Source organism: Plectropomus leopardus, chromosome 14 (genome assembly GCF_026936395.1).
Source record: "Plectropomus leopardus strain MGB_pleo_1.0 chromosome 14, ASM2693639v1, whole genome shotgun sequence".
Classification (NCBI taxonomy): Eukaryota; Metazoa; Chordata; class Actinopteri; order Perciformes; family Serranidae; genus Plectropomus; species Plectropomus leopardus.
In genome coordinates, this window is record NC_142189.1 from 4,845,410 (window position 1) to 5,097,555 (window position 252,146).

A 252,146-nucleotide genomic window follows, 5' to 3' on the forward strand; every position below is an offset into this window, starting at 1 on the left:
CCGCCTCATAAGTTTTATCAAAACTACTTGAGTTTAAAATATATATTTTTGCTTTACTAAAGCTGAATTCAGTATAATATTCGTTTTTGTTATGCATGTTATCCATGTTGTTATTGATTATTCTGTTGACAATAAAAGTTAAAAAAAAGTGTTAAAAAAACAATAAATAAGGAAGCTCGATTTGTTTTGTGTGTGTTTTTCAATAATTCTTATTCCTGAGTTAAGATTATACATAAAATGTACTGAAGTAAAAAGGGTTTTTTCCCAGTGAGATGTAAAAGTAGAAAGATAAATGAATAAATATTAATCTTTTGTTGCATTGCACCTCATATCCCACACTATACTGTGCTTTTCTGTATTATACTATATTATGTCAATATGTTATATTGTTGATGTACGTAATACTTAACGTCATGTTTCTATCATGTTGCTCTAATTATACAGACAAGACCAAGTATAATTACATAATCACAGTGAATATAATTGGTGAATCAAAAATACTTTGTTGATCCCTGGAGGAAAATTGTTGTTTGTTACAGTTACTCTTATGAAAATTATAGCAAGTATAAATAAGTACAAGCAAGTATATACATGTGAAAAAAAAATACAGTAATAGTTAAGAATATGCACAATATGTAAATATATGAAGAAAAATAAATAAATTCAAAGAAATATAGAAATATGCTATTTACCTCATAACTTTAATAGCTCTTGTATAGTTTCTATTTTAAAGTTTATATGTTTTAGGTGTTCATACCTTTTTTTTTTTTTTTTTTTACTTATTTTACATCCCCGTTAATCTGTAATTATTCTCTGAGTATCAGTAAAGATTAATAAAGGATACAGTATTTGGATAAATGCATGCAATTAAACTTAAACTTTAATGAGCAGAATATCAAATATGTTTCGTGTTAATTTTTTTAATTTTTAAATTATAGCAATTCACGATTAAGTGATTAAATTCAAGACTGTTGAATTTTTGTCAAAGACTAAACATACAATTCTCGCGTGAGTACAATAAAACTTTTTTTTTGGTTTATTGGGCGTCGACAAAGCGGAGTTCACATCGTGGTTCAGAGGAAAAAAAGCCGGATCTGCAGAGGAAGCTGGGAGAAAGGAGCCTGTTGGATGCACAAAAATACACAAAGTAAGCACAACTCGTGAAATAGTATTATTTCAGATTTTTGGGAGTTATGAAGAGTTTGATTTTAGTCCATTTGCACTTCGAAATACACCAGGAAGTGATTGTCGCCATATTTGCGTGTCTCGTGTTGAATTTTGGCGCATTAGTTTCATTTTTGCACCCAAGTCATGACGCAGTTTTTAACCATGACGGTATCGTAAATATATCTACATACTTCATTATGATATTAAGCCTGGGTTAATGCATTGTCCGTGTAATTAAGTTTTATTCAGTATGAGAAAAAAAGTGAGAAATGTGTTGTTTGTTGGCGTCAAAAACTCAGTTAGTGCGGGCTGTAGACCTCGTAGTTCTTCCTTTGTTTAGAAATGCATAATATGATAAATAATAATGACAACTGTCTTTTTCCCCACGACGCTGAAGTTAGCATCCGATTGAGCCGTTAAGAGAAACGTTATTTGCAGAGCATTAACGCTTTGAAACCCGAGTAAACTGACATAAGAGGCCAAAATGATTGCCAAGAAATCAGTTAAAATCACACACACTCACACACACAATTTGCACACACACAAAAAAGGAAAAAACAAAAAGGAAATAACTACAAATACTGTTTTCTTGAAAATGTTTCACTTTTTTGGTCTTTTTTGGGCTAATTTTTCTTATCATGTTTTAGTAATTTCTTGCGGTTTGCAGTGAAAATGCAAAAACGGGAGATTTTTTTTTTTTTTACCACGTAGACCACATTGGACCAGGTCCAGTAAAAAAAACAAAACAGACCAAAAACTTCACTTACATGGTCTTACATGGCAAAGTCTGGACTAGTGTTCTTAGAGAGGCTAAAGATGATTTAAATCACAGTTTAAGATTTGTTAAACTTTATTCTATTAGTGAAATTGCAAAAAGGAAGACTTTTTTAACATGTTGACCACATAGGGGTCCACTAGGTCCCAAAACTACCCCAGCTTGCAGAGAACTTTTCCATAACATTGTCTAATGTTACCTACATGTTTTAATAATGTTTAAAAGAAAATATTTTAATGAAATATTCAACAAAGCTTTCAAGGAAGTTTATTATTTCAGATAATTTCCTTGTGAGGTTAAATGCTGAATAACATCATAACTGCATCATTTTGAAGATGTTTTGGTGACAGATCATTAAATGTTCTTTTTTATAAAACATTCCCACAACGTTACATGAGAACAAAGGTAGAATATTTTCAAAGCAACGTCCAAAAAATGTTTTTTGGGGCCTGAAATCACAGACCATTTTGCAATGAAAATCTAATGTGATATGTTAACAATAAAAAAGTTTTAAAAACATTTTTGATGTTTCTGTATGGGAACTAAAACAAAACTTGCCTCTGAAAAGGTTATTAAAATGTTGCATTGTACCATTCTCAGTGTTTTTTAAAAACAAAAATTGCTAGTTGGGACTATACTTTATACTTGTTAATCCCACTTTGACTGAAGAATGAACTGACTAGAATCTGGTGGTCAAAGGTCAAGGTCACAGTGTCCTCATAAAACATGTTTTGGTCCATAATTCAAGCACCACCTTGAAACTGTGCTGTTTTTAGAGATCTTTTGTGTGCAACTTTCTGTGCAACTTGACTGGTGTGCTGAGGCGTACTACCGCGTGGCAGTATATCGAGCTGTTATGTTTATTTTTTATATTTTTAAGATGATAAAATGATAATGGTCATAATACGTGCACATTTTTACCTTTTAGTTGCCACAAACTTGCAGAAGTTGTTATTCTAGCGTTAACTCCAGACCCACGAACTGAAAAATGTAATCAGTAAGTAAGAGGGAAACAGCATTTTTTTATTACTTAGTTTTTTAGAATGAAAATGCTGCACTAAAGTGTATTTTTTTATTTTATTCACAGTAAAGCCTTGCTGAGATTTACCTGAGAAACACCTGAGGAGGACCTGCAGCTCAAAGACAGTGCTCACTGACTGCGCACACCGATTTAGGCTTTAAGCGCCTGTAAGTGGGTGAGCTGAGATGAAGATCTCAAAGTGTTGACGGTTAAATTTCTCCTGAGAAAGAAGTCAGCACTCAGCATCTTAATTCAGACCTCTGTGTGTGTGTGTGTGTGTGTGTGTGTGTGTGTGTGTGTGTGTGTGTATCTGTGTTGTGTTACAATCCAGAGCAGCAGAAACCAGACTATCCAGTTCACAGGGGACCATGGAGGGCAACTGGCCATCAGATCCCTTTGGATTATTTTCACAGTTGTAAGTCATAATTATGCTGCTTTTTAATTTTAGCATCTATGTTGGTTAATGTGCTGCTATTGCTGCGTGATTTATGTAAAATAAAGAAATCACCTTCCTTTCTTAAAACAGCTGCAAATTTTTGTCAGTTTGTACCCTTATTTGTTATATTGTAGTAATCAAATAATAATTAATGTTTAAGTGAGAAACAGGAGAATCTGCTTTAAAAAGAGCAAAGACTGAGACACACCGTGCTGACACCTTACACCCTAGAGCTTCACCGTCAGGTGAGGGAGAGGCCTTGTGCTTCATCGATGAAGCAGGTGAGGGAGAGATGGGATCCTGACCCCTGACCCCTGACAGTTTTGGCACGTCAGGTGAGAGGCCTGTTTCACACAGCATGCGTCAGAAGCGCGTGAGCAGCACCGGGCATGTTTTTTATTTCAGCAGCCATGTTATCAAGTTAAAGCGTGCACACTGCCCGTCTGAGCAGCTTGTGAGGAGCGTCTTAGCTGCTTTTCAACTGCAGCACGTCTAGAGAAACGGTGGCTCGGCGATTTTTTACTCATGACGCGCGTGTCTGTCAGCAGAAATAGACAGTGACGGTGGTGTTTTGATGATTATATTGACTCTGTTCCACTTTTTACTGCAGTTGAAAAGTCTCACTGTCACAGAGATGAGAAAATACAAAGACGTCTGTTCTACTCCAACTTCCCTGCTTCCCTTTCAAAACAAAAGTCCTCTGACAGCGTCTCTGTGGCCAGAATCCCATCAGTTGCTGATAAAAGGCATTTTATTTTGAAACATTACCAGGACCGTGTTGTCGGCTGTGCAGGAGCTTGCACGACTTCATAAATAAGTGGAATTTGTGCTTACAAGTATGGAAAAACAGAACTCATATCTGCGGGCATCGACGCAGCAGCGACGCATGTGTGAACACCACAAGCATGAAACATGCTGCAGTTCAGCGCGCTCCTGACACGCGCTGTGTGAAACGGGCCTTAGGTGGGAGAGATCCTGGTGAACCTATTTGTCAGCGGTTGTGACACTACATAGTTCATAAATTTAAAAAAATCTCTGACAGTTATCAGTAAATTAGTCTGTTAAATGTTGTTGTGTGTCTGAAATGATGACAGAAGATATTGAAATTTATCTGCAGCATGCACCCCTCTATTCAGACCTCTGTGTGTGTGTGTGTGTGTGTGTGTTACAGCCCAGAGCAGCGGAGACCAAACTATCCAGTGCACAGCAGGACCATGCACGCCTTTGACTTCTCTTCAATGTTGTAAGTCATAATTATTTAGCTTTTTAGTTTTAGCATCTATGTTCGCTAATGTGCTGCTGTTTCTGCGTGATTTATTTAATTTAATTCAACTGGCCCCATCACTGGGAGCAACTTTCCAGCACAAATTATATATAGATCGGTGTAAGTCATTAATAATAAATAAATAAATATGTAAATATGAACGTAATTTATAAAGTGCCTTACATACAAGGAATGTAGCACAGAGTGCTTTACAATAAGGGCATTTGCTTGCCAGGATTTATTTTAAGATTCTTTAATACAGCGTTCCCATGATCATGAAATTCCTGCAAAATTTATGAATTTAAAAATGCTGTTTTCCAGGCCTGGAAATGCTTTAGAAATAACTGAATGTTTTGGTAAATTTTTGAATATACATTATTTGGCTGTTGCTTCCATTTAGTTAATGAAATTCCCAAAACTGTCTGACATTATGTGAAATACATTGTATTAAAAATCTAATGCATCATTGCTTGACTGTTGATTTGAGTTTTGGTTTTTTCTATCCTTCAAAAAGAGGTGCAGCATTGACGTTTTGCAAAGTACTCGTATGTGGCGGTCTGGTCGGTTGTCATGTGCAGCTAGTTGCCTGCAGGAATGTCTAACTTGCAACACCTTGGAAGTGCACGTTTAAAGCCATTTAAAACTACTTAAAATCATGGTAAAGAGGTAAAAAAAATGTGAATAACGTCTGGAAACGTTTTGAAAATTCATTGGTAAAATGTGTGGGAACCTTGTTAATAACTTATATAGCTGAGCTTCTGAGTCACTGTGCAAACTGTGACCTGAGATCCTCAAACCTCACTGGTCGTCTTTGGGTCGAGGCTGGCAGTCAAAGTTGACAGGGCTTTGTCCTTTAATCTGGAATTTTCTGCATGAGGAGTTAAGACCTATCAGCACATTACCTATTTTTAAATCATTGCTCAAAACACATTTTTATAGGAAATCTTTTCCGTTAGATGCCTGATTTGTGTTTTCTTTCCTTTTGGTCTGTTTTTGCCTCTTTGAACACTATTTCTTCTAAGCTCTTAACGTGTTTTGCCTCGGTGTTGTCAGTAGCTGTGGCCTGTGGGTGGATTTCTCCTGTTCACTCCTGGGTCAGAAGCCAGCGCTCAGCTCCGCCTTCTTTATGCAAACCTCTGTGTGTGTTGTGTTGCAGGTCAGAGCAGCTACAGAGACCAGACTTTCAGGTACCCACTGGGATCATGGAGAGCAATGGGCCAGGACAGCTTATCTTCGCGATGCAAGCAGCTGCAGCTCCCCATTCTTCCATCGGAGGAAGTCGGCCTGATGAGGGGACATCCGGCGGACCCCTGCCAGCAGATGAGTGGGGAACCCCGAGCAGCATAGAGGGAAGCCAGACCCCGCTCAACAGCCCAAACAACCCAGGCGGCGGCGACGGCGCAGTGCCATTTGAAAACAAGTAAAGTTTTCCTTTCAAGAACGTAAATCAATATGTTGACTGGTCAGGCTTTCACAAAGTGACTGCATCATTTTATTTTCTGTGTTTACTGTGTTAATAACCACAGGAAATAAAATGATGCAGTCAGTTTGTGAAAGTCTGAGCTTCATTCATGTTATTAATATGATGAACACCTGTAGAGTACTCCCTCACGGCCATGTATAAAATACCCCAAAATGCAATATGTGAGGTGGTGGAAGTAGCAATTGGAGCCTAATTATTGTCGCAATTTAAGCGATAGAAATGACAATTTTTCTAAAAAGGAAACCAGCTACATTTTTATGTATTTATTTAACCTTTATTTAACCAGAAAAAACTCTTGGGATTAAAAATCTCTTTTCAAGAGTGTCCTGGCCATGACAGGCAGCAACAAAAGTGACAGTCAGACAACACGGAACAAAATTAGAAAATCAAAAATACAAATACAAATATATGCAAATATACATGTTCTTTTAAGAGACCTGTCTCTATTTTTTTCTTTTATATATTAAAGATTGCTCATTTATGAACCAAGTATTTCTTATCCGGTTACTTGATTAATTGATGGATTCGTCAGTAAAAAACTTGATTACTAAAATAATCAATAGCTGCAGCCTTGTAAAATCTCAAAACTAATTGATAATGTATTTATTTTTTTAAATGTATTTGCCATTCATTAATGTCATGCTCATCAAGATGACACTAGGAACAGCAAATTCAATGAAAATTGGTTATTTAACTAAGATTTTGTGGCTGAAATCATGACAGTATTGATTATTGTAAGTTGGTCCTGAATTTTTATTCTGATTTACATTTAAAAGTCTTAAAAAATCTGAAATTGAACTTGCTTCAAGCTGAAGAAACCCTGATAATAATCTAATTACAGCCCAGCCGATATATCGCTTTTCTGATATTTTCAGCCAATATTAGTGTTTCACAGACATATTGGTAGCATATCGATAAGAAAACTTTTGTTTTCAGACCATGTAATGCAGAGAATGATGTTTGGGTGGTTTTGAAATGGTTTCATTATATAGTTTGTCCAGCAGAGTGCGCTCAGACTCCATTTTTTACAGTCCTCTCAGCTTTATGGCGCACATGCAGCAGAGAGCGTCCTCGCAGCAGCAGGGAGCGTCCTCGCAGCAGCAGAGAGCGTCCTCGCAGCAGCAGAGAGCGTCCTCGCAGCAGCAGAGAGCGTTGCAACAGGTGGCGTCGCAGGGGAAGGGACGGTGGAGCAGTCAGTCAAGAGTGTTTTCACGGTAACCAACACTTAAATACTGTTAAGTTAATAAACAATCATTTTGCAAACGAACACGTCGATCTAAGGTTCCAGGGTGACGGGAGGAGAGGACTACTAACGTGCAGACTTTAATGCTATTTAGCGGCTTTTCTGACCCTCTCAGCAGCTTTATATTTAAAAAGCAACGAGGGACACATTTAGTGACTTATCTAGATTATCGGGAACAAGGAGGAAATATACTGTCATCTATTACCATGCTCTCGGCACTTAGTAACCGCCGTATGTCGCTGTAAGCGTTGGACAGGCCACCGTCTCTCGCCAGGCGTGTATGTGGCGGTGACAGATGAACAAGAGGACACGCTGCTCGTGGTTTAAGTTCAGGTGTAGTGAGTTTCCAGCTCGGTTATGATGAAAGAATAAACTGATATCTGAAGTTTGATTCCTTCCAACAACAAGCAGAACAACATGTAAATATGCAGAGATCACAACAAAGCCGTTACTCAGGGACTCAGGGACAGCTGTGCTGAAAAGGTTGCACATCTTCGATTTCAATATCGCGATGTTTAACACGTAGTGACGTAGCATTTGAGCAAGCGAAGGCGTGAGTAGATTTCGCCCTCTGCTGTTCAAAAAGTGTATCGCGGTTCATTTTTCTTTTCACCGATCTGAATTTCAGACACTTTTTATTGATTTTTAACCGTCTCACTGTGCATCGTCACATCTCTGCTCATAATTTCCCACCCTGATGTCTTGTCTCTGTTGTCTCTCAGGAGGACATCAGAGAGCGAACGGTCCCGTGACTCTGGTTTGTCTTTCAAGAGTGATCGGTCAAAAGAATTTGTCCTAGACTTCAAAGAAAGATCCCTTCTCAGGTGAGCTTTTATGACGTTAAAATGTTACTGCCGTCATGGATATTGTGCACACAGACACAAACGTGATGATGTAAGTCATTATTATGTTTCTTTATACTTTAGTATGTTTTAGTTAAAATGCTGCCATTGGTGCTTGACCTGTGAAGACGAGTGAACTGCTGCTCTTCACTTCAGTCCTGCTTCAAAGATCCTGTTTTCTTTGCTGAGCTTAGACACTAAAGTCCGTAAATTACGTACCTTTGAAATTTAAACAGCTAAAAAGATTAGGACCTTACCACCGTCACAGTTTTGTAATGATAAAAAGTCTGCACTTCACCATCTTTATTCAAACCTCTGCGTTTACAAGTACGCATTGTGGTGTTTGAGTTTTCATCATTTCAAATTAGTACGATTTCAGTCGGACTAGCTCAATAAATCGACTTTGGGGAAGTAGCGATACTACATTAAAAAAGTACTCTGAATTTCTCTGATGGCTTCTTGGTGATTTCTTTGTATCCAGCAGTTGCTGTGGCTGGATATTTAACACCGTGATGTTCCCACCCTGGTGTTTTTTTCTCTCTTGTCTACCAGGAGGAAAAGGAAGAGCAAAAACAACTCTGACTCTACTTTTTCCTCCGAGATTGATCTGTTCAAGAGCCCAAACCAAGAACCGTTGTCTCGCAGGTAAGCTTTTTGCATTCATTTCATATTTTGCAAAAACGTCGACTCATTTTGTCCAAGACAATAAACATCGATTTTTTTTTGCAAAAACTTCACCTCGCTCTGTGTAGCTGGGTAATGAGATCATAAACGGTAGATAGCAGCACACCTGTGGTGAAGAGGATGGTGTGACTGGTGGTATCTGGGAGCGTTGCTGAACAGCGATGTCGGCCAGAAGCAGCAAATATTAGCCAGACGTTTAACGTTTAAGGTTATTCTCAGAGTTTGTCTGTCTGCAGCCTCACTGGTTTTACGTGTATTCAGCTACTTTGAGAGCATCATTAAATACAGAAACAGCTCCTGTCATTCCTCAAAGCAAATACATTATATCAAGGCAAATATTTAGTTTTTGGACTGCAGTGGTGAAAGCAGATCTTTTCATAAGGGTGAGTTTAAATACTGCATTTCTGAGGACCTTTGTGTTCATATATTTCTGTTAGTTTAGAATAATCTCATAATGATTCAATGTGAAGTGGTAAGTAGAGGTAACTACATTAAAAAGAGGCAAGAAATTATTCAGTGAGAACTCGCCAGACTTCTCTGTGATTTCTGTGTGTTTCTGTGGTTGGATATTTTAACACTATAATTTCCCACCCTGGTGTTTTTTCACTGTTGTCTCTCAGGAGGAGATCAGAGAGCGAGCAGTCCTGTGTCTCTGGTTTGTCCTTCAAGAGTGATCGATCCAAAGATTTCATCCTAGATTTCAAAGACAGGTCCCCTCTCAGGTAAGTTTTTATAACTATTAAAGTTTTTATTACATTTATGAATATTGTGCACACAGATGCAAATGTGATGGTGTAAGTCATTGTTATGTTTCTTTATAATTTTAGTCAAAATGCTGCCATTGTTGCAGTAAAATCAGTAAAATTAAGTACCTTCTCTGAGAGATTTAAAAAAACTGCAAACTTTAAGACTTTACCACCCTTTTAATATTCTAATTATTAATTATTATTAAGAAGTCAGAACTTCACCGTCATTATTCAAACATCTGTTTGTCTGCTTAGAGCAGCAGCTGAAACCAGATTTACAAGTACACATTATGTTTTTTTTATCAGACCGAATAGCTTGACTGCCAATCATAATGTGGGCGTGTTCGGCCGATTTAGAGAAATTTAAATTAGTATGATTATTACGAGTATTTTAAATGTCCACTTTTTGATCAAACTAAAACAATAATTGGACATTTTCTAACAGACTGTAAGCGTACTAACTGACAAGACAGTAAAGTCAATAAAATCATCGTCGTTTTCTGGAAGATCAGAACTACTGTAAGTTTTAGGACCTTTGTACCCTTATGATATTCTTGTCGGTCGAGAATAATTTAGCAATGATTCATGAGAAAGTGGGAAGTTGAGATGCTCACATCAAAAAGAGAGAAGAAATTATTTTGTGGGAAGAGAACAAACTTTTACAGAAATTCTCCGATGCCTACTTGCATGCTGGATATTTGACACCATAATTTCCCGCCCTGGTGTTTTTTCTGTCTTGTCTGCCAGGACCCCAGAGAGCGAACAGTCCTGTGACTCTGTTTTGTCCTCCAAGAGAGTTCGAAGTGTCAAGTCAAAGTCAAAAGATTTCCCCCTCAATGCCAAGTAAGCTATTATTATTGTTAAAATGTTACTGCATTTTGTGACATTTTGCCAACACTCGAGTCTGATGATGGGCGTTATTATTATTTTTAGTTACTGTATAATGTTGGTATCTTTAGTTAACATGCTGCCATTGTTGTGTCCCATTCTGCTGTTTTTCTTCTCTTGTGTCTCAGGAGATCAGAGAGCGAGCAGTCCTGTGACTCTGATTTGTCCCTCAAGAGTGATCGCTCAAAAGATTTCATCCTCAATTTCAAAAAAAGGTCCTTTCTCAGATAAGCTTTTATTACCATTAAAATGTTACTGCATATTTACGTATTTTACCTGAACCTGAATTGGAGATTTTGATGAGATGGAACAGAAAAAGATACCAGAGCCTGTTAATGTGCAATTTTTAAATGCTATGAAGTTTATAAAGTTGTCTAAATTGAAAATTCTTAATGCAGTTTTCAAAAGCGATAAAAGGCTTTCAAAGGATGAAAATGTCAGTTTTGCAAAGCCAGTTAAATTATGGCGTTAATGTGAATGTGCAGTAAATCTCTTCAGTCAGTGCTAAAAAAATCACTTTGAAATTCTGAACGTCATGTCTTCTGTGACCATATTAGTCATAAAAGTATTTTCAATGAAAAAATGCTAACTTCCCGTATTTAAATATTTTTGTCCATTTATTATAATATAATTTGCTATATCCTGTTGTTCAGCTGTAACCTGACGGGGCCTAAACGCACTTGGCAGCAGCTTAAAATCAAACAAAGAAATATTGCTGGTAAGACATTTAATGTTGCTCATTTATTATTTACTTACTCCTTGAAATATTATGCTCAGGTTGATTTAATTACTGAATTGTTTAAATTTCACTGTAGCCAAAAGGAAGAAAGCAAAGGCCCAAAAAATGGGTGGTGGGCCACCATCAGCCCCATTTACACAGGCCGAAGAGCTGGATGTTAGCCAGAGCAGTGGGCAGCCTGTCGAGGAGGGCATCCTGAGTGACAGCTCATCAGAGCCCGCCCACACGCAGGACACCAGTGCCCGTGAAAAGGGTACGTTCACCATTCGTCCTTTTTGCCAGCACACACGAGGCCGTGGAGCCCTTTATCCTCTCTGCATAACTTGTGACACAAGTTTTGAATCCTGACGTTGCCGTTAAACTTTGGTCGCTTTGCAACAGTTTCTGCTGACGGAGTGATTTCACTCTTGGATTCTCCTGCCCCCCCTGATGTTCACGTGATTGTAAGTTTGAATATTCAGCAGATTTTGTGTGATGGTTTTGAGTAGCCTTCATCTAACATTATTGGTCTTCTTTACCACAGGAGGATGATGAAGACAGCTTATCCACTGAAGGGCCTTCTGAGGTATACTGTGCATCTTTAGTGTAATAATGGGAGCTTGACCAATATGGGATTTTTGAGACTTGTAACGATTTTATTGTGGAAAAATTCACATATTACTGATATGGCGACCGGTATAGTGAATTTTTGAGCCTGACTGAAAATAGATCATTTCTATGTGGACTGTGCACTGATTTTGCACCGATGTAAGTATGCAACAGTACTCAGAAGGCTGCTTTCTTGATCAAACACACAAACAAAAATAAAGAATAAATAAAAATACTGTGTGTGTTCAGCATCAGTCTTCCCTGACCATTTAAATAAAAATATAAACATAAAATACACATCAGCACTGTATTGTCTTTGCTGACCATTTAAGTAAAGAATAAACACAGCAAAACTAAAACAGGACCACTTTAAAATGCAAAGATAATAAATTAAAAATGTTACACTGTCAAATTGTGATTTTAAGAGAAGGCTTCCTTATAAAATTGAGGGTTTTTAATTTTTTTTTTTTAGTAAATATCTTGTATGATAATTTCTGTTTGCTCTGTCCCACATGAAAACTTGCACGGTCTTGTCTTACAACAGAGCGCGCCCGGCGACTGTAATAAAGAAGAGGGCCCATCGACCTCCAGAGCACAACTGAATGCAGTAAGATTTTATATTCAGTTGTCATTGCCTGTGTGTCCGAGGGACGATTGAGTATTGGACTGCAGAAATGTGTCAGACTTAACAGTATGTCTGTTTTTGTCTCTTCATAGCTCCCTGCAAAAGAGCTACACGAGGTTTACATGAGAAAGAAAATTGAAAAGTGTGATCTTCAGATGGACCATATCAGGCTTAAAATGATGAAGACCAAACTGGAAATTCAGTGGCTGGAAAGCAAGGTAAAGGTGAGTTGGACCTGAATGTGGATGATATTATTTGCTATTACGCTTACTGTTGAGAAATTATTTGAATATACAAATATACATTATAATATTGAAGCACTTGTGTCTTTATTTGCGGGAAATAAAGAATACAGAAAAATAAATGTTATGTGAAGGAAATAAAGACAAATGATTCCTCTCCTCTGTTTAATTTAAAGTTAAAGAGATTGCTTCAGAAGAAATGTCTCAAAAGGGAATCGGGGGAAAAAAACGATGAATATGTTTCACATGTATTCTTGAAATAAAAAGGAATAAAGATGCATGTGACCGTAGTCTGACAGGGGACTTTTTGGAGGTAAAATGGAAAAATGGGGGATGGTGTTCCTCTGGGTTATGTATCAGTCCCACCTGGATTTGTGACTCTTGTATTGACAGGAAGCCAATTAAGTTACAGGAAATATCATGAGTCAATATGGGTTCGGGGAGGTAACTTTAACACAATTAATTTGTTAATTTGTTTTGTGCTGTTTATTTGAATGTGCTGTGATGTACTGTAAACCAGGAGGTGGCAGCATAATCAAAATTACATTAAACTAAAGCTCCTGCTAACATCTTTAGTGTAAATCTATCCAACAGCTCTGGTTTTCTAATGTTTTGGCAGATTTTTAGTCAAACCTCTGTGTGTGTTGTGTTGCAGCCCAGAGCAGCTGCAGGGACCAGACTGTCCAGTACACAGCGGGATCATGGAAACCAACTGGCCAGCAAAAACTATGTATGACATGATGTAAGTCATCTCTTTTTAATTGTATCCACACTGAGAGAGACTTAAATGAGTAAAATAAACTTGCTTTTTTAGAACATCAATTCAGCTGCAAGTATTAGTGCCTAACAGCTGTTATATTATTCCTTTTAACCTAGAATAATATTTGCAAAATGTTATTAAGGGCCATGCACACCAAGAATAACTATAAACAGGTAGTTTTAAAAATTGTTCCCACTCAAGTGGATGGTGGAGTCCACAGAACAACTGTTACAACAAAAATGGCGAGCAATATCGTTTCAACCCTCCAATCAGAATCTTATTTAAATGTCACATCCAGCATAAATCCTAACATCTAATTTGGACCAAAAATGTATATTTTTTGTGTTTTAAAATGGATGATTTTACTGTTTCTTTTTGTTTTTATTCTTGTGAATTTACTCATCAATAATTGATTGGTCTCCCCAACCAGATTACAGTAAATTAGCTTTTTTCATCTATACAAATTAATTATATTCCATTAAACTGACAAATTCACAGCATATATTACCTTTCTATAAAATCACATACGCCTTCGGAGAAATGCATATCCATATTGCCCGCTCTCACTTGCATCTTAAATTCTAGTATGTAATGTTTGCAGTTTAAATGATATCCTGTGTTTGTATTCAGAAAGGAACGGAAACATCTGGAAACATCTGGAAACATCGTTGAGGCATCGACAGCAGCTTCCTCTGCTGGACTGTTCAGAGCTTCAACTCATCCTGGATCGCTCCAAGTTGTCTTGACAATCGGTTTTAAAAGCAATAACGATTACAATTACTTATGGTGAGTGTGGTGTGACGTGCAATGTATGGGAGACACACTGGTTGTAATAAGTTCAGGTAAAGATAATTGATATATTTATATGATATATATTAATTTGATTTATTAATATGACCTATATTTTAGTGTTAGTAAAACATGTGTCTCTACGACCAACACCAACCCACAGGTTGGGTTACTCAGGATTGAGGTAATTTTAGTGTAACATAAAAACACTACAACAGCATTTCCCCCCTCAGACAATGCTATAAACCCCCTCCTCAACCCTGCTTTTCAAAAAAGCAGATCACTGCTCCGTCCTACTGTTGCCAGCAACACAAATGGAAAAAAAGAGGTTGTCGTCTTTCAAAACTGCTTTGAGAAAACCAGCTTAAGCAACCCACATCTGCTCCTCTCTCCCTGACACCTTGGACCCTCTTCAGTTTGCAAACAGACCGAACAGGGCCGCAGATATTTTCCTTGGCAACACAATCTGCTCAACCACGGGAGCAAAATAAGAGAATACTCTTCATTGACAACAGCTCATTCCCTTTAAACTTGTCTCTAAGCTCCATCATCTCGGACCAGAGACCTCCGTCTGCAGCTGGATATTTGACCTTTTTAATGTGGTGAAAATGGACTGTTACACCTCCTCCTCGCTGATCCTCAGTGCAGGTGCACCACAGGGCTGTGTGCTCAGCCCCCTGCTAAACCTCAAATTGTGCTGCCAAGTAAAGCTCAAATATCATGTGTACTGTACTTTTTAAATAGGACTTTGCACATACATAACTGCTGCATTTGAAGCAGGACTGCTACAAATCATACATGCAGTACCGTTTTATTTTTCATTCTCATAACTCGTATACAAATCCTCTTTTTCCATGAATGCATAATATTCTCATTTTCTTCTGTCATATCCTAGATCTCATTGCTCTTACTTAGTGTAGTGTTGCACTGCCATGAGCCCATTAGCAAAGCAAGTGTCTGCTGTTAGTTCAAATGTCTGTAATGACAGAGGACAGACGAGTCTGTATCTAAGCTGCTAAAGTCAGTTGATAACGTTGTTGGCAGTCCAGAGAATATTTTGTTAAAACAGATCAGTGATGCTTTTTTTTACCCTCATTGCTCTTCATGAAGTTTGCTCCCGGTACATTTTATGTTGTTTTTAAAAAAACTGGCTTTTCGATGTTACATTAACTCTGGAGGCAATTTGGCCTTGTGTGCCCTGATTAATTTGGCATGCAGCTGGCTCTCATAATCAGTCAATCATAATTTTTACTGAAAACTCTCCTGGCACTTGCTTGTTGGAAGAAGGACATAACGGTTCGGTTTGGGCTAATGTAAACGTTTTCAAACTGGAAAAACACTGGATTGGACTGTGACATAAGGAAGCGCTGTATAGATAATTTCTCTTTCAGCTTCATTAATTTCATTAATTCAGCTGTTCCTCGTCTTGCAGTGCTCTCAAAACAAGCAACTAGTATAAATATATACATAATAATGTAAAAATCTTCAAAAAACACTAACATTTTAGGAAAGATACAAAGATTAGGAACATATGTGCTGCCTGTCCCCCTCCCACCTGCACTGAAATTTCATCTCCTTCATGTTGCTGTAAATATGTCAAAGTCTGTTTCCCCGTCGATATGTGATTCCTCCTAACTAAACCTCACCAAAGCCCTAAACCGAACCACAGAGGAGGGCACTGTGTAACAACAGGAGGGAAACACTGTTCGATGGGGGGACATATTTACATATATCCCAGGTGCTCATCTGGGTAGTAAATTGCATACGGGCTGTTGTGCACCTGTATATTTCTGTACTTTAACCATTAGCACGCTTATAGACAAAAAATAAATTTAGATAATAATCATAATGATAATGATAATAATAATTATATATATATATATATATATATATACACACACACACACACATATATATACATACATACATACATACAAGAAAAAAATATATATACAAGAAATGCATCACGAAGAGCTTTACAATAAGGGCATTATAAGCACAGAGTGCTGATAATAATAATAATAATAATAATAATAATATTGCATTTCACATACAAGCAGACAGAATGAACATAAAACAGTCCTGCAGTTAACACATAATATCATGTTAATCACATTATCATTGTGCTTATTATTAATGCAATATATGTTGAATTTAGCATTGTTAAACTGTTAGCAGAATTTACTGATGAAGGTTACGTTCAATATGCCAAAAAGTGTTAGAATGAAAAATGCCGGTTCAGCTAGTGAATGTAATTTGCGCTGTTTGTTTTATGGAAAAGAAAAGAAAAGAAAAGAAATGAAAAGAAAAGAAAAGAAACGATAAGATAAGATAAGATAAGATACAATAAATATGATATGATACGATGCGATAATCCTTTATTAGTCCCGCAGAGGGATGTATTGTAATCCGTAAGACTATGCTTTTTAAAGTTTGTGGTCTGTGGTGGTCCAAGTCCCTGCATTTTGTTACTGGTCTTCCACTGGGGCAAATAAACACCCAAAAGACATAGAGAGTCTAAAGTCTGGCAAACTTTTTTTTTTTTTTTAACTAAAATATTAACTCTTACTGGGTGTTTTGACAGTGGAGATTGAGTTTTTTAACAAGGTTTCCATCAAACCATTCAGTGACTGCTTTGACTTATGTGGAAGCAAATTTGATACTTTTCTTAATTTTTGTGTCCATATATTCATACTTATCCTTTAATTAATTGTGTGTTTTTTTGTTATTTGGTTGGACCAACTCCAGGTGATGTCCACTTATTAAAATGATTCTGTGTGTAAATGAGTTTTATGTCGAATTTATTTTGTTACATCAACAGCAGATTGTAGAGAGGTTGTCTTCTCCACATTTATTATTATAATTAGATATTTGAAATTATGTTACAGTAGAGAAGCACACACACACATACTATACATATATAATTCAGCATTTTCTTGGGTTTTTTCCTAATTTTTTATGCTTATTTTCATTTTTTTCTTTTGTAACTTTTAACTTATTTCTTGCAAATTTTTGGGCCTTGTCTTGTTGAGTTTCTAATTGTCTTCGCCCCATATTTTTGAAAGAAATTATAAATTTGCTCCGGTTTCATTGGTCTAATTTACTGTTTTATTTTACTTTATTAAACTGTATTTTTAACAGCAGGTACTTCATAAGTGCCATTTTGTAAGCAGGGGATTCTGATGCCGGTGCTAACTCTAAAGGCAAACATTTAAACACATTTTATATTTTCCTTACATTCAGAATGACATTGGAAAGATAATTATACTTAATATTTATTAAAAAATGGTTATCAATTGTTATCATAATTTAAATTAAACAACATGTTTGCACCGCCACCCCTCCGGTCTGAGTTGGTCTCGTCCGTGTCTCCACAGCATCAAACGCACATGTTGGGTGTGTTGTGTTGAGGATTGCAGCCAAATTACAGCATTTAATGAACCTGCGCGAGCTGTCACGTCGCCGTTTGCTTTGTAAAAATCGCAGCGACGGAGCGATAAGTGTCGCCGTCAGTGAGAAATACTGAAAATATCTGAATTATCGGGAAAACTCCTGAGGTGAGGAGGCGCAGTCAATCCGGCGTGGCTCCAAACGGCTCCTGTTCACCGGACTGAAGGTATGAACACCGACACCTACACACTCTCACGATGTGCGTGTGTGTTAACCACCTGTGAAAGTGCCGCGTTTAGTTATTAAAGACCTGTGACATGATGTAAATATGTGTTAAAGTGTGTTTGAAGTCGGTGTCACCGGCTAGCAGCGCCCCGTTAGCTTCCTGTCCCAGCTGTCAACATGTGAGACTCTGCTGCTCTAACGGCTCACTGACGGATAATATCAATTAAAGTTGATGTAAAAAACACGCATGAGACAGTTCACGGTTGTGTTTGGCGTTTTTTTCCCGCAGGAGACTTTTTATTCGGTCAGGTGAAGAGAAAACGTTGAGCTAGCCGCCCCGGTGCAGTGCCACGTAGCTGCCGGCTAACGTGAGCGGAGCAGCCGGTGAAGTTCTGCAGATTCACTGCATCTGATTTATGCGGTGAAGCTCTGAAAGTAGCAATGCCACACTGTAGAAACACTCTGCTACAACTAAAATTCATGCATTTTAAAGCTTAAAAGCATTTGCATCGAAATACACGTAAAGTACCAAAGTTAATGTTATCATTATGCAGAATTGACCAGAGTAATGTGCAATACTGTGCAAAAGCCGAAAACTTTGTTATTTTAGCAAAGTTATAATAGTCATACAAATGTATTTCTCAGTAGTCACTTTACCAAATGCAACCACAATATACAGGAAATATGTTTACAGTATTAAAAATGTTAATATTTCAGAATAAAACAACTTTAACAGGCTAAAGGGGCAAGTATTTAGGGTGACCTCCAGTGTTAGGAATGAAGTTTAAGCTGCCATAATTACAATAAATGTTAATTAACAAGGACTACAGTTATGGTTTTTTATTTACTCACTGTGAAGAGTCACATGAGAAGTTATATTGCAGAGAAACCTTGAAGTTCACTCAGTTTGTGGAAATAATTCGTCAAAGGAAATCTGAATAGCAAGTGTGACGTGAAGTCATACAAATCAATGAGTAACTGGAATTTTTGTTTCACATTCCAAAATCTTTCAAAAGATAACTATTAGTTATTGGTTTTGGCTGCTGAGTGAAGCAAATCTAGCAGCACTTGCATATTTTACCAACATTTGACTGCTGCTAATTGGTGACCTCCCTTCACACTGAGCATTAAACTCTTTTGGACATAAAAAAATAAGAACACTCATCTTCTGGTTTATTTACACCAGGCTGCTTTCAAGACGTGTCCAAAGCTCAATATTGATTGCTTGAGATCCATTTTATTCTGGTCGTGCAATTCCTTGACTCAGACTGAATATTGACTTCAGTCTGAAGAAGAATTTCTCATTTGTTTGCATTTTAATGCATTGTACGTCTCTGTATTCTTTTGTTCGTATCTCAATCAAGAGAAAAATAAATAAATACTTTTTATATATATAATTATATATATAATTTTTAAATACACCGTCATCACAACTTTGCCAAAACAACTTATCTAAGAATTTTGTACAGTCATATATATTAGGGACTGTTCTTTATTTATCAGAGGTAGGGGTGTCAGTGTTGGGACTCATTAATTTATTAATTTATTATTTTTCCTTGCAGCTCTCAGAGTGGCTGACGGAAAATCCATGACCCTCCCTCTCTCATAAATAAGTTATTAGATTTTTGAAATTTAAAAATCTGATGTTTGAAAATTAAAAGTGAAAAGTTGATGACTAAATCCTAAAATTAAAAAAGCTTGACACTTCTTGTGAATAATGATAATTGTTATTGTCATTATTATTAGTAGAATTTGTATTTTTATTTTAGCATTTTTTATCAGGTCATTTGCTGTTTTTTATTTAATTTTTTGTGTGTTTTTTTCCGATTGTTTTCCTCTTTGGCTAACCTTTTACTTCTTTTCTCAATTTTGGGTCATTTCTTGTTAAGTTGCTCATTGCCTTTCCATGTTTTTGAAAGAAATCAAGCCAATTTGCTCATATTAATAAGGGTTAAACCCTCTTTGATCAGCTGAAAAAACATTGTCACAAGTCTGAGAATCTCGTCTGTTGTGTTTCTCACACCGTGAAAAGTCTTTGTAGAGAGACATGGCCCAAATGACACCCAGAAATATAACATGTTTTTATGCTTTGATGGCCTGGGATCAGAAACTGCAGTTTGAATGGGCTTTAATGGTGCTTTTTTTGCACTTAACAGTATAAATGCAACAATTTTGTTTCAACAGTGTATTTTAGATTTACTGAGCTGAGCTGGAAATTCAAAGATCAAACAAAAATACACAATCTTGACAAAATATGTGCCATATGCATAAACAGTGAAAATAATCAAAAAATGAAGAATGAAAAGTACATAAAAAGCTCCAAACAGTCTTTAAGGGTTAAAGGTTTCATTTTTAAAGGCGACCTGGCCGAGAGGGCAGCAAAAACAAGCTTTTGTTGCTTTAATCTGAGGTTTTATTTTCTGTTATCTTTTCCCTTAAAGATTTGAGGCCCGCCGTGTGACACCATGACCAAGGTGTGCAAGAACTGCGGCAGCTCGGACATCGACGTGGACCAAGCCCGCGGCGATGCCGTCTGCATGTCCTGCGGCTCCGTGCTGGAGGACAACATCATCGTGTCCGAGGTGGAGTTCGTGGAGACGGGAGGCGGAGGGTCGTCGGCCGTCGGGCAGTTTGTCTCCTCAGAAGGTGAGAGCGATGAAATGAGTCACCTGTGAAATGAAAACTGCTCCTGCTGATGTGAAATGTTTCCAAAAAAAGTGAGGATAATGGAGATTGTGTCCAAATATCACTGCTGCTTTAGTGTTTTGGGTTTTTTGTCAATATTTGTCTTTTATAGATTTTTCATCAGTTTCTGTTGTTAAGTGAAACAAAGTATATTTATTTAAACGCTGCACTTAATGAGAGATTTAGAATTTACTTTTCATGTCATGCTACATTATACTTCTACGCCTCTAAAATTCAGAGTGAAATATTTTACATTTTACTCCATTTTATTTATCTGACAAACTTAGTTATTTTACGAATTAAAATTTAACACAAAAAACATATGAGGAACTTTTAAACTACCATGTTTTGTAAAAAAAATAATTACCCAATCTATAACAATATATAGAATTTGAAAACAATAAGTTAATTTATTAATTAGTTCATTAGTCAAGTATTTATCATTTAATTGTCATTTTTTCATGTAAAATACCTGAAACAACTAGTTATTTAAGTACATTTTCCTCATCATACTTGCATACTTAACCCTTTGAAAACTGAGTAAATTGGCTTTATTTCTTTTAAAAATATGGGGAGAAGGCAATGAGCAAATTAAGAGGAAATGACCCAAAAATTAGCAAGAAATTAGTTAAAAATTACAAGAAAATGACCTGAAAATTAGTTTTAAAAAAAAAGAAAAAGATAAAGGATATTAAAGGAAAAAGGAAATGGAATAAAAGGTGCTTAAAAGGTAATAATTTGATAACACAATTTTTAATTTATAATAAATAATAATTATGAAAAGTTGAATGTCCGACAGCCTGCTCCAGCGTGGAAATGTTGGACAGCCCGCTCCAGTGCGGACATGTCCGGCAGTCTGCTCGAGCGTGGCGGACATGTGCGTCAGCCCGCTCCAGAATGTGGACATGTGTGTCAGTCCAATCCAGCATGGACATATGCAGCAGCCCACTCCAGCGTGGAAATGTCCAAGAACGTCCAAAATAAAAAGATCATTAAATAATGGCTTAGGCTAAACGTAAGCTGAATTAAAATTATGATAATAAGATCATATTTTCATTATGATATTATATGTCCAACAGCCCGCTCCAGCGCGGACATGTCCAACAGCCCGCTCCAGTGCGGACACGTGTGAATGTCTGTTTGAATTTTAGCTGAATACCCCTGCTTTAGAGGAGACTACGTTTCTCCATGTCAGATGTGTGATTGGTGTTTAAAAACAGCGTGGCTCTAATGTAACGCTGCTCTCTGACTAAATGTGTGTGTGTTTGTCCACAGCTGCTTATCAGTGTGTAGCATTTACCTGCAGATTATCTCTGACCTTCAGCCTGCAGGACTTGTCTCTCCTGCTGAGTCTGCAGGAGACTCGTGTTGGAGTTTTATCTCCTGTGTTGTAGTTTCCCCGGATGTCCTCCAGAGTGTGCTGTCGGATTACAATACTTCTTTTGTCATATAGATTCAGTTTAGTTATCAGATAACACATTTTAACCCTTTAAACCCAAGCATAATAGTGCAATGTAATCTATTTTTATGAATAATTCATATAAAATGACACATGTAAATAAAAGGATTTTTTTAATGTCCCTTAGGTTAATTTGTAATACATCCTCTTTTTATATATAATTAAGAAATAGTATCCTTATAGTTAATGTTTTTGTTGTTGCTTTTTTTGCTTTTTTTCTTTTGTTTTTGGATACTTATAATTTTACTTACTTATTTTATTTTTTTTAATACTGTTTTATAATAACATTTTTTTAAATAATTATTAATAAGTCACTTATAAAACTTGACTCATTTACACTGCACCTAATCTGTTAATAAAAACACATCTTTGCAAAAAGGAAAAAAAAAGAAAAAGGCAAATACTATTTTTGTTCACCACAGGCAGGATAAAACCTACAAATAGAAAGATAAAAAATAATATTTCCAAATGCAAAAATGGAAACATGACACAGTTTTGGAACTGCACTTACACTGCAATTTGAGCACCTGTTAATAAAAAATAAATTCCTGCAAAAAAAAAAAAAGAACAACAGTTTTTGTAGTTCCCATCATGATGTCAGTCTCTGGTTTTCTGTCTGCAGTTGGAGGCGTCAACCCGTCTTTTGGAGACGTCCAACTGTCAGGAGCGGGCAGGGAGTCCAGAGCTCAGACGCTGCAGAGAGGTGAGTGACCAGCAGAGGACGCCACCTGTCTGTTAAAATCAGCATTAGTGTTTGTTTCTGTGGGAGATATTGATGGTCATGATCATCATTTACTCACACACACACACACACACACACACACACACACACACACACACACACACACACAATGTCCGGATTTTGTCTCACAGACGTTTTAATTAAGCACACAGTAAATGTAATAAAAGTCAATATTTGTTTAATAAGAGAGATTTTACAGAAGAGGCTGCAAGTTAATGTCAGGAAAACATCTCTAATATGTTGCTCATTATCACCTTTCTCTCTCTTTATGTATATTTTTTAACTTATTCTCTTTGGCGTGCAAATGTTTTGCTTTGAGAGCCGCTGTGTCGCAACATGTCGGTGTTTTTTAACTTCGTCTGACACAACAGCCGAGTAATTAAAGGCTTCTTTAGCGTTTTCAGAGGTGATTTACCTTGAATCTTTTCATCCTGTTTGTTCAAAGAGCTCCTCTCGTTCAGTAAATGCACCTTTTATGTCACGGCAGCAGCTTTCTTTTTTTCTCCTGTAACATCATGTAAAGTGTTTCAGGGTTAAATGATTGTTTTTATGAGGTGAAATTTGTTCTTAAAGCATTTTGGTTCAGCTTTGTCCTCATGCGTCAGATCTGATAAAAAGTGAAAGAGCGTTTATCTCACTGGTGAATTTGAGTTTTCACATAAAGACTCAGTTTTATTTATAATATGTGGTGTTCATATTTGTTTATTAGAGGGGCTGAAATGATGCTAGTTGACCTCAGAAAGCATCAGCACAGAGTTAAACACAGGAAACGACAGGTCAGGTGGAGCTGTTGCTCACCTGGTGGAGTGTGTGCCTCTTTAACTAGCTCTAACTTTGCATACTGCTGCCAATCTTTAAGATGCTGTAATTTTCTTGATTTTATTTTAAATAGTCTATTTTTCTGCTTATTTTGTTAATAATGTCAGTGGGTTATATTTTATTTATTTAATTTGCCATTTTATGTCATGCATTCTGTGCGCTGAATTTCTGTCCTTATTTTATCTTACTTTTACCAGTATTATCAAGTGGATTTTATCCATTTTAATATGCTTTCTGTTCTTTTTTTTTTTTTTTTTTACATGCAGGTTTTATAATGTCTTTTATGTCTTTTTGATATGGAGCACTTGGTGCATTTAATTTCTTTCTTGTAAAGCTCATCGGGCTGCATTTCTTCTTTGAAAGGTGCTTTACAAAAATAAGTTTATTATTATTTTTTACTATTATTATATTTATATCTGTCAGGCTCTGGATTGACCTGTTCCTTGTTCTTACGGGTCACCTGGAGGACCTCGTGTGTGTCCCCAAACATCACGCTGATACCAGAGTTTATCTTTTAACAACTCTAGTCAGAAATACATCAATAAAAACTTGTAGAGAGAGACCAAAAAAACAAAAAAACACCCAGCTGATGGTTGGCTGGCTGCGTGTAGAGAGTCAGAGCAGCTGGTTACTGCGGCGACGACCGTCTGCTCTGCTGATGATGTTTCAGCGACGGAGCCGCAGAGTCACAGAGCTGTCAGACTGCAGCAGACGCTGAGTAATGGAGGAGTGTGTGGAGATACAGCAGGGTGTGTGTGCGTGTGTGTTGATAGGGGATTAGTTGAATCTGTGTGAGTGTGTGCGCGCGTGTGTGTGTGTGTGTGTGTGTGTGAGTGTGTGTGTGTGTGAACACAGAACGATTGGGGAATACTGGTGTTATATTCTGTGTGTCTTTGTCTGTGTGCATGAGGAAATTTTTATTTTATTATTTGGGTGTTTGTTTGTTTAGGATATGTATGTTAGTATAAATCACCAACATATGAACACATTATTCAGATTTTGGGGCTTATTACTGTAGCCTTAACTTAGTAATAAATAAATTAATAAAAATAAAATAAAATGAAATAATTTTATATATATAATATATAATAAAAAATAATTAAAAAATAATTTAAAAATTATTTATATATATGTATATATAGCTGGACACCACATATAAATGAGGGTTTGGAAACCCTACATAGATAATTTAAACAAACATTTTTATTTGCGAGCTTTGGAGGTGTCTGTATTTGTTTTTGTCACCTTCTGGAACCACGCTAGCAGTTTCCCCCCGTTTCCAGTGTTTATGCTAAGCTAAGCTAACTGTCTGCTGGCTGAGGCTTCATATTTTACTCTCCAGACGTGAGAGTGGTATCGATTGTCTCAAATATTCCCCCAAGATTTTCCTTTCAAGAGTCTGTGTTGGTAAAAGTTGTTATACTGTGTGTGTGTGTGTGTGTGTGTGCGCGCGCGCTTGCCGGCGTGGCGGTGGGAATAGCCTTTGTGTGTGGGGAGATTTATGGCCGTCTGTGAGTCTGCAGGCGTCTCATGGAAAGCTCCTCTTCTTCTTTCTTTCTGTCCTCCACAAACTTTCCCCAGTGGCCGTCTGCACCTCCGCCTCCTCCATCTCCTCCTCCGTCTCCTCCTCCTCCATCTCCTCCTCCGTCTCCTCCTCCTCCATCTCCCCGCCGACTGATTCATATCTGGGGGGCACAAACCCCACCTCTTCCTGTATTTGTGTAGGACAATAATGTATCACCGGTCCCTCATGTACCGGTGCTCAGTGCGCTGCAGTGTGTAGGCACGATGGCTGGAATTTAAATGCAGCTTTAAAGGCTGAAAAGATTTATGTGCGAAAAACACACTTTGTCTGAAGAGTCTGAGTCACAAAGCTGCACTAAAACCTGAGTGTCTGATTCCCATAAATCTGGATGTTTAGCTGGAAGGTTTGTGAATATATTGACGCCACAGAATGAGGCAACACTTTGTGATTCTAGTTTTTTTTCATTGATTTTACAATGAATCAGACGACTGTTATGTGAGAGTTGCTCTGCTAAGGCTGAAACTACCGCCCAGGCACTTTTTTAAAGGAGTAGTCAAACATTTTGGGACAAATGCGTTCTTGCAGAGAGTTGGAAGAAAACATCGATACAAATCTCATGTCTGTTGGTTCGATATATCCGACTGTGGCCCGTTAGCTTCGTTTAGAGTCAAAAAAAGAGGAAAAAGTTGGTGTTTTTAGTGTTAAAAGGTGACAAAATTCACCTGCAAGTATCTCAAACTCACACCAAAATCCAATCAAACTGCAGAATTAGGCAATGCTGATCAAATATAAATCCAAATTATGCTATAAACCAAGATGCTGTTACTGGGTCGCCTGTTTCTCGCCTCAAAAGTTTTCAGAAACATGTTTTAGCTGACCATTTAAGATATTCAGCCGGCTGCCATTGTTTAAAAAGCACCTTTCCACATTATGTCTGGTGCAGTGCATTGTGGTAGTTGTAGGTCATGTAGCATCGATTTCAAAGACATTTGTGTCTGTCTGCTGCACAGACAGACCAGTTTTGTGAGTCGTCTTTTTAACAGTGAAATACTTATTTAAGTTATCACCTGGGCTTTTAACAACCTGTGACTAACTTTACATGCACAAAATATTCACCTTTATTCTGAAAAAAGACAATATTCCTTCTAATCTGTTCAGTCCAGCTGTTGTGTTTTGGCCTCTGGAGGAACTGCAGTTTTTGACGTTTTCGTGTTGGCTTTATTTTTCGGCCTCAGAGGTGAAGGCTTGTCAATGACTCTGACTGTGTCCCAGTTGATGCTGTTACTGGTTTTATTCTGGTGTTCACAGACAGATGATGTTTCCTGTCGTCTCTGATTCTTATTATATTTCTGCAGCTGATTTCGCCCAGTTATTTATCACAATGTGCAGTTATCGATGTGCAAATGGCATCAATAGTATTTTAACGGTTGAGTTTTGCGTCTTTTTTCTGTTTATATTGTCATTTTTGCTTTATTTGTCTTGCACATATCATGCTGTCATATTCCTTTGCTAATGTAATAATGCAGATTTCCCCCGTGTCGTGTCGTGTCGTGTCGTGTCGTGTCGTGTCGTGTCGTGTCGTGTCACCTCTTGGCTTGTCTTGTTGCTGCTTGTCGTGGCGTGGCGTGTTATAGCGTAGTGTGGCGTGGCGCCTCTTGTCTTGTTGTGTTGCCGTTTGTCGAGGCGTGGCGCACCACGCCATTATATTTCTTTGCTGCTGTAATAATGCAAATTTCCCTGTTAAGGGACCGATAAAGGATTATCGTCTCCTGTTTTGTCTCGTTTTGTCGCGTCTTTCCTTGTCTTCTCTTGTCGTTTCATGTCGCGTCAGGCTGTGCTGTGTTAAAACAACTTTTACCCTAAAACAAAAATTGAATGCCACGTTCCCTGTGGAGATGCTGTGGGTTGAATTGGACTGCGTATGTGTGTGTCGACCGTACAGTTTTATCATCCAGGTGTTTGTAGGTGTTGGTATAAAAAGCTCCCCAGACAGTTAAATCAGATCCTCTGTGGATGTATAAATGCCACTCTGCTTCAGGGTGTCCCAGTTTCCGTTCATGTAAATGTTAGGAGGTGTTTTTTATTTATTTAGAGGCTCCTATTAAGGAAATCAGTCGCTGTTTTGAGGTTTGAGCTGAAGAGTCACGTAAAGGGCATGAAACTAAGTTTGTATTTTTTTGATAATTGCAGCTGCAGTGCTGAGTCTCTGCCCTACTTTTCATCTCAGACACAAACTTTGTAGAAATTAGGGAGCAGTTAACTTTTTTATCTTCACAGTAGCTGGTTCAAACCAAAGCAACACATACAAAAATTATATTTGGTACCCCGTGTTATTAAGTTACATTTACAAAGCTGAGGTGAATTTTCAGGGGCTTTCTTTTTGTCTCTTGTCTGTCTGTCCCATGGCGTCTGGCTGATGGGTTGTGGTTGTCAAAATATGATATATTTATATCTATAATGCATGTCTTATTGTTGAGTCTTAGTGCATCATTTGTAAGTTTTTTATCTTGTGAGAGTGTGTGGGATTTAGGGGAATTTGGTGAAATCTATCAGTGAATTCCAGATTGCAATCAGTTAAAACTTCTTCCAATTTCTCTTCCTCTCCAAAACAAACAGACCAGCTGATTAAAACCAGTAAAAAAACTGAATAGAGCAGTTTTATGTTACAAGTCAGTGTTTCCAAGACACTGTTTGGCATGTCAAAGACACTAGTCTAGCACCTGCTTATGTGCGCTCACCTTTTTTCCTCTAATAACTTAAAATCCAGATGTTCAGGAGGTTTTTTCCAGGAGCTGAATTATCTGCAGTGGTCTCATCTTTTCCAAAACACAGACCAGGTGATTTAAAGCGGTAAAAACCTGGAATAGAGCAGTTTCAGTTTGAAGAAATCAGTGTTTTTCTGATGCAAAAACATGAATGACCCTATCACGAGTCCGTGTTTGGTTTGTCCATTCAGGGCTACTGTAGGATTTTAGGTTATGTCTCAGACTTTACGACGTTTCTAGGATTTTAAGGCATTTTGAGGATTTAAGGAAATTTCTCGGCTTTCAGGACATTTTTGTGGCGATTTTAGGGAGTTTCTAGGATTTGGGGACATTTGTAGGATTTTAGGACGATTATGACATTTTGAGGACATTCCTGGGATTTTAGGACATTTGTAGGATTTTAGGATGTATGTAGGATTTTAGACATATCTCGGCTTTTAGGACTTATCTTGGATTTTAGGACTTGGATTTGGGTATGTTTTGTAGGATTTTGAGATGTTTCTAGGATTTTAGGACGTACATTAGAAGCTTACCTCGGACCTCTGTCTTTGTACATCAGGACCTGCTCGCTATGCAACTATAAACAGCTCATTTTAAGGTAATGAATACAAAATGATTATTTTCAGGTGACTATACACCAAAGAAAACATACGTGTTATAATATTTTTCCATTTATGTCAATATACCCTCTAAATCCTACACACTGGACCTTAAAAAGCAAAGAAAATATCAGAATCATGAAGCAGACCAAAGATGAATGACATATATATTCAGAGTTAAGAATGAAAGATGTTTTGACAAAATGATTTTAAGTCCGTGTCTGCTGACAGCGTGAATGGACTTAGCTGAGTTTGTTCTCATGTCAACATGTAACGTAAGTACAGAACTTCATCTGCACGTTTGATATAATGTGATACGAAGACTGTGCTCAAATTTTATGAGGGCCTGATGACAGCAGGCCAAAATTTCTGACGGGTCAGAAATTCATCCAAAGGTCGGACAGCCGTTCCAGAGCAGTCAATCGAGCCATAATTGGTCGTCTCTCCATTGCGTGAAGTCCAACTATAAAATGATTTGTATGGTTCAAAAATTGGGTCAGAAACGGGCTCAAAGAGAAGTGTGGAGAAAAGGTAAAAAGGTCACGCCTGCACACAAACTCCAAGTTTATTCAAGACAATGTTTTGATCCTGCTTGCATCTTCGTCAGGTCAAAATTTCTGACCGTTTTGATTTTGACCTTGAACATGTACATTTGCAAAACAACTGGGCAGTTTTTATTTGCTCAAGCAGATCCAGGTGAAATAATCAAAATCTGTAGAACCGCTACTAAATAGACCTCGTGGTGAGATTGTTTTTTAAAATGCTGTTTTATCGTCTCAGCTTGAATGATGAGAGACAGATTCAGAGCAGAAAACTGAGATCCAGACGTGGTTTGGATGATTCTGTGTGCGTGTGCGTGTGTGTGTGTGCGTGTGTGTGTGTGTGTGTGTGTGTGTGTGTGTGTGTGTGCGTGTGTGTGTGTGTGTGTGTGTGTGTGTGTGTGTCATGCTGATGTTGAAATCAGCTCCTTTCAGATCTGTTAGTGTGTTGAACTGAAGCAGCATGACGAGACGTGATGAGCTCAGAGCCTCCACATTCCCAGACACACTCACACTTCTGTGTACGAGGAGATCCAACATGTTGAGCTCATCTGCGGTCATGAACTTTACACTACATACAAACACACACATAAACACACACACACACACACACACACACACACACACACACATACATGTATTTATTACTTTGTGTGGACCACGTAGTTTGAGTTCTTTGTGAGGACCACCACTTCCATTGTAGCTAGAATGATGCAAAAAACAGACCTACCACTGGGTGGGAGTAGAGAATTAGAATGTCACTTCAGATTGCAGAAAACTCAAAGTAAAAAAAAATATTTTTTTTCCATAGCTGTGAGGACCGGCCCCTGTTGCTAGGTAGATTTGACGACATAGGCTTTTTTTGATTGGCTACTCTAAAAGAAACTTTAAAAGCAAATAGTAGACACTGTATTGCCAGCATTTTGCAGACTCAACTCAGCAATATACAGTGCTGTTAAACTGAGCTTTTGGTGTTTATTTTTAGTTTAAAATCAGTATTAAATTTTATATATATATATATATATATATATATATATATATATATATATATATATACATACAGTCTATTATAATATGATATTATAATAATATTATAATATAAACATTTCAATATTACAGACCTTTATCAAAATAATAAATTGTTCAATGAAGATTCCACAATTACTCAAGTAAGCATGGTTTTAATGTAGGTGACATCTGGAATGCAATTTCCGATTACTTTTATTATTGATTAATCTGCACAGTATTTTTTTTTAATTGATTTGGTTTTGTCTATTAAGACTTGGAAAATAGTGAAAATGCACTTTGTAATTTCCCACAGCCCAGTGTAATATCTTCAATGTCTTGTTTTGTCTTACCAAGAGTCCAAAACCAACTTCATGACTTCACGACTTCATTAAAGATTTAACATGAGATCATAGCAGAATTGCTTTATTTTAGTGGAATATAACTCAACTGAGGGCAGAGATTTTGGTCCACATTACCACAGCCACAATGAATAGAAAGCTGGATAAAGGACTCCCTTGAAAGTTATCTTAATACAGATTCAGCAACTGTTAATTGCATCAGCTCCAGCTTATTATGAAAAAAAAATACTGAACAGCCGGGCAAAGGACTTCCTTTAACAATTTTAAACAGTATCTTAATACAAATCCAGTAGCTGTTAGTCAGTCCCAGTTAATCTGTCAGTCCCAGTTTATCCTAAAAAAAAAACTACTGGACAGCTGAGTAAAGGACTTCCTTGAACACTTTTAAACAGTATCATAATACAGATCCAGCTACTATTAACTCTGTCAGATCCAGTCTCCATTCTAAAAAAAAATAGTACTGGGAATAATACTGGGAATAACAATTCATTGAACAGTTTTAAACAGTAAATTGATACAGATCCAGCTGCTTAATAACATGAAAATAAATTATACCCGTTTCCTTTTGGGTTGTGATGGAATTGTAGACTTGGTTCTTAACATCTCTCCAGTCATCAATGGCAGAGAGTATCGGTTCTGCATTAAGAGTCTTGAGACAAAGCTCTTTACCAGGAACTCTATTCAGAGTGATGTACCGTCTAGTTGTCGCCATACTGCTGCCTTTTCTTCAGAACTCCAAGGCTCTACGATGGCATTTCCCTTTTGGGAGAGAAATGGTGGATCCGCACTCTGAAACACAAATTAGACAAGGTACTAGCATCCTCACTGCTGAAAATCATGCAGTCCTGCATATGGGACTGATGGCTTTATTTTTCTACTCTGAATTTATACTCATGGAGATTATGAAGACACACTGTCACAGAACTGCTGAGAAACTACTGAAATATTTTTGTGACTGTATTATTATCATTATTATTAAAATGGATTATACCGTTTTTATACCTGCAGTACCTTGGGAAGGACAGAAGATAAACTATGCAGTCGTTCTTTCTGGTTAATACTTGGCAACTGTCTTTCATGTGGAGCAGTATTGGAGCAAAACATCCATCAGTTCAGGGAAGGGACAGAAGAAGAGTCACCTCTTTCTCAGTCCTTTTCAGCTTGTGTGATGGTCCTAGAGTTGAGGTCTTTTGAGTCAGAATGTCTGGTTCTTCTGCAAGAAAGGGACAAGAAGCATGAACTGCAGCTCATCCTACTGGCAGATACACTAATATCACAGTCATATCACAGTGCCACTGCAATTAATCTAAAGTTACGTTCATACCATCTGAATCTTGAACAGGCTCAGAAACGCTCCTTGACCTATCTTCTTTGGAGGAGGCTTCAAGTGAAGACAAACAGCAAGAGAATATTAAAGCTACAAGCACCGTGGGCTGGGCCTTGCAGCCTGCACACGTCACCATGCGCATTTGCTGCTTGGTCCCTAATTATCATCGCAGTGTGAAAATTACATAGTCCAACTTACTTTTAAGGTAATTTAGAGTGTATTAAGAATATGTAACATGATTGGACAGGATTGTTACTACACATCAGTGGGAGGAAAGAAAAATAAGCTGACAGAAAAGAGTTTACCTCTTTCTCAGTCCTTTTCAGCTTGTGTGATGGTCCTGGAGTTGAGGTCTTTTGAGTCTGAACGCCTGGTTCTTCTGCAAGAAAAGGACAAGAAGCATGAACTGCAGCTCATCCTACTGGCAGATACACTCATATGTCATATCACAGTGCCACTGCAATTAATCTAAAGTTAAGTTCATACCATCTGAATCTTGAACAGGCTCAGAAATGCTCCTTGACCTCTTTTGTTTGGAGGACACTTCAAAGGAAGGACAACAGCAACAGGACATTATTGTTAGTGTGAAATTACATTGTTTCAGTTCCTAAAATTAAATTAAGAGTGCATAAAATGTGTTTCTGAGAAACTTTTTATCTTATTTGTTGGTCCTGATAGCCGTCAATAAATACAGTTGACTGAAAGAAAAAAATCTGGTGTCTGTGTCTGTTGCAGGACTGTAATGAACTCTATCAATCAGTTAATTCAGACCTAAAGAAAGTACTGACTGATATACCCTGTCTGTTACTGACCTACCTACCTGTGTGCATCCTAGCTTTAAGCACGCAGAACATGATTGGACACTGCATGACTGTTACTACATAGCAGTGGGAGGAAAGAAAAATAAGCTGACAGAAGAAGAGTTTACCTCTTTTCTCAGTCCTTTTCAGCTTGTGTGTGATGGTCCTGGAGTTGAGGTATTTGAGTCAGAATTTCTGGGTTCTTCTGCAAGAGAAGGACAAGAAGCATGAACTGCAGCTCATCCTACTGGCAGATACTACTACTAGATACACTCGTGCATAAAATAGAGAAATGGCTACACAACTATTTTGTTATTTTGTGACATTCAGAGACAACAATCATTAAATAAAAAAATCAAAAATCAAAAATCTGCACATTATTAATGAGTTGCAGCCAAACTAACTTCATACCATCTGAGTCTTGAGCCTCACTTCCACTGACTTGTGACTCTTGCCCAGCTCCGACTTTTGAAGATGAAGGCACTGTTTAGATAGAACACACAGACACATAACAAAAATAAACAAAAAAACACCACATACTTTTTAAATATGAATTAAACTGGAATACTTTTCTATACTCACCTCTAAGCCTAAATCAATTTCATCAAGAGATTTGCCTTTGTAGACCTCAGTTCCAAGTTCTATGGCCATGAGCAGCTTGCTAATCTTTGCAAGCTGAAGTGTGTTCTCTGTTAGCCGGTAATATTCACGATGAACACGAATATCATGTCCCATGAATTTAGCAAGTTGGTCTAACTCATTTTCTTTCAGGTTCATTATCTGACTCATTGTAGCCACATGTTTCCTCAGGTGGGTTGATGTGAGTGTTTCAGGCCCTTGCATCACATAAGGCTGCATATTTCCTCAGACAGTCTGAACCTCGGAGATGGATGCTGAATTTGTCTTGCAAAGACATACGGTTACTGTCCAAAATGTCATTGTCCTCACTCCTTTGCTCAATGAGAAAATCAAGGATTTGGTCATCTCTTTGGTTAGAAGCACAGGAACTTTGTTACCCTCTTCCTCTGACCACCAACCTGGTAAACTCGTGACTCAAATCTTGCTCCAGTTTTGAGAGGCCCTTCATGATATCTTCATTAGGATCCTCTGTGGCTCTGTTCATGTAGGTTGACAGAGGCATTTTTCCTGCCTCACCTTGCCGCCTTCAAGCTGAAAAGAATGACCTGAGAAAGAAGGCACTCACTGAGAGTCCTGTATGCCCAGCATTAGGCCCTTCCAAAAGTTTCTGTGTCAGCCTCTGTGGCCTTCAGGACTTTATTGCTTCATCACATCTTCTGTGAGAGGGATCATTTCTTTTTGTTCCACCTGTCCTCTTCCAGGTTAGTCCGTGCACGGCCTGACACAAAGAGGCCCCACTCTGCAGATAATAAGCCCAAGAAGCTCCTTACTCTGGCTGCAGCCGCTTCATCTTCAGCCTTTACATGTTGTGCAATCACAATGTCACTCACTGCCTTCAGTGAGTGTCCTAACTTTAAAGCAAGAGATGGTGTGTTGTATCTGTACTTAGACTTGGTGAATCCAGACGCTTTTTTTGCTGCCTTAACAGCTAACTGAAAATTAGGTGGCACCAAGACATCTTGTAAAAGCTTCACTTTGCCATCAATGGACTTGGCAGCAAGTACAAATCTTCCCAACTCTCTCATCCTTTGGCTGATAACCATCTTTTGATGGGTCACTCCTGTTCTCTAGGGAGCCTATCACCAAATTCACAAATGAGTGGATCATTTTAATCTCCCGAGACACCTCATCAATCATCATTCTATTAACAATGTTTGAGCACCTTTGTGATGCCTGCCCTTTGTATGGAACAAGAGATGAAGCAGAAGCCTGAACTCTTCGCTTTTCTTGGACTGAACTTCTAGCTTACCCATTTTTTTGAGACATAGTTTCTCATGTCGCCATAGTTCAGTTTTTTAGAAAGAATCCAAAACATATGTTGCATGTGGCAAGTATTCCTCTGGATCTGTATGTTCTGATGGCTGCCTGTAAGTTACTATCTCACCATGTCCCTTTTGCAATACTTCGATGTTATGATAGTAATTGCCTTTCCTGCGGAGTCCCTCTAACATCTGAAGACGTTTTTTGGAGGTTGGTGGAAAGCATATTGCTTGGGCCACTTCTTTTTCATCACTGTGTTAAGTCACAAGTAGATGTCAGCTACCGCCATTTTACTCTGTGGTTTTTGCAGTATACACAGTAATGTCTCTTGTCCCACTTACGTTTTTCTCCCTTGACGCAATATTTCACAGTGATTTGTGGCCCCTCCTCCTCCTCTTCCTTCTCCTCCTCCTCATTGTCAGCATTGTAATCTGTGTCATAGTCATTTGCGTCTTTGTCATTGTCATCTGCTTTGCTGATTTTTTTCTTCTGATTCTAATTTTGTGTTGTAGTTGAATCAGCTCTTCTGAGTTTACTCCGCTTTTTTCTCGAGAGGCAACCTTTGTGTTAACCTTGTGGCAACTGGAATCTTCTGAAGAATCTGACATTGATGGCACGTAGTCACTTTCCAGATCATTGCTGGATTCAGATAGAGAACCATCTGTGACACAGTCCCTCTGAAAGAAATAGATCAAAAATTTAACTAAAGCTAATCTAACTTGTGAAAATTGAATGAAATTCAAATAAAAAACTGATGAACGGCTGATGAAACAGCAGCATCATCAACCAAAACATCCAATATCTATTATACATAAAATAAATTACACTTTCTCAATGCTAAACCAGTGGGCAAAGATATCCAACTAAAAGTATAATTTAATGGCTAATTCCCTTTAGAACTGATTTGTGCAATAGTAACTGTGCTGGCCAAACAAAAAGCTATTTAAGCCTTTCAGTACCAAGTCAAAAATGTTTTTTTATCAACTTCCATGTGGTCATCAAGTCTTTTTCTGAATATCAGGGACTGACTGAAAAACATGTGATTAGATTACTAAAATATAACCACTAAATAACAGGCAAGTATTCAGTCAACTGTACAGCCTCTACATTTCCTATAGGGGAGAATGGGACACAACCACAAATAATGCTGACATGGTGCTTTGATCACTATAACAACATGCAATGAGAGGTTGTAACTCAATGGATGATATGTTAAAATAATATGGAATGGTGTATGTCTGTGCAAGCAGCGAGTTCACTATGTTTTTATTCTAATAAATAAAACAAAACAAAAACAGAAAAATACAACTACACACCTTGTAAATTCAAGTGTCTCTGTTTCTCTGAACTAACACTGCATTGACTGTCTTATTATCTCATCATAAAACACACTTTATTCAAAGGCATTGGTTAGTTTGTCCCACTGATCAGCAACTGTTAAAATGTAAAGTGACCCTAAATTTGCCAAGATAGATCCAATCAGTCAGTATTAAACAAAGACAACACATAACTGTTTTTTATTTAGGCCATCAAAATGCGGAAATATATGTAAAAAAGAAACATCCCAGGGCAGAGCATCACAAAGCCCAATTGACACTTTGAATACTCGTTATTCATCTTTGTGGGAGCTCCTGAGCCCAAAAATAGGCATTCCAGACAGCCCTAAAGACAAGTTCACTGGTCAGACAGCAGTATTCACTTGCCACCTGCAAAGGACAAGTGCCCATGTTGCACCCTGGACAAACTGACTCAAAGCAAATTTTGTGAATGAATACTAAATGAAATACTACATGGATAGGTGTGTGCAGTAAATATAGTGAATACTTTTTTCCAGTTCCAGCAGATTATTTTGCTATTCCTGCCCACAACAAAATGAGAAACAAGTCAAAATGAATACATACCTGCTCCTCTTGTTCCTCCTCCTTTTGTCTCTTCATCCTCTGTCATGTAAAATTATAAAAAAAAATATGCAAATTTTACAGACCATCAACCAAACACATACAACTATAGCATAGTTGATGCTGTCATCACAGTAGAATACATGCAGGCATAGCACTAAAGATTGAAACAGGCTTTAATTTTTTTCTTCATTACAATCAGTAATTACAAGGAAGAATAAGACAATAAGTAGCTTGTGATCCTCTGATTATGTAGATTAAGGTGGTAGTAATTACGTAGATAGATATAAATGCTTATAACAGGGGAGAAACATATTACTGTTGAAATTTAAGTCAGAGAGATAAGGTGGTTGCTGATTTGTATTCAGACGTCAGCATGGTTTCTCTTGATAATGCACACTTTAAATCACATGCTATGTACCCATTAGTTTGCAGTAACATGAAAAGGAAAACCCTGTCAAATATGGTCTACATTTAGTTGCTCTAATTCCATCCAAACCTCAGAGTTATCAGGAAAATAGCAAAGACTCAGACAAAACACTGTCCTTTAAATCTGGTCTTGTTAACTATATTGGTGTTATGGTGTTCTGTACAACCAGCTCACACTGTTCCACACACCAACATTAAATGCTTCAGAAAATATTAACAACCAAGAATAAAGTAGAGCTATGCATCCTTATAGAAAAACATGATGCTCAGGATTACTGACATACTAAAATCTCTGTGGACTGACAATGATTTGTCCTTTTTTTAAACATCCAAATGTTGGTGCCAGACACATTTAAAACTTCAAAAAATTAATGAACTGCCTTACATATCAGAAATACTCACAATTCTGTTGAATAGCACTGTTTCAATAATAAATGTGCCTTCTCTGTGTGTGATGTAGAGTTTCATTCTCCTTATTTTGTGTTTTGTTCAAAAAAAGTCACTTAAAATACAAGAAAAAAATATGTTTACAAATTTGAGACGACATTTAACATTGCTGTAAATCTGAGACCCACATAATTACACAGTTACTGAGTTTTACTCCTTACAAACTAAGCTAGCTTGCATCTCCATTCATTGCTAAAGTTCGCTAACTAGCAGCAGCTAAGTTAACAGCTTCACTCGGCTGGAAAATGCAACGGACAGATAGTAAACACTTACAATATAGTTTGACAAAATATGAAATATGTCTTACCTTGATTAGTTGTAAGTTTTGTCGTGTTCTTCGGTTTTTCTCCGTTATTTCCTCTTCATATCGCCAAAGCGCAGCGGTCGTGGCTGTCTGAGCCTCCGCAGCCTCTACCTGTCTCTGCAGAGGCATGTTTCTGGCGATGTATTCACTTCCACAGGAAGAATCAGAACTTTGACACTTCATGTCGTAGTGAAGATTTACAAAACTTGTAAATGCTACTCATGAAATTCAAAACTCTTCAGTAACACAGAAAGACTTTCTGTTTAACTCTTGGTCATGAAATACTTGAGTACCCAACATCAGAAACTTGAACAGTCCTCCATTTTAGTATACACAAACAAAGTCAATAAGGTGTAACGCTGCTATTTCCATTTCCATTGAATGCAGCATTGGTCAGTGCTTGATCGCCCCTTCCTCCCCTTGACCTGCCTGTGAACTTTTGAACAGGGCACAGGACACAGCAATATGGCATGAATTCAGTTAGCAATTTAACTTACAGCTCTACACTATTTTAATTGTTGAACACAGTAATGAATCAATCATTATAAAAAACACACTGCATTGTTCTACATCATTACAGTTTATTTGATGCAAATTCATTTGTTAAACACTAAAGCTTAATTTCTAATTAAGGATTTTAATTTAACCACTGTAGTATTATTACTTGCACTGATAAATGTGATTCTTGCTTTATTTTCAACATTCTAGCCTTTAATCAGTGTGTTATTTTAACTTGAGTCTAAGTTGAGAAGTGGAGAATATAGTTTGGTCCTCTGCTGCCTTCAGCTCAGCCTCAATTAATGGCCCATCAAGGGGAGGGGTGCTCCACCCCCCTTGCACTTGGACTGCTGCTGCTGCCTGTTAACTTGCTCTTCCTTCAGAAGATAATACTTCTGCTTCAGATCAACTTAACCCCTAGAATACATTTACATGAAGCGTCATGTATATTGAATTATTAATGATTAAAATATTATTGTTGTAATAACCTGGCAAGACAAAATCATGTCATATGAGCATTCAGAATGGTTTGGTTTGGTTTTGGTTTATTTATTGAGCACAATTAAACACTGTGCAAGGAGGGAACGAAGTGCAGATGGACTTGTGCAAAGTTCCTCTCCTATCCACAATACCAAGCAAAAGAAAAGCAAACAGACAACTGCACATAGATAAAGATAAATTTCTTGAGTAAAACTTGGTATAGCTTTCATATCATGAATTTGAAGGTTCCAGTGTAGTGTAATTTACCTTAGGGCTAATGTGATGTGCTAAAAAAAAATAACAAGATTGAATGCTAGAAACTGATTATTGAGAGCTATAATGTGTTGAGTTGACACTGATGATATTATAAGAGCACAGTGATTTGTGTTGTGTTGTGTTTAAGCAAATATGAGAACAGTTATCCAGAGTGTCTTCTTTAACCTCACTATACCATATTTAACCTTTGTGTAATCCTAAATGCACTTATATTAAATCTCATTGTTTTTGTTTTTGTTTTAAAAGGCTGCAGGAATGAACAGAGAAATAACAGTGTAAAACTGCCCAGATATTATTTTAAAAAAATAAGCAACAGGACCTCTGAATCTACTGGAGTCAAGATAAGAGAGCATCATGTGCCTATGGACTGGGATTTCCCCCCAAATTGCACATTAGGCCTTATGTAATGAAATAATGAATTTGACCAATGAAACTATAATGGTGTAATCTTGGACCAATGTAAATGTATAGAAGGATGGACAATAGGCGTGGAAAAGTGCCTTATAAAAGTTAGAGCCTGAGCTGATGGAGCTCAGAGCTGTTCTGGTGTCTGAATTGTACACTTCAAGTTGCTCTCACTTTGTTGTGGGCATTTAAGTTTCTGCTGCCTTGGACTCTGCCTCCTGATGATTTTTTAAGCAGTCATTTTTCTGACTTTTGAAGCTTTATCTTGGACTCCATTGAAGCTTTCTGACCAAAATGGACACAGCAAAACTGCTGACATTTGGCCCAGTGGCCTGACACTCAAGTTTAAAAGACACAACACCAGAATATACAATGTAAAGGAATGCATAAGTAAACTTAGTTCTTGGGACCTGCCCTGAACCAGTGGAAAAGAAATAGAAAACAAAGAGAAGTATTGAAGCCTGTACACCTTTCACTTACAGATGTGGGCCATGATGGATAGCAGCACAGGATAACTGCACCAGTAATACAGCCAGATACATGCAAAATGGATTATGGAAGGCAGGAGCCTCAAAAACAGGCAAGAGGTCATGCACACAGATAGGTCGCTCAAAAAGCTGACTAGAAGGCTGGGGAGTCTGTAGGAAGGAAGTCAGTGGGCAGAAGACTGATTGTGATGGGCAAGGGGGGGAAAAATAGGGTCTGAAATTACCAGAGATTAAGACGGCATCGTGACTGACTGGACCATGAGAAAAGGAGTAAGAAGCAGATAAATTACTCAGGAATGTTGATGAATGATTATGAAATGCAGTCTAGTGAAGCAGCCTTTAAATAAATGCCACCTTTGAGAAAAATCATTGTTTCCTGATACTGTGAGACAAGTTTTATTTAACTTTTGTTTCTTTATCTATATACAGTTGAAAGTAGTGTTGAATTTCATTACATTTTACAGATGTGTGTACTGTGAGCACAGTAATACATTAATAATTATAATCCACTGATAAATGATAAAATCACACTGCATTGTTCTACATTATTTAAATTTGTTTTGATGCTTATACATTTGTATCTCACTTAAGTTTAATTTTAATGAAGGACTTTTACTTTAACCATTGCGGATTATTTATATTGATAAATGTGATTCTTGCTTTATTTTCAACATTCTAGCCTTTAATCAGGCCTTGTGTCCAAGTTGAGAAGTGGAGAATATAGTTTGGTCCTCTGCTGCCTTCAGCTCAGCCTCAATTAATGGCCCATCAAGGGGAGGGTGCTCCACCCCTTGCACCTAGACTGCTGCTGCTGCCTGTTAACTTGCTCTTCTTTGCCTTTCAGAGAATACTTGCTGCTGCTTCAGATCAGCTTTATCCCTAGAATACATTGACATATAGATTAATGTATGTCAAGTTGTTAATGACTGACATCTTACTGTTGCAATTAACCTGGCAAGACAAAACCAGCTCAAAAGAACATTTATTAATATCTGTCCCCATCAAATATGCTTCCATGCTCCAAAAAACACAATGTCCCAAGTTGTCCTGGCTCAGTGTAATGCAACACAGTAACAGCAGTTTCATATGGTAACAACCCTAAATAAAAAGTGTGTGTAAAAGTACATCCGTTCTTATGACATCACAGATACCAAGATAAACTTAAAGGGAAATTCTGGGATTTTTCAACCTGGGTTCTATGTTTATGAATTTGGGTGTGTAAGTGAATAGTACTCACAAAAACTGAAAGTCAGTGTAGTTACACTCACACATTACATGCCCCTATTTGTTTGAGCCGGAGTACATGGACAAAGAGCTCCTAAAGAGAGGAATGGACGAGAGGGAGGGGAGGCAACTGGCAGAGGAGGATGAACTAGCTGCTAAAAACTATCAGTTTAGCCAGCAGTAACACAGATATTGCAGTATTACTTTTTAGTGCTGGTTGGTCGCATGGGTTGAAAAAAGTAGTAAGATATCTATAAAGATAAAATAAAGATATTTTGAAAATATTCAAAGTAATACTAATAATACAGACTGTATGGAATGCCTTTGAGAAAGCTGTCAGCAGGTTGTTTTATCAGGTGACATTTGTAGTTTTCCTTAACACTACCTGCAAGTTTGCTCAACTTGGGTATAGACAAAATAATCAAATATTCATTTTATTGGTTAAATATTCAGTTCTTATTTAAATTAAAATCCCTTTATAATAAAATATACCTAATACAATAGCCTTGAAATAAAATACCATCTTTGCGAAGGTTATTGTGTCCTGATACTGTGTGAGACAAGTTTGATTTAGTATTGTAGTATTAAGTATTTAGTATAAATATGTATATATATATATATATTTTTTTTTAATATATATATATATATATATTTTATATATATATATATATATATATATATATTTATATATATATTTTTTTTTTTTCAGCTTTCTCAAAGAGGCATTCCATACAGTCTGTATTATTAGTATTACTTTGAATATTTTCAAAATATCTTTATTTTATTCAAATACATATACTACATTATGTAGTAGTAGTATTTGAAGTACTTGCAGTAGTAAGTAGTAACAGAGAAAGCTTAAGTACCTCCAATGGTAGTACTAATAATTTTGTTTTGATTTTTTTTTGCTTTCTTTCTTTCTTCTTTATCATTCAAATTTCATATTTCAGTGTACTGAAATAGTTAGATCAGTCAAAATGCTTTATTTGAAGTTTTTCCAATTTAAATGTACTGCCTGCTTAGGGTTTTCATTTTGTTCTACACAGCCCCACAGTCATGTTCTCACATGACCCAAGATGGCCAATCACAAAATTTCCCATCCTTAGCCAATCAGAAAATTGGATTGCTTCTTCACCCTCTAAATCAAAAATTGACTGCACTACATGAGTGTGTCCACTAGGGGAGCCAAAGCGTACTGGCTTAACACACACACTTTTCTGAGTTTACTGAGTCAATGAGGACATTCTCTGAAATTTATACAGATCATTCATTAGGACCAAAGGGGCTCATCCAAGCATTTTCTTTGTGTGGACCAGCCAAAATGTCCTCACAAGGAAAAATGTCCTCACAGCAAAGGTTGTTTGTCAAGGGTTGGTCCACACAAGTATAGAGATACAAACGCACACACACACACACACACACACACACACTACAGCTGCAGTTCCGTGCTGTAATTACAAACTCTCTAAACCTTCTGCTACACCCGGACCGGTTTGTGCATTGTTTCGGTGTGTGTGTCTAAAGATGGCGCACACGTGCTTTCATGTGTTGCGTGTTATGGCATCGTTGTGCCGGCTTGTGCACGCATATGTACGTTTGCACGCGTGTGTGTAATGGAACCCTCGTGCTTGTCAGCGGGCGTGTTTGTCCCGACATGTTTGTGGACGGTAATGTTTATGTGCTTGCACAATTACATTTGTTTGTGCGCATTCTGGTCTCTGCCCTAAAAACAGGTTTATATTGGGATCACATACATCACATTTATGTCTTCAGTGGTCACAATATCAAATTGGGTGATCTGGACTTTTTAACGTCGTCTTCTGTGTGCAAGAAATGTAAAAGTTACTACTACTTACTTTGTTTCTCAGATTTTAGGACATTTCTAGGATAATGGGGCATTTATCAAATTTTAGCAAGTTTCTCAGATTTTACGGCATTTCTACGATTATTGGACATTTCTTGTATTTTAGGACGTCTATAGGATCTTAGGACATTTTTAGGATTTTAGGATATTTCGAGTATTTTAGCCCATTTCTAGGATTTTCTAAAATTTTCAGGTCATACGACATTCCTCGGATTCAAAGATGTGTCTAGGATTTTAGGACATTTCTAGGATTTTAGGAGGTGTTGAGGACTTGAGGACATTTCCAGGATTTTGGGACATTTATAGGATTTTAGGACATTAGGGGCTTACCTAGGAGCTCTGTAGGGGTATGCAGGGGATCCTCCACTGGTAATTTTTTTTGGACAAAAAAGCTCTATTTTGATGCTGTTTTATACACCCTGGCACCTTATGTATACTAAATGTACAAAACAAATACCAATGTGAATCACTATATTTTTATTGTGAATTAGAAAATAATTGAGGGGGCCACCCAGCACTGTATCGGGGGCCAGATTTGGCCCACAGGCTGTAGGTTGATTATCCCTGACCTAGAGGATAAATCTCAAACCTTTAGGACACTCAGTGAGCTTAAATATACTGGCCGCTCTTCCTATTTTTCCTCTTTCCTACATTCATATTACAAACAGATGGGATGCTGAATATTTTTTCATGTTTAAATGAAAAATGGTCACCATATTTCTGTGATCTGACGTGCCTTTTGTTATTTGTTATTTCAGCGAGACAGAGCATCAACACTCTGGGTAACCAGCTGCAGATGAACAAGCACTGTGTGGACACGGCCTATAACTTCTACAAGATGGCGCTCACGAAACACCTGACCCGCGGCCGCAAGGCCTCCCACGTCATCGCCGCGTGTATCTACATGGTGTGTCGCACCGAGGGAACGCCACGTATCCTTAATGTTCATTTTCTTTGTTATGAGGTTTTTTTGCAGATGCATATCCCTGAATCTGCAGATGGTTTCAGTCCCGTTTAAACCTTTTGTTAAATGCATTCATGTTATAATCTGAGTGACTCAAAACATTCAGGCATCTTTTGAGAGACATCTTGCTTATTTATGATTTATCAGTTTAACTTCCTTTTATTTGTGGTCTTATTGCTTATGTTCTTGTTGTTTTTGGTCTAGTACTTTGCATTGTTTTATACTGACATTATGCGCCTTGCATCTTGCGTTATTTGTCCTCTGGTCAAAGTTTCTTCTCGCTCATGTGTAATTGGACTATTTGGCTTTCCATTGTTGTCTGTTTTCATTTTTCCGTCGCTCAGACCTACGTCACACGTTTGTTGCTCTGATTGGCTGTAGTTCTATCAAGGTACGGCCAATGATAACACCGCTTGGAAATTTAAAATTAACTTGTCTGGCGATGAGAACAAAACGTGCAATAACAGCCGAGGACACTTGAGCACTCAAGTCTAATAAAAATGTTGTAACAAAGCGTAAAAATCACCTCTGAAAGGAAACCTGATCAAAGACTTCCACAAGTGACGAGAGCTGCGTTCCCCGCCTGCATCAGGAGACACTTTTCATCTGATCGCACGTCTAACCGCCGAGCAAAAGTTCGGCGTCAGCTGAGACAAAGTTGCACGTTAAATTTGCCAGCCGTCTTAAACTGATGGAGGGCGGCACATCAAAGTCTGCAGGTTACTTTTGATGTGAGCCAGCGGAGGCCGGGCAGCCCGTCACTGCCTTTCTTAATGTTTCATAATCTGCTAACGGCAGCTTATTGAAGTGGAGAGCGATGTGTCATCGGCGGGATAATGGGACTTTTAGGTTCATGCTTTTTTCATCAGCAGGGCGGCTCTTTGGTTTTTGTGCCGCTGTCGGTTTTCTCCTGACTCACTTTGCCTCCGAGGATGATCGTGTTATGTAACGACGGCGCAGGACAGCAGGGATAGGTTTACCTAATGAAAGCAGGGCGAAGAGGGTGTAATGCCTTCCTGCTGCATTGTTTACGGGCTTTTGTCAGTGTGTGTGTGCGTGTGTGTGTCAGTGCAGGCCTGTCTGTTTGTGCATGTTTGGAGGAGTGAGGCTGGGGTAAAAATAGCTCCGCTCACTTCCTTCTCCACAGCTGGGTGAGTCTGTAATGTGGTCGCAGGGGAGAATCAGGACAAAGACGAAGGCAGGAGAACAGAGTGTAAAAGGAAACAGCCGTCGAAATCTGGAGTTTAATTTAACGAGGACCAACCGCATGAAAAACCGGACGGTTGGGATTTCTCAAGACTGCATCTGAACTTCTTTATTGCCATTCGCCTTTTTTGTCTTTCCGACCTTCCTTTCTCCTTAATCGCACTTCCCTTTCCTCCTTCCCTTCCTGTCTTTTGCCTTCAATTGCCCCCTTCGTCTTTTCTTTCTGAAGAGAGGAATTATCCCAAAAACTGGCACAAAAGTTTATGTATCCATAAAAACAGTCAAAACAAAACTGTGACGTCATTACGTCATCAATCAGTCATGTCAAGCTGTGACGAGTCACCAAGCAGAGACTAGACAAGTGACAGTAAATCATTCATACTTAATATGTTGGTTTGTTTTTAGTTTATTTTTTAACCGACATCAGTCCTAATCATAAATATCAAATATTTACTAATTTTCTGAATTTTAACCCTTTAAATGCCAGAGCTTTAATGTGACAGCTCCTTCAGTTTAAACATCCATGTCTCTGGATATTTAAATAAGTGACTTATTGAGATTGTCCTTCCTGTCGCAGCAAACAAAGGTGTAAACATTTGTTGTCGCCTCAGTGGACCCAGATGTGTCGAGGGCCCTGCTGTTGTTTATTTCCCTGATTAAGGGAGTCTCCTGTAATCTCCAGACGGCGTGTGCTGGGATTATCTTTTCCATTTCATCTGCACTGCTGCTGCTAATTCCATTGTGAGGCCTTTTTTTTTTTTTCTTTTGTCAGAGGAGCCACCGCTAATCCACCCCGGCAGCTCTGCAGACAGGTGCACCCGTCGCCACGGAGACGTTGTCGCCACGGAGACCGATGTTGGTCGAGGGCGCGTGGGGGGGTCATTGTGAGGGTGGGATGTCCTGAGGCAGACGTGTGTGTGTGTGTGTGTGTGTGTGTGAGGTCACAGTGGGGGAGGCGACAGGTCGGTCAGTATATTTAGTCGTCTGGTCAGAGGTGACGATTCAGCGTCTCATTAGATTTACTGTCACAGCTGCCTCAGCTCAGCGTCTCTCACTGATTTTATTTTGTCATCAGCGGGACGCCGGTGTCCTCTGTGCAGGTGGAGAGGCATAAAACAAGGTTCCTGTGGATCCCTAAAAAGTCTTAAAATTCATGAAATGAATTCAATAATATAAAAAATAAGGCCTTAATTGGCATTAAAATATTTTAAATCAATCTTTCAGAACTCTTAAAAATTAATTAAAAATCTTTAAAAAAAAAAAAGTAATAATAATATGCTGATTGCCTCTTGTGTTAACATTACCTAAAGAGTCATGTTTTATGTTACAATAAATTTTTGAAATATTTTTAAAAAATCCCTTTGACCTTCAGTAATTGATTTCAGTGCAGTTTTTATCATCAACTACTCATCTATCTCATCTACTCCTGTAAAACTGGTCTTAAATTTCAATTCAAGTGACATTACATTGTAGAAACGCTTCATAAAATACACTTTAAAGATGTTTAAAGGTCCAGTGTGTGGATTTAGGGGATATATTAGCAGTAATATGATTTAAAAATAATTTAATATAATATATTGAGTATGTTGTCTTTAGCGTATAATCCCCTGAAAAATAAGAATTTTGATAAGAAATAGGAATATTGAAAATTGATAAGAAATAAGAAAAATGTTTCTACAGTAGCCCAGAACAGACAAACTAAACACTGACTCTATATAGCTGCATTCATATTTTTGCATTGGCCACTTAAGTTAGCAGCCCGTCGGCTGAACATTGATTTTCTTTACCGTAAACTGCTTTATTCAGTGTTTAATCACCTGGTCTGCCTGTTTTGGAGAGGAAGAAACAATTCTGGATAATACAAAGCTGCAGGCTTACCAGTAAACTGTGATTTATACCAGGTTTGCACAGTAGTGTGCTTACACTGGAAAACATAATACTTTTAATTTTATTTCAAGCTCCTTTTTGTTTGTCTGAGAAACAGAATCATGAATTTACTTTTTTTAAACTGTGATTCTTTTGGTTTAGTCGCCTTAACCAGTTTCCTCTCAGACATGCTGCTGGACCTCAGCGATATCCTGCAGGTACGTTTTAATACTGTTATCTTCTTTATTGATTATTGTGCTGATGAGTTTCTTGGTCAGTCAGTAAATAGTGAAGATATGTCAGTCACTATTTCCAGAGCCCAAAGGTGATGTCTTCAGACGTCTTGTTTTGTTCATCCCAAATCCCTAAAATGTTGTGAAATTTGATTTAATTAACTTTGATTGAGCTGTTTGTGTAACTTCAAAACCTAAAATCACATATTTCATACAAAGGCTTTGGCTTACACGTACAGTAAAACTTCTTACAAGTCGTATGTTTGTACAATACTGTGGTTGCATTGAAAAAGTAACAAAGTCATGGTAACAAAGAATACTACTAAATACAAAATATTCTTCGTTTTTGCTTGAAAACTGACTTAAATCATGAATCTGTTTTCAAAATAGAAGCTGATCAATATGACTTTTAGATGAATCCACTTAAAGTGCAATTCTTAATTTAAAGTGCTGTTATTTATATGAATGATCATTTATATTTTGAAAACGCTGTATGACTTGATAAGGACATAATTACCTTTTACTGAGCCCTATTTCTAATGTCAAATCCTAAAATCAGTCACTTGATACAAAGCATTTAGCTCATGAGTGCAACACCAGCTCTAACCAGTTATGTGCAGCTCTGTGCTTGCATTGAAAAAGTAACAGAGTTGGGACCAAGTTTTTGTTGTGCAAGTCACAGGTAAGTCTCAAGTCTTTGCACTGAAATCCCGAGTCAAGTCTGATGAATCCCAAGACCTGAAATTTAGGTTTCATGTCCTAAACAGGTCAAAATGCACTATACACTATTTTTAAACTCGCAAATAAGTATTTATTTTTTAAAACAACATCATAAAAAGTAGTGCTGACATTGTGCTTTTATGGCATAGCTGGTTCCACAATAAGTTCCTGACTTTTTAAAACTATTTTTTAGATATTAGTCTAATAATGACGGACATTTCTGGCTAAGTTGCTCATTGCCTTTTTCACATTTTTGTGAGAGAAATAAAACCAGGGTTTCAGGCTTCAAATGGTAAAATACAGCTTGTAAAAGGGAACGCAGCACATGAAAACTGATGTGGATCCAGGTTTCAAAGGATTAATTGACTATTAGTTGCAGCTCTCATTAAAACACTGCTGTTTTTAATCGGCCTTTTATTTTCATTAATTCAAGAAATCTGTGAAATGAAGGTTATAAAATCTAAACTTAAAATAACTTTTCCAGACTTTGAAGTCTTCGCTTCTCTCTTTAATGTGTGCTGATGCTCGCCCCTTAAATGCACGCCCCTGCACCACTCACCACAAGTCCCAGAATGCATCTCTGCCTAACCACTTGCTCCTGCAGTCATCTTGCGTTCAGACTTTCACCCGTGTAATTAAAGCGGAGTCGTGTGTGATTAAATTTAGAAGGCCCTCCATGTGTCTGCATATTTAATGGCAGCCGATTCACGGTGAGTCAGGGGTGTGGTGGTGCTGGAGGAGGCGCTGGGACATTTCTCAGAGTCACAGCTGGTCAGGGGCTTTTATTTTTATGCACCCAGCTGTCCTGGAGGAGCCGGACGCCCCCTCCCCCCTCGTCCACACCCCGGCATGTGGAAGCTGGGAGTGGATTTGAAGTGGATTTTGGGTGGGTAGGCTTGTAGGGGGTTATTAATGTCCAGCGTTCAGGCTGCTGCTGTGGGGCGGCGATACCAATCACTTTTTAATGGATCCACAGCGAGGCCGCTTGGTCCGCTGTGCATTGTCTGCATGAATGAGGAGCTTTGTCAGTCTGAGCCGCAGAGTTAATCACATAGAATAAGCATATTGGTCAGGGGGCGAGATCAATACCGGCTGTAAATATCAGCTGTTTTCTGCTGCTAATGTGATGAGCGTCCCGGACTTTGTTCACTCCTGCACATGCTCTGAATGTTTTCCACGTCAGATGCATGTCTCTGCACACATGCAGAGTTTCTGAGCAACAGGTGTTTTGGAGACGATCCTGCTGACTCTGTATTCACAGGTTTCAGCAGATTTATGATGTTTTTTGTAAACAAAGTTTATAAAACTAAATCAGATTTGTCCTTGATCCTGCTATATCTTCGGCGTTGAGGGATGAGTTGATTAAAATTAGCAGCTACTGTGAAGATTTCATCCCGACACTGAGGGCTCAGACCATCAAGAAGCATTTTCTGTTAATAAAATATTTTATTTAAAGCTCTAGACAGTGCACAGAAGTCCTTATTCTGAATTCCTCTGATTGTCTCACATTTTGGATTTAGTTTCAAATATGTGAATTGGTCAGATTCTTTTTTATCACTTTTTAGACAGACATTTTCCTGTCGAGACACATTTTTACCTTTTCAATTTATTTAACAGTGACCATGCTCATTGATTTTAACAAACAATAAAATAAAGTTAAGAGGCCAAGTTAGCTAGAAAGCTAATTTTCATGTCTCTGACCAGATGTTAACATATTTTAAGGTGTCTTTTTTATCTTTCAGTGTGTAGTTTCTGCACAGTTGATCTTTGATTTGCAGTTTTTAAACTTTTTTATCTTTATTATTAAACATTTTTAAATTATTTGCGTCCTCTGCTTAAGCAGTGCAGCCGAAGACGTGTTGACAGCAGCTGTTTGCTTCTGTAGTTTCTGTCTTCAGGAGAAAGTTGTTGATTCTCACTAATATAACCGGAGCCGCGCTCGGTCACACGAGTCCCGTCAGGAATCCTTTAATTGAAAGTTCTCCTCTTTCACCTGTTGCTTCTTGGCCGTGAAGTATCGAGTAACCACTCAGCGCTGCTTCGAGTTTTGACCCCTCGACCCGGAAAGTTTCACTTAGCGCTGCAGTGGAGAGGGGGATTATATTCTCCATTTCACCTACAAGCAGCTCCAACGCCGGCAAATCAAAGTGATGATAAAATTAAATTTAAAGACACTGAGTCTGATACCATGTTCACAGGTTCACAGACGGAGTCAAATTCAGCAATTTGTGAGATTAAAGGGATACTACATAAAACAGTGTAATAGTAATAGTAATAGTAATAGTAATAGTAATAGTGTAATGTAATGTTTCTAAGATTTATCACATTTCTAGGATTCTAGGACGTTTCTCGGGTTTTAAGATGTTTCAAGGATTTTAGCACATTTTTAGGATGTTTCCAGAATTTAGGACATTATTACGAGTTTGGCATGTTTCAGGGATTTTTGGTCATCTCTCAGTTTTTAGGACGTTTTTAGGATTTTTGGACATTTTTCAGATTTTAGGACATTTCGAGGATTTAGGGATATTTGTTTAGGACCTTTAAAGGATTTTAGGACTTTACCATGATTTTAGGTTGTTTCTAGGATTTTTCACATCTCTATGATTTTAGGACTTAAGTAGGATTTTAGGATGTTTCGAGGATTTTAGAACATTTCTTGGATTTAGCAGATTTTAAGGATTTTAGGATTTTTTGAGGTTTTTGAGACATTAGGAGCTTAGCTAGGACCTCTGTTGGGGTATGTGGGGAATCCTTTTGGGCACTTTTTTGATAAACAAGCTCTATTTTGATGTTGTTTAATGGACTCTGGCACCTTATGTATACTTAAAGTACAAAAGCGATTCCCAGAGTGAATCTTCTTTTTTTTTCGTGAATTAGAAAGTGGTTGGAGGGGCCACCCAGCACCCTATTAGGGGCCAGATTTGGCCAGCGGGCCTCAAGTTGTTAGAAATTTGTTACCTTATTCTCGTCTCAAATGTTTTCAGAAACATGTTTTAACTCACAGTTTAACTGTAAAATGAGATCGGTTGTTACCAGCCGGCTGCCATTATGTCCAACAGATGAGTTCGGATTACATTGACGCTCCAGCGGGAGTGTTTATTGGTCTGGTGTGGCACAGTGCATTCTGGTATTTGTAGTTTTTCCACCTCTCGATCAAAAGCAAATACCACAGTCGTTTTCTTCTGTTTTCTCTGGTCATGTATTTGCATCTTTTTGCTTCATGGACAGCCGAGTTAAGACTATTTTGCCTGCGGTGAAATACTTCTTTAATATAAAACTATTGATTAGGGCAGCTTTATAAAGCAGAAAGGGTGTTTATTTTGCTCCAGAGACCAACAGTCGTGAGTAACAACCAACATCCTCGCTGTAGCTGTAATCACTTGTTCCACTTCCTCCACCACCGTTTCTGCCTTTGTGTATAAATTCCTCGCTGGAATCCACTTCCCAGAATAGCAGAGGAGCATCTGTGTCCCTGCCCGACTCCAGAGGGGGCTGAGAGCGAGAGTCCGTCTGTCTGCTCCCCCTCCCTCCCTCACCCCCAGAGCCCTGGAGGTCTGGAGAGTCGGTCTGAAGGAATGACAGAGATCTGACCCGAGTTCACGACCTGATCCTGCAGCTTTCACTGCCCTTCTGCTTCAGCTTTCAGCAGCAAAACGTAACTCTGGGCTGTAATGCTGATAATTTGAGAAAAACATGATAGATGTGCAGCCCCGTGGCTTTGTTATTCATCATCAGATCCTTTCAGATAGAGCGGGGGTCTGCCAGAATTTACTGCCGAGCCTTCTGGAGGTGTTGTGGGTTAAATACAATGAAACATCTGTGATGGGAGGTGCCAGCGTGATAACCCCGATGACACACTCTCCCTCATCCACCACCCACCCTCCACCCACATCCTGCAACAAACCAGGTCTCTGGTTTGTTGCTCAGCCTAGTTTTACTGCACAGGGGACTTCATCACATCCCGAAACAGGCGGTTAGAAATGTGATGTGTGTTTCAATGTTTCATACCCCAATTTATCAAGCTGCGGACTTTATATTGTTTAAAAATGTTCCAATTTATTTTGAGGAATATGTTTTTCCCCTCAGCTAACCCTTTCAAACAGCAGCAGTAGTTAAAGGACTTAAGAGGGTATCTGCGTCTGATAATTTATACCCCTTTTCCACCAAAATTAGCCCAAGTACACAGGTTTATGAACACGAGCAAACCCACTAAACACAAACGGACTCCTTTCTCATTGCCAGTAGAGCGGAGCTGTGTAGACGGCTCTGCAGCAGATGAATGTGCCTTTTTGTGTGTGGGTTTTTGTTTTTTGGTCATGTCACAGCCAGGCTGGTAAACAGTATAAAGCAGCTTGGATGAAGGTTTGTGAAAGCTTTACAGTGGTTACTTCTCGTTGATGCAGTTGAAGTTGATGCAGACTAATTTTGGTCGATGCTTGAGCTGCTTGGGCGGAGACTGACGGTGTTTTGTGTTGATGCATCATTGCATCTCAATGGTTAACCTGTTGAAACCTGAGCAAATTGGCTTGATTTCTATCAAAAACATGGGAAGAAGGCAATGACTAATGTAAAAAGAAATTAGCCAAAAATTGGTAAGATGTACCTGAAAATTACCTGAAAATTTGTAAGATAAAAAAATAAATAAAAAGGAAATTAAAAAACAAAACAAAACTTAAAAAATATGTAATTCTGATCACTATAATCATTTTTACAGCTCTAATGTTGACAAAATTAAATAAAAGCAGGCATGGAAATTTTAAGTTCATGTTTGCTGCAAAAAGGTTAAACTTGTGATGCAAGCAGTCATTTAACCAGAAGTTCACTGGCTTAAATAACTTTTTTGTCATCTCAAAAGTCGTCAATATAATCGTTTGTCCCTTTCTAAAATCTAGTTTTTGTGCTGTTTTTTGGAGAAACAATTTTCAGTGCAGGTGTCTGTTAAAGGTCACCCTTTAGCTGATGAAAATAGCGGTGAGCTGATAAATCGATCAGTATGAAATGCAATCAGGTTACTTCAACATGACAAAGTATAAATCACCAAAAATAACTCTTAAATGAGTTAAAACGTCGTCTTTCTGTGATCCCGGCTGGGGAAAAGTAAGTGCAGAGAGTCAATACTGTCCGAACACCGTGGTGTATCCGTCAGATCTGTAATTTAAATTTAAGTAAATCGATCTGAAGGAGCAGATGCGGGCTGGGATAGCTTAGGGGGCGACTGAGTGGCAGATATTTTGATTGGAAATTAATAGACAATCTCTCCAACTCACAGCTCTGTTTGAGGGGGAAAAATCCCTCCAAAGGGCCCCGAGCTCGGTTTTTAATCACACATATTGCAGCGAAACGTTCTGCAGCCTTCAGGTCGATTATGTAACCAGAACACTTAACCTGCCGGTGACGCAACGGCTTTATTTCACATCCCGAACAGTCTGTTTTTTGTTCCTCTCAAACACACCAGCCACCATCAGTCATATCTTATGAGGTTTAATTTCAGACTGATGCTCGAGCTGTGACTCTTTAAGTGGAGTTAAATGGATCTAATGGCTCCTGGAGTCACATATGACATCCAGGATCACGAAAACTCCCAAATCCAGTTAAAAAAAATCAGACTTGCTGATTTTAACAGACATCACATCACCACAGTTACCTCCAGTGACTGTGAAACAGTGAGATTTTAAAATCACTTCTTAAAAACATTTTTATAGACTTGCTTTGATGTGATGTCGTCTTTTTGTTTATTTTACCTTCTTAATTATGTTTTATGTATTTTACTTCCTTTAATATGTGGTTTTATTGCTTTTGTTGCTTCTGTTTTTGTTGTTTTTTGCCCCGTTTTTTTTTTTTTTTAACATTTTACATATTGCATCTTGGATTATTTGTCACAGTTCAATTGGACTGGCTTTTCTGCAGTTGTACCTCCATCCACGTATCCCATTTTTGCTTTGCTTTGTTTGTTAAAAAACTCTGTTTAAAGGTGCTATATAAATAAAGTTATTATTATTTTAACTTGCAGCACAAGGTGTATTTATCTTTGCTGTTAATCAGTTTTTATCTTAATCATCCGCAGGTGAACGTCTACATACTGGGAAGAACCTTCCTCGTTCTGGCCAGAGAGCTGTGCATCAACGCCCCGGCTATAGGTACACGCTTCACTTATCTTCACGTTATCCTGCTGGATTCAATGTGCAAGACTTTGAATCCAGTTATTGTTTTGGATATGGCTGCAACTACTGATTATTATCTTTTAGTGTATCAGTTATTTCACCAGTTATGGAGTAATTACTTTCAGTTTATGTATCACCAGAAAATAGTGAAAGAGAGTTCAAGGTGATGTTTCAGGGCTCAACATTCACAGCCCTTTTACACTGCCTGCTCGAGGCTGTTATACCGCCTCGCCGCTCTGTATGTAGAATGTGTGTAACGTTTTGACTGTGTGCGACCACAAAGGGAGATTTAAAAAGCAACTAGCAGCACTTAATGGTTAACTCAGAGAAGAGCAGCAGATGAAAATGTCCACAAATTGGGAAAACGAAGTTCAGGAGCTCCTTATCCTCTGAGCAGAGGACAGGATCAACGACCGTATGACGTTGGCAGTAAATGATTGTTTATTGCCATGCTGGGCCACTGTTGTTGTTCATAAATGCTTCCAACGTGCATGTTATGTCATACTAAAGGCAGACAATGTTGTGTTACACGTCACGCCTTTTACGCCTCTTTTGGATCCTTGATGCCAGCATGCTGTCTAAAATCACACACTGGAGTGACATGATGCTGCCCTTGTTTGGGTTCATGTAAAAATGCAAGGTAGTGTAAAAATGGGACTTTGTAGCAACTCTTTAGTGTAATTTCTGTGTAAAAGAGCAGAGGATTGCCTGGGGCAAGTGAAATACCAAAATAGCGTGGCAAGATATATTCTGCAAAGTAGATTTTGAAGAAAAAAATGCCAGGAAAACTTTCCTGAGAACCATATTTATAATTATCATAATTTTTTTTTTTTATGTAATTATTTGAAATTTTAAGTTGTTTTTTAGGTCATTCTTATATTTAAAAAAATCCCTTTTTGGGGGGGAAGACAGGGTTTATTGGTATTTTTCAAGTAATTTTCTCTCACTTAATTTGCTAAGATTTTTTGCAAGTTTCTGGGTCATTTCTTCTTAAGTTGCTCATTGCCTTCTTCCCATGTTTTTGAAGAAATCAAACCAATTTGCTCAGGTTTCAAAGGGTTAAAAGAATCTGTTTTACCAGAGCTGACGATAAGAAGCTAGTGAATGAGCTACCTCTGAGAGTTAAAGGTGTAGTACAGAATGAACCTTTAGTGTTTGTAGTTATTTGATAATTACTAATAAATATAAACCATTTGTGTCGGGGCGAGTAAAAGTTTACTCTTAGTAAGTAGATTTCTGACCAGCTTTGCTGACTGGGCAATTAATTAAAACAGCGACGTTGACCCCTGCATCTTTAAAGTCCCCATGAGATGAAAACACATTTTCTCCAGTTTTAGTCCCTGTATTATGATTATTTCTTTTATCTGCCAAATATGTCAAAAAATCCATATCTGAGTTTTTTTTGACATCAAAATACCTGTCTTATCTCCTTATGTAACATGTTTAAATGTTTACTGACTCAGATGTTTACAAAAGTCACTTTTAGCTGCCCAATCACATGTGAAGGATTTGATTTAGAGCCTTCATGTAACTGTGCATTAATTAAATATTCCGTTTCACAGCGAAATACGTCACAATAAAGAAGCTCTAATTCAACTAGGACTTTAAATGTCCAAATCCCCCAAAAGCGTTGAATCTATAATTACATAACTCTTTAAAAAGCTGTGAAATTTCACATTTACGAAGCTGGGACCAGAGAACGTTTGGCATATTTGCTTGATGAATGACTTAAAAGTACTCTAGAGACTTAATATTGAACTTCCATAATGTTTGAGGAACTTGAAAGAGTCGTAGAGATGAAAAGAAGCTGTCTGAATCGTGTCCAAGTCTTCCTGCTGCTGCAGATTTACACAGACGCTCCTCCAAAAATATACAAAATATACTGTGCCTAATATTATAGGAACCCGTAAAGCAGGTTTTACTCTCTGCAAGCAGAGCTACACCTGCTGTCAAACCCATTTAACCCTTTGCAACCTGAGCGTATTGCCTTGATTTCTCACAAAAACATGAGTAACTTAACAGGAAATAACTGCAAAATGAGCAAGAAATGGGTAAAAATCTACAAGAAAACTATCTGAGATTAGCATAAATGAAAAGTAAAAGAAAAAAACAGCAAATGGCCTAAAAAAAGTGATAAAATAAAATAAAAAACAGGAAATGGGCCCCAAATTATAAAGAAATTAGGAAAAAACCTACAAGAAAAGAATCTGAAATTAGCACAAAAAAGAAAAGTAAAAAGAACAAAAACAGGAAATTACCTGAAAAAAGTAATAATATATAATTAAAATTAATACATTTTTGCTGTATCCAAATGTTAAATATATAATTATAATAATTAGAATTATAGTTTTCTTTATGTTCAGCTTGTTAATTGATCATTTTCAAAATACTTTGAAAATAATAATTTTCAGGTAATTTTCTAATGTCATGCCAAGTTACTGATTGATTTTTCCCCTCATGTTTTTTAAAGAAAATCAATCAAATTTCAGATTTTAAAGATTTAAATGCTTGTGAAAGGCATTTGAATGCAGCATGTCGATCCAGGTTTCAAAGGGTTAAGTTACTTCAGGTAAGAGCGTCCTGGATTTTGACTGAGCCCTCTGACTTTCCACCAAGACTTTTTGGGGGCCCTCTGGCTCCTTGGCCTCTGTGCTGCACTAGATGCAGTTTATGTAATCCATCCAGAGCTGCAAGAACCCGGTGTTCCCAAAATACTACCGTGTAGTTCCCACTGCAGTAACCAGGGGGCGCTGCAGTCCCTAAAATCCCCTCTCCCTCTCCCACAATAACATGACATCTGCAGCTTCAATCACATTACAGCCTTTATGTTTTATCATCAGGTGTATAAGCATTCTTGTACAGAACACATCTGGTCATCTTTAACAGCATCAAGCTGTTAACAGTTAAACTGTATTTTACAAAAGACACAACGTTTCCGAGGCCGTCCTCTGAAGTGCAAAACAACTCTCAAGATTTCTACTTTTTTTGTTGTTTTTTTTTGCATTTAGAATCATAACACTACATAAAGTTTGCTCCTGGTGTAATATTGCTGCTCAGACTATAGCAACAACATTGTATATACGCAGAGTTGCAATTACACAATGTGAAGCAGTCCCTACTAGTTTCAGTTGTGGAGCTCAGCTTGATTACATAACCACAAATCACTGTATTAATGTTGTTTCTACAGCAGCCGCAGCCCTTAAACACAGGCGTCAGAGCAAATAACGTTAACCCAGTATTTAAATTAAAAAAATAACATTAAATTAAATAAGATAAAACGACAGCTCCTTGGCTTTTAAAATAGTCTCTCAAAGAACTAACCAGGCCATTTAGTGTGACATTACTCAAGTGTCTTTAATGCTACATTACTTTGAAGGCTGGGAGGCGAGGATAATTTCCCATCAGCAGTCCAACGCAGCTTACGCATAGAACACAAGCTCGGGGATCTGTCCTCCCTGTACTCCGGTCCCGTTGGTGCTGTCGGAGGAGCACTGGAATTGAAATGTCACCTTCCCGCACTGCACCTCCGTCATGCCCTCCTGGCCAAAATAGCTCAGTTCGTTCCCGTCCAGCACGGCGCTCACCGTGTAGAAGGCGTCCTGCTCCACTTGAACAGGATGCTCGAACCACACCGGAAACGTACTGCTCGACCCGTCCGACACAAACTTTGTGAGATTCTGCGCCAGCGTCACCCCTTGTCTCTTCAGTTCGATTTTGACGCTGTATTCAGCTTTGCCGCCGCTCGACCCGTACAGCCCAAGACCAGCGATAAAGATCCTCTTGTCCACCGCGAACTGAATGCTGTCGCACCGGCCGCGGTAGCGCCACTGATTGCTCCGGTAGGCCGAGGACTGGAAGCGGTGGCACCTCTGAGGCGCCAAACCCTTCCTCGCCGTCAGAGGGAAGTCCAGATCGGGTTTTTTAGCCGCGGTGTACCACAGGAACACATTGTGCGTCTCCTCCAGTGTCAGGATGTCACATTGCGCCGCCCCGTTAGCAAACTCCTCCAGGCTCATGGAGGGGATACGCACCAAGAACAGCGCCTTGCCGAGGACTTCTCTCTTGTTGCGGGTCGTGGGCCCTAAACCTTGTCTCTTGCACTCCGCCGAGGCCCAGTTCATAACCGCCTCAAACACCACCACCTCCTTTGTGTTGAGCGTCTCCCTGCGCAAAATTATCTCCAGCGTCTGCAGGTCGATCTCGCAGAAGCCCTCGGAGCACAGCGCGAGCTCGGCCTGAGCGTCGATCACCTCCCAGCAGCGCTGCGTCAGCTCGGGCTCCTCGAACAGGCGGCTCTGGGAGAGCAGCACGCAGGCGTTCTTGGCCTCCAGGCTCGTTTCCAGGAAGGTGACGCAGGCTTTGGCCAGTGCAGGAACGATGTACTTCTTGGCAGCATACAAGGTGGCCAGCACCGTGTCTGCCTCCAGGTCGATCTCATCGCTGTACATGTACCTGGGAGAGAGAAAATAACGCTTTTAGTCACTGTGCAGAAATGTTGCGATTTAATATAATACCTCACAAAAGACGGGTTTCCATTAACGCTCAAATTGTGCAACCGAAATTGCAAATATAAAATACTCTGCTAACTTGCTAATGTTTCGAACGGCACAGAAATATCGTAACGTTACAACATTCAACACGAATATAAAGTTATTTGTAGTCGCACCCCTGATTGAATTCGCCACACTATGTTAGCTACAGTCGCCTAAATTTACTCATCAAGGTTCATTTTATTGTCATTTTGTACAAGTTGACTCGGGTCCAGCAACGTACGATAAAGTGACAGTGTTACTAAATAGCTCAATAAATAAATAAACCTATAAAATAGCTTAATACCTGATATCTAATGCCAACGGCCAGTTAGCAAGTTATCGCAACTAACCGGTTATTTCATATAATGATATGATTTATCGTAACTTTAATACATTAACACGAGATTTCTGTCTCGATCACGTCGTCGCTATCTCATGATGTCATCAAAGTCCGTCCTTTGTTATTTTGTTTAAGAAACGGTAGAAATTACAAACTGTGATACCCTCAAAACTTAAAAGAAATAACGATTTGATTTTTCTCATAGATAATTATTGATATCGACCATCATGAAACATTTCTGGTGATAACATCTTTAACCGTATCGCCCAGCTCCTGCTTAACACAAAACGCCTAACATGCAACAGTCTGGTGCTGGCTTAGCCAAAGCTACTGAATGAGCAACAAAGGAGAGATATTTATAACCACCCGTCTGCATATACTCCCCTCAAAGAAAATCGTCAGGCGGTGGATGAGGGAAAAGGGGGAAAAAATGTTTCTCGTTGGACAAAGAGCACTGAGAAAACCAGCAATTACAGAGCACGGTGCTGCTGCTGCCCCTGCTCTCAGGCGCTCCCAGCATTTTGGCATTCGCCTCTGCTTAGCTTTGGATGAGTAATAATATGCTTTGAAGTGACACTGACTGCGCTTGTCATCTCTCCTTCTGGTTGGCTGTGTGAGGGATGGTGAGTGGCTTACTTCAGCAGAATTAGAAAAGCAGCAGGTTCCACATCTGGGATATGGATCTCAGACTCCTCCTCCGCCAGATCGCCGTAAAACATGGCACAGAAGACCGAGCTTCCCACGGCCAGCACATACTGGGAGGGAGGGAGGGAGGAGCAGACAGATGCGTCAGATGCGACCAAAATCATTCCCAAGTTCAGTAAAGAAGCAGCTCGTTTTTCAGTAGCACTGCTGCAGAGACACTTTTAACAGTTAATGAAACAAAACAAAAAGAAATCACTGAATCCAGATCTGACTTTAAAGGTTTATATTTTCTCATAAAATTGGGGTTTTTTCCCCCAACATCCAAAATCTTTTTACCTTGTGTGCTGGAACCTTCTGCGCTCCCCCCAAGGGGCCGACAATGAAGTGGACATCAGCCATCAGCTCATTGTTAAACATCAAGGCATTCCTAAAAGCAGAGCAGGTTTCACGAATAAGCCTCAATCAAGTATTGTATAACATCAAGTCCTCCCACACTCCTTTTGCCTAGAGACACTGGTTATTTTCGTAGGTTTGGGGAGGATATGGCAAGAGAAGTAAGGCTGCAACTAATTAATAATGTCAGTATCAGTTAATCTGAGTTATTGTGACATTTTCAGATGTTTTGTTTACTTAAATCAACAGTACAAAAGATACAGTTTGCCATCATTAGATAATCAGAGAACATGCAAAGCAACAGAAGTAGAGCTACAACTAATGATAACTGTCATTATCAGTTAATCTGAGTTATTGTGACATTTTTAGATGTTTTGTTTACTTAAATCAACAGTGCAAATCCAAAAGATACTCTTTACTATCAAAAGGAAAATTTTCAAAAAGGAGATTTTTTGCTTAAAAACTTCCTTAAATTAGTAATTAATCATCCTACTTGTGTGCATATTAATCAGCTTATTGTTGCAGGTCTGCACAGGAGGAAATGCAGCCTTAAAAATTCAATTTTGGATGTTTATTATCCCCAAGGGGCAGTTTGTTGTGCACTAAAGGTTACTATACATGCATAAATGAATAGAAAAAATGCAATATATACTTTGAGTTATTTGTAATGCAAAATGGTATTTTCATATCATCAATGTGACTGTCAGTAGTATATTTTGGAGGAGAGTTAGTTAAAAAATAAGCAAAACTGAAAAAAGACAATAAAAATAAAAAAGTAAAAACATTATTTTTTTAAAAAAACTGTAAACAAAAGGGGTAATGTAACTGCAGCAGGAATAGTTTTAAAATAAAACTCCATTACGCAGTGGTTAAACTATTGCACTTTTACCTTTGTTTTATTCATTATGTTATTACAGTCGCATTACCACGGTGGCCTGTCGTTACTTGGTAATGATCTGAATGTGGTCACTTCTCTCCTGACACATCCCTGCAGGGACTTTTGGGTATTTTGCGCACACATTTAAGAGATTTAGTGCAGTTTTGCAGCAGATAGAGATGCATAATGTTTTACCTCTCTCTCAGCGTGGGGTGGCTGCACTGCCAGCTCGGCGGGTCTACGTTGTTGTTGTTGATGTTTTGCTGGGTGGTCGGGGTGGTCGCGGCGCTGCTGCTGGCCTGGCTCACCTGCACCTCCTTGGTCTTCTCGGTGTCCGCCACCGTGGTGCCGTTGGACAGGTTGGTGTTGTTGGTGTTGGCGGCGGGGTACAACTCCGCAGCCATCTTCTCCTTCTTCTGCTGCTGCTGCTGCTGCTTCTTCTTGCTCGTCAGGGACAGAGTCAGGATCTCATAACATACCGGCAGCTTGCCCGGGAGCTTACCGACCTTCTTGGACTTCTTCAGTGTTTCTGGAAGTAGGAGCAGATAAGTCAAACACCTCATGATCCGGCCATGATGGAGCAACCTGCAGTCTGCCGTTGGCATCGGCACAAGCGACGGGTCTTCTTCGTGTTAGTATCCGGTGTTTGAACCACTTAATGACCGAGCCGTGTGTGTGTTTTCTCGGCGTAGAATTGAACGTTTTCTGGGTGAGATTTGGTTCTTTTTTTTCACGGCGCCGCTTTAAAACGGCATCGACAGCGAAGTTTACACATCTAAATATCCGTCCAGGCCCCGGTGGAGTCCCGTTTCCTCCTCCGCGTCCAACTTCGCACTTTTGCTCCGTTTCCTGGCGGTCACCTCATCCTCTCTTGGACGGAGAAAACGGCCACGAAGCGTCGCTTGTTTTCCCTTTTCAGCGTAATCCGGACAGTCGCAGCAAGTCCTTCCTATTTTCTCCTCCACCCCGCCTCTGCGTTAATCCGCTCCGGTGTTTGTCCCTCTTCCTCCGTAACGACTGTCCACCGACACGAAGCCAGCTGCGATCCTCGCCGCTGACGTTACTCCTCAGAGGTAAATAGTCATTTGTCGGGAGTTTTTAAGGTCTGCTCCATTTTTCTGCTCTTTTTTTTTTTTTTTATTCGTGATCTCCTCGGACGCCCAGGGCTCGCCGAGGGCCAATCAGAATCACGCACGGCGGTGACGTCAGAAGGGCCGGAGCACCTCCCCCGGCAGCTCCGCAGAGTGCGTCACCGGGCCAAACCGCTCCGCCTCCGTCCCGCTGATTAGACCCGGTGGAAAGATAAAAATAAAATTAAAAAAGAAGGTCGGTTAAATATGACCTCTCCAGCGCTGTGCAGAGATGTTGAGAAATGATACAGAAATGTTTTTAAAAAAAAAAGAAAAACAGTGGTGGAAGAAGCACTCGGATATTTACTTCAAGTTAAAGTATAAAAATTTAGAACGAGATTTTATTATCACGCAGGTTTTCAGTTACAAGGACTTTTGTTTGTGGTGCAACATACAACAAGTCAAAGTACTGCAACATTTAAGAACATAAATAAAGGCTAGATGACTAAAAAACTACAAACAAACAAACATACCAAAAAACAAGAACCGTAAACACGAAGTACACACACACACACACACACACACACAGATAGATAGATAGATAGATAGATAGATAGGTGTGTGTGTGTGTGTGTGTGTGTATATGTATACAAGTGTTTATGTAAGTCTATATATACTATATTTATATGTATGTAGGCCTATATGTGTGTGTGTGTATATAACTAATATATATGTATAAATATATATACACACACACACATATGTACATACATATATACATATATCTATATAGTATATGTGTAAACATCGATACATGTTCATATATATTTGTGTTTATATATGTCTCTGTGTATACACACACACACAGATATGGGGTGTGCGCGCCGACCGCCAGCTAATGTATGTAAGTAAATAAAAAGAAAGAAAAAGCTCTCTGCTGTAGTTATTATAATAGTGATGATAATAATAAATGAATAAATAAATAAAAAGAAAGAAAGAAAGCTTGCTGCTGTAGTTATAATACTAATAATAATGGTGATAATAATAATAAAAAGAAGGAAAGCTTGCTGCTGTAGTTATGATAATAATAGTTATGATAATAATAATAATTAGTAAAAAGAAAGAAAGCTTGCTGCTGTAGTCATAATAATAATAATAATAATAATAATAATAATAAATAAAAGGGGAAAAAAGCTTGCCCTGTAGTCATAATAATAATAATTATGATAAAAGTTTATTTTTGTAGTATTTATGAAAACGAACATTACAAAGTATACATAAAATCATATAGGCTGATGGAGGGAGCTTCACTCAGCTGTGAAGGTGACTACAAACGGAGTGTGTAGCGTCCGCTCTGGGAGAGGCCCGCTGAGACTAATTTCTCCACTGAGGGCACCAAAAAATAGACCAGAATGCATTGCAGCTCCAAGTCCATTTTGGGGTTTTGAGGGAAGGGCGCAGCTTCCCCACAGCCGAATGATAACACTTTAATGCTATTCATGCGTCCCCGCTCCCACATGGGATTGAAAGGAGCGAGTTCACGGCCCCTCTCTGGAGGTGGTCGAAGTAATTTTGGGGAATGTGGGGAACAGAAGTAGAAGTAGGCGAGGCAGGTTGAGGGGAAAGTGGGTACACGAAAAAAGTAAACTACAGCACTCTGTCACAGAGTGACTCCTGGCTGTTTGAGCATCACAGATTGATTATATTCGACAGTGAAAGAGGATTGGAGGTGGATTTTTTTTCTCCTTAAACAGCCTCTTTTTTTTTTGCTATGGGAATCTTGCCTGGCCCAGCGTTTACAGACGGTAAAATTTTGGAGCAGCGATGGCGAGCTCCGCAGACGTATCATTACATGGTGCAGAGGGGGAGCGGGATCAGCCTGGATCTTATTACCAGCTGGCTCTACCAGCTTTCCACTGGACTGCTCTTTAAACGCAGCCACTGACTTCAAAGATACTTGACTCCACTGTCATAGCCGGGGCACGAAACTCCACTTTTTGTCTCCCGGCTACAGCGGATCCCCCCTAATTTTGGTCTCAAATTAGATTTCTCAGCACGGTAAAATCATTTTTAGAATAAATTTTCAAAAAAAGTCAAACTGGCCAGCTGCCACGCGGTTTCATGGCGAAAGCAGGTGGTTCTGATAGTTTTCCTCTTCTTCAGCCGCAGTATTTTCCATAAAGTTTATGATACGCTGCGCTGTACAAGTTTCTCAGAGACATTTGAGAAGCAAAATGCTTGTGATTTGGAAATGTGCCCATTCAAATCCTTCTGCCAGCTGCGAAAAATCTGGACAGAGACTCTGAATGAGAAACAGGCTGCTTCTGGGTGCACTCGAGCTAAAATGCTAATCCTCAAGTTCTCCAGTGGAGCTAATTAGCAGCCAGCAGTAGGAGACTGGTTTTACTGGGAAGCTCACAGGTGCCAGCGAGTTTCAATCTGTGTGAGTTTGAAGGATTTTTGGTCAAAGACAAACATTTTCTTTGGTCTGAGCTGGAGTGGAAAACATGGTTGGGATATTGTTTTTGGTTTGTTTACAGCACGGACACTGACCAGGAAGTGTGTAAACAAATGTCACACGGACGGCACACAAGCAGGCTGTTTATTGGACACAGTTTTGGTTAAAGTGCCGTCCTCAGAGAGTTTTGGCAGCAGAGTCAAACAGATCTGACATCAGTCTCTGAAACTTGAGCACGCTGGACATTTTGCACTCTCTTTGCCACGATTTATCCTCCGCAGTTAATCACACACGAGTCAAAAGCTGATGTGGTCGATACAGGATACGCGGACCCATAAACTGTCGTGTGCTGCAGTTGCTTTAGATCACATAAAGCTGTTCCCTCAACATTCAGTCATTCATTACTTCTGTTATAATACTTTTAATAGTTTACTCTGTAGCAAGCGGTGAAATTAGGCGTTCAGCTACAATGAATCCTCGACATTTTCTGTCATCATTGACAGTATGCGGGTTTCCATTACAGATTTGTGCAAAACTTCAGCGATATTTTAAAAATGTAGATAAAACACAGATACAAGATGACTGTGTTTCTGTTGAGTGATGTGATGCGACTTCTCTGGTGACAACATTCCAGTAACCATGGCGATGGATGTTCAAAACATTAGCAGCTTTACATCTATTGCAGCCTCCGCACCAGCCGACATCATTTTCAATCGAGGGCGACGTAGGCACGTTATGAGAGCGATAATGGAAAAGCGAGCCCCTTATAAACGAGGGAGCGGCCACGTATGAGGGGTTTCTTGGAGGTGATAGTCCACGATTATTTCACAGAGAAATTGTGGATTCAAAACTTCTGGATGATCTGCTCAATTTTTGAAAAGTTATGTGATGCAATAACTTCTGATGGACAGGCACACACCCATAGCATCATGTGACCTAGAAAAGCAAAAAACGTTATGCAAGCGTAAAAACTTTTTTGCGATTATGGGAATTTTTTCGAAATTGTTTCTATTAGGCGTACCGTATATTTGCAATTTCAGTTTGCGCAATTTGAGGGTTAATGGAAACCCGTATGGTGTCCAGTAATCGATTTAGTAAAGTGCTAAACGATTTGCAACCCTAGTAAAAACAGTAAATATGTATTTAGTAGGGATGCACCGATTATGAAATTGTGGGCTGATACAGATGTTAAAATAATTTGGCCAATAGCCTGATGCCAATGTTTTTTTCTGTGGTAGTTGTTTATTTTGTCGTTGTTGTTATTAAAATCCTCACCCATGCATCACTAATAGTTAGCTAGCAAACTATGAGCTATAATAAGTAAGTGTTGTAAGTCTCGACTGAGCGGTGGGGAGAACCACTGATGATATGATATAAAGCGTTTGGGGAGGGGTTAATGATAAAGATGGCTCCATTATGTCACCGAGCAACGATTTCAGACCTGCCAATAGTTTTGTTGACAAGTCCTGAAGAAAAAAATGATGAAAAACAGTCAAACAGGGTTTCTAACATGTATAATGTGTTTGAAAGAAATCTCTGATTTGACTTTATCCGCACTTTAAAGAATATTTTCCTGTCACCATCAGACCCGTGCCTGTACATTCCCCGTTTCGCCCAGCTGCTGGAATTTGGGGAGAAGAACCACGAAGTCTCCATGACGGCGATGAGACTGGTGCAGAGGATGAAGAGGGACTGGATGCACACCGGACGAAGGCCGTCGGGACTCTGTGGAGCAGGTAACCATGAGGCGATGGCGACGTCAGATATCTCGTGTCTGTTCTGTGGTTTCTTTCATTGCAGGTGCTGGCAGCAGCCTGAGGGCGCGGAGCAGCAGGCCTGTCATTAGAGGATTCCTGGTTTCTGTCCTCTGAGAAAAATCAGAGGAGAGAAAGTGATTAACGCTCTCTGCTCTGTTGGCATCCAACATCAAGGTGTCCTTTAATCAACCTCGGATACTCAGTGACCATCAGAGTTTTTATTCTAACCGCACAGTAAAACAGCCTCCTGTTTGTGGCTCTAACTATCTCCAAGAAAACAATAATATTAAACTAGAAAAACAGGAAAAAGGTCAATATCTCACAATGGTTAGTTAAACCTTAAATGTCTGAATAATGAATAATTATTTTACTTTTTCTGAAGTCATGAAATAGTCCTGAAATAAAGCTTGAACCCCCAAAATTGTCATTTAGATATCAATTACATTTCCTGTTTGATGTTAAGTTTATTTATCTGGCACGCCTCCGTGGTGAAGGTCAAAATTGTTAATGCATTGAAGTGAAAGGGGTCTGGATTTGATAAGAGCAAAAGTGAATCAAAACATCTGTTTACAATCTCTGACACAGCTCGTGCAGTGTAATCCAAATCTCATTTATCTAGTCGCAAGCTAAGTACTGTACAAACACATGCACTGTCTGTAAAAAAAACCAACTATCTATGCTCTCTTCAAAGTCAGACTTCATTAAGAAAAGCAATATTTTTTACCTCATTGAACACATGAGCTGCTGGTCTACCACTGCCTACATCAGTTAGTTTAGGGACTTTTGTTTTTTGTTGGTTTGGATTCACCAAAATCACACAATAACATCAACAAACTAACTGATGGAGGCAGTGGTAGACCAGCAGCTCCTGTGTTCAGTGAAGTAAAATTACTGCTTTTCTTAATCCAAATTAATTTATAAAGCATATTTAAAAACAACAGAGTTGACCAAATTGCTGTACATCAATAAATACATTAAAAAACAATAGCAATAAAAATATTAAATAAAAAATTGCAGAAATATCATGAGAGAGAACAAAACATGTTTTAATGTTATCTGACTTTGAAGAGATCATGGATACGTTTCACATTTAGTTAAGTCTTACATAGGGATGTTTTAGCCAAAATGTTTGTGTTTGGAAAGTACTCTCATTTTTTATATAAAGTCTCCATGTTTATTATTTTTAATTATTCTTTTAAGCTTTTTAAGAACTCTGAAATATGAGCAGCAGGGAAAAAGACACTGTTTTAAGTCCTAAATGTCTGAAAGGATATATTTTTACATTTACTAAAGTCCTAAAAAAATCCCAAAATACAGCTTAAATAGAGTCTTAAAAATGTCGTTACTCGCACTACTAGATTAAGTTTGGTAATTGTGCCTGCACACTTTTAATGAGTTAGCAGCTCCTCGTCATTCTCATTTTTTAAAACAAATTACATTAACCTTGTTTCTACTCCAATTGCCTTTTTGATTTGATGTATTTTGCAAATGCTCAATTTATCCATCTTCATCTATATTTATGGAAAAAATATAGGTAGTAACAACAATAACAAAAAACCAATACGATCTCATTGTATACTTGAAGCTGATCTCTGACCTCTTCCTGTACGAGAAAGTGAGAATTTAATTATAGTTCAATAACATAACACCTGCGTCTCTCACAGTCTCTGCTGCCAACTGGGTTACCAAATGTTTTTGGGCTTAATACTCTTTGTTGGTTACCTGCCAAAGACGCGAGTGGGCGAGGCAAACCTGCCGACACCTGCCGAAACTTACCACGGTTGGTGTGGTGTTGATTTTCAACTCTGCCCGTCATTGTCTTCGCGTGAGTTCGTGTGAAACAGCTGAGCTCGTAGCTTCTTGTTGCTGATGTGTCAACCTGAATGCACTCTGCTTTGATGCATCATCAGCCGAGACGTCCTGAAATCGAATCACGGCCTCCCTGCGTGTTTACGCTCATGGTTTCAATTTTCGCCTTTCTCTGTTCCTCTGCTGCATTGCCTGAATAATTAATTTATCATCATAAATCATTGAGAAGGATACAGTCAGATGGAAGAGGGAAAAGTTTCCTCCCAAATATGATGCAAATCTCGACGTTAATGAATCAGAATCGTGCATCTGAAAAAAAAGTTCAAGGCCAGATGAGGTCACGGATGTAAAGTAATGCACAACTCTGCATTAAGAAAGGAAAACCAGCAACTCTGAAGTGAAGTGGTTTCAAGGTAACGGCGGTAAAATGTTTGAGAGTTGTCAGCGGAGCTAAAAGCCATCAATTCAGTCCTAAAGGCTGTTAGAAGTGTGCATGTAGAAGTAGAAGCATGCATCTATCTTTTAACAGGCTCTTGAGCGAGGCAACTCTAATGACGGTTATATAACTGTTCCCCTTCAAGGCTCACACTGCAATTCATTGCATAATATTAGTGTTGTTGTTACTCCTTTTGAAAATGGTGTTTTTGTGTGTGGAGGCGGATTGTTGGCTCTGCAGGCGGAGGTGCTCCTGTCCTGTCCGCTCTGTCCTGCAGTCTTCAAGGTGCTCACGCAGAGCCGCCTAAAAAAAAAACATCATGTTCGAGCGTTCAGTTACATCTTTGTACGTATATTTGTTATTTGTATGTGTGTGTTGATATATTTTAGGAAAGCTTTGTATGCAAGATACACAGGAAATTTAATCCTCTATGTTGCTGTGGTCCACTGCAACCCTCACGTCTTTTCTATCAAGGCTGAAGACATTTCTGTTAATCATTCATTTCTTACACTGCTCTGTGGCTTTTATTCTTGTGTTTTGTACCTTTTTCTGTTTTAGCTTATTTTCTGTTCTCTTGGCTCTTTAATGACTGTTTTATTTGGGTTTAAAGGTGTTTCTTTTGCACTTTGTCTCAATACTTTTAATATTTTATGTGCAGCTCTTAATTGCCTCATTGCACAGATGTTCTTATTAACTGTCGTATATTCTGTTTTTATTTTGTACGTCCGTGCATCCCATTCACGTGAGCACAATATCTAAAGAGCTCTTTGAGGGAGTTTCTTCAAATTTGGCACAAACGTTCACTTGTATTAAACAATGAACTGCTTAGATTTTAGTGTTCACAGGCCAAAAGTCACTGTGGCCTCGTTCCTCTCATTTTTGTGAATGAAATATCTCCAGATTGCCTTGAGGGAACTTCTTTAGATTTGGCACAAACGTCCACTTGGACTAAACAATGAACTGATTAGATTTTAGTGGTCATAGATTAAAAGTCAAGATCAATGTGACCTAGCATTCGCCTTATTATTGTAAATGCAATATCTCAAGAACACCCTGAGGGAATTTTTTCCTTCAATTTGGCACAAACGTCCACTTAGACTTAACAATGAACTGATTAGATTTTAGTTGCCTCAGGTCAAAGATCAAAGTCATTCTGCCCTTGCGTCTGTCTCAGTCTTGTATACATTATCTCAAGAAGGCCTTAAGGTGGTTTCCTCAAATTTGGCACAAACGTCCACTTGGACTAAAGAATGAACTCATTAGAATTTGGTGGTCAGAGGTTAAAAGTCACTGTGACCTCACAAAAGGTGTTTTTGGTCATAACTCAAGAATTAATACGCTGATAATGACAAAATTTCACACAAATGCCGAATAGGATTTCATGATGAAGTGACAGCATTTGACAACCAAAAAGTTAAAGCTCGGCTTCACTGTGACATCATAATATTCTGCAAAAACACGTTTCTGGCCATTATGTAACACCATATCTCAGGAACAGAGGGGAAGACATTTGGTCAGATACTGAATCTCTGTGTGAAACATCCATGTTTTCACAGTCATTGATTTAAACTGTAAGCGCAACTTGACTGGTTTGTGGATGCATACAACCACGAGGAGGTAATTCCAGGTTTTATTTTGTTGTTTGTGCCATTTATGTAGTTTGGGATGACGCAGATTTAGTAATAAATGATGTGTAGAGACATGCATTTAGCCATATAATGTGATTTCTTTCTGTTTCAGCTCTTCTTGTTGCTGCTCGCATGTACGACTTTCGCCGCACCATTAAAGAAATTGTCAGCGTTGTAAAAGTTTGTGAAACCACGCTAAGAAAAAGGTGAGCGGTTAAAAGTTTTCAACGTTTCTTACTTTCTAAGTTAAAAACTAACTTAATGGATCAAGTTTGATATCTGTAGTTTGAATTGAACCAGAATATTCTGACAGTAAAAATAAAAATTTGCCTGATTTCAGCAGCGTTTAAAGGGACAGTTCACCACAAAACCAAATATAAATATATTTCTTCTTACTTGTGTGCTGTTTATTAGTCTAAATTGTTTTGGTGTGAGTTGCTGAGTGGTGGAGATATCGGCCATAGAGATGTCTGCTTTCTCTCCAGTATAATTGAGCTAGATAGCACTCAGCTTGTGGTGCTCAAAGTGCCGAAAAACTCAACAGCGATGTCTCTTTAGTCAAGATAATCCACAGACCTTGTCGCAAGCAGTTTCATGTAGGAAATGTTTTCTTTCTACCGAACTACACACGCCAACTGTATCACTGCACAGAAAGAAGTGAGCAGAGGAAAAATAGATATTTTGGATTTTGGGGTGAACTGTCTCTTTAACCCTTTGAAACCTGATGAAATTGGCTTCATTTATTTCGAAAACATGGGATGAAGGCAATGAGCAATAACGGAAAAATAACCCAAAAATTTCCAAGAAATTAGAAAAAAAAATTTAAATTAGATTTTAAAAATTGACCTGAAAATTACATAATAATAATAATAACAATAATAATAATACTACATTAAAATAGGAAAGAAAAAACTGAAGTAAAATGAAACATTGAAATGCTTAAAAACTAATTGTGTAACATAATTTTAAATATGTAACTAAAAATATAACTTTTTACCTTTTTCCATGATTTTATTTTCTAAATCTACTAATTTGTGAAGCATTTATTACCCACCGCCTGTTTCCCATGTTTTTGTATGTAAATAAATTGCACCAGTTTGTTTGGGGATCAAAGGTTTAAATACTTGTGAAAGGCTCCTGAAAGCAGCACCTCAACGAGAGTGATGTCGCTGCAGGTTTCAAAGGGTTAGCAAGCAGGAGATAAATTAATTTTTTAGACAGTTTGTCACAGTGACCAAGTTCTGTTTCATCTTTGTTTTATTTGATTATTTTAACTAACCGTCTCCTGCTTTAGACTGACGGAGTTCGAGGACACACCCACCAGTCAGCTGACCATCGAAGAGTTCATGAAGATCGATCTGGACCAGGAGTGTGACCCGCCCTGCTTTACAGCCGGACTGATAAAGAAAAAAGTCAATAAGGTGTGAAAATTAACACACATACAAGCGAGCTGTTAATTAATGTGTCAAATTAGAAAAAATACACCTTCACTTCCACAGTTTTTCTTATCAATTTTGATAAATTGCATTGCTTGGGAAATTACTCATTTAACCCCTCGGGGAAAATTAAAATTTCATTTTATATTTTCTTGATGATTACATGCAGCCTGCAGGCTTTCTCCCATAATTAATGAAGGGTATTAACCTCTAAAGTAAAACTGTCAAAGATCACTTTTCCGTACGTCCACACACTCAGCAGAGGGGTAACACAGAGGACAGCTTTGCATCGGATCTTTGATTATACGGGATTGAAAAGGTTGAGCCTTTGTGTTCAGTGAGGCACCAAGACCCAAAAACACTCTGAACAGGTGTTGGTGAGTGATTTGCTTACTTTGTACAGAGCCAGGCGAGCTGTTTTCTCCTTTTCTTTTTAAATCTCAGACTTTATGCAAAGTTCACTGACCACTGGCTGCAAGTTTAAACGGTTTCTTTAGTTTGTTGTCCAGGTAGCTTCAGGCAGCACATGAACTTTGATCTTTGCTGCAGCATTTTGGACGGTTTGCCTCTCTCTTAACTTAATACTTCCTAAATAGCTAAATTCTAACTTGGCATTTATTTTTTCAGGGCGTCTGCTTTCAGAGCAAGGAGCGAGGCAGGCTGATCATGGTCTGATGGTGGACGGGTTATGTAGCTATTTTAGCCGCAGCCATACCTACTCAATGCATTACAGCTATGGTTAACTGTAATAATGCTAACTTTTGCGATCAAAAAGGCTAGGTGTTGTTTTGGGGATTCTTATTTTGACAGGCCTGTGGATTTTCTTTAAAAAAAAATCACCAAAAACTTTTAATGAAAAAAACACACCAAAATTAAAAAAAAATAAATAAAAATTATAATAATTAGAAAATCACAAAAAATTAAATAATTTAAATAAAAAGAGAGATAGAAAATAAGCAAAAAGAGTTCAAAGAGGGAAAATTAGTTTTTTAAAAAGCATCAACCGTTTCAAAATTGCCAAAAATAAATATGTATATATATTTTAAAGAAAACATAACACAATTCTCATATAATTCCAAGTTTAACTGACTTTTTTGATGAATTTCTGCTCAGTAACATTTTCTCTTGTTATAATGGATAAGAACAAAATTATGTTCCAAGGTTTCTAGAAGAAACAAAAGTAAAAGAGTTGAATAATTTTAACTTTTACTGTACACAAACAAATATCTGACTCTCACTGTGTTCTTCAGCTGTGTCCTAAACCAGCAGCACCAAATCAAACTCGTGCTTGGTGCTCTGAACTTTAAGGATGAAAAAGTATATCTGAAAGCTGCCGTCAACCGCCCACATTCCTCTTGTGTTATGATGTTCTTTTATTCTGACACGTTTTACTCGGTAATCGTTTCACCCTGTAGTCACGTTGTGAAAGACTTTTATTCAGTTTCTCCTCTTTGTGTTCCTCCCTTTAGCTGGAGATCGAGCTGAAGAAAAGGATGGACGATGTCGAAGGTGTGAATGCGATATCCTTGTCTGTTTTGCCATCGCATCAAAGGCATCTTTTAACTCTAAAGCTACTTTCTTTTCTTCTTGAAATTAATTCTCGTTGCTTTTCAGGGTAGTTAGACCCCCATTAATTACACTGACAAAGATTTGGTAACACTTTTGTATTTTGTGTGTGATTTGTCTGACCTTGACTAAAAGCACGTCAGTGTTAGATGTGAAAGCGAAGAAAAAAAACACTGCAGCACACAGAGGAAACTTTGTTTGTTTTTTTTTCATGGTTTTCTTTCACCACGACATGCAGTTAACTGTATATTATGTTACAACTTAGGGATGCACGATAATTATCGAGACTGATAATTATGGACCGATAACGGGACTTATGACGTCATACCGATAATTCAGATAATAACATTTTTGGCCTGCTGCTAGATCAGTCCACAACATGTCATCAGTCAGCGGCAGGGTTTCCCCCATTGTCTCTATTTCTTTTTTTAACTCTTTCCCCGACATTGACGATTTTCCGTCCGCTCCGCTCTCATTCTCCGCTGGTGTCTCCGCCGGTGTCTCCAAATGTGTGTGTGACGGGGACATAATGAGCGGACACGCTGGACGCGGTTTGAGTTCAGGTGTAGTGAGTTTCCAGCTCGGTTATGCTGAAAGAGTAAACTGATTTGTGATGTTTGATTCCTTCCAACAACAAGCAGAACAACATGTAAATATGCAGAGATCACAGCAGAGCCGTTACTTCTGTTCTGTAGCTGCTGCTTCCTGACAGTTTGGGAAATGTTCCTCTTTATAGTTCCACTATAACTCAAAGACAGTATTATTTTTTTGCTATTATTTTTGTACAATTCAAGTTGACATAAGAAGATAAGAGAATAAGATAAGAGAAAAAAAACAAAAATTAAAAAATGAAATTGATTTTGCTCTTGAAAATGATTTTCTTTTACAAAAATGCGACTTTCCAGCTTTTTGTCTGAAATGTCATTTTTTTGATGAAAATTCAAAAATTAAATTGATCTGTACTCACCGCATCTCAGCCTTTCATATGATCAGGTAATGAAAAACAAACAAAAAGAAATATCGGTTATCGGTATCTTATCGGTCACGAGAAGCTGGAAATTATCGGTTTATCGTATCGGTTGAAATAATCATTATTGCGCATCACTGATTACAGGACTTGCATATTATATTGTCATTATTAGAGAGGTGATTTAAAGACATAGCACATGAGAAAGGTGTCATTTCTTTGTCCTGCATCTATTATACACAATCATTTTTGGAGACAGAAAAGTTACTGCATCTCATTCTACTCTTCAGTGTTTCGTGTAAAGTTGTTGATCCACGAGTCATTCTTTATTTTTGTTTTGTCAGATGAAATTCAAGGTTACCAGGATGAAATAGACGCAGAGCTTGAGAACGGTCGACCCAAACTGAGAGGAGTGTACGCCGCCTACGCTAAAGAAGGTACGAAACAGAAAGCAGTGTTTGTTAAAGGTTACGTGAGGGTAAAGAGACAATCCTGCAACCTCAACGTCACATGTTTGTGTATGCGTCCATAAGACATGGATGGAAATATTGGAATTGGGCCCAGACTACTGGTGCCAGAATGCCACTTCCAGGTGTTATGTACGGGTGTAAATCACTAGTTTCATCACCATGCAATATTATATCGACTCTTTGGACAACAACATGATTTTGCAGATATAACACAGGGGACTGTGATCAGTGTGTCAAATATAGTACATGCATTATACAGCGCCCTAAAAAGAGCCCACAATGCAACAAAAAAACTGTATCCATAGCCTATATACTGTGCATCATAGCATCATGTGAAAAAGCGTGTTTCCATTGCACCTTTGCAAAATATGGCTTTTTCAAGTTCCCTGAAATACCACCTTGTGCAAGCGTAAAAACTTTTTTTGAAATAAATGGTTTTTTTTTTAAATTTGCATATTACCATAGGCTTATTTTATACTTGTTTTTTCAATTTGTGTAATGTTAGGGTTAATGGAAACCTACTGTTGTTACATCACGCTTTATTTTCTTTTTCACCTTGCGACTGGTCAGCATGTAAGAATAGAAAAGTTGTTTCTCAGCTTATTGTCCTGCAGAAATATCACAGCCTCATTTAGTCGCTAATGTTGCTGCAGACTCGTATTCTTTCTTAAAAACTGCAAGTAAAAACACTAAAAACACTAAAAACATAACAGCAATAACACCACCGGCTGTTGGTTCAGAGCTGAGTGAGATGGCCCAATAACACACACCTCCATGCTAATGTGTGGTGATGCTTTATTTATGACTCTGTCAGTCAGTCAGATGAGAAGCCACACACACACACACACACACACACACACACACACACACACACACGCACACACACACACACACAGAGGACCACCCATGGAAAACAACACACATCTGAGTCTCCCTGTCACTCTCTCACTTTATCTGTTGCTACCTTTGGCTCTTTATCTCTGGCCCTCTGTCTTTGTCTGTTTCTCTGTCACACACACACACACACACACACACACACACACACACACACACACACACACACACACACACACACACACACACACACACACACAGATCCCCCCCGTCTCCACACAGTGGGGGTGTCACAGACTGTCACTGATTTCAGGCGTGTTGCTCTTCCAGCTGCTGCGATGTTCTCAGATCCGGCGGCGTTTCGTTTCTTCTTCTCCTCCTGATTATCGCGTTGCTTTTTCTGACTTGTGGTCTCAAGTCTGCGCGAGGACATTTTAATTGAAGCTGATTAAAGGACACATTTTAATTAGATACCAGGACCGTGAGAGGACGGCTGAAATTATGAGCCCAATTATTTTGGGCTGGATGTGATTATTTAGCACCATTTCTTTTCTCAGAGATTTTGGAAAACAACATTATCTCACAGCATTTTTATCATCTTTTTCTTTTTTATTCTACAGTGGTTTTTCTAAATGTTATGAAATGTTTTTTAAATTGGGAAACTGAAATTCTGCTCTATAATTATCCCCAGCTAATTATACAATATGACCAAATACTCGGACTCTGCTGCTTTATTAACCCTCAGAGAAAACTGCAGAGTCATGAACTGTATAATACCACGATAAAGGTGACATAAACTTTGGTATAATTACTAAAAAATAAGCATTCATTAAACACATTACCTGTTGAAGTGATTCAGCGATGATGGAACCGATGACCTTCTAATGGAAATTGGTATCGCCTGTATTTTCCACTGTATTCTGACATTTTATGGACTAAATAATTAACTAATTAATTGAAAAAATAAATGGGATATTACTACACACACATGCACCGAGATATACGAGTTACAGGATACAGAGCTGAAAATATTTTTATTTTTTTTTAATAGAAACCAAAACCCCATTGTTTAGTCTTTCTTTTATGTAGTGTTTTGTAATTTTAATTAGAATTAATTATTTTTAAATTTTTTTAATGCCTCTGTGACAGCGATAGATGTGGCCAGAGGTATTTTATTTTCAGGTTTTTCGTCTTATACTTGTAAATTTGATGTCTCAAGAAGGCATTTTGGTATTTTCTGAAAATTTGGTACAAACATCCACTTGGACTTGAGGATGAACTGATGATTTTGGCCCTAACTCAAGAATTTTTACGCTAATTATGTCAAAATTTCACACAAATGTCTAATAGGTTAAAATGATTTTTTTATGATGATGATTTTAGATCCAAAATGTCAAAGGCGTTATTTGTTTTTCACTGCGGGAAAATGTACTTGTGGCGTGAGAGTGTGTGAAAAGTGTCAGTCGTGTGTGTCCCGAGGTCAGTGCCAGAGTTGGCTGTATTATCAAGTTACTATGTTCAAAATCTTTGCACGTCACACAGCTGCTTCGTTTACATGCGTCTGTGCACGTCAACACCAGATCGTACAAGAGGACATCCCATGTAAACAGTTGACCCGAAATCATATTTAGAGGAAGTGTGCATGCAAACGGGAGTTTTTCAAATGACCACAAACCACAAGCCGAGCGCCATCTTGTTCCATTGTATTGGAGAGAAGGCCGACATTTCTTTGGCCGATGTCTCCAATATTCGGCAACTCGAACACCGGAGTAATTAGATTTCATCCTCTTTCAGCCCCTCTCCCAGATGGTGAAAATGAAAATGGCGACGTCGTCTCCACATCGTCTAAAACGGAAGACTTCGAGGAACCAGGGGAGGAGGACGTGCTTCAGGCCGTGGCCAAACACTTTGGCAAAGACCTGGAGGAGCTGACGCTGGAGGCTCTGATCAAACTGGAGCAGAGGACACCAGCGGGGGGAGAGGAGGACGAGGAACTGGAGGACATTATCCCAAAGCGAAAGGCCCCGTCGCTGGAGTCCATCCTGGGCCCGATGCCCACGGCAGCCAGCCTCAGCCTCCAGGAGCCCGTCAGCACCTGCGTCGGAGAGGAGAAGGAGAACGGTGAGTGCAGTTTTCTGGTTTGATCGTACAAGATGTCTCATTTTTAGGCAGAACAATCCCATTTGGTATCACTTTGCCACAAATTAGATGAACTAGATTGGAGGTTTTCCTGGTTTCGTCACAGATTGCTGATTTCTGGAGCATAATAATCTCATTTGTTGGCGGAAAAATAGCTCTGAAGCGTCTCTCCGTGCACCGGTTTTAGATTTGTTTTCTTAGATGTCATCTGTTTGTGCTTTGTAATGCTTTTTCTCTTTTGCATTTTGACGTGTCATCAGTATGATCCAAGCAGAGGGAGACGGTGGGTTGAATTTAATAAATCTTGAATGTACACACAAAGTAGTTAGAGGTAATTTGGAGAATCTGTTGCTTTTCGAGGCATCAAATTGTTTGATTTAGCAAGCACCTTTTATAAAAGCAGCCGTACCCTTGAGGATGATCTGATTATGAACGATACCGTTCATCCATGACTGTGTCTGCTACCTTCCTACTGTATCATCATAATAACCCATAATCAAGTTAAAGAATGCGCTCTCAGGTTTAATTGTCGTGATTAACTCTGCGCCACGATGAAATTGGCTGAGCTGTGTGTGAAATTTGTCATCCCTTATTATGTTTCACCCTTTTTAGTAAACTGCAGGCAGGTAGGGAATGTGTGGGAGACGTTCAGGAGACAAGGTAGCCCGGTTTCTTAACCCTCTGGACGATTTTAAATGTGGATTTGTGCCAAAATACTGCAGGTTGTGTTGTTTTTTTGCAGTGTTCTGGAGGGGATGTCTGTCAGTGTTTGTGCAGAAATGAATGATGGCGTTTAAACTGCACTAAGACAGAGAGAAATAACTTTAAAGACTTTGGTTTGTACGGTGAACAAAATCTGACCGTATTATAGGAAATGGTGCGAGGGCTTAAATCACATCACTTTTAGTTGATGCAGACTCAAATCTTGAATCTGATGACTTTAGACTCACCTTGAGAAATTCAAAAACGACGTGAACTGGACTTTGTTTTAATATGACTGCACTTGGAATTGAGTCTTTGGACTTAAAGGGGTACTTTTCCAAATTTCAACCAGCTTTATGTCAAAACAACGTGGAAAGTTTTTGAAAATGAACTGCGGTAATCTTCCCTCCATTTTACCAATGCCCGGGTCTCCCTTCTCCCTGAAAAAAGAGGAGATAAAATACAGTTTCAAAATTAAAAACTTTAATAAAATCTCTTTTTATCTTTTATTCCAAAAAAGATGAGAGGAAATGTTATAGTCAGCAGCTCCATTTTCGATTATACACACATGCAGCGCTCAATGACCGCAGTCAGGAGGACAAGGAGCCGTCTGATGACCAAAAAAATGTCAACAGCTTTCATGAACTGAAACTCTATCAAAAGTTTTCTTTAGTTTACTTTCTTTCTGCTGTTTTCCAAGTTATACAACTCACACACAAGTGTAAAATAATAATAACAATAATAATTCATTAAGTTTGAAGCATAGACAAACAGGTGCAGCCTTAGCTCATTGCACCTTCACTGTTTACATGATTTTTTTTTTACTGTTTTAGAATATAAAATAAAAAACCAAAGAAGCAAGAAAAACAAACTTTATGTATATTCTATATATCTCAAAGTCCCCAGTAAATATTCATATAAACACTGACATTCATAAGTTGGTTTATATTTTTTGTACTCATCTTATTGTTAAATATGTTTTTAAATCTATTAAGTGTTTTACTCTTTTTGCATTATTTTTTAAAATAATTCTTTCAACTGTTATACAGAGTTATTTTGCATTTGTTCTGATTTATGATTTATTTATTTTTTCTAACATACAAGTTCCTCTTGGTTCATACTGACTTTCTCTAATTTCTAACTAAAATAAGACTAAAAAGCCAAGAATTTTATTCAACTGAAACTCCATAAAATAAATAAAAATACTCACAAAATAAATAAATAAAATGAATAAAAAGACTTGCTCTAATTTTCAACTAAGATATGACTAAAAAGCCAAGAATTTAATTCAACTGACACTCCACAAAATAAAATAAAATAAATAAAAATACTACTAAATAAAATAAATACTAAGACTCACTCTAATTTTGAAATATGACTAAAAGGCCAAAAATTTTATTTAACTGAAACTTCACAAAATTTTTTTCTTTCAAATGAATAGGACGGAGGCGTGACTAAACATGACAAAATGAGGAAATCTGACACACGACTAAGACTAAACTGGCAAAATTAAGACATCTTCTTTTTTTGTGTTGGGATTTCTGGACAGGAAATATCTAAAATATTGACAAACTGAACCTTTAAGTCAGTGTGGCTGTAGTTCACACGCAGCTTCACGTAATGTGAAGCTGAATGAACCAAACACAAGAACCGACTGAAAAAAGTGCCTTTCTATTATTGTGACTCTAACAGTTACAAAAATATCAAAACTGCAGGCATCCATAATGTGCTGCTTATAATCACCTAATTACGGAAGTCGGATGTTCTTCCTCTGATTTGTCTCCGTGTGCGGAGGCGCTGATGGATGTGAGGTAATGCTGCCACACAGATTCGTCTGTCCTGATGAGGAAACCTGCGTTTTTACGGCCCGGAGGTGGGGGAGGAGCAGGGGGAGGAGGTGGGGGAGTCGGAGAGGCCAGGGGTGGGAGGTGAAGTGTGTTTGATGGATGTTTTGAGGGAAGAGGCGGCGAATGTTTGGAGAACGTCCCGTAACTTAAAGGTCACAGCTTTAAAGCCTCTTTGTGTCTGTAAATATTGACCTTGACCTCATTTCAGATGATGTCAGATCAAACGTAAATATTTTTATGCATCTCCACCTCGACTGATGCTGACCTTTGACCTGTTTATATCTTTATGATCAATGTTTTGAACCTGATTCTGGCTTTGTGTGTGTTGTTTATATTTTGGATTTGCACCTTTTTAACGTCTCTAAAGAGCTCGAGTTTTCAGTTCAGTGAGTGATTGTCAGCTGAATTACAGAAAAACTACTGGCCCGATTTTAATGAAACTTTGTGCAAATATGAAGTAGAATTTAAGGAAGAATCCTTTAAATTGTGGAGCAGATCCGAATCACAAGACAGATACATCAATTATTTTTCAGTTCTGCGAGATAAGGCATTTGGCAGTGGTGTGCACTCTCTTTTATTTATTTTATTTTATTTTTTTATTTTATTTTATTTTATTTTATTTTATTTTATTTTATTTTATTTTATTTTTTTATTTTATTATTTTATAATAGTAAAAAAAGTATTGCATACAGTCATGACGTTGTTTTTTTATGTTAGTGATGACACACAATACTAATACAATCTTGATATGATTGAAACTCTTTTAAACCAGCATTTCATCAATACTCCTCTTTTTTTCCTCCTTTTTAAACCAGCAAATATATTTAGAAAAGTAAACGGATTATAAAGTTATATATAAGTTATATAAAACAAGATCTCTCTATGTATTTATACAGCACTTTTAGTTTTTACTGTTATTTCTTATATTTGCTCTCGTCCCATTTAGTCCTGCATCGACTACAGAGCAATTCAGTGAAAAACAAAGATTCACGTTATCTTGACTTTGATGTTAAAATTTTCAAACCAGCGATTTTTGATATATTCGCACAGGATCGTGTCTCCAACAAGCCGCAACCTTTGAGGCCGAAAAATGAAGCCAATGTGAAAGAGAGAAAACCTGCAGTTCCTCTAATGGCCACTCGAGGCTGACTCCTAAAGCGTTTTTAATTGTGATTTATAGGAAAAATAAAAAATAGATAACTCTGTTGTCTGGCTGATGATGCAAAGCAGATTCAGGTGATCGTCAGTCTCAGCAGTCCTCTGATTGGATGATTAAAAAAACGGAGGCAGTCTCTGTGTTGCTGCCATCGTACCTGATGAAGGTCTGAATGCCTTTTTTTAAAAAATGAGATGAATATGTCAGCAGTAAGCGGGACAGTGTGTGGGAATTTCTCTCTGTTTTTATAAATTTCTCCCTCCTCCGACGCATCTGTCACATTTTCAGGTGTGCTGAGATCTCTCAGCAATTTTTGTGATCAGTTAATTACCATAAAAGCCAGACATATCAAATATGATCTAAAATGAAAATTGAAATGCAAATTATTTTTTCCAAAATGTTTTTGCATTTTGTGAAAAAGGCCTATAAACACATCAATTTAAAAAAAAAAAAAAAAAAAAAGGTTCTAGCTATTAGTTCATGATTCAGGCTTTACGGGGTTAACACGGGTGTTGGAAAACATCTTGAGCTTTAGAGGGTTCGTAAAATTGATTTTATTGTGTCGATTAAACACGATTTACGATAATGACAAAGATGCTTTTGAGGAAACGGCTCCCAGTTCTGTCCGAGCGTCCTTTAGAAAGACGCTGATCCATTTCTGGTCCACGAGGGAGGCCTCAGTTAAAAACCTGCCTCCCTAAAAACATCCGGTCAAACCTCCCATTAACCTGATGAAAATGTCCCCCAATAACGCGGCTGACCTCATTTCGTCAGGGGAATACGCAGCAGGGACGAGGTTAAGAGTGAAAAGAGCCACAATTACCAAACTGCAGTGAATCACCGCGCTCTGAATCATGAGCTCTTATGCTGATTGTAAACGTGTCTGAATTTTTAAATGTTTTTTGTTGCACAGTGATGTTAGTGTGAGTCATGCTCTTCGAGTCGCCGTAGCGTGATGGTCATCGTATGTGGCCTTGAATGACAGAGTCGTCATTAGAAGGTGAAGCACGGCTGTGATTAAAGGGGTTAATTGTCGGCCGGTGGACTGGAGGCTGATCTCACCGGGGTGCGCTGTGATTACAGGGTAGCTGCTCAAACCCCTCAGAGAGCGTCGGCCTCTGTCTTTTATTTACTCTGCTGTTGGGTTTGTGTAACAGAATTGTGCCTCCGTGTTGATCTGAAGTTTTTAATCTACGGAGACCGTCCTCCGTCTCCGTGGCTCCTGCAGTTCAAGTCAGTGCCTACATTTTTTTGATGCCATATGGCGGATTCATATTAGACGCGAAAACAGTGTGTGAGCGTTGCCGAACCAGTTTTGTTTTGTTTTGTTTTTTCTGCCACTCGTGTTACCGAGTTAGCAGCCACGCTGCCTCCATGAGCAACGTTTGTCAGACGTGTCTCAGCTGCCTGTCAGCCGCGCCACATCTGGAGAAATGGTCGCTCGCTGATTTTTTACACGTCCCACTGGGTTGTCAGCAGAAATATTAATAAAAATAATAATAATAATGATAAACTTTATTTGTATAGCGCCTTTCATACAAGAAGTCCAATGTGCTTTACAAGAAATAAATTAAATGCACCAAGTGCTTCACATCAAAACACTTAAAAGACAAAATAAAACCTGCATGTAAAAATCAAATCAAATCAAATCAGAATAGACAGTGAAAATGCTGTTTTTCTAATTATATTGACTCTATACCACCTTATACTTCAGTATAAAAGTCTCTTTCTATCATAGAGATGAGGAAGAATGAAGAAGTCTGTTTTACTCAACATTTCCTGCTCCCCTTTCAAAATAAAAGCCTGTTTCTGTCGACAGAATCCCATCAGTTGTTGACACAAGGCATTTTATTGTGAAATATTTGCAGGACTGTGTTGTTGACGATGCAGGAGCTGCATGACTTGATAATTGAGTGGAATTTGTGCATATAAATGTGGAAATGCAGAGCTCATAGCAGCAGGCAGCCCTGCAGAAGCATCGTCATTGTGAACAGTGAGTGTGAAACACGCCGATTTTGGAGAATTCAGTTTAGTCAAACATGTTCATATGTATTTTAAAAGTCCAATTTTAGTCATACTAACACAGTAATTTGACTTTTTATAACATCATGTAAATGTACTGATATCGGGCAAACGTTCTCATTTTACAGCTAAAAAGACAAAAAATAAGTTTTGGAAAACATTTGAGTCAAGAAATAAGCAAAGCAGTAACAGAGCCTTGATTGATACACAGAAGGTCATGAGGACAGCTCAGAAAATCTGCAGTTGAGTGGCACCAATGAACTCAGTTGGTAGAGTGGGCGCCCCATGCACAGAGGCTATGTCCTCGCTGCAGCAGCCGTGGGTTTGATTCCAACTTTGGCTCCATGCTGGCGCTCTCTCTCCCTTTCTCGCTTAAAATGTTCTGTCGATTAAAGGCTAAAAAAATTAAAACAAAGCACAAAAAGTATCTCCAGATGCCCTCCTGTTTGCTGTGTTGCTGTCTGTGGTGTTGGTTAATTTTTTATATTATTCAGATGCACTAAAGACATAAACAAATGCTCTTAAAGAACGTCATGAGTCACTTCTTCGGTTTATTTCCGAGGACTGTTTGGGTTAAAATGGACAATTTATGCAGCCGTGTGTATTTTTTCTCGTGTTTAGTACTCTTGTTTATTTGTGTGTCATCTCATTTAGAAACGAACATATGTGTGTGATTACACTCGATTTAGTGTGTGTGACCGCTGTGAGTGTTTGTGTGTTGGTTTATGTGTCTCCATGTCCACAGTAAGTGTTTTGCTGCCGCTGTGTTTTTGTTTGGAGGCCGGTAACACAGAGATGCAGATGGAGGTTCTGTGGATTCAGGCTGGTCCTGCTTTGGTTCAGTTCTTTTCGGCTAATTGTGGTGTAGTTTGGGAAGGGCGGGGGGGGGGGTGGGGCATCGTGGCCCCCCCAAGCTCAATCTTTGAAGTATTAAGTGGACAGAGTACCTTGTCATTAGTGCTGAGCCTTTCATCTGTACACTGGAGTGAGTGTGTGTGTGTGTGTGTGTGTGTGTGTGTGTGTGTGTGTGTGTGTGTGTGTGTGTGTGTGTGTGTGTGTGTGGACATTGTTAGTGGAGGGCAGGGCACTGGAGGCAGAGAGAGAGAGGGTGTAATTTTGGATTCTCTCAGGAAAAGAAAAAGAAAGAAAACAGAGTTTAAACATATAGCCACTGGTAGTTTTGAGGAAGATGGAAACATAAGTGGCCACTCAGGAGCTTTTTAATTATAATTGTGTGTTCACTAGCATGACTATGTAACGTTAATTATTTTCAATTTTTTTGAAATACACATTTTTTTTAAAAGATAGTGATAAGTTTCAGCTGATTTCTACCCAGATTTTAAGTCGCAATCATCCTAAAAGCTAGAGCTTAAACGACTAATGGATTATTCATCAATTGTTAGATTAATCAGCAATTAATTTAATAACTGATTAATCAATTTGAGTAATTTTTTAAGAAAAAATTATCTGATTCCAGCTTCTCAAATGTGATTTTTCTCCGGTTTCTGTACTCTTGTACTCTGCTGATGTACCGCTGCCTCAATCGGTTAGTTAGTTTTTGTTATTTTGTGACTTTGGTGTATTAAAGGGTTACTTTCCTATTCAGCAAAGTCACACAATAACACAAAAAATGAAGTTGACCAGCAGCTCCTGGCTTGAAGAGAGAATAAATGAGTTTCACTTTTAGTTGAGTTTTTTCCCGAAAAGATCTGTCTTTTTTGGAAAGTATTGAACATATGACCGGATAAAGACGCTGCATAACTCAATCTAACAGATCAAGCAGTTAACAGACCAGCAGCTCCTGTGTTCAGTGAGGTAAAATTACTGTTTCTGAAGAGAGAAAGGGTAAGTTTTACCTCAATTTCTAAATAGTAGCGTTTTAGTGAAAATGGATATGTTCACGCAGCACTGAGCATTCGACTGAATGAATGAGACTTGGATTATACTGCATGAGTTGTGTGAGAGTTTGTTAAAAGACGTCCTGATAAAGTTTTACTGTTGTTAAACATAGTTGCCATTCACTCCAATTTTTGGATTCTTCGCTCACTGTGGAGGCATGCGGGAAAAACACGGATTTCTTTACAAATTCAACATAACATGGCTCGAGTAATTGATGGTCAAATGTTCATTTGGGGGTTGAACGTTCCTTTAATTGATAGATAATGAATCGATGACGTTCTGAATCGATAAAGATAATCAGGTTTGTAGAAAACGAGATTGATTAGATGTTTTGCGTGTTCTGCCCTTTAAGATTATGAACTGTGCGTCCACTTTTTCAACACTGTTGTCATTTTAACAGTGAGACAGCTGGTCATCCCTCGTTAAACTCTTTTCTATCCGTCACCCTGCTTTACCCCGCTCCCTCGACGCTGGCCTGTCTGAGTAATGGCATCTTCATTAACTTGTGCCATCAGAGGAGAAACTGCCAGCTGAGAGCAGCCCGCCGGCAGAAAGAACGTGACTGCAGCGCCTCCGGATGACTTTGTCACATTTGTCCATAGCCTCGGTCTTCGGGGAGCTCTGCCCCGCGCCATTAGAGGCAGCATTGATTGAGGCACACAGTTTTCAGCGGAGCACTTAGTTCAATCAATGACGTTTGCCCTGACCTTAACTACCTCAGCGAGCGCGGCTCCCCAGCTCTTGTCAAACCACTCTGCCGTTTTTATTGCCTGAAAACGTCTGGGAAAAGGGCCGTTTGAAGTGTGTGAAACTCTAGATTTCAGCGGGAGCCTTTTGCACTTTGAAGAATCCATTTCATTTTTAAGATCCAACTTGGTTTCACACCCCCATTTTTGTAGCTATTTTACAGGTGTTAGGCTGCGTTTAAGGAAGCCGTCATTGCTCCCCAGACATGAAGCTGTTGTCCTAAAACATTTTCTGCCATCCATCCTCCTCGCTAACAGCAATTACTGCAGTGAAGCGTGGCTCTCAGCGTTTTGGGGGCGTGGTAGAAGCTCTCTGACAGATCTGCGCTCTGACAGCAGCTCTGCTGAGTCAATTATAGTCTTTTAAATGAGCAGCATCTGTCTCATCTCTCTCTCTGTCCACAGAGGAGTCGCTCAGGGATGAAAGAAAATGCAAAGTCTCATCCTGCGCTTCAGCGGCAGCACACTTTACCTCCTCAGCAGTCAGATCTGTTTAAAAAAAAGGATCTACAAGCTCCTTTGTGTTGTGTTTTTGGTATGCTAATGAGAAGAGAGGCAGCCCTTAAAAACCAGGAGGTCACTGGTTTGATCCCAGCAGCGTTTCTTACTCTGATTGTTTAGACATTTCTGCAATTAAGTTTAATTTTCTTGATTCAAGCAGTCTGTTTTTTTCTGTCTCGTTTAATTATGTCGAGATTCATTTCAAGACTCAAACAAAGGAAACTACACTGGGAAAAAAAAGAACAATCTCACCACATTTTAGGATTTTCTTGTTCTGGTGCAAAATAAGTGTTGAAGGCTTGATGTCAGAGACTGAATGACATGTGAGGGACAGCTGTGAATGTGTCCAGCTGTGAGGACATGTAGCAAGACGATACTAAATAATCTGTGACCTTCTTACGAACACAAAGAAGAAGTGATATTATTTATCACTATGCAGTAGTTATACTGCTTTGTCATTTGTCTTTTTGATGATCCATCAACTGCAGTAACTTCTTTGACTCATGACGTTTACCTTTTTAGTGTCCCTGGCCAAGAAGTAGTTGGCTACATAAAGAAAGCACAAAATATCAGTTTTATACCACAACTTTTGTATCAGTCCAACAAACAGAAATGTAATAAGTGAGCTTTTGAGGTGCAGGTGGGTTGATTCTTTGGACGTATAAAGAAAAAAGCTGCCTCCCTCTTTTTACAATATTTTTGCAAAGTTAAGTTACGCTGCTGCTGCCTCTAGCTTCATATTTACTGTGCAAACATGAGAATCCTTAAAAAATATATTTTTATTGAAATTTTAATTGTATATCAAAACATGTACATCAGTGTAATATAATATATCCCTGCATACAGTCACACATTCCCACAGACAAAGAAAATGAAATTAATATTATTAATAATAATAATAATAATAATAATAATAATAATAATAATAATAATAATAATAATAATAATAATAATAATAACTGATTTTAAATTAACCACAATACATAAATAATTAATTAAGTTACATAATAATTATAATAATAATAAATAATATAGAATTAAAATAAATAATAATGAAAAAGAATAGTACGTAATATTACAAACATGAGAATTTTTAGGGCCAAAACACTGAGCTGTATGTTGGCCATTGATCATGTCAGGCCGTCAGTTAGTGTTTGTTGTAGTAGTTTTTCGCTGTGTGTCCTGCACTTTTGGCACTAGTGAGCCCTTGCTGGCAGTTTTCGGCTGACTCATCTTGTTAAATCTGCGTTGGAGTTGGCGGAGCGCATCGGCGAGAGAAATCACTCTGATTGGCAGCTGAAGTCTGGAGGGCGTGATATCAAAACAACCTTGTTATATAAAGAAGATTGTTTTTTTTGGTTTTTTTTTAGCCTCTGAGCTCTTTTGCAGAAATGGCTCCTAATTGTGTTATTAAGATGTTATCGGGCGAACCAGATTACCAACTACCACCATCTGCAAAGTTATTTCCTCTTCACATTTCAGTTGGTTTTGTGTTCAAGCGCAACTTTGTGGTCAAGACAAAGGCAACGTGAGGCGACGCAACAGTCGGCCTTCATCAACACCTAATATCAACATTGTAATACTATTTCTGCACAGTTACAGAAAAAAGATTAGGCTACACTGACATTTTATTATTATTATTTTCGTATTATTCGCTGAGTATCATTATTTGTAGAATTAGATTTCAGCAGTGGTTGTATTGGATTGTTTCTGACTCATGAAATCAAAGATATGTTCAATAACTCCAGAGGGTTGTTAAGCCCAAATGTCAAAATTTATTGAAAAAAGGACAGATATTTCCAAAATTCATGTTTTTATCTATCAAAATATTCTTCTTCAGTCCAGATATGTTGCCGTTTAGTCTTTCAGAAACATTTTCACTGTGCTCCCTGATGGCACCATAAATTTTATTTATTAAAGAAAGCCGATTTCATAAAAACTCTATTTAAAATGAGAATTTTGCCCAGGGATTTTTTATTTTTATTTATTAGTGTGATGGCATAAAAATATGTACAGACATTCAAAGTTTCATTCAAAAACCTCAGTAGAATTTGTGATTGTAAAAAAATGACATTAATAATGACATAAAAAATAACATGGAGGGTAGAGATCAGAATTGGGTGTTATGTTTAAGGGTTAGTTTTATGCATTATATCAAAGGGGGGGTCTCACAAGTATAGAACAAAGTGTGTGTTTGTGCGTGTGTTTGTGGCGGGGGAGGGTGGCATTAATCTCAGCACCTGTCAGATAAATATTTGATGGAGTGGTGTTGTTCACTCAACAACAGCTTTAAACTAGTGGCCGTCTTCTGCTCTTGAACAGTAAAAAATCAAATGTATTGTCCCTTTAATTAATAATGACTTATTACTTATTTATGAAGCCGATCCATTCACAAACTTATTCCTTTCCTCTCTGCTGTGGGGACAGCTGGGCAGGCCGGTGTGTGTGTGTGTGTGTGTGTTTGTGTGTGTGTGTGTGTGTGTGTGTGTGTGTGTGTGTGTGTGTGTGTGTGTGTGTGTGTGTGTGTGTGTGTGTGTGTGTGGGTGTGTGTGTGTGTGTGTGTGTGTGTGTGTGTCGGGGGGGGGCGGTACAGTAGAGCTTGATGGACATATGGCCGGATGGACACGACCTCTCAGAGGAGGAAAGCGACTGGATGGATAGCAGACAGACAGACAGGCGGAGACAGTGCATGGAGACGGGCGTCACTGATACACACCAGAAACACCAGAGGAAGACACAAAAGTGTAATGTTTATTTCAAACTCAGGCCGCTCTCTGTGGACGTCTCTCAGTGAGTCAGTACGAGCTACCTCAGCAGCAGCAGCAGCAGCAGCAGTGTGGGGAGGAATATGAAATCTGTGTGTGTGTGTGTGTGTGTGTGTGTGTGTGTGTGTGTGTGTGTGTGTGTGTGTGTGTGTGAGTGTGTGTGTGTGAGCAGTTAGCAGTCAGTCTCCCTGGTGAGATGGCTGCAGCGGCCCGTCACAGCAGCCGGCTGTGATTGGAGATGATGTGCGTCTTTTGGCCCGAGGAGGGAAAACGAAGCCGTCTCGTCTGCCGCCGCCAGCCTGACGGGAGATGACAGCTACCGTTTAGCAGGCAGGCAAAGGCAGGAAACTGCTCGCCGCTGGCTGTTGCGTCACAGCAGATTTTACTGTCTCAACCTCCTCCACCCCTTCCTCCTTATGCAGCAGATCTGGGGGTTTAAGCAGGGGGTCCACACAGGTCAGGGACTCCAAATGTGCACACAAGTATGACAGTCAACATGTTAGACCTGCAGTAAGACATATTTTGCAAGCTCTGCCACTTATCATTATTATTTTTTTACCCATTATATGTATATACGAGTTTAATTCAAAATATAATGGTCAAAATTCCCTCTGTGGTAAAAGCTAAAACCAAACTTAGCAAGCAGCTATATTAAGAAAAAAACATGTTTTATATAGATGGGTTTTGAATATTTAATAAAATGTACCAAAAAATCTATGTAAGAAAATCAGAACAAACAGCATCTAAATTAGTCTTTTTCAAACTTTTAAGTAATATATTGTCACCAAAGTTAGCGCCTGCAGGCAGATTTTCAAACATGGGTAAACCCGCTTAATATGAGCGATAGACTGCACTCCCACTGCCAGTGAACACACCGCTGCAGCAGACGAGTCTGCCTTTCTGTCAGTATTTGAGTGTGTGTTGTTTTGTTGGTGTGTCTATGTGACGTCACAGACAGGCTGCAGAACAGGTGAACAGCAGACAGCAGCAGGAGCAGAGAGCTTTGAAAACTTTTCAGTGGTTTCTTTTTCTTTTTATAACTCTTACTTATTCAGTCTCTCTTTGAAATTCGGTGCAGACTAATTTGGATCGGTGTTTTAGCTGAAATTAGTGCATTCAAGTGGGTGTTGTGTTCCTATCAATGACGATAAGAGCCGGAGGTGATAAAAACCTGTGCCTACTGCAGTCATTTGACCCGTGAATGCAGATTGTGCGCATTCTCATTGCATTAAATAGCATTATATCGTTTTTTTTTTGGGCAGTGCAAATGAGGCTTCAAAGAAACATTACAGTATTTTAGTGCAGAAATACACTTGTGTGACAGGATTTATACATAAACGTTATGGATACACATAAATCATTCAAATTTTCATTTCAGTAAAAGTACAGAAGTATTAGCAACAAAATATACTTAAAGTATGAAAAGTCAATGTAATCATAATGCGTGTTTACTGTCAGTATTATACTATTATATTATGGCATTATTATTATTTATGTATAAATAAGTAGGCGGTATTTTAATGTTGGGCAATACATTTAGTTTACTCTAACACAGGATAAAAATTTATAAACTGAACGTGTTTTGTAAAATCTTAATTGTTAAATTAATGTAGTGAAGTGAAAGCTTCAATATACTGTATATTTCTGAAATGTAGTGAAGCAGAAGTATAAAGTAGCATCAAATACTCATGTAAAGTGCTGCCCCTGTCCCGACAGCGGCACATTTCTTAGCTTGTGTTTGCACTCCCGCTGCTTCTCCAAACTGACATCTACTTTTTGTAATAAGGCTTGCAATGTCTATGGATAAGTACCTCATTCAACCCCACTTCAAAAAAACCCAACTATCGCTTTAATGCCTCTATGAGTCATGCAGAAGTTTTTGGTAAAAGGAAAAAACTCAGCCAAGAGGATGATTTACTTCAGTATGAGAGCACGTTGCTGGAAGGATCCTCTCAAGAGCCCTGGATCTCCTTTTCCAGGTTTGAAATAAATATAATTTATGTTTTGAAAGCAACAGACTTCCGCACACTTGGGTCAATTGAAATTGCATTTATGAGTCAAAGAGGACTCAGAGCTGAAAGAAGAGCAGAGCAGCAGAGCGCCGTCTCTGATTTCTAGCTGCATCAGAGTTAATGTGTTAATGTTGCAGAGGAGGAGTTTGAGCAGCAGGAAGAGTGCAGCTCAGACAGGCAGGCGTGTAGCTGAAATGTCACAGGTTTGGTCCCCCACATTTACATCCTGTGCAGCTGCATGTGAGGAGGATTTTAGGACTTTTATGCAGGAGTTTTTCTTTGTCCTTCTCTCTCAAATTGACAATTTTATGCCTCTGAACTGGCGTTAGCTGTGTTTTTGCATCTGTCCGTCCCATTCTCATGAACACAATATCTCAAGAATGCCTTGAGGGAATTTCTTCAACTTTGGCAAAAACGTTTACTTGGACTCCATAACGAACAGACTGTATTTTGGTGGTCAAACCTCAAGGTCACTGTAAACTTGTCTGTCATTCTTATAAATGCTTTTCTCAAAAATATTGTAAAATTTGACACAAACGTTCATGTAGAGTCAACAATGATCTCATTCGAATATGATGGGTAGAGCTCAAGTACAGTGTGGCCTTGCATCCATCTCATTCTTGTGAACATAGTTTCTCTACTTAAGGAAATTTCTTCAAATTCAGCACAAACGTTCAATGGGCTCAACAATGAACATATTGGATTTTGGGGTTCATAGGTCAACATGGACACTGTATCTTTGTCTGTCATTCTTGTAAATGCTTTATCTCAAGAATACCTTGGGGGAATTTTGAAAAATTTGGCACAAACATTCATGTGGACTCACTATAATCTCACTCGATTTCAATGGTCAAAGCTCAAGTTTAGTGTAGTCTAGCATCCGTCTCATTCTTGGGACTGTAGTTTCTCACAAACACTGAGGAAATTTCTTTAAAGTTGGCACAAACGTTCACTTGTACTCAGTAATTAACTAATTGGATTTTGGTCATCATAGGTCAAAGGTCAAGGTCACCGTGACCTCATCGGTCTTATTCTTGTGATCACTATATCTTAAGAACTCAAGAATTAATTTGGCACAAACGTTATTGAAGATATTGAATGGTGGCACTAATCTTGAAACTGTGCTGATTGTGTAGCTTTTCTGTGCTGTCAGGGGAAGATGTGTGTGAAGCATCCGTGTCGTCCCAGACATGGATGTAAACTATAAGTGCATCTTGACTGGTGTGAGGAGGTATGCAACAATGTGGCGGTAATTCTCGTTTAAAGTTTCACAACCGGATTATGAGCTTTTGATCAAATTACAGTCTTCATCAGCAAGATATGTTTGTCCAGCTGTTGTTGAATTGTATGTTTATTGTATGTTTTTTTTCTGAGCATTTTAGGGACTTTTTGTCCATTTTGGCTTTAAAATTGAGGCAAAAAGTTAATCCTTGACCTTGCAGATATTTGAGGAAGATTGTGTGATATGACTAAAGCTCCAAAGCAGCAACAAACAGACCTTGTGGTTTTGCCTGCTTTAAAGTTTGAATCGTTTAAAAGACTTTAAAAATCAACAGCAAATGTCATCTTTTGTTGTCACTTAGAAAAGAGCCACTTTGCACCCACATTCAACCATCACACAGACAGAATCCATTAGAGACGAGGCGTTGAGACAGATTTCTACACCCACAGTTGCTTCAAATATACCAGAATGCATTGCAGCTATAAGATGTTTTCTGCTTTGTGTCAGAGATGTGACTCAAAGTCATTCTCGACTGAAGAACAAACATAGAAAATCAATATGGGAAGCAGAAACACATGTAGAAACTTGGCGAAAAGTGGGTCTCGCCACACAAAGTACACTTTCATCACAAAGTCGTCGCTGGAGCCCTTTGAACATCACAGACTGATGATGTAGAACAGCAGACGGGGATCCGAAGGCGGATTGACTTCCAGAGACAGTTTGTAAATATTTTCATGCAGATGAGTAAGATGTTTTGGTGCATGTTAAGACACAGAGCTGATTCACTGGCGTGGTAAAGGCAACATTTGGCTAAACATTCCTGTGGCGGCCGTCTGACATTTCAGATCTTTGATTCTCGTGCACAACAATGCACACATTAAACAGTTCTCGCTTTTATGACGACATTTTTGAAATTCTTCCGATGGGCTGTCAACAGTCAAAGAGTCCTTCAGTTCATTTCATGATGTTCTCGCATTGTAAATTCACTCGGTGCTACTGATTAATTCATCCTCCTCCTGTGATGTAAAATTACTGAATGTTTTGGAAAAAATGCCGAATTTTTGAGCAGGATCAATTGACAGGACGTCTCTTTGATCAGAGACGTTTATTCAAAAAATGGAAAATTTGACGCACACTGTTGAAAAGATCCGTCACTTTCAATACAAACATTTTGCTGAATGGACGCACTGTTGTGGCTGCCACAGATGGCAAAGAGAGGTAACTGAAAAACTGCACATAACAATGGAAACAAAGGTGATGTAATGTCGGCTAATCTGGGCTTAAATCTTGTTTGTTTGCTTCTGTTTTGGACAGTTTGCATTTTATTTGCAAGTGTGTGTGCAGAACAACAAAACAGTTTAATCTGGATACTAATAAGTCTTAACCAGTTTTAAAATGCTCCACAAACCCAGTTTAATTATCCATTAACCAAAAGGTCCTAACACATGTTCATTCAGATTGAAGCTACTTATAAAGCTAATTTTTCGCTTTTTTTTTTTTTTTTGCACTAATTGAACCATTAAACTGTAATTATTAGTGGTAAGTTGCTGGGAACATACAGCTCAGACTCAGTCACTCATCACAACACTTAAAAGGAAACTCCAGTTCTTTCTGTTATCTCTGTAGTTCCCTCTCTTTTTTGTCTTTGTGCCAGTTGTAAACAAAAAGCTCTTGCATATATTAAAAAAAATGAGAAAATGTTAAACTTATGCAAAACAAACCTTAGAACCAACCTGATGTGCACCAACTAACCTGGGGTTCTTTTAACCCTTTGAAACCTGAGCAATTTCATGGAAAGATGGCAACGAGCAACTTAGCTTGAAATGACCGAAAAATTAGAAATAAGTCAAAAGTTACAAGAAAATGACCTGTAATTAGCAAACAAAAACAAGACAAAGAGTAAAAGAACAAAATAAAAAATTGATGGCGATCCAGGTTTCAAAGGGTTGAGGGCATAATTTACCTTGAAATATATTCATAGTTTTCGGGGCCGTTTACACTGCAATGTATTTTGCACAAAACATTGATGTTTGGCACTTTGAACATGCACATGGTGTTCTTCTGTAGTATGTCATTACAAAGTTTCACTGCCAACTACTGGCCTGGCATGCAAACAACAGCATTTTCGGGTATTTTGCAGGTCCATGTTATCATATGAATGCAGATTTCTTTAAAAATTTAAAAGAAAGACTTTTCAGTTTTAGTAGGGCTGTTCTTATATAAACTTGGCCTCAGATGCCTGACCTAAAACAAAACTGAAACTATAGAGCTATAAGATCAGAAAATAGCCTTCTGATTCATCAGGGTAAATCTAGACGTCGCTTAGAAACAACCCAAATGCCATGTGCATATGAGGACCCATTGTAATCCCCTCTTTCAGCTTGAGCTCAAATGCAGTGAGTAAAAAAGTCAGTAAAAAGTAAGAAAAGCTGAAGATATTCTGCAAAAGTTTTACTCTTGGTGTAAAAAAGATGATCGAGTTGGTGTATTGACAAAAGCTTGTGGAGTACTACTCAATGTTTAATGATTCCTCTCCACCAGGGAGACCAAAAAATAAAGAATAAAAAGTGCAGGTGTGTCCAGGTGACCCTACAGTCGAGGACACACTCCAGGTAACCACGAGGTCCCCCTGACATTTGTTGCACAGTGTGCACAGTGGAGACAAATTAATCATTAAAATATCACAAATGCCATCTCAGGTATGAAACGGCAATAAAATGTCATGAGGGACCACACTCGCTGAGTGCATTCACATAACACCAGATAATGAAAAAGTCACACCCAGTTTATATTTTAATTGACCAACTTTTTAGGTTTTCACTTAAAACTTTGCTCATTTGAATGAAAACTCAGTTGTTTACAGTGCTGAAAGGGTTTGTACCTCTGCCCAGAGGTTATGTTTACTGCTGCGTTTGTCTGTTAATTAGGACATCTCAAAATCGTGTTTATGTTTTTAGGGGACGTTGGGGGAAAGTTGTTTGTGTAGATCTGGATTGTGTACAGAAAGTTAACAATATGCTAAAAAATGTATTTCTTAACATTTTTTTTGCCGGTTTCTTAAATACTTCTGCTCTTGTTTTGTCACTTTGGAAGGACTTAATTTTCCTACTCTGTCTTACCCCTTTCATCAAATTAGCTCTGGTTCTTGAACCGTGTTTCCACCAGTTCTGTGTGGAACCATTATAATCGAGAACAATGCAAGTTGCTGTGTTCTATGCAACTTAGTTTCTGTTGTGTTGGACCAAATCACTGAACAATAATCTAACTGTGATAATACTAATGCTGGACTAATCAATCATGAAGGCATGAACTTCCTGCAGTGCTCAACAGCAGCCATGCTTCTGCCCGTTTTTATCACCTTTTGATCAGTTTAGCTGTTCCAGGACATTTTACCATCAACAGTGATCACCAATAACTTTGCTTCTGTTGTCTGTTCAACATCTGTACCTCCCGTAGTTACGTGTAAAGTAGGTGTGACTTTTAACAGCCTTTAACATTGAGCCAGAACCCTACATTTTGTCTTTTTTCTATTGATAGCCAGTTTATTGAACCTAGCCCATTCTTAAAATAACTTTAATGCCTTATTCAAGATTTTTAAGAATCATCTGCACACATTGCAATCGTGGCATGATCCAAAATTAAAGGGAAATCCTATGTGAAAATTGAAAACACAAGTGGCCCTAAACAACTTCCTTGTGGCACTCCATACCTCATTGTTGGTGTGATAATTTTTAATCCATGTAACAGCACGGATGAATTTAAGGATGTGTAATCAACACAAGGGACTGCACAATGTACAATGTGTTATGCAGGGACACTGCCTTTTAACTCTTACTTAACTCTAACTTAAAAACTGGCTTGCTTTCTATCAGAAACATAGAAAGAAGGAAAAAAACAACAACAAAAAACAGAAAATTGAGCACTTTAAAATTACCTGAAAAGTGCTTAAATAATAATAGTTCATTAAAATAATTTGAAATAAATAATTTGATAGTTAAAAGTATAGTTTTTTGGACATTTTTCCCTAGCTTTTTAATTTTTTTAAAATTGGAAAGCACTTCTTACTAAGCTGTCCATTGATTTTTCCCAGTTTTTCCAAAGAAAGTAAACCTATTTGCTCGGGGTTCAAAGGTTTGAGTACCTGTGAAAGGTATCTGAAATCAGCACAAAAAAAGTAAACTAGTGATTGTCCGACTGATGAGAATTTGGTCGAACATATTGAGCATATCGAACAACAAATCGACCAATTGATCAGAAGTTTACAGCCCTTGAAGGAGCATGTCACGCAGTGCATCATTGTGGCTCATTTGAGTATTTAATGGACAACAATGGAGCTCTTTGGCACAGAGTAGGAACGTATACCGTCTACAAAAACAGCAAAAACACGTATTTTGTACACATATTTATAAGCATAACTTCTGAATATAAACAAGTGTGCCTCCAGGAGTGTTATCGTCCACCAGCTCCTGTATGCATATGTCTCCTCGCTCCCCATTCTGCTTCGAGGGGAGGAGGAGGAGGAGGAGCAGGTGGTTGAGTGGGCGTTCTCTCAGCCTGGGCTTCTCCAAGGTCGAGGAGGTCACGTTTTAATGGGCTCGCCCGGCCCGCCCGTGTCAGCGAGAATCTAGCACTCTATTTATTGCCTCGGCTGGCTGGTTATTTCTCCGGGGCAGAGCTGGCACCGAGCCTTATTACCTCATACTACTGCAGGGAGGGACTCCTTCACCAGGAGCTGTTTTTTTTTCTGCTTTTGAGGCGCTTTACTGACAATCCGATTCAAAGATGTCAACAGTAGAACAGGAAAAAAAGAGTGATGAACGCTGAAGATTAAACATGGCCTCACTGTTTGCATCTTCATTTTTTAAGCTCTAGGATGAGAGTTTTGCAAACTGGAGCTTTTGCGACATGCAGGCTAATACCAGTTAATTATTTATTATTGGACTCAGATTTGCACATGCAATAGCACAAGTTTTAGTCGTATGCTGGTATAATATTATTATCCTGCTAATAATGTCCACCCTCCTCTTTCTTTGTGTAGCATCTCTATCTCAATCAGGCGTGGACTTGCAGATTTTGTTGATTTGGACGTTTTCCCTTGATATTTTTGCTTTTTTGGCTGAACTGCAGCATGCAAGGCCACAGCCCACAGCCACTAGAGTATAAAAACATGCATTGTATTATTTCTGGGTGTCATTCTGGACTTTTGCCTTGGAATTTGTCATTTTTTGCAATTTTTCACCTGATTACATAATATTTTTACCATCTTTGGCATATGGAGAAAATACATGCTATTTTCTCTAGGTCCACTGTCACAATCACTGTTGCTGCTAATCATTGACATATCCCAGGCTGTGATATTTGGGAAAAAATCTCTTTGCATATTGTATATTGAAAATAATTCCTTTTTGTGTGATTTTTTTTTCATTTAAAAACATAGCGGCGTCATGGCAAAATCTGGCATTTAAGGGGGTTAAATTCTGAAAATTAATGAATATTTGATATTTATGATTAGGACTGATGTTGGTTAAAAAAATAAGCTCAATGAAAGTAGAAAATCATATTAATGTATAACATTTTTAAGGCCTGATTCTGAAGAATAGATTTTGGTACTGCACAGAAAATACTAATGTATAAAAATCAATGTTTCTGCTAACTATTGGTATATCCCAGGCTGTGATCATAAAAAAATCTACTTTGCATGTCATATATTGGGGGGAAAAAACAGCATTTTTGTGTTTTCTTTTTTGTTTTTAATTTAGTATTTTTATTTTAAAAAAAACCCTGCCATTTAAAGGGTTAAAATTCTAAAAAAATAAAAATTTAAAAAAAGTAAAAAAAAATAAGAAAAAAATGTTGCAAGTTATGATCAGGACAGATATTGGTTAAAAAAAACTCAACAAAAGTGGAAAATAATATTAAAGTACAATATTTTTGAAACTTTATTTCGAAAAGCCCATTTTGTGCGCAGAGTGATAAAAGTATGTGTAATATTAAAGCGAGCCCTAAGGGGTTAAAATGGAAATTAAAAAAATAATAATAATATAAATAATAATGTGCAGCTCTCTTTCATCTCATCTCCATAACAGTTTTCAGATCTTAATATTTAAAACCTGGTGTGATTCTTTCCAAAACATTGAGGAGTCGCAGACTCATCAGTCAGCACCTTTACAGAAGCCATCACTCATTCGATCTCTGCAGCGGCTGATTTCATTTCGCTTTGACCCGTCACCATCCCATCTAAAAGCCTGAGTCCTGACAAATTGAAATGTCTGCCTTCATGTCTGCCTCTCCTCGCTGCAGCTCTGTGGCCGAGCTCGCTGCAGGTTTTTTTGGGGGGGTTGTATGTAGGAGAGGATCAGGATTGTTGCTGAGTCTGGATAATGTGGGCTTCTTTTTGAAGTGTGGATGACGGGTGATCCTGCCGCACCGGGGCCACACAGCCCCATTCATCCCACAGATCACACACACACACACCCTTTGTTTTTTGGAAAGGGGAAGGAGGCGGTGGAGAGGTGTAGGGAGGGAGGGGAGAAGACAGGAGGTGTGGAGGAGTCCGCAGACTGATGCGTCCTTTTAATTTAGCCAGCATGACTTTTTTTTATTCCTCTGTCTCAGATCCCAAATGAAACTCAGGATTAAAGGAGATCAGCGAGCCTCCCTTTTCTCCCTCGTCCATCTTTTTGTCTCTCCTCCTCCTCTCTGAATTAGCAAACGTCCTCTCCATTTTATATCCTCTCAGTTTTCTGCCTCCTTTGTCTCTCCTCTCTCAGCTGCTCTCTGCTCGTTCCTCCATGTCCTCCCTCCTGCTGCTTTTCTCCATCAGTCTCTTTGTCTCTCAGTCTCCTACCTTCCTCACTCTCTCTTTAATCTTTCCTGCTCTGTGTCTCTTTGTCTTTCTCTGACTACTTTTCTCTTTCTTCCACCCGTGTCCTCTGCTGTTGTCTCTGAAACTCTTTGGCCTTTTCTTCTTCAGCAGTTTTAACATTTGTCTTTCTGTCTCTTAAAGGACAAAGCTGGAGATATTGTATTTTTCTTTTTGTCAGCAAATGCTCTGAAAATCTTGTTTGCTAGAAAAAGAAATTTAAAGGGTTTGTAGTGTAGGGCATGATAAACCCGTAAAAGGCATGGAAAAGTATTACTATTAACGAAAAAAGTATCGACAGTCGTTTCCGAGAATGTACGGTCTTCAAAATTTGCCTCAAAGTCATGGAAAAGTCATGGAAATTTATTGATAAAAATGTGTATGAACCTTGAATTTAGACATAACTTTTTAAATTCCTGTTAACCAAACGTCACTTAAATTCCTCCTGATTTTAACTTTGTTGACAAAGTTAAGTGTTTTGGTGTCCAGTAGTCGTGTTTCAGATGTCCTCTGCCCAAAAAGACCAAAAACTAACAGCGACTTTATCTACTTACAAGTGTTTTCTTTGTATTCAAAGGCTGCCTTAGAGCTCCATTGTTGTCCAAAAACTATTAAACACACATCAATTAGCCGCTCACTGTTGTAGTGTTGAGATCCGATGGCCAAATTCATGTCGGAGCCAGTTCTCAGTTGGCAAACTGAGTGAATTCACTGAGCTCCAAAGCTAACAAAGCTCTCATCTAACCTTTTATCCCCAACCTTTGAAACATTACCAGATTATATCAGATAAGTCTGTAAGTGTGTCGACGGCCAAAATGAAACTTTCCATTTTGATTTTTTTCTTTTAAACAAAGCTTTTCACTCATTGTGTGTATCCTTGAGGTCTAACAAATGCGCTAATTGAGTTCCAAAAAATGAAAATTAAAATGGCAATTCTGTGTGACATCTTAAATTCTGCATTATTCACATCCACGTTCACGTGATCGTGTCGCAGCTTCTTCCTCTCTGCCGCGTTTCTGTGTTTTTTTTCTACATTACTTTCACCTGTAGATCATTAGACAGGTGTCTTTCCCCCATGGGACCTCATTTTGGGAAAAATATGTACGGTAGTTAACCCTTTAGACCCCAGTTTGTGTGTTGTTCAGACACCTCTCTATTTAACTCTATTTAAACTATTTAACTTTTTTAAACTTGAGCATATTGGTTTAATTTCTCTTAAAAACGTGGAGAAGGAGACAATGACCAACTTGGCGAGAAATGTCCCACAAATCTCATGAAATTAGTAATTACAATAAAAATAGTTTTAAACAAAGGGAAAAATTATGAGAAAATTATTGAAAAGTTAGAAAAATACCAGAAAACTATGTTTATAATCATTACAGTTATACATTAAAAATCAAGTAATTTTTGGAGTCAGTACCACAGACAATATTTCTGTGCTTTTAATTCTTACTGGAACATTAAACATGTATTAATCCACTGCTGAAAACTGTGGAAACTAACAAATTCACTTTTCACCCCTGTTTCAGTGACATTTGCTAAAAACTGCAGTGACCAGCTGTTTTGAGAAATCAGTCATTATTAACCCTTTTAAACTTAAACAAACTGGCTTGAACTTTTTAAAAAAAATAGGAATAAGGCAATAAGGTTACAATAAAATTAAGAAAAAATAACCAGAAAATCAGTAAAAAAAAAAAGAAATGAAAAAGAAAATTAAAAAACAAAAACAAAAGTGCTTAAAAATATTTTCAAAAAAGGGCTTAAAAATCTGAGAATTCTGTGATTTAGTTTTAATTATGTAATTGTGCTAAATAAATTTAGTTTTTTTCTTTTTCTTCTTAATGTTTTTCCCTAGCGTTTAAAAAAATAAGAATTTTCTAAATATAATTTCTTGCAATCTGTGAAACTTTTCTCACCAAGCTGCTATTTGCCTTTTTCCCATGCAAAAAAAAACAAAAATCAAACCAATTTTCTCAGTGTTCAAAGGTTTAAAGATTTGTGAAAGGTCTCTTAATACAGCACGGGAAAAGTGACGGTTCAGGTTTCAAAGGGTTAAAAGTGAACCTGTGTATTGTGAGGGGTTTTAAAGACTTGTGTCTTCAGCAGGAACCAGTGAGCGTGTGGATGAGAGCCTCATTTGGTCTTTTTTCAAGGATTTGTTGACACCAAGAAAATACAGAACAGTAACCAGTGTTATCCTTTAATATCTGTGTATCTCTTACTGTCTATGTTTGGCTCAATCTCTCACCCACCAGCTTCCCTCCTCACTCCTCTCTTCCCGCTCTTTAAACCTCTTGTTCTCCCCCTCTCTCGCCGCCTTCAAAAGGCCATCTCCTTCACCTGTTAGCGCTCGTTCCTGCGGGGCACATTTTCTCTGTTTCTTTGTGTTTTCTTCTTTTCGGTATTAGAGAGCCTCTGCAGTGAAGCATCTTATTCTCCTGACCACATCAGACAGGCCGGCCGCCGCCTGGGACACTGTGAAGTGTGGGAGACGGGGGAGGGTATTTTCGGGGGTATTTGTGAAGCAGTAGGGGAGGGGTAGAGAGGTAAATCTGGGGTCAGGTTACCTGTCTGAGAGGACCAGGAGAGAACAGGCTGATAGTTAACACCTCAAGGGCACGATGGAGCTGCAGTTCTTCGCAGGTGGATCAGACCGCTGCTACGCTGTCTTCCCCTGTTCCTTACTCGATTTATCTTCAGGCCGGCAGGATTCGCCAAAAGAAATTGAACCTGGCGTCTTCTCAGACCGCTGTCGAACACGCCACTGTGAGCAAACACTAGTTTACTCTCTGTGACAGCACAAGAAAGAGCTTACAAGTTTGTAATAAGTCAAGACACAACTTGGAAAGTACAAAATCAGCCATGCTAAAAACAAGTGTAATACCCCTTTTCCACCAAAAAGAGCTTATAATGCAGATTTTTTAAAAGAAGGTAAACCCACTAAAAATATGCATGTAGAGAGGAGCTGTGTACACGGCTCTGCAGCAGATGAGTATGCCTTTCTGTGTGTGTTTTCTTGTTTGTTTTGTGTCACTTTCAACGTCTAAAACTCTATGGTGGTTTCTTCTCTTTATATATCTCTTATTTATTCAGTCTTTCTTTTAAACTTGATGCAGACAAATTTGGATCAGTGTTTTAGCTGCTTAGGAGGAGACGGGCAGTAATTAATGTTAATGCATCATTGCATCCAAAAACAAAATCAAGAATGTGCTGGTTTTTTCTCCCTTTTTGGTGACATAATTTTAAATATAGAATTATAAAGATTATAAAAAAAAAATTAAATATTTTTCAGATATTTTCAGATTTTCACATCAATTCCTTGTCACCTGTAACTATTTTTTTTTTACAGTTTGCAGGACATTTCTTGCCAAGTTGCTCATAATGTTTTCCGGTGTTTTTGCAAAGAAATGATTGCAATCATATCTGAGTAAAGCACGAAAAAAACTGATGTTGATCCAGATGTTAAAGGGTTAACTACTGTGTGACAGGAACATGTCAATAAATGGCATTTCTGAAGTGTTAAAGTTCAGTAAAAGATGGATGAATCTTCATGGTCGATGGTCCAAATCTCAGTCAGGATTATTATTTTAGCCGCCATCGCTCCATCACTTCCTCTCCTCTTTTTAGAAATCATGTATTCCCTCAGAGTGCGCTCTCCTGGGGGACGGATCCTCCCGCTCCTCTCCCCTCGGTACGAGGTTGGAGGTGCGCTCCGGAGGGATTTACTGTTGGAAAGCAGAAGCTCCTCGAGCAAGAAAAAAAAGATGTTTGGGGAATCCTGTCTTTTTGTCTTTTTTCTGCATTGATATGCAGGCAGAGCGGGATCTCTGAGCTGCTGCCAAAAGACCTCAGGCTTCTTCTGTCAGCCTGGACAGGAAGAGGAAACGGGTTTCTCACTGTGCACGAGGTCATCGGGGAGGTGCTTTCTGTTTTCCTTCAGGATTTCGAAGTTTTCTGGATGTGCTGCGAGTCTTGGCCACTTTCCGTCTGCTAACGAGATGATGTAATCTGCTCCTTCTTATGCAGAGTGACGCAGATTGTTTTTGGCCGTCGGTCGTTTCCACTGATGAAGGCCAGACGGCTGCAGATGTTGTGTTTTCTGTTAATGAGGAGACGTCTCATTTAGTGCAGCCTTCACCTGCCACACATCTACTGTTTGTAAAGCATAATCTGACCACCATGTCACTGCAGCCAGTACGTTTTCTTTTATTAAAGGTACAAGTCCTACTGTTGGACAAAAGGCAGGTTTCCATTAACCCTCAAACTGCAAAAATTAAAATTTAATATATAAAATACGCCTAATGGAATTATGTCAATTTCGAAATATTGCAAAAAAAGTTTTTATGCTTGCACAAGGTGGTATTTCAGGCGATTTGGAAAAGCCTTATTTGCAAAACTGAAATGTCAACACTTTTTTGGCAGTAGGAACTGGCTCCCTCATGATGCAGCAGGAGCTACAAGAGCTGTTATTGCATCACAAAACTCTTCAAAAGTTGTCATACGCAAGCTTTAAATCCACAATTCCTCTCTGAATATCACCTCCCTGGAATCCCTCATACATGGCCGCTCCCACGTAAAATGCCCTAATTTTCTAATTCTACTAATTTCTTGCCATTACTAGATCATTTGTTACCCAGTTGCTCATTGCTTTTTTTCCCATGTTTTTGAAAGAAATTGCACCAATTTGCTCGATTTTCAAAGGGTTAAATACTTGTGGAAAGTGCCTGAAAGAAATAATTATTTTCCTCCAAGTTTCAAAGGGTTAAAAACTGAAAATAATAAACCAGTTATGATTTACAAGTGACGCAAACTCCGGTCTGGTGGGTGGAAGTCCTGTTCTCGGCCCATTCATCCATCATGGCGTCCTCTATGTGGACTTTGGAAGTAAACCTTTTTTGTTTGTTTTTTTCATTTTTGCAAATTTTTGATTAAATTTAGAGAATAGAGAGTTTTTTATGACTTCAGTCTTGTAAATTATGAGGGACTTTTTTTCTGAAATTATACCTACCTATCTATATTTTAATTATTTTTTTATTTTTTTATGATTTTATTTTATTTTTTTACCTTCGGTGTCCCAAACATGCCATCCTACATTGACAATAAAAGGACGAAAATGCCTAAAAGTTGAAATATGAGATTGAAGGAGTTGTTTTTGTTAAACTTCACCCTCCTGACAGCTGATATAAAACCACGATCCTGAGGTCTGCACATTCTTTCGCACGCTCACCAAGAACAATTTTCTGGGTTTGATCAAATTAGCGAGTGTAGATATATCAAAGCCAGGCCTGAATAATAACTCGGTAATTGCTCCCTCCCTCCTCCTCTCTCCGGGGTTGGACCGGTGTTATCAGCTCTTAGTCTCGCTGCCTCTCTGCCTCCCGGAGCTGCCAATCTCTCCCAGGGCTTGTCTCCATCTTATCTCCTCCTCACACTTCACGCAGAGGAAGCTCTTAGAGGGCTGGGCCCGGCAGATAGCGGCTGACCTGTCTCTTCCCTCTGGAGCGGCTTCTTTTTTAAGGAAGCTGAAATCTGCCAACTGAACTCAAATGGCTGACTAGATTATTTCCCCCCTCCCTCACCGCCTCCTCGAATGGGAACACACCCTTTGCTGTCTGAGGATGGGTGTTTTCCTCCCTCCTCCCTGTCTGTGCACCTCCTTAACGAAGCGAGAAGGCTGCCTGTGGACTCAGGTGGCACGCCTTTGAAGTTGCCGCCCTGTTGGGAGTCTGAACTCGAGGAAGGAGGGCCCCTGTGAACGTGTCAAAGGCAGAGAGCTGACAGAAGTTAAACGAGTCCCATAAACCCGCCGCTCGCTGCCTCTTTAAAACATTTCTCTCCATCTTTGCTCCTTTGATTGACTGTCTGATGTCTGCAGGCAGCCGGAGAAGAGTTGCACTTTGTTCCAAAACACCTAATCAAGGTGGAGGATCTGTTGGAGTGAAAGCTGTTGAATTTCCAGTGATGGTTTCTCCTCCTCCGTCAAAGCCCCGCTCTCGTTCCCTCCTTTTGTTTCCCTCTATCAAAGTCAATCAGATTTCCTTTGAACCTTTTCTCTTCCAAAATTGAAAAAGGTGCGCGCACACCTGGGGATTTCAAAAACACCCCTTTCTTTTATCAGAAATGTCTGTTGTTTCACTCCCTCAATCGCAGAGGGAACGCAGGTAAAAGCGGGCGTCGCAGCATGAAGAAAAAAAATGCAAATTTCAGCATCTCCCTGTTTCAAAATAAAGCGCGCTGCAATCTAGAAAGCGTATCGTAATTGAAAAGAAAGTGTGTTTAAGGTAGATCCGCTTAAACGCCGGCTAAGCCTATTAACGTCTTATCAGAAGTCACAGTGCGTTTTATTTGCTGATTAACCCTCGATGGAAGATGCTCCACGACGAAGAGATGCAGCAGGATGTTGGTAGTGTTTTTTTTCTTCCTGCCAGCTGCTGTTTCCTGTTTTACTCCTCTGGGACAAAGAAGCTGCCGTGAAAATGTGCATTACAGCAAATGTTCAAAGTGTGTCCGTCCTGATTTTGTCTCTGTGACAGATGGTGCTGCTGACAGCGGGGAGCTGGACCTGAGTGGAATAGATGACAACGAGATCGAGCTGGTACGGACCTGCCGCCTAATAAGATCCACTCAGACTGAAACACACAAGTTTAACACACACAAGTTCCTAAAATGCACATCGGAGGAAAGTTTCCTTTTCCTGAAGATCCTGTTTTGAACTCGTATTGTGCTAAATTTATGATGTTAGTGTTGTAGGTTTTTAACAGTCTAGTTCACTTTAGGAGGGCAGTGCAAATTCATTAAAACTCATGATGAAAATATCCGATTTTTTCATCTGCAGTCCCTGGTCGATTTCTTACAGAAGTCTACTCGAAGCTCATCAAAGCAAAAACAAAATAAGGGCATGTAGTTTAAAAGGCTTCCTAAAATGCATCATATTTGGCAGGAAATGGCAAAAATCTTTCAGTTTTTAGTGAAATTTATGTCAAAGTTTGACCATGGGGCGAAGATAAAGTGATAAGGTTTTGGAGTGTATTTAGAAGAATTTAGTAACACTTGAGAAGTGAATATTTTAGCTTATATACTCCTTAAAAAAATCTTCTGCAAATGTTGAACAGGAAAATGTTTATTTTGTCCTAAACTACTGAATAAAAAATGAATATATTCCCAAATCCTGAATTTATTCAATAGAAAAATGAAGGGAAAACAATCTTTGTTTGTAGAGTACATTTTAAAAAGCAAATTAAAATCAACAAATTATAAAAAAACTAAAAGTAATCTGATCAAATGGAAACAATGTCAAACTAAAGTAGAGTAAAAACAAAAACATATCGGATGGAGTTCCCTTGGGATGAGGCTTTTTTCTGTGGTTAACATCGCCCTGGTTCCCTCATCTAAAAGCCGATGGGATTTTTCCATTGGATTTTGGATCATTGCAGAAAATATGCTCTTTGCTGCTACTTACACGTTTTCTTCACAAACACGAACACTTAAAGGATTTTTTAAGGCTTAATGATGATGTTCTTTAGTTTCATTTAGCCACTGTGTCTTTTTTAAGACACATAAAGCTTTAAAATTGGGGTATTTACTGACATATTCAATGTTGTAAAAACAAATATGAAAGTCTCTTCAGCTCGTGTTAACCACAGACCATATTTAAGGCTTCTAAGTAAAAACACATTCAAAAACCCCTCTGACTCTGAGGCGAGGGAACCAGGAGGTGCTGAAATGCTGACTCATTTCAGGGTTTTTAGGATTCATTACTGGGGCTCTCTATGATACTCTTTATACTTTTTTATGTTATTATAAATTCAACACATTGAAAGCATAAAGTAAACACTTGGTTTAATCACAAATGTAATATTTGTTGCAAGAGATGAGACGATTGCTCAAAAACCGCCAGTAATTTGTCTTTTTGAACTCAGCTGAAGCTCCCTCTGCCTCTCTGCAGTATCTGCTGAGCGACAACGAAATCAAAGTGAAGACGGCGCTGTGGATGGCAGAAAACTCCGACTACCTCAAAGAGCAGAAAGGTACTTTTATTTGTCTGTTCGCTGTCCCAAAATGTACTTCCCGCTCTCAGTATTTTTATCAGCTCAAGAGAGTTAAACCTCCAGCTGAACCCACCAGCGTTTGTGTCCTTTGGTAATTTCCCGCTGTGTCGTGTTGACGCTGTTATCTCAGAGTTTGTGTGTTCAGACTGTTTCTTGTTTCTGCTTTTCAGAGAAGGAGGCAAAGATAGAGAAGGAGAAGGCGCTTGGGACCTACAAAGAAAAGAAGGTAACGGCGTTCAGCCTTAACAACTTTTAAGATAAGGAGGCGCAGGTTGTCGGAGCTCGACATAAACAGGAAGTTAATGGGAGGCAGAGTGATGGTCAGACACTCAGAGGTGGTCTCAAAAAGCTCTTCGTCCGAGAGGAAAAGTCGAGCATATAAAAGGTCCATCAGTCAGACAGAAAACAGGAAAACACACCAAAACACACAGTACGTTTACACACACAGTTTAGTCGAGCTGCAGTTATCACTTGATTAGGTCATTTACTTGGACTACTGTCCGTGTCCCGGTTTACAAGAACCAGAGGAGAATCAATTTATTATCAGAAATGTCCGACTTTGCCACAGCAGGTAGAGATATGCCCTCTTTCAGCTAGTTGCGATAAACCTTTATTATTTATACAAGAAATAAATGAAATGCACCAACTGCTTCACATCAAAATATAGAAAAGACAAAAAAGACATAATAAAACCTGCATGCAAAAATAAAATAAAATCAGAACAGAATACATAGAATGCTTCTTCAAATGGATAAAAACCACATGATAATACTGGTAAAAGTAAGATAAAAATAAGGATAAAAATATAGTGCACAGAATGCATAACATTGAATTGAATGTTTATTGGGTTTTTTATTCATTTAAAGTGAATAGGTCGGCACCCACAAACCCCACCCCCCCATCCCTTACAACAAAGTCTCGGCATGGGGGACAACCCAAACAAACATGAATTTAAAATAAAAATAAATAAATTAAGATTATATATTATTATATATATTATATTATTAAGTAAGTTAATCAATTAATTATAATAGATAATAGTAAATAATAATAATAATAATAATAATAATAATAATAATAATAATAATAATAATAATGATAATAATAATAATAATAATGATAATAATAGCAAATATTAAATTTTGGATAACAATAGACGTTAGATCAATAAAAACATAATAACAATAAAATATAATAATAACAGTATTAAAAATACATAAAAAAATGTGTTAACTAAATAAAATTAAATTAAAAAATCAATAAAATTCAAAAATGTACATGACGAGCAGTATGCCAGTTAATGGAGTTTGGCTGGTTTAGCGATGGTGATCTCGGTGCTGTTTCTGGTTAAAAAAAAAAAGAAAGAAAAAAGATCTAACTCTGTAGGGATCCTTTTCGTAAATTTTCAGACACTAAGAATCATAATCTAAACCTGTCAGAGGCAAAAACAAACACTCACAGTGCAAATGCTCTGAGTCTTTACATTGCAGCCTGTTTGTAGCTGTAATACTGTACAGTAATACTGCACCAATTTCAAAACATCATTCTTCCAATTAGTCTCTTAGACACAAAAACACAAGATAATAGGGTTTAAAAATGCCAAAGTTATCCTTTAATTGACACTGAAAGTCCAAAAGAAAGTCTGTAGGTTGTCAGAAGATGATGATGATGTGAGCCGTGTCGTCAGTCAGGTGGGCGACAGACACTTTAAAGTCAGAGTGACACCGTGAGACAGATGTAAGACAGACGATCAGATGGACCAAACGCAGACAGACGGGCGGTGCGTCCTGTGAAACTGGTTCCCTCTCATATCCCATTACTGGTTTTGGCACAGGCCCTTTGTTAGCCCCAACATCTGTTCACTGGGTTTAACTAGCTGGATTAACTGCAGTGGAACAGAGATCTAATGAGACATGCAGCCTCCTGACAGCGCTGATCCAACCACGGCGCCGCACTGTCATTTCACTGACAAATGAGTGAATAAATGAATAAAACTGAGGACATTCTCGTTATGAGTGCGCATGACAAAGCGAGCATCCCTCTGTGGTTTCTGCGCAGAGCATCCTGAGTTGATTAGCTGCTGCTGAGGGGGTCAGTTTACTGTCAGCCGAGGATTTTAACTTAAATTGCCTCAAATCAGTCTGTGAAAAGAGTTGTGAAATTTTAAAACTGTGTAATTGTTGCATGAAACGTGTTTAAAAGTTTGTTTCTCCATGAAGAGAATCTCAGCTGATCCGCAGTGATAATTTGGAGTGAGGTCAAGGTGAACGTGGAATAACTGAATCTGGGTGATAACCCCAATCTGGAGTCTTAATTGAGATAAATGGCTGATTACAGAAATGTGTTCAGCTCTGCATTTGCTTGCAGATGATGTTCCTCTTGTGGTTTGAAATTACTATTTTATTTTTTTCTTCTAAATTTTTTTCCCATCTGCGACCTAATTGGTTTAATAGGAAGACAAAATATTTTCAAATAACATTTGACCTCCTTCTGCTGAGTGGAATCGGAGTAAATTTAGAAAAAGTTAGATCGACTTCAAGTTCTTAATCATGACTTGTTTAAAATGTGACGCTCTAATCACAGCCAGGGACTCGTTGGCTCTGCTGTGAATGAAATAAACGATTTTTGCTTCAGGAAGCTTCATAATAAAGAGTAGATGTTGAGGTAACAACAAACTGTAAACTTCAGTATTTATGCATGTTGTGGTGTAAACTTTTAAACTTTATTTATTGACTATTTATTTATACATTTTAGTCTGCTTTACTCGATAGTCTGCTATTTTAGTTTATTATTTTATTATTTTTTTTAACTTTTTTTATCTATTGTTACTTGTTCTGTTATCCTTTTATCTACTATTTAGAGTATTTTATTTATTTTTCTTATTAATAACATTATATTTATTTATTTATTTTGATCTTTTAGCTATACGTTTTATCCTGCTTTTGGTGTTTGGATTACCATTACATTTTTACAGACATTCATGTCCTGCTCGGGATGAATTATGACCCTGGTGTCTTTTTATCGGCGGTCACCATCAGGTCAAATTTAACTTTTGCTTTGGTTTATAACCAAATACCAAGCGTCAACCTCTGAGGTTAATAAATGAAGCCAATGTGGAGAATGCCTAAAAAAACTGCAGTTCCTCTGATGGTGCTGGCTCCAAAAACTACTCAGTCCCAATAGATCTCTCGTGTTAAAATCCTCCTTTACAGCAGAAATGTATTTACAGCATGGTACAAAAAACAGCTATTTTCAACATTAATGACAACTTGGGGGATGAATTTTATGTAACTCTCCCACTTACATTTTATTAAGGCTTACATTTATTCATAATTAAGGGCATGGCAGCTTTAAATGACGTGTATATTATATATGAGTGCTCAATAATTTACTTATACATCTGGTTTACCTGGAAACAATAAATACAGTCGTTTTTACTCGAATGCAGAATAAGGTTGCCAAAATGTCAGCTTATTGAATAATGTCTATGCTGTGTATCTGTGATTTTAATATTCCACCGCTTTCTTTGCACATTATTACACCTGTTTTCTATCAAAGATTGTTTTATATGAAAGTTTATTGAGCTGTTTGGAGCAGCAGAGCACACTTCCCCTCCAGAATTGACTTTCACTGTTTGTATCGGTAAAAATGTTGTCATTAACTTCATTTAGACGATGATCTCAGGCTTAAAAATGTAAAATATTACCTAGATGTTGTTGCTCATTATGATAAGAGTTCTTTGGTTCTTTTCCCGACAGCCGAAACGACCGTCTAGGAGGCACCAGCCGATCCGAGCCAACACGGCAGACGAGGCCATCGAGAAGATGCTGGAGCAGAAGAGGATCTCCACCAAGATCAACTACGACGTCCTGAAGGACCTCAACATCAAGCCCGGCGCCAGCCCCGCCCGCAAGGTCGAGTCCCCGAAAAAGGAGCCGTCTGCCACCAAACTGAACGGACGCAACCGCAAACCCGCCCGAGCTCCACTCAGCCTCAGCACGCCGCTCAGCACCCTGGGAAAAAGGTTGGTGCAGTTTTATACCAAAGTGGATGCGTCAGTAAGGTTTCATCAGGTCTTTGTATCCGTTTTCAAGTTTATCAAAAACTAAATAACATCTAATCCAAAATCCCAAAAATGCAATCATAGCATGGACCAGCGTCACATCTCATCATCCTGTTACATAACAGGAACTAAACCTCCATCTTCTCCAAGTCCCCGAAACAGCCAACAAAACAAATGACTGAGTTCATTCTGTTTACCCGCAATTTATATATGAACATACTGAACATACTGGTGTTTAAATCAGTCTGCAGGGAGGCCCAGGACCAAGAAAACAACCAAAATATCTCTCATTTATGGAGCAAACAAATGGAAACCAAAAAACATTTTCTAAACTTTATTAATTTCTTTAACTTTGTTTGTTTGCACTAATTTTCCAGTCTTTTTTTCTGATGTCTTCTGTTGGCCCACTTTGGCTTCCCATCTTCGCCAGTTTTCAAAGAAATCAAGCCAGTTTTCTCAGGTTTTAAAGGCTTAAGGCCCAAAATTCTGCATATTTAAGGACGATGTCACTTGACTGACAGGCTGTCTGCCAGTCTTGAGTCAGATCCACCCCTCGCTCCCCCGTAGCTCCACCCTCTCACCCAAATATGGTCACTTCTGGCTCCAAAAAAACCAACATGGCGATGACCAAAATGCTGAAAGAGTCCAATGTGCGACGTCACAGAAGCTCCATCCATTATTTATACAGTCTACGTGCACAAATCACCTGCTGGGTCCTGCACAGACATATCTGCAGACACTGAGACTCATATAAACAGTCATGGTTAAACACACAAGACAGCAAAATACAACCACCATCTTTTTCACTTTTCCTGGAAAAAATTTCTCAGTTTGTCTTTGATGATACTGTCGCTGCTGATATCTTCCTCTGTTCAAGAACAGAAAACGAAGAGGCTACAGAAGTTAGTCTGGGAAATGTGAGAAACTGCGCTTAAAGAGGACAAAGCCGAATTCAGGATTCAGGGAAAGAGAATAACAGCACTTAGAGTTTAAGACTGGTGACATTTAACTGTGTGTGTGTGTGTGTGTGTGTGTGTGTGTGTGTGTGTGTGTGTGTGTGTGTGTGTGTGTGTGTGTGTGTGTGTGTGTGTGTGTGTTGAAGGCAATGTCAGCCTCTTATTGATGAAAATATAGCTTACAACATGATTATTGCAGTCTAAAAATTATTTAGTTGATGACAGATAATTGATTGTTTGGTGTTTAACGTTCTCTTGTTTCAGCTTCTCGAGTGAGAAGATTTACTGTCATCATAAATCGATATTTTGGGGACTCTTGGCTCAACAAAACCAGCAGTTTTTGGCGCTGTAGTCTTGTCGTGGGCTTTTCTTGCACTCGTTTTTGACATTTTATCGACTAAATGATTGATTGAACGAATCATTAGCTGCACCGCTGAGCATAATCAGCTGCGGTAGGAAATTACAATCGTTCGCTGGTGGTTTTTGACTTTGACTAATAACTGTCTAATCAATCAGTCAGCTCATTTTATTGTGGACGTTAAATCCGTATTAAAAAATAGATCAAACGGATACAAAAATGTTTTAACATGGAGTAAAAGAGACAATAAAAGTAGAGACATTAAAGCATCCATCACTTGAATTCATCTTATTCTGAAAGGGAGAAATAAACTTATATAGCAGTGAGGACTCAACTCTGACATGCGCTCAGTAGCGCCTGTAAAGACCTTGATTTGTAAAGTCTGTTGCATATTGTAATTACAGTGGTCTGAGAGAAAACTTTTGCGGTTCCTCTTGGCTCTTTTCTCAAGCTTTCGAGAATCTAACCGTGTAAATGGAGATTTTAAACAATCGCAGGTCATTTCAGAGAGATGGCGTTCCTATTGGCTGGCTTACAGTTGAGGATTAACGTACATGTCACTTCAGTGAAAGCCTGATTCAACGTAGAGCTGCACAATTAAATAGGATTTTAGTGAAATCACAATATGGCCAAGTGCAAATCGCAGGATAAAGGTAAAATATCTCAAAACAAACCATTGTGCTACAGAGAGGCCCTGGGCTACAAATCATGCTCTAGACGTAAGTGAATGTGCTTGTTTGGGAAATATCCCAGCAAAATTCAGTGAAATAAAATGTAAAAATCCTTATATTGCATTTACACTATCTGTCAAAATAATCACAATATGATTTTTTTGCGCTGTGCAGATATAATTTAAATCAGACAGTCCCGACTCCATATCAGCAAACTTTCTGTTGCTGCCTTTACACAGTTTAGACTCGAAGCTGCTGCTGGCCACCAGCCCGCTGTGACATCAAATTATCGCAAGAACTGTACTAAACCCTAAATCAAAAGACTTCATAATCATATAATAATATCTTCAGACTGTTTGTCAAAGCAAAACAAAATCTTTGTACATGTCACCTTATACCAGTTTGGTTATGACTTTTGAATTAACTATAGAAATGTTGCCATTAATTTCAATTTTAAAAAAATAATTGCTTGACAACCCTAATTTTTTTTTCTTTCTATTTTTGCCTTTTCCTGATTTCTGTTTCCTCAGCTTTTCTATATTTCAAAGAGGGAGTTTTCCTTTTGGAACGAATCCACTGTGAGATACTAATTTTCTCGTTACATCTTAACTGGCTGCTCATTTCTCTTTTTTAGCGTCAGATCTGATGTCGGTCTCCACCATATGTGAGCATATTTACCAGCTCTGATGTATACGAGTAAACACGACCTCACGAAGATGACAGCTGCTGTGCTAACATCTTTAAAAGGTCCTTTTCCACTCCTGCCATGTGTTGAATACTTCTGAATTGAATCAGATAATTACTATGTGCCCTCCCCTTGTTAACACTGTTACCTGTAATGTCAACCAGCAGCACAGGCCTGATAAACAACACCTAAAGTACATAAATCCATATTTAATGAGGTTTGCTCAGTCGCTCAAACCAGTAAATAATCCTCAATGCAAACAGCAGATGCTCGATTGAATGAAGGCGAGATGGATGCAGAGTGTTTGCTCGTGTCTGATGCAACACCAGCCGTTCCTCCTCTGCCACTCAGGGTCAAACCAACCCGGTTTTTGTGTGCGTTTTTCTGGCACGTGACGACGGTTTCACTCCATAATGATGAGGCGGCACTTCTCCTGTCGCCCAGAATAATCACCTGCGACAGGAGGACAGATGCTCAGTTTTGTGTGTGTGTTTTTGCTTCTCCACTCTTGTGGGATTTTCTCTCCTTCCACCTTCTCTGCCAGGATTTGTCTCTGGCTGTTGCTCTCCCCCTCCTCCTCTCACGACATGCATTCACAGGACTGATCCGCACCGAGCCTTTCAGACGAATTTAATAGGTTTTCTGCAGCGAGGAGAAAAGCTGAGGGTTTTTTTCCCTTGTTTGTTTGGTGTAGGTGGAAATTGGTTTCCTATGGTTCTGTTTTTAAAGCCCTTTGAGTTAATGTTGGTTTTAGGTACCATCTTGGGGCTTTATAGGAGTTCTATAGAGGCAGTGATTAAGGGAACCCGCTCTGTGGTTAGTCATCTGGTTGCATTTTGCGAGGCCTTCCTAAACGCTGTCCTGAGCTCTGTGATGATTCACTGTATTTGCTCTCAGACCCACCGAGGTGTTTGAGAAATCTTCTTATTATTTATGTCGTCTTTATTGCAGTTGGAAGTCTTTTAAGCGCCAGTTTGTCTTCAGGTCAAATAAAATTTATTTATAACACGCTCTGTAACTAAATGGGTCTGTCACTGAGCTCTCCACAGAGTGACGGAGCATGTAAATGGATAAAAACAAGAGAAGAAACACATTTATCTCTGAGATCGAGGCCAAAGCCTGTTTGTGCACAAAATAGTGGAAAACTTAAACAAATACAAAACAGTGAATTCACGTTAATGGAAACCTTTCAAGCATTTTTTCATAAATATAAGATGCTGTCAGATGTTGCAGTGGTAATATATGATGTTTTTGTGTAGCTGTAGCTCATGTGGAGTGTTGTCAATTAATCCTACTGTTGGTGGTTCAATCCCAGCTCCACCTGTCAACGTGTCCTTGAGCAAGACATGGAGCACCAATCCCCTTCAGCCGACAATACAGGTTTTTCCATTATTTACCTCTCAGCCAGCCAGCTATTTATTTGGAAGTTCATGCAATAACAGGCCTGTATTACAGACAATGGCAAAACAAGAAAAGAAGAAAAAATGTTAACAAAGAAACAAAAGCACTAAAGAGATGACACACAAAAAACAGAATGCCAGAAAGAAAGCTACAAGAAGATTGAGCAGCTGAACAGAAAATGTATTGAAAACTAGAAAATACAGGGAAAAAGGAAAAATCAAAACGTGAAAAACAAAAAAATGAGAGAAAAAAAGAAAAACTAAGAATCACAGAAACCTGAAAAACACATTAAATATACACTGAAAAAATGAAACACTGAAGAAGAAACAGAAAGAAAGAAGAAGAAGAAGAAAAGAAACAAAGCAGCAATAAAGCAACCAACAAACAGAAACAAACCAACAATAAATAGAAAAACACAAAGATTAAAACTCCAGACAAAATAAAATCACAAAAAAATGAAAAGAAAAAGTTGAGGTATTGTGCAATAGAAACAAAAAAACAGTAAACGATAATAGAACAACATAGTAACTCAGAAAATAAAACAGATACTGAAAAAGAAAAAAACAGAAACAGAGAAAATAGAAAATAATCTTAAAAATAGCCCAAACTCACAAAATGGACCAAAATCAATAGAGAGCCAGTGTCTCTGAGGATAAAACAACCTCACCCTCCTCCCGTGAAAGGATGATTGATGACACAAATTATGACACATTACAGCACTTCCCATTTAGAGGGCGGTAACGTGATGCTTTATTGATCGTCGTGGGGAAATTGCCTTTTTGTTGACGCCCCTCCACGGGGAGGTCGGAGGTCGTCCTCAGCACAGTGCAGCTGGCAACGTGATACAGTGTCTTGCTCGAGGACACTTCAGCAGAGAGTCTGTCCGTCTGACGAGGCTTTGAATCTGCATCCTTCCACTGAAGTGTCTCATTCATCCTCCACACAACGCTCAAGGACAGAAAGTAGCTCAAGAGCTCGGAAGACAAAAGGAAAACACTTTTTAGAAGTGTGTCCTCGATGTCTCAGATACAATGGATCATTCTGGAGCTGCACTATTAATCATCTGAGTATCATGTCTCATTTTTATGGGAGGATTTTGTTGTCTTGAACCGTGCATCAAACCACTGGTCCCATATCTTTATCCATATAAACAGGGATGTAGATGCAGTAGCCAGTAGCTCCTCAAATCCTTGCTACTTTTTTGCTATATTTTTCTATTTTTTTCCACAACCATGACCCCTTCTGCTGAAGCACGACTTGTGTGGGGTTTGGGCTGAACGCAGCAGACCGCGAGAGGATTCCCACCAGTGGCATGTGCTGAGCCAGTTAGACCAGAGGGGAGAAACGAAACCGACAGCACTGGTCAAAAAGAGGGAGGAGAGCTGGCATCAGGGCGAGGCTGACCCAACTTGGACCGAGAGCTGTTCCTCTACCAGACCTTGTTCTGGCTAATGTCCGGTCACGGAGAGTGAAGTAGATGGGATGTGACTTTGGTTTACTCAGCAATGGGAGATCAGAGATTTCTCTGTGCACATCTTCAGGGAGACGTGGTTAAACCCCTGACATCCCGGGTCAGGCTGTTGCACTGGATGGACTGATCTTGTGGGAGCCATTTGGACACAAGACTCTGATGCAAATTCAAAAAATGTAACTTCATTGTAGCTGCTGATTTTAATCAACTCCTTCAACTCCAAAGAGGTAGCAGGATCAAGGACAGAAGTAATTTAGTTTTATAAACTTGGTTTAAAAGATTACCAATAAATCTACCTTCTACCTTCTTATATTTCAGATATAGATCCACTTTATTGTTGCATCTTATCATGTTAAAAACACAAAAAGAGCAAAATTCTTGGGTCTTACCCCCTTGGCCAACACAATGACGGCCCACACAATAAAATGCTGTTGTAGATACAGTATAAAGTGCACAGTAATTGGGTAGTGCATAGTAGTTATTCGATGTATGCCACCAAAGCTTTGGTTGCAGGCAATTCCAAACTTTTGAATGTTATCTTGACATGATTTGACCCCCAGTATTTATCAAAGTTTGCACGCACTATAGCCATGATTACACCAAAACAACAACAGCGGATGGCGGCGGCGCTGAGAGGCTGCTGGATTTGAGCCGCTCCAGTTGGCTAATGGCTGCTGCCAGAATGGCAAATCTGTTCCTTGGAAAGCCGACATGCTCCATGAATGAAGGAGCATCTCCAGTTTCATGTTTTGGCTGTGATCTGTCTGAAGAGCTCCTTCACCGGCACAAGACCTGTCTGGTGTTTTTTTAAGAATGGGCGCTCTCTCCTGAAGTGTTCGACCTGTTTGAATTTTTAAACCGCACGTCAATGAATCATTCATGGCCATCTTTGTTGTGAATCATTCATTCCGCACTTTCTTTCATTTGTCGTTCTCCTCTTGAATGGAAACTCGCTCCATCCATTTATCCAGAAATCGCTGAACTCTGCACTTTGTCGCGTTGAATGCACAACAATGTTTTCGACCCCTGCGGTTTTTCAGTTTTCAGTAGCTCTGCCCACAAGCCATTAGGAACAGGAAAATGCCCCACGGCCTAGCGAGCAGCAAGATGGTGATAATCCCCCATTCTCTCATATAGCATGTCTGCACAGCACTGGAATGAAGGGAAAAAAAATCAGAAGAAAGACAAAAACCATCTCAAACAGCGACCGTTGAGCGCAGAATGGTCTCTTTCAGGCCGGCGGTGGAGGAGCAGACCGTTGCTCCGGCCCCTGAAAAGGTTGTTGTGCTGGTTTATTGAGAGAGGGGAGAGGCCTGGTGTCAGGGAGACCTATGAAAGTGCAGGAGAAGGCCTGCTGACAGTGCAGCCATTGTGCCTTGTTTCGAGGCCTCGCTGAGGGGCTACACTGAGGCATTGTGCTGCGCCGGCCTCCCCTCCCTCTCCCGGTTCCTCCTCCAGGCTCCTGGCTGCTCCCAGTGCTCCGCTCGAGGGTCTGCTCTTGTAGATGCTCATCGTCGGGCTCTGAAGATCAGCCCGGAGCTTTTTCTCTTCCTCTCTTCCACTTTTCACTTCTGCTTGCTGCCATTGATGTTAATATTTGCAGATTCTGGTCATCTGGGTGCCTGTAGCTGGACATTCATTCGATCCTGTTTGGCACTTGAGCCGCCTGAAGTAAAACTATATGAAACCTTAACAAAGTGGTTTCTTTAAATGTAAAGAAATAGAGATCTGCAAACCAGGAAGTGCCCACTTAAGGGTTTTTATTCTGCAAGTATTTTGTAATTATGGTAGTTATAAGTTATAGGTTTGGAAATTAACAGCCAAATGCTACAAAATCTGCAAGTGACTACTAGGTTTGCTTCACCTACCAGCCAAAAAATCTAAATTAAAAAAAAAACACAAAAAAACAAGACAATCTTCTGAGGCTTGTGGATTTTAGAATCTACCAGCTACAGTGGCAGCTGGACCTATTCATTTTTTGCAATTTGTGACACATTCATTACCAAGTCGCTCATTGCCTTTTTCCCCATGTCTTTGAGAGAAACTTCCCAATTTTATCAGGGTTCAGAGGCTAAAATACTTGTGAAAGGCATCTAAAAACAAAGTAAAGTAATGTCGCTCCAGGTTTCAAAGGGTTAAGTGCATCTAGAACTTCTGAATTAAAGATAACAATATGAATATCCAGAAGTGACCGATGTTGCTTGGTTTGTTTGTATCTTGCTCCTAAATTGTATTAATGTTATTTTTGAGATTGGTTTTGGCTTTAGCGTACGGTTTCCTCTGCTGCTTTATCTTCATTTTGACATTGACGTGTTATTTTGTGGCTGCGTTTGCATTTTGGCCGACTTTCTCTTAAACTCTATGACCGCAGCACAGTTCAGATTTAATTTATACATGCAGCATGAATCCAAAAACCTGCAGATGAGCTAATGCTATCTGCTCAGAAGGGGAAAAAAACAAAAACAAACCCAGTAATTTCAGTAAATGCATGTTTAAACTGCATGTGGCGTGGTAAATATTATGGTAGTATGTGATTTAGATTTTAAGTGCAACTAATTCCCAAACTTTGTTGTATTGACTCGAAGAGTTGTGACACTTTCATCTCATTTTGAGCTTAAAGCCAGCATTAGACTCGAGTTCGACTCAAATTATCAATCAAGTCTGTTTTCAGGGACGGAAATAAGCACCAGCTACTAGCCAAGCGCTGATAGAAAATGCAAGTGGCTGCTCGATTTGCTTCTCTCACCAGCCAAAAACACATTTGTAATCTGGCTGGTAGATTTTGTGAGCAGGCTGCCACAGTGTCCCCTGATTGTTTTCTTGTTCCTTCCCCTCCATTTCCTCTCACTTTGTTTCCCATCGTCTTTTTCTCTCTCTCCTCCAACTTTGTCTCCTTCTCCCACTTTTTTTTGTTCTCTCGACCTCCTTCTCTCTCCTCCGTCTGTCCTCTATTCTCTCGCCTACTTTTCTAATCCTCTCTGTGTCTCGCAGTTAAAAGCCTTGAGCAGCAGCTACAGGCCCCGTTGTATCACGCCGCACCATCGTGTCTGCTCTTGCTTTGGGCTTTTGCATCTCGCTAACGAGTTCTTTGCCTTTATTGTCTTCTTCTCTGTTTTTTTTTGTTTTGCTCTCCTCCCCGTTTTGTCTCTTTCATCTCGTCTCTTGATCTCTCCACTGAAGTGTTTGCACTTTACAAAACACGGTGTAAATTTGCCTCACTTGGCTCAGACTGGTGTGATTGCAGGACTTGAAAATGAGCAGCAGAATTGGTGTGACGGCGGAGCGGCGGGTTTGATGAGAGCAGTCTGAGTAAACAGAGACGGGTGAAAGTTGTAGTGGTTACGGCTTGTTGGCTCCGGCTGACATCTTCCTTTACTCGCTATTGTTTTTTTGAGGTCATGGAAAGTTTTCCATTTATTTTGTAGATTAAATGAACCCGAGGCTTGACAGATTTTTGTCTTCTTTTGGGTAATAGAGCTTCAGTCACAGGGCTGGACTTACTGCCTGGATAAGTCCAGACTCTTGGATTTATATTTCGACCCGTTTGGGGTCCTCGGGATATCTGCTTTTAGTTCATTGTCTTTTATTTTCATTTATTTCGTGTTTGACCTCAGGGTATCAGATCATCTTTATACCACCATAAACCAGCAGATAAAGTCATTTCCGTTTCCTCCTCTGTGTCCTTTTAGTCATCCATTTGTCAATGTTTTGCCTTAAAAACACAAACTTTTACATTATGTCTTTACTAGCTAAAGACACGACTTCACAGCTCTGTAAAGAGCAGGCCTGTTTCGTCCCTCTCCTGTCTCCTGGCGTCTGTCCCTCTGTTATCTTGTCTCTTTACGTCGCTCCATTTCACCTCCATGTCTCCCTCCCTTCCTCCCACTCCTTGTTTTCATCTTTCTCTCCGTCCCCCCGCTAACTCGGCCCTTCAGAGCCCCGCTGTACTCACTGTACTGGACCGTCTTTTAGTTTTCAGACGTCCCATGCACTCATTCACTTCTCCTTTCTTTTTCTACCCCCTCCGTCTGTCTCTCCACCCTCCACCTCCTCCAGCCAGCTGCCAAACAGACCCTCCCTGTTCCCTCCGTCCCCACTGGAGGATGGAAAAGCAGTCTTCCAGAAATAGCCCAGATAATTGCCCTCCAGTGATATTTTTTCCTCTTCTTGCTCCTTTGCTCCTTCATCTGTTCTCTCCCCTTATTCAACCCTTTTCCCCCCTTTTTTTCTGTTTTTAGAGAACGTGTCTAATTCTTCTGGGCTGTTTTTGGAGACAGAAAAGAAAAGAAAGAAAAAGAGAATTCCTCTCTACATTTTTCTTCTCAGAGGGAGAGAGAGGGGAGTCAGGGCAACCACTGTGGTCTGTGTTGGTTTTCCAGAAATGTAAATCGGAGCCACAGACTTTGCCAGCGCTGAGGACAAACTGGAGAGCTCAGCAGTTTTCTGGCCAGATGTTGCCGCCGCCGCCACTTCTCCGTGGCTGTGCAAGAGTAGGGAGGAAAAACAAAAAAAAAGGAAAAACTTCCCATTTTGGTTTTTCAGCCTGTCAGAGCAGGTGTCGCGAAAAGTCAAAAAGTCATCTGAGCGTTTTAAAAAACTATACAGAAACAGGAAAAATGGAGAGCGGCTCCAGTTAAATCTCCACCTGCAGCGAAAGGGGAAAAGGAGGGGGGTCGGGCTCTGCAGTGTGGATCATATTTTCCTGCCCGGCACACTCGATGGTGGAGGATGTTTTTCCTTGTTATGTGACCAGCTGTGTTAGGGGAGGCTGTATAATTTGTCTGTGGTTTGCAGCCCCTCCCAGTAAGCCTCTGATCCCCCTCTGCGCTCCCCCTCCTGCAAACTGTGACCAATGAGCCGTTGGATGCTGGTGGAGGTTAACAGACAGACAAACAGACGGACAGAGGGTCGTGGGTGCTGCCGGGCCCAGCCCACCCACTCGCCGCGACTCTGCAGCCACGTGATGTGCCGCACATTGCAGATGAGATTAAAAGCTTCTTTTTTTCCTGCAAAACGTGAGCTTTTCAGGAATTAAAGGTTCAACAGTTGTTAGTTTGAAAAGCTGATTGTGCAGTTTTGAGACTAAATAAGTGTATTTTAAAATGGTTTCACAGACACATTTAAATAACATTTACCTATAGTATGTTGCTTAAGTCAAAGTAGCACGACTACTATGTAAAAATACTCAAATGCAAGGCCTAAAGATTTTTTAAAAATTAAAAAATGAGACCTGTTGTTCTCATTTTAAGGTTCATACTTTCATTTTGAGTTTCTACCAGAACATGTTTACATGTTTTAGTGTAAACAAACAAACGAAAAAACAAACACTTAATTTTCCTCATACCTTCCAACACGTTGTTCAGAGCTGTTTACATCTACATATTTAGTGCTGTTTGTTGCTGACCTGTCAATTTATTTTTGATAAAACCTTCGATATTCACAAATTATATCAAAGTTGAGTGTCTCCGTAAGTATTTACAAAAAATAAATGTTAGAAAACCGAGTTGGAAACAGCTCACTTTGAGGATAATCGTGTTTCAGATTCCGTTTTGATTGACACCTCCTTGGATCCCACCTTTGTCTCTCGTCTCCACGGCGACAGCCATGGAGCAAAGCAGAGTCAGCGTGGTGCAGCTCTGTCTGCTCCAGCCCTCTGACTCTGGCTGCGTTCCCAAATCCAATCTGACGCTCTGCACTAAAATGAGAGAGCTGTTGATCGAAACCACGGAGAGTTCAGGTTCTCCAAGTTCATTGCACGTTCACTTCGTTTGGCGTTTTGCTGCTCCTTCTCCCCAGACACAGAGCCCAGAGTCGCTCTGACGCTCCCAGCATGCAGTGCTCTGGATAACTGAACAGTACATTCCTATAGCGCTCCGAATTTACTAACAGTCCAGTTAGCGCTCCCTATCAGGGGCCAGATTTGGCCCACAGGCCTTAAGTTTAGTGTCAGTGACACAGAGGAACAGCTAAACTTTAAATTAAAGGAAGAAAAGCACCCAGTGAGAAAGCATGACTCTGTCGCTGAACAGCAGTCATGCGTGATGTTGCAGCTTGATGAGATAAAATGTTAACATGAGCTCCACTCTTGTGATTTTGGGTGCTTTTAGTATTTTGTCTCACAATCCGTCCTGTGATACCGTGACGTGCCAGTCTTTACGTGACGCCACATGCCAGAGGCTGACACGCCTGTGGAGATGTTTTTGCAGGTCTCATGTTAAATAAGGCACTTTTTACATACATTTACATTTAGGTCTTCTGCTTCCACTCTCATCCACAGAGATGTTCACATATTTAATCCCCCCTTCCTCCTCCTCAGACGAACCCATTTCTCATGACGCACTGAGAAATGAGAGCATCTCTTTGATTCTGGACATCCGGCTCTGCTCGCAGCAGCGACAGCAGCTTTCCCTCCGCAGCCTTTCCCATCCAAACAGCTTTCAACGGCCAAACCTTTGTTCTGCAGCGCGCTTCGCACTGTAACTAATGGGACAACCAGGGCTGGAATTTCGAGGGGGAACTCTAAAACTGGGCCATTTGGAAAACATCCCAGTTTTTATCCACGGCTTAGCCACAGAGCAAAAGAGAAAAAAACAGCCCAGCCAGCAGCCGAAAATGTTGACACTAAAAGAGTTGATACTATTGTGGTAGTTCACGGCCCCACAGAGCCGCAGCGTAGCTTAGCAGCTGAAGGCTTTCCCCCCCGGAGCCACAAGAAGGGACGCCTTAACACTGAAATACAGCGAGATACTTCCTCTTTTGTCCCTCTTTATCTTCGCTCTCAAGTCGGTCTCCTCTCTCTTAAAACCCAAGATGATATATTAGTTCATTTTTATATTTTATTCCCTTTCCCTGCTAAGTTTTATTGACACCATCCCCCCCCAGCTATTGCCAGTTGTCAGCCAGTGGCTAAACTGCCTCCCTCAATCGCCTTTTCAGCTCAGGCTTAGTCTCATTGGCAGTAAGCTGATTAGGAACGAGCCGCTAAGCCCGGCAGAGACTGATAGCCTAACAGAGAGAGTCGCGGCGGAGTGGATGAGTGAAGGAGGTGAGGGAGGGGAGGAGGGTGAGACGGTGAAAGGATAGAAAGTGAGACAGACAGACAGGAGGGGGAGGTTAATAGAGCGGAGAGGGATGTAAAGTTTTGTGGTTTGTTAAGGTGAGTTCACGCCCGCTGACTGCAGGAAAGTGCAGGTGAAGGGAGCGTGGAGGAGCAGCTCCGGTACATCTGTCCCGGTTTGACCCCGGCGTTGGAGAGGAGGAGGAAGCGCGGGTCGGCCAGCAGAGAGTCGTGAAGCGTTGCAGAAGTGAGCGTGGCTGAAGGGCAGCGGAGGCAAAGAAGAGATAAAGTGGATGCATTTGCTTAAGTTGTCACAAAGTACATCCAAAGGATGAGTGATATAAAAGAGAGGTGCAAAGACAAAGGAAGCTAAAGAGAGGAGAGTCATGTTTGCTATAAAATGTTGAAGATAAAATAGGTTAACTTAAAGAAAAAATAGAGAAAATGTTATGTAAACTGTTGTATAAAGGGAGTTAAAAGGAATAAAAGACGCACCTTTGTTCATAAGTTGGTAGGAAGAAGAGCCATATTTACACTGAGTCTCCTGTCCAGATGCAATTTAATACACTTTTCTTTGCACTTAAGGTGTATGTACAGCTCAACGTTAAAGAAACCCAAAAACAATATAAATTATAGATGTTGTACTTTCCTCCTTAGGCTCTCTGTGGCCCCAGAAGAAGTTTTGTGTGACAGCAAAGCACCTTAAAAATAAAAGCACGTCAGTGCAAACAGACTTCAGCAGAAGCCAAACGACAGAAAAGGTTATTAAACATCTGAAAATGTGTTTGAAAATTCCTGTGCAGCATCGTCCAAATGTCCTGCATCCATTCGTTGGCTCATAGAAATCCAAACTATCCCCTGAAAGAGTGCTGTGTACTTTTTGGGACGTTTCGGTCCTCGATTTTAGCTTTAGACTTGGCTTCTGTTTGGTTCAAGCAACTGCGGACTCAGACTCAGGGCGAGTTTAAATAAGACAATAATGAGGTAAATGTATGTGAAAGTAAACCCTGTGAGTAAAAACGTCGTGTTTTTTTTTACTTTCAAGAGCACTTTCCAGGCACGTTACTGCAACTGTTTACATTATGTAGCCTAACACTGCTACATGTCGCTGCGTGCTGTCGTCACGGAAACGTGTGAACTTGGCTGATGTTGTTGCAAATTTCTCGCTTGTTTTTGGATCAAATTCCTGCTGGAAAGTTGCGTTAAGAACCTTTTTTTATCTGTGATTTTCACTTGTCGTCCGTATGTTCGTCCTCATGCGGAGTGTGTGCTTAAAGAGTTAATGTGGTGAGTTTGTAAACACGTTAATCTCACGAGTAAACAGACGTTTCCATACAGAGTGTAATCTGAAGGGGAGAGCGACCTTGACGTCTCTTTAAAATCAAGGTGACTGAAGCAAACACACTGAATACATTAACCCTCTGAAATCTGAATCGACATCGGTCTTCATGTCCTGCATTCAGACGCCTATCACAAACTATTTAACTCTTCGTAGCCTGAACAAATTGGTTTGATTTATTTTAAAAACAAACCACTTTTGCTTTGCTTTTTGTCAAAAAATGTCCCAAATATGCCCTAAAAAATGAACTGAAAAAAAGCTATTTTCCTAGAAAATAAAAGAAAAACAGGCAATAAAACTAAATTATTATTAGACGAATTCTGTGTTTAAAACTTATCCTACAGACAACAATGTAGATTTTTTTTTTTAATTTTCATGATTTTTTCCCATTTAATTTAATTCTTTATTTTTTGCTTTTTACTTTTCTTCTTTTGCTTATGTTTGGGTAATTTTCTTCTACCATTTGACTAATTTCTGGCTAGTTTTTTGGGCCATGTCTTGTTCAGGTGCTTATTATCTTCTCTCCATGTTTTTGGGAGAAATCAAACCAATTTGCTCAGGTTTTAAAGGGTTAAAAAAAAACACCTAAGTGTTGACATTTACTTTTTTTTTAGTGTCCCCTGATTTAATATTTCAAGTGTTACCCAAAAGGGAACAAAATAATATCAATAAAAGTAAATTTATCTTTTCCTAGAAAGAAAGGAAAAAACACATGTGATACTTCCACGCAGTTACAGGTACAGGCACATTATGACCCGAGTTTTTAAGGAAGTGAAGGAGGTGAAATAAAGACACGAGGACTTTCATTTTATAGAAAGTAGAGAGGATGGAGGGCAGACGGAAAGAGAAATGGTGTCAGAGAGAAAGAGAAAGCAGTGACCTCTCTGTGGAGGTGAAGACGCTGCAGTCCGACAGAGACAAACAGAGCAACTGCGACCTTTAAAAGAGGTTAAGAAGTGAGGAGGGCAACCAGACGGAGACCTTTTAGAGAAGTTACCGGAAAAATACAACCTGAAACACTTAAAACAGTTCTAAACCAGTTATTGATGATGCAGCTCGTCTTTCCCTCCAGACCTCTGCAACTGAAATCTTTCATAAAGGATTTTTGGTAACTTAACGTAGCAAATACATAACGATATTTAAAAACACAATCCAGGATTTTATATGAAGTAGCTGAGAACATTATACATGATACAGAGGTAGACTTTTTTTTATTAAAGACAATGATCTTTTCTGCATAACCAGACATGAATTTGAAATTGCCAAACTCCCTTTAAATAAATGGTAATTTTAGCATGTGTGGATCGAGCATATTTTCACATCTAACTGGGTGATGTAAGGGTTAATTTCAATTGGACCAGAGCTGTTGACTGTTGGAGCAGTGGAAAGATGAACCAAGATCAGGGTCCCTGTGGTTCCTTAAAAAATCTTAAAAGGCGTTTGATTCATTAATATAAAAATAACACTTTATTGGTATAAATTGACTTAAATTAATCCTTCAGAAGTTTTAAAAATGCTCTTGGAAAGTAAGATTTTGTGAATCTTTTTTTTCAGACGTTGCATTGGGAAATTTCAAAGTAATTAGCAACATCTTTTTTTTTTAATTAATGTAATAAACTCCTTTTTTAATCTCGTCATGATGAGAATCTAAGCAGTGAAATCTCACAAAATCAAACACAGAATCACCCAGAAAACAAACCAAATGCCAGATATTTCACACCAGATGCTTTTATGATAATGTAATTTGTTCATTGTCCTCTGGAGTTGACATAAATCATCTAATCTTTTCATGGGACAAAAAAATATTATGTAACAATAAACATTTAGGCAAAAAATAAAATTGTCTTCCTTCAACTTTGGTTGTCGGAAAATTGGTTTTAAATTTTATGGTGGGAAAAAAAAGTCTTAAAAATGTACTTTGCATGAAGCTGCAGGAACCCTGAACAGGTCTTTTGGGAGTTTGATCTTGTTTCTGTGGACTTTGAATCAAGGTGTTTTATGATGATAAAATGACTTTTTATTTGAATGGTGTTTGGAGGGTTTGGCGCTGGAAACTTCAGCGCTGTTTCTAGTTCAATAAGTGAGTAATAATCTGAGCGTATCTGTGGCAAAAACAAGCACTTTTAGTGGATGTACACTTTGGTTGTGCCCTAAGTGGTTACATTGCAGTGTGTTTTGGACCAGTTTCTAAAACTGTTGTTCCCATTAGTCACTTAGACACAAAAACACGAGAAAACAGGATCCAGGTTGAAAACCCTTTAAAGGTCAGAGCGGCGGCGCTGTTAAAGTCATCGTGAAAGTACAATAATTGTGCCTGATGGAGAGTTATCAGGAGAACATGCTGGCGCTGAGGAGGCAGGAGGGATTTCCAGTCTGACTTTAAGAGCAGATTAGGAGGAGGAGGAGGAGGAGGAGGAGGAGGAGGAGATGTGATTCAGCAGAAAGAGGAGGATGTTCAGTACACGAGGTTCTTTTTGAAACGATGAGCTTCTGGCTACAGTGAAACAAAACCCACCTTTTATCCAGTCTCTGTAACTGAGCCTGTGTGTGTGTGTGTGTGTGTGTGTGTGCGTGCGTGTGTGTGTGTGTGTGTGTGTGTGTTTGTGCGTGCATGTGTGCGTGCGTGCGTGTGTGTGTGTGTGCGTGTGCGTGTGCGTGCGTGTGTCCACTGTGTTCAGATTCATATCAACTTGTTTGGATTATTTTCATAAAATATTTCTTGAATCCAATATTGTTCTTGTATTCGTCACAGAGTTTTATTTCTCAGCGGCGTTGTTTTTGGGTTGTTAGTCCACCCGTTTTCCTCTCTCTGAAAAGCGTTATCTCTCTTGAGGGAATTTCTTCAAATTTGGCACAAACGTTCACTTGGACTCCTCAAAGAGCTGGTTAGATTTTGTTGTCATGGCTCAAAGTTTTGTTGAATGTGATATAATCAAGAACTCCTTGATGGAATTTCTTGAAATTTGACACAAACGTCCACTTTAAGTGAAGGATAAACTGATTAGAATTTGATGGTCAAAGGTCAAGGTCAGGGGATCCAGTCCGTCACATTTCCTTGAACACAATATCTCAAAAAGACCTTCAGGAAGTTTCCTCAAATTCGGCACAAATGTCCACTTGGTTTCAAGAATTAACTATTGTGCAGTTGGTGTTCAAAGGTCAAGGTCAATGTGACCTTGTCTGTCTCATTCTTTGAATGTGCTATCTCAAGAACACCTTGAGGAAATTTCCTCAAATTTTGCACAAACATTCACTTTATGACATTGATGAACTGATTTGAATTTGGTGGTCAAAGGTCACGGTTACCTTGTGCTTGTGTCATTAGCATGATAGCAATATCTCAAGAACACTTTGAGGGAATTTACGCAAATTTAAGATTCAAGATTTCTTTATTGTTATTCAGACTCCATACCAAAGAGGCGGCCAATTGAACGAAATATCATTGCATCCGGCTCAAGATGCTAAAAAACGGTAAAAAAAACAACAACAAATAAACAAATAACAAATCATCTATGTGTAAATCCCAGCTGTTATTTATACAAAAACAAATGATTTCATTAACAAAATAAATAAATTAACAATTTGGTTCAGATGTCCACTTGGACACAAGGATAAACTGATTAGAAGTTGTGGTCAAAGGTCACTGTGACTTCACTAAACATGTTTTTGGCTGCAACTCAGGAATTCATGCGCTAATCCCGACACAGTTTCACACAAAGATCTAATATCATTTGGTCAGGTATGAAGCGGTGACACCAGTTTTGGGTGCCCACCTTTAAACTGTTGTTTTAGGCCTTCTGAGCAGCCGGGGGAAGACGTGTGTGAAGCATCCATGTTTTCACAGACGTGATGTAAACTCGAAGAAACACTTTACTGGTTTGCGGTGCTATACAACTGGTAATTTTAGTTTTGTACTGGATTTAAGCCTGTTTTAGTCACATGGGTACCATTATTCATTACAGCATGAATTGGTGTGCTCTAATTTAGGTTCCCTCTGGAGTTTTTGACCACTCGTAGCATCATGAAGTCTTTTTGATGCGTGGGCCCGTTGTATTGTTTGTATCATGCACACGCAGGAGTAAAAGACTGCAAGCAAGTAACGTGGATGGATTTTAAATGTTTACAATTCTGGCTTTGCAAAAGTTTTCTGAGGAAGGACACTTATTCATAGCGTTTAAATGTTTACAAGAAAACTCCACGGGGCATCTGTAAGCGCTTTGGCTTGTTGTGTCTTTTTGTGAGTGTGATGAAGCACTGAGCGTTGTTGTGTTGCTCACGCCAACGTTCACGTCCCGGATGTCACTGCACACTTTTATGGGTTCGAGTGAGCAGCCAGTTCCACAAACAAACACTTGTGGGTAATTATTTCTAAATGCGGACACTCGTTTCTGGGAAATGTGTGAAACAAGTTGATTTCTTTTGGAAATTGGAGGACTTCATTAAAACCATTTGGCAGCACTGTGAGAATATTTCACCCAAATCCTGAAGGATGATTTCAATTTTTATGCTTCTTTTTAAAATCTTTTTTTATTTAGCCAGATTTTTTGCCTTCATGTTAACAGTCAGAAGTGTTGAAACAGACAAAACAGTGAGAGAGAAGGACAGCAGCGAAGGTAGCCAAAGGTGAAAAATAACTAAATACGTTTACTCAGGTACTGTGTTTAAAGAAGTACTTTACTGTGTTTAAAGAAGTAAGCAGAAAAATGCAGATACTTCTAAAATTGGCAGCGGTGAAATGTAACTAAGTGCATTTACTCAAGTACTGCACTTAAGTATGAATTTGAGGTATTTATACTTGAGTTTTTTCTTTTCTTGCCACTTTATACTAATACTCCACTACAATTCAGAGGTAAATATTCTACTTTACTAAACTGATCAGACATTTTTAATTAATTTACAATTTTTTGCATCAAAAACAACAGTAAAGTTTATAAAATATTATTTTTTTAATAAATTAATTACCCAACCATCAATACGATTACAGCTGAAATAATTAGTCTATGAAAGTGATTGGGCAATTGACTGAAAATTAAATAGCTATTAATATTTTTGATTAACATTGCAGTCAATTTCTAAATTTATTTCATATGTTTTTCTGAGTACTTCTTCCACCACTGAAATATCTGGCTGGAATCAATCAGTTGGAGTCTTATGGCAGTAATTAACCATCAGGCCACAAGAACTCACCCAAAATATTGCTTTCCTTATTATAATCTTTATTGCACAAGATAAAAAACAAACAAAAATAATAAAAAAATCATCATATCTGTCCACATGTTGAGAGACCTGGAGGTGGTTGGCAGCATTTTGTGTGTGTGTGTGTGTGTGTGTGTGTGTGTGTGTGTGTGTCGTCCTTTATGAGAGCGCTACATATGGCCCCATTGTTGTCCTCTGGGAGTGATTTATGCTCGGCCGCTGTGTCGCACAGTGGGCCCTGACTGGGCATCAGGAGCCACTCCCTGCTGCTGTAAATGGTCGTCATGGAGACTGAAAAGTCTGCCGCCACAGGGCCGCCGCCGGCGCTGTTGATGTCCGTTTGACTTCTGACCTCCACAAGTGACTCCAAGACTCTCCCATTGAGCTCAGATTAATCGCCGCTGTCACACAGAAAGCTCGTACCTCAAACATGTAAACTGTTGAGCTTCCAGTGTCAGTGATTGTTTCGGAGGTTCGATCCCGCTGAGACCACACATGATAACATTTACGTTGCCGTAACAACATTCACTAAATATATTTATATTTTTATGTGCAAGGAGAGCAAAAAAGCTGTATTTCAGATTGATATTCAGTCCTTTTTTAGGCTGTGAGAAGGTGCTCACCCCATTAAAACTCATATTAACCTTTATTATTATTTCATATATTACATCTTTTTCATGTCTGTCGTAACAAAAGCATTGTACAAAGTCAGGAGACAATGTATTGGAAAAAGATAGATTTAAAAAAAATACAATACAATAACCTTATGAACATGATGAAATTAAATATATAAAAATAAAAATAAAAAAGAAAGAAGATTTGTTGGTTTATTAAGTAGATAATAAAATTTGAGATAAAATTTAAATAAAACAAAACATAAATTAGTCAGCAATTTTTTATTGAATTATTGTCATGAGATAAATTGATTGAGTTTAAACAAAAATAGAATACAACTTTGGGGAAAAGACCCTTTGATTTTAACTTTTACTAAAATAAAAGTTAAAAATAGAACATTTACTATTTTATTTTATCTTGGTTGTATTTAAACTGTATTTGGTGTACATTAAAAATATGGTTATATTGCAAAGTAGATCCAGTAAAAACCTAAAACAGAGTCATTAACTTTTTTATTGCAATAAGATTTAACTCAAAAACAAAGAACTAATTTAATTCTGTACATCAAGTAAAAGCTGTTAAAGTCAAAACAAACTGTAGTTGGAGTTAGATCTAACATCTATTTTCTGACATTTTATATTAATTTAGAAAATATCTGCCAGTAATTTAGGGAGTGAAATAAGTATTTAAAAACGTTGTGACCTGTGATTTGATGAGTGATAGTGAGAATTACATGTGTTTCAGAGACACTCTTGAAATATTGTAATGACATAGATTTAATAACCACCAAAATAAGTTTAAAATTTGGGTAAAAACTTTGAAAATTTCTCTCTTGAATTTGCCTTTTTTGTTTTGTTTTCGTCTTTTTTTGTTTTAATTGAAAATGATAGATCCACAGACCCAATAAAATACTTCAAACGTACAACAAATTGCATGTACCACTGAAAAAACTCTCATTAATGAGATAAAACAGAGTTATTGACTTCTTTTTTTTTACAATAAAATTTTAGTCAGTCCAAAAACAAAACACTTATTTATTTCTGCACTTAAATAGCTTTGAAAGTCAAATGAAACTGCAGCTGAAGTCGACTGAGCTGAAGTCTCTGAGGTGACCTGAGTGACCACGAATAGAAGAAAACCATCTGCCTTTCTAGAAAATCATTAACACATCCACCGTGTTAACAAAAGCCTCCAAAGAAACAGGACTGAAGTGTCTTTCAGAGGACAAAGAGGACACATGTGATGATGTATGAGAGCAGCAGACAGTAACCCGGGTCACTCTCAGGAAAACTCAAAGACTTCAGGGAAGAGAAATAAGCAGAAACTGAAGAAGTGGGGGAGGACGTGACGTTCGGTCTGAGCTGAGTAAAGTCTGGCGTGTGGGCCTGAATACTAAGACGATGTGATTTCCTGCTGATGGTGGGAAGCTCGTCCCACAGGGAGGGATTACAGCTTTAAATGCTCACTTCCTTTTGATAAAGTTTTAAGAATTTTTGCATACTAATTAAACTTAAAGTTTCCTTTACCGAAATGTCAGTGAATCCCAAAACTAGACAGCCGTCTGTCTTTTGTGGAGGACGCTGCTGCATCTCCCTATTTCTCCCAAAATAATAAAACAAAGGTCAAACTATAGTTATAAAAAAATATTAATCTAGCAATATGTCAAATGACAATGTGAAAGAGATGTGGTAAATAATCCTACAGAGAGTTTTCTGCTGAAAGTGCAGCTCCCTTTGGCTTTGTGAAGTTTTGAGGTTTTTACACATCCTTTTTTTGTAATTTATTCTTTTTTTTTGGCACAGAATGCTAATATAACAAAATGAAAAATTTTTTCTGAACATGGTCAGTCTTCCCAAGCTTTTACACCGTGAATTATGGCCTCAACCAAACACATTATGTCACAACAATGGCGGACCTGTTAAACATTTGTGTTTCTCAGCTTTATTATGTAACACATTATTAAATATGTTTGGAACTGGCTGTGATTGGGCTTCTGCTCCTGTATGAGGTAGCGCAACTCTCCGTCTCTACCTCATTAATGAGAGGCACAGCTGGGTATTATTTAAAGAGTTATGATACCAGTACCAATACCAGTATCCTTAAAGAAATACCAATAGAGTACATCTTAGCCACAGGAAATATGTGACGCGCTAAACATATTATCTGCTGATGACTCCACCTCTGTTGTTTCCAGATCAGTAAAACATTTCATGTAAAGCTGAAATGTTTTATTGAGTTCAGTTTGTGAGTCGTTAATTGTGTTGTTTGTGTAGAATAGAGATATCAGGTATTTTTCCTTCAAAGAAGAGAAAAGAAAAAAACTTTCTCCTAATTCACAGCTTATATAAAGTTGGAAACATCAAAGCTCGCAATTAGTCCGTCTTTTTTTTTAGTTTGAATGCTTTTTCTTTTCTAAAACTTTATTTTTGAGCGCAAAGTTCATTTCAAGGTCTGTTTTAGTCTGTGTCTGTGCTGAGAACTTAGTTTTAATTGTTTCTTTTGCAATTTAGTGTATTGCAGCAGGAGCAAAGTGACAGGAGAGGTAACACCGCTGTTTGAAGGCTGATTTGACTGCACCAGCTGCACCGGCACAGAGGCAGAGAGGCGGCAGTCACAGGAGACATAAAACATGGATGTTTGTAATTTAAGCTTCATGTCAAATCATGTAATTTAAGAACTGAGGTGCGTCTAAGATCAAATTTTTCAAGAGTTTATTTTAGAAAATCAAGTGTGACTTTGTCGCCACGAGGTCTGGCTTTGTAGTGACAGGTCTGCGTCTGTGTGTGTGTTGTGAGAAAGATCATAGTCCTGTTTAACCCTTTGATCTCTCAGGCTTCAGAGCTGTGTGTCAGTGTGTGTGTATGTGTGTGTATGTGGAGATGTGTGTTAATAGCGTGTGATCCTCCCCATTTGTGTGATTAGTGGTGTGTAACGCTGTGATCCTCCCCTTTTGGTCATGCCACCGGCCTCTGGCAACTCACACACACACAGACACACACACATGCACACACACTCACACTCGACCATCAACACGGCCTCATAACAAAATGATACTTTATGAAATGCTTTATGTTATTTCTGTCTTGGACAGACGTCCCCCTCCATCAGACAGCTGCACTGCACGTCCTTCTTGTCACATTATCTTCCATTAATTAGTGTGTGTGTGTGTGTGTGTGTGTGTGTGTGTGTTTAGCCCACACCCGTTAAGAGCCACCCGTCTCAATGAATGGCTAATCTATGTTCACAAGACCAGTCACGGTCCCCAAAAATATCTGCGAAGGACGATCTGAGCGCTGCAGTGCTCAGCCGAGCACTAAATGACCCAGAAATCCCATCCATCTGGAGAAATGTCACAGCTCTCATCAAACGGCCACGGATGGGTTAGTGGGTTATTAAATATGGCCCCGTGTGTGTGTGTGTGTGTGTGTGTGTGTGTGTGTGTGTGTGTGTGTGTGTGTGTGTGTGTGTGTGTGTGTGTGTGTGTGTGTGTGTGTGTGTGTGTGTGTGTGCGTGTGTATGTGTGTGCGTGCGTGCTTAGCATTAAGACTGTAAGTAGGGGCAACAGTTACCCGGCTCTGTCAAAAATCCACCTGTCGGCACCTCTAAAGATCACTGATTGGTACAGTAAATCTGGGTTGTTTAATCTGTGCACAGATACATGCATGTATTACAAAAGTTGTTGGTTTTACAGAGAGTTAGACGTCACACGCCTGCAGTCCATTATGGTACAACAGCCTACAGGAGAGGCAATTTAAAAACTGCCTTTGTTATCTTTCACACTTCAGTTCATAAAAAGACATTAACAGAATGAAAATATCTTGATAAACATGAGCTGTATTCTCATAGTCTCTTAGTTTACAGTCTATTGTTTCCTCACTTTTGTGTAATTGTATATCACATACCCATGTACTATCATATATAAACCCCTGAAAGATGCAAAATGGTTTAGTTCACCAGTGCACTATGATTCGTCTCGAAACACAGCTCGAGCAGAGTGAGTGACTGCTTATGGTGTTGTCACACCAACACACACGGTCACACCAACACACACGGTCACACCAACACACACGGTCAGTGTCAGTCAGTTTTTCCCCAAAAAAACTCACTTTGTACAAAATGTAAATAAATATAAATCAAAAGGTAAATGAGAGATTAAGAGTGGAACGGTGGGGGGACCACAAAGACCACTTATGCTTAGCGCCCAGAATTTGGTGTTATGCCCCTGCCAACCTGTTTTCAGGCCTTTAATCTTCTGCAAAGACGTGTGCACAACTCTGGTCTACTGGCAATGGGAAAAGAGTCTGTCGCCTGTTTTTTAGCGGGATTCCTGTGTTTGAATGAACCCACACGTGCTAATTTTAGCAGCCACCTACCTGCGATATCTGTTGGCCACAATTAACATTTTGTTGCCTCAAGGCCACAAATGGCTAATGTCAAAACCTGCACTTCTGTTGTGTCTAATGTAAGCCCACACAGCAGTAATGGCATGTCCCACGTCACTGGGGCTGCTGTGGTGGAGCTGGTCCTTCAGTAATTGTAGGGCTGGCGGTACCTTCCCTTTCTGCAGTAATCAAATGATGCGGTGTGATGTGGTTGCTGTGTTTTGTCCTTTTAAGATGATTTTGTGCAGCAGTTAGAGGTTAATAACAGACCCTATAGAAAGAGAGCGTAGAAGCTGAATGTACGCGTGGGCACGAGAGTCTGTCATCCTGTGTGTCTTTGTGCACACATGGTCATCTATATAATCCCTTCCCTTGTGAATCTGCAGTACCAGGTACTGTGTGTGTGTGTGTGTGTGTGTGTGTGTGTGTGTGTGTGTGTGTGTGTGTGTGTGTGTGTGTGTGTGTGTGTGTGTGTGTGTGTGTGTGTGTGTGTGTGTTGAATGGGGTCAGTGCTGCACTGTCCGGCCAGAGGAGAAGAAAACACAATCAGTTCTTTTGGCTGAATCGGCGTCTCCTCCTGCCAAGCTGAACACCGGCCCACAATGCACTGCAGCCTGAATGGACACAACTCACTCATTTGTGAGTTTGTGAGTCTGCATTGTGTGTGTGTGTGTGTGTGTGTGTGTGTGTGTGTGTGTATACTTGTGTGCGTTTTGTTTGTGTACTTTCGTGTCTGGGAAAGTATGAGTGGGTACCACAGTTAGTTGCGTGTGTGGGTTTATTGTGATTATGTCTGATTTAATTGTGCTGAAGGAAGCTGTGTGTGTGTGTGTGTGTGTGTGTGTGTGTGTGTGTGTGTGTGTGTGTGTGTGTGTAAGTGTGCGTATGCATGCGTGTGTGCCTCCTAGGATCCAGTCCCCAGCTGGAAAATCGAGTTGGAAGCTCAGATTATTATCATCATTTATTTACATCCGCGCTCATCGCAGAACTAATTTCATTCAACCCCCAGTTTGCAGATTACTCCTCCTCTCCGTCTCCTCCTTCCTCCCCGTCATGTTATTGATTGGATTATCGTATGAATAATGGAATTATTCTCTTTCTGCATTGGTTTGTCTCAGTTTATTCGCACAGAGCTGAAATACAAAAGCGCTGATGGGAAGTAGAAGCCGATTTGAAAACAAACAAACAGATGCAATCATCGGCGAGCGAGATCGAAAACAACAAGAGGCTTGTAAGAACGTCTCACCTTGATGCTGACGAGTTTAACTACAACATAATGTGAGGGAGACATGCAAACAGCAGCGTAAACAACACTTACAATAATATTAAGTCTATAAGATGACGGGGGCGGGTATTGTAATTTGAAAATGGCTCTAATGCAGGAAATGAAATCATGAAGGAAGTGAATGTGGTAATAAGAGAGAAAGTATGTGTGTGTTTGAGAGAGTGTGTGTGTTTTGACTTTATACACAGCAGCAGCAGCCACTGGTTTCATTATGAAATCTCTCAGTGTAAAAGACTCCAGGGACGCTCAGTAAGAATTAGAAATGAAAATATTTGTAATAAAGAATAAGCGGGAGGATCTGTTTCAATTTTGGCTCATGCTGTTTGGTCCAGTTTTTGTGTAACTGTTGATTTGGATGATTTTAAATGAGTTTTCTTACTTCCAGTTGATAGTTCCTTTTAAAATCTGCCCATTTGAGGGTCGTTTTTGTTAATGAAAAGCGCGCTGCCGTTTAGTTTCAGATGTTTTGCTAAAGAAAATAACAGAAGTTTAACTAAAGTTATAAAAAAATGAAGAAGCCTTTTGAATTAGTAACAAATGTCTTCCATCAAACTTCAGCCAGATATTACACCCTGTAGGAAAAGTCAGAAGATCACCAAAAGTTATTACAATTCATCCTGAAGGCAACGTTAATGTCTGAACCAAATTTCATGGCAATCACTTCATCAGGATATTTGGGAGATGGAGGTGATGGTGGACACGTCACGAGGCACGGATGCTTCCAGCCGCCTCTCTGTCAGCTCCGCTAACTTTGAGCTGAATTTAGGCTTTTATGTCTATTTTGCGGTTTTTGTGGTTGTGTTGGACAGTGTGGCTGCAGGTCATCACAGGGACGAGGAAATCCTCTCACCAGTTTGTGAACTCTCTTCCTGCTGACTTCGAGCTATATGGAGGATTTTGAATGTAAACATCAGCGTAAACAATAGGCGGGGTTACAGATTTGTGCATAACTTGAGCAGTATTTTTGAAATGTCGATAAAACACAATCACTGCTTTTCCACTGAGTGATGTGTGCAACTTTCGCGATAACATTATAAGAAGCATAGCAATGGATGATCAAAACGTCAGCAGGTTTATTTCTATTGCAGCCACCGTCATTATTTCCTATCAAAAGGCGATGTAGGCGTGTTGTGGAGTGATAATAAAGGCGAGCCCCTTATACGTGAGAGCGGCCACGTATGAGGGATTTCTGGGAGGTGATAGTCCATTTTAGGTATAAAGTATAATCCACGCTCACTCCGTCTTCTCAGCCACGACTTGATCCATAACCTTTTTCTATGTTTAGTTTTTTTTTGCTGCAAAACAAGATGCACGCAGCTGCATCCAGCTGACGACCATGATCCTCCTCCATATTTGTTTTTCTGAGAGTCTGTGAGATCACAAACCTGTGGGATCGCCACCGTGACATCTGAACTAAAAACAGCGAGTGTGCGGTCTCATGATCTGGCCGAATCGTCTAGTGTGTGCATTCTGACGATCGTAACACTAAAAATCATTAAAAATGTGTCATTATGTCTGCAGTCTCCCACGCTTAAACAGTCGGATAAGATTTAAAAATCTAGTCTGTACCAGCCTTCACATGCAGGTCAACGATCTTATGATGAAATTTAATTTAAATCTCCTTCTTCCCTCTGTCGCCTCCCTCATTTCCCACTCCTTTTATCTCTTCTCCCTCCCTCTCCTCCTCCTTACCTCCTTCTCTGCTGCCGTAGACCCTCAGACTCTGACCCTCTTCTCTTGGTGCCATACTTCCCTCTCTGTGCCCCCGAGTCCATCTCATTATTTGCTCACTTTATCCCGGTGCCTTCCTTCTCCTCTTCACCCTTTCTCCACCTCTCTGCCTGTTTGCTCACCTCCCTCTCCTCTCCCCTCCCTCCCCCCCAGCTGTCCGGGTCAGGGCCCAGGGGAGCGAGTACAGTCTAGCACATGTACGGGGCCCTGAATAGTTCTCTCAGCGGGGAGCGATTCGCCGGCCTGGCTGGGATTTTTTTCTAATGAGCTTTGAGAGAGGAGGGGACGGTGTTGTGGGGGGGGTGAAGATGCCACATTACCCATTACCCATCCTCCCCCCTTTTTCCCCCCTTTCCCCTGGTTAAAGCAGATTAATTAAAAGCTCACTGGCGTTCTGTCTCTTATCAGTGAGAGTTGAGCACTTACTGTAAGCCTCCAGGGAGGGCTCAGCGCCGGGCCGGGTGGGCAGGGAAAAGGGGGCGGGGGGAGCCTCCGGGAACGATGCTAATTCCAGCCGGTGGGACGGCGAGGACGGCTGCTTAGGAATTACCGCCGGTGGTACGTTCATCGCTGATTATCTCTGCGACTGTCGAGAAAGAGAGTGCGCTCACAGACAGTCGGTCGGCCTGTCAGTCAGTTTTTTTATGTCTCACCTTGTGAGTTGGAAATTTGAGCCGGTGGCCTGAAGCCAAAAGAGACTCAAAGAGCAGCCAGAATGAAATCCTCAACCTTTATTGTGTCAACAGTAAATCCAGTAATAATGAGCGTAATGAATATAAATATATTGTGATTCAGGATACAAAGAGCGCTCGCAGATTTTTAATCATTTCCAGCTGTGCTCTGCATGAAGATGGCGAGAGTCAGCAATAAAGACTATTAATATTACAATGATTATTAATTATTATGTTTTTCACTTTTTTTTTAAAACATTTTATTCATTTGGTTTCACTTCACAGTAGCCATCACACAGTCATCTTTAATTAAGTAATTTTAGAGACTGAGCCATTTTTCTATTTTTTTTACGCTATATTAAAAAACAAAGAAAAAAATAGGACACAGGGTGTTCAGAATTCAAGATAAATGAATAGAGATAAAAATACAGGGTTTAATTATTATATTCAAACAAAAGAAGGGTGTTTCGGGGAAATAAACATTTTCCAATTCTTCTGAATTTCTTCAAATTTAGTTTCTTGGAGCTTATTGAAAAAGTCATTATTTCCATTACAAAGATTTCATCAACGATATCATACCATTTCTTTTTATTGTTTTCCTAGCAGCTAAACTCAATATTCTAAATCAATATTTTGTTTTTATATTTGTAGATGTTGAGAGTAAAATGCCAAACAGGAGCTCATCCCACTTCAATGTGATTGTTATCCCAAAAATAGTCACTAACTCTGTATAAATCTTACACCAAAAAGCTGCATTCAGCTGCCTCTCACAAGCTATTTCACTCTTTGAAATGTGCACAAACTGGTTTCATTTCTTAAAAAAAAACTTTGGGGAAAAGGCAGTGACCAACTTGGAAAGATATCTCCCACAAATTTAAAGAAATTAGTAAAAATTGACAAGGAATACAACCTGAAAATTAGTTTTAAAAAGGGGGGAGAATTATTAGAAAATTATCAAAAACTTGGGAAGAATGTCTAGAAAAATATATTTATAATCATTTTAATTATGTATGTAAGACTATTTCACAAAAAAACTTTTTTATTGTCAATTCTCTGCGTTGTGTTTTTTTTCATTTTCTTGCTTTTTTTTTTTTTTTTTTTTTTTGCTTATTTTCACGTAATTTTCTTAAAACCGTTTACCTTTTTTTTTTTTGGCCATGTGTCGTTAAGTTGCCCTTTGCCTGCTCAAAAAAAGTTGTATCCTTGTTTAAGGTATATAGAGAAAGAAAATATATCAGTGAATGTTACATTGTCGAAAATACAATAGATAATTATCTGCAAATATGTTGGCTAATCAGTGACAAGAAATGCAGTAAATGGATGGTCCTCTGAAGATAAACAGTATTGATAATATCAATAACAGCACTGACCCAAAAACAGCCTGATTCAGGCTCCTCTTTTTTGAGATCTGCGTGAACTCTCCATGACATTAAAAATTCATGTCATTACATTCATTATCACAGGATTTTATTGTTGACACAGTGGAGGCGAAGGATTTCATTAAGATTACGAGACCCTGTATTTCGGTGTCACGTCTCGTACTGTGTGCCCGCCTTCAGGCTCCAAACTCCAAAAAACAAGGGAAATGGAAATGAAGGACAAGAGAGTGGAGGGAATGAGAAACAGAGACAGTCTCAGTGTCCTCACTGCTGAGGTGAACAGTGACGAGTCATGAACTGTGTGGAAGTGAATGTCATTACTCTGAGACGTTCATAAAATCTACACATTTAATTCTGTTGTGGACTCGGTGGCATTTCAGACTGTTCTTCAGTGTGAATAATGGTCCTCATTTTCTGCAGCCACATGACTCCAAGGTCATAGAGCCTCGCTGTGATTCAAAATAGTGATAAAGGATTTCCTGTCTTTTTAGTGAGCAGTGTTTTTATCACTATCAAGACCTTCTCCTGTTCTTGTAAAGAGTAGGTGGATCTGCACCTGAAGTCCTGATACTGCAGAGTGCTGCAGAGAGGAGTCCTAAACGAGTAAAAAGTTATTTTAGGACTTCTGGTTCCCTTTTCTCAATGCTTTGAGAACCAAGCAAATCGGATTTACTTCTTTCACAAACATGTAAATGTGAAAAAATAGGCAGCTCAAGAAAAAATGACCCAAAATGAGAAAAAAAATATTAAAAAAATAAACAAGGAAACGACTTGAGTGCTTAAAAACAGTAATTCTATAAAATAATCATGCATAATCATGATCATTTTTACCTAAAAGTTAGACCCCCCCGCCACCAAACAATTAAATGAGCGAGAAAAGTGCTTAAAATGCGTAATTCTGATAACTGAGCAACTTAAGAAAAAATTACACAGATTACCTAAAATTAAGTACCCTCCCCAAAAAAAACAACAACTCAAAACAAACATTATTAATAATAATGTAAAATAATTTCAAATCTGTAATTCTGATATTAATCATACTATAACAACAATTCTGATAACAACCAAGGAAATAATGTGAAGAAATGTTTAAAAAAAAGTCTGTGAAGTAATTTAAAATATATAAAAATAATAAATGACAACAACAAACAAGGAAATAGCCAGAAAAAAACTCTATATAGATAATAATTTAAAAAATATTATATAAAAATATATGATTTAGACATTTATAAATACAATTCTCGCCATGTTTCCAAAAACAAAATCAAACCAATTTGCTTATTAAAGGTGTGCATGAGGCTCCGCATCCCAGTTCCCTGTTAAAAGAAAAAAAAAAAAGATGAATCTGAATGAAAAACTCGCATAAGCTTGGGACTGCGTTGATGTTGTGTTGTCGTTTGTTTTGCAGGTTGCAGCCGTTCATCACCGGACAGCCCAGCAAGAAGCTCGCTGTGGAGCAGGTGAGTCCACGTCCATCTTCACCACATCTGCTCCTCGTCTCTGTCACCTGCTCGCCCGCCGCTTCGTCTTCCCGCTCACTCACTTTAGACCCCGCTTCACCCTCCTGCACTTAACAGACACTCTCTCTCTCTCTCTCTCTCTCTCACACACACACACACACACGTGCACACACACACACACACACACACACACACACACACACAGACATGCACGTACGAACACTCAGTCACCTAGTCAATCACTGGGACAGATAACTTCCCCCTTCGTTTTTTCCTCTCTAAAACACTCACTCAGATATTCACTCACTGTGTTATCTTCTCTGACTCACTGTCTTACACACACACACACACACACACACACAGACACACACACACAGTAGCTTTATTGTCATGACTGGTACTGTGTGTACCAGAAGTTGCAGAAAGCAGCTAAAAAGAAAATATAATTAAACAAATTATGATTTTTACGATGTGAAAGTTTGGAAATACAGAACAAATTAAACCGGCAAAAAGCAGCAAAGGCAAATCAGCTGGGGAGCAGTACGGGAACAAGCAGGCCCATTACTAAAACGAATAAAATACACAACATTAGTACTACTGCCAGCCATACTCTCTGGGAAGCTCATCAACTCATAATGGGCAAAAACCTCAATGAACTCGTTGGAAAGTACTGATAAAAATGTGATATAAATCTAAATTTATGTTCTTAAAGGGATAGTTTGGATTTTTTGGAGTGGGGTCATATGAGGTACTTATACACAATCAGTGTGTTAACTACAGTAGATCTCAGTTGTTATGCTCCAGTTTGGAGAAGCAGGTAGCGGTAACGACACTGAAGCTAATCAGCGTACTGTCATAGATGCAGGCAGCAGCAAAACGTATTTCAGCCACCTAAAAAATATTTAAGTACACACCATGTTTTAAATATTTTTAGTGCTTTATCTTGCTGTCAGACAGTGACTTCCCATTGGGAACTAAGCTGCTATATGCAAAATGCATGGAGGCCAGTCGCGGCAGTCCCATACATGTTTCTGGACATTTTCAAGATTTTAGGATGTTTCTAGGATTTTATAGTGTGTCTAGGATTGTAGGACATTTCTGGGATTTCAGGACATTAGGGGGCTTAGCTAGGACCTCAGTCTAAGGGTGTGGGGGATCTTCCACTGGCACTTTTTTTGATAAACCAGGCCACGCCCAATCAGGGGACTATGCTAATCACGCTTTTTGTTTTTATACTGGTACATCGTCAGGGGCGGAGTTATGCTGAGTATTGCTCCAGTGTGTCATCGAGCTATGGTTTATGGCCCGCCCAAAAAATCTTAAAACAGGAAAATGGTGAAAAAACAGTCAACCGTCTAACTCCACAGTTCAGTGCTTTACAGTAAAGGGTCTCTAACATGTTTTCAACAATCAGTTTCCAACATTTATAATTTGTTTTTGAGACAAATCTCTAAATTCAATTTACACGGACTTTAAGAAAAATATCACCAGACTTTAAACTTTTTAAGAAGAGATCCAAACCAGGAGGCTTCCCGTCTCCACATAATGAAGCTGTGACTGTAACGGACCTGGAGGCAGACTGTAATTCCCCGTCAGTCTCTCCGGGTCGACCATTAAAAGCTAACTGCTGATTGCTCAGATCTCCTGCGGAGCGGACGAGGGAAAGATAAATCTCCGCTCAGGCCGTGTGAGAGGTGAGCCTCACTTCGTCTTTGTTTGCCCTTCTGTTATTACTCCTCCTCCTCCGCCCTCCTTCTCCCTCCAGGGCGTTCACTGCTCCTAAAAATCTCTGACAGGGTCCTAAAATAAATACAGCCTTAAACATAGACATAAAAATGTCTAAAACAGCACTTTTAGAGGTCTTTTTTTACCACCCTGCAGTGATGGGCTTCTGTTGGCCTGCCGTCAGCTTTTAGATGAATCCAGAAAGAATACAATATGTTCCCTATCTGCTCAAACCCAGTCGGACGCCGCGTCTTTGAACACCATGTTCTCACTCTGCTCATTTATGGCTTCACAGCTTTCAGCAGCCATTTTCAGGGCCACTTTTTACAACTTTGTGTCTTAATTTGATTTTAAATTGGACCCAAATTTAATCACAGGTAGCTTTACATCTTCAGAGTCTTAAATTTGGCTTTCTTGACTTCATATAGACTCTTTTTATTGGCCCGTATCTCGTTTTACACATTCCTAACTTCTTACAGACTTCCTGTTTCACAGTACTGCTGATCTGTCTTATTTCTAACGGTTTACTTCTCTTTTTTGTCAACACCTCTGCCATATTCTCCTTCATCACTCCATAAAGGAGCAAACTGGCAGCAGTTATGTTGAGGATCTAATGTTTAAAAGTCACAGTCGCAGCACTTTAGGGACTCATTTAACCCGTTTAATCCCCCAATTTTTCCAGACATAAGAATATATAAATCGTCTTGCATTAGTAATGCTGATAATAGTAATAACTGATAATGCTGTTACTGTCATGATCTGTTTGCATAAGATCATGATTCAAATTTTAACAGCCTGGCTCGTGTTTAAGTGTGATGCACCTAGATGCACTGTGTTATCCCACCGGTCTCTGTTGTTGTCTTCAACATGTTCATTAATTTTATGACCACACTGAACAAAGTTGAGTTATTGCAAAACACATACCAGTACAAGACACCTTAAAGATGACGTTTACCAAAAATTTCTGTTCTGTCTTTATGTTAACACACTGTATATGTAAGCTTTTGTTTTGGAGCTTTGATGCTCTCCTCGTGTGCAAACGGTAAGAAAACTGCTCTGGTCATGTGACAATTTATGCTGAACATGTGACACTGCACATATTTCATTGAGAATGTTTTTGATTTTTGTATTTGCTTGAAATGCATTGATACATCATTCAGTAACTGTTTTAAACTTTTTTTTTGCAATCACTGTTGTGACCAATGGGATTAAATGGGTTAAATGATTGATAGTTCATGGTCTAAAGCGCGTGACACAAGTGCATCATTTAGGGTGTGTGCAGTCCCCTTTGCAAGTTAAACAGTGCATAACGGGGGCAGAGGGGTTGTATTTGGTCCTTTAATTAATCATAGGAGTATTCTGGGTGAAACACGAATTCAACCAATCAGAGTGTCAGCTGCAGTTCGCTTTTAAAGCCAGGTGTACCTGCACCTGACGCACTGCTGTGTACTTAGCAGACTCTGCAAGCTGGAGAGGGGAGAAGTTTTCTGCTAAAAAACACGGGCCAGACATGGAAATTGAACAGAAGGACTGGCACTCTGCCTCGTGTTTTTGCATTCTTCATATGGGATGGACATAAAGTAAAAATGTAGGCTCAGCATGCTGATCAAAGGTCCAAATGTGTAAAGCAGAAAGCTCTCCACGATGAGCATGTGAGTCTCCTCCTTATGTTCAGACTTTGAGACGATTTCAGTGTCAGAAAGGAGAGCAGAAGCCAATCTATGTGTCATTTTGGTCTTCTGCAGCAGTGAGAATTAGATGCTGGAAATCAGTGCATGTGTCGAACCCCCTTCTATGCCGTAACCACATCTGTTACATAAACACCAGATCGTGTAAGAGGCCATCCCATGTAAACAGTTGATCTGAAATCTCCAATCAGATTGAGAAAGTGTGCATGTAAACGCAGCTACAGATCTGTGTAAAAAGATGAAACAGACGCTCAGACAGGCGAATAATCTGCAAGCTGCCTGCACAGCCACCTCCATGTTGAGAGCTGTGTGCAGACAATCCAGGCTCAGGATCTAAATCATAGATATGCTCTAACTGTAGGGACGGCCGCCTCGGCACTTTGACCTGCAGCACACGTTTCTCTGTAGTGTCACTAAATTACGGAGTAGACTCAAGTGTATCTAAACAGAGAAAAGTAAGGATCACTTGAAGAAAACTTTACAGTGGGTAAAAAAATACCTTTAATTCAAGTGATTTCTCTATTTCTCTCCTTCATTACTCCTCCAGCCGCCTCCTGTTTCTCTTTTTTAAAACTCCCTCTCTTTTTCCTTCGTTCCTCATCATCTCACTTTACGCTTCATTTCCTCGTGTCCTTCTCACCTCTTCCCGTTAACGCTTCGCTCTGCTGCCATTCTCTTTTTCCCGACTTTATCCTTTTATATTTCCTCTCTCCTTCTCCACATTCCTTCCCATCATCCCTCCATCTCTCCTCCTCCTCCTCCTCATCCTCATCCTCCTCCTCTCTCAGTCTTTGTCTCCCTCTCCATCATGTGCTGCTGGCAGCTCTGAATGGACGAGCTCTGGGAGCTCAGGCTCTGTCAACCAGGAAGAAAACATTGCCACGAGGGGCCGGGTCAACAAGGCTTGTTACTTAGCAACCCCCCTCACCTCCCCTGGGAACTGGAAGCAAACGGCCGTCGCCATTGGCTGAGGCTGCTCGGCGCTCTCTCTCGCTCTCGGCTCCGGTTATGTAACGCTGCAGCGACAGGGCCAGATTGAAAAGAGATGTTTGTGCTTTGGGTGTCTCTGGCTGGGCTCGTTCTGTTGGTTGCATTACAACAAACTGATTTCATTCCTCCTCTCTTCAGTGACCCAGCAATTAGTCTGTACATTTTTCAAACAAGCCGAGGGAGGAAACGATCACTTTACAAGACAGAGGAGGAGTAACAGGGTTATTTCTGCCAATTGAAAGTGGCCCAGCTGTTCTCTGCTGCCCTCTCCCCTCTTCTTCGGCTCCCTTGGACCACATTTAGACCGAATCTCTGGCGGAGGGAGCCGGCAGCGCCGTGTGAGACGTAGGGATTTTCACAGAGGCTTAGAAATCTGAAAGGGGTGATGAGGTCACGGGAGAGGGGCTTTGAACTGCAGACAGTCGCTCTGGCGTTGCAGCTCCAGTCTGCTTATGCAAGCAATAGTCTTGGCAATTGACGGCTGAGTCTATTTGAAGTTGGGCTCTCAGAGAAGCTGTCAGGCCGTGCCGGCGGTAAACCACATGACATGCAGCGTTCTCAGCTCGTCCTGCAGAAACGCACTGACCTCCTCGATCACCCCGATAAAGCTGAAGCAGAGTGCTGATGGAGCTCTGATCGCTCAGCGTCTTAAAACAGACAAGTTGTGAATGCACAAAGTTAGAATTTCTAAAATCCTGAGAACAAACAAGCAGATTTAGTTTATTTAAGGTCATGTTTAGACTAGAGCAGCCCTACTAAATAAGGAAAAGTCTTTCCTCTGCGTTTTTAAAAAAAAAATCTGCATTCATACGATAACATTGTGAGAACGATAATCATGTACATGGAGCCACAAAAACACTGATAACACTGTCAAAACATGGAAAAAAGGCAATGAGCAATGTAACAAGTAATGACCCAAAAATTTTCAAGAAAATAATAAAAAGCTATTAGAAAATTACCTAAAATCTGCAACAAAAAAAAGAACAGTAAAAGAAGAAAAAAGGAAAAAATAATAATTGTTATATTTTTTTCTGTAGCCTAATTTTAAACATATAATTATAAATATAGATTTCTTGACATTTTTCCCTATTGATTATCTCTCTCTCTCTTTCTCTATGAGCTTTCTACTTCTGGTAAATGCATTTAGGCTTCAAAAATCATAAAAACAGGGTTCATTTGTGAAGATTATCTTGCTAAACAAAACGTTTAAGTATGATTAATGTTTGTTTGCCACAGAGCTTATTTTCTACAATAATCCAAAATCCAATAAAAAAATCCTTTTGTCTTTTTGATGGGGAAATTGGGGCAAAGCTAACTTCAGCATCAACAGAACAACATCACACCGGGTGCACTCTATATGTCAGCAGATTCAGATTTTGCTTTTGTTTCCATTTGCATTGTGGCAGTAAATGCTTTTTTATTGCCACTCTGCTCTGCATCGTAGACATTATTTTAATGCTGATTAATGCATCGAGGCTGTTAATGACGCTAATCACGGCTATAACCAATTAACTGCTAAACAAAACATTCTGCTTGTGATTTATATTTGGAAAAGGTCATTTTTTCATACAACAGGGACATGATTAACTTGACTTAAAGTTTTCTGTAAGTTATACTTTCTTAAAGAAATGGCTGATTATGAGCATGAATCCAGACTGCAGTTTGCTCTCAGTAAATATAGTCCTGCCAGTTGTTCCATGCATGAGTAACTGCAGGCGATCAGATGTCAACATCCTCACACTCATAAAACCCTCTGAGCGGTTGTTTCCTGTAGTTGGTTGGAGTTCTCACTCCTAACGAGCCGTTTTCTCGTTAAAGCCCCGAGACTCAGACAGCTAACAGCGCAAGTACTCCAGAGTTTGAGTCTAACATGCAACAAGATGTAGTGCAACATTATCTCTGTATAATACGAACAGAAACACGAAAACATCTTGCTCGTCCGTCTGCGCAGCTTTATCTCCTCTCACACGCCCTCGCATTACCAGCTCTCACCTCCTAATTAGTCTGGAGCACCGTGTTTATGCTGTTATGTTTTCTTTTTAATTATTTTTTTTATGTTTTTGTATTGTTGCCTGTGTTTACCGGCAGTTAATGAGGCGTCCAGCTCCTGTGATGAGGAGCCTCGTTCAGCCCACTGAGGTTAAAGTCAGCAGGGATCCGCTCAGGGGGAAGGGAAGGACAAAAGAGAGGGAGACAGGAAAACACTGGTTTTCGGTATCATCATTAGGTGTTCGAGTGGTCCACATGGCCAACAGTATGTACGTCCATCTGTCCCATGCTCATAAACGCCATATTTCAAGAACATCGTGAAGGAATTTCATTTCTTCAAAGTCAGCACAAACGTTCAGTTGGACTAAAGCATGAACTGATTCGATTTTGGTGGTTAAAAGTCAAGGTCACTTTGACCTAACATCTGTCTCATTCTTGTGAAAGCGATATCTCAATATCACCTTCAAGGAATTTCTTTAAATTTGGCACAAATGTTCAAGGTGACTCAACAATAAGCTGACTGAATTTGGTGATAAAAGGTCAAAGTCACGCTGTCCTTGCATCTGTCTCATTCACGTGAAGCAATAACTCAAGAACACCTTGAGGGAATTTCTTCAAATTTGGCAAAAACATTCACTTGGACTCAAGGGTGATCTGATTAGATTTTGGTGGCCATAGGTCAAGGCATTTGTCTCATTCTTGTAGAAGCAATATTTCAAGAACACCTTGAGACAATTTCTTCAAATTTGGCACAAACGTTCGAGTGGACTCAAGGACGAGTTGACTAAAATTTGACGTGTAAAGGTCACTGTTACTGTGACCTTTCATGTGTCTCATTCTTAGAAACACAGTATCTGAAGACTGCCTTGAGGGAGTTTCTTCAAATTTGGCACAAACATCCACTTAGACTCTAGCATGAACTGATAAAAATCTGGTGGTTGACATTCAGAGGGTAAGGTCACGGTGACCTCATAAAATGTGTTTTTGGCCACTAATCAAGAATTCATACGCTCAAATTTCACACAAATATCTGATAGGATGTAATGATCTTTTTTAAACAATTTATCAACAGTTTTAAAAACAGTAAATTCACTGGTCAGTACAAGCTGTTTGTACAAGCAGTGGCAAAAAGTGATAAAACTGTACAAATAAAAATAATTTGACAAGTAGTTACAAATCAGACAAATCAAATAAAATAGACACAAGTATGAACATGTGCAAGGGTTTACCTAATTAATTTTAAAGTTGTGAAATTTGCATAAAATCATAGTTGAGGTAAGTTTTTTATTACAAATTTGTAAGTTATTGTTTTTAGACATGTATGCAGACCTGACTTTTGAAAGTATTATATGAGGGCAATTCCCTTTAACAATTTATTTTATCAATGTAAAATCTGGCTAAAATTATGAGCATATATAGGTCATTGGATCCATGGGATATAAAGATGAAGTTCAAAGGTAAACTGTGACATAATGTTCTACCAAAATACTTTTCTGGCCATTATTTGGTGTCAAAATCCAGGAACAAAAGAGGAAACATTTCACAGACATGGATGTAAACTGCAAGTGCAACTTGACTGATGCACAGAGGCGTACAACGACGTGGCGGTAATTTTAGTTGTGGTGGATATTTTAACCTTTTTTTATATTTGTATCTTTTCGTTGTGTAATCGTTGGAAAACATTGAAATCTGAGGATATAAAAAGCAGAAGAAGTGTAGGAAAGTGGGAAGGAACAAGAGAGAGTCTGAGCCAAAACGAGAATCAATGTGCAGAGGCACAAAGGAAGGAGAGAAGGATGAAGTGAGGAAGGATGTGGAGGTAGAATAAAAGAGAGGAAACATGAAATAAAAGTAAGGTGGGAGGAAAGGAAGGAGGCAAATCTGAGGCAGAGATGGCAGAAAGGAAAGGCCCCAGCAGGGACTCCAACAGGCTGTTGCTGAGGAGAACAGAAATATCTCCCCATCACACTGTGGACCCTCCACCTGCTTCTCCTCCAGCGTTATAATTAGCCCTGGCTGAAAGGAAAGTGATAACATGCAGGTTTCCTTTTAGTGGAAAAACTGGAGGTGATGGGTTTCCTCGGTAAAAGTCTCCATTTGTTTCATTCCAAAGCTAAAAAATCTGCAGTTAAGATGAAAAAACAAAAAGTCTGGTTTTAGATATTTTATTAGTTTCCTCCGCTTTAGGCAGGTAGAAATGAAATTTTCCACACCATGCACGCCTGTCGTCCCCGGTGGAAGAGTCTGTTTGCCTTTTGATATCTGTACAGTTCATCACTAAGCAAAATAAACAAAGCTCAGATTGAAGTGGTTCTTCAGAACCTGATGAGTGTTTTCCGAGGGGAAATTTTCTTTGTCCGACAGCAGCACGATTTTAAAAACAGACCGTCATCAAAGGCAATAAGTTTATGAATTGATCTGGTGCCACTGTAGTGGAGCTGCATCGGTATGTTATATGATGTTTTATGCCGTGGTCACAAACAGCAGTCTGATTGGCTGGCAGGTGTCCGAAATAGTCGGATAACCAAGTAAAGATCTGGACAATAGTTTATCCTCAGTTCTAATTAAATGTTGAGTTACCAGTGCTAAAATATCCTTTTCTTCGATTAAAAAAAAAAGTTAAAGCTGCAAGCCTGTGTACTGTAACAGAGCGATCACACAGAGACAAATCGCCAACAAAACGTCGCCAGCAAAACCACTGCGTCCCAGTGTTACCGCACGCCTGTCGGGCTCTCCTCTCTTGCTGCTGCGTGCTGCATTTTTCAGGCACTTTTTGGGCATGCACAAAAGTGAAAATATTTTCAACTTCTCCGTTCAAGGCGCAGAGTTGTAACGCTTGTCAATGTCACCTTTGTCACGTGGCCGCAGCCCCCCTGCAGCTCCACAGCCGCTCCCAGCTGTTTTTCCAGATGCATTTCCGAGGCAGAATTTTTTCAAGAGTAAGACCTGACTCAGTCAACAGCACTACTAAAAACCCATATATATTTCTTTTTAGCTGAAAAAAATTGGTTTGGGGTTTAGCCACTCTTTCATAGGCTGGTACAAAAAATGGCATTGGTCTCTATCGATAATTTGAAAATACATTGCAACGACATTATTAAAGCAGAACGTTATGCATATTGAAGGGCGGTACAAAGTTAAGTCAGATCCGCCCCTCGATCCTCCGCAGCTGCAACCTTTCATCCAAACTTTATCGACTTCTGGCTAAAAAAAAACAAGATGGAAGCACACAGATAACAGTTCATGATACTGAGCAGCTGGCCCGAGCATAACATGTAAACCACGCTGTGTGCAGGAAAATGTTCCAGCAGAACTATTTGTGTCAAATCATAATCTACTGTTAACTAATAAATGACGCTTGTTGAACTGTTGTATAAAAGCAATATCACACTCAAGTTAGTGCTTATGTACTGTATATCGTCATGGCTATGATTATCTTATCTATCAAAAACTGCAGAACTTGAGGCTCTAAAACGGCAGTCCACAAATCAGTTTGTGACGTCCTGGTGGCTACGTCTATTTTTGTACAGACAAGGAAATACAAGGCTTGTGTATGAGAACAACAATATGCTACTTCTTGACACTGGTTAATGGAGCTAACTATGCCTGAAACAGACTTCACTCAGAAAAAAAGGGAAAAAACAAGACCAAACTTTAAAAAAAAAATACATGACAGTGTCAACAAAGTTTCTTTTTATGCCTTTATAAGTCTCATGTTTTTAGTTTATATCATTTGGTGAAACTTTTTGTGCGAGAACATACTAAAAATATATCTTGGAACATTCATACTTGCAGTTTAACTCTGACATTTGTTTTCTCATCGTTTCCTTCGCTGGAAAATTGTCCCCTCTCTGTCCTGTACAGCCTCTGCCCACTTTTTTATTACTCCAGTTGTTTATTTTCTCTTTCTGCTGCTGACGTGCTGCGGACAATTCCTCCCATTTCACGCAGCTTGTTTTCTGATCAAAACCAGCTTCAGTTTTCTCTCTCAGCACGCAACTGGAAAAATCTCCTGGCTACACTTGAATCACCTGCAGTTGTCTCGTGGGGGAAAAGAACTTTTGACAGCTAAACTAAGACAATGTGGACGTGGTGCAAAAATTGCAAAAAACAGGGCACTCTAATTACAATTTTGCCCCCTCGCTCACCGTCACCCCTTCATTTTTAATTTCACAGTCTTTTCATGAACTCTGAAGGGGATTTTCCCCCCGAGGCTCTGGTTAATTTCTGACCCTTTTTGCATGATACCATGCACACTGTTGACTATGCAGATTTTAAAAAGTAGAATCCTACATGAGCTAAAAATGTAACATAATAAAGGTTGTGTTCACGCTCTGATGCTGCGTTTAGTCGTATATGAGAAACGCTGCGGCAGATGAAATGTCTCTCCTCACTGCGCTGTGTGCCCTTCAGCTCACACCGACACTACCGCACTACTGTTTATTATTTTTTATCATTTTAAAGGAAGTGGGGCACATGAGATCAGATCCAGCTTAGATTTCCCCGGGGACACTCGTGTGTCACGCAGAGGAAAATATTAAAAATACTCAACGACGCACGCCTACTGCTCACGACCAACAATATATTTCCTGTTTGCCCAGATTGCCAACTCTAACCCCCTGCCGCTGCCCGTGGGAGCCCCCGCCGGCGGCGTGGTGGTGGAGAGCGGGCCGGTCGTCTACGATGATGCAGCTGCTGATGAGGAGGACGACGAGGAAGAGGAGGCTTGTGTCAGCGCCTTGGAGCTGCTGGGCGGCAACGGTCAGTTTAAGCCTCTGAAATCTGGACTGACATTACTTTTCATGTGCTGCGTTCAGACGCCTTTCACAAGGGTTTTAACCCCTTGAATCCTGAGCAAATCGGTTAGTAGTTATACGCACGTCACGTACAGCGTACATGAGGAAAAAAGGTAACACCTGCACACTTACTCCACGCCACAAAACTTTATTCATAATCGTGTCAGTCCCACCAGGATCTTTGTCAGGTCAAAATGTTTGAAAACGTGAAACCACATCTTTATTTATAACTAATACACACCAACAGGCTGACGAGCTGTATGGCGGCAGGTGTGATTATCCATCTGAACCACTCAAGCTGTTAAAATAGTTGACAATTAGCAATTAATAAATTACATTAAAACATACATAGAAATAAGTACATGTACAAGAGAGTCTGAGTCGCAAAGGAGGGAGAGAGGAAGATTTTTTACAGCAGAATTAATCTTTGTCTCAAAATACTTTATATTAAAATCCATCTTTGGTCAACATCACGCACATTCAAAATTGTATTAAACATTAAAACATCTACATCACCTACGTTCAAAATGTTATACAATTTAATGCTTATTAAGATTAGATTAGATTATTAAATAAAATAGATAGAAAATAATAAACAAAAATTGACCTGGAAAAAGTGCTTGAAAATTATAATAATTCTACAGAATTTTGAATATGTAATTGTGATAATTAGCTTTATATTTAGTGTTTTTTTCCCTTTTTTTCTGTTTCAAAGTTTCAAAGGCTACAAAAAGGAATATGAATGCAGCACAAGAAAAATGATGTCTCCAGGTTTCAAAGGGTTAATTTACAAATAAGTTATCCTTAAATTCCTTTTTGTTTCTTAAATTAGACAGAATCAAGACAAGTGTAACTAAACAGTTAAGCAATATGAAACTTAACTTTTAAAACAAGTACATTTGTGTTTGATGTCTGAGATAATGTCACCTCGTCTAAAGAAAACAAGTCTTTTCAGGTTCAGTGACTTGATGAGTCAGATTTTTGCATGATTTAAACATTAAATCGAGTTGACAGCGGCAGACTGCGCTGTCCCTTCTCAGTCGGTCACCGAGTGCCTGGACTGTGAAAAAGTTTGAGTGACTTCTTTAATGAATCTGCCTCTGTTTGGGCTCAGACTCCTGGTATGTTTTAATGAGCCCTCGCTAAGATTAAATTTCTTCACTTTACGTCTCTGGCTGTTAAAATTTAAGGTCTCTGACTCTGCCGCAATAAAAGACAAAAAAAGTCCTGAGCCACTTAATTGATTCCTGAAGGGAAACTCTTTGTTTGTACTCTTGCCCTCTCCGCATTGAGGTCAAAGGTCAGGGTCAGCCTCAGAGCTGCACCTCTGGGGCTGATTGAGACTGAAGGACAGAGGAGCAGGACGGACGCCTGCCGCCACCAGAGATTAAACCAGTCAGTCAGTCGGTCAGATGATGGACAGTCTCTCTGTTCCTCCTGCAGGGAGCCAAGTGGCACTTTTCACATTTTACAAGTCTGACCTGTTGTTGCTCTTCATGCAGTCGCACAACACAGAGCGTCTCTGCGGACTCCAGTGTTTTAAAATGTGTGAAAGCTGAGCGTGTTTACTTTTCTCCAGCGACACCTTGTTTCAAGTACATGCAGTTTCACTCACAGCAACACATGGGAGCTGCCTATTAAAATCAAAGTTTTGGGCTCTTAAAGGCATAGTTTGGATTTTTTGAAGCGAGGTTATATAAGGTTTATTATCTATATTAGAAGTTTGGAGAATCAGGCTGTAATCTGACATGGAGGCAATGTGCTGCTGTGAAGAAGGAAATAGCAAAACATGTTTTAGCCACCTAAAAAAATCAATTTCCCTTCAAATGTGTGTTTTATGTAGAATATTTCCACGGCTTTATCTGACAGACAGCGCTTTCTAACAGGGAACTGAAGCTGTCATCGATGCTCTTTTCAAATCCAGACTCTGTTGACAAAAACATTTTACCTTAACAGAAAATGAACCAGAACATTAGGCAGAAGACCATGTTGGCGTTGTGTATTTCTGACCAAGCATACATTTTATTTATCATTTTATATTTATCATATCAACATTTTTGAAGTGATGCACTATAAGAGCTGAAGACCACTGTATGAGACCATCAAACATAAAACAGGTCGTGATGAAGTGAGTCATTGCTCCAGCAGCTTTTTAAGCACCAAACATGTTTTTTTAGTGACCCATTGCTGTGCTTGTAGCAGAGATGGTGCCACAAAAAGCAGTTTTTTGTACTGAAGTATCACTGCTTCTTCTTCTAGGATAGTTCCACAAAGCGGTTGTTTTTTAACTGAGATATCGCTCATTTCCAGCCATTATAGTGTGACGAAAAGCGGATTGCTTTTTGCTTTTTTAGTTGCTTTTATGGCCTCCAGACTGTGGTATAACAGCTTCAGTTCCTTGTTAAAAATAAGTGTCTGATGGCAAAGTTAAACTGTAAAAAGACTCTTAATATAGCATATTCTCCAAGTGATACTGATTTCTTTAAATCTGGCTAAAACATATTTTACTGCTACCTTCGTCCACAGCAGTACATTGATCACTGCCATGTCAGTACTCTTACCACTCTAAAAACTGGGAGCATGCCAACAGACAGCTACTGTCTGTAATATACTGACTATAGATAAGTACCTCATACATCCTCGCTTAAAAAAGTTCAAACTGTTCCTTTAAATCATCCCTTGCAGTACATCTATTATTGCAGCAGTGATATTAATCCGAAAGCATCATATTAAACAGTAAAACGTGTGTCTAATCTCTCCCTCTGCGTCTCTCACCCTGCAGATTATGGCAGCGATGGTGATTACGATGATTGATTCTGGCAGTGGTCTTCCCGGGGTTATCACTCCCAACTGGTACGAACTATTTTGAATCCTTAAGTGTATCAAATGTTTACTACCTGAGACACAAAGTGGCTGCAGATACAGATGCGAGCTGTGAAGCAAAGAGGAATAAGGACCTCCCATTAGGGAAAAACTGGGACGTGCGTGCAAGAAAAAAAGCTACAAAATCAAACACCTTGTGCTCCTCCATTTGGCATCCCAACTGGAGTGAAGTGGAAGGACTTGCTGCTGGGATGCTGACAGAGATGGCGAAGCCGAAATGAGGGATACGAGTATGTTAATCAGTGTGTGTCAAGGTTGTATGTAGTGGTGATACTGCAAAATCAGAGGTGAAAAGTCAAATATTCCAGGAAGCATTGATTTGAAGACATTTAGGTTAAAACTGGGACAAACTTTTAGGCATATTGCTTCCATTACTGTCGATTCAACACCATTTAAACGACTTTATTTCAATGTGTAGTAAGGACTTGCCTCACACTGAAATATCTGCCATTTAAATGCTGCTGAAACAATTGTGGTGTAGATGTCTAAGAAAACATTGCTTTCTTGCTAAATTAACTCCAGTATTAAATTAGATCTTTTTCCTGCAAAACTTCAAATCAGAGTTTGCTGTGAAGCACTCATCAGGATGATTTTTAACATTTTAATAACTGTGTCGCCTCATGATCAAAAACCTCTCCACTGTGGTTCTGTTGAGGCGTAATGTAGCAAAAAGAAAAGCCGAACATAATGCAAAACATAGTATTACCTTTAAACATGCACTTTGCATTAATAACACTCGACTGTGTAACAGTATGCGACTTCCTCAAGTACTTTGCGATGACTTGTGCTGTCTTGAAAATAATCGTGTATCTCATGTACTTAAAAACAAGCAGCTAAAAATCAGGTAGTGTGAGATCAATCATTATTTGGTTGATCAATATTTATCAATGCCTTAGGTGATTTGTGGACGGACAAATGCTGTCTTAAGTCAAAGTATTACAAAGATGTTGCCTTTGAACAATTTAAGCAATCCCAGGTTCTTTGCCAATGTTTGCTGAGATGTTATTAAGTATGTTACTTAGAATTAGTATCTAACCAATTAGTTTGGTTAGATTTCAGGTAACTTTTGATTTGGTTTGGGTGTTTCTTAATTGTTTATGATGGAATAGACTCTCTGTGATTAATTTATGAGATTGTGTCATTTGATTTATGTTAAATATCCTTCACAATGTTCCTTTCATGGCCCACAGAGGCATTTAAAGCCGGGATGTAAATACATTCTCTGCAGTATTATATTTTAGGAATGCGTGAGGGAACCAGATGAAAGAAGAGATCTATTTTGTATTTAAGCTTTTATGATTTTTGTGTTTGAAAAATGATGCTTGGGAGGTGAAATACATTGTGGCCTTTTCACTGTGTCCACACAACAGTATTTAACGAGGCATCCTGGTTAACCTGGACAGCCTCTGTGTTGCTGCTACACGTTATGATGTTACATCTGAATATTGTTGTGAACATTTGCTGCTACAGTAAAGATTTTCCCTGAATAGAAAAAAAAAGTTTCCTTCTTTTTGTACTTGCGTTATTAAAAAGATGCAGTAGATTAAAAGTATAAAGTAGCAGAAAATAGAAATACTCAAGTGAAGTATAAATAAAAACAACAACAACAAACAAACAAAGAAAAAAACCCTGACAAATTGAACATACAAAAAAAATTAAAAAATTAGGTAAAAGGTACAGCATGGGTAAAATAATAAATAGATAAAATATATATCTTAAAGATTCAAATAAAAATGCAATATACAAATTATAAAAAAAGTTATAAAGGTTGAATAAATAGATAAACAGGAAACAAAACAAAATATACAAGAAGAAAATAAATAAACAGATGTACAAACAGACAGATATAGCTACAGTATTCAGTTAGAGGATTTGAGGTAGAAAGAGACATGTTTTTCCACTTTGTTATTAGGTTTAAGTCACATTTATACATACAAAGATAATATTGCATACTCTTAATCTGTCACCTTTCATTGTTGAGAATATGAAGAGCTGTGATTGGTTCAATGGTTGAAAAGGGGCGTTACTAAAACCAAATACAGGTGTCTAATTGGTTAATTACTCAGACAGCTCTGAGGCCTTTTAGCCTGGTTTTAGCGCAGCAAACAGTTAGCTCGGGAGGACTTCTTGGAGAAGAAGCTGGACCATGAAGAGAAAACTGGAAAGTCGCACAACGTTGGCGCATTTGTGTTTATAAAAGGGAGTGAAAGAATAACGCTAGACTGTGAGAATTAAAGAAACGGCCGTTACAACAAGTGAAAGCAGCGAGTTAACAAGCTACGGCTAACGTTTGCTTCGTTAGCATGACGTTAGCTTCATTAGCATTACGTTAGCCTTATTAGCATAACGTTAGCATGACTTTATCTTCGTTAGCATAACATTAGCTTAGTTAGCATGCTATCTTCGTTAGCATAAGTTAATCTAGCTAAATTTAGAGGAAGAAGGCGACAATAACCATGGAGCTACGGACTTGAAGACCAAGTTTTCAGGACTACCGGATTTCTAAAGGTAAGAATCTTTTTTTGTTTGTTTTCTGGTGTAATAACTGCTGTAATTTTTGATTTAAACATTTACAGGGCTAGCTAATTAATGCGTGATGTCTACATGCATTTCAAGTGTAACATCACGTTTTGTGGTGTGATTTTTTTATGTCTATTAAGCAAATCATATCCGCTGTGTTCTGATGTGATTGTCTTGCTGTATTTCTTAGCATTGTTATAATATGACTGATGGTGGTGGTGACTTTTGTATACCTGAGTTTAAGGTGTGTGGATGTTTTGGTCACGAAAAGGCAGAGCTACTGTGTGTTGTATATACCTCAGTATTTCTCTAAACACTGTGTTTACTGAGCAGTTTTTACATCTCTGATGTGTGTAGTGATTTTGTCTACATGTTTGTGATGTGATGTTGAAGTGTTGTGGACGTGGTTTCGGTCCATGCGATCCCAAACATTGAGGAGTTTGTGGTGTTTTTGCGTTTTAAAGCCACAGTCAGCTGTTCAAATGTCCTGCTGTTAAACTTGGAAATTTACATTGTCATAAATTGATTGCTGCAGTGATTTAAGTGTGTCATTTGGGTATGACATGCAGTTTTAGCCAACCAGGCCAGTGGTGGACTTTTTAAGTACTGGTACTTCACTTGAGTATCTAATATGAATGTTTTATATTCTATTGCACAACCCTTTTTAAAGTATTTTATAGTGAAACTTGATTAGATAAGGCATCCTGGAGCTTAAGTGCATATGATAAGATAAGACAAAATAAGATAATTACTTTATGGATCCCCAAGGGGAAATCGTGACCTGTTGGTCTTTTCATAAACATAGAGAAATGCTTAGAAAATAAAACTAGAGAATAATAAGGTTGTCAATAAAAGTGCACCATGCAACATACAATTTATAAAAAATAGGAGGTAAGAAATAAGATTTTCAGAAATATTAGAAATATGGTCAAATATGTACGTCTAAGGCACCTACCATACAGTAGTAACACAAAATCCTGGTTTATTTTCAGTTCAGGACCAAAGGGACCTTTGTTTCACATATCGTTCCCATATATTTCGTCATATTTCTGATACACTGTCAAGTCTCAAACAAAGGCAGAAATGCCATCTTTAAAAAGTGTTATCTGCTGTTTGTGAAATCTCTAAATCACCAGTAAGTGTGTATGAAGTTTCCTCCCTGCAGGTCGCAGTCCAGCTCAGGTGTAAATCTCTGAGTTTATAGTGCTGTCATTTCACTTGTCAGTTTGTGAGCAGCTGCTGTCAAAACGTTTTATCACAATCTACTTTAAATCACAGTTGGCCAGAACAATCTGGAAGGTTTTCACAGCCGGCTCTGTTAACTTGTCTGTGGAGTTAAGTGCTGTTTATTCCTCCCACATGCAGCGTTTTGGTAAAGAAAAAAGTCAATAAAATGGAGAAACAGAATGTCACCTACAATCATGTGTAAATCTGCTGCAGCTAGGAAAGAATCCAATTTTTTAAAGATAAAGGAGCAGTATGAGAAAGTCAATACGCATTTTAGGTTCTCTTTGTTTAGGTAAGATTAGTTGTGCATCATACGCAACTGTAGATCTGTCTTCATGGAGATCTTATCTTGTTACTGTCCAAACACTGAAAGCAAAACCTGCAGGAATTTGATGTTTTCCATCATGTCATTGTCAGGGAAAATAACAGCTCTGTTGCTGCATCACAGCAGGAGAAAAGGAAGCTGAGTGAGGATGGGGGTGTCAGATGAGGAAAGGTGTAAAAACATCCAGAGATTAGCACAGATTCAGACAGGGCTTCATCTCCTAATCCTTGCCCTCCCCAGCAACTCTTTGAGACAATGACAGGGATTTGGGTAGTAGCTTTACCTGGTGTGGTGTACGGAGAGCCTGACAGGGTGCAGATAATCATCACTTCCCCTGCTGACAGGAAATCATTCGCGTCCTCAGGAAGTTTGTCGGCTCAGACTCGGTCAATGTGTCGTTTTTAGGGCTGATGTTTGCAGGAATCGTGACATCCTCAGGTGGTCTTGGGAAACACTTGTTCCTTGGCTTCCCATCAGCATGACTGTAGAGCAGCCCACAGCCACATCTGGCCCCTGATAGGGTGCTGTGTGGCCCCCCAGCCATTTTCTAATTCACGATACAAATAAAGTGATTCAAACTGCAAATTTCTTTTGTACTTTTAGTGTACATAAGATGCCAGAGTGCATAAAACAGCATCAAAATAGAGCTTGCTTATTAAAAAATTCCTGCTCTCACCGACATAGGTCCTAGCTAAGCCTCTAATGTCCTAAAATCCTAGAAATGTCCTGAAATCTAAGAAATGTCCTCAGTATCCAAGAAACATCCTAAAATATCAGAAATGTCCTGGAATCCAAGGAATTTCCTGAAATTTGAGAAATTTCCTGAAAATCCAAGAAACATCCTTAAATCCTAGAAATGTCCTAAAGTCCCAAAAGCATCTAAAATCCCAGAAATGTCCTGAAATCCCAGAAACATTATTAAATCCTAGAAATGTCCTAAAGTCCTAGAGACATGTATAGGGCCCCTGAGACTGGCCCCTGGCCTCCTGCCATTTTGCAAAGGTGGCCTCCAAGCAAAGCAAGTTAAATAGCCCTGCTGTACAGATGATGGGGGGGAATAATACATCATAGGAATAGAATTAATAATAAATAATCAAAGTTTTTAAAAAAGAAAGAAATTGAACGTTTCACCTCTTAATTGTTCACATGTTCTTTGTGTGAACTTCTCGGATGGTTGTTCAGGCAACAGCAGAGAAATTGTTCACTGGTCTTGTTTTTAACTCTCCAGGGAGCTTCTCCACACATGATGAACTCTCATGTGCAAACAGAACTGCAAAAAATGACACCCTGCTACAATATGGAGACTTTATCCCAGATAGAGTTTACATTATTGATATCTCTGAAAAAATCATCATAAAACAAAGAGGGAAGAAAGTGCCTAAGATGTTACAGCAGCACAGGAAAAAGAATAAAGAGTATGGAGAAGTGATATGAAAAAAGTCATGATTTGGAAATGTCAGTTTTTCTGTAATCCTTTCAGTTAAATACTTGACAAACCATGGGCCTTTATCACATTGATATATGAAATATTACAGTACAGTAAAGCCTTCAGCAGTGTCATGACTCATGATTAACTTTTTGACTCACCGGCCAAGGTGGCTGATGAAAAAATTCCCCGGCCAAACACATTTTTTTACTGGCCAAAATAGTGCCTTTTTAGTTTCACATATACATTTGTTTCAGTAAATTTATTTGAAATAATAATAATGTATTTCATCAAACTCAACCTAAGAGAAGAGGCCTCATTGAACTTTGACTGAACTGTGGCTCCCTAAACTGTGGTACGAACTGATCCGTGACTTTTATGAACCGCTACACCCATAAATTTGACTAAAAATATCCAATGAGCGTGATGAATCTGAGCTGGGGATAAAATGTGACGTTTAAGTTTTTCTTTTTTTGCAGTACACACACACACACACACACACACACACACACACACACACACACACACACACACACACACACAAACCACAATAATTCAACAGGACAGACTGTCTGAGTGAGAAGTCTTCCTCTTAGGCGTGTGAGCCAGCAGGCCTGGTGACAAATGAATATGTCAGAGACGTCGCCCTGAAGATGCTGCAGACTGCTGACTGTAGCATCGCTGATATGGAAAAAAAAAAATCCCAAAAGATTGGTATTTTGTCACCTGTAGCAGAAAAAGGCAGCGAGCAGAGTCCAACTCCATCAAGGTATTCATGGTGACTATACACAGGAGAGAGAGTCAGGGTTTAAGGGGATACAACCTGAACTCCTAATGTCATGTTTGGCGAAAAATCAGCGGGAGACAAACGCTGAATAAAGTCTGGGGTTTATCTGTGACCGGAGGGGGTCGAATGAGCTTTGTTTTCTGTCTGTAATGAAGGAGGATCTACAATGGAGCCTTTCAAAGCTTTTCTCCCAAATATGCATGAGATGAATATTTCATGTTTCACCAGGAGGGCACGCAGGGAGGCAGCAGGCTTTGTGTCGCTGCAAATGGCTAAATGAGCTTTTTTTGCTCTCTGTTTCTTCCTGTGTGATCGTCTTAAACACATCCATACACCTCCGCACTCCTGCTGTGGGACACGAGTCGTTCGAGTTGATAGAGCTGTCACTTCACCAGCACCTCCTTGTCAAATCACCCTGTCATGCTCTACTTAGTGTCACAGCCTGCTAGAAAGAGAAGGGAGAGGTCAAAGGTCATCGCAATCATTTCTGTCCTAGGTAATGTACTACACTGAAGAGAGACATGAAACAGGAGGCAGGGTTCCCACTGTCATGGAAAACCTGGAAAAGTCATAGAATTTAAGAATCAGATTTTCCAGGCCTGGAAAAGTAATAGAATCAGTAAAAATCATGGAAAGCTTTGAAAGAAAAGGTGAATTTATTTTCTGTTGCTGTATGTTGAGGTATGATGATTTGTTTATGTTATATTTTTGTTTGTTTTTCCATCACGTACGTTTCCTCATTTTCCCTGCGTTCTGTATCTCCCTTCATGTATGCCCATAAGGCATGTCAAATTATTTTTCAAGTACTTTTGGCTCCAGGGCAGAGGCATACAACTTTGGCTGTAGTTTGTATTTATTTTACCTCTGATTTTTGAAGAAAACATGCCTTTCAAACTCGCAGGCTTAAAGTTTGGAACGCATGTTATCTCAAAGAATTTTAGAAATTTTTCTCTTTTATTAACAACATTTTTTGGCGCCTTTTAAGGGAAAACATAAAGGTTTTTGGCGCCTTTTTTTATTGTTAGAGATTTCGGAGTTCTTGTATTCTCTTTCCTTTTTCCCCCATGAAAACTGGTTTGGAAAACCTTTTTTTCTTTTAGATTTTTTTTGGCAATTCTTTATAGAAAACTTTTTTTGAAAGGCATGTTTTCTTTTTTTATTACACCATTTCTTTTTAAATTACACCATTTATCATAGCCAGAAATGATAAAAACAGAAATTATCATTGGTTTTCCAAATGTCCAACTGTCCTTGAATACTTCACGTGGGACACTGAAATTACACAGTTTGAATCTTTTATGCTTGAAAAATGCCAGAAAAGTAGGGCATGAAAAAAAAACAGTCTTTTTTTGGGTCCTTGAAAATTTATGATCGTTTTGAAATTTTATCCATGACAAGGTGTGGGAACCCTGAGGAGGGGGAACAAAAGGGGAATACACAGCGAGCTGAAATGTTCTGTGCAAAGGTCAAAGTTCATTCGTCATTTCATTCTAAGAAGAATAGCTTGCGTTGTCAGCTTTTTTTTGCAGATATAGAAGGCGAAAAAGAGAGCTGGCAGTTTTAGTGTCACGGATACAGTTGTTAACATTTGAAGTTGCATGTTGAGGTCTAAGGTCATTTGGATGAGAGCAGTACAGTATTTCCTTTTATCTCCAGCTAGGACAGAGAAAGCTGTGAGAGCTCAAGGCTCGATGAGGCATTTTACCCGACAGAGCCAAAGGTCGTTCTCTGTAAAGAGACAAAGGATTTTCATCGAAGAAAAATTGTTTTATTATGGATAAAAGCAAATATTAAAGACTGACAGAGGTAGAAGTGTAGCAGCAGACTCAGAGTCTACTCCGCTGCTGCGATAATCTGAGTCGAGTCCGCTGGAGCCGACTTGAATTTAAAACACGCTGGAGAGGAAGAAGGAAGACGCTCTGAGCATCAGAAATAGATGCTTCTCTGTCTGGCATTGACATGTGGCCTGAGTCACGTTATCTGGACAGAAAAAAAGTTTTCTTTGTACTGATGCAGAAGTTTGTCTAACTTTGGTATAAGACACAGAAAGAGAAAAACTGCATTGAGAAGAGAAATTATCTCACTTCAATGGCAAAATATTTTTCTTATGTTAAAAATTATAATAATAGTAATACTCATAATAATAATAAAGTTGCAAGTAGGAGTAAATGGGCCCTCGCACCTTCCTGCGCGTTGGGGGTGCTGGCAGGACGCTGTTTGTGCGGCTGTGCATTTTCGCAGCCGTCAGTAACTGCATGCGTGGGATAGACATTATTTCCTTTGAGGAGGAACTGATGAATGACAAATACCCCCTCCATGTGGCGTTTAAGAACATGTGCTAAACTTGCATTAAGTTGCTGAATTACAACAAACAACTTGGTGAGAAATGTCCTACAAAATCAAAATGCAAGAAATTAGAAAAATGTTTGTTTGGTAAATGTCAGGTATTTTTTAAGTTATTACTTGTAACTTCTCCCTGTTTTTTTTTTTTTTTTTTTTTTTTAAATAAACCATGCCAATTTGGCCAGGTTTCAAAGGTTTAAATTTCATATATCACCTGTAAGTAGGTTTATTAAAACTTTGTAGGGGAGCTGTCAAATAATTTTTGTCACACCTGGGCACGATACCCATAAAATGTCAAACAATTTCATGAGCTCTGATGCATACGCAAAGTTTTATGAACATCTTTAGCCTGTTATAGATGAAATTAATTTAAATAAATAATAATAATTCCTTAAATTACAATATGATCCTCGCATAGATCAGCACTCAGGCCCTAATAAAAATCTCAATGTGAGGTTTGGGACAGAATTACTTATCAAGCTGAATGTTTTATTCCAGTGGGAAACCAATAATTTAGATGCAGTCTGGTTGAGACATGTTAGTGTGTTGAGGTTTTAAAAACAGGATGTCTCATTTGCAGCTTTCATCGGACTGATGAGTCTCACACCTTTTTCCTTCTCACTTCTTCTGCAAAACAAATTTCCCTGTAAAATGAACCTTAAATGAACTGAAAGGAAGCCAACACACGCTTACACTCAAACTAGAGTACCCATAATTCCACAGCGCCAGGCGAGTGGCTGTGTGCAGAGGAGGCAGGCTTGACCCAGATGTCCCAAAGAGCCATTTACCAGCCGATAGCGCTGACAGACAGCCCACATGCTACGGCTAATTCTAAGCCATTAGTCACCCACACGTCCACGCAGGCCGACGTGCTCATTTGGCACTGAGCGCTGTTTTATTTACGGAGCATTGTAACCAGTAATTTGGCTTCCGAGCAACTCTTCATCCGCCGAGCCGCCATCTGGACAATCATCTTTTACTACGAGAAATATCAACCTGAGCATCTCACTTTGCATACAGTCTCTGCATGAATTTTCAAGCTTCTTCCCAAGTTTCTGAATTTAAGTGTAAGAAGTGACCTAATTTGCATAATTTCAAGTCAATCACTCACTTTAAGGCAATTATTGATTAAGTCAGATGACATGAGAAACCAATCTGAGCATGTCTCGCCCCTTCTTTTGATATTTTAAGTATTTTTCTAAAATAGAGACCTGAAAAAAAGACTGTTAATCATGTTAAGAGATGTTTTAGCATCAGGGGTAAATGAGGCATTTCAGTTAAAGGCACAGTTTACCCTAAATTTAAAAATGCATGTTTTTCCTCCTACTTGTTGTGCCATTTATCAATCTAGATTGTTGTGGTGAGTCGCCGAGTGTTGGATTGGCCGTAGAGGTGTCGGCCTTCTTTCCAATATAATGGAAGTAGAAGGCATTTGGCTTATGGTGCTCAAAGTGCCAAAAAATACGCTTAAAAAACTCAATAGCATTGTCTCTTTCCAAAGATCATGAACCAGTTATTCGAGATAATCTGCAGATCTTGTGAGCAGTTTCATGCAGGAACTATTTTCTTTCTGCCGAGCCACACACAACAGCTGTATCTTGGTGCAGAAGGAAGCCTGCTGCTAGCTTACCTACTCACCTCCGGCGAAACTCTCGAAACGGCAGAGTTTCTCTGGCTCTTGGGTTGTTGTCCGAGCTATGGGCTGTATTTCCACATTTACTTATTGCCCGGCACTCATGCAGCCACCGCCGACGCAAAAAGTATAGAGCTGGATACCACACCCCTCTCTGTCTTTCTCATACTCGGACTGAAATCGGATCAAATGGTGAAATTTGAAAGTGCTGATCGAATATCAGTCAGAACTTAGTTACTGCACTGCCTTTACCTCTTCTAATATGGTTTTTGGAAACATATTTTAATGCCTTGTTTAGATGTAATAGCGAGATTATGAACAGGAAGTTAGCATTATCCTGCTAAGACGCTGTTACTGGGTTGCATATTTCCTGCCTCAGATGTTTTCAGAGACATGTTTTAGCTTCCCGTTTAACTGTGATACGCGATCTGGTTGGCTACTGTTGTTTGACACGGACCAGTCCTCATTATGTCACCCACCAGTGGGAGCATTTATTGGTCTGGTATGACGCACTGCATTCTGGTAGTTGTAGGTCCTTCCTCCTGAGCAAAAGTGTGTCTTTCTCTGTTTTCTCTGATTTCTCTGGTCACGTAGCATCAGATACAAAAGTATTTTCATCTTTCTACTGCACAGACAGTTTAATGATGAAATACTTCTTTAATGTCTCCGTCTCATACTGTCACGAGCATCTCGTCCATGAGTAGATGCGTGCTTCCTTGCAGCGGAGGCTGTCTTTAAAAGCTGAAAGTTTTGGATATAACTTGCAGATGTATTTTGCTAATGATGCTGCAGTTATTTTGCTCCACTTCAAGTATTTTTGTGTGTGTCTGTGTCTTTGCTTTTTTCAAGTAGAGCCACACAACTACTGAATATCCTACAATCATCAACTGAAGTTGTGATACTTGATTCACACCCCTCTAACTAGAGAGAAAGAAAAAAAATGTTTTGGGGGGAAACTCTGTGTCACAGTAAAGCAGGTTTCTCACTCTTCTCTCACCCAGGAGGTTATCTCAGTCGAGCAGCTTAAAATAGAGCAAAGTCAAACTTGGCACCGTGACGCTTCAGGGAGTTTTTTCAAAACGCTGAATTTACACTGCCGGCTCAAATCTGCCTTTTCTGCATCTGTGACACAGTTTGGATCGTTGAAATGTTGTCCAAACAAATGGAAAAATCTGACTCCATGTGGGTTTCCATATTTAGACGGCAGTGCCAGAGTACAGGGATGGGGGCTAAAGTTAGATTTTTATGGCTGCTGCCTGATAAGGTAACAGCAAACTTTATCATGTTGTTGGAGCAGCACAATTAATAATTTATTGTGGAAAAACATGTTTGCACAGTTAGATGCAGTTACCAGTTAACCCAAATTCAACTATTGTATGTAAATGAGTTAGAAAAAAATGCAGCATTTCTTTTACACTGATCTTAAACAATACCAGCTTCCAAATCCCCTCTGCTCATTGCAAAGAAATAACAATAAACATAATGTGAGGTCTGATCCGAACATTTTAAAGCTTCAGTCATTGCCATGATAATCAATGTCTGAATCAGTTTTTGAATGCTTTGATTTTTCTGGTGGAGGACATTGAAAGGATTTGGCCAGTGCCTGACAGAAATGAGGCCAGAGTCTTTAGCACGGTCATTGATATTTAATTTTCTTCATGTAATTTGATTTGCTGTCTGACAAGGAAAAGGAGCAGGTGAGAATAATTGTGTAGGATTATCAACAGGGTTGGAAATTAGCATCAGCCACCAGCCAAATGCTGGTAAAATATGCAAATGACTGCTAGATTTGCACTCCTTACCAGCCAAAAAAACAGATTGATTATCAAGACAGGAAGTTCAACAGGCTTTGATGCAAATTTTACATAGTGGCCAAAAGTGGAATTACACCATCAGGGTCGGTCACATGATGCCTACTGGCCCAAAAATTCTTTTCCCCATTAACTTACATCAGGAAAGAGACGTCTGTAAATCAGTAAATATTTTTTTGTGTGCGTAAAAATCCCACCCCGTCTCATCTCTCTGTCTAGATTTAAGGCATCTGTTTCGATAACATTTGGAAAGCCATATGGAGTGGCAAGATTAAATATTTTAACCGCCATTCAAACCGGTTAAGCGCTAAACCGGAAGTCAACAGAAATTACCTGCTCGGGCACACTCTTTAAGTTGCTTGTTTTGTCAGAGCCAATAGTCCAAAACCCAGAGATATTCAGTTACCAATGATGTAAAACAGTGTTCTGAAACTTACATTGACATGTGGAACCGAAGATCTATTAACATTTTTAACTTATTTTGATTAAAAAGTGATTAAAATGATTCATTTTGATAAATTAAGCCTGTTTCACATGGATGCAGCTGAATAAAAAATAAATGCATAGTCTTAGTAGTGGGGGATTCAACTTCCTATAATTCATTTACCCCAAAATGCAACAAATGTGCTTCTTCTGTTTCTTAGGGTAGTTGTAGTAGACGCTCTGTGCTGCATATCTGGTTTATATGGTCTTCCGAATTCTTTGTTTGTAATGATCTGTTTAAAAAGAATAATATGTTTCTATATTGGTTTAAAGTCCAGTGAAAGAAAAGATTGACAGTTTTGGTATTAGGGGATTTTTTTTTCTTCTCTGAGGGTTCAAAACTCAGTGTCACAAGATTTACACATTTTGACCTCATGGCGCACAAATACACAAAATGTGTGATTTTTGGATTTGATCCTGGGGTGTAAATCCGTCTGCAGGGGCTCCCAGCCCGGTGAGCCGCCACGCTGTCAGAAATCACCACTAATTACCGGCAAGGTAAATCCCCCCGTAGAAACGGCTTAAATCAATTAGCCCACACTCCGGACGGCTGGGCTCAATCCTCGCCGCCTTTCTCACGATCCTGCAGAACTGTGGGAAGGCGGTCTGATCGCCTGCCCTCTCCCCTGAGGCCTCATTTCCCCCTCCTCCCTTCCTCCTTCTTTTTCTCATCCCTCCGTCCACTGCAGATCCAAACACTAAACAAACACTTCAGCTACTGTTAAAGTATTTAATAAAGTTGTAAAAAGATCATTTCACTGGTCACACACGTCAGGTGAAATATCTCTTTTTTTAATAATACAGCGTCTCTCCTCAGTGACCCCTTTGCTGTTGCCAACTTGGCAATTTGTCGTCAGGATTTAGTGACTTTTCACACTCCACCAACTTAATTTCTCCAAAGTGAACAATGACAAAGGGGCAGACGGTTATATTGGTTTGCTAATATATCAGGCAGATTTTAGCCTGATGGCAACCACTGGATTTCCGCCAAGTGCTGCTGATAATGATGGAGTATGTTCCCTGACAACAGCTACATACAGAGGAGTTTGTAATACCTCTAATGAGAATTTATCTTCATTATGCATCTCTCTCTTAATTTATGCATAATTATGCCTTTTGCCAAGTCATTATTAAGTTGTGACTAAGGTGGAGTCACTCTGTCTTGTGGAGCTGGTATTCATAGGTGGGGATCAGTTTTGAATCTTTCTATACATATTTGGGACTTAAAAATGATCACATCTAAATGTAGGGCTGTACCCAACTCAGAATTATGTCAAACTGGATGTGGCTGGTCAATGTGAATATTTGTACTATTCATTCCTCTTTTTTCTACTTACAGTTTGCAAGTTTGACCCAGGTTTGGCAGAAAGAAAATAAATCTGAAACTTGAATTTTAATGTAAAGTTTATTAATTAGATAGTTGTCTCTCCCTCTCACTTTCATTTAGCTAATTTTCAGTTTGCTTTCTTCTCACCTTTTACTCATTTCTTGTAATGTGCAGGACATTTCTTGCCGCGTTGCTTATTTCCTCTTTTCCTATGTTTGCGAAAGAACCAGTTTGCTCGGGTTTAATAGACTTAAATGCTTGTGAAAGGTGTCCGAACGAAGCACAAGGTTTCAGTCGAGGTTACAAAGAGTTAAGGTTGGCAGCGGCTGCTCCAAAGCCAGTACCACAGTTACACAGTCATCAATTAACTGCATGTAGGAGGTGTACAGTATCTAATGTTGGCGGCACATTTGCACTGCTACTTAGTCCAGTCTAAAGAGGTCTTATCACAGTTTTCCCATGTAGAGTGTTGAGAATGGTTGTAGCGAGTAATTACAGTGCACTCTGTAAGCAGCCTGTTTGGGCAGTGACATGCACTATCATCTATTGTATTGGCTCTCTGCTCTGATTGAGTGGAGCTGAACTGAAACAATGACTGTGAGGTTAAAGAGCTGACTTACAGCTTTAATTTGAGGCTGTTAACATCCACACTCAGTAAATACTGCAGGAATCAGAGCCAGTTTTACACATAGTTTTATCCGTGTCTGAACAGTGCAACATGACAATGTGTACTGCATGTTAACCCTTTGAAACCTAAATAAATAAATAAAATAAAAAAGGACAAGAAAATTCACTGAAAATTAGTGGTGAAAAAAGAAAAAGAAAATTTAAAAAAACAGACAAGAAAACTACCTGAAAATCTGTGAAGGAAAAAAAGAAAATTGCCTGAAAATAATTTATTGGAAGAAAAAAAAAGGAAAAGAAAATAAAAAAAACCAAACAAACAAGGACCTTCAAATGACCTGGAAAAGTGCTTAAAATTCATATACATAATTTTAAATATGTAATTATGTAATTACAGTTCTTACTAAGTTGCTGGTTGCCTTTTTCCAGGTTTTTTTTTTTTTTTTTAAATCACACCAACCTGACCAAGGTTCTGAGGGTTAAAACTGAGAGTCAACACTTACAGTCATTGTTTCATGTTAAATCCAACATGCTTATTGCAACAGCCGAAATATGTTTAAATGGTCAAATGTTTATGGACTTTTATGCAAATAAGCATCTGAGAGACTGCAGACTTTGGCATTATTATATTTCAAGGAGTCCATACTGCTTAAACTAAAGTTTTGCAGCAGCTTGTAGCAGGACTCAAACGTCAGGGTCTTTTTAAGGTTTACATGTACCTCCAAGTTTAAGCTCCAGTTACCCTCCACTCAGCAGCTAAAATTCTTCTGGGTGCCAACGATTTAACCAGCAACTTCCTGTTTGTAAATCCAAGATTAAATCTATCTGATCCAGGCAGAGGAAAGATTCGCAGCAGCAGAATAACAGGATTCAACAGGGGAAAGAAACCAGAATAGCAGCACACAAATAGAATGTAAAATAAGCAGGAAAACAGAATACAAACGATTGGGGGCTTATGTAAACACATTCTGCTGAGACTTTCAATATGTTAAGTAGGCTGCAAGAGTGGGAAAAATATGGAAGACTAATATTTCAGGATTTACCCCCACATGTTCCCACTCAGTTCTACCTGTTCTGAGCAAATGAACAGTGAAGGAGAAAAATAAAGCTAAAGGGCATGTTGGCAGAAACAGTGAGCTCCGTGTTTTTGGTTGTTAGTCCGCCTCTCTACCTCCAGGCCAAAATAAATCCTAAAACCACCAGAATGGCACTGCCCTTGTTAGCACAGATTTTAAAACCTAAGCCCTTCTTAACCATCAATTGTAGGAGGCAAAATTAAAGTAAAAGGCACCCATCCTCCCCACCAACTGACTTAAAATAAGTGAAACAGAGACCAGTTACAGATGAGAAAGCCCTGAAGAGACTAAAGCACACTGTTAAAATAAATAAATAAATAAAATGTTTTCACGGAACAAAACTGGCAATTGTGGTTGCCAGAATAATTATATAAAAATACAGTTAAAATGTAAACAACTATAAATAACAACCTGTTAATATTACAGTTTAAATCTGTTTCAATTCATCTGTAAAACTGTTGTAATTACAACATTTTAAACTGTAAAATTTACACTGTCCATTTGGAGGCAATTCCTTCTTATGAGTAAAAATCCCCTAAAATTCAATTAATAATTGAATCGACATAATTTTGAAAATCTACACATTAGAAAATCCTAATTATTTTTCTTTTAACTTCAAATAGCTGTTATTGGCAGGTAATATAGCTTTTTTTGTCATTGTCCCGATATTTATGCCAAAACATGTATTTTTAGAGTGACAATCAATAGGAAAATCTAAGTTTTAAGGAACATTCAAATGTAGCACTTACATGTTTTAAAATCAATTGTTAAATCCATTTGTAGGCTACATATTTATCTGTAAATCATAACATATGAATCTTTAAAATGTAAAATTAACAGTTTTATTTGGTTTATTGCTTTGCAAAATCTTACTGTAAATTTAATACTGTTTCATTGTTTTTCTATTTACAGTTTTGTGATGTCATGATTTTACAGCATTTTGCTGTTAATTTTACAGACATTTCTTTTATAGTGCTCGCTGAGATTTTTAAGAAACCCTCCAATAATCAATTCAAGTTGTTGTTTAAGGTTTTAGATGAAGATGCATCTGGACTCTCTGCTGCATAAAGATTGCAGCCACGCTGGAGGAATTTTAATTTTGTCTATTGTCATACTGCGAGATGCTGGATCTTTAACTGTGCTGCTGAAAAATAAGTAATAGATCTTAAGCGGCAGGATTTCTTGGGCGAAAAAATAATTGAATCTGTCACGAGTTTTATCAGACCTTCTCCCTCCAGTCAGAAGTAATTTAAGCCCAGACAGAAAACAATGGCACTATTAAATTCATATTAGCCCTGGAAACTTTTTGGAGAATGTATTGACTATTTCAGCCCTGGTTTCATAGCAGAGATAAAAACAGCATCATAAGAAAACATCATGTTGACTTTAGGGACTTTAAAATCATGTTAACATGTTAAAATCATAAGTTACCTTATGCTCACACTTGACGTTTGGGGCAAATCCTAGTATGGTATAGGGTAGGGGCAAAAAAAACAATACAGCATAGTATTGTGGTATTTTGTGTGGCAATATTATATCAATACAGAGATGCCAAGAATCAATATTTTATTATATAGATGATGACAAACTCAACTTTACATGGAATTTGCTTTTTCAGTCTCCTGGATACATTATACTGCAAAAAACTTTATATTTAAAACTTTATCCTATTAGATGAAACATGTCAACATTTTTTTTCCTTTGGGGAGATTTAAAATTGCACTAATATTGTACTGTGACCAATTTATCTTGATGATATCATATCATGTAACCTTTGGTGATAAAAACTGGGCTGCTAAGAAGTTTCAAAATATCTAAAAATATGAAACTTTTGACCAATTACCTCTTGTTATATTGCAGCGATACTGTAGGGTTGACTCTTCGCACTTTTAAAAAATATTAATGATTTTTTTGATATGTAGTTGTCAGTATTGTGGATATAATGACTAGGTGGGTACAGGCAAATAATTGAACAGCTAGACAGTCTCATAAGTTTTGAAAATTACATCACTTTTTTGCAGTACGCCTTCCCCCCTCATAATTAAATTAACGGTCCCTATCATTAATCACTGACGGAGGCTGGAGCAGCGACGAGGAGCACGCGCAGAACACCAAGTCCAGTTAAATTTGAGAAATTCGATTTCGTCCAATTTCACTCTGACTAACATGTTTACATGTATTTTAAAAGTCCAGTTTTAGTTGGACTAACAGTATCATTTGACTTTTTCTAACATAAACATATTGAGCCCTGTTACACTGACTAGCTTTATGAAGGTCATAATATACAGTTTTTGCTGAAGCTGTTGTAGAAGTTGAAATTTGTTGCGGTGTTGACTTGTACCGTGTTGTACTGAGAGGTGTATTTACCATCATTTATTTAAAAAATGCTGTGACTACATGAGCATGAAGTTCTCGCTGTCTGAACACAGCCAAAATGTTTGTTGGGAAACATTGTAGGGGTTGGTGAGTTTCTCCTTCCAGGCATGGCTGCCTGTGTTGTCTCTGCGTGAACTCTCCTGTACTGGAGCTGCTGGTTCAAACACAAGTAACACTTGGCATGGAGGATGTTTACTGACATCCTGGCTGGAAGCTAATTTTCATCCCTTGTTAAAAATAAAAAGCAGGCATGTTTCTGCTATTCTCCTCTTTTACAACACGTCTTTCGAATGTGTGTATTTTCAACCCCGGGGGCAGAAACGCTGAAGCTTCCCCTTCGTCCAGACAGACAGACAGCGTGGGAGGGGAGCAGGGGGGTGTGGGCGTTGGGCTTACCAGTCTGGGGGTCCCGTCTGCAGGGAGATAAATTGTTAGCTATCTAGCCATCAGAGCCCCTGGCATGTTCTATCTATGGCAACACAACAGACACTTCAGAAATCCAGGTTGATCCTCTCTGCTGGCCTCAGAGGGCTACTAGTGTGGGAGGAGGAGGAGGAGGAGACCCGCGTCCTGGCTCTCCGAAGCTCCATAAATATCAAATATGTGGGCAGCACGAAAGGGGAATCATCCAACCTCCAAATAGGAAAATAATATCTGTTTCTTCGGCTTTCTCAGTCTCTTGGTCCTTTCAGTCTCCGTGTTTCTCTCTCTATTGTATCTCAATCCTCTGACTCCATTTTTGTCTCCCTTGTTTCAAATGTTCCCCTGCTTTGTTTCATATTTTGTGAACGTTGTGTAACAGGTAAAAAAAGAAAAAGGCAGGTTGTCCGGGATATTTTGAATGGAGTTGCGAGACTGCCATTTCTGTTTTGGGGCTCCAAATGCTTTTGTTTATTTATGGAGACCAAATATACGAACCCTTGAGACTAGAGTGAGCTCCCAGTCTCTCTGCTCCCCATCTTCCCTCCACCCTGTCCAGCCTCAGCAGCTGTGCACACAGAGAATAATATCCAGCCGGCCAAATCCATTCTGCTCTAATTAATGAGAGAGTCAGGCAGGATACCTGAGTGCCTGCAAACAGCTGCTGGTTCGCCACAGCTCAATTATAGTAATAATACTACAAATAATATACAGTCATTGAATTTAGTAATGAATTTGAAACTTATCTATATGACTCACTAAAGTTATAGCAAAACCCCAGTGTCTTATTGTCTCCTGCTCGAATAATATATCACGCTAACAGTAAACTTCATGATGTGCCATTCAGCAATTAACCTATCGCTAATACACGCCCCCTCAGCTCGATTGGACAAACAATCAAGGCACTGCCTAAACTAACAATGGCAGCTGTCAGTGTCAAAGACATATCCGAAGATGCTATACAGAACTTTTGGGGACAGAAGCTATTTATTTCATACAGAAGCCATGAAAAGGGTCTTTACTATGTCATGGTGTCAGCGTTAGCCAGCCTTTGCTTTCTTTGTAACATTACAGCTAAGTTAGTGGTTTTCAGTTGGGTGGGCTTTAACTACAGCCGTTTGCTACAGTTAACACTAATGTCCGATTGTCAAAGAACAAAAATACTAAATTGAACAGATGACCTGATGAGCTAACATTACAAAGTTGAAGTTGGCCATAACATTAGCGGCCGTTACCTAACTAAAGCTAACATTATCAAGCTGACATAATGTATGAGGTTATATATAATTGTCACTTTGCAGCAAATTTTGTTAACACTGTGTTGCCTAAACTTAGAACAAATGTAAACATCCTTATTTGTTTATCTTCTTCATGTGCCACACATTTTAATCCAAAGGAGACACTTTGCTTTGTTTATGTGAGGTTTTGGGATAAAATACACTCCATTTTTGGGCCTCTCAGGATACCTCGTATCAGTGTTGCATCTACCCATGCACATCGTTTGACCATTAAAGTCATAACTGCAGAAATTTAAATAAAACCGCAGGAAAATTAAAATTTCTGATGCTTTTTCTATGGAGATCTACAAGCAGGATGCCTGAGTGCATTGTCTGGCTTTACGAAATGTGATTGGCTCGTGGCTTTTGGGGGCAGAGCTTAGCGATAGGTCAACAGTGCTCTTAAGAAACGGTGCAGATTCAGAGATCTAGAATTGGGATAGCTCCACAACTTTTTTTCACAACTAAACACACATTTGCCCCACTGGTTTACTGCCCCTGCACACTGCTTGACTCTAACCTTTGTCTACAGCATATGGAAGTGATGTTTAAAAAAAAAAATACTGTATATAGACTGGTATGCATAGTCAGTTGTGCTACCTGAGTTTGAATTAATGTTGTCCAGTAAAGGTGTCGACACGCTCCTGCATCAAGCTCCTCTGTATTCACTGTATGAGGTGATGGAAGAAAACAAGTGATTGTGATTCTGACAGGCAGACAGACAGAAAAAGTGACAGACTGACTGAAGGATGGAAAGACAGAATAAGGTCAAGGCAGACAGAGACAGCAACATTCAGATCACATCTGCAGCTCAAAAGATAAAGAGGCAAACAGGTACACAGGCAGTGTGATGGATTGATTTAGTAGAGGCATAAAGAAAAGGACGAGTTTATTGAGGGAAGAAGTTGACAGGATGACCTCCTGAGAAAGAACGTCCTCTACCGAGATCATAATGTGTAAACTGCCAAATCAGATAAAGTCCATAATATGCAGTATAAGACAGACCAGGGAGTAAAAGACTACTTGGTTCGCCTATATTCCAAACTTGTTGAAAATACCCATTATGGTGATCATAAATTTACTTTTAAGTGATGAAAAATTTTAGATGTCTCACCCAACAGATTTTGATGACAATTTGCACGCTGGTGGTCTAAAATGGCAGCAAGACGAATCGGGTTAATACTGGACGCTTCATTTCCCTGCAATTAGGAGTGATTATAGAAAAAACAACAACCTTTAAACCGTGTTTTTCTCAGGATCTGGTGAAATGGTGAAGAGTTTCAGTCGTTTTTCTTGTTGGTGAACTTGGTCAGAGTATGAAGAAAAAATGGCATGTCTTTGTTTTCATCACACCCTGATATATCACAGATCAGTGAAGATATCTGAGCACTGGAGCCAATAATTGTGATTTAGTCTTTCTAAAAACATTGAAATCTTTTCTAATACAGATCTAATCAGTAACATACTGCTAACAGACAGATCATCCACACATACAGTAAGTATACAGAACTGTTAACTAGCTGCTCTAATCTCTTGTTATGCTGTTTGGAAATTCACAAATATGAATTATTCCTATTTTCCAGACGGTTAACAGTGAAGACAGCTAATTATGTGAAAGTCAACACGGCCTGGATCACGACAGGCTGACAAAGCTGGAGGGCAGATGTTTAGATTTGATTGAGTGATTATGAAAAAAGCACGGTTTTGGATGGAAAGCTCTGGATGGGTGTGCTCCTCATCAACATGTTTTTTTCCCCCTTCCCTTTGTTCCGTGTATCTAAGGGCTTGATAAACAGACAGACGGTCAAACAGACCGATAACACCAGTCATAAAGACAAGCAGATGGAGTAAGACATAAACACACAGACTGCAGCTCTAATTTTGTTAGATTGCCTTTCTTCTAATTCAGAATTTTCACTCCTTATTCTTCTTTGCTCTTTTCTTTCTTTCTCTTCTTATCTGTTGTCTATAATCATGCTGGTCTGGGATTGGAATTCATGTCAAGGAAGTGTTTTCATGATTTTTAGAGCAGAGTTTCAACAAAAATCTTTGGTGAAGGTGTGATAATCTTTTGCTAAATTCTGGAAAATCATTTCATTTGCTTTTTTCATGGCCTTGGGCGATATCACAGTATCACAGTGTACCAGGATATTTAGAAATCCCAAAAGAATATTTTCAATACTGTCATAAATACAGCGCTCCTCATTGTATGTAGTGCACAGCATGCACCACCAAAGCTCAATCTCTACTGGTGAAACAGGCAACTGGGGCTGAATGAAACAGTGACCCCTTATGGTGAAGGGTTAGGTTACAGGACTGTAAACAGCTGGCGGCCAGCAACAGCAGAGAGAGACCATGGGGATTAACAACACGTGTTTAACATCTAACTTAGTGAATTAAGAATTTATTTTGACCAAACAGAGGCTTGTGATTGTCGGAGCAGTGGACTGTCTAACTAGATCACTAAGAAGAGTAACCAAGACGGTTTGGGTGAATTTTATTTTGTTTCTGTTGAGTTTGAATGAAGTGCGTTTCATCAGTCTTCAGTGACCGAGAGAAAGTTTAATTCAAAAAGTGTACAGTTGTATTTCTTTGTTTGATAAAGTACGAGATACAAGGTAGATATATTATTCACTTTAAATTACAATATGTCCTTGATTCCTATACATCTTTGGAGTTGAAAGATGAGTTGGTTAATTCACCAGCTACTATGAAAATTCCATCCAGTTGTTTGGGCACGTTGCTGCTAATGGCACCATATAATTTCCTGTAGTGCATTTTTTGAATTTGTATATGAGTGTTGTGTCCTGTTGGCTGTGAACAAGGTCCAACCACAAGTGCTTCTCTTTCGTAGAAAAGTCTTGCTGTAGCAGAAGGGGCCACAGAGTCTAAAAATAGCACAAAGGAACAAGGATTTGAGGAGCTTCATGTGCTGCCATTGTCATAGCAAAGAATAAAAGGTTCAAGAATTTAACTTTTCATAACATTTTGTGGGTTTTAATTGTGTATCTGTTAGTCTGAAAAGCTGAAAGTAAGTAGTGCCACACACCTATTGCATATTTTGCATACCCCGGTGAAATTTCAGGAAGGTTTGAAGGGAATCAAATATTATATACTGCCCAAACCTATTCTAGAGTCATTAGTATGGATGAACATTGCTGTAAGACATATAATTTTGTAATTTGGTCTGATCAGGCAGTAAAAACCTGCTTTCACATTTCCCTTTTATGTTTTGTTTATCTCCCGCACACATTTATCTCCACAGTAATTTGATTGTTGGAGGGGGTTCGGCTTTGCCATAAGTGAGGGCTAGCACTGGTGTTCCTTTATTGTTTGATTGTTACAGGACATTTTTGGTTGTACATTAGATAAAAATCAATTTAAAAAACATTTGATCACAAATTGTGCTTTATTTTTAATCTCTACAAGTCCAGAAATCAGTTTTCTCCCTTGCTCCTTTCTCTGTCTCTCTCTCTGTCTCCAGTTTCCTTTCATCACATTTCCTTCCTTTCTTCCCTCCTCTCTGTCTCCATTTCCCTCTCTCTCTCTCCCTTCCTCTCGATCTCTTCCAGCCAAGTCTGCCAACTCTCATGCAGATCTGAGCTTGGACAGATGGTAGCGAGCAAAAAGTGTTTACTTGCACACAGCTCCTAACAAAACGAGCAGATGCCTGCAGAGCCGCCGCTCCCCTCCAATCACCATGATACCGAAACATGCCCGACAGGAGGAGGAGAGATAGTGTTGTGCTTGAATAGAAGCAGGCGTTTTAGCTTTTTCACTCAAAAATACACACACACACTTCATTACGCGCTCACAGTCGGCACCAAACTTGACTTCATTGGGTTTCTGCTGCCTTCTCACCTGAGTCTGTTTGTCATCTTGATTTTTTATCCTCTCTGACTCTTTATTCCTTTTTTTTTTTGCAGTGAGATGTTTTCATACCTCCTGGGGGTTTTCTGGGTATCGCAGGCACTATAGTTTGTCATTCGTTTTTCAGTGTCTGCTATTTTTTGTCTTTACTATTTGCATGTGCAGAAATGCAAAACCTAAATTTAGAATTTACTATCTGAGTGAAATAAAAATCATTTTCTGTGGATGTGGATGATCTATATTCAGAGCTCAATTAAAATATTTACAAACAAACAAATATGCAACATGAGCAACCCAGCCATCTAGAGGGGGCTCCCAGTAGACAATAATTTGTTGGTAGATCAAAAGATGTCTAATCCTCTACAGTCGAGTGTAATAAATTTGCTGAAAATGAAATAATTACACTAACAAATCAAGCCTAGTTCTAATAACTCAAGTTTATAAGTATATATTGAGTATCATAGGAGACATTTTTGGTTACAGCAGTAGTTATTTAACAGTTTGACTTCTTGAATTTTACTTTCAGTATGCATCATGAGTGAGCACTGTAAATGAGGCTTGGGGTAATAAGGTTTCTAGTGGTACAACTTTCTAGAAAGCATCAATTGTATGTCTAATATTTCAGTGTATATGTGACATGTCACGTGATGGAAATCTCAGGCCTATCGTTTAATTTGTTATCTTGAGATCTCAAATTAATTAAGCCATTATCTCGGGAAAACGGTTTCATTATCTCGAGAAAATTATCCCGTTATCACGGGAAAACAGAGGAAACAAAATTTTGTGAATGTATAGCCACTTAGGGCGTCATTACTATCAATACACAGAAGCAGTGTATATATTTTTTTAATCATATACATTTTTTATATTGCTACTACAAATGAAACTTTTGGTAGCCTACTAGAATAATAAAATTGATCAATTCATTAGTCCCTAGATAAATGTTGCTGCAATAGTTAGTTGCTGCAATAATAGTTGGAACCCATTTTGATCCTTAGCTTTGTGCTGGACAGCTGCAACCCTGCAATGATACCTATGATAAAACTCTTGAACATGAGTAGCTGTCATGATTACAATCAATGACATATGATTTAAAAAAATACCTGAATAATGACATAAAAAGACTGTTAACTTTCATGTAATCTCGCTGTCTCTGGTTGGAAAACATTGTGGAACTCCTGCTACCTATTACTCACCTGTCTCTTTCTATCCTTTTCACTTTATCCACCTCTTTTTGCCCTTACACTCACACACCACCATACGCCCAGCTCCCAGCATCCTTGCTGAAGTGATCCTAACCAGTTCCTCTCTGTAATCATGTTGATTGGCACCCATGGCAGCGGCTTTGATTAACGCCAAAAATCCTCATTAGTGATGCAGGAGTTGCATGTTCAAAACGCAAACATTCAAATTCAGTTGTGAGTGGGACATGACCCCTCCTCCCCACCCTCTACACACACACACACACCTACATTCCCAATTACTCCAGTGTGGATGTTGGTGTGGTACTCAACATAGAAGTGGCTTTAATGAACCGCTAAAAATAGATTTCATTTTTGGTTGGCGTGGAGGGATTAATTTGCTCCTGAGAGCAACGAGAAGGAGTCTAGATCACAATGTCCTTGAGAAAACGTTCACATCTGCAAGTTTCTGAAAATGCTTGGGGCGTGAATCGAACCTCTTATGGATTATTGTGTCTGCTCTTTGCTCTGATATCGATACTTACTAAGAAGTGTTATCACCTGCATGAAATCTTCTCACTCATCGACTGACATGGGTGGAGTGATTCTGAGCACATATTTTAAAGCATCCACCAGATGTTTTTTTGCAAAGTGATCCATTTTCTCTCTGCAGCACATTCCTTTACATATTATCTGGGACTGTAAGCATATAAACTGTAGTAATAACAGTCTCTCGGAGGCAGAGTTGGTTGATTTTCTTCTCTATTGTTGCCTTGAGAAAAGCACCTAGTGGCTATCCAATTCCCTCCGCTCGCCTAATTTGCGAAGCTGAATTTGTGCAGAATATCATTAGCAGCCATAAATATCTTCTCTCTGAATATTCATGACTGCAGGGAAAACATAAGGGAAAATAAAGACAAGACAAAAATTGGCAGACCAAGGTAACCATAACATCTATTTTTCTCAGGAACAACAAAGCCTCAGTACTCGCCTGTATCATTTGCCCTGCTGCATAACTTATGTTGTGTCAAAACTGATTTTCTTAAAGCAGAATCACTTTCAATTATGTACATTTCCATATTATTGTCCTTCCTTTTAGATATAGTTGAATGGAGATATGTGTATGTAACCTGAACAAACTACATACACAGTAGTATCACATGGACATGGCTGCTGCTAACAATGTTTTTAATTATTGACTAATGAGATTATTAGATGCTTAATATTCCATTGGTCAAGGTATCATTTTCTCTTTAAAACCTCAGAAAGGGCACTAAAATGACTATATTTTCAATAGAAATAAAGCAAATAGTTTCTGTTGTTAGGTTGCTCTATAAAACAAACGTGATTCATTGTTACAGGAGGAAGAAAGATAGTAATTTGGTGGATTTTTTTGTTTAAACATCCAAGTGCTGATACTAAAAATAATACCACCAATCACTCGTAATACCAAAATGTATCAAAGGTTTTTCTACTTCCTGCATAAATGTCTACATGCTGTACTTGATTCCTCATTTCTTTTGTGCTTGTACTTTTGCATTTCCTGACTAAGCAGAAGTGATACTCCTCCAGTGTAATCTGTAAATGTACAGTAAGCAGCAGAGTATTTGTTAACAGGCTACGCAGGTCTCGCTATCATTTCTCTGCAAGCCGCCGTTGTCAATTAAGCGAGCGGAAAGTGCTGAGCACAGGTCTGGAGGAGGGAGATATCAAAACAACAGCCTGTAATGAGAACCCTCTCCACGGGACTGAGCAGCCAATCACAGAGCTCCCCGGGTAGATATCAAAATGATGTCAACCAGGCTTGGTCTCCACCAAGGAGCTGAGCCACAGCCTGATAATTTACCTGTGTTTCCCTGATGGAAATCTGCATCAACAACCCTAAATTTGGGGAGATTTGTGTCGATGCAGAAACATAACCATCACTTACAGCAGCTGATAGTGCAAAATCAGTGTGAAACATTATTAATAAGACACTACACTGTCAGCATCACTGAGAATGCAGTGTGTGTTTAACATTCAGTATTCTACAGCTGTTGTGTCTATGTTATGGTGCTAATTAGTAAATGTTATAATGCTAAAAGGCTAAACTAAGGGGATGATCAAAATAGACACAATACCTGCTATATATCAACCTGTTGGCATTCAGGCTGTCAATTTTATAGATATTAGGCCTAAAAATACATTAAATTGTCTCAAATTGTAATGTCTAAGGTCATAAAATGAGGCAAGGTCTTCTGCATGAAAGCACAATCACTGATGTTTGAAAGTCTTTAAACTAACTAACTTAATTCTGTCTTTTTACTGAATATCTGCACTTACCCTTTTGGCAAAATGCAGATTAACTTACCTCATAACCATATTCTTACATAAAACCTTCCACTGCATGGGGTGACAAAATACTTCATACTCTTACACTTACCGGCAATGCTTGAATGAGAATAAAAAGAAAAAAAATTGTTTTTTAAAAAAAAAAGGTCAAGATTATCTTGAACATTTTTAAGAACATTTGCAAAAAAAAAAAAAGTCAGAAAAAAAAAATTCACTTATTTCAGTCAATAAATAAATCAAAGTTATTATTACTTATAAGAAATAACTAACCTTCATCAGAGGTGGATGGGCCAATTTGCAGCCTCAATTTTTGATTCAGACAAATTAATTTAATGCAACCGCTATGAAAATCTCATCTAATGCAGCTTTAAGAAAACAAAGGGCAATTGTCCTTTCTCTTCTCAGGTCTATTTTCTTTGACCTTCACTTTTTTAACTCCACCGCATTGGATAACAAGACTGTTTTATCACATCGCCTGTAAGCTGCTGTGGGTTCGTGACTAAAATCTAAACTGCGGTTACTGTGTGCTGTTAGAGTGAGTGAGAAATGAATGTAAAAATACAGTTTCCAGGGATCCTGTGTGTGTGTGTGTGTGTGTGCGTGCGCGTGCGCGTGTGTGCATTAAGACCTTGCTGTAAGTGAGGGGGGAGTTGCTCTATCACTTTGTACATTCATATTGCACTCAAAGCTTGTGCTTCATGACTAATTGCTCAGTAAATAATGTGAACCCAAACAGATGCAGCTGGGAGTCTAGTACGCTCATTAGGATGAGTGGCATTGCTGAACGAGGCGAACAAACACAACCTGTGATTACTCAAATCAAGACGCCGGTGCTCCAATCAGAACACAACCAGATGTCATTTACATTTTGATGTCTTTAAGACGTTTACTTTAACACCCTTATCCAGAGAGAGAAGATACTTAGAGTGAAGTCACTGAGAATTGTAGCAACCAAAAAATATTACTGTAGTCATTTTTAAGCATTGAAGGCTACATTACATCTTTACTTTCATAATGAGATCGATTTTCACTGTAAGAAACTTGTTAATGGTGGTATGCATTCTCCACTCTCTATTCTCAACTGGAAGTAGTTGTCACCATGGAAACCGATTTTGTAGATGCCTTGATTGCTCAGTTTTATTCACGTTTTTCAAGTTTTATAGGATATTTCCACTACATTTTTGTACAGTGGAGGGAATTGGAGACACTTTGTCATTTTTTATATTCAGTCAGTGGAAGAAAAAAAGTCAGAGGAACAATATTTTTGAAGTTGTAACAATGATTGAAGCAACATTGTTTATGCAAAATGTATGAATTTTGAGAATCACATGTAACAACAAAACCACTGGCATGAGATGGACAAACTTTGAGGGGTAGCAAAATTGTCAACTGCCCAAAAACAGAAGACTCATTTTTTAAAAAAATGGCTCTTTGTTCTCACTCTTCATTACTTCTGGCTTCTAAAATGTTTACAGACTGAACAGTCTGAGAGGGAAATCACTATTTTATTGACTTCTCTCTGCTCATACATATTTCATCTTATGACCAGACACAGAATACTCAACTTTATTCTTTTTTAACGTTATTGACATTATAAAACCCCACTGTACATGTATCTCCCACACCTCCTCCTCCAGCTCCCCTGAATCCTTCCCTCATTCTCATCACCTCATCCTCCTCTCACATGCATGATTGTTGAAAGCGTTGTAGCATCAGAGGACCGAGCGCCAAGTCCTCATCTGCTGAGCCCTGCAGGGTGGCAGTATAATAAAGCCTCATTCCTACACAGAGCAAACTGCACAAACACAATAAAGCCAACACGCCTCCTGAGCATGAATCAGTTCACACAGAGGGAGGAAAAAATGATTTTTGAGGTGGGGGGTGAGATGAGGAAAGTTTGAAATAGTTCATGGGGGAAACGTGTTACTCCCCACATCAAGGCCTGCTGGAGACCAGCAGGAGGGGGAGTGTTGTTTCGGCTCATCTCGTGGTGCTGTTTTGGTTCTATTTTGTGAAGTCTGTCTGTCAATAGATGATTTTGTATTTGTTTTCATGCACACTCTGTGTTTACAGTTAAATCTATGTTGCATTATTATTCCCCAGCTTTCCAAGTATGAAGATGTTGATTCTGTAGAATTCATGTTTTGTCTATTTATATTTTTTAAAACACTGCCGAATCCCGAATACAGAGCAACTTCATCATCTATTTTGACTTTTATTTCTGCCTCTTTAGCTGCTAAACGCTCATTTTTGTCCACCAGCTAGACCTGTCTGGTCTGTTTGGTGCTGGGCAGGTAGTGTACAGTGGGTTTATGAAAAGTTTATTAACCAAAAAACTCCATTGATGAAAAGCAGTACTTTTACTTTGCAGAACACTGGAGTAGTATGTAAGGTAAAGCAGACAAAATATTCAAATACAATGTGCACATGTAGCTGATATTGACATTTTTTGCCCACATCCACAGCAGCACACAGCACAAACAGGTCGATTTGGTTCATTAAGGATGCTTGCAAAGCAACACAGTACATAAAATATGCACAGCAGAAACATCAGACAGGTCAAGCTACATTGTTTAACAAAATATCTTTAAAGGTCACAGGTATGGCTATATATTGAGTCCAGATCTCAATATATGTGCTATAAAACCAAGACTAGGAGCTAAAAGAGGTTAAAGAGCTCTGTAGAGCTGCAGAACTATTTGGCAGTACAAGACGTCCCTCACAGTACAAGTTGAAATATGATTTAGGGCCAGTTTAATAAATGTTGATTAATGCAGGTCTTATGTAACGTGACCATCACTGTTTTTAATGGAAGTGCCCTGAGCAGAAACTGAACCACCTCCAGTGGCAGTGCAAGTATTATAATACAGTCATTGAGCTCCATTAACGGACCAGTCACAACTGCCAAGCAGACACGATCTGGCCCTCAGGCTTTATCGCTCCCAGATGTCGGGTGTTATCTCTGCCTCTGAGCCCCACGGTGGATCTTCTACAGGCTGACAGGATCAACAGGATCCAGCAGCAGGGAGCCTCACCGCTGCTGATGAGGAGCCAAGCTTCAGGCTCTGAGTGTTTCAGAGCATCAGTGCTGAGCAAGGATCCTAATTTTATCCTGGGCGCATATGAGCAGTCAACAATAATGATTTAGAGTTGAGAGTAAATTTCATGAATGAGGGCACTTAAACAGAAACTACTGTGCTCATTTATTTCATTTTCATTTAGGAATTTTAGTCAGTTTTTACTCTAGTCAGTTATTCACTTCAAAAATCCCAAACTGTCCCTTTAAACATCACACTACCATTTTTTTGAGGCTGCTATGGTACTGTGCTGTCAGGAGAGATGACTTACCACCTTGACTATCCAATAAACAGCAGACACGTTCACTGTTGTGTCGTACACAATTAGATTAGCCTGAGCCCTGAAAAGCCCTGTGTTGTGCCCCTGTGGCGGGCGTCTGACACTCGCCTCCTCCTGGACACAGTGTCCCTGATAACAGCTCGCTCCACACGCTCAGGTAGGAGAGCTGTGATCATTAATTGATGACACAGCGGCCCAGCCTCCTGCTTGCGGGAGTGCGTGAGCCGCCGTGGTCATTGTCTGGAAAACAATTCATGCAAAACAGTGGACGGAGGAGTGATGAGGCTCGCCACAGAGTCAAAACAACCAGGCATTCACCGCAGTGTCAAAACAAGGTCATGTGGATGTAGCTTATAGCGCAGCGTTCCCACGCAAACATGGGATTGTGCAGCAGCATGCAGAGCTGCAGAGCGCCCGGCCGCCCGGGGATGAATGATTTATCTGCGGAGAGGGAGGCAGCTAATGGAGCTGCATGTACAGCTGCAGAGGATGGAGGGAGGAGGGGAGTCAAGACAGACAGACAGACAGACAGACAGGAAGCTGGAGCAGATGGAAACTCTCACTTCTTCCTTTGTCATGTGTGGCAAACAGGCCAGACAGCTGACGTGTGTTTTTGTCTCTGTGTGTGTGTGTGTGTGTGTGTGTGTGTGTGTGTGTGTGTGTGTGTGTGTGTGTGTGTGTGTGTGTGTGTGTGTTAGGTCAACAAACAGAATAGATATACCTGGTACTTGCATTTGTGCATATGAATTTGTAACCGAACTGTAGACACAAAAGACTTGTGAACATGTTTGAATTAACCGTTTGATAACTTAACACATCACTTTGGTGTATTCAGACACTTTCACAAGTATCTAAACCTTTGAACACTAATCAAATTGGTTTGATTTTTTTCGAAAATGTGGGGGAAAAAAAGTCAGTGGGCACTCTGGCAAGAAATTTTCCACAAATTGCAAGAAATTAGTTAGAAATTAATTAGACTTAAAAATGTATTTTTAAAAAGCAAGGGAAAAATGTCTGGGGAAAAACAATATTTATAATTATCATAATTACATATTTACATTATTTGATATATTTATTACAATTTTAAGCACTTCATAAAAGCATTTGCTTGTTTGGTTTTTTTTTTAACTTTGGTGTTTTTTTAAACAAATATTCAGGTGATTTACTTGTACTTTTTTCAATTTTCTCTGTATCTTTTGTGGTAATTTCTCGTTTTGTTGCTCATAACCTTATACCCATGTTTTTGAGTAAAATCAAGCCAGTGTGCAGAGGTTTTAAAGGGTTGAAATAATAATCAGCGTACTAAGTTTAGGGGTGTTTTAAGCAAAAACTAAGCAATCAGTGTCTGGTTTCAGCTTCTCCAACGTGCTAATTTTCTACATTTGTCTGTTTTATATCATTGCTTACTCAGTATTTGGGGGATTTTTACTGTTTTTTTGGACAAAACATCTGAAGACTTTGACCTCTGGGAAATTTCAATTTCATTATTCTCTACTTTTTTTTAACAACCAAATGGCTGATTGAGAAAATTCTTGGTACCTTAACCTACAAAGAAACAAATGTAACCCTGAATCAGTGATATAATTATATGAATAAATACCCATTTTGAAACTACAACTGAGACACTAGTGATCCAACTTACATCCTCTTGGCTAAAATGTGCAGATGCCCACTTCCTAACAGTTAGAGAGGTGTTACATTGAGCATGTTGTCAGGAGCTAGAATGCAGATAAACAGATTCGCAGGGATAGACCATCACTGAGTGGGAGGTATGTGTTACTTTTAGCCAAGCTGGTCGTGTAGTGTGTAAAATATTGTGGATTACAATGAAATTGAGTGCAGATGTTTATGTTACCCTGAGGTTGAGTCTTAATGGCTTTGGTGATCCTCTGACAAGTGTCAAATATGACCTGCAGATAACATGTCAAACACTTAAATCTACAACCATATTTACAACCTTATTTATTTATTTGCTTACTTACTTCTCAATTTCAGTATCATAGAGCCAGAGGGAGTGTTTCCTCTTGACAGCCAACTTGGATCAAAGACTGTCATCCTGTAGTGAGTCCTGTGCTGCTTGTTAGGAGTTGCAGTTTCAGCAGGGGAGTTGGTAGTGTTTTGTTCAGGACTTGGACCAGCAGCAAGAGCGCTGCTAGCAGTCTGGCTGGTATTTTGACTGGCGGCAGGGCTAACGTTTTCATCCACGCCACTGATGCTAGTTTTTCATGTTGTGTGTGTCTAAAAAAATGCAGATATTTTCACCTGCTTTTACAACGGTACTCTCGAAAGCCACAGTGCGCTGCAATAAACCTAACGCAACACGTGTAGAATCTCTCCTCTTCTCCGCTCTCGACTGTGGGTATGTGCACGTGTGTGTGTGTGGGTGCATGTCTTGAAGCGAAATAACATAGACTTATTTCATTTTTTCTTTAAAAAAAAAAAACAGGGGCTAGACTTATTCTATATGAAAAGTGACCTTCGATGACTTTTGTTGAGATTCGGTGCTATGTATAAAATATAATAAAAATGATTTGACGATTCCCCTCCCAATATAATGGTAGGGGAAACACTGGTGATACGTTATTATGCTGATGGGACTTTAGATTGCCCAGTATGCTCCAAGAAAATTGCTCCTTTATACCCCCTTTACTCAAAAAAATCAATTAATACTTTTCTGACATTGTATATATATCCTTTATTTACCCAGGTAAAAGACTCTTTGAGATTTAAAATCTCTTTTCCAAGAGTGACCTGGCCAAGAGGGCAGCTTAAAACAAAGTTGCTTCAATAAATTCAGACAGACAAATACAACTATCACACAATGCAAAGAGCGAGCACAATCTCCAGTTAAAAGTCCAATCATCAAATTTCAGTTGTCACTGGATTGCAGACACATTGACCAATAGTGCTATTTTCTCGACATTTTAAAAGTGACTTAAATTCCCCCATAGTGATCAGTTCAGACAGCTTTAAACGTCTCTGCCCTCATACCTCCATCCGTCCTTTATGATGGCACAGATAAATCCTGACCTGATTTTCAGTCACTTAAAAAAGAGGTGATGGTATAGGAGGTCATATGTACCTTTTAATGGAGGACGTTTTTCTAAAAGGCTGGTCTGTGAGGCCATTAAATTCATTTTTCCAATTGTCTCCTACTGACAAATCTCACTTGAACTGCACAACACGGTCCCCAGGATTTCTGGTGATACTGCTCTGTTTCTCCTGTAACCCTAATTTTTAAGAAAACATGCACAAGTATGGACAAAATGAATGTAGAGTACAGACATACGGCTCAGTACATGCCAGTACATGTAATGTACAAGTAATGAATAAATGGATGCATAGATGGCTTTGGAAACCCCTTAGCACAGATTGAATCAGCTATAAACACTCTTGCATTCTGACTTTGTTTATACAAACTATTTTTTAGAGCATAATTTGACCCTAATGGACTGCTCATGTTCGCATACAGTTTAGCCTTCAGCTGGGGCTGAAGACGACTTGCAAATTGCTGAAGGGAGATAGCTTCCAATCTTTCATCATCATGCAACATGTAACCTCTCCACTGGTTTTGTTGTTTATGATTGCTTTGGTTTATTCATGCATAGAACAAGTAACTAGCTCTTCAGGTTCAGCTATTTTTGTCGACCACATCACCATCACTGTATTTGACCTCAGAGCCTTTCAGCTGGAACATTGAGGGATTTTTTGGGGGTAAAAAAAGTGAAACAAAGAACTGCGTAGTTAGTGTTAGAAGTGACAGACACATCCATGGACACATGTTTCAACCGCACTGTTTGACTGACTGTGATCTCATGGAAATGTAGAGCAGAAACAGCCGTTAGCGCCTAGCAACAAATTATGTTGATCGAATAACAGAACAATACAGTATTTGTGGATAACCAGAGTAACTGCAGACACACACAGCTGTGTGGTGCTGAGGTTTTCAAACCTTTGTTCTCAAGGGCGCCACTGACAGGATCAGCCATGAGTGATGGAGGAGAGAAGAGGGCAGCAGGGAGATGGAGGGGGAGGAGGATGGATGGAGGGAGTCAGCCAGGCCGGCCTGACCGACTCTGGGCAGTCACACTGCAGCTCAATGAGCCAAAGCTTCTTGGATGAACTTCCATCTGCGCTCCACTCTGTCACCTGTGATCATAAACTGAACTGTGGAGAAGGAAACTGATTTAAATACAGCATTTGTAATACAAGTAGAGTGAGTTTAAGTACAATTTGTTTTGTAGGTTTTATTACAATCTTAAAAAAGTGAGGGATAAAAGCCGCAACTGCTGTCCTTTGTGCTCACAGTTGTTTACACTGCCTCCAGTGAAAACCCCCCAATGGATTCATGAGATTTTGTGGGAGGGAAAACATATATTTTCTCCAGTATATTAACATATTTGCTCTCAGTTGTTGTTATTGTTCAGCACTTGATCATGTCAGATGTGACAGCTGGTCTTTGTGGTAGGCTATTGATCCCGCCCCTTCTCCACTGTGATTAGATGACTGGGTAAAAAGTGAAAGTGATGAGCTCAGTGTTCAACCTGAAGTTGAGCATTTTTCACATCTTGGTAACCAGGGAAAACACCCATAGTGCCGCACTCAGCACAGAATAGATGCTCAGCACCTCGTCTAGCCTGTGTAGCATGGGGTAAATATATACGGCACTCCCATGGTAGCTGCAGTTGCACTTGTCACTGTCTTTTACATAAAGTTGTACTAGTAGGCATTCTTGTTCTTTCTTTGGCATTTAAGAGCAGACTTGAACACTTGTAGGTGTATATGCAGGCCTCTCAGGTCTAAAAAAAATGCATCTCGACTGCCAATAGAATACGAGAAAAATAAATACTGTGACGTTTTCTGAACTTTGGCAATGCCATTGTTGTGGTGACAATCCTTACCAATTACTGCTCTCCAGCTAATATACTCTATCAAAAAGTTCACCTTCACTAGGACTAATCAAATATCTAAATTTGATATTTTCATTTCATTTTGGTGCATTTGGAAAGACCACCATCTGGACAAAAGAGAGGAGATGATCCTGTTCACAGTCTGAAGCTCAAAACTGGAACATTTTAACAACATTCTGGTTGAACAGAGATGATTCTCAAATCCAAATGTTGCCTCTTTGTTCATTGAATGTTGCAAGCTTTAGACAAATACCATTTAATCATGACCAGGATAACCCCGAAGATGAGATTTTTTTTTTATCTATATTGGAGTCTCTTTGGCTGCATAAAGGTTAAACTGAAAAATAGTGTGTTTTGCTCTATAAAGCAATGTAAACAAACAAATGTAAACAGTTTGGGTTTATTATCATCACTGGGTACAAAGCTGGTGTTAAACGTTCACAGATCTGGACATTTGGAGAAGCTTGAGTCGTATTAAGGGTGCAAGCTGAATCTGTGAAAACTGTAAATCTGTCGTGTGAGACAAGAGGGAACTAATCCCATAAATGTGACTGCACTGATCACATGGCCAGCATCTCCAAAAACATGGAAGTCCATTTGTTTTCACTGAAAAGCTACTGCAGTCTAATTTGTTCCTGGATTGAAAATTTGTCAGTTTAAAAACTCTTTAGCAGGCAGTTCTCCTCCCCGCCTACGTTAAGGTTACTGGTTGACATCCCCACACAGCTGACAAGAAAACTAAATGAGGTGTACCATTTTTATGGCCCTTGTCTCTGTAAAATATAAAAATCTCGTTATTGGTATTCAGCACCTGGGCTTTGTGCTGGTTGTGGCTGTGCATATCCCACTGAAGCCTCTCTGAATTGGAGACACCACTGACCAGAGGAAAAATAATGGGCCGCGGTGTACTGGCAGAGTTTCCAGGCCATGAGGTTGGCAATCATGCAGCCGGCAGAGGGAACAGGCTGGTGACTGAAGCTCAAAATGAGTTTGGCCAACAGAGAGGGCTTTGAAAGGTAAAACAAAGTAGGCTAAAAAATAAGACGAATGTGTTCCAAAATTAGAGTGATTTATAATATTAAATTAGATACGGATGATAAAGGGAGTACAGTAAGTCCTTGGTTGAGGACATTTCTCTGGATATTTAAAAAATTAAATAATCTTTTCTTAAACAGAACTTTTGTCTTTTAGCAGCAGTTTGTAAAATGGTCTGTCTATGTTTCAGTACAATGTAGCCTGTTTTTACTGGCTCTGGCAGAGCAGTGCTTTGGTCTCTGAGGAACAACAGACAATGCTCATATATTGTCCAATGGAAATAAATGGGCACAGAGAGAAAGAAAGCATGTTAGACAAGGGATACATGAACAGATCCCAGGTTTTTGTAGCTTAATTTGGGCATCTGTAGTGTCTTGTAGTTGATACATCATTGATGAATCGGTGTGGTACAGTACATGGAAACATGGAAAACCAGCATGTGGTTTAAAAGCAGCCCATGCTGTTGAGAAGTGTGAATGTACGCTGCGATTTGGAAGGTCCTTGACTTTTACTAATGGTGGCCAAGCTATGTTGTTTTTTTTTATTTTGCCTTAGGTATCTGTCTCAGTCCAGTGCCTTCTACTTTTTCACAACTAGGTAGCGTGTGCACAATGTCCTTTTCTTTGACTTTGAAGTCATCCTGAAGTCTTCCTGCACATTCGGTGGCTTTCCTTTTTGGCCAATATATCTTTGCTAATGAGTAAAATGAACTGTGGCTGCACCCTCTAATGACACTGACTTTCTTGTCTGTTTTATCAGTGCACATCAATGCTGAGTTTTGCTCTTTAAGCTCTCTAAGGAGGCTTTCACACAGACACAAGCTAGTTGTTCCCATGTATGAGCCAATTAACCTTGTTTATTGTAACGCTGGAGGGTTTGTCGCATAGCAACAAAGTCAACAATGCAAAACAGTGTTCAACTTGTGTCATGTTGCATCATCATCATCATCATCTGACAACAGGTTACTAATCTAGTTTAAAACACCTGAAGCAGGTGCTGGTTTGATGTTGACATCTTGCAACAGAAGGAGCCGTCCAGTTTCTTCCTGGAGAGCCAATCACCCCCCCCCAAAAAGCTAATTAGATAGCTCCCAAGATGTTGTCAAACTTTGAGTTGCTAAGCAACAAGGATGATGAAGCAAACCTCAAGCCCTTTTAGGTCTCTGATGACCGACAGTCACAGCTGAGACCTGTGTTGGAAGAGAAGAGAAGAGAAGAGAAGAGAAGAGAAGAGAAGAGAAGAGAAGAGAAGAGAAGAGAAGAGAAGAGAAGAGAAGAGAAGAGAAGAGAAGAGAAGAGAAGAGAAGAGAAGAGAAGAGAAGAGAAGAGAAGAGAAGAGAAGAGAAGAGAAGAGAAGAATCCCCCTCATCGTCTTTTTAATCTCCATTATGTTGCCTCAGATCCTGGGCCAGGTGTTCAACCTGCTCTACAGTCAGACCCTCCCTCCCTTTATCTTCCTCTGTCTCTTTCAATCTCACTCAAGCTCACTCGCCCACCCTCCATCGTTTTCTCTCTCTCTCTCTCTCACACACACACACACCTGAGCATGTGTGTTTATCTTTCACACCCAGAGACACAGAAATAACTGCAAAAACAAAATGTACAACTTAAGCATACAGTTTTTGCAAGAGGAACACATGCAGATGCTCATTTTATACATTAAAACATACACAAAAGGACAAAAACCTACACAGGTGCATACACACACGTATACACACACACACACACACACACACACACATGCAGGTGGGCTGCAGCACAGCTCCCACCCTGTAATTAAATTCTCTGTCTCCCACCTGTGTTACAGAAGCAAATCTGACTCAAGGTAATTACAGGGCTGCAATGGAACAAAACAACAGAGAGGGTGTGCACACACACACACACACACACACACACATGCACACACGCACACACACATACACATGCACACACATAGACATGCACACACACAGACATGCACACACAAACCTCTTATGAGACGCCACAAAAGAGGGAACACGCAGTCGTACAGATGCAGACACACACCTGCTACAAAAGCAACACCATGAGGCCAACACACACACACACACGCTATAAATGAACACAACAGGGGACTGACGTCACACTGCTCTGTGCTTCCCATCAGGGTCTCGCTGTAAATCTGCTGCCTGTCATATGTTTCGACGTCCCGCTGCTCTTTCCGTGTGAGGTCCTGTTATTTTCAGTATCCAGTTCTGTATGCATCCTGAATGCATTTATACTCAGTTTATCATGTCCAGATAAAATCCACGTTAAATTTTTTTACTTCCATAAATGCATATAGACGTCACCATTCCATTTTCATTTCGCCCCTCAGCGTGTAATAACGCAAAAGGCATCCTTTAGTGTCTGTATGAGATGCACTGGGTTTTAAACACATCCTTTGTAGTACTTGTCCCTGAGAGCAACTTAGGTCGTATAAAGAGCGAGGAAGTCTGTGTAAGGTTGAGTAAAGGGGAGGTGAATTGGTTTCACAAAACCACACTTTCATCCAGGAGACAGAGTTCTTGTCCTGTACGGAAGCAAAAGTCAATGTTGTTCAAACATAAAATTATCTTTAGGTGTTGTATTGGCAACCCTTTTGAGCCAGGGGTCTGGTGAAGTTGTGTGTGGTGTATTTGACAGAATTAGCTGTTCAGTATGCCAAAATGCCACCAGAACTTTTAAAATTATACCACACACCACTCCATTCACATTATCATCATTTTAACGGCACTGGTATCATAATTTTCGAACGATAACCAATCCTAGTTATGTTGCTTATGTACATCGATTTAATGTGAAACACTAAGTCAACACTTTTAATGTAATGTTAAGCAATCGGGCACTGATGGCACCCATGAGGGGTATTCACTTCACGTCATATTACATAACAAACATTTACTTTAACTCAAAACACGATCATTTCATCATCACAGTAGTTTAATTAATAGCAATGAATGAATTGATCTGGTCATTATTGCATTTGTGTCACTGATAAAAGGTCATACGTTAGCTATCTTAGACCAAACAGGGATTTATATTCAGCTGCTGCAGCTGCCGTGATCTGTTAGGAGACCGATAACAATTGAAAAAAAAAAAAACTTCAGCAAGTATCATGTAATATAATCTGGTGTTAACACTATACTGTTGGTTATGTGTTATTTTGTTTCGGTGCTTTTATGTAGCACTTTTCATACAAACAACTCTGAATGCTTCACATAGCATCCTTTTGTTTGTTTTTAGTCTCAGTCAGTGAGGCAAAACTGAAAATGTTGAACTATTTAATGTATACCCATGCTTCTTTAATTTTTTTATGGATTTTCATATAATATTGCAATTTTTTTGATGATTTTGGTACTACATGTCAACTTGTATTTGGGACCTGTTGTACAATGATATATGGTCTGTTGAAACACCAGCTGTATGTAACTTTCCAACCCAATTTAGGGCACTTTTAACTAGATGTCTAGACATTGTGCCTGCAAATCACCAAATCGATGTTTACTGCTCGCACAAATTAGATCCCAAGTTTCATTGACTTTGCTGCATGCTGTTTTTGTCTTGGCCCACTTGCACACTCATAACACACTTATACTGGTGAGTCATGGCTCTAAATGTGACTTTGTTGTGTTTGAGTCATGCACATACATGTGTTTGTCCTCGCATGTGAGTTTGTGTATGTCAGCCAGGCTGTGGTAAAGATTAACACTCGTATATTGTCTGTATATGTAAATGTGCTCATGTGTCAGCTATGTGTGTGTGTGCGTGAGGGACTTTGTGTGTGATGGCTGTCATGGGAGTCGTCTCCACAGATGGGGGTTCAGTTATTCCTTAATGAATTCAATTACAGAGATGGGACCATACATCAAAACAGAGCTCCAAACTGAGCACCAAACTCATCTGTGGCTGCAGAGAAACAATTTGGAGCTTCCCGCTCCTCCTCTGCGTGTTTACCGAGTCACGCACCGAGCCAAAAAACGACCAGGATTTATGTTTGCGAACCGGGGGACGACAGGAGCTCGGCGCTCCACGGCGGCGGATTTGGCTCTGCTGTGGAGCCAAGAGGCTGGACGGCTCTGCAGCCAAGACTAATTTCTTCATTTTCTACGCAGTTCAGACTGATTTGGTTCAGCTCTCTCTCTGTAGCTCTCAGCAGAGGGCAGAGGCGGCTCGCTCAGTGTCACGCGGTGGCATTTTCCCAGCTACATTTCTGAGAAGATGCAAACGTTGTCTGCAGTGGCCAGGGCCAGTTCCACATTATGTGTCTATTTTATGTAAGTGCTGCGGTGGTGGTTGCCTATTCCCGCTCAGATACAACCGCCAAGCTGATATATAGTCACACCAAATTACCAAACTGTAACTTTATAAAGCGCTCCTCTGAGCAGCAGTAACTCACTGATGCTTTCAGCGAATGCAGAAACATCAGGGCTGTTTGATTGTGGTTCAAAGTAAAGAGTACAGAATAGAGAAAAAAAGAATTAATGGAAAGAAGAAATTTGCCAAAAACAAGGATTTGAGCCCTAACCTGGATTTGACCCTTTTTTTTTTTTTTTTTTTTAATAAGCTCCTTTGAAACCCAGTAACCTTAATAGAGAGCCCCTGTAATGAGTGCTAAAACCCAGAAAATACTTTGCAATTTAGCACTCCTGGTTCCCTCAAGTTAATTGGCTTTTTGAATGGGATTTTGTGTGATATCTGTGTTTAACACAAGCTTAGGAGACTCACGTTTTATTCTACGACAAATTATGTCAGTAAATACGCCGCTTGTGAACTTTGAAGCCTTTTAAATCTTATAAAAGGCAGTTACTAACAAGTGGTTAAATGAGACTACAGAATGTCATTACACTGAACAGGACTTTACGGCCTCATTGTGGTGACGATGAGAAGTCATGAAACCACAGTGTAGTTCGTTAATCGCTTAACATTAGCTTTTTACTCCTGGTGATTACGTTCAGGCCTTTCCAGGATCGTAGGACATTTTTAGCATCTTGGGACACTTCTTGGATTTGAGGACGTTTCTAGGATTAAAATGTTTTAAGGATTTTTTGGATGTTTCTGGCATTTTAGGACGTTTGTAGGATCTTAGAACTTTACCAGGATTTTAGGACGTTTCTACAAATTTAGGACATTTCTCTGATTTTAGGCATTTCTAGGATTTTAGGATGCTCACACCATTTTAGGATGTTTCTATGATTTTAGGGTGTGTCTTGGATTTTAGGCGTTTCTACAATTTAAGAATGTTTCTATGATTTCTGGAAGTTTATTGGATTTTAGGATGTTTCTAGGATTTTATGACGTTTCTTGGATTTTTGGACATTTCTGGGATTGTAGGACATTTTTAAGACTTAAGGACATTTCCAGGATTTTAGAACTTTACCAGGACTTTGGGAATTTTCTTGGATTGTGGGACATTTTGGGGATATTAGGACATTAGGGGCTTGGCTAAAACCCCTTTTTTGATAAACAAGCTCTGTTTGGCTGCTTTTTTTGCACCCTGGCACCTTAGGTATGCTAAAAGTACAAAAATAAATCCTAGTGGCAATCACTTTTTTTTTATTGTGAGTGAGAAGATGGCTGAGGGGCCAATGGATACCCTTTCGGGGGCCAGATTTGGCCAGCTGGCTGTAAGTTGAGTATCACTGCATATTGTGTCAGCAGACATGTTAAATATCTTCCAGCAGTGAAAAATTAAACTCCCACACTTCAGCACCGCTGCTAGAAACAGTCCTCCAGGAAACACTGAACATATGGATAGCTTATTGACAACAGCTTTTCTATGTGCTTGGCAGTATCAGAAATTTAGAAATAATGGACCCCAGAGAAAGTTGACGTCAGTTTTCTCGTCCACACCAAATGCCATTCTGTCATTTTCAGATTTATTCACTCTGGAGACAATTTCAAAAGCTCTATTTTGGGAAGAGAAACTTTCTGGATTTGTCGGGATGTAGAAAACTATGATGGGAAAAGTTTTCATGTGAAAAAAGTGTTCAGTCATCTGTATTTTTAAACCTGATGGCTTTTATGTCCTTCAAAAGCTCCCACTGGACCATTGTTACAGTCGCTGTCGTCCAGAGTAGGAATACTTTAACACCCGCCGCCCCTCTTAAGCTACCTGTCGGGAGCACTCATCCTGATGCCGGCACAGAAAACAGGCACCGAGGGCAACATGAATACCTCCATGTATTTATTACACAATGGACGCCGTCGCCTACAGTGAAGGGAAGGTTAGCGAGGAGCGCGACTACAAAACAGAGCGCCGGGGTGAGAGAATCCCTCCAAGCTAAGGTCCCGGGAAATAATTGGGGTGAGGAAGGCAACCGGGAGAGAGGCTGTGGTGTTTGGGGAGGGATGCGGATCGGGGCGGGGTGAGTTTGATATGCTGATGCAGGAAAACGCAGTGCGGAGAAGGAAGGGGGGGAGGAGCGGGGGGGAGGAGAGTTTGAGGGCAGACAGGATGGGATTATTAGGAAAATGGCTCTGGCAAGAAACAAGGCAGCCTGGTCCGGGCCTGGGAAAAGAAAAAAGTGTGTGTGTGTGTGTGTGTGTGTGTGTGTGTGTGTTACTGTACTTCTGTCTTTGTGAGGACCAATTTCATTTTTTGACCTTGAGAGTTGGACATTTTTAGAAAGCAAGGACATTTCTTGGAAGTGCAGACGTTTGTGAGAACAGTGATAGAAAGTGAGGAGAATATTAGAGAGTAAAGCTGTTTTTTAGAATCAGAGTACATTTGATGGGATGAAAGCTCATTTTTGGAAAGTAAGTATATCATTGGGACTTTTTTTTTAAATCCAAGGATTGTTGGAAATAAAGAATATATGTAACTGAATGTGGACATATGTGGTAGACCATGACATTTTCACAAATTGGGGACATTTAGGATTAAGATCAAAACGTTGTCTTCAATAAACTGAGTGAGTGTGCAGGCTTTATCTATTTCCTCATGTACGGTGTTTTTTGAAAGCCTTGCACCTACGTGATACGTGTATTGTACCACTCTGTAAACATGCTTATCTCAGCTGTAAAGTTGAGTTTTTACATGAAGGTAAATGGCGATTGACTCACTTCTGGAGCCGGCCTCAAGCAGCCTTTAGAGGAGCTGCAGTTTTTCTTACTTCGCTTTGGCTTCATTTATCAGCCCTGGAGGTTTGGTCTTAAGAGAGGACATGCTTGAAGAGGTTTTTTTTTTTATAAAGCACAACTTTCCAAATTTAAGGATAGTTTATTGATCCTCGCTTCTTCACAGGGCAGTTTCAGATGGGGTTTAGTTTAAGAAGTGAGGTAAGAAGTAAGGCATGTTGTGACAGTGATTGAGGTGCAGGGAGTACATTATGTCAATGATGGGTCCTCACAAGTATATAAGTCCAAATGTGTTTGAGGGAGGTGGGCTCACTTAGCAAAGGTGCCTTTGAGTGGAATAGCAGCTCACACACAAACAGAAACACACTCACAGCCTCCAGGGAGAAGTTAGCTCAGTTACTAAACTGCAGCTGTCAGAGGGAGGCGGGGGAGAAAATAAAATATGAGGGGAGAGAGAAAGAGATGCAGGGAGGAGAGGAGGACAAGAGGAGAGGACAGTGAGTGATGGGACATCAAGAGGAGAGGATGGAGGGATATGTTGGAAAAGGTTTGGGGTATTAAAGCAAAGATGCAGGAGGAGAGCGTGAGGGTAAACAGGTTGGTGTTGGGTTAGAGGACAGGAGGGAGGAGAGCAGGATTATTTCATATGCTTTACTCGAGGGCCAGGGGCCAGCCGCTGCAGCCCGATACGTTTCTAGGATTTTAGGATGTTTATAGAATTTTAGGACATTTCTAGGAATTTAAAAACGCTTCTACGATCTTAGGACATTTCTAGGATTTTCAGACATTTCTCAGACTTCAGGTTGTTTCAGGGATTTTAGGACATTTATAGAATTTTAGGGCGTTTCTACAGTTTTAGAATATTTTGCAGGATTTTATGATGTTTCTTGGATTTTAGGACTTTTTTTGGATTTTAGGACATTTCTAGGATTTTGGATTTTTTTTTGGATGTAAGGACTTTCCAGGATTTCAGGACATTTCTAGGATTTTAGGACATTTGCAATCAGCACTAATTAGCAAGGACCACTGTCATGGGGTGTGGGGGATCCTTCACTGGTAATTTGTTTGATAAACAAGCTCCATTTTTATGCTGTTTTATGCACTCTGGCACCTTATATAATCTACATGTACAAAAGCCATTCCCTGTGTAAATCACTTTATTTCTATTGTGAATTAGAAAATGGATGTGGGGCCACCTGGCATCCTATTGGAGGCCAGATTTGGCCTGTGGGCCGTAAGTTGAGTATCACTGGAAGTAGAGGGACAAGGGACATAAACAAAGGACAAAGAGAGGGAAAGAGAGAGAGACAAGACTTTGGAAGAATAGAGAAGTAAGAAAAAAAGGTGGAAAAAAATTAAAATGAGCAGATATTCAAAAGTTGTGAGGGACTGGAGAATAGAGGGATGCTAGAAAAAGAAAGAGTAGAGAGGGAGGGATAGAAGGCAACGAAGCAAGATAAAGGTGAGGGTAAGAGGAGCGAAAAGATGTGAAGAAGTATGTAAGGCGAAAGAGAGACAAGAAAAAACACCCCAGGAACTAAAACAGCTTCTTTGTAGTGGCGGAAACAGGAAAGTGGAGGAGAAGAGAGGAAGTTAAGGGAAGGAGGAAGAGGAGAAGGACTCTCTTTTTAAATTTCTCCTCGGAGTCATGCTTCAAGCCGAAATAAGAAAAAAAAAAATCTAGCTCAGCTCAAAACACCTTGTGACTCCTGTTTTAATCATCTTGCATAAAGGACATTTTTCAGAGGCGGAGGGAATCCTTGCGCCTGTGGCTCCCTCTCACTGAGGAAGGGCAGCGAGGTCACAAACACCGCAAAACTAAACAGCCAACTTTATTTTTATTCCTTCCTCTGTCCCTCAGCTGCACTGTAAAGGTTACTGTAAAAGTTTGGTGTCAGAGGAAGATTGAGTTTCTGTAAAACTTTGAAGGGGGGTTGCGGAGCTGGCAAATACCGGAAAGCTGCGTAGGTACAGTCGGCCCTCGGGGAGAGGAGAGCGAGCAGGCGAGAAGGGGTGGGTGGAAAACTGAGAGGGGGCCTCAGAAAGCTGACCTGACAGCACAATTACATAGCATCATAAACCATGAAATTATTTCCCGGGCCGTGTTAGGAGAAAAGTCAACTTTAAAAGGGACACTGGTGGAGGGTCATACGGAGTGTAATTTAATAGTTTTCTAAAATCTCTCTGTTCCAAAAGGCCCGAAGCGTCTTCTTGTTTTAAGTCGGGTTCAAATGTTGGCGTTGTATGAAGGGACAATAATTCCCTGAGACAGCTCGAGGCTTACGCATGACATTTTTACGCCGTCTAATGATCTTTTAATAGGACCAATTCAGGCGTACTTCAAATGAGCCGATCATGGTAATTGAATCATGGGACTTATTTATTTATTTATTTTATCAGCCTGACTTTTCCATGACCAGAGTTTAACAAGTTAAAGGTTAGGAAATCACGAAAGATGAGCCTCAGTTAATTATCATTGAAAAGAAAGTTACAGTTGAAGCCAGTTGGACAAAATTTAAACAAATTAAGGCACAGGTAGTCCTTGGAAGTTTTATCCAATTTCCCCACTTGGGTCATTAAACTTTAATCAGATCTCATTTAATACTTTTCTAAAGGGATATGTACTGTAAAATGTAGAAGATTAACTTTATAGCTATAAAACATTTTCCTAATGTTGTAAAGTATTATAGCTTTAATGGGTTTAATTCAAACAGAGAAATTTGCAGATGTCCAGACACCAAAAAATATCTTATCAAAACTTGAATTATGCTCTCACTAAATAGAAAATTTTACATATTCAATACATCAGCACTATTTTGATACAGTATATCAATGAAATGATAAACTATTAATTTACAAAAAGTTTTACATCTACTTTTAAGAAAACTAAATCTTTAAAGGTATGCGACAGGTCTGTGTAACACTTTTCAGTTCAGTTTTCAATTAAAACAAAAATGACAATTAGGAATTGGAAAACTGAATTCAGTTCTCTTAAATTGTAGTTTTTGTTTGTCAGATCAGTGTATAATGGAGATTTTAAAGTCGTTTTTTATTGAGCAGGAGGAAAAAGCTAAAATAAAAACTCTCCACTGTTCAATTATTCAGTTTTTTATTTTTATTTATTTTTTTTTTTGTCCAACATTGAACTAACAAACAATTAGAGAAAAACAACTTAAAACCCTTACACTTTTATATGCATTAAATGGACCATTATGCAGGAACGGTTGGTTATTGTTTGTACAAAAATATCCCCAGAGAAAGTGACGGCCACCTTTGGATTCACTTTCATTTTGGAGCAAGATTTGTCTGCTTGGCATTTTGCCATTTATTAGCATTTTTTGGTGCAGTGACCTCGATTTTTGTAGCTACCTGTAGCTCTTGGATAAGATCCCAACTTGCACGCTGTTTACAGAAAAATTCCCAGACATGCAAAATAAGACCAAAATAAGTCTCTGCAGATCAATACACTGCCACACACTTCCAGTGAGTAATAAATGATATTTGAGAGTCTGTATATTGTTTTTGAGGGAAAATCCCTCCTAGCATTCCTTTCACTGGAAGATCGTCATTAACGATATGTAAAAAAACTCTTTTTGATAACATCTTTTGCCCCAACATGAAAAATGATTGCGTGTTAAGACTCAGCGTACATCATCTGACGTAAGTGCCTCCTCAGTGTCAGATTTCCTGCCGCTCTGAGGAGTGACTCATCTTTCTATAGAATCACTTCACACACACCCGGAGACACCTAATATCTCTGGAAACAACAATACCCTCAGAAAACTGTAATACTGTGCAGGCGTTAAATGATCCAGCCATACCAGTGAACCGCCTTATCTGATCAAAAGCATTGTTGCTGATGGTGGAGGGTGTCGGGTCATGAATAGACCTGACGCTGTTGTCTGTCATGAATAGAGTTCAGGATGAGTTCAGTTCTACACAGAGATGATGAAAAGAGGGCTGAAAAAATAATTACAAACCGTGTGGGTGATACAGAGAAACCCCACAGGACTTTTAAAAAGTGCCTCACCCCAAAGAACGAAAGGAGAAAAAAAAACACAAAGATGATAGAAACAGGTGAAGCGAGATAAACGCACCAAGACGGCTCAAGACAGTGAATATTCAGGCAAGAAAATCGAGAAACAAAATGGATAAATTAGACTTTTTTTCATTCCCCAACTCCCTGTTGTATGTCTCATATAGGTGTTCAGTTTTCAATAAATAACTTTAAAAGAAAAAAACATCAGTCTCATCACATCTTGATCATCTCAGAAGTAAGTGATCATGAATTGAAGATATGATGAATTTCATGTGAAGTTTTAATTCATAGTAAAGTCACAAGAGTAGCTATTTGATTCTGTTTAAAAACACAAAGATAGCTCAAAGAAGACTCTGTAGCGGCTCTGTAGTATGATCTCTGTAAAAAGTGGTATTGTGAGCGTCTGACTTAAAGGACAAATCCTCTTTTGTCTTTTTTGCAGTTTTTTTCCTTAAAAATTAACTGGTCAGTTAACAGATGTCAGCAAAATTAACGGTCATCTGTATTCCAGGCACCTGAATTGTTTCTCTCCTTATCATCTTATCTTTTTTTAAAAATCATTATTTATTTTAGCAATTCAAGTTTAGGGTAAATATACTATAGTAATAATAATCGAAATGAATTCTTTCAAGCCATCATAAATAACCTTATTGAAGTCAAGCACTCAGTTCCTGAGATGACCCTCCAAATCCCTCCTGGTGGTGGATCTGTAATTGCATATACTGTAGCTCTAAAACAATAACACAAGCATATGGCACTTAATTACATGTGATTCTTGTTGTTTGAGGTGCTTTCTTTTTCCCTCTTAATGTTTGCGACGTGTTTGTTGATAAAACAGAAGACATGAGCAAAGTAAAGACTAAAAAATAATTCCCTGGTTCTTGAAAAAGTTCGAGCAGTATAAACAAGCTATAAGCAGTAATATAAGACACTCAGTTGGGATTTAATGTAATTTACGGTTTATGCTTCAGAACATTTACCACCTTACCTCCAATTACCGTCTTTACTGAGCCTCAGAGCATCTTAACTTTCCCAGACTAAACTTTTACTTTGCCAGATGCTCTTGCTGCATTTGGGGGCCATCAACAAGCAAAACTCCACAATAAAAGCTTTAACAAGTAAAAAATAGAGACGGGTTGATTAGCTGCCACAGTCACTGGGAGAATTTTACAGCATTTGGCCTGTGGCTGGAAGCAATTTTCTGCTCCTGGATTTCTATCGAGACGAAATCTAGATGCATCTTTTGTCAGTGTCGGTATTCTGACGCCCGGAGTAAATCTGACCATGCAGATAAAGCTAAATAAACATACTGGACGTGAGTTTGTGTCTGAGAGCAGCAGTCAGACTTACGCCTTTCAGTGTAAATACCACATGTACAAAAACACACACAGGAAGTATCCAGGAGGAAGTGTGGAGGAGCTGTGGGGTCACCTGAGGTCACTGCCACCTGGGAGGCAGCTATTGTGCGTGATTGATGTTTCGCAGCAAACAGAAGCCGTTTACGCGCCCACGGCTGTCATCTCAACTCTTATCATGGAAATGTGCACTGAACCTGCTGGATCTTCCCCAGGGGAGCAGCGTGTGTGCGTGTGTGCGTGCGTGTGTGCGTGTGTGCGTGTGTGTGTGCGTGTGTGTGTGTGTGTGTGTGTGTGTGTGTGTGTGCGTGCGTGTGTGTGTGTGTGTGTGTGTGTGTGTGTGTGTGTGTGTGTGTGTGTGTGTGTGTGTGTGTGTGTGTGTGTGTGTGTGTGTGAGTGATTGAGTGGGGTGGTGAGAGCAGCGGGGGATTTTATTGAAGCTGCAGAGTAACATCTCCCTGCTGGCAAATAAGCAAAAACACTCACAACTGTTGTCTTTTTTTCTTTGTCTTCTTACCTGCGCTGAAAGTTTACACAGCCATTTAGACGCTGAGTGTTTCATTGCTCCTGGGCTCTTCTAACTAAAACTGCTAAAATCCCACTGTTTAATTTTAATAATATGTGCCATTATGATGGAAAAACGTATTGTTTAGAAAAACTTATTGTTTTCCCTTCTATAAAAAACCTTTAGCTTTGAAAAGTAGGTAATTTGCAAAAAAACAAGTCTGATACGAGCACAATCCCTGCATAATCCCGAGGCTAAAATAGGAAACACAAGACGAGAGTATAAGACTATTTTGGCTGTAGTTTGATGGAGAGCACTTATGTTGAGATGTCTGATTTGCATCAATTTATTGAATTATTATTAAAAGAAGCTGCATTGTAAAAGTATGAAAAACTAACATTGCATTGTAAAAACAAAAGAAAAATCTGCTAAATTAAGCAGCAGCATATTAGAATAAAATGAATTATCTATTTAATGAAATATATATTAAATAGTATAAGAGGAAGCCCTTGAGTAAGCTACAGATTTGGGCCAACTGTGGCTCAACGTATTACTGCTAGATATGACTTTGTTTTAGGGTTGTGGACTTGAGCTCATACAGTCAGATTCAGATCCAATAGCAGCTCTTGGGTCAACTTGAGGCCAGTGTCGTTCCATATACAGGGCTGGACCCAAATATTCGGCTATTGGAGTACTTGTTGATTGGATAGGTATTCGTTTTTCAAATGTAGGCATTTGGATATTCTTTTTTTCTTCCTTCTTTTTCTGCAGCGGACAAATGCTATTTCATTGTTTGCCTTTCACACACACAGTGACAGGAATGATCATTTTATCCACCCGTTACTCGAGACATTTCTTTGTTGGTGTATGCAGCACCCCGAACGCAAACCTCACTCATCTTACGGTGAAGCTCTGGGGCTCAAGGTGTTGGCACGGTGTTTGTCATCTGCCAAGAACAAGATGCCCACAATTTGTAAACTGAATTCCTTGAAGTATTCAGAAAATAAAAAAAGGAAATTTGAGAATCTACAGTTCGTTGACAACTTGGTATCTCCATCTGCTGAGGAAGATCCTGTGAGACATGTTGCAGTGTTTCTCTGAAGGAGGCTGTGTAAAGCTTTGGACTACTTTTGGGAGCCAGAGGACAGTTGAGTTTCTGAATTTCTCTGTATAGCAGTATGCAGTCAGCATTAATGGAGTAAGATATGGCAACACTCTGGAGCTCACCAGCTTTATTGTGCAAGTTTGTGGGGCAGCGTTCAGTTTTTGTCACCCTCTGCTGATCCCCCTCGGCGTTGTTACTGGATAAAAATGTGAAGCGGCCTGTCATCTCTCGGGCCGGGCAGCCTGGAACAACACATTTGAAAAATACACCTCTACTTGTGTGTGTATAGCTCTTTTATTTATGCTGTCTTCTCTTTTTGTCATGGTCGGAGCAACACTGGAGCTTTCTGTTGTCAGCTTATGGCTTGTTCTGAGTTTGACCCTTTGATGGAGCAACTGTATCCTCCGCAGCTTTGTACAGGGTCAGAGCTGAACATCACCAGCCAGGGAGAACAAGGGACCTATAACTCTGGATAGAGCAGGCCCCCATGTATAAAGGTTGTATCCTCGCTGCAGCAGCCGCGGGTTCGATTCCGACCTTGGCCCTTTGCTGCATGTCGCCCCCTCTCTCGTTTCCTTTCACACTTGTGCTGTCCTATCAATTAAAGGCAAAAATGCCCCAAAAATATCTTAAAAAAATATACTATACACATGTATCACCAAATTTAAGGGCAATGGAGCAGGGCAATAATCCTACTGGAATAGACATACTGGAAGATGACTGAGGAGTTACTATGGCCAAACAAAATTTAAAAACACATCCCCCACCCCTCTTCCAGACTCCCAAGAAGTAAATACATTAGAGAAAAAAAGAAAAGAAAATGCCAACAGCAGAAGCACGTGGGCACATTTACATGTATCAAATCAAAGGACTGACTAGTGTTGAAATAATCAGTCGTCCCATCACTATGATGAAGGTCATGAGATGCCATTGAAAGCTAAAATCTAGTAAGTGGAGCTTACTAGACCGCCACAAAGTTAATTTAAAAGCTTGATCCAGGACTTTTACTCATTTCACATGTTCCTCACCAGCCTGTTCAGTTAAAACAGCACTAAATTTTCACTTTCTTTTGTCCACTTTTTTTCAATATCTTAATCAAGTTGGTGGACAAGTTCACCTTAAAAGTTCATTCTTAACCTTGAAAACAGCAGTAAACTGCAAGAGAGCCACACACATCCAACCTCCAACCTGCTGTCCTCAGCTGCTGGTCTGTAGGAGCAGTCTAGATGGACATGAAGAGTTTATTTACATTCTGAGGGCCAAAATATAGATAAAGCCGCATTAACTTTGACAGAAGCTTTCACCATATTTATTTGTTCAATGTTTGTTCAAGGTTTACTAATTGCAGTTAAGTGTTTTAAGGGCAACCAAGAAATTCAGTTTCATAAAACAGTAAGTTCTGCTTTCATGCCAGCAAACGTTTTCCAAGTGTAGGCGTCACTGTGGAGCGAGACTGCTGCCTCCTCCAAAATATAACTGCTCAGCAGAGAGCTGCTGAGCTTCACTGCCAGAAAACACAACAAGCATCATAAAATTATTTGAAAATGGGTGAAAATCTCAGTTTGGATTTAAACTCATTTTCTCTTTCAACACCGCTCATTTTTTGGAGGAGCATTGACTTGCTAAATTCCTATTCAATTTATGCAAATCCCCTTCACAATGGTTACTGTTGCAAAGTGTTGCATACTGTAAGCCAGCTAAAGCGGCATCCTTGAGCCCAAAGCAGCGCTCCCTTCAGGTTTCACAGCGCTGTAGCTGCAATGGTAGCTTGACACCAGGGAGGCAGAATGAATAATAGATGTGTGTTACTTCACCCAAACGGATGAATAATTCAGGAAGGGGCAGGGAGGGTGTGGAGAGAACAGAGACGCACAGAGATGACCGAGCTCAACGTGCCACTGCACGCTGGCTGGGTTTCATCTGAAAATACAGACTCACATGTACTGTAAGAATGCATCAGGTCACATCCACAATACTGCAAGGAGACAATGTACATACATACAAAAACATGCAGATACACTGAACTACCTACGCACATGTAGCCAGTAATACAATGCACACAGGCACTGTCACATGTCCCTCAGCGAGGCCTGGATTAAACAAGCTGAATAGGAGGCTGGGAAAAAGGAAGAAGACAGTGTGGTGTGGAAGTGTTTCTGCACAGAGACTCAAAATTACACTGTACATCTAATCCGGTGACCAAACCGCTCAGAGAGTGCATGTCGAGGCCAAAGAGGTTTTAGGCGGTTTAAGAGTTTGGCATTGTGAATGCTAACTCCTGCACTGTTGTCATCCCACTCCATTTAAACAGACACATGAGAAGAACTGTATTCAGTGCAACTCCTCTTGCAATCACTTCTTAAAGTCATGCACAGCAGCTGCAAAGAAAGCCAAAAGTCAAGCTTCTAAAACCCAGTCCTGCCATCAATAATGTTATTGAGCTCTGTAATCACTAACAATAACCTCAAGTACTGACAAATCCTTCTTTAAAGAGCAAAGGTATACAACTCCTGAATGTTTAATGCAAAACTGCTGCATGAGTCATCTTATCTGATGCATGTATTCATGCATAATAGATTGTGCACTCAGCATATTAAATAATGTATAACATCAGGTTATTGTTCTTAAACTGATCATTAAGTGCTCCCATGAACAATTAGTGCCTCACTATTTAAACTCATGATACATTGTGCATTGTTCTACACATTAGGTCATGATGAGTGAGGCATGAGTAATGTGTTGGTTTTGTAACCTCATAATGAAACTGCTGCTGTTGGCTCCCAGTGCTAATGATGCTCCCTTTAGTAAGATTTCAGCATAGCTGAAGATGCAGAGGATTGTCTTTGTGTTGGTCACTGGACCTCAGTGAAAGGTCTCAGACATTTATGGTTCCCAGAGGAGGAATCCTAATGACTCTGGTTATCCTTGAACTTTTCATCCACCAACTAGTCAAAATTTTCACTTGTCTTATGCTGTATTTACACTAACTAGCAGCCGTCACTTGTCGCTGTTGATGAGCGTGATGTGGTGTTATGGTGCTGTTAAATTACTGCAAGACTGCCCCATTGATACATGTGCTTGCTTCCCTTTATGTGCAGTAAGTCAGAGAGCAAAGACTTTTGTGACTGCAGTGAAAATGCTGTTTTTGAAAGGCTAAATGTCGTAAACATGGATTGAAGCGGGATGTTTCTTGAGATAAAAACATGGTTTGAAGTTTGGAGATGATTGCATCTATATTCCCCTCAACAAAGTTTGACTTTTGGACTTTATAACAGCGTAAAGCAAACCCTGTCATGCAAAATTGCTTTAATACCATCTCAAGGTACTGAACCTTACATTCTTACATCAGCATTCAGCTCATGAACAGTTCACCTTTCCAGTCCCACTCAGGGCTCATTTATGCTCAATGTCAGATACAAAGGGGCACGGACGAAGCCTTCTGTTTGTACTCCGCGTTCATGTTGTCAGTGTCATAGACTGTAATATAAGCAGTTATTTATTTTTATCTTATTTTGTTCATGGTTTAAGGTTTTCCACTGCAACATGTCTCTTAGGTCACAATCATATCACGTGTACAGTTATCTGTCCTACTCCTACTCTATTATTGCCATTCTCACCATCAGAATACTCATATTTACAGCTATACTTTTGGATATACTGCATATATATACTTTTTTAAAAATGTATGTATTTATTTTTTATTCCCGTTTATTGTTGTTTTCCGTAATTGTCGTTAAGGAAAGGGCTAGGCCGTACAAATTGCCCCTCGGGGACAAATGAAGTGTTTTAATTGAACTGAATTGTATAGACGTCAGTATTTGTAATTGAAGATGGAGGTAGGCGTGCTATGGGAGCGATAGTGGAAAGGCCAGCCCCTTAAACATGGTAGCGGACACACATGAGGGATTTCTGGGAGGTGATAGTCCGCGATTTCAGAGAGGAATTGTGGATTCAAAACTTCCAGATAATTAAAATAAAAAAGCAACATCTAACCTCTGCACTGTGGCTGCTTGCTAATGGGAGTATTTAAAGCGCAGTGAATGACTCCTTCGCTCCGACAGTTTGAACTAATATTTTGATATTATTAGTTTGGAGGAATGCCAGCACAGAGCTGTTAACCTTGGGTGTTTTCTGTTGGTGTTGTTGTTGAGATTCGCTCCGCTGGCTGTTCTCTCCGCAGAGCTGTTGTTGTGACTCATCTGTCTCCTGTCAGCGGTGACGGGGAGAGAAATTTCATCTCCGTAAGAAAAACCCATCCTTCAAACCTGTCAGCAGAAACACTCATCAGCACATCTCGTCTTACACCTTCCCCCCCGTCCTTTTCCTCTCCTTTGCTTTTCACTTCTTGGCCCGTCCTTTCCCTTTTCTTTTCTATACTTTCCCTTTTCCTCTTTCCTATCCTTCGTTTACTATTTTCTGTCCCGGATCTCCTTATCTTTTCCTCTTTCTTGTCCTTTTCTGTCATTTTGTCTGTACTTTATTTTCCTTTATTATTTTTTTCCTTGATCTTTTTCCTCTTCCTGTAATTTCCATTACCATTCTTTATCTCCTTTTAATTTTGCTTTGTCTCTTTTCATTTGTTATTACTTTTCTTTGCTTCCCATGTTCTTTTTGAGCAAATTTGCTGGACTTCTCTACAAAAAACAACAACAAAACATGAGAAGAAGACAAGGAGTACTTTGAAAAGAAATTTTCCCCAATTAAGCCAGACATTTAAAAGAAAATTTGAGAAAATTACCGGAAAATCAGAAAAAAAATCCCCCCAAAAAACAACAAAAACAGAAGGAAAGTAGGAAATGGCCTGATTAAAAGTGCTTAAAAATTATAATAATTCTGTAACAAATATTTAAATATGTAATTATGATCAGTTATAACTAAAGTTTTCTGGATATATTTAATTTTCTAAATCTACCAATTTCTTGCCATTTTGGGGATATTCTGTGCAAAGTTGTTACTTGTCTTTTTTCTTCATGTCTTTGAAAGAAATCAAACAAATATGCTCATGGTTTAAAGGATTTAATATTTGTGAAAGGCATCTGAATTCATCACAAGAAAATGGATGTCAATCCAGATTTCAGAGGTTTTTTTTTTACTAATACAGTACAGTATTTTTTTACTAATTACAGCATTTTAGTCAAGTCATTACTATTGAATTACAAAATGGCCACTATTTAAAAAAAAAAAAATTGGATTTTCTTTCCTTTTGCTGTTTTCTATTGTGGCCTGAAACTGAACCAAAAGTGAAACCAACAGACTTTGTTTAGAGTTCAGTCATAAAATTAGTGCCACATTTCAAACAATTAACCTTAATAATATTTTCTTTTTATTGTTATATTAGTGCATCATTCGTCTTCTTTTTGTTGGAAAATTGACAGGTAATAAAGAGAGGTGGGTGACATTTAGGAAAGGTCACAGGCAGGATTTGAACCCATGTTATCGTGTTATGCACCTTTGCCCGGGTGCCACCAAAGCTAAACCGAATCCTCCCCGTCTGTGACTGACTGACTACTCCTCTGAAGGTCACGGGAAGATTAATGAGCTGATCGCTGACAGAGGAAATGTGTCTGACACTGCGGCCTCCCCGTCTCCCTCCTCCTGTAATGATCATCATTTTCTCTTATCTACACAGCCGCCGACTCTCTCGCAGCAGGTAATTCGGAATCAGTCTAGAGGACGTACCTGCCTTTCACCCCCCATTTTTCTTTCTGCCCTGCTGTCTCTCATCCCTGTCGTGAGGTGAAAATCTCATTAATCCAAATTTGGGTACCACAGGGGATTTGGGCATAAAGCACAGTCTGCTGTGAGCTTAGTAAATGTGTAGTCTTCAGAGATTTTCCGTTGGAAATAACAAGATTTTTTTTAAAGCAGCCGATCAGTTTAAACCCATTTAACCTAGACTTTATTCCTCAACAGATCCAAAATATGCTGATTACAGCAATTTACAGTAAACACAGTCTTCTTAAAAACACAGCAGCACAGACATTGAGAGATTAAAAGTGAAGGTAAATTCACTTAGATTGAAAAAGGTAAGACCAGCCTGCCCTCGTCCAAAAAGAGGTTACAAAAGTAGTCTGTGCAAGCAGATTGATGCGCCCCATATACCTCCAGTGGCCTTAACACCTGTGATGACATTGATTTCTAACTGGACATGATGCAAATGAGTGAATATCCGATTGTTGAAGTTATTCCCAATGAAGATGCCCTGCTCTGTGTGTCAGTGAAGAGGCTGAGTGACATGCCGCTTCTTTGAAAAATAGCCTGTCCTGGCTTTATTTTCGCAAGGTTTTGCAGCTCCAAACTATCTTCAAATCTACAACAAGCTCTTTGTAAGCTTGATCAGACCTCAATAGACTCTCTGAATGTTGTTGTTACTCATAGTATTTTTGGACAATTTTTTTTTTTTGTTTGCCTGCTCGCTATTTGTTAGGAGGAGGTGTAAAAAGCGACAGAGTTGGCCGAGGGAGGAGGTTTGGTCAAACAAACACAGGACTTTCTCACAGCAGACAGCAGATCGTGTCCTTTATGAAACAGATGGGCTGTTTAAAAAATGGACGTAGCCACCATGATGTAATCTGTCGATTTGTTGAAATGAGCTGTAGACACCAAAACTGTTTTTTTGCACCAGGCTGTAAACACGTTTAATTGTTGTAGCTTGGGGTCAACAGTTGGATGTTAGCGTTCGCAGACAGTTGAATTGTAACTGCAGTATGATGTGAACAAATAGTTGCAATCTGAGCAAAACAATTTATACTCAATTTATACATGTAAGTCATCTTATTCATCGCACGTAGAAAAAGCCGCTATAGATCAAGTATATTCAATTTATCATCCACCCCTAGGCTGCTGTTATATAATAAAAAAATTACAATTTTAACCAATTTCATCACAGTTTGAAAGACATATATAGTTTAGTAAAAGTGTTCCTTCACTGCTGTTTTCTTAAAGGTGGGTGTTGTATCTTCTTTTTTTTTTTTAGAATTTCTAAGTTCTTCTTGTAATTTTATTAACTTGTGTATTAATCTTATATTTGATCCCATCAGTTTTGCTTTTTGTGGGTAATTATACACCAGTGAGTGTGTATATATTTATATATATATATATATATATATATATATATACACACACATTTATTAATGCATTATATAAACCTACAGCGAAATGTAGTATTCTGTCTTTTATATCACACGTGTCATCGCTTTTATTGATAATTGCACCCGATGAAGCAGACAGGAAACACACAGTTTGCTCTTCCAACTTTAAATGAGCTCTTTGATTTGCATCAGTGCTTTACCATTTGAATACTTAAACATTCCCAGCGTTTGATGGCTGCCAGCTGAATGACACTTCTGTACATCCTAATTTCCACTTGTTTCATGATTTCAAGACCATTTTGGCAACTTCCATTGACACACTCAAAAATAACATTTATTTACATAAAAGTGTCTCAAATTATTAGAGAAATGACATCTAGTGGCATGTTTATTTGCTTATCACAGTGTTGTTCATGTCATTTAACAAATTATACATCATACAGGCAAAAATAACACATTAAAAAGCTCCTCTTCCTGACATGCTGACAGCTGGATGTGGCAGCAGAGAAATTATCTCTGATCCTCTTTCTCCTCTTTTTCCTTCCAGTTTTCGCTCGTTGCCTCAGGTTTCTCCTCGCTGGCTCGATAATTAGCCGCACATCTCCTTTGAATTACACTTTAAAAAGAGTCAGTGCTGTGGGTCCAGGTCGGGCTTCTCTGTGCTAATTACCACTTAGCTCCAAGTGCCACTCTGTGTTGTGTTTGTCCGGATTGGGGGGGTAAAGAGTGTGTGTCTGTGTGTGAGACAGAGAGCATGTGTGAAACTTGAGTGTGTGTGTGCTGGTTCTCTAGGGTCAAAGTTTTAGTTTCATGTCCATTTCCTTTGTTCTTAAAAAGCATCATTGACAAAGGCCCAATATCACACAAACTAACACACATGACTTCTCATTGGGCAGATGGAGGAAAGACTATGTGTGTCTGTCAGTGTGTGTGTGTTTGTGTGTGTGTGTGTGTGTTTCAGAGGGAGAGAGTAGTTGGGAAGACGATCAAACAACTACAACGAGACACAAAACAATAACAAAAAGACACAAAGTAACAGCAGAGAGACACAAAACAAGTACAAAAATATGCAAAACAGCTACAAAAAAATATGAAACAGCCCCCCAAAAAACACAAACAACTAAGAAATGCTAAGCAACTACAGAGAGATGCAAAACAACTGGAAAGACATACAAAACAACCATACAGTAACTGAAAACAACTACACACCTCTGAAAAATGACGACAAATGAGAACAAAATAACCATAGAGATTAAAAAAAAAGGTAACAAAGACATGGACCAAACAAAGAAGACATATAGAGACTACAATTCGCAAATCAGGTAGAAAGAGGTATAAAGCAACCACAAAGAAACACAAAAAGACATAAAACACAATGCAAAACAACACTCAACAACTACAGGAAGACACAAAGCAACTACAAATAGATGCAAAATAACTGCAAAGACACACAAAACAATCATAAAAACAACCCAAAACTACTACAAAGAGACACTACACAACCACAAAAACACCTAAAAACACCAAAAGACAAAAACAACATTGAGATGCTACACTGATGCAAAGTGACTACAAAGAAATGCTAAACAACCACAAAATGACTGAAAAGAACAACAACCACAAAGAGACAAAAAACCACAGAGATGCAAAATGACGACAAAGATACACAAAGCAATATAAAATATCCACAGAGGTGTGTGACTATATAAAGACACAAAAAGATTACATCATAAAATTGTTATAATTCGGGCAAAACAGCCAAAAAGATAGCAAAACACCACATAGAGATGTAAAATAAAGCTACAAAGGGATTCAAAACAAATACAAAGACACACGAAAACACACAAGTCAATACAAATGAGCACAAAGGGATGTACAACGACCACAAAAACACACAAAATGAAAAGACCCAAATTGACAGATACACAAAATGATCACAAAGACATACAAAAATACAATAAAAAGACCACAAAGAAGAGCAGAAAACACATGATGTAAAAATACTCGACGCAAACGGTGAATAGGAGACAATTCTGCCACTTTGAGGTTTACGCCTCTTTCAGCCAGGGGTTCTCACTCCTGTGTCAGAGGGGTGGGGGGGCTTTTAGATATCCACAAGTCTGTTGTGTCATTGTCTGTCCATGATGTGTATGTGTGTGTCTCAGTGTGTGTGTGTGTGTTTGTGATTGTGCGTTGGTGTGAAGTTGTAGTGTCGGCTCACTGTGCAAGTTTTCTTTGAGGGTTTTTCTTACTTCTGTTCTCCAGATGTCACACTTGACTGTGTAAGTGTGTAAGCGCGCGCACACACGCACACACACACACACACACACGCACACGCACACACACACTTACTCACACTCACTGAGGCACACGTCACACTGTCTTTACAGTAAGTCATTAGTGAGTTAGCATCACACACGGTTATCATGCGAGAATCCTCCCATCTGCTCACACTCCTGCCCAGCCTCATTACCGGGGGCTCCTGTTGATAACAGACTCCTGCTTCTGTTTTTTTTAAAGACTCCATAAATTATTCAGCAATTAAGAGGTTTGTGCTGTTGGGTTTATTCTGGAAATCTGCCCGGCTACCACCTCTTCCTGTTCCTCCTCCTCCTGTACCGACTGCTGACAGCTCTGCAGGAGGAGACATGACAAATGTAGCAGGAGTCGAGCAGGAGTGAACTTTTCTTCTTCTCTCTCTTGATCTCAGAGATTGTAATGAGCAGAGAGTTATTGACCATTTGCAGAATTTTGTTTACCGCAACTGGGAAATATATTGACACAAGATTAATATTGTGGTGTAGAAACAGATATTTCCCGGGACTTTTTGCTCATATAATATTACTTCTGCCGAGGAGGTTGTGTTTTATTACTCAGCAGAATATCTCAGAAACTTGTCAACAGATTCTAATGAAACGTGGTCGAAAGTTTGTGCCACGTGCCGAATACAAAGTGTTCTGATGCAGATTAACTCTTTGAATTGTGGATCGACATCACTTTTATTGTACTACATTAAGATGCCTTTTAGAAGGAATTAAACCTTTAAACTCTGAACAAATTGGTTTGATTTATTTCACGAACATGGGAAAAGAGGCAAGAAATGTCCTGCAAAGTACAAGAGATTGGTAGATATTGAGAAATATTTTTAAAAAGCTGTGGAAAAAATGTCTCATGTCTCATCATCAGAGGCCCCATGATGCAATAATATCATGATAATTTGTTCACAATACAATTGTATTGCAATTTAAAGTGCTTTGCGATATGCTGAGTATCGTGATAACATATGTTGTGCTATATTGCGATTAATTATCTTTTTTTTAACTGCAAATTAAGGAAAAACTTGTAGGCTAACAAAAGTTAAATTTCCAATATAAATAATTTATTATTTATTTATTTTTTTAAACTTACTGTATTAATTGTATCGATGTGAACTCACTGAGTGCTTCATTTGGTTTTGTCCAACATTTATGTCATAAATACAGACGGAACTGGCTTTTAGTAGAAATCCTAATCTTCCCTTTCTTCCCTCCTATATCTGCCACACCTTTTCATCATCTGTCATGTGATTTCCTTTTCCTGTTCCTGTCCTTTTTTCTTCTTTTAGAAAAGAAGAAAAAAGGACCCCCCCACAGCCGATGATCAGTGTTGACAGTGATACCGTAGTCGGGTTATGACCTGCAGCAGAGGTCTGCTCCCTCATGCTTGGCTAAGTGTGTGTTTATTTGTATGTGTGTGTGTGTGTGTGTGTGTGTGTGTGTCGGGGGGGGGGGGGGGGGTTTAACCCCCGGCAGCAGCGTTCAGCCTGCTGCTCTGTGGACTCAGGTCAGTGCAGGTCAGAACGGGGGCGACTGATACCTCAGCTTCCTCTCTACCTCCATCCCTCCATCTTTTTTTTACATCTTTCTTCTGTATTTCAGTTATTCTCCTTTCTCTCTCTCTCTCTCTCTCTCTCTCTCTCTCTCTCTCTATCTATCTATCTATCTATATATCAATATATCTATCTATATATCTATATATATATTATCTCCCTCTCCTTTCTTTTTCCTTCATCTCAGTTTTTTAATCTTCTTATCTCTCTTGTGCTCTTTTTCTCCCCCCTACCTTGTCTTTTCAATGTCATTCCCTCGCCCCTCCTTTTTTGCCATCCCTTCTTCCCCACCGTTCTTTCTCTCTGTTCTAGCATTTTCTCTTCCTTTCATTCCTGTTTTCACCCTCTCCACCATCTGTCTTTGTAAGCACCTTCTCCCTCTCTTCTGTTTTGCTTTCTTCATAATTTTACATCCTCTACCTCTCCGTCAGTCTCTCTTTCTCTGCTATTCTCTCCTTCCTTGCCTTCCTCTCGTGTTTGTCCCCATCTTTCTTTATTCTCCATTGTTTTCTCTTTTGCACACAATCCCTTCTTTTTGTCCTTTTTTTCCCTCTCTTCACCACCCCTCTGTCAATCATTTTTTCCTTTAATTTCCTTTCCTTTACGATTTCTCCATCTATTTTTTCCTTTTTCTACTGTTTCTCTGTCTCTCTCTTCTACTTTTACCTGTTAGCTTTGTACATTATCTACATTTTCCAACCTTTCTCACCATATTTATTTTCCTCCTTCATGTCCCCTCCTTACATTTCCTCCATCTCCACCTCTTGCTCTTTCTGTCTCCCTCTTTCTGCATCTCTTTCTCTCTGCTTCTGTATTAAAATCTCCTATTTCACTGCCTCTCCCTCCATCCTCCTCTCTCTCTCTCTGGTCGGGGTCATGGAGGCAGAGCTCCCCAGGGTGTGGGTTATGTAAGAGCTTAGCGTGCTGATGTGATGCGAGGGGAAGTGTTTAGGCGGCCGAGCTGCTCACACCCCCACCGCCTGACTCTCTCTCTCTCTCTCTCACACACACACACACACACACACACACACACACACACACACTCAGGCAAGCGAGAGCTGCATGCAAGCTGGTATTTTAGCATGAGCTATACTTCTCCTCGGACATCTTATTATCTGTGTGATGTGAGAGCAGAATATCTGAGCAGTAACACTGACTGCAGCTTCAACTGCAAGCACACATCACACACAACAGTAAAAATAGATAATAATAATAATAATGTTGATAATAAACTTTATTTATATAGCACCTTTCATACAGGAGGTGCTGTCCAACGTGCTTTACAACAAAGAAATTACATTCACCAAGTGCTTCACATCAAAACACATAGAAGACATAGACATAATGAAACCTGCATGTATAAAAAGATAAGATGAGAATAGAAGACATCTTCACATGGATAAAACCCACTTGATAATACTAGTAAAAGTAAGATAAATTATAAGAATAACAAGAGAATGCACAGAATGCATAACATAAGATGGAAAATAAAGCCCATTGAGATATGTTAATAAAAATAAAGCTAAAAATGGTGTATGAAATGCATAAAATTTACATTTTAAAGAGGTGCATCAATGCGTAAGTGCAAAGCGAAATGCAAAGCAGTTAATTCAGGGCTACTTAAAGGCTAAAGTGAAGCGATACATTTTTATATTCATTTTTGTGCTCTAGTTTTTGGATTTGGTAGAAAGTTGTTCATGATCACTCATTTTTGGACTGTCTTAGACCACAGAAATAGTATGTGTGAATTTTGAAAATCGATGTAGTTCCCTCAAAGTATAACCACTAACTAGAGTACTTTTTCCTGTTGTTAAACTAAGCAGGTTTCCATTAACCCTTAAATTGTGCAAATTAAAATTGCGAATATAAAATACACCTAATTGAAACATGTCAGTTTTGAAAAACCGCCCATTTATCACAGAAACATTTTCACGCTCGCATGAAGTGGTACTTCAGGCAAGTCAAAAAAAGCCATATTTCGCAAAACTGCAATGGAAATATTTTTGGTGGGGCTTTTATAGGTCACATGATGCTTTGGCTGTGTGCTTGTCAGAAGGATCTGGCTCCCTCATGGTGCAGCAGAAGCTACAAGAGCTGTTATTGCATCATATAACTCTTCAAAAGTTGAGCGGATCATCCGGAAGTTTTGAATCTACAAGTACTCTGTGAATTCATGGACTATCACTTCCAAGAAATCTCTCATATGTGGCCCCTCCCACATATAAGAGGCTTGCTTTTCCATTATCGCTCTACAACACGCCTATAAACCTCGTATCCTAAATACTGACGGTGCGGCGGCTGCAATAGAAATAAAGCTCCTAATGTTTTGAACATCCATCGCCATGTGTCTGGCAATGTTATAGCCAGAGGAGAAGTCGCACAACATCACTCAGTGGAAACACAGTCATCTCGCAATTGTGCTCTATCGACATTTCAAAAATATTGCTCAAGTCTAGCTCAAATCTGTAATGGAAACCTGCTTACTGTCTTTGCCCTGGGATTGTCTTTGTCTCATCAACACACAACGGCAGGCGACCTTTTAAAATCTTCACAACGCCATAAATCCAGCCATTCTTTGGGTTCATGGGTCCACTGCACCACTCAAACTCTAAAACTTGGCACCTCCGGTGTTGTGTGTCGCACATTCTCCTTTAAATCACACAAATGTGACACACTAGTGGAAGGAAGGAAGCAAATACTGGAAACCACGACTGAGGCTGCCTGGTGACCATACGGCCCCCATCCCACTCTAATAGACCAATTAGTCACAGAAACAGACTGAGAGTGATTATGAGCAATCAGGCTTTTCAGAGAAAGACCACTAAGGGGAATGGGGAAGCGAGGGGAGGGCGAGCAGGGAGAATGGGAGATGAAGAAAGGGGAGGCAGAAAGAAAAAGAGAAAGAGACTGAGGGAACGGTGAGATCGCAGGAAATAGAAAGAAATATTGAAGATGAGAGCAGGAAGAGCAGAGGGTCCCTGAGCTGCTATTATCACCCCGCACAAAAAGGTTAATTAAGTCATTCAAGGAGGAAAAAAAAAATTAAACATCGACCAGCCTGGACGCACTTCAGCCTCCCACCATACATCAGACAAATCAAATGAAACCGGCTGGACCCGTGTATTCAAAGGAGGACAAAGCTAATAGGCCGCGCAGCTAAAGACGCTCATTTGTCAACATCAGCATGGCACGGCAACATAGATCCATCTTTGACATCTGTGTGTGTGTGTTTGCGCGCATGTGTGAGTGTGTGTGTGTGTATGAGTGTGCTGTTAAACCCTCCCACCACTGAAGCAATATGGCTATGGTCGCCATGGCTACGGTGAACGCAGCTCCAGGGTTTGTTCTCATTAAGTAGTTAATTACCTGCTGTGGAAATATTTTTCACCTTCGGCTGACGAGGTCGTCGTCAGGAGACGGCTGAGGGGCAGAGCTGCTATTCTTTGTCGGCGAGCGACAAAATATTTCATAACATTACCTAAATAAAGGGATAAAATGTATGCAATAAAATATGTCATAAAATGCATAAAATGTAAACATTTGCGATTTTTTTCTAGAAAATGTGTATGAATATGTATGTAGATTTATGTAGATCAGGGGTGTCAAACTCAGTTTGGCTCTGGGGCCATACGCAGTGTAATTTGATGTCAAGTGTGCCAGATCAGTTAAACCATTAGATATTTTACAGTTTAACAATCTTTGACACAGTAAAAATAATTGATTCACAGTATGGGCATAGTTTGAGATGTCCTGAACTCAAATATTTCAGTTATTATCTGAAATTGTAAAGCAATGTTTTTTATGTTGATTTTCAGATTAGAAGTCATTTCAAGATAGAAATGTGGCACTTTTACTTTGGAATTTCAAAATGTATCGCACTACAAAATGAATAAAACTCCATCTATCTGTTTTTCTGTCCATCTGTCCATCCATCCATCTGTCTGTGTCTGTGAGTAGGGGTGTTATTGGTCGGGTATGACACAATGCATTCTGGTATTTGTAGGTTTTCCTACCTCTTGAGCAAACACGAGCGCCACTGTCTTTTTCTCTGTTTTCTCTGGTCACATGCCACACATTTCAGAAGTCTACTGCATCTACTATCTACTGCATGGTCTGTCGAGTTCTTTGTGAGGACCCTCTTAATATCGGGGAAATTCTTGAATCGTTTAACTTACTTGTGTTCTTCCATAGTTGATATCTTTACCATCATTTCATGCCACTCAATGCCACATGGTCTGCCATATTTTAACTATTTATTTATTTTTGTATGTGGACTTGGTACTTGGCATTTTGCACTCAGGCCTAATTAGAACCAAGTTTTGGTTTTATTGTTTCAATTATTTCATTTTGTCAGTTTGGTTCTACTTTTGGAGCCACCCTCAAGAGGAGGTTCTTGATGAAATGCTTGCTTTTAAGCCAGTAACTTGCCGCCTCCAGATATTTCAGTGAGGGGAAGGCGACAGAGGGAAAGCGGTTTTGAACAATGCTTCAGGTGTATGAACTGAGTTGCTCTGCTGCACAGAGTTGCTTGTTGCTCTGCTGCACAGAGTTGCTTGTTGCTCTGCTGCACAGAGTTGCTCTGCTGCACAGAGTTGCTTGTTGCTCTGCTGCACAGAGTTGCTTTGCTGCACAGAGTTGCTCTGCTGTACACAGAGAGAGTTCCCATTTTGAACTTCTGTTGGTTGCTGCCTGGATTTGGCCAATCAAATAGTTGGGATTGCAGAGGCAGAAAAAGAAAATACAGGTTAGCTGGTAAAGTTTGTTTCTGAATATCTGTGGTTACAGCGCTAGCAACTTATTAGGACAACCAGAAGAGAAACTGGACCTGGGATAACATTTCAACCAAACTTCAGATGACTGGTAAATGATCTGAATAAGTCGAAAACTTTGGTAATTTCAGTAATTCCCCTCGTCCTGCTACAGTGTGCAGCTTTGAGCTAATTTGCAGTTCTGCAAGTTTTACCGAAGCACCGAATGTTCCTCTATTGAGTCAAGCTGAAGAACCCTACATGGTTCTAGTTATCCACTTTATTTCTAAGAGTGCAGTCTTTCTCTTCTTTTTCAAACCAATCTTTGCTGACAATAATGCATGACTCTAATGGTTTTATGTTCTTTTCATTTTGCTCTGTGGTTAACCCTCCCCTGCAGTTTTTTGATTTTTCATAGTACTGTATTTTACGTGCACCCTCTCAATCTGGTTGTGCAATAGAAATAAAGTCGACTTACTTACTTTGTCTTTAAAGGGATAGTTCGACCAAAAATGAAAATTCAGTCATCAAATTTTCCCTGTGAAACTCCAGCAGTGTTTTGTAGACTAGAAAACTTCACCCGACTTTCCATCGGCGTGAGGGTGAGTACATAATGACAGAATTTTCATTTTTGGGTGAACCATGCCTTTATCCTTTATTTATCATGCAGCCCCCCTGAGGTCAGAATCTTTTCATCTGATTCTCCTGATCAGGAAAACAGCATCGTGTCTGCTGCAGACAAACAAGCTTGTATACAAACAACGATCAAACTCTCATTTAACCCTGATCAAAGTGAAAATACCCATAAAACATTAACTCTCTTTTCATCCTTTTAACATTCTTGCTCACAGATTGAGGTGTTTAGTGTGATGTGTCCCACTTCAGCTCCTTCTCAATGAATCTCTAACTGTTCCCCAAAATTTACAGCACCTCCTTCCCTCATCAGTTGTGCTGTATCACGGTGAGGCAGTAAGTAGGCAGCAAATAATCACTGTAAACATGATCACAATAATAATGATGGTAATTGCCTCCGCTAACGCTGCCAGCAGCTCTCTAAAGCCCTGTTTGTTTTCTGATCCCTCTTCACAGGAGTCATTTTGGTCTAATGGTCCGTTTAATCTCTCTCTTTCTCTCTTCCCTCCTCCCTTTCTCTCCATCTCCGTTCCCTCCTTCTCTTTGTCTGAAATGGAGCGTGCGACACACTAAATGGAGATAATAGAGGCTCCATTTTGCAGCTAAGAGGGTAATTTGCTAACTCTTTGAAAACATAATTCTCATAACAGCATAACAGAGCCGATTGTTCCTTTGTTGCTCCATTTGTCACAACTCTAATTCAATCTTCTTTTGCAGTTATTTTAAGTATTTGAAAGGGTGGTTTTGTAGTTTAAAAGTTACAAAATGTGATTTCAAGCTTCCGAAAACTTAGCCACTTTAAATCCCGAAAAAAATAAAGTTTGAGGATGATTTTTAAAGTGAGAATAATAGAGAGAATGATCCATACTGTTGATATATTGTTGTTTTTTTGCTTTAACAGGCATAGAGATAAAGCTATGAAGAATTATAGGCCTAGATTGTCAGATTTTAATATGTTGCTTTGGTTTAAGGTCAACAAAACAATTTAGGAACGACAAGTAATCTGCAATAATCTGCTTTGTTATGAATTTAATGTGTTTCAACTAGTGGTGAAAGTATCCAGATCTGTCATTAAGTGTAGTAAAAGTAGACTTAATGGAGAAAAAGTAGTAAAAAGTATTAGAATTAAAATATTACAAAAGTACCAAAAGTAAAAGTGCTCATGATGACCTACTTCAGAATAATGGTTATTAATGACAGGATTATGATTATGAATTAATTAATGTGTTCCTCACCTAAATGTTGCAGCTGGTAAAGACGGAGCTAGTTTTAATACGTCATATACTCTTGGGTAGCTTAAAGTCCATCATACTTTATTATTCTATTATATCAATGATCTAAAGTAACAAACAACAGCCTTAAACTCAAAGTAGTAAAGTTAAAAAAAGCACATTATTTGCCTCCAAAATGTAATGAAGTAGAAGTATGAAGTAGGATAAAATGTAAATGCTCAAGTAAAATATAAGTATTCTTTAGAATTGTCATAGTAAGTAGTTGTCAAAGTAGTAAAGTACTTAGTTATGCTCCACCCCGGGTTTCAACTTTCAATTTTTTGTACATAATACTCACCTCCTCTGGTGTATGAAGGAGACAGAAGTGGGAGAGCTGGGCTGAAGGCTGTACGCTCATTATCTGTGCACTCTTGTAAAAATCCACCTCGCTAATGAACAACAGGTGAGCCGGTAAAAGATTTTAAAGCCCAGATGATGTTCGTGAATTAAGACTCACATTAGTCAGATGCTTAATTAAAGAGTAATAATGTTTGTTTTCCATGCACCTGCATTTATACTCCACGTAGTGTCTGATTTGATAATTGTTGATTTATAATTTACAGCAGAGGCTGGACTGACATGCACACTGACCTTGTAATTAGAAGTCATGGACAGAATTAATCAACCAATAGAATAGTCAGGCTCAGTGTGAATCATCCTGCGGTGGCTTTAAGTGGATAAACAAACTAAATGAAAAGATCATAATGAGTAACATGGTGTCTTTACAGGGACTAGAAACAGATGGATTTATATGCGGATAAAGCCACAGCAACAGCCCTGTGAGGCTGTGATGCTCCATACACACACAAATTATACAGAATATTGTTGAATTTAGAGAAAACTAAAATTGCATCTGTTTTCACTCTGACTGTGGGTCAATTCACACCTGCCACCTCAAAAAACGCATGTAAGGACAAGCATTTGCAAGCTTTCCAAGTGAACCTGATTTTTACATAAATTAAAAAAAAACATTTTTGGAGTCCATCTAAAAAGTAAACACAAATTAGCTCTTTTAGCTATTGTAACTAACATTATAAAGATCTACTTCTGGGATAGCTTGCTATATTACGTTGTTTTACCACATTTCCTAAACTCGCATACAGTGAAAGTGGTGAGTGCAAAGTAAGCATGACCCACAGTTAGTTGCAACAAACAAAATTAAGGGATTAACACCCCCATCTCCCTTTTTTACCACCAAAATAGTTTGAGTGATGCTAGAGGAGAGGCTGTTGTAATCTAAACCTGAAAGGGTTTATCCTTTTTGTGATGGCCATTTTTAGGGCAAAGTCAGTTATAACACAATTTATTTCTCACATAAAATCAATACAATAAAGTTCCTGTGAAATGTAATTCTATCAGTTACTTCAATGCGTGCATGTGCTGTCAGAAGTGGCTCAATGTTGTCAAATTTCACTCTAAGCTGCATTTTATAAATCTCAGCTGGACTTGGGCTCAGCTGTGTTTTGAGTTTAGGGTGTAAATCACAGGTTACATCATGATAAGCTGTGTGTTTCTTTTTTTTAATCTTTCTTCGTCCCCTCTCTAAATTTGGATGTTTCTGCAAGTCTGTGAATGCAGCGTAGGCGGATCTCTTCGTGAGTCACTTTTTCCTCAGTAGCACTTTGTGTCGTTTCAGTTGTGGAATGGATAATTGATTTGATCAGATTTATGTATGAGAGGAGCAGCTGCTGGAGAGGCGAATGAATGCAAACTTTCAGACCCAGTACAGTTAGATTAGGTTGTACTTTCACTGCGCCTGATGTTCTGCTGCTCTGTCTGTACCCTGAGTACTCTCTGCAAGGTTGCTCGCACTGTTTGAACGTTGAGAAGGAAGTCTGCTTAGGTGAGACAGATGCAAGTGGAAATTTTGCCATTAGCATAATTCCCCAAATGCACGTAAACATGTAAACAATCAGTCACCATTGTTTGCACATTAACATGCTAATATGCTATATGTTGCTAGAAAGCCTTAAAGTGTACCCTGATCATGGGGCGCCCGTGCACAGAAGCTGTGACCTCACCACAGGTTCGACTCCAACCTGCAGCCCTTTGCTGCATGTTATCCCCTCCCTCTCTCTTCACGCTCAATCTGTCCTATAAAATAAAAGCAAAAGCCAAAAAAAAATCTTTAAAAATAAGTAAACACCAAGTAACGGTACTTGAATAATTTTTATCTACAACTATAATTTATCACTATCAGGGGAAAACAGATTTGAGCAAAATGAATCTGAGCGAAAGGCTTGTTAGCTTTTAGCAAGACTAAATGGGAATAATATTTTTTTGGGCTTGATTAGAAGCTTTTAAAGGCAGGGAGACTAGAAGCACTGGTGTATTTAAACATTTAGACCTAATTGCAGAAATAACTGAACAGCTAAATATGAAAACCACCAATGTTCAAAATTGACTTGTTGGTTTAAATTGTCTTTGTATCTGTCATCGACTTCCATCATGCTGGCAGGAAAAGACACTGACTGCCCTGACTTTCAGGCAATCAATACTCTGCTCTGACTTCACTTAATGAAAGTGAGCCCTGAACTGTGAGGTTGAAGCCACTTTTTTCAGAGAGGACGCTCTAATATTCTGCAGACACACCGCATCACTTCAGAGGCGCTGGAGCGGAGCTACAGGGCGACTGACAGACTGGCAGGCTGGTTTCTGTTTTTTCCCCCAGGGAGGAAACTTGTCCCTAAGTCAAATTAGATCCGCTGACATCTCCTCAGCTCTCCCCTTTTTCTCTCCTCTCGTATGTGAGGCTGAGCCGGCGGTACATCTGAGGCCTCAGAAGACGAGCCGTGGGAACGGTAGAGCCGAGAAAAAAAACGTGCGGCGCGCGCTCTGTCACAGATGGCACCGCCGAATGCATCTGAGAACATCATGCTCTGCTGAGGAAGCGTCAAATTGAATTTGTTGGAGGAAAACCGGTGTGCTGAGTAAGGTGCTGTCGTTTTAATGTGGCTGTCTGTCTCGAACATACACACACTTATGCTCATGGTAGCACACACACGCAGGTGAACTTAGACTTTAGTATTGGCTAAAAAAATCTGTTTACTGAACCCAAAGTCTTATTGTTTATCACCAAAACGTAAAACTTTATTGAGTATATTTAGCTTTATTTTTGAGGACACCCCTTTAATACTGCCCCTGTGCTTTTCAAACGATGGCGGCATCATGACGCTCCAGTGTGTGATCATACACTGCATCACAGCATCCTTCAATCAAAAGTGCCATGACGGGCGTGACGTTAAACACACAGGCGTCTGCCTCTAGCATGACAAATAATACACGCATCAGTAGCGCTTTCTAAACAATAACAAAGGCATAACATGTCAGTGACATCGTTAACCTTCTCTGTTATCTGATTACGTGCTCTGCTCGGAGGGTAAGGAGCTCCTGAATCTCATTTTTTCACAGTTTGCAGACATTTTACGGCCACTGCTCTTCTTCTTTGAATTAGCCGATATGCTATCTACTGCTTTTTAAATCTCCAGCGGTGGGTCATATGCATAAACACGTTGTCAAAATGTCAAACCCGTGTTGCCCATGGTTTCCTTCTGGCTTTCCGTTATACACAGACCTCATTTCAGGGCTGTTACTACCTTCTGTCCCGACTCAGAGGCGAGACCACTCTGCCCCGTCTTTCCGTGATCAGACGTTATATGCAGAATGGCGAGGTGGCATAACGGCGAATATATTAAATTTGAGCCTGTCAAAGGCAAAAACAAGCACTTTATTGGATGTAAAATGAAAGTTTGAACATACACTTAGCATTTACATTCAAGCCTGGCCCTGTCAGCTACATCTCTTGTGCTCAATATTGGACCAGTTTTTTTAAAAAAAAGAACATAAGGCATGAGAAAATAGGTGTGGAAAAAACACTAAGTCTGGATTTTTAGGTGCATTTGATGCACAGAAAGCCCCACAACTCTTCAGCATGGTGGTGAATGTTTTTTTTTCTCCCCCGGCGTAAAAGCATGTGATGTTTTGTGGACGTTTCCATAAATGTGGACTGTATCTAAACCACTAGTGATCAGTGTCCCATAAACAGGCGTGTATGACGACACAGAGGTGACTATTTGTTCAAAACAACAATGACGGTTCCTAAGGAGGTTAATGGTGATAGTATCAGTTATAGCAGAACTAGAGAGTATTTCTTAATTGAAACAAGAGCAAAGAACAGTACCGAAGGCTTTTTTCAGTGGAGAAGATGCTTTTTGGCTCTTCTCCCTCCTCTCTCACCTGCCAATATTTTGCCCTTTTCTAAACCGTCTCTAATGACGGCTCCTCAGATGGTCCCGTGTAACAAACCATCTGCTGCGTCAGGTTAGTTATGACCACAATTAGCATGCAAAACACAGACCACCAGGCACACAACTATTTTCATTACCGATTTTTTTTAAAAAAGAAGAAAGTTTAGTCAACTCGAATATCACCTGAGCCCAGAGGGACCTCATCATTACCTCCCACCCACACAGGTGTTTTGAGTTATTTTGGCTGATTAGAGCTTGTTCTTCAGTGATGTGTGGGACTCTTCGCTCCACCCAGCTGAACCTGAGCAGCACTCTAATCAACCAAAATAACTCAAAACACCTGTGTGGGTGTGCAAGAGCCTGTTTCTTATTCTGATCAACAATCAAGGGGATAAAAACAACAAAAAACGTGGAATAAGAAAGTCAAGTTTATCTCAACACCTGAAGAGCTGCAAGGAAACGTTTGGTGTTTTTATGTGATAAAGTACATGAAAACTTTCAGAGCCAATATTAGTGCGATAACATTTCCAAGCATTTAGCTTCAGGCACAGCCAAACTTTCCTCTTGATATCTCTTTTCTTCAGTTTTCAAACAGATCCAGTGGTTACATATTTAATGAAGCAAACTCCATCTGTTGATAAAGACTTTGTGATGCCTTTTAAAGCACAGGAAAAGAGTGAGTAAGGGCATTGGGTAAAAGAGGAAGTTTTTTACAAACTGGACTCTCATTATCTTATGTTTTTGTATCTAAGTTACTAATGGGAACAACAATTTTGTAAATCGGCCCAGTATTCGGTGAGAGGGCTGCAATGTAACCACTCAGGGTATGTTCGAAATGTCAATTTAAGTCCACTAAAAGTGTTTCTTTTTGCCACTGACAGGCTCAGATTGTTATTCTGAGTGTCTGACAACATTATGGATCCCTTCAGAGATAGACGTTTTAACAAAAGGAGTAAGACCCTTTGTTTAATAATAAACAACCTCAAAAGTATTATTGTTAATTCCACCAACCTCCTCATGAAGAAACAGGAATTTTATTATTGTAAAACACAGTTTATTTAAAGTCGACACAAGCGAAATAAAAAGTTTTTCCAGCAAACACCAGCTCTGCTTTGGTTGAAATAAATGCTTAATTCATCCAGTTAGATGTGAAAATATGCTGGCTCAATACACACAAAAATGACTTCCTGTTTACATTGAGTATGGTGGGTTTGGCGATGTCAATTTTTGGGGCTGTTTCTGTTTAAACAAAAAGGATCATACTCTTCAACAAAAAGCTTTATCTCTGTGGGAATCCTTTCCATGGTGTTGTCAGGAGGTTATTTTAACTATCTGAGCCTGTAAGTGACAAAAACTTTTAGTGGATGTAAATTGATGGTACGCACCAGCCTCAAGTGGTTACATTGCACCTTGTTTCGCCGTTACTGCAAAAGAGCTGGACACATATCATATAAAAATAGGGACCAGGTTTACAAATACCAAACATAACACTAAAGGCGTCTTAGTGCCTTTTTTTAAGAGTATGCACAAGACTCTGCAACAGACAAGATTTTATTGAAGTTTTTTGTAACTGGTGTGGAAAAATAGGGTCCATGTTGGAAAATACAGAACGTACGTTTAGAGATTTTTTTGTGAAACTGCTGTTTTTTGTTTTGGATCCATCTCCATATGGTTGAGTTGGGATTTTGTGAATTGTTTATGCTCAATGAAGGAATTAGTTCACATTTAAGGAAACAGTTACAAGTGGCACTTGGGTTTTTTGCATCTCCATCTGTAAGAAGCACAGTAATTAAAGCAGTTTTTCTGTTTAAGCCTCAGATGCTTGTGTATTTAATTATTAAATAACTTTAATAAACCAATTAAGAGGAAGAGGGAGAGGAAGGGGGAAAATCATGTAGAGCGTAATATGAAAACATGGCTGTTACATATGCTCCCTCTACCTCGCACCTTGTTGGTATTCAGGAGCTCCAGCAGCCGGTTCAATACATGTCAAGATTAGCACGCTCCCGTGAGTCGGCCAATCACGGTTCATGGTACATGACTTGCCAAACTGAACCACCCAATCCGGAACGGGACACGAGGCTGAGTGATGAAGCAGCAGTTGGGGTCTGACGTTTCTGTGTGTGTGTGTGTGTGTGTTTGTGTGTGTGTGTGTGTGTGTGTGTGTGTGTGTGTGTGTGTGTGTGTGTGTGTGTGTTTGTGTTGCTTCCTGTTTGCATTGTGTGTGTGTGATTGTGTGTTTTAAAGCTGCTGCACGTGTTTTGTTTTCAAAATTTGCATTTCTTCTCATTCATATTCTTAGTGTGCATGTATGAGTTGGAATATTTTGTGTGTATTTTTTGGCTCGTGTTGTATTTTTTACACATGTGTGTTAACGCATGAATGCAGGCTTGTGTGTGTGTGTGTGTGTGTGTAGCCTATATCTTATGTGCGGCTGTCTGCCTACAGATGGGATGTGTCACATGCTGAGCGGACAGGCTCAGTGAGGCGGGGGGAGGGGATGGATGGGTGGATTGAAGGGAAGATGAGGTGTGTGTGTGTGGGGGTGTGTGTATGGGGGGGAGGTGGTCATTTTAACGTGAGTCAGCGTTCCTTTGACCTTCACCATACGACTGATGTCTGATGTAGCCAGAGGAGGTCCGCTTCAAAAGGTGTTATGAATATTCAACGTTTCCTCTCTCCTTCCTCCACCAGGCAATCCATCATTCATAAACATGCCTTCACAGCCGGGTGGAAGTGTGTGTGACTCTCAGCGTGTGTGTTTCCTATTTTTTGCCAAATGTGCTCATCCTAAGTCAGTGTGAAATATTCCCTGGCAGAGATATTGAAGTATTCAGGTCATTTACTTAAAGGATAATTCTGTTTTATTACAGTTTGTGTCTCATTTTTGTGATTTTGTCTATCATCTCTGTCAGTTATGTTCAGGGCCCCAACAGAGCAGCCCGACTATCTATCAATGTCCAGGTGTCGGTGATTGTCTGTCCCCATAGTTTTTGCGGTGTGTCCCACACCATTGGTTCTGACCATCCTTTTTTTAGCTGCTTTTTGGCCTTTTCGACAACCTTTCACACATCCACTGCAGAGCTAACAAGTTGAAAGTAGCAACCCTGCCTTTGGCAATCAGACTATACAATACAGAACTGAGTAAAACAAAAGATTGATAGCTGAAGTTTTTGGGGTTCTTCGGTTGTATAACGTGTTGTATATTGTTCTTTTAATGTCATTTGAAATGCATGCATTCTTGTATATAAGTATATGTTGTATAGTGTGTATGAGTATAAATGTATGGGTGCATGTGTGTAGATGTGTATAGGGCTGAAACATATTTTTTTTAAATACTTATGTAAAATGTACATGTAGATACGGTGCTACTTTTTTATTGTAAATTCTGAATTTATTGAGTTGTTAACCATGAGCACGGATGTGTTGAAGAATGTCATGATTCATGTAATTAATCTATCTATCAGTAGAGATTGTGTTGGAGATATCAGTCGTAGAGACGTCTGCCGTCTCTCCAATATAATGGAGCGAGATGGCACTCGCCTTGAGGTACTCAAAGGGCCATTTGAAAAACTCACCAGCAATGTCTCTTTCCAGAAATCATGACCTGGTTACTTAAGCTTATCCACAGACATGTTGTGAGCAGTTTCATGTAATAACTGTTTCCTTTCTACCAAACTACACCGGCCAACTTTCAACCAACCACACAGGAGGAAGCGTGCATCTACTGTGTCTCACCTAGCACCACAGAGCGAGCTAATGTTGCAGCTCAGATGCGTAGGACGCCATTGATGATTTCATCTTGTGCTATCCCAAGCACGAGCCTCTCGTCCATGAATACATGAGACTGCTCACAACAAGGTCTGTGGATTATCTTGAGTAACCGGGTCATGATTTCTGGAAAGAGACATTGCTGTTGAGTTTTTCACATGTATGTTTTTGGCGCCTTGAGCACCACAAACTAGTGCCATTGATTTTGATTATGTTAGAGAGGAGGCTGACAGCGCTACCGCCAATATTTGCAGTACTGGGCAACTCACATTAATACAATATAGACTGATAAATAGCACTGCAGCTGAGAGGGAATATAGTATTTTTATATATGTAAACTGCCTCTTAAGCTTTAAAGTAAATGGACTTCTCTTTGAAATGCTGGCTATTGGTAAAGGGTAAGTACAAAGTCACTCAGCATTTAAGTAAACTTACTATATTTCACAGTAGATACTTCAATAAATGTTTTGTTCTATACTTTTCTGTATACAGAATATGTATACCCTTTTGAGTCAAAGATAGGAATTTGTTTTTGTAGATAACAGAACACTTGAACTGCATAGTGACACTAATTATTTCTTTTACTTGCCCTTTTTTTGAAAATCCCAACGGCAGTACAGGAAGCCAAAGATAAAACATCCCAGCAAGGAGTCTGACTTCAGGATATGTTCCTTAAATATATTATTACTTTGCCCAAATCTAACTCTGGGGTGAAATATGTTAACAGGAGTAAAATATAAGTGTGTGTTAACTTTACTGTCTTCAGGGGTCCATTTGTCAGCAGCACCTCTGCAGAATAGCAGCGTGTACTCACAAAGTATGCAGGTGTGTGTGTGTGTGTGTGTGTGTGTGTGTGTGTGTGTGTGTGTGTGTGTGTGTGTGTGTGTGTGTGTGTGTGTGTGTGTGTGTGTGTGTGTGTGCGCGCAGGTGTGTGTGTGTGTGTGTGTGTGTGTGTTCATGCTGTATTTGCATTATTTCTCGCTGCACTGAGCACTGCTGCAGCTGATATATTAGCTCAGTAAATCTTTGCACACAAACAGACTAAAAGGTAAATCTGTCCCCTCATCAGCGTAAACAGAGCACAGGGAGGTGAAAATGCAGCCGCTGCTATCTTTGGTTGTCCAAGACAAAATAATAATACCTATTCAAACACAATAACACCACTCTGTACTTTGAGATAAACAGCTGCTGTTTTCTCCTTTGCTTTATTTTCGGCTGCACTTGACTCAGTATATGCAGGTAGATGGTGCATTTTTGCCATTTACACCAATTTCAAACCAATATTTACCTCAGAGATAGGTAATGTTGTCATCTCAGGTGAATAGATAACTCACCAAATTGCAGTGTTTTACCTGAAACATTGTATTGGATGTATTTTGGAGGATGCTTTCTGACATGTTTCCTTTTCTTAGATGCTGTTTGTAAAAGAAGAAGAAATAAGATGAAGAGCAGATGTGATGTTCACTCAGTCAAAAGGTGAGTTTCTACGACTCTTGTTTTTTGCAGAGTTGCTGTAGGATTTTATTCTGAAAGGCTGGTTTTCATTGGTTTAGGTAATAATAAAGCCAGCACAGAAACATGTTAGGGTTTTATGAATTTGAAATGAGTCTGTATTCTCTGAAATTTCCTCTAATTTTGAAATGACATTAAGACAGTTGTACGCATGGTTATTCAATCAATCAAAATGCAGTGTAACCAAGAGAGTCCTTTAGTCAGCACACATCATGTCAGCTAAACCTGCAAAATGTGAAATTTGTCTAAATGCTCAGCAGAATTCAGATTGTACAATTATTGAAAATTATTGTAATTTTGACCCGATGTCAGGTGTTCCTCTGCAATGTTGATAAAGAGGAATATATGGAGAGTTGGATGAAGTGACAAAAACACCACCTACATTTAAGAGGAATGGATATTGGGGTTTTTTTCAAGACTCGATAGCAGCTACAAAATTACTCTTGAATGTTTTCATATTGGTTGTATAGGATAAAACAGACCTTTCTCATTTACTGTTTGTACATATACCTACAAAATACACTGCACCACATCACCAATCACGTGACCGTAGTTAATGAAAAAGTAGCAAAAGAACCATAAGTCAGTGTAAACAGGCAAGTTGTGGAGGTGTATGGGTAAAACAGAACAGGACTTTCCTCTGGAGGGTCAGTGTTTGTGTCTGATGAAAAAACCAAGTGAACTCTGTTTAAGGGCTAATGAACCGTTTCAATTTCAAAACTACCACTGGACTCAACACAAACACACAGTGACAGCAGAGCATCTTTCTTTTGACTTGAAATGAAACAGAATTGAGTGTGGACGCGACTTTAGTGGACAAACAAGCGAAGAAGAAGCTGAGTCATGTTCCTGGTCATGTGTGACGAGAACCGACACGACTGTCAGGGCTCATGTGTGTTACGGTTTTGGAGATGGGTGGTGTGTTTTTTTTTGCAGTCACACGTGTGGTCCGGAAGAGTCTGTACAGTGTGCGACAGAAGATGAGTGTTTTTTTGTGATGTTTTTGCTTGTGTCTGAAAATGTGACATGGAAATGAGTCTATGTCTGAGAATGTGTGTTTTATTACTGTGTCTGTGCATCTGCTTTTGTAGCGTGTGTCGAGAATTTTAATTTGTGTGTGCATGTGTGTTTGTGTGTGACACAGATAGGTCCTGACAGCATGCAGAGAGCTGGCACACGGCTGTCCTCTCCTCCACCCACAGTCTTGTCTGACACAGTAAACGTATCCTCATTTTATGTCTGTATTCCCCAATGAGACTCTGGACGACTGCTCAGAATCACACACACACACACACACACACATACACGGTTAAGATGGTGCAGAGCCAAACAGAGACCCTGGAACGAAGTGACAGAGCGTGGACTGTAGACTGTCCTGTTCAATTCCCACATCGCCATCACACTGAGAGCATTGCTTTAATGGAGACGGGCATTTCTGGTAAAAAAACAAAACCATGACACCTCCAAAAGTCCGAAAAAGTTAAACTTGATTTTGGATTGGAGAAAGACGAGTTGACTTTTTTGGCTGACACCCAGGCAGTCATATGCACAGATGGGGCAAAAATGAAGAAAGGGCCGCCTGTTCGCACGCAGAAAGTTTCGTTTTCATATTCAAGTCACACCAAAAGGGCAGTGAGTCGTCACGTCCAGGTTTCAGAGAAGTTTTAAGAAGTTTTAAAATAAATTAAAAAAGACTCTTTGTCCTCAAATGCACACAGCTACACCCAAGGATGTCAAATTGAACCGAGGGAACAACATTTAGTTTCTGGTCTGTATTTCTGAAAAGTTTCTGCTTCAGGGGCCGTGTTGCCACATTTGACAGCTGGCCAATAGGCTTTTAATGCCTCTCCACCTGGGTTAGCAGTGGTTAGAGGCATTATAGTTTTGGGTTGCCTGTCCGTCCTTTTGTCCGTTCTCGTAAAGATGTTATCTTAAGATCTTAAGGGTCTATTAAAAGTTTCCTGTTTAACATAAAAAAAAGTAACTTGTGGCACCTCAGTATCTCACCTGTTAGAGCAAGAGCCACATGTACAAAGGCTATGTACTTTTATCAGGTTTGATTCCAACCCATAATCCTTTGCTGCATATATCTAAAAAAGGCAAAAAGCGATGACAAAAAACTATGCAACTTGAAGAATAAGAATTTATATATATATATATATATATATATATATATATCTACTGTACATTGTTAATTATTATGATTACTATGGCTCCCTGGCTTAAGTTTATACTATTTATATTTTTTGTGCACTGATGTAATGACTCTTTAGGTTACACACTGGCATTGACACACTACCTAAGTGGTGCCTTTGTTTTGCAATAATTAAAAAAATAAAAAATTAATATATTTTTGTCCCCCAAAAGTTTTCGCTCTAGCGGCAGTGTTGCTACATTTGAGAGTTTTCAACTAGCTTTTTTTTTTTCTCTGCGCTGATGGTAGCAGTGGCATTATGTTTTCGGGTTGCCTGTTTGTCTGTTGGTCCCATTCTCATTAATGTGTTTCCTCAAGAATGTCTTGAGGTTTTTTTTGTTTTGTTTTGTTTTGTTTTTTTCAAATTTGGCACAAACGTCCACTTAAACTTAACAATGAACTGATTTGAGTTTGGTGACCAAAAATTAAGGGTCAGTGGGATCTTACATCCGTCTCATTCTTGTGAATGCAGTATCTGAAGAAGGCCTAGAGGGAGTTTCCTCATATTTGGCACAAATGTCCATTTGGACTCCAGAATGAACTAATTAGAATTTGGGGGTCAAAGGTCAAGGTCACTTTGACATTACAAAAATTGTTTTTGACCATAACTCAAGAATCCATATGTTAACTATGACACAATGTCACATAAATATCTAAGAGGGTATAATGAGGAATGATGACATTTTATATCCAAGAGGTCAAATGTCAGCTTCAGTGTGACATCATAATGATCAGTAAAAACACTTTTTGGCAATTACCAACTGGTCAGTGTTGTAGCACAGGAACAAAATGGGAGGCGTTTGGTCAAAAACTGAATTAGTGATTTTTGATATTTTGGGCTGCTGGGAGGAGGATATTTGTGAAACATTCACGTTTTTTGACTTCTGGAGACATACAACTGTGAGGCAGTAATTCTGATTTGAAGTGGGATTTGTGAGGTTTAATTCTTCGTCAGTGTTTTACCTACTGTAGATGTTGCTCCCTGTTGAGATGGGAATTTTTTTGTAATGTGACATTTAAACAATTTGGCTCCCAAATAGTGCTTTTACAAATGTTATAAAAAAGTAAACATTATTGCTAATTTACCAGAAAGAGGTGAGGGGTTCAGCTCGTCTTGTCACGTTCAAAAATACCACCTTCAGTCTACTTTGCCTGAATCTTCTCTCCAAAAAGGTTTGTCCAAAATGAATTTTTAGCTCCTGATTTATTTCCTGAGTTTAGCTCCTGGCACTCCTGGGACTATTTTGTTGAAAAGGGGTCAGTAAGCTCCACCAGTCAAACTTGTGTTATTCATGTGCCCAAATTCTCAGTAAAATTTTCATGCATGCGTAACAGCTGAAATGTACTTTTGGGTTGTAATTTTAATGGAGTGGTTCAGTCCTTGGGTGTAATCTTGAACCGCAGCTGTTAGAAAACATGCGGCGGGGAACACACAATTCAACGCTTGGTATTGTTTGAGATTCCACACATAACAAGTGTTTTCAGAGATTTTGTCTCCTTTTAGTTGTCGAAGCCCACACACAACATGTTTTGACAGAGCGCAGTCACCAAACCTTACACGATAATACGAATCCAGACTGACCTCAGAACAGTCACTCATATCTGTGTCTCAGGGAGTCTCTGAAGCAGCTGCTGCTTCTTCTGCATTTGGAAATAAAATAAAACCACAGAGAGGAGATCTAAATGAAGCCGTGGCTTTCAAACAAACTGTGTTGGACATTTTGCAGATTGAACTGGAGATGAGCAGCGCTGCAGCGTGCCAGTTTTCTGCAGGGCTCCTGGTTCTGTTTGTGTGTGTGATCAGTAGACGCTGTGCTCAATGTGAACTGCTGGATTTATTACAGAGAGAAACATTATGGATTATTAATGTTACCTTTTACCCACCTTGTTAGTCTTTGTGTGTGTGCGTCATCATGGCAAAATGTCATCCTGGAGACACCTTTTGTAGCAGGAACTAACTCAGAAGCCATTTTTTAAGTACTTTAACAGGCGCTTATACGTCTGTCTGTCTGTTTGTGGACAGATTTTTGTTAGGTGATAGTGTTAGTGTCCCAATTGTGTTAGATGTGGTCATGAAACTTAACATATCATCATGGAACCTATAAAAGCCGAAAAAGTGTTTCCATTGCAGTGCTGTGAGATATGGCTTTATCAAATTGCCTGAAATACTACCTCACGCAAGCATAAAAACTTTTTTTTCAAAATTGACGTGTTTCCATTAGGCGTATTTTATATTCAACATTTCAATTTGTACAGTTTGAGGGTTCATGTAACTAACTTGCAAAATATTGCGTTGTTATCGAAACATGTTTTTATGTGTTTAAATCCCACATAATATAAATCAAGAGGAGCAGCCCATATGGCTAGAATATTTACTGTAGTCCCATTTTATTGCTATAATTTAGTACAGTGCTTATGTTTTAATGCACAAAATCTGTAAAGGTAAAAATCATTTTGAATTTCAGCAAAATGTGAGTTATGAAAAAAGTTGACAATTGATTCTGGAAGAAAGCATGAACCTAAAGTGCAGATCTGATACACAGAGCATGGTTACCATGTTATTATGTGCTCTGCTGGTCGTAGCTGCATGTGTTCATTTTCCATTTCTTCACAGACATGCTGTTTCAATCATGAAACCTGAAAGGCACTGTGGAATCTATTAAATCCTCTCAGCGTATTTACTGCCCAAACCAGAATGACAAATCGTAAAATCTTGAACAGTCCAGTGAATTTTATTATTGGGATATGACTGGATGTTCCGATATTAAGCGGCATATTCTGGCATGTAAGCCCCGTCCCATTTATTGTTTGATTTTGCGAGTGAGTGAGTCGCATATGTTTCTGTGATATTTCTGTGAAATACAGTAGGTTTTTAATGTTTCCTGGACTATCCCATAATGCATTTTATCAGAGGCTATTCAGTTCTGTCAGTTCTGTGTTGTATAACTGTCCTGTAATGTGTCAGCAATAATTAACCAAGTCTGTTTCTGCATGCAGCCTTTGTACTCGGTGATTAAAGCGATTCTGCTGCTGATCAAAGAGGAGAGCGATCAGGGAGGAGGAGGCCGAAGCGTTACAGTGCTTCCTTTTATCCTCTCCTAAACTTCCACTGTTCAAACTTCCTGTGACATCTGCGGATGGTGAATGATCTGAAAGATAAAAAACCTCCTCCGGCCTCGACCAACGAGTCAAAATCAACACTGTTGAGACGTTTTGATAAAATAGCATTTGAATAAAACATCGCCGAGAATTTGACCTGGAATACTCAGATGACGGCTCTTATTAGCGTCAGCTTGAACACAAACTTTGGCACATGAAGAAGATTCCTCGGGAAACAAATTGAGTTCAACAAATAATAAAGACTTTATTCTGAAATAGTGACCTCTAAATCTTTTAATCAGGATAAAGCACCATGTAACTGTCATCAACAATTAGATCCTTAACAGATATTCGTCTTAAAAGTATGAATTGATTAAAATTAGTGCCAACAGGCCGATGATGTCTCCTAAAATGACCTTTACAAACCACCATATTGCAGCGACAAGAGGTGGAGTAAGCCATTATGGTTTTGTGATTACGGTTTTATTTAGTTTTGTGTAGAGTATACAATTATAAATCAGATATACATAGCCGCATCTCATCCATACGTGCCTATATATTTCCAAATTTTGCGGGTATTTATCCTCCAGAGTAAAATTAAACTTTTTGCTTAACCCTTCCCTCTCCTCCTCACCCCGGCTGGCTTAGAATGACCTGAGATGTCTAAGTTGTGTAAGATAAAAAAACCCCCCCAAAAAAAAACAGAAATAAGTGCGACAAAAAGATGATTACGAAAAAATAAATCACCAAACATATCTAATCTTCTAAATTAAACCACAGAATATAATCTGACATCCCAGGGGTTAAGGAGTATGGCTTGGATTAAAATGCGTGCTTGGTTAATGTTAGGAAAACATGCTTTGGGTACAATAATTGCTTTGTTGTGGTTAACTAATCAGTGTTTTCCTTTTGGAGAATACAGAGTGCTTCTGTAAAGTCTGGCCAAAGTCTGGCTGACACCCGAAAACTACAGTAATCAACTTTTCATCTGGCTTTTCAACAGAAATTAGTATACAAGAAAAAAATACTCTATATTGTAGTAATTTCTATCTTTTATAGATTATATTTTATCAGGGCCTTACTAATTCTCTCATGAGAGGAGGATTCCCTGCAGTAAGGATGATTTAACTTACAGCTAAAGAAAGAAGAGGTAAAAATGTGGATGAAAGGTTTCTTTCGGACGAGGTGATGTCGAGCTTTCAAACATCACTTGTGGTTTCAGCTCACGAGATCTGACGACTGAACGTTTTGACAGAAACATCCGCACGCTCAGTCAGAGGAGAAATGGTTTTCCTAGCTCTGTTATTTCAGACTTTAGATGTGGTTACGGCACAATGTTTTTTTTTTTGTTTTTTTTTACACAGCTGCTTATTAGCTACTGGGAGATGTTTGCCTGCCGGGGCTCTGACAGCATAATCCTGCAGATGAAAACCGATCACTCACCTTATAAAAAACTGAATGATCGTCTCTAATTTGCTGTCGGGGGGGGATGCGCCCCGACCTGCTTGTCCCTGGAGTTTACAGAGAAATCAGACCTGCCCGGGCCTGATGATAACTAGGCCATGACTGGCTCGTTAAAACAGACCTGGGTGCAGAGCGAGGGGGGAGGAACACATGCAGAAATCAAAAGAGGCATGCACACACAGCACGAAAGAGAGATGATGAACACATGCTTCATATTAACTTTTTGGATCATGAGCCTAAAGGAGCTACCAGATTCTTTTAGTTTTGGTAAATGAAAATACAAATAACTGTAACTTAATATCACCCAACAAAAATCACAAACAGACGAGAAAAACTAGGGACATCTTTCTTTGTGTCCAGTATAATTTCAACCTGTCTGTATACAACTGTTTAAATGATACATAACAGCGCCCCACAAATGATATTGTCAAGTTTTATACTTAACGTAACGTTAACCCTTTGAAACCTGGAGTGACATCACTTTTCGTGTGCGGCTATTTGAACAAATTGGTGTAACTTCTTTAAAAAACATGAGAAAAAGCAATGAAGCAATGAGCAACTTGGTAAGAAATGTTCCACAAATTGCATGAAATTGGAAAATTCAGAAAATTAGTTTAAAGCAGCTTGGAAAAACCTATATTTAAACATTTCACAATTAAATATTTCACATTATGTGATAGAATTTTCTTTTTCTTTTTTCTCTTTCCAGTTGTCATTTGGTTTTGTTTTTGGGTTTTTTTTGTGTCTTGTGTTATTTTTTGTTTTTATTTATTTTGACTAATTTTCAGGTAATTTTCTTGTACTTTTTTTTTTTTTTTTTACTAATATCTTGCATATTTTTATATTTATTCTTTCATTGCTCATTGCCTTCTTACCATGTTTTTGAAAGAAATCAAGATGATGTGCACAGGATAAGGCAAGTCAAGTTACGTTTGTTGGGTTTAGGAAAAGAAGTAAAATTCTTGTTTTTTTTGGTAAAAGCATGGCTGGAGATGTCCTAAAATCTTTCAGAAATACCTGTTTTGTTATCTCAAACAGTTGTATTCTGCAGCTGTCTCGCTTAGGTCTCATGCCATCCTCTATCCTCTCCTCCTCCTGGTGAAAAACTCAGCTCATATACATGTAACCATAAAACAGCACTTAAGAAACACAGAAATACTGAGATACATATGTATTCGGGCCTGGCTTTAGACTTCTTTTAAATACTGAACTAAGAAACAAAGTATAAAGCCAAATAAACCTTATTAATTATTCATCTAAAGTCTGTGTAAACAAAGTGGTATCAGAAGACATGAAACAGAAATAATCAACATAACCAAGAGAAGATACATTAAAGGGAGAAATAATAAATCCGTAGAGCAAACACAAGACAGACAGCATGATTAAAGTGAGCCGGATTAAACTAAGTCATTAAAGCAAGTCATTAAAAGTCTGTTTAAAGAGCAGATTTAAGAGATACACTGTGCAGAATCTACAGTTTGACTCAACATGTATAATCCTACCAAACCGACACCTTTATTCATGTATATCAAACCAGAGTAGGCTGACTCTTAGCCTGGGTACTTCCCCACATGGCAAGAAATATTGTTTTTATTACCCCAGTTAAACAGTAAATTAGATTTGCTTCTCGTGTACTTGTTCATTCAGATCACATGGTTTCACTAAAAGAAAAGGAGAGTTTCAGCCCATAAGCCTGATTGCTTTATTAGTTACAGTTATGATGCGGGTGGAGGCAGGGTGGTCTGAGAGACTGACCGAAAAAAATAAGAAGTCAAGGGTTCAATCGGTGCAGCATACGATGTGTTTGAGGCTTGCAAAGTGCTTTTTCACCAATCGTATTTCATTTGTATTGCACTTTTAACTGTAACTGTAAATAAGAGGATAATGACAGGATAATAGCACAGAGTAAAATAATAGATAAATATGTCAAAAAACATAAAACGATATAGGAAGTAGTAAAACTATGAAGGACTAAAATGTATAAACAAATAGTCACTTGATAAATAGATAAAGTTAAATTAAAAGTCAATTTAAAAAAAATAGGTCTTGAGTGAGCCGAAAGTCTTATGTTTTTGGGTTGTATGTCCGTCCCGTTCTCGTGAACACGATATCTCAACGCCTTGAGGGAATTTCTTCAAATTTGGCACAAACATTCACTTAGATGCAGTGAAAGGTCAAGGTCAGTGTGACCTTGCATCCGTTTCATTCTTGTAAATGCGATGTCTCACAAATGCCTTGAGGAAAATTTCTTCAAATCTGGCAAAAACATCCACTTAGTCTCGACAATGCCCGGCTAGATTGTGTTGGTCAAAGGTCAAGGTCAGTGTGGCCTTGCATCTCTTTCATTCTTATTAACATGATATCGCCATATCATCTTGAAAGAATTTTGTCAAATTTTGAACACAAACACCCACAGATTAGAATTTAGGTCTTTGGTCAAAGGTCAAGGTCACTTTGAGCTCACAAAACACGTTTTTTGGCCAAAACTGAATAATTCATATGCTAATTATGATGAAACTTGACATAAATGTCAAATAGCATAAAATAAAGTGATGACATTTTATACCCAAAAAGACAAAGGTCAACTTCAGTGTGACCTCATATTGTTCTGCATCAAACACCTCTGACTGTTATTAAGCGTCATACACAAGTAAATGAAGGGGAGACATTTGGTCAGACACTAAACTGGTGACATTAGTCTTTGGTGTCCACCTTGAAACTGTGAAGCATCCATGTTGTCACAGACATGGATGTAAACTGTTTCAAAATTATAACACCATTAGTCTCCAGGTACCGTTTATTACCAGATCAGCTTCGTTTTACTTCAGCCCGGTTAGTGCGTCATTTTTATTACATCTGCTGTGTGAGTTTGTTATATTATCCCACTATTAAAATCAGTTTCTGCAACCCGTCTTTTGAAATGCAAAACCATGCATGTCTCGTTTTGAAAGAGCACGGCCGTAATGACACTGTTTTTGGTGAGAAAACACACAAAATTGGAGCATTACAGGGTTTTCAGGCAACAGTGTGCTAATATGTAGCGGGTACATGATGAGGAGGGAGGATGTGTTTGCTTGTTTGCTGCATTACAGATGAGGTAATTGAGTGTAAGAGGAAATTGAGTGCGCCGAGCAGCGTGTTATATTAGAGAGCCGTTTACAGAACAGTTGACGTGATTTAATTAAAGGGGGGAGGTTATCTGAGGATGCTGTTTGGCACACAGTCGCCACTCAAATTTAACTTTGTCATGTACAAAAACACATGACATATTTTATGATCCTGTCTTTTTTTATTCAGTTAAAGGAGCAGTGAGTAAGATTTAGAGGGATTTGGCATCTAGCAGTGAGGACTGCAGATTGCAGCCAGATAAAACTTCTCCAGGTTTGAATTCCTTCAGTGTTCAGGAGGTTTTGGGTGAATTATCTGCAGAGGCCTCTTCCTCTCCCAAACAACCAGATCAGGTGATTTTAACTCGTAAAAACACTGAATATAGCAGTTAGACGTTTAAAATCAGTGTTTTTTGGAAGCTGTTTGGCATGTCGAAGATGGGCCTCGAGTCCAGCAACGTGCTAACGTGTACTCAGCATTTTTTTCTCTGATAACTTAAGATCCAGACGTTCAGGAGGTTTATACCAGGAGCCGAATGATCTGCAGAGATCATCTTTTCTCCAGAACAAATGGACCAGGTGATTCAAACCGGTAAAAACAATGAATAAAAAGTTAGGCCTACAAGATAGGGAAATAGAAAAAAAAAAAGAAGTAAATGAAAAGAGAAGAAAAAAGAAAATGACCTAAAAACATCTATAATAATAATAATAATAATGTGTCCTTGTCAGTATTATATAACATTTGAAAGATTTTGAATGCATGAAAGGCATCCAAACGCAGTACGAGAAGACTGGCGTCAATCCAGCTTTCAAAAGGGTTGGAGAACATTTTTTGACATTGTAATCCTCCCGAGGCCATGATGTGTTAATTTATGGCTTTTAAAAATATCTAACCCAGATAACTGAAAAAAAGTGGTTTTGTTGCTTAATCTCAACCATACTGATTTGACTCAATATGGACTTTTTCTAAATACCTAAACTTGTCTTAAATGACTCGAGTAGTAATTTGGACACATCTTAAATATTTGAATATTGTATTTCTGGTGACCTGATCCAAAGTGAACGAGGCGAGTGAGTGAGTGTCCTCAACTTCAGGAGTGTGTTTGTGTGTTTGTCTGATGAGGACGGAGTCACGGTGTGAAAGTCAGTCTGTGTTTATTTATTCTTTAAAGGTGTGAGAGTGTGTATGCCTATGCCCGTGTTTGTGTGTGTGTGTGTGTGTGTGTGTGTGTGTGTGTGGCTGTCTGACTGGGAGGGAGTCACAGAGCGAGCGAGTCAGTTTGTGTCTATTTTCCTGTCGAGGAGACGACTCTCTCCAAGACGTCTTCGCCTTATCTCATGTTGACTCACAGTATGGCCCGACTGCAAGGTGTTTCCACCTGGGCTACACACGCACACACACTTATATATACACACACAAACGCAAACAAACTCATCCTCGACACCCCTCAGACGTGACACAATCACCTCAGCAGCCGCCTCATCGAGGGAGGGAGAGGAGAAAATGAGAAAGAGATAAAAGAAAGAAGACGTTTGAGGACACAGTCATCAGAGAGGAATGGATGGAAAATATTCACTCTGTGTGTGTGTGTGTGTGTGTGTGTGTGTGTGTGTGTGTGTGTGCGTGTGTTCGTCCCCGGTTACTTCCATGATAATTACCTGAGCAGCTCTGTGATTAGACTCACATCAGAGCAGAGCGCCACGATGGCAGCAAATGACAAGCAACTGGGACTTGTAAAAGCACTAACTCTCACAGACGCACAACATAAAATGCACAGATAGCACACAGTGGACTCTGAGTCCCTCCCTGTTCCCTGTCAGCTAGATTAACAGAGACTTTTAAGACGCATCAGAAAGTGGTAAAGCAAAACACTTTTGGATCATGACGCTTATAAGCAGCTGCGCAAGTTAACAAACCATATAACACAAAAGATAACCAAATAAAGATAAAGATAAAGCAGATAAAAGGGATGGTTCACCCAAAAATGAAAATTCAGTCATTATCGACTCTCCCTCATGTTGATGGAAAGTCGGTTGAAGGTTTATAGTCCACAAAACACTGTGGGAGTTTCATGGGGAAAAGGCATTGTACTCATCTCCCAAAGATTTGAAGCAAATGGTGACTGGGGTTCAAACATAAAATAAATACATAATTAAACCACAAAAAGCCCTGACTTGCCAAGTTGTTTTGAAAAACATCATTGGCGCCATGTTTTTAGCCTTGTTGTAGCCTGTAGCTCTTCGTGTGGGTGCTGCGTTTATCGACTGAATTGGTGACAGTAATCTTGGGTGACCACCTTGAAACTGGGCTGGGTTTATCTATAGGTTGTTTGCAGTAATATCCATATTTGAAGTATTGTCTACTGCCATGGCTCCATACGAGCCTCGACAGACATGGGTATAAAATGTCACGTGACTGGTTGGTGAAGGCATATGACCACAAATTGGTAATTCTAGTCTTTTGTTTTGATATACTTGAAAAAATAACAGAAATCATGGTTAAGCAATATTAAAAATGTACGATAAATGCACTTTAACTTTGTGAACCTCTGCCCTGCACAGTATATCTGTGTGGTGGTGCATTTGCCCTGGTCGGATAAAACTTTCATGATTCATTATTGAGAAATATTTATCAGGTTGGTGGGATGGTACATCTCCAGCTGACGTGTAACTTCACTCATGGAAAAACATTTGTGTTGCCTGGAAAGTTGATGACATTATAACAGTGAAGTAACATCGATGAGCTCTAGCTCCACGTGCTCTGTCCTGTTTGCAGCAGTTTGAACGTGCAAAATGTTGCACATCACTCTTTGAAAGAAGCAAACAGCAACATAAATGGCCCCTGTTACCAAAAAACAAACATTTTTTGTCCCAGATATATGAAAAAAAACAGGTTGCCACAAGGACAGAAGTACAGAACAAGACAGCACATGCAGACACACACAAACACACACACATGCACATAAAGCAGTTAAAGTTTGTAGTTCAATTAGACGGGGACGTCCTCAGTGTCCCATTGTGGCTCCACTCAGTGAAGTAAAACAGAACGATCCACAACAGAGTCAGAGCCCACAGCATCTGTCTCCTGTGTTTATGGTAAACAAAGGTTACAATGAGCACAGCATGACCAGCACACACACACACACACACACAGCAGTGCATGTAATTAGACAACTACACGCACACACACAGACACAAGCACACACACTGCTCGCACTCCCACCTACAAACAGATGTGCTCAGGATGAGTCACACACTGAGAGCTAATTCTCTCCTACATTTACCAGAACTGCTGTGTATATTGAATACACATATTACATTACACTGCTGCAGCTGGCGCGCGTGTGTGTGTGTGCGCGTGTGTGTGTGTGCGCGTGTGTGTGCACTCGCGCATATATATAACAGGGAACATACTCATCGTTACACAGTCACCAACAGGGAACGGCAAAACTAACAGGGGACATTTTTTAAGTCCCCACTTGGACATGCTCTAAATCATCATAAAATCATGTGTTATGGCCTCTGGTGAAATTTTTCAGATTTTGCCAAGAGGGGACCAAAGTGTGTGTGAGTGTTTATATCCATATTCAGAGCTCTCCCTCCTGGTTGGAGCTGGTATTTGAACGACCCATTCACACACGTCGCTTTTAACACTCCTCTCCCCAGCAGCCTTTCAGACTGCAGATGGGCCGTTAAACAGGCTTTAGTAATGTTAATGTGGGTGACATGAAGGCCACAGAATGTAATGTATCAAATATGATACAAATAGCATGATAGGGTTAATAAAGACACCAGTCTCCTGAAAAGTGATTTGTTATTAGTCTTTGCATTAAAATTCAAGGCTTGGCTTTAGGTGATTTCATAAGTTTTAAGCTCTATACTGTATTAAAATAAAGGCTACCAGAAGGCAGGAGAGAAATCAGTATTTTAGAGCCTTAAAAAGCAAGAAAACTATAATCCAAGCAGAATAAACCTTTACATAAAATGATCAGCAGTAAGATTTTTTCTTTTTAGGTTTAATTATGTAAAATGATGTAACATCAGACCTTGACTAGACCTTTAAAGTTGTTCAGTCCCTGACGATACTGACCTGACCAGTTTTCACGAGCACTGAATGTCAATCAGTTTTTCAATATACTTCAATATACACTCTCAGTCTGCACGCATAGAAATGTAATTTGTTTTGTGGGTGCACATTATAGAAAACATGTCCAAACATAGGATAATGCAACATGAGTCCACTGTTGGCTGGTACATAATGACAATTAGTTCCCTCTTGGATAGCATGGAGTGACGTTCACACTCCACCATGTAAAGAATAAATAAAATGAGATAGATAAGACTTACACAAAAAGAATCTCACCTAAATAATTCAAAATTATTCCTCAACTATGATTACAATGACTGTGATTATTATAATTATAACTAATATTTTATAACAAACTATAAAGGCTCAGTTTTAGTGGATGGCTTAACCATCTAGCTTGACACTGTTTTACAATACGGCTTCCCCAGAGGGCAAGGAAATATTTTAAATCTAAAGAAAGGAGAAATAACAATAACAACAATAATAATAATAATAATAATAATAATAATAATAAGGGTAGGAAGAAAATGTGGAGAGAAAATACCAGCAAGATCTTTACTAATTTTAATGAATTGCTTAAATTAGTTTATTATCAGAATTTAACTTAACCTTGAGATTAGCTCAATCCTCCAAAACTCCTTTGAGTTTTTAGATGCACTAGAACACTTTAGATTTCTGTCAATCTTTACAATGTACATATGTTTTTCTCTATAATCACAGGAATGCATTTTATTTGCTGATCTACTCTACAGGCAAAAGAGGTCCACACTTGTGTAGTATAAAGCAACAGGGGTCCACAGTTGGCTGGTACATAATGACACAAGTTACTTGTAAATATATCTAAACTAAATCATGTAAATTTTTTTTTGCTTTTAAAAGGATCTGTAAGTATGTATTTTGTAACTGAATATAAAGGCTCAGCCGTTGTGGATGTCTTTACCATTTTATAGCTTGACACTGTTTAAAAAGGGAGCTACCCCAGTCCATTCTCATTGTTAACTTTTCAAATACATTCCCTCTGTCAGTGCTTTTGGCATACCTGCATCAATCTGGATCATGGCAGGATGATGTGAGATGAGAACATAGCCGGACAGAGCCAGCGGCATTGTTATTATTATCGTCAGTAGACAGCCAGACAGCACGAGGCACATCTGCATACATCTTATGCGTGGCTAGCATCACTTGAGAATATGGATGGACATACTCAAAACTTCCATTTAACAGTTTTTACAAGCAAAAAATGCCATGCAAGTTTTAGGTTTTATTTTGAGGATTTAAAATTTATTTTTCTATTGGGAAAAGAATATTAAAACAAAATGTTATTTTTTTTAAAAAGGAATAAAGTTTCATCATCATTGAATGATGCCTTTTCAGAGCCAATATTTGCATAAAATGAAGCAAATAATTTAAAAAATAGCTTTGCTGGTCCAAAGTCTTCTTTGTAAAACATCAGAGCCACTCAGAAAGACTTAGAGGGCAACTGAGGAACTGGAGTGGATTAGTTGTGGGCAGACATACAGTGAAAATCAGATTTTAACCGGTTTAAATAGTTAAGAATTCTGTATAGTTGCAGTGATTTGACAAAATTGCAGGGTCTCCCAGAATTCACAGGAATCAGCTGAATTTGGCATTTATTGTTATGGTTGAAATCCAATGTATGTGTGCCCATCTATAGAATCCATTTTATTTGTCGCCCACATTACAGAAAAGAGGTCCACACTTGAGTTGTATAAAGTGACATGAGTCCACTGTTGGCTGGTATATAATGACACAAGTTCCATCTTAGATATATAGTATAGAGTGACATTCCCATTTCAACATGGATAAATGACAAAGAATAGGAAAAAAGAAGTTAGATGCATTATTGTTCAAAGAAATAATCTTACAAAATGTAATAATAAAATTATTTATTTTTTTAGGAAATTGGAGATAGAAATATCATTTTAGTTTTTTTCGTACATTGCTTTTTGAATCGTGCACCTGAATAAGTTTTTTGAGTTGCTGTTTAAGAGTGCTCCTTTTTACCTTGTGTTGAAACACATTGACAACCCATCATGATATAAATGACTAGAGCAATCTTTAATGGTATTTATAATATGGGAGGTTTGTGAGCAATCAGTTTGTCTCAGTTACAGGGATAAGTCAGTTAGAGGAATGATTAACCTCTGAAACCCTCTGTTCAACTGCTGAGATGAACTATTTCAAATTCTATAGGTTTTTGGCTGTACTTTTGGCTGTACTTTAACTTTAAATTCTAAAAAGGAAAGTCAGTCCACACTTTGTCCCCTCTTGGCCTGTACAAAATGACACTTCTTGTTTTGTTTTGTTTTGTTTTGTTTTATATTTTTCTCCAATGTTTTAAATTAATCTTTAAATCTGCATTAGACAGACAAATTGTATATACACATTACTAGATCTCAAGAAAACCAAAACAACTACAACTACTAAAACAACTAAAGAAATATAAAACAGCCAACAATACAAAAACTGCAGAACTAGGATCAAAATAGGATTCACTTTCAAGTAAAATAAAAAAATAACGCTGAGAGATTTGGATTGGATTGTCTGCTGTGTACGACCTTTAAAGTCTTCTGTTGTAGGAGAGAACTGAGAGTTTTTAAATGGGTGTACTGGCATGCAAAATTACCAGCACATTTATGGATTGTGTCTTTAACAGAGGCTGACTACTCATTTTGTATTGATTAAATGATTTGCCATCTCTCTGTGTGCATGCTGCAGTGACCAGAGGGACTTATTATTATTCAACACAGTTTTGGTTTATATGAAGAATTTCAAATTCCTTAAAGGGTTTTAGTTTATGATGTAAGCATTAAACAATCCTCCACATTGACTGAGTGGAGTGTCCAGCACCCATGTGCCTTTAAGGTTGCCTCTGAGAAATGAGTGACTTGGAGAGGGTGAGGGGTCAGCGTGTGCAGCTCTGTGAGCCTTGATTCTCTGCAGTGTGGGGGTTGGTTTCTTTGTTGTTGTTGACGATGGTCAATAGGCCATTCCACATTAAGCTTCAGAGATGCTAATTTATATTAGCTAGAATGTTACATCCAACTCTGACTGCCTGAGACATGGGTCTGTCCCCTGTCCTGGGTTAAGCAAGTGGCACACAGTGCTTATTTTAGCTGGTACAACATCTCTGGATTATTGGGAAGAACATCCTAAAAGTTTACAGATTGGGCATATAATTCTCCACTCAAATTCCCACTAGCTTGAATACTGATACAAAAGTAGTACTTTTTTACTGGATAGTTAAATATTTGAACATATTTAATCACCTAATAATTACATGAATTTCATGGCAAAACCATTGTGATGTTACATAGTTTATTGTGCCAAGTTAACATTTAATTGTTCTAATCATAATAAAAGGTTTGGTTTCAACTATAGGAGTAAAACAAAACTAAAGAGTAAGAGTGATCGTCTGATCATCATGTTAAACATATTCAGGAAACAGAAATAAAATGTCAGAATGCAACATTGAGCCAAAGAAAATACATATGGTGGATTATTGTAGTTTTGTAACATAGGTTTTGTTATTGATCTGTAATGTTGAATTTATGTAGTCCATTTTCACCTCCTGAACCCTTTTCATTTGAGCTGCAGTGATATAAATTTAAAAAGGTTTGGTCATAAATCAGTTTGAACTTATATATATGAAAATAAATAGTTTTCTAACCTATAAAACATTTAATGGGGGCAAACGTATGCATGCTTAACACAGCGCTGAGAAACAAAGCATTTTTAAGTGACTGTAAGATTTAAAACAGCAAATGCAACTTTAAAATGGCCTCCCAAATAATATGTCAAGATCCACTACATGGTATTTTTTAACAGTTTAACAATATACCATCAGTATTGTATCAGTGTATCAGCTGCATACCATCAGTAGTTGCAATTTATTTATTAGTTATCAAGTAGTATTGACAAAAGTGAAATTAACAGTCTGTTAACAGCCAGCTTAGGAAAGATGACACTGACATGTAAAATTATCAGCACATTTATGGAGCGAAATGCATCCCAAAGGAGGTTAAATATTCATTTGTTTGTGAAAAATTGTTGTTCATCTCTCTAAGATGTTAAACATTTGATTCAGTGGTGCTCTGCATTATTAAGTAAGCAATCACATGGTGTTATAGATATATTGTTAGATTTATGAGCCTTCAGTTGATGAAGCTGACAAAAATGTAATTTCCTCTACACTGAAGAGGTGGAGTGACCAGCACCCATATGATTCTCAGATCCTAACTTTGAATGTTGAACAGTGGAGACTGCTGCCACTGAGAAGTGAGTGACCTGCAGTGAGTGAGGGGTTTGACTCTGTGCAAGTGAGTCTGTGAAAATCTGTCAGGCCTTGATTCCCTGCAGTGCGGGGATGGTTTCTTCTAGCTGATGGTGGTCGTTAGCACATGACACATTGAGCTAAGGGGTTGCTAACTTCTCATCTCCAAGATGCTGTATACGATTTAGACTGACTGAAACGTGGCTTATTCCCCCATCCTGGGTTTAACAAGTAGCACACACTGCTTATCTTGGTTAGTACAACATCCCTGGATTATTGGGAAGAACACCCTGAAATTGTACGGAGTAGGCATACAATTCTCCACTTTAATTCCCATTTTAAATACTTTTTTTTTTTCAAAACTTGTACTATTATGGATATTTAAGTAGTTGAACATATTCAGTTACCTAATGATTACATCTGTTATTTCATGACATACCATTTTGATGTTGCACAGGTTATTGCCTCAAGTTTACATTTCATTATTCTAATTATAATAAAAGGTTCTGTTTTAA

The 252,146-nt window shown here is 39.0% G+C and overlaps 3 protein-coding genes and 1 pseudogene across 8 annotated transcripts; 2 read left to right on the plus strand and 2 right to left on the minus strand.

Moving 5' to 3' along the window:
- The first annotated feature begins 814 nt into the window (after nt 1-814).
- LOC121953829 (uncharacterized) lies at nt 815-17,076 on the plus strand. 6 transcript variants are annotated; one of them, XM_088087533.1, is made up of 20 exons: nt 815-1,147; nt 2,871-2,939; nt 3,030-3,130; nt 3,295-3,378; nt 4,571-4,642; nt 5,820-6,083; nt 7,178-7,360; nt 8,112-8,213; nt 8,784-8,876; nt 9,536-9,637; nt 10,409-10,504; nt 10,678-10,764; nt 11,203-11,267; nt 11,365-11,541; nt 11,670-11,731; nt 11,812-11,853; nt 12,421-12,483; nt 12,594-12,719; nt 13,399-13,485; nt 14,134-17,076. In XM_088087533.1, the coding sequence occupies exons 4-19, from the start codon at nt 3,332-3,334 to the stop codon at nt 13,477-13,479; spliced, it is 1,662 nt and encodes a 553-aa protein (XP_087943659.1). In that variant the 5' UTR covers nt 815-1,147; nt 2,871-2,939; nt 3,030-3,130; nt 3,295-3,331; the 3' UTR covers nt 13,480-13,485; nt 14,134-17,076. The 6 variants fall into 6 exon arrangements, with proteins under 6 accessions (XP_087943659.1, XP_087943656.1, XP_087943655.1 ...); XM_088087530.1 differs by having other exon boundaries at nt 818-1,147; nt 3,290-3,378; nt 12,594-12,725; XM_088087529.1 differs by having other exon boundaries at nt 818-1,147; nt 12,594-12,725.
- Nucleotides 17,077-17,609: 533 nt separating this feature from the next.
- On the plus strand, nt 17,610-157,329 carry brf1a (BRF1 general transcription factor IIIB subunit a). The gene is made up of 19 exons (XM_042500550.2): nt 17,610-17,908; nt 20,349-20,553; nt 22,674-22,754; nt 43,505-43,678; nt 46,969-47,000; nt 53,800-53,872; nt 65,798-65,947; nt 69,954-70,047; nt 71,136-71,262; nt 72,747-72,786; nt 74,155-74,247; nt 76,909-77,235; nt 105,521-105,582; nt 106,933-107,014; nt 107,206-107,261; nt 110,794-111,059; nt 141,704-141,755; nt 152,749-152,908; nt 155,726-157,329. Exons 2-19 carry the CDS (start codon nt 20,373-20,375, stop codon nt 155,755-155,757), a joined length of 2,082 nt encoding a protein of 693 aa, XP_042356484.2. The 5' UTR covers nt 17,610-17,908; nt 20,349-20,372; the 3' UTR covers nt 155,758-157,329.
- On the minus strand, nt 28,879-33,336 carry LOC148187400 (uncharacterized; annotated as a pseudogene).
- On the minus strand, nt 56,706-61,825 carry LOC121940905 (BTB/POZ domain-containing protein 6-B). The gene is made up of 4 exons (XM_042483581.2): nt 60,879-61,825; nt 59,750-59,840; nt 59,405-59,523; nt 56,706-58,348 (listed from the first exon to the last, which is right to left on the minus strand). The coding sequence occupies exons 1-4, from the start codon at nt 61,286-61,288 to the stop codon at nt 57,316-57,318; spliced, it is 1,653 nt and encodes a 550-aa protein (XP_042339515.2). The 5' UTR covers nt 61,289-61,825; the 3' UTR covers nt 56,706-57,315.
- Nucleotides 157,330-252,146: the final 94,817 nt, after the last annotated feature.

Bases quoted from the DNA above. Each gene is read 5' to 3' on its own strand.
- LOC121953829 (XM_088087530.1), top strand. From the start codon at position 3,332: ATGGAGGGCAACTGGCCATCAGATCCCTTTGGATTATTTTCACAGTT. The intron at 7,361-8,111 runs GTAACCAACACT...GTTGTCTCTCAG, and splicing joins CAGTCAAGAGTGTTTTCACG to GAGGACATCAGAGAGCGAAC. The intron at 8,214-8,783 runs GTGAGCTTTTAT...CTTGTCTACCAG, and splicing joins AAAGAAAGATCCCTTCTCAG to GAGGAAAAGGAAGAGCAAAA.
- brf1a (XM_042500550.2), top strand. From the start codon at position 20,373: ATGACCAAGGTGTGCAAGAACTGCGGCAGCTCGGACATCGACGTGGAC. The intron at 72,787-74,154 runs GTGTGAATGCGA...TTGTTTTGTCAG, and splicing joins AAGGATGGACGATGTCGAAG to ATGAAATTCAAGGTTACCAG. The intron at 141,756-152,748 runs GTGAGTCCACGT...CTGTTTGCCCAG, and splicing joins AGAAGCTCGCTGTGGAGCAG to ATTGCCAACTCTAACCCCCT.
- LOC121940905 (XM_042483581.2), bottom strand. From the start codon at position 61,288: ATGCCAACGGCAGACTGCAGGTTGCTCCATCATGGCCGGATCATGAGG. The intron at 59,841-60,878 runs GTAAAACATTAT...CTCTGCTTTTAG, and splicing joins CACCCCACGCTGAGAGAGAG to GAATGCCTTGATGTTTAACA. The intron at 58,349-59,404 runs GTAAGCCACTCA...TCTCTCTCCCAG, and splicing joins GCTTTTCTAATTCTGCTGAA to GTACATGTACAGCGATGAGA.